The sequence below is a fragment of the Heteronotia binoei genome, chromosome 3, assembly GCF_032191835.1.
Source record: "Heteronotia binoei isolate CCM8104 ecotype False Entrance Well chromosome 3, APGP_CSIRO_Hbin_v1, whole genome shotgun sequence".
Taxonomy (NCBI): Eukaryota; Metazoa; Chordata; class Lepidosauria; order Squamata; family Gekkonidae; genus Heteronotia; species Heteronotia binoei.
In genome coordinates this window covers 116,874,314-117,162,671 of record NC_083225.1, presented here as the reverse complement: position 1 = coordinate 117,162,671, position 288,358 = coordinate 116,874,314, and the positions used below count along the sequence as shown (strand labels likewise).

General features: G+C 42.2%; 1 protein-coding gene and 1 pseudogene across 2 annotated transcripts; both read right to left on the bottom strand.

The window, feature by feature from the left end:
• Positions 1-49,645: 49,645 nt before the first annotated feature.
• LOC132569092 (heterogeneous nuclear ribonucleoprotein A3-like) lies at positions 49,646-50,390 on the bottom strand (annotated as a pseudogene).
• Positions 50,391-72,533: 22,143 nt separating this feature from the next.
• NRIP1 (nuclear receptor interacting protein 1) lies at positions 72,534-207,979 on the bottom strand. 2 transcript variants are annotated; one of them, XM_060234403.1, is made up of 3 exons: positions 207,510-207,979; positions 198,971-199,054; positions 72,534-77,850 (listed from the first exon to the last, which is right to left on the bottom strand). In XM_060234403.1, exon 3 carries the CDS (start codon positions 77,504-77,506, stop codon positions 74,015-74,017), a length of 3,492 nt encoding a protein of 1,163 aa, XP_060090386.1. In that variant the 5' UTR covers positions 77,507-77,850; positions 198,971-199,054; positions 207,510-207,979; the 3' UTR covers positions 72,534-74,014. The 2 variants fall into 2 exon arrangements, with proteins under 2 accessions (XP_060090386.1, XP_060090387.1); XM_060234404.1 differs by lacking the exon at positions 207,510-207,979 and adding an exon at positions 200,711-200,894.
• Between the last annotated feature and the right edge of the window lie 80,379 nt (positions 207,980-288,358).

The following is a 288,358-nucleotide window of genomic DNA, read 5'->3' as shown; positions in this document are numbered from 1 at the left end:
GTTAAAGTTGTGCTGGTGTTTGTAAATCTCAATAGCTTCTCTGTTAAGGCGGGTATGATAATGTGAGACTGTAGAAAGGACTTCAGTTCTTTCAAAGTGGATGACGTGGTCTCCTTCTTGAAGTGCATGTTCAGCTACAGCTGATTTTTCTGGCTGAAACAAGCGACAGTGTCTCTTGTGTTCGGTGAGGTGGGTGTTGATACTGCGTTGGGTAGTGCCAATGTAGACTGCACCACAGGAGCAGGGTATTTTGTAGACTCCAGGGGTTGAAAGTGGATCTCTCATATCTTTGGCCGAGCGCAGCATGTGGCGGATCTGTTGTGTGGGTTTGAAGACTGTGTCAACATTGTGGCGTTTGAGAATTTTGCCAATGCAGTCGGTGACAGATTTTATGTAGGGCAGGAAGGCTGTACCTACATTTGTGTGTGGCTTGGGATTTGGTGTGGATGGTCTCTTGGGATGGAGGGCTCTTCTAATTTCTTGTAGGGAGTATCCATTGGCCTGCAGTGACTGCTTGAGGTGGTGTAGTTCCTGCTGGAGTTGGCTTGGTTCACAGATGTGTGATGCTCGGTGGATGAGGGTTTTTACAACTGTACGTTTTTGGCAAGGATGATGATTGGAATTCTTATTTAGATAGCGGCCGGTGTGTGTGGGTTTCCTGAATACAGTGTGGTCGAGTTTTTCGTCATCTTTCCTGGTAATGAGGACGTCAAGAAAGGCAAGTTGACCATTGTTTTCTTTCTCCACGGTAAACTGGATACGAGGATGAACTAAATTCAGAAGAAGGAGAAAGTTAGTCAAAGCAGCCTCTCCATGACTCCAGATGGCAAAAACATCATCTACATATCGGAGCCAGCAACATGGTTTTAGGAGGGCAGATCTTAGTGCTGTATCTTCGAAGGTTTCCATGTAAAAGTTAGCGATGACAGGTCTAAGGGGGCTTCCCATGGCAACTCCATCAATCTGTTCTCTGCTCCATATATTTATCTAAACCTCTTTTGAAGGTGGCTATGCTTGTGGCCACCACCATCTCCTGTGGCAGTGAATTCTACATGTTAATCACCCTTTGGGTGAAGAAGTACTTCCTTTTATCCATTTTAACCTGTCTGCTCAGCAATTTCATCGAATGCCCACGAGTTCTTGTATTGTGAGAAAGGGAAAAAAGTACTTCTCTACTTTCTCCATCCCCTGCATTATCTTGTAAACCTCTATCATGTCACCTCGCAGTCGATGTTTCTCAAAGCTAAAGAGTCCCAAGCGTTTCAACCTTTCTTCATAGGGAAAGTGTTCCAGCCCTTTAATCATTCTAGTTGCCCTTTTCTGGACTTTCTCCAATGCTATAATATCCTTTCTGAGGTGCAGCGACCAGAACTGCACACAGTACTCCAAATGAGACCGCACCATCGATTTATACAGGGGCATTATGATACTGGCTGATTTGTTTTCAATTCCCTTCCTAATAATTCCCAGCATGGCATTGGCCTTTTTTATTGCAAACGCACACTGTCTTGACATTTTCAGGGAATTATCTACCACGACCCCAAGATCTCTCTCTTGGTCAGTCTCTGCCAGTTCACACCCTATCAACTTGTATTTGTAGCTGGGATTCTTGGCCCCAATGTGCATTACTTTGCACTTGGCCACATTGAACCGCATCTGCCACGTTGATGCCCACTCACCCAGCCTCAACAGATCCCTTTGGAGTTCCTCACAATCCTCTCTGGTTCTCACCACCCTGAACAATTTAGTGTCATCCATAAACTTGGCCACTTCACTGCTCATTCCCAACTCTAAATCATTTATGAACAAGTTAAAGAGTATGGGACCCAGTACCGAGCCCTGCAGCACCCCACTGCTTACCGTCCTCCACTGCGAAGACTGCCCATTTATACTCACTCTCTGCTTCCTATTACTCAGCTGGTTTTTGATCCACAAGAGGACCTGTCCTTTTACTCCATGACTCTCAAGCTTTCTAAGGAGCCTTTGATGAGGAACTTTATCAAAAGCTTTCTGGAAGTCAAGGTAAACAACATCTATCGGGTCTCCTTTGTCCACATGATTCATGATCTTTCCCACCATTTCTTTTGTCATATATCTTATAACCACATCTCTTGGTAGATTTTTTTTTTTTGCATGAAGTGTGTTCACTCTATACATATAGTCATACATACTTCTAGTCCCTTCAGGATCTTCCTCCAGAAATTCTGCAATTATTTTTATTATATATTCTTTCAAGTCAGTTTCTTCATCTTCAGGTACTCCTCTCAGACATATCTGGGTCTCCATCAATTTACAGTCATGAATTGCCACTTTTTCTTGTATTTTTAACAAGGTGGAATCATGTACTTTCACTCTCCCTTCCACCTCCTGCACTTTCTTTGATGTTACCACAGTCTTATTCCTGAGATCCTCTATATCTTTTTTTAGCTCTTCAATATCTTTTCTAATTTCTTTTTTGGAAGCAGTTATCATCTCTTTCATCCCTTTCATTATTCTGGCTTCCATTGCCTCTAATTGGTCCTGCATTTTTTCCAATGAAGCAGTCCTTGCACGGGTTTGCTTGTGGTCTGACATGTAAAAACACCGAAAATTTTGATCTCATCAAATTAAATTTCAACTATCAGGTTTAAAAGAATGAAGCTTGCTTTCTCCAATGAGCCTAATTTCGCCATCCTCAAAGCCTCCCAGGCTCAGATATTAATTTTTAAAGTTTTTATTTTTCCCAAAATGGCGGTCGCGACTTTCTGCCTCACTTTAAAAAAAAATTTCTTTTTAACTCTAAGGACTTCTGAAATAGTTATTAACAATAATGTCCAATAGCATTTACCTTATAATCTTCACCTCTGTCGGCTCCACCAATTTTTAATGTCCCGAACACTTTAAAAGTTTTATTTAAACTTTAGGCTCCCAGCAATGGCCGCCGATGTTTTTTTATGATATTATAGTCCTAGAGTAGGATGGCTGCTTCAATGATTTCCCTTTTTCAACAAATACTTCCTGCTTTACTTGCCACCAAATCCCATTTTCGCTAGTAGAGAGATCTCACGATACTTCACGTATTTCCTGTGTTAACTGTGAGAGCTGCAATTCTATGACGATGGGGCTTTTTCTCAAAAACTGCAAGTAGACCAAACAATAAATTCCTTTCCACTTTTTAACATTGTCCTTTAAATTTACAAAGTCCAAATTTCGTCCCTTCTCCCCTTCTTCTTCCAAGCTTTCAATATTTCAGTTTCCCACCTTCTGATTTTATTTTGTTTAACTTTAATTAGTCCTGCAATGAAAGATAGCAATCAGTACCTTTTCTGTAGATATCCAGATCAATACCGGTCTTGTGTAGCTTTAGATGTTTAGTAGTATCAAAAAAAGTTAGGATCCTGTCGAGCTTATGTCAAATAAATGACTCTGGAAACTTTTGCAGATGATGAAAACGCAACTCGTCTCTGGAGATCCCTCAAAGCCTCAAAGGAGGCCCCCCCAGGACTTCCTTTTAGCCAAGGTAAATCACCTCAAAGTTTCCTGAGCATATCTTGGACTAATCTCTGTCTGAGAAAAGTAGGTAGTAGGCATTAAATTGCCTTCCACTACCCCGAACAGAAGTTCCAGCCTGCTCCCCTTCTGAGAAGCAGTTCAGCTTGGCATTTTCTAACCCTGGAAGTGATAGGGGCACCTTCTTTTGGGGCTCATAGAATTGGACCCCCTGGTGGGAGAGGCACTAGATGCCATACTGAAATTTTGGTGCATCTACCTCAAAGAACAGCCCCCCAGAGCCCTCGATACCCGTGGATCAATTCTCCATTATTGCCTATGGGAATTGTTCTCCATAGGGAATAATTGCCCAGTAGGCATTTCTCTCTCCCCCCTCCCGCCACTTTCTGATGACCCTAAAGAGAAGGAGGGCCTCCAAACCTGGGGATTGGCAACCCTCTCTCTCTCACAAACACACACTTACTGGGTCTGGTTCCTCCACAACGATATCTGAAAAGAACAGGGGCTACACTGTTCTCTCTCTCTCTGCTCTGAAACGAAAGCAAAACAAACTGAGGGACTATGTTGCTGACCCTTCCCATGAAGTACTTCCTGCACAACTTTAAAGGCACACAGACACGCACACATTTTGAAACAGATCTGTTTGCAGGTTTTTAAACCTGCCCAAGATCTGGAGCTGCATGGTGGCTATGGGGGCGAGGCTTCCCCGCTGGCCAGCTGGCTGTGGGCGAGGAGAAGCATGTAAAAATGGGGGATCCCCCACTGGGACCTGGGGATTGGGAAGCCTACTTAGGAGGGTGTAAATCTCCTTTGGATTGCACTGCACAAGCACCATATAGATACTACATATTTTTAAGTGTATACGGGGGCGGGGGGCATGGTGACTGAGCTTCTGGCCAGTTGCATCCTTCCTGTGCTCCTGCTATTCTTGTGGAAGATTAATGACTACTCTCAGAAAACATAACCAATTTTGGGAAGAACATCAAAGTCAAGTATGGGAACGACTAGAGCAAAGAAAGGTACTAAAAACCCTCCCTATAGACCTCCTAGAAAGGTCTATAGAAGAAGCTGAAGATTCTGACTTGGAGACTTCTCTGTTAGAGGAAATGGTGGCGAGAGGGAGTAACCCTCCCCAAAGCAAACAGACTGAGATATTGCATGCCCTAACAGAGACAAAGAATAAAATTAAAAATGATATAAGTTCTCTTAGCGGAGAGGTTGGACAATTAAAAAGGGAACTTGGTCTTCTTAAACAGTCAGTCGAACCAATTAACAAGAAATTGGATGAATTCACTGCAGCATTGAAAACAACTGATAAAAAAGCTGAAGCTGCATATCAGATGGCAAAAAAAGACAGCAGAGGATTTGAAAGACTTTAAGGATTTTGAGTCCTGGGCCAAAAATAAGATCATACTCCAGGAGTTAAAATTGAGAGAAAGAAAGGCCAGGCTTCATGGAATATCTGTACATTTTGGAGAGACAGAAAACCTTACTATGGCTTTAAATAGATGGCTGAATCAGATTCTTCTCACAGAAGGAGAAGCGGAGTCTTCCCAAGAGATTGTCACCTCTGCCTTCCATCTAAACATTTTCAAAAAGGCTCCTGACGATGTTTTCCCAGACATTGTTGTTGAATTTAAACAACTACAGATGAAGAATAAACTTTTTTAAATCACCAGGGAAAAACAGGGAGTGTGTCTTGAAGACATGATAGGGGGTTTTTTATTTCCTGATATTCCAGCTGAAGTAATTAATACAAGGAGGAGACTGAAAGAAACAACAAAGATTCTACGTGAAAAAGGAATTCAGTATAGATGGTTACCACTAGGTCATCTAGTGGTCAATATGGAAAATCAAACTTACTGCATATAAGGAGGCATCAGGCAAGGAATTAATAGATAATATAATTAAACAAAAGACTGAAAGAGTTTGAATCAGGAAATTGTGTTTTTTAGGAGAAGTTGAGAGCAATTAATAGGAGAATATGTATATAGTTAGAAGATAGGATAAAGATTTGATAAATGGGAATGGAAAATAGAAATTGAACTGTGGAAGCTAATGGAGTAGCAAGGAGGTGGTGGATGTGCCCTCCGAAGACCTCCGACTGTAGAGATTTTTCTGCAGCACCCAGTTCTGGAGGTAACCCTGTCCAGCATTTTTTTGCAGGCATGAGAGAAGATAGTTAAAGTTTTTTAAAAATTAAGTGTGTAAAGATGGAAGTCTGTGAGAGAAGTAAAGAAGATTTGGAAACAAAAAGAAAGAATGTAATTATGATTAGAGTAAGAATTAGGATAAGTGGTATGGGGATCGGGCGAGATCAGGTAAAGAAAGGAAATAAGATAAAGAGAAAAGAGCTTATTTATCTGTTAGTATTTAATTTGATTGGTAAAAGACAACAAGTGAAAAATGAAGTGTATTTATATAAGATGTATAAATGTTGATTTATGCAGACCTAATAAATATTATTTTTTTAAAAGAAGTGTATACAGGAAACCATATTGCCGTACATCTACATATTGTGTAGAAAAAATATTCTTGCCACATGGTAGGATGATGCTTTATGGTAGGTCTTAGTGTTGCTAAACTAGGGGATTGGTCTTCATATCACAACTAGTCAAAAATTCATACTATTAATAGCTCCAAATACATGACCCAATGCTTTAATTAGGATCTGCTAAACAGATCACACAAGCAGTTTGGCGCAACATAGCCACTCCTCCCCTCTAGATTAAATTGGTATGATCACAAATGCATATCTGGTGCCTAAGCCCCACTTGTCCTTACCTCACATTAAAATGACCCCCACGCAGAACAAATAGCCACTGGGAAATTCTGGTGGGTTCCTTGGTGAAGTGCTTCCTTGGTGGGTTTCTAGCTGTCTGATTGCCCCAGTGTGCCATAGAAATGCATGAGCAGTGTGATCATTCCACTCTGTTTCTGGCATGTCCTCCCCCTCCCAAACCCCACTCCAATGTGTGCTTCAGCTCCCCCATAGAACCAGCCAGGAGTGCATGCATGGTTGTCTGCTTCTACGTGTGCACATCAGAATGTTGAAAAAAACCCAGCCAATCCAGCTATGGGGCCATGGGTGCAGTTAGTTAGTGATGAGGATGACCAACCATGGGCCCATGGTGTTATGATGCCAGTTCAGGGGGTGCTCGCTGGATGACATAAACCACCCCAAACTCACACAGTTTTTTAAAAGTCAGGACATTGCTGTGGCAACTTGCCCTTCTGACCACACCCTTAGTGAAGCTTTTCCCATAAAAATCTGCAAAAGGGTTTGCATGTCTACCACCATTCCAAAAGCATTTTGAAGACTATCAGGGCATTACATAGAAAAAGGCAAGGATTTGTTCTCTGCTCCTCTTGAAATGAAGTTGAGATCTAATGAGCTTAAGTTACAGGGGGAAAGAAAATTAGGAAAAACATTCTAACTAGAAATGATAAGCACAAATGATGATGGAGCCATGTATACGGGGAATGGGAGCTCTCTATTGCTGAAGGTTTTCAAGAAAAATCAGAACAATGATTGATCAAAAATGTTTTACCATTAAATCTCTTGTATTTAAAAAGAGTTGGACTGCGTGGCCTACCTCCAAAGACCACTTCCAGCTCTCTGATCCATATGTGATGTTAAAAATATATTCAGTGGCTAATGGATAATATTCAGCAGTGAATGAACAGTTATAATCAGACCGAAGGAATTCCTCTTACATAATATTTACAATTTTTATATTTGGTTTGAGTATTCAAGTTACTTTTGTTCTTATGAATCCTGTAAAAAAGGTGAATATTAACATCTATTGAAAGCTGAGAGAATAGTTTGCTTAAAATCACTTACAGTGCAATCAAAAGCAGTTAACATGTTTCTAAACCCACTGAAGTCAATAGGTTTAAAGATATACAATCTGCACAGGAATGCACTATCAATGAGCATGAGTGCATAGAGAAGGCAAGATTTCAAGATTCATTGAGTTCAGAAGCCACTATGCTATACCAGCTCCTCAAAAGACATAACCATCTATCAAATTCCCTTTCAAAAATAGTATCTTGTTATTTGCCTCTAAATAATCTGTTTCTATGGCCTCAAAGCATCTTGGATATTGTTCGTTTCTCCATTTGGGCCTTTACTGCTACCTAACCAATTTCACTGTCAGCTGGTTTACAAAAGCTGGCATCCATGAAGAGAGAATAACAGCCACAGATGAGCCAAAGAAAAGGAAGTACTTCCAGGACCACAGCTTCCACTTGCAAGTCAATGGGAGGTCTGGTCAGTGGAATTTCATACAAAGGAATTTGTCTTGCTTGCTATGAGTTGATGTGTGCAGGGTGTGACTTGCAATCACAGATTTCTTCCAAAGTGCATCAGTTGTGATGGAGTGGGAACTAGGGGTGTGCAAAAGGGAAAAAAAAATGGAAAAAAATTGGATTTGGGGATATTTGGGGCTAAAAAATACAGCAGGCCATATATCTTCTAATAGTAGATTTGGCAGCTGAATCTGATTCAGGAGATAAATGGCTATTCCCAAATATACAGCCCCATTATACTCTATGGGCCATTGAAATCAATGGCAAAATAGGGTATAATTAATTGCGGCTGGGGGGCACAGGGAGTTTGAGGTGGAGCCTCCAAATTTTCTGGGAGGTTCAGGGGACTTTCTCCTACAGAACCCCCAAGTTTCAAAAAGATTGGACCAAGGGGTTCAATTCTGTGGGCACCCAAAGAGGGTGCGCCTATCTCTCAATTATTCCCTATGGGCCATTGAAGTCAATGGCAAAATAGGGTATAATAAGGTGTGGCTGGGGGGGCAGGGGTTTGAGGTAGAGGCCCCAATTTTGCATGGCAGCTGCAAGGCCTCTCCCCTACATAGCCCCCAAGTTTCAAAAGATTGGACCAAGGGTTCCCATTCTAGGGGCACCCAAAAAGGCCCATTTCCCCCAATGGTGGGGGAAAAGCAATCAGTCAGTTTTCCCACTAATAACTGTGAGAAAACTGATTCTGATTGGCCATACAGGTAACCATGGGCCAAGGGGGAGGCTCCAAAATGACAGTTGGGGAGAAGAATGGGAGAAATTACTGGGTGGAGGGGTGCTTAAGACTATTAAACATATCTTAAAAGGTGACAATAGATGGCCAAATTGCTACTAGGTAACACCCGGTTTATACAAAGGAACTTGGCTCTGGCTGAAGATGGTCTTCCTCTTCTTCTGTGTTCTTCTTGCTACCAGTCTTTGTCCTGGGTTCCGTTGGACAAAGGCTTGGGCGGTCTGGCAGGATCTACGCCCGGATAAGCTTGATGGTTCCATGGTTGGGTAACATCTGTTGCGTATGTGTGCTTCCCGCTGTGCTGAAATGGAGTCTTTGCACTGCTGGAAGATAGCTGGTATTAGCCTCCCAAAGTGGATTCTATGGTCAAGGCTAAAAACCGCATGGCCTGGATAGCTCCTAACGGCACGCTTTCTTCCACTCCAAAATAGAGATGGCATTCACCCAGACACAACTGGAAACCATCCGTTCTCCTTGCTGGCACTCTCCTAGGGACACGGAGCACTGCTTTAGCATTGTGGCTGTTAGTATTCATAAGTCCTTTCCATTCTGGTAGACAAACCCACGTCCTTCTGGCAGATGTGTGAGAGTTCTGTCTCCAGGCACTCTGGCAACCAGATGGGTGACTACAATGTTCTGGAAATTAGGGGCATTATGTTATTTTCCTTACATTATGTTATTTCCATACTCACTTCCAGTTTTAGTTCAGATAGCGCAGAGATGGGCAAACTTGCATAATGTAAGAGCCACATAGAATGAACGTCAGATGTTTGAGAGCCACAAGACATGAATGTTAGATGTTTGAGAGCTGCAAGTCAGGAAGGAAGGAAGGAAGGAAGCTTTAGCTTTAAATGCATTCTCTGAGCTCCTGGCTGGCTTGGCTTGGAGAAGTGATTTAAAGAGATGTCTTCTCCAAGCTGGTCAGCAGGGCAGTGGGGACTTGAAGAGTCACACAATATGTGTGAAAGTGCCACATGTGGCTCCTGAGCCGCAGTTTGGCCACCCCTGAAATAGAGCAATGCACGCATAACCCATGAAGAAGAAGATATTGGATTTATATCCCGCCCTATACTCTGACTCTCAGAGTCTCAGAGTAGTCACAATCTACTTTACCTTCACCCCCCACAACAGACACCCTGTGAGGTTGGTGGGGCTGAAAGAGCTCTCACAGAAGCTGCCCTTTCAAGGACAAACTCTGCCAGAGCTATGGCTGACCCAAAGCCATTCCAGCAGGTACAAGTGGAGGAGTGGGGAATCAAACCTGGTTTTCCTCGATAAGAGACCGTACACTTAACCACTACACCAAACTGAGCCTATGCATGTTCTTCTCAATATAGAAACAAAACAAAATATACATTTTTCTATGGGGCATGTATTTTTGCACATCTTTAATAAAGTGTGGCCTTTCTACTCCAGCATCTTATGTCTACCTCTTTATTCTAATTCCCACCACAATTGTTTCAGGATAAATAAAATAAGATAGACTTTATTGCAATTGTAAAATAATTCTTGAGGTAAAAATGAGACACTGGCTATTGAAAGTACACTGGGAAACTGACAGCATGTGAATACAGGAAGTTTATTTTTTTTAAATTGCTGGAAACAATGAAATAATGGGAAACTGCATAATCAAAAGCATAGCAAGGTGACTGACAATGTTTTGAAATGCAGGGGGGGGGGGGAGTCTGAATGGTTTACAACCAGTAAAAACAAGACTGAAAATACATCTTAATCATGTAATCTCATACCATGTGATGATATGGCAAGGCTGAGGCGATGGGGATCATTGTGTAAGGGCAAGGTGGTGCATTTGCAAGCAGATTACTGGGCATGTTAACACAGAAGAAAAAGGATTGCTCTGCACATGACGTAGGAGAGAAAAGAGGTTATGCAGCACAAGCCATGGAAGGGGAAAGATTAGGCCAGATATACAATGGGAAGGAACACATGAAAAGCCTTGTGACTAATTAGGATATTTCTGCTTGACAGTAATGAACTCACCGTCATTTGTCCAGAAAAGGGGTTAAAATAGCAGTGAGAAAACAGTTTCTGAACAGGTTGAAAAAATAAAGTAGGAAGTGTGGCTTTGGTTAAAAATGTTATTGTAGATTAAGAATGCATGGGATTATTTTAGATTTGGGGATTTTTTTATATCTCTGTTGAAAGCTGTTACCTCTTCTAAGCCTTTTGGACAGAGCACTCTCAAAATAAAAATGTAAACAGCAATGTACATATATTAATCAGTATCAGGTAAAACTGGCAAGTTTAGGCTTTTGATGTATTTGTCTAAGTAGCAAGGGTCAAAACAGGGCATATAAAAAGGAAAGTGTGTGGTTTTTGAGAAACACAGCAGGATATCTGAGGCAACCTTTCAAACAATGTGTATCTATAGCATTTCCCAAATCCAGAATCATGTGATTTTGCCTCCAAAATTAATTTCCAGAAGTACTGCATTTGTAATATTAGTTTGGCACTGCTTCAAACAAGGAAGGACTTCCATGCAAACTCTGTGTGCATTTATACACTCCAACTGCCTCTGTTTATCAGAGAAGCTATGTTTTTTATTATCCATCACTGCTATTTGAGTCTCTTGAGAAAGCCTTGTTAATATTCTATTTGATTGATTATCTAGCATTCAGAGGTGACAGTAACTTTAATTTCTTACTTGTACTGTATCTCTTTTTGGGGGGTGGACTCAAGGCAGAAGATAGGAGATACCTCTATGGGCTCTTTCTTACCAATACTTCATATCAGCTTACTTCTACTACTGCTAGTATTGTCATTCATTGATTAATCTTTTTTTCTAGGTCTGATTCTGTGTGTGAATGCATTGCAACTTGGACTACAGTTCAGTTTCAGAATAACACTGGAGCACAGCCTGGTCCCAGTTTGTGAAGGCTGATGAAGTGGACAAGTTGCTTTTAACTTTGTGCCCTCCCCTCCCCCCCATCTAGACTTAACCTTGCCTCTCTTGTGATAGGTGAGAGCCAGGTTGCATCCAGGTGGTTACAAAGGGGATAATGCTAGCTGACATGAAGGAGTCAGTCCTTTGAAAAAGGAATCCTTCAGATCCCCTTACAGTTACTATCCAGTGGTCAATATTCCATCCCTAATTAAAGGTGCTTGAACACGATTGTTGTAGAACTTTAGTTGGTCTTAGATGAAATAGATTATCTTTTAACCTCCTTTTTAATTTGGATTCATTATCTGGGTTTGGAATGGAAATGGCCTTTGTCACCTTGACTGACTACCATAAGCAATAAGCGTTCTACATCCATTATCCTAGATCTTGCTGTTGAAAATGACTATTAGTCATCCATTTATTAAAAATTCCTTTCTCTTACTTGTGGACTCCCCTGTTATTTCACCACCTACCATGCAGAGAAATGGTTGTGTTACAGCAGTCTTCTGAATTTAGGTTTCTCGCTCATTTCAGCAGTATTTGGGATTTAAAAAAATTAATGGTGCAAAAACTTGTTTAGTAATGCTACCAGTTACACTCCTTATGGCAGCAGTTATGTCTTCCATGCATTAAAGAAATATGGAAAATATTTTTTATTTCCCATCACTGGATCATATAAAGCTTTGAATGAATCTAATCTGCAAATTGGCATGTTGTACTGTGCTGCTTACCTGAAATTGTCTTTTTATATTGATTTGATTTTGTTTTATACTGTTTTTAGAATGTTGTGATCTGCCTGAGCCCTTTTTGGGAAAGGGTGGAATAGAAATTGCCTAAATAAAATAAATAAATAAAAGCATGAGAAAGAAATTATTTCTTTGAAGGTGTCTCACTGCTATCATCCTTAAATGCAGAAGGCTAACATGTAAAAGTGGTTTTAGTTCATGAGCTTTTCAGCAATGATATTTTCAGACGGAGATGTCTCAGAATTAGATACAAACAAACAAGGACCTATACTTAGCACATTTTTCTGGCAGCAACATAAGGCCTTGTTTACTCAGAAGTATTTAGTAGTTGGGATGGACAAGGATTCATTATAGTTGCAATAAGTTTATTAAATAGCAAGTTAGTCACTAAATAAATAGCAGAAGTCAAGAATTCAGTGTTCTAAGACTAACCTCCAACCCAAACAAGAGATGGTAAAGAGAAATATGATGGTTGATCTTACTAAACTTTACTGGAGGCCTTATGGACAGTATTCATTTGAAATAAATTCCTTTCACTCATCAATAAATGCATTTCTTAAGCAGGGCTTTTTTGCAGCAGCAGCTACATCCCCCTGATATAGCCAATCCTCCAAGAGCTTACAGTAAGCCCTGTAATAAAACCCCCATAAGCTCTTGGAGGATTCGCTACATCAGGGAGGTGTAGCCTAATATGCAAAGGAGCTCCTACTACAAAAAAGCCATTCTTAAGCAGGTAGCATTCTTTATAAACAGAGCTATTGTACTGGCCATTGCAAGTTTGCCACTTGCTTTCTTCAGCCTGAGGTTTAAAGATAGGAAGATACTGTGCTAGATGTATATCCTCTGAGTCCAGTTTTTTCAATAATATTCTTTTGCCCTGACCTGGATGGCTGATGCTAGTCCTATTTTGTCAAATCTCATAAATTAAGCTGGGTCATCTTTAATTAGTGATTGCATGGGAGACCATCAAGGATGTCTAGGGTTGCTGCACAGAGAAAGCCAATGGCAAACCTCCCATAAATGCGTCTTGCCTTGAAAACCCCATGAGAGGTTGCTATAAATCAGCTATGACTCACTGCAGTTTCCACTACCAAAAAAAGTTCCTTCAAATTGCCCAATGATGGTATCAAGGAAGAGCTGATTTTGGTGATCATGTACCTTCAGATGCAGGTCCTTTGAGCTCCTCCTTCCAGGAGATCTGCTAAAACTAGATGCTTTTGTGTTCCAGCAGAGAAGTGGTGGCAGCTGCCTCAAGGCTGGATCTATGATGCATGTTCCTTACTGGATGGTAATCTCACTGGATGACCCTAAATCATTCAGCCTAACCTGTATATTGGATAGGATGGAGAGTGTTTGTGGAACCATGCATGTTGTCTTGAGCTCCTTGGAGAAAGGGTAGAGTACCAACATCAACAATGGCAACCAAGCGTGTACTCAAGGAAAACTTCACACAGTCCCCTAGAACTAAGATCAGAAACTCTTCTCTTTTATTTCTGTGTAAATTCATCTGGACTGTTTTCACACTAACCTTGCTCCGACATTGCTCTACACCAGGCTTCTGTTTCTCTCTGGAGCAAGCTAGCGATTTTGCACCAGCTGCTCCGTGCCACTATTTTGCGCCGGGGCAACCTGCAATTTGCTGCATGGCAACGTAAAACTATTTTTTCAGGTTTATGCTGCTGTGTGGCAAATCACAGGTTGCCACGGTGCAAATTGGTGGCATGGAACAGCTGGTGCAAAATCGCTAGCTTGCTCTGGAGAGAAACAGAAGCCTGGTGCGGAGCAACGTTGGAGCAAGGTTATGCAAAAACAGTCATTGTTTTCTCCCAGAAACCCAGAGCATGTTAATTTATTTGAAAGGCATTTAAAAGTATTTCAACAGCTATCAAGTGCTGACCATACAAAAGATCAGTTTTGTGCTATTTACCCTGACCCCCTCCGAAATGATTCTTGGGAAAATATGTAAAGCCCATCAAAAGAAAATACAATATGTAGACCATACAGATTTTTCAGCAGATGGAAATGTTAGCACTTTTAGCTGATGTGTCGCCATTTATACCATTTGAAGATTTGGCCTGTAGACACCAAGAAATAGGATTCATCCTCACTGATGGCAATAATGGATCTAAAGGTGGCTTCCCAGAGCACTTATTCTGGTCTGTTATCCACTTTAATAATATTTTCCATCTATTATTCAATTATGCTGTTCAACAATATAGCTATTATGAAGTTACAGTCTCCCTTTTCCCCTTTGATAGCAAAAAAAAGAAGATCTTCAAGATATTGCAATTTAGAATTTGGGCTCTGACACTACAGCTAAAGTAGATGATAACAAAATGCAACTTGATTTACATTTTAGAGCTTGCACTGAATATAAAGCCGCTCTATTGGCCTTTAAGCGCTATATCATCTGTGTCAGGCATATTTAAGCAAATTGTTGGCTCCCTTAATGCTGTATTGAACACTGCAAACTGCTGATGCAGTCTTTATGACTTTTCCAAAACCATAAGCTGAAATTGTGTTAGTCTACATAACATTTTATTAAGCTTTTGGAAGAAATGGAGCTTCCTTTTCTACAAAAGGTTTTTAACTTTTTTATCTTCATCTGACACTTCTTTTCTGATTTCTTATTAATGTTTTTGAGATCAGAATCTGTCAAAGTGGACACCAAGGGATGCCTAAAAATACTGATGCTAATAAAATAAAAGGCAGAACTCTGTGCAGAGATCCTTGCTATGAATGCTGCATGAAGACATCCAAAGCAAATGGCGGTCAATTTTGAACACTTTGCTCACCAGTTTGGCAAGAAAGAGATACCATAAATGAGGGCCCTTTCTGTCTAAATAACTAACTAGTCTTGCTGAAACTGCTAGTGTTTACAATTTGTCCCTAAATTGTGGAAGGCACATGATACACAACACTGCTGAAACTAAGCACTTCTGGAGTGGCTGGACAGAAGATCTCCTGGGAATCTTATTCAGGACACCAGTTCTATGGTAGAAGAGAGGGGAGTTATGTATAATAAATGTATGTGCATAAACACTGCACAGGATGCTTTCTCCTCTATAGTATCATTCAGAATAAACATCCAGTAAGGTGACTTGTGAGAATAAATTGCCTTTTCTATATCAGAATGATATATATTTCAGCCTTGCTGTACAGATCTATGGACATCTCCAAGCATTGTATTGATACAGGTTTACATAAAGAGACAGGTGAAATCCAGACATGTAATAATTGAAATATGTGAACATATAAAATAGAGGGTGGAGATTGCTACTATAGTGTCCATGTAGGTAGTTCTCAAAGTTTAGAAGTGCATTTCCATACAGTTACTCTAATTTCAGCCCACTGAAATCAATGTGATTTGTGACAGACTAGTGTTCATTTCCTACCACCACTCTGAACAGGAGCTGAGAATTTTTTAAATGGCCATTGGGCCAATAGTGTGATGTCACTTCTGAAGGAAACTTAGAAGTTACAACCTGTGCCCTCTAGGAATCACTGGAAACTCTTTGGCTTTAGCACACGGTTTCTAGCAATTCCTAGAGAGGCATAACATCATTTCCAGGTTTTCTCAGAAGTGATGCAACACTGTTGATGATGCTCCCATTCCTGGCAGTCCTATGATGGACAAACTCCACTGGTGGAACCAACTCCCAGAAGAGGTAAGGGCCTTGCGGGACCTGCAAAACAACTCTATTTTGACTGGCCTTCAGCCCAACTATGTAGATGCCCAACATCACTGAACGTACTGGACCAACTTTAGCACCAAAAATTGTTTTAATTTTTAAACTGTTTTAATTGTTTAATTGATAACGGATTACTAATTTAATTGTTTGCTTGTTTTTACTGTCTGATGTTAAATTGTTGTTAGCCGCCCTGAGCCTGCTTCGGCGGGGATGGCGGGATACAAGTATAAATAATAAATAAATAATAAATAAATAAATTCTTCTGACAAACACAATTTACATTAAGATTTCCCAGCTCTGCTTTTTACTTAAGAGTCCTGATCCACACAGAAAAACACATTTTAAAAAAAGGAAACAAGAAGGAGATGCATCTGGTATAAGGGGAATTAAAAGGATTTTTTTTGTCTTATCCTGAAAAAAAAAATTAATTGCTGGGGTTTTATTTATTTATTTATTTTTAAAAAGACCCTGTTTAGGGATTTCAATACTGGAAAGAGATGGCTAAATATTTTAAAATACATTTATGGTTCCATATAATTCAGTTCAATGTGTGGTCTCCCTCTCTCCCCTCCCACCTCACTGGCTGCCTTTCTTCAGATTAAGCCCCCTTTCCCCCCACACACACACTTTTAACTGTTTCATTATCATCACTAGCACTGAGTGGATTTGGGCCAGTCTGAAATCAACACATTACTTCACTTAGAGAGATCCCCCTTTCCAGTTCTAACAGATTGGGGGGGGGGGTGTGGAGAAAGGAACCTAACGGTACAGCTTGCAGTGTTTATTAGGGGAAGAGAATAAGGGTCCAGTAGCACCTTAACGACTAACACAATTTGTGGCAGGGCACAAGCTTTCATGACTCACTGCTCACTTCTTCAAATACAGCTAGAATGTGAGTCCATCTGTTCTTACATCTTGGAGAGTGAAGTGATTTCAGATGCCAAATGACAATAGCAGGCATTGGTAAGGAGAGAAGGAACCTAGGTCTCAGAAGGATGTATTGTCTTGAGCTTCATTATCAGTTCCAGTTCAACAGTTTCTCTTTCTAATCCCCTGTGAAATTCCTTTGTAAAAGAACTGCTAATCTTAGGTCAGTGTTTAGAGATAAAAATGATTTAAAGTCCTGGAAAATTAAAGAGCTGAATTAGTCTGCTTGCCACTAGCAATGTATATATGTAGTATATATGTAGTACCTATTGTTTTTATTTTATTTAATGTTTATGTCTGCCAGTTGGCCTGTACGCTGCCCTGATGCTGCTTCTGTGGGGAGGGTGGGATATGAACTAACTAAAATAAATAAATAAATAAAATGTTCCCTCGCTGGTTTCTAAACATTGTGGTTTCAAATAGCAATAAAGACTAAGAGTCCAGCAGCACCTTAAAGTCTAACAAAATTTGTGGCAGGTATGAGCTCACATGAATCACTACTCACATATTCAGACTTTTGTCAGTTTATTCTTTGCATCATCCTGGACTGAATCCTCCTGGATCTAGGTCTCCTGTCTCATTACTAATGCTGATACCTCTGCACCCATTACCCCTCTGCATATCACTCCTAATACAATCAAGCCTCCTATTGACATTCAGCATCTGAAATTATTTTAATAAAGTTTGTATCTTTGGTACCTCTTGTTACATTTTTTGGAACGCATGGCCCAGCCCAACATAGTGACATTTATGTCAGATCTGGCTCTTGTAACAAATAAGTTTGACACCTGTATAGAATCATGCTGTATGAAAGGGATTGTAAAACTTCTGGATAAGGACCCTAACAGTCTTCTCACAAAGTCCACTACACTGTAGAGAAGTTAATTGAGGATACGTCCTATTTTAGTTTCAGTAACAATTTCACTGAAACTTTCCCTGCTTTTTCTGTGTAGAATCCAAGTGATCAAATAAAGTATCTGGGTTTTCACCAGTAACTAGCAGATCATAGGTGATGGCTGTGAACCTTTCAGAAGTGTGACAGCATTAATTTATATAGGTCTTAGCAATGTGACAAAAGTGGATGCTCTGAAAGCTAACTTAGAGGAGGGACGGTGGCTCAGTGGTAGAGCATCTGCTTGGGAAGCAGAAGGTCCCAGGTTCAATCCCTGGCATCTCCAAAAAAGGGTCCAGGCAAGTAATAATAATAATAATAATAATAATAATAATAATAATAAAATTTATTTATATCCCGCCCTCCCCGCCTAGGCAAGCTCAGAGCGGCTAACAACAGTTCAATAAAATTATACAATATAGAATATACAATATAAGGTGATTTAAAACAACATTGAAATTATACATTAATTTAAAACAACAATCTAAAACCAGTTCGAATGTCTGGGTCATTCCATAATTTAAACGGCGGTGATCTTCCTGATGTTATTCTGTACACTTATATTATGGCAGGGGTCACTAGATAAATCATTGGTGGATTAAACAGCCATCCTATCAACGTCTACAAAAGCCTGCTTGAAAAGGATGGTCTTACAGGCCCTGCGGAATTGGTCCAAATTCCGCAGGGCCCGTACCTCCTCCGGAAGTTGATTCCAAAGGCACGGGGCTATAACAGAGAAGGCCCGTGCCCGTGTACTCTGTAATTTTGCCTCCTTTGGCCCAGGGATAGTCAGCGTGTTCTTCCCTGCTGACCTCAGTGCTCTTTGGGGCTCATATGGGGAGAGACGGTCCCTCAGGTAGGCAGGTCCTCGGCCATATAGGGCTTTAAAGGTGATAACCAGCACTTTGTATCAGACCCGGTATGTAACTGGCAGCCAGTGCAGTTCACGCAGCCCCGGCTGTATATGCTCCCAATTCGGGAGTCCTAATAACAGCCTGGCCGCTGCGTTCTGCACTAGCTGCAGCTTCCGGGTCCGACACAAAGGCAGCCCCATGTAGAGGGCATTGCAGTAGTCTAGTCTTGAGGTAACCGTCACGTGGATCACTGTTGCCAGGTCCCGGCGCTCCAGGAAAGGAGCCAGCTGCCTTGCCCGCTTCAGGTGGAAAAATGCCAACTTGGCAGTGGCCGCTACCTGGGCCTCCATTGATAGTGAAGGCTCCAGTAGGACTCCCAGGCTCTTGACCCGGCCCGCCGCTTTCAGCGGCGCACCGTCAAAACCCGGGAGAGGTATTTCCCTTCCCAGAGCGCCGTGCCCCACGCAAAGGACCTCTGTCTTCGTCGGGTTCAGCTTCAACCCACTCAGCCTAAGCCAAGTTGCCACGGCCTGCAGTGCCCGGTCTAAATTCACTGGGACGCAGTCAGGCTGGCCATCCATTAGCAGATAGAGCTGGGTGTCATCCGCATATTGATGACAACCCAGTCCAAAACTCCGGGCAATCTGGGCAAGGGGGCGCATGTAGATGTTAAATAACATCGGGGAGAGAACTGCTCCCTGAGGCACTTCACAATCTAGTGTGTGCCTTTGGGAGAGCTCACCCCCGATTGCCACCCTTTGTCCCCGACCTTTGAGGAAGGAGGAAAGCCATTGTAAGGCCAGCCCCCTGACCCCTATGTCGGCGAGGCGGCGGGTCAGTAGCTGATGGTCGACCGTGTCGAACGCTGCCGACAGGTCCAACAACATCAGCACCACCACGCCACCTCGATCCAGTTGCCGCTGGAGGTCATCTGCCAAGGCGACCAGCACTGTCTCCGTCCCGTGGCCCGGGCGAAAGCCGGACTGGCAAGGGTCTAGGATGGAAGCGTCATCCAGAAAACCCTGTAGTTGCAGCGCCACTGCCCTCTCAATAATTTTACCTAAAAACGGTAAATTAGAAACCGGTCGGTAATTTGCCAATTCGGCCAGATCTGCTGTACATTTTTTCAGGAGGGGGCGGACCAAGGCCTCTTTCAGAGGTGATGGAAAACGCCCCTCCGAGAGGGATCTATTTATTATGTCCCGTAAAGGACATCTAAGCTCCCTCTGGCAAGCTTTAATCAACCAGGAGGGGCAAGGGTCCAAATCGCAAGTTGTTGGGTGCGCAACAGAGAGAATTCCGTCGACTTCCTCCAGGCTGAGCGGGTCAAACCGACCCAACTCCAAACCCGAAGACAGGCGTGGAGCCTCAAGTTCCCGTACTGCATCCAATGTGATAGGCAGGTCTTGGCGGAGCGACGTGATTTTATCTGCAAAATATTTCGCAAAAGCCTCACAGCCAATCTCTAATTCCCTAACATTTGGTTTGCCTTGAGGCAATGTAGTAAGGTCTCCAATTATTCTAAATAATTGTGCCGGGCGCGAATTTGCAGATGCAATCTTGGCTGCAAAGTAATCTCTCTTTGCAGCCTTGACTGCCATCTCATAAGACTTCATAAACGTTCTATAAGATGTTCTCGTCGCTTCGTCCTGAGTATGCCGCCACTGCCTCTCTAGTCGTCTGAGCCCCTGTTTCAGCCGGCGTAGCTTCAGGGTATACCATGGAGCCAGCCTCCTGTGAGGGCGCAGAGGACGTCGAGGTGCGATCTCGTCGATGGCCCTGGTTAGCCGGCCTTGCCAGGCCTCCACCAGGTCATCGAGGGAATCGCCAGGGGGCCAGGGGTCCCCCAGTGCCATTTGGAACCGTTCCGGGTCCATCAGGCTCCGGGGGTGAGCCAAAATAGGCTCTCCGCCCATACAGGGTTGGGGTGGCATCCCCACACGGGCCTTGAGGGCTAGGTGATCCAACCATGGTACCGCTTCTACCGCGATATCGTTCACCAAAATCCCGGATGCAAAGATCAGGTCTAACATGTGCCCGGCCTGGTGCGTAGGTGTCGTAACAAATTGAGAGAGTCCCAGTGTCACCATGGAAGACACTAGGTCCATCGCCTGAGTGGAGGCCGAGTCGTCGGCATGGACGTTGAAATCACCCAGGACCATAAGCCCTGGGTACTCCAACGCCCAGCCCGCCACAGCCTCCATCAGGGATGGTAAGGCGCTGGCCGGTGCATTAGGCGGACGGTACACCAGCCAGATCGCCAACCCCTCTCCGACATCCCACGCCAGACCGGCACATTCAATGCCCTCAATCTTTGGGCGCGGGAGAGCCCGGAAGGAGTAACCCTCCCGTATGAATAATGCCACTCCTCCCCCCCGCCCGCTATTCCGTGATTGGTGAAAGACCGAGTAACCTGGGGGGGTCATCTGGGAAAGAGCCACTGTCTCCCCATCTCGCACCCAGGTCTTGGTCACGCAAGCCAGGTCCACGTCCTGCCGGAGCAAAAACCTCAGCTTGAGACCCTGGAGAGCCGCTGCCAGTCTGAGAAGACAAGACTGACTTTGATGGACCAAGGGTCTGATTCCATATAAGGCAGCTTCATATGTTCATATGAAGTGGCAATCTATTTCAGTGAAACTGGCAAAGCCTCCATGTTCCTATGATAAAAACATGTTTATATCTGTGATTCTGAATGTAAAGTCATTGCTGTCTGTTAATTATAAATTACAACGATTATCACAATTTGGCATTTTTGCAAAATAGAAACCTGAGCCAATTCAAGTCATCATTAGATAGCATTTGACCAGGGAATTCATATGACATATGCCATAATGCCCTGCATATAATTTGAACTGATATGCTCTAGGGGTACAATTACATTGTGATCCCAGAATATATAACCTTGCACAGTAGAGAAGTGTTTCTCCAAAGGAAATACAAAGACACAATTCATCAGCAAATACTTTGGAGTGATGCTTTGTATTTTAATGGTCAACTCCCTCCAATGCTATCCATTTGACAGTGCAAGCTGAAACATTCTGATTCAAAAAACAAATCCCATTAAGATAAATAGTGTTTACTCCCCCATAAGTCTACTTGGGACTGCAGTCTCAGAAACTCAAAAAGAAATTTTCTGAAGCTGATTTAAAATTTATAGTAAATCAATAAATAGCATTATCTCTGGGGAAAATTGCCAAATCAGAAACTATTCCTAAATCTGAGTCCTAAATTGAGGCTGAAGAATGTTTCATGGAGAAGTTTGAATAATATATTTCATGATAAAGAATAAGAGACTTTTGCCAGAAATCTGAAATAAAAAATGTTTGCTCTCAGCTAGGAATTCCTACAGAAATTTAAACCAATGCTTTATAGTGGGGGAAGGATTAATCATAAATAGCACTTGAAAAGCAATTACATTTGACACATGGTCATGACAGTCATGTTTGGATCCATTTGAATCTGATTTCAATTGAAGGGTTCTCTTTCAAACTAGCCCTGAGCCATTGGAACAAGGCAACTAGAAACGGAAATACATAGATAAATATTCCAGTTTAGGATGTCTAGCAGCAAGGCCACCAAGGTATCCCCTAACTTTTCTCAGCAACAGCCTTCGAGCCTTGTCCTGCAGATGGTGTTCCATAGTCCAGAAAAGGGATAACAAGTGCTGTGCCAGCACAATATAGCAGTCAGTTTTCTTGTGCCAATGTTGTGTGTAGAAATGCCTTGCTGCACCAGCAAAATATGCAGTACAGTGACAATGACACATACACCAAATGGGCTGCTATGGCAGAATTTTATCTGTTATTTTATCTAGAACTGGCAAAAAAAACCCCCAAACAACAACCCAAACCCTTCACTATACATTCAAAAGCTCTAGACATTCAAACCATGCTTTGATGGGGTTGGAGAGTTTCACCTGACTCAGGTTTTAATGAAGCTATGCACAGGCAGAAACATAACTGGACTTGTGCAACATCTACTGTTTCCTCTGAGTATATATAGAGCCCAAAAACTGGATGCACAAGATTTTGTGCAAGTGGAAACAAGTGGGAAAACAATAAGTTTGATTCAGAGCAAGAGCTCTAGGCAAGCAGAAATTTTGCACTGGCTCAAACTCTCATTCTGGTCCAATGATGTGGCTAGTAAGCGCCATTGAATAGGCTTGAGTAGGATTCTGTGTAATATCATAGACAATTATAATTCTCAAGGAAAATAACTTACTGGGTATACCTACATTATTACAATTATACAATTATATTATATCTTCAAAGCAAAGTGATACCCCATTTCTTCAGAACTGTACTTCTGTGAAAATGCTGTTTAAAGGTATATTTACAGGTATACACTATTATTGGTAGTGCTTATATGTAAGCCAAAATGCCCTCAAAACTGAGGTTAGGGAATTGTCAGGTGGGCACCTGGCTTAATCAGGGTCTTTTTACCTATGCATACAGGATCCACATCCAGAAATTAATGCTTAAATTTATCAAGGACTCTAATTAAGTAAAACAATTAAAATTTATTCCAGAAAACTATAGGCTTACATACAAGAGAAATAATTCACAAAACACACATACAGTCCTAAGAAAAATAGAGAGAGAGATAGAAACAACACATGGGTAAACAAACAGGGTGATAATTACCTATCATAGTCTTCAAGGAAGGCTCCAATGGTGATGAAAAAGGACAGGGGAAATGGGACCCTCAACTGTGGCCAGAATTGGGGATGGATCAAGACAGCGGAACTGGGGTACTGCTAGATGCACACATGTGGGGAGCTGTGTTACAGGTTATATAGACTACCTTGAGCCCTTAGGGGATGGGAGGCACTGGGGTGGATGACAGGTGGTCAGCTGGTACATGACCTCAGAAAAGGGGAGGCTCTGCAGTGACCATAAGGGCTGGACTAGTGCAGTAGCCAATAGCCGGTTAGTTGGCAACCCCTGATTGGACACGCATAGCTAGCCAATGAGTGGACTTGGCCTTAGTTACCTGATTGGCTGTCCAGGTAACAATGGGCCAAGGTCTTCAATGTATATATCGACGGGAGCCATTGGGGGTTGCTGGCTTAGAGCGGCAGGGTGCTCAGCCCAGTCGGGTGGGATTTGTGGGATCCTTGGTTTGGGCTGTGGGTGCTTACACTCCCTTCCCCCGCCCCTCTCCTGCTCTGCCTTGGGATTGGTGGCCATTTTTGGCATTGCCTAATCGGCAGCCATTGCTTCTTCTCCATTTGGAGGGATTTTGGCGGCAATTTTGCAGGCTGGTGTAGTCTTGACAATGGCGGTGGCCATCTTAGGGGTTTGAGTTTTGGCAGCCATTTTAGGGGCTGTGTATTGGTTCCCTTTTGTTAGGCAATTTATTATTTAGAGGATGTCGGGTCGAAAAGGTGCAGGAATGTCTAAGGGCAAACAGCCTGCACGTAAGGCTCCTAAGCCTACACAAAAGTGCCCTCCGCCTCCTTCATCTTCGGATGAGGAAGGAGAGGACGAGGTGAGCACTGCCATCCTTCAGAGGTTGCGGGTCCTGGGCTTCCTCCAGTGCAAGTTTTAAAGAAGGGGCAGGTGTCAAAAAGGGCTCTTTAGGCTGGCATTCTAACAAGATTGTCTATTTTAGAAGGCAGGTCTGCAGCTAGTGCCATCGGAAGTGCCGGGGGTCCTGGGGTTCTGGTTGCGGGAGCAGGCCCTTCTTTTGGAGTCGTGGGGGCAGGCATGACCTTGGTGCCTTCTGGACTTCCAGGTAAGTCAGGAGACACTTCTGTAGCGTACACTGGTCTGTCATGGCCATGGGGGGCAGTGGGACCTACTGCCACTAATGGTTTGGGCATTGCTTCAGTGGGTGCAGGTACTTCTTCTACTCTGGGGTCAGAGACTGGCTGGACGTGGCTGCACGGGCATTTTGGCTCATATGGTAGTTGGACAGGGATAGGACAACAGGGGGTAGCACCTTCATTGCCTGGTAGTTGGGGATTCCCCTCTTCTTATGGGGCAGTTACTTTTACCGCCATACCCTTTGGGGAGGTCGCTTTACCTTTAGGCGAGCATTTGTTGCCGGCCACGAGAGAGAAGATCGTTAAGGGGGAATATGTAGATATTTTCTCCCTTTTGTTCAGGGAACAAGAAAAGAAAGACAAGGAGGATCTTGATGATAAGGAAAAGGAGAAGTTGAAGAAGAGGAAGGTGGATTGGACCTGGGCTAATTGGCTGCCAGGGGGTTTTGTGTATGCTGGAGTGATAGCGCGTGCTCAGCGCTGGCAGGCGGCAGCGCTGATCCAGTATATGGACATAATATGCAAAGGGTATACGATGTTTAGCGGCCCGGCCTGGATTCAGTATGATGAGGAATTCAGGATGAGGGCCGCTTTGTACCCTTCCCTCCCCTGGGATCGCATCCACCAGCAACTGTGGCTGCAAGTTATGTCACTGGCTCGGCCCAATTTGGGCGACCGTTCTGACAGCAGTCATTTAGTTGCTAAGGCTTCCTCTTCCCAGACTACTTCGTCATCATCTTCCCGTGGTTCAGCGGGGCAGGCAGTTCAACCCCGCTTGCTTTGTTGGGAGTTTGGCTCACAGGGGGTGTGCAATCGGAAGGCTTGCCAGTTCAAGCATGAGTGCCCCCTGTGCGCCGGCCCACACTCATTTAACAACTGTCCAAGAGTTGGCCTCGGAAGGGCCAGAAGAGACAGGGTGGGAGTGGGGGTTCTTCCCAGACTGGAAAAGGGCCCCAGCCCGATAAAGCTGGGACCTCTTGAGCGGTGGCTATGCAGGTACCTGCATAGGGCCGATAGTTTATATTTGTTAGAGGGTTTTACTTTGGGCTTTTTAAAGGTTCTCGGGTGCCAACTTGGTCTTGAAACCTTAATTCGGTTAACGGTTTAGAACATGTAGTGAAGGCTAAGATTGCCAAAGAGCTGGCTGAGGGCAGGATTTTGGGCCCATTTGCTAGTCCTCCAGTGGTTAACCTTAGGGTTTCCCCTTTGGGGGTGGTACCAAAGAAGGTGCCTGGTGAATTTCATTTGATTCACCACCTTTCTTACCCCAAGGGTTCTTCTGTTAATGACGGGATTCCCGAGGAACTTTGCTCAGGTAGGTATTCTACCTTTGATCAGGCTGTGGGCGTCGTTTGACGCTGTGGTCAGAAAGCTGAGTTGCCTAAATGTGATATTAAATCTGCATTTCACCTTCTCCCTGTCCATCCGGATGATTTTGAGCTTTTGGGTTTCTCTTTGCAGGGCAATTTTACATGGACAGGGCTTTGCCTATGTGCTGCTCTGTATCATGTGCTGCTTTCGAGTGTTTCAGCACATTCCTTGAATGGGCCGTGCGCGAGAAAGTGGGTCTACAGGATGTCGTTCATTATTTGGATGATTAGCTGTTTGTGGGCCCTGTGGGTACCGGGAGTTGCGCTCAGTTGTTGTCAGGCTTTATTGAGTTGGGTGTGCCATTGGATGAGGGAAAAACTGAGGGCCCGGCCAGTTTTTTGGGGGGAATTGAATTGGACACCCTAGTGCAATCGTCCAGGATTCGTTGTCAGAAGCTGGAGGATTTAAGGAATAGGATTAGTACTTTCCTCCTCAAGAAGAAGGCTACGCTTCTTGAGATTCAGCAGTTAATTGGGCACCTCAACTTTGCATGCAAAGTGGTTGTCCCTGTAAGGGCTTTTCTTCGTAGGTTCTGTGATGCTATGGCGGGCCTTCGCTTGCCCCAGCACAGGACTAGGGTTACCAGCAGCATGAGGGAGGACCTGCGGGTTTGGCAGGAGTTTTTGGAATCCTTTAATGGGATTTCTTTTTGGAGAGAGGACATGAGACTTGAGGCGGAGCTTCAGGTCATGTCCGATGCTGCTGGGTCTTTAGGTTTTGGGGTCTACTTCCGTGGACACTGGTGCATGGAAGTGTGGCCAGATTCTTGAGTGCAGGCTGGTTTGAGCTGGGATCTCACTTTTTTAGAATTTTTTCCCATTTTGGTTGCAGTTTGGTTGTGGGGGAGTGATATGGTTAATTGCACCGTACATTTTTGGTGTGATAACATGGCTGTTGCTCATGTTATTAATTCTCTTTCATCCAAATCGCAACAGGTTATGAGGTTGGTGAGGGCCTTCACTCTGCGTTGCCTGCGGCTTAACATTTTGTTTTTGGCCAAGCATGTTCCTGGGGTGAATAACGGGGTGGCTGAAGCTCTCTCTTGTAAACAGATGCAGAGGTTTCGTCACCTGGCCCCAGACGCCAATCAAGAGGCGGCACCAATGCTCCAGGAGCTATGGCTGATTGGAGAGCCGAGGCCTGCAGAGCGATAGGCCTAGCCATTGTGCCTAGCACCAGGAAGTCTTACGAACGTGCTGTGCAGCAGTTTGAAGACTTTAGGGCTGAGGTAGGGTATCGCATTGTTTGGCCCCTCCCGGTGGAGCAGTTGCTCCATTATTTTGTTTCCTTAAAAGGTAAGGGATTGGCCATGCGATCGATTAGAGGATGCCTGTCTGCGCTGGCTTTTGCTAGCAAGGCGTTGGGGTATAAGGAGGAAACAGCAGATTTTCGTATTCAAAAGATGCTGGAAAGGTGGTCCAGAGAGGTCGGGCCTAATCTGACACCAGGAACCCTATGTCTCCGGAGATTCTTAGGGGTTTGAAGGGGGTTTGGAGTGCAGCTTGTGCATCTCACTTTGAGGCTGTTTTGTTTCATGTAGCCTCTTTGGTGGACTTTTTTGGGGCACTTAGGATCAGTGAGTTAGTGGCAAGCTCCAGGAATGATGTTTCGGGCAGGGCCTTGTCACTGAGGAATGTTAGGTTAACGGGGGATAAGGTGGCTCTTACCATCCGTCATTCCAAGACGGACCAACAGGGCATTGGGACTGTAGTCGAGCTGGGTCCTTGTTAGGAGGCGGAGCTTTGCCCGGTTTCCACATTGATTGATTATTTGGCGGTGTGGGGAGGCTGTGAAGGGTTGTTGTTTTGTCATTCTGGAGGCAGACCTCTGACAAAACATCAGTTTTGGGCAGTGACGTCTAGGGCTCTAGCTCTGTTGGGGTTCTCTGGAGTGAGGTTTGGTACCCACTCCTTTAGAATTGGGGCGGCCTCTATGGCTGCGGCCTTGGGATATTCTTCTTCATCCATCCAGCGCCTTGGCCGTTGGTGGTCTCAGGCTTATAAGTGTTATATTTGCCCTTTGCTCCACTCTTAGCTTTGTTATAGGGAGTTGGGGTAGTTTAAGGTTTGGGTTTTATAACTTGTCTGTTTCTCTTTTTAGATGTTGTTCTTCCTGGCCGGAGGAGCCGAGTTCTCATCTGCGGGCACAGTTATGTGTTTTGGGTGGCACATCAAGCTCGGAGAACTTCTGTTGGCTCTCAGCTGAGGCTCAGCCAATTTGTTACTGTGGAATGGCGGGGGCGCCGAGGTCTTCAGTGGTCTGGTCTGCTTCCACTTTTATTTCATGGGAGTGTGGTCCCAGGTTTTAGTTAGCCTCCTCAGGTTTTAGTTATTCACCTGGGGGGGAATGATCTTGGCTTGATTAAGGGCAAGGCTTTGATCTTGCAGGCTCGAGACGATTTCAAGTACATTAGGAAGAGATGGCCTGATATCATTGTAGTTTGGTCGGCCATGATTCCGTGCTTGGTGTGGTGCAGTGCTTGGAATGCAGCTGGGATAGAGAGGGCTCATTACAGAGCGAATAAGGAGATTTATAAGGCATTGGAGGGTGGTTTGGGCCACTATCTGCCCCATCCAGATATTTCTATGGAACATCCTGACCTCTGCAGAGGGGATGGGGTTCATCTCTCGGAAAAGGGTAATATGCTTTTCCTGAGGGATCTTCGGCAAGGGCTTGTTTTGGCTTTGGGCCTTTCGGTAGGTGCTAAGCCCTAAGTAGAGACTTGGCCTTAGTTGTGGCAGGTTTTACTGGGTTTATGGTGCCAGGCGGCCTGGGGAGGACCAGTTAGCCTCCCCCTTTTGGGGAGTTAGGGGTCTGGCAGCATCAACCTTTGGGTATTGGTGACCCAAGGTGTGTGAATGCAGACTGTCCTGGAGACTCAATCGGATGGGTGCTTTTTGCTGAGACACGCGTCTGGTGACTGGGCCCTCCGGTGCATGTCTCCCTGCTGAGCCTGCCTGATGGGAGCTGTGACACACAGCTCCGGCTGGGGGGCCAGGTCTCTTGCCCGTGAAAAAAGGCAGGGGAGTGGTCTGGGGAGACCCCTGGCCCTGACCTGGCTGCAGTTCTGGTTGCTCTTGCCATTGCTATGATTATTTAATAAAGTGGCCCATATTTTTACCAACTCACTTGTGTCCGCCTCTTTATTCTGACTTGGGGGGCAATTGAATCTCCGGCAGCCTGCCGCCTCGCGGCTTGGCTGCCGGGGATCGTTTGCCCTACAGGAAGGGAGAGCGGACTTTGGTGCGCGCTTTAGGCGCGTCTTTAGGGGGCGGGGTTCGAACGTGCCTCTTGAGGCCCTCCGCCCCCTCTCTGTCAGTCCCTCGACATTTCTCGGCTCTCCCGCCCGCCCTGTTTGTTATGTAGGCAACTGCTGGTCGCCTCCTTTATGGAAGGGCCGGGTAGGAATTTTTTACTTCCCAGCTGTTTGGCTTTTGGCTGGGGTGTGTTTTTTGCCTACCCTGCATAGCATATCAGTGGATTGTGGAATTGGCTTCGGGATGGTGTCTTTGTATAAGTTGGTCACTTTTTTAGGGCAGGTTTTACTGGTTTTATGGTGCCAGGTGGCCTGGGGAGGACTGGTTAGCCTCCCCTTTTTGGGGAGTTAGGGGTCTGGCGCATCAACCTTTGGGTATTGGTGACCCAAGGTGTGTGAATGCAGGCTGTCTTGGAGACTCGATCATTTGGGTGCCTTTTGCTGAGATGCGCGTCTGGTGACTGGGCTCTCTGGTGCGTGCCTCCCTGCTGGGCCTGCCTGAAAGGAGCTGTGACACACAGCTCCGGCTGGGGGGCCGGGTCTGTCGCCCGTGAAGAAAGGCAGGGGAGCAGTCTGGGGAGACCCCTGGCCCTGACCTGGCCGCAGTTCTGGTTGCCATTGTCATTGCTTTGATTATTTAATAAAGTGGCCCATATTTTTACCAACTCACTTGTGTCCGCCTCTTTATTCCGACTTGGGGGGCAATTGTCTACTGAGAGGTTCTCCTGGAGCCTTACTGATTACAACCGTCTTTCCTCAGTCCATCTCCCCACCCCAAAACAATGCTGCCACCATTTTGCTGCCTCCATCTAAGACTGCCCGCCAAAGCTCACTCGCCCAGTATGCTCCCCCTGCCCCTACAGTTTGGGAGGAGAGGTATTTATATATTTATAAATATGCCAGAAATCCTCCCTCCTTCCTTCCTTCCTTCCTTCCTTCCTTCCTTCCTTCCTTCCTTCCTTCCTTCCTTCCTTCCTTCCTTCCTTCCTTCCTTCCTTCCTTCCTTCCTTCCTTCCTTCCTTCCTTAATTTTGATTTATATCACACCCTCCCCGCCAAAGCAGGCTCAGGGCGGCTCACAGAATAAAATCACAGCAACAATAAAAACAATGCGTATATAAAATTACAGATTCAACCATTTAAAAACTATCAAAAATTTGTTTGGTACTAATCACATTAGATGTTGTATATGTTCAGTGGCGACGACATTTCTCCAGTTTCCTACAACAAAGGCTCCACATCAATTAAAAGCCAATTGGAAGTGAGCAGTCTTGCAGGCCTTGCGGAACTGAACAAGGTTTCACAAGGCCCTCACTTCCTCTGACAGTTGGTTCCACCAGTAGGGGGCTGCAATCAAGAAGGCCCTCTCTTTGGTGGTCTTTCGTTTGTCCTCCTTCGACCCGGGGATTATCAATAAATTTTGAGATCCCGACCGAAGTACCTTCTGGGGAACGTGTGGGGAGAGATGGTCCCTAAGGTAGGCAGGTCCTAGGCCATATAGGGCTTTAAAGGTAATAACCAGCACCTTGTAACGAATCTGGTATACTATTGCCAGCCAGTGAAGTTCCCGTAGCCCTGGCTGTATGTGCTCCCACCTGGGAAGCCCCAATAGCAGCCTGGCCGCCACATTCTGCACTAGCTATAGTTTCCAGGTTCGGCACGGGGCAGCCCTAAGTAGAGGGCATTATAGTAGTCCAACCTCGAGGAGACCATTGAATGGATCGATGCTGCCAGGTTGTTGCACTCTAGGAAGGGGACCAACTGCCTCATCTACCTAAGATGGAAAAAAGCGAATTTGGCAGTGGCTGCTATCTGGGCCTCCATTATCAGGGCAGGCTCCAGCAGCACCCCCAAGCTCTTGACCTTGTGTGCCATTGTCAGTGGTGCACCGTCAAACGCTGGTAAGGGATTTTCCTACCCAGACTGCCACAACACAGGCAAAGGACCTCTGTCTTTGCTGGATTCAACTTCAATCGACTCAGCCTGAGCCATCCTGCCACAGCTTGCAATGCCAGATCCAGATTTTCTGGGACACAGTCAGGCCGGCTGTCCATCAGAGCTGGGTGTCATCAGCATACTGGTGGCAACCCAACCCATACATCTGGGCAATCTGGGCAAGGGGGCACATATAGATGTTGAACAACATCAGGGAGAGCACCGCCCCCGAGGCACCCCACAATTAAGTGCATGCCTCCAGGACAGTTTTCCCCCAATCACCACCCTTTGTCCCCGATCATCAAGGAAAGAGGAAAGCCATTGCAAGGCCAACCACTGAATCCCTGCATCGGTGAGGCGGTGGGTCAGTAACCGATGGTCAACCATATCGAACGCAGCCGATAGGTCTAACAGCATCAGTACCGCCGAGCCGCCTCGATCCAGATGCTGCTGGAGGTCATCCACCAGGGCGACCCGCTGTATTATGGGGCAGTATTCCATGTCTTTGTTTACAGCACAGTCTGTGGTTGGATCCAGTCTGAACTAATATCATGTGGCACACATACTTGCTTAAGTAACATTGAACATCATTTAATAACTATATACATGTTAGCAAACTCTGACAGAAAACAGTTACATCTCTTCAACAGAAAAGGAATGTTCCATCACAACGGGGGGAGAGGCAGTTCAGCAGAGCAGATAAACAGGCTCTCTATACTCTATATTCTCCATACTCAAGCCCCCTTTCCACCTGTAAATAGTTCTCACTCTTTCTATTCAAATTAGGCTACAGTGGGCTGCTTGCTTTAAGAGGCAGGAAGCCATTTAAAGGCTCCCTTTCACTTTCCCCCACCTGCAAGTGGGAGAGGGTGAAAGGCAAGCTTCTAATGGCTGCCTGCCTGTCTTCCTGTCACTTCTCTGTCTTCCTTCCTTCCCCTTTATTTTATTCCTTTCTTCCAAACTTTAACATAACTCTCACTTTATTCATTCCTCTCATCTTTTCTTTGTCTTTTTCTTTCATTCTATTTTCCTTCTCCTTTTTACTTCTCTCAAAGGCCTCATTTTGGGCAGGAGCTCACAGAAGTGGAGTTCCAGAACCTCTACATTTTATTGCACTATTTTTCTTAACCCCACCCCCACAAATACTTGCTTCTGGGCTCCATTGTTCAAACCCCCTGTGAGAATGTTGCTGAACGCTAAGATTTGACAAAGTTTCTAATATTTTCCCTCACAAAAAATGAGGAAATAACTAAAATGTATAAAGCAGACAGATGGAAATCTTCATCAAGCCACTGTGGCCACATAGGAGAAGGTAATTTTAAAAGTATGATGGGAGTAAGATGACAACTATAGTTCAAGAAGCATGTTAAAGTAGATGCTGAGCTGATATAATTTAGTACACCTTCCGGAGATGTCAAGGGTGTGTGGCATATGGAAAGAGTTATGCAAATGAGTTGTTCTAATGAGCTCTGGCACCTCTTCTTCTACAAAATAACCCCTGCTCTCTCTCCTTCCCCCTCCCCTCATTTTTCTACCTCCCTTCTGTTCTTTCTCTCATTCTTTCTCTGTATCTTTGTATTTATGTCTTTTTATTTCATTCTGGCTGTGATCATACACACTAAATAATACACTTTCAATTAGGGTTGCCAGGTCCAATTCAAGAAATATCTGGGGACTTTGGGCATGGGGTCAGGAGACTTTGGAGGTGCAGCCAAGAGGCATCAGGGTGGAGCCAGGATGCATTGGGGTAGAGCCAGGAGCAAAAGTGTGACAACAAGCATAATTGAATTGCAAAGGGAGTTCTGGCCATCACATTTAAAGGGACCATACACCTTTTAAATGCCTCCCCCTCCATTGGAAATAATGAAAGCTAGGGGCACCTTTTGGGGAGAATTGGACCCCGTGGTCGAATCTTTCTGGAACTTGGACATTTTTTTTAGGAGAGGCACCAGATGCTATGCTACAAATTTGGTACCTCTACCTCAAAAACAACTCCCCTGAAGCCCCTGATACCCACAGATCAATCCTCCATTATACCCTATGAGAACTGGTCTCCATGGGGAATGATGGAGTATCCAGAAGACATTTCTCTCCCCCCTCACACTTTCTGATGACTGTGAAGTGGGGGAAGCACCTCCAAACTGGGGGATCCCTTGCCCCCACCTGGGAATTGGCAACCCTACTTTCAATCCACTTCCAATGACTTTATAACTGGATTTTACTGTGTGAACTGGCAAAATCCAGATGGAAAGTGCTTTGAAACTGGATTGAAACTTTTTGGCTGTTTCTATACTTGGGAGAAAATCCTGTCTGTGCGTATTTAAAAGTAATTGTTTACACTGCGTATCGCTGTCACTTCTGTCTTGCTTTGCAATTTCTTAAGTCTTCTACATTTTTTTTAATGGACAATGAAAATGCTTTCAGTTTTCAAAAGTTTTTATTAGTTCCAGAAAAGTTTAGAAAATAGGGAACAAAAAAAAGGAAGGGGTAAAAACACAATATATTCTGTTTTTATGAAATACTTTCCAAAATCAAAAGGATAGTTCTACCATATTTTCTTAACATATGTTCTCTCTTGTTATTTTAATCTAAACGGTGTATATACACACACCGTTTAGATTAAAATATATTCCCCAAAATTAGATTAAATATATATTCCCCAAAAGGAATATATATATTCCATTTTAAAGTTGTATAATATAGATCTTTAGTTATATTCTAGTAGTTTGCCAGTTTTTCCAAAGCAAATTTGAAAGTTCGCTTAAAGGTTAAAGGTAAATATTATAATATAAACCTCGATATCGAGGCACTGCTGCTGAAGACGCATCTGCGCTGGGCAGGGCATATTTCTAGGATGGAAAACCACCGCCTTCCCAAGATTGCCCTGTATGGCGAACTCTCCACCGGCCATCGAAATAGAGGGGCACCAAAGAAGAGGTACAAGAACTCCTTGAAGAAATCCCTTGGCACCTGTCGCATCAACCATCACCAGTGGTCTGACCTAGTCTGACCTAGCCTCAGATCGCAAAGCATGGAGACACACCATCCACCAGGCTGTCTCTTCCTTTGAGAACGCACGCATAGCTGGTCTTGAGGACAAAAGGAGATTGAGGAAGAATCGCACTGCTACAGCACCAATCCTAAATCAGACTTTTCCCTGCAGCCATTGTGGCCGGACCTGCCTGTCCCGCATTGGTCTTGTCAGCCACCAGTGAGCCTGCAGCAGACGTGGACTATTGCACCCTTCTTAAATCTTCGTTCGCGAAGCCAAGCCGAGATAATATAAACACAGGAAAAAAGAAAAAGAAATCAGATCACACCAGAGAATCTTAAGAGTCTTGAGTGTCCAAGCAAACATAAAATTTCATCCAGTTTTTTCTCGCTTCTTCTTTAGATTTTCCAACCACCAGTTGGGATAGAAAGTCAAGCTCTGCAGTCTCCAAAACTTTCCCCACCAAGTCCATTTTCGAAGGAATTTCCTGACATTTCCATCTCTGCGCCAAAAGGATTCTAGCTGCAGTGTTAAAGTGTGCCAGCATGTGTCTCATTTCTTTAGAATAATCCTCTGGAAATATGTTCAATAAAAAAAGTTCTGGTTTAAAATGTATATGGGTTTTCATAATCTTCTGTAACATTTCATGTACCATTTTCCAGTAGCCTTTCATCATCTCACATGTCCACCACATATGGTAAAAAGTACCAATTTGTTTGGGGCACTTCCAACATTTATTAGACATGTTAGTATAGATCTTGCACAATTTCTGTGGGGTCAAGTACCATCTATAAAACATTTTATAGAGGTTTTCTTTGAAGGTCACTGACCTAGTTGTTTAACATTAAGTTTCCATAATCTTTCCCACTGTTCTAGAGTAATGTTGTGACCAAATTTTTTCACCCATTGGACCATGCAATCCTTTACAACTTCATTTTGTGTCTTCATTTGAAGTAGATATGCATATAGTTTGGAAATTAACTTTTCCTGTGGTCCCAATAGAATTTTATCAAATAGGTATTGTTCACTAGTGAAGCCTATCGCCTTGTCTTTAACATATCTGGATTCAACTTGCATTCTCATCTACCAATTCGTTTTAATATCCATGTTTTCTAGTTATTTTTGGTTTTTAGTTGATTTTCTTTTCCCAACAAACTCTCATACCTGTAATTCTGGTTTGCTTTTAAAAGATTTGGGTGAGTAAATGCTTCTACTGGTGAAACCCATCTTGGAACTTTTGAATAGATTTTAGGCTTTGACCAGGTATGATATAAAGATTTCCGAAACGAATGGTTCTTAAAATAAGAGTGGCCTTCAAGTCTTTGATACCACAAATAAGCATGCCATCCCATAGTCAAATTGTGTCCTTCTAACAACAATTGTCTTTTATCTTTCAACAACATCCAATCTCTTATCCACAACAGTACAGATGCTTTATAATACAATTGCCAGTCTGGGAGACCCATACCTGCTCTTAATTTGGAATCCTGCAAGATCTGTAATTTAATTCTGGATTTTTTGCCTTGCCACACATATTTGACAACCATCTTATTTAGCTCTTGAAAAAATCCACTGTTGAGGAATATTGGAATAGTTTGAAAGAGAAATAATAGTCTTGGTAAAACATTCATTTTTATCAGAGCTATTCTTCCCATTAAAGATAGGTTCAGATCATGCCATTTTTCCAAGTCTTTCTGAATTTCTTTAAGTAATTTATCATAGGTGTCCACTTTTAGATTGCTACATCTATTTAAAATCACACCTAAATATTTAAATTTTTTTCATGAAGAAATCCTGATTTTTGCTGAAAAGCCTGAATTTGTTCTGCTGTCATGTTCTTGGTCAGAAATTTTGTTTTATAGTAATTAATCTTTAATCCTGCCCAACAACCAAATTGTTTAATCTTGTTTATGAGACAGTCTATAGAATCCATTGGTTGTTCTAATATAAGAACTAGGTCCTCAGCAAATGCTCTAAGTTTGTATTGTTCGTTTTTTATCACAGCACCCTTTCTACTTATATCTTCTCTTATTTGATTGTTCAATACCTCTAATGATAAAATGATGTGACAGTGGGCAGCCTTGTCTTGTACCTTTTTGTATATTAATTGTTTCTGTTAGTTCGCCATTCACTGTCACTCTAGCCTTTTGCAGAAAGTATATTGCTTCCACTGTTCTCAAAACGTTTTCCCCACATTCCATACTTTTCAATTGCTGTAACATAAACTGCCAACGAAGATTGTCAAATGCCTTCTCAGCATCTAGGCAAATTAAAGCCAATTGTTTATCTGGATGGCCTTCATAATATTCTAAAATGTCACAAACTGTTCTGACATTATCTTTCAAATATCTTTTAGGCAAAAATCCTGCTTGGTCATAATGTATTGTAGATTGCAAAACTTTCTTCAAATGTTGCGCCAAGATTGCAGCAAAAATTTTATAATCCACATTCAAAAGGGAAACTGGACGATGATTTTTAATATCTTTCAAATCATTATCTTCTTTTGGAATCAAAGATATCGTGGTTTCTTGCCATGAGTTTGGAGTTTGGCCTTCTTCCTGTATCTTTTCAATGAGGTGTTTAAATGGTAGAAGTAAAGATTCTTCATAGGCTTTGTAGAACTCTGCCGGTAGTCCATCTGTTCCTGGTGATTTGCCATTCTTTTGGGCAGTTCATGCCTCTCCAAGCTCCCTTATCGTTATCGGTTCATTCAAAAATTTTTGTTGTTCTGTAAATTTGTTAAAATTATTTTGTTTAACATATTCTTCTAGGTTTGTTTTATCAACTTCTTTGACTTCATATAATTTTTTATAAAATTGTTCTACAATTTGTCGTATTTCTTATTTTTGAGATTTCTCTTTATTGTTCTCATCTCTCAATGTTGTAATTATTCTTTTAGCCTTCTATTTTCTCGTCCTATAGGCCAACCACCTTCCAGGTTTATTGGCATGCTCAAAAATTTTTTGTTTAGCATACCTTAATTTAATCTCCACCACTTCCATAAGAATTAAATTCATTTTGTGCTGCATTTCGTTCACTTTTTTTGAAATTCATACCTTGTTGGATGCTTTTTAAGATTCTTCTCAGCTCCTCCCATTTGTAACATTAAATTTTGGTAACTTTCTGTTCTTTCTTTATTTTTTTTAATGCAGTATCTAATTGCAAGGCCCCTGTAAAAAACTTTTGCAGTATCCCAAACTGTTTGCCTCTTTAGTTCTTGTGTTATATTTTGTTTAAAGAGGGATTCCATTTCTAGTTTAGTTTCTTTAAGAAAGTCTTTGTCTTTCAAAATTGCTGTATTTAACTTCCATGGTCTTCTTATCCGTGCACCTTTTAGTTTTACCATTACAGGGCTGTGGTTTGATATAACTCTTGTTTGAATCTCTGTGTCCACTAAGTCTTTAATCAAGCTTGTAGAAAGTCAACACATATCAATTCTTGACCAGGTTTGACGACTAGGAGAATAGTAAGTAAAATCTCTAGAATTGGGGTATCTTGTTCTCCAAACATCCATCAACTCCATTTCTTCTGCTAATTTCCAGAAGCTTATCAGAAGCTGAGGACTTTTAGTTTTGATTTGTTTGTGTGTTTTCTTATCCAACTGTCTGTCAGACACTGCATTGAAGTCTCCTATAAGACAATATTCCACATACTCCAGATTTGATAATTTAAGATGCAAATCTTGAAAAAATTTCTCTTGATGGTCATTTGGAGCATAGATGTTTGCAAGCAGGATTTTCTTATTGTCCACCGTAATTTCCACTAATAAAATTCTACCATCTTCCAAAGCAAATTGCAGTTGTGGGTTAAATTTGTCTTTAATATAAATTGCCACTTCCCTTTTCTTTTTGTATAAGTCTGTAGCTGTAAATAAATTGCCAAGTTTTTTGTTCTTCAAAAAATTTTGATCTTTGGTTAAGATATGAGTTTCCTTTAAGCAAATTATATCCATTTACATTTTTGCCTTTCTCCTTTTAGCAAGAGAATTAAGTCCATTTACATTAATTGAAACAATTGAGGCCATTATGGGTTTTGTTTATCACTATTTTCCTTATCTTTTTTGGATTGTTGTCTTGTACGATATCTCCGTGTTTGGATCTTCGTCACCAGAACCTTCTTCTTCTTGCTCCTCCTCCTCATCCTGTTTTTTGCTTTCTTTCTTCTTTATACTTTCCAAAAAATTCTGAGCTTTAAAAGTGGAGTTGATCCTATATCCATTCTCCTGGTACGTAAAAAGAAGGCCTTCTGGCATTAGCCACATATAGGATATCTCTCTTTGTCTCAGAAACTCTGTTAGTGCTTGGTATTCTCTCCTTTTTTGTCTCAGTGGCTAAGGGACCTCTCTTAAAATTTTCACCGTATTTCCAGCTATCACCATGGGTCTGTCTCTTGCTTGTTTCAAGATGTCATCTTTAATCTTTTTTCTTGCCAGCCTCAAACGGACTTCACTAGGTAGTTTGTTTCATCTTGTGTAGCTCGATGGCACCCTTCTGACTTGGTCAAACTCATCCTCCATCCTCTGAGGAGCCACCTGTAAAATTTCAGCCAAGGCTTCACTTAATATTTTCTGTAAATCTTCATTTTTCTCTTCTGGTATGTTTTGAAACCTCAACATGTAAGCCACTTTGTCTACTTCCAACTGTAGGAGTCTAGAATCTTGTAAGGTCTGTTCTTTTCCCAGATGTTCCACTTTTTGAATATTCTCTGTCATCTGACCCTCTAATGCTTTTAAGGTTTTGTTGGTCTCTGCTGTCTGTCTACTATTCTCCCTAAATTCTTGTTTGATCTCTGTCATCTGTTCATTTATATTGTCTATTTTACTTGCCATCCGTGTTATAGTAGTCATTAGAGTCGTTTGCCATTCTTTCATGTCACCTTGCATAGCTGTGAATTTTTCTGGGCCCGGTTGGAGTTTCCCTTCTTTGATGTCTTTTTTGGGGGGGCGGTTCCTTGAGAACGGCCCCTGCTTTACTATCCATTGTTATTAATGTAAGCACACTCAGAGTCAGCAGTTCAAAAAGATCTCTTCATTTGTTTTAAAGTTCTATGTTGTGTTTTTAGCCAAAGAATAATCTTCTCCAAAGAGTTCTCTTATTGCCAAATGGTTCTAAAAAGAAAACAGGCTTCTAGCTTCTCTCAACAATTTGTGTTAGTCAAAACAGCACTGAAACTGTTGACAAACACAATGTTCAGCACAGTAGATATTCAATAGACAAAACAACAGACCACAGTTCACTGTCCAATAATTTCCATCAACATTAGTTCAAAGGAAAGCCAACTCTCCACCTAAGCTTTCAAATATCTTCTAAGGACCACAGTAGGCAAGTATAGTTTTGTAATCCAGGGCTGAATACCCTATTTATAATCCCAAAAATCAGTTGCAAAACAATAATCCAAACTGAAAAACAATAATCCCAACAAGAAAACAAGAAAAAAAAATCCAGCGGAACCAAAAAGAACCAAAAAATCCAGCAGAACCAAAAAGAAAAAAACACTCAAAAGTAATCCAACCAGTGTAATAGGAGAAAAAAACAAATAACAGATAAAAGGGTAATCCACAGGTAAAAATAATCCAATCACAAATGAACCAAGGGCAGAAGAAAAAGAAAAAAAAATAGAAAACAACTCTAAGATCTATATCCAAAAGAAAATAATTACATCCTTAACATCCACAGATAAAAATAAGAATAAAAATTTTTCTTACAACCAAAAAACCTAAAGTATATTATCAGGTAAGCACCAACTTGTAGGCACAGTTTAAACATTTCAAAGCTTCAGCTTCTGTTACAAAAAAATCTTCCAGCCAAGCCTCTTAACATCCATACACACTTATCAATAGGAATCTTTCTCCAAAGTCAAAGCTTCTTCTTCTTCCTTCCAACAAATACAATAAATCAATTAAGTTCAGGCACCAAGTCTGTATATAATACAGATTAGTGTAGTCTCCTGCAGGTAATTTCAGTATTCAAAGTAGGCAGAAACTTTTGCAAGCCTTGAAGGAGAAATGCTTTCATCCTGGAGTTGCCCTGCTGTTCTCAAGAGTACTTTTGAACAGGAGTTTTCCTGAGTATGCGGATCTAAGTTTGTAATTGTAGAACTTTCCCTCCAAGTTTTAAAACTCCTCCCCAAAGCCCCATCCATCGTTCAGTTGCAAGAGCACTGATTTAGGAAATCACTAGGTGCGCTGCTCAGAAGTATGTTGACATGTGCTCTCCTCCAAGCAGGGCTTCCTTCACAAGGAAAGCCCAGATCAGAGGAGAATGCACCCTGCCTGGCTGCTGTTGCCTTCAAGGTGAAGGCAGCTGGGTGGGGCGTCGGTGCAACTTCTCTGAGCCGAGTTTCCCTTGCAAGGAAGGCCCAACTCAGAGGAGAAAGTGCCCCGCCTGGCTGCTCTTGCCTTCAATGTGAACGCAGTCAGGTGAGGCAGCAGCGTGGCTTCTCTGAGTATGACTTGGAGAAGAACACTTCCACAGTGCACTTTCAGAGGTGCTCTGCGCCTCCGAGAGTGCACTGCACAGGCCCAACTTGACTGGAACTGTGCCCAACCCTCCTTCCACACCGCTGTGCCTGCTATCCCTGTGGGCAGAGGTGCAGTGGCAGGGCAGGCGCAGTTGGGGGGCATAGGAAAGGTGCTGGCCTGGGGTGCCCAAAGCCCTAGCACTGGGCCTGCCAGGGGCCTGGGCAGGCAAAAGAGGTGGTGGCAAAGGAAGGAAGCCTCCAAGTGGCTCAGTAGATCTGGAGCACAGCTGAATGGAGAAAGGGACATTCACTCTTTTTTCTCCATCTTCTCCCTACCATTCTTTCTCTGTCTCTCTCTCTTTCATTCTGTTTGTCTATCTTCCTTCCTTCCTGCCACCTACATATTCATCACCCCCCTCCCAAATATTTTTTCTAGGGCCTGTTTCTTTCTACAATGGGCTTTACTGCTAGTATAGTATAATCCTTCATTATTCATTAATTCAAAAGTGCTGCCCTGTGAAATTTGAAGTGATTATTGCTTCAGGGAGAGAAAATGTTAATTAATAAACAGCCCTGCTAACTTTTGCTCCACTGTCAATATGACACATTTGCAAAGAGACCACCTAGGCTTGTCTTTTGCACTTGCCTGGGAGTTCCTGCCTTCCTTCTATATTCCAACTGCTTTTACAACATATGAACATATGAAGCTGCCTTATACTGAATCAGACCTTTGTTCCATCAAAGTCAGTATTGTCTTCTCAGACTGGCAGCGGCTCTCCAGGGTCTGAAGCTGAGGTTTTTCACACCTATTTGCCTGGACCCTTTTTTGGAGATGCCAGGGATTGAACCTGGGACCTTCTGCTTCCCAAGCAGATGCTCTACCACTGAGCCACCGTCCCTTTGACTCCTTTGCTGCTAGAGCTGGTGATCTGCGAGTGTGACCACGATGCCCAATAGTGTGCAAACTGAATCAAATTAACAAGAAACTAAAGTAAGTCTGATGTTTTAGGAAATGAAACCCTGGCCTAGTTCTCCTTCCTGACCCCAGGCAAATGATTGACATTGGAATAGATTGTGACCTGCTTAGAGTAGTTTAGTGTGTCAACTGCCACCTGGTTTTATGTCACTGGGTGTGTAATGAAGCTGACTGAATAAGGCAGAGCTAACCTAGAAAAAGACATCAGACTTAGGTTATATTTTTAGGTTGATTTCTTTTCACATAAGTTCAAATACAAACCTGAGTCGTTCCCTATGAAAGACTATGTAGGGTTTTTTTATGTTACCCGGGCAGATTAAGGTTTCAAGTTGGTTACATCTTGTTCTGGTTTTGCATGCTATAATATAGTGGGTTCTATGCATGGCAGAGTCTCAGAATAAGTGATAACAAGCTCTTTTAATAGACATCATACAGGATAGGGCTACATTACAAGACTAGGGATGGGGCCTGCTGGCCCAACTTATATACATCTTTTGATTCCAGCGCTAGCACATCATTGAGTTATTCAAACCAGTGGGAGCTTGTGATTGGTCTAGGGCTGCAGGGATTTGAATCCTGCAGCCCTTTGTTCCCAAGTCTCCAAGCTCAGTCTGCTTGGCTCCAATGAGCCAGGTAGGAACATCCAAAGTTTTCCCTTGAGTCCACATATATAACATCCCTTCCCCCTTACTTCGCAAGCCCTAGTGAACATAGTCTTTAAGGTACCTGGGCTTGCGGTGCTTTCACATCGACTGCCTGAGCACTGGAGTTGGTGGCAACGTGGTTTCTGCGTCCAGCGTATCTGGCAGAGGTCCTGGTTCCAAGGGGAATTCCGCCAGCTGGATTAGGTCCTCCAAGGTCTCTGGCGCTGAGGGTGGTCCTGTCTGTTCCGCTGGAGCTGGCACAGGTGTAGCTGCGGGCTCTTCTGCTTCCTCCGGCTCAGGGGTTGTTTCACCTGGAGCAGGCGCTGGGGTGGTTGAGTTCTCATCCTTGTCTCCCCCCCCCCCGGGCACCTCTCGCGCATGTAATTGGTCAATGTGCCGCCTTATTGTGACTCTTCCCTCTGAGATGGCTTTGTACATTACGGCCCCTAGCACATGGGATACTTGTGCTGGTATCCATGCTGGCCCTCCCCCAAAGTTTTTGGCAAACACCAAGTCCCCTGTATTGAACCCTTGGGGGGCCCGAACCGCCTCTGGCACCTTTTGCAGGTCGGGCTCACGGTCTGGGTGCATGCGATCCAGGAGGGTTGTCAGCTGCCGGCCCATGAAGAGCTCTGCTGGGCTGTGACTGGTGACCGTACTGGGGGTGGTATGTGTCAAGTCTGATGTTTCAATAACGAGACCTTTTTGATAAAAAGTTTCTAGTTTATTGTAACATGTTGTTAGACTATAGAACGAGGTTGAGAGACTGGCGAGTATACAAACAAAGCAATCATATAAGGTATACATCAAAGGAATTCTTCAGGGAGGGGCACACTATGCAGGGCACATTCACACATTGATGTTACTTTTTCGTTCTCAGGCCTAGGTCGTCCTTGAGCGTCTGCTTGGCACCACTTTCCCCTCACGCTCCTCTGAGAAGGCTCCACAATCTTGTTCCCATATTCCCATTTCAAAGCATTGCTACATAACAAAGGGAGGGAGGGGGGAGAGGAGAGTTCGAGCTAGCAGCATTGGCATACAGTGTGGTTTTTACCCAGGATCCATTTCCTGAACCAAAGAAATGATCTAACTACACAGAGAATTACAGCAGACTTGACATAATGCTGTGCCAGGAGGCACTCAGCGAGGCACGCTTCCCACTCCCCATATATGATGCACCGGAGTGTTTCCTTCGTAGCCCGTACCATTCTTTCCGCTTGGCTGTTTGTGGCTGGGTGGAAAGGAGCTGACCTTATGTGTTTTATTACATTTTGGCCACAGAAATCCTGAAACTCAGCCGAGGTGAAAGCAGTCCCATTATCAGATACCAATGTGTCTGGGAGGCCATGTGTGGCAAAAACCCTGCGGAGTGCCCTTAACACAGTCCGAGAAGAGGTGGAGGCTACTGGCACTACCTCTAACCATTTGGAGTAGGGGTCCACAATGAGGAAGAATACACATGCTTTGTGCTTAAAACCCTTGATAAACCACGTTTCCCCCTTCTATGCTGCATAATGCAAATAAGGGCCCTTTTGCTAAAATACAATTACATTTTACTCCTATAAAACACAGAAGAAAAGTTGCCTTTACAGGCAGTGTCAGCACTGATAACAAGGCAGACAGACCTTTTTGACTGGTAACAGCAAATATGAAATCTCTTTTTATTAATGTAATTAGATTGGTTTCAAGATCTGACAGACTTTAATGCCTACTATTGAAAATATTGTAAAAAGACTGCATCTCAAGGAGGATATCCACATTAAAGTTTTGATTTTACATGTCTTAAATCAAGGCAAGACTTTTCCAACAGTGCTCAGCACTTATTTATAGGTCAAAACTGAAGTTCAGCATATAGGTTGAAATATATTGTACTGGTGGAGCTTTGAGGATATATTGACCTTTTGAATTCCTAGCACACAAAGGGCTGTGACCAGTGTCTTACCTTCTCCCAAAGGCTCTGTGTACACCATATTTCATTCCTTTTATCTCTAGGTGCTTGCAACAAAGTAGAGTGAAACCAACATGATGGGAATGAATTCAGTTGTTAAGTCATCAGTCCCTGCAAAGAATACAAAGTTACTTTCATCTGTAGGATGGTATAGCCAGGTCTCATTTTGGACAGGCGCTCACAGGAGCAGAGCTCCGAAACCTCTAAATGTTATTGTGCTCTTTCTTTCTTATTCCCCCACCCCACAAAGTACTTGCTTCTGGGCACCATTGTTCAAACCCCCTGTGAGAATTTTGCTGAACTTTAAGATTTGATAAAATTTCTAATATTTTCCCTCACAAAAAATGGGAAAATAGCCAAAAACATATAACGCAGACAGAAATTTTCATCATGCCACTGTGGCCACATAGGAGAAAGTTATTTAAAAATTATGATGGGAGTAAGGTTTTATTATGACAATTATAATTCAAGAAGCCTTTTAAGGTAGATGTTGAGCTGATATAATTTCATACACCTCCCAGTGATATCAGGGGTGTGTGGCATATGCAAATGAGTTATGTAATGAGTTGCAACAATGAGCTCCAGCACCTCTTTTTCTACAAAATGACCCCTGGGTATAGCAACTTATAGAACTACTGAAGATAGATTCTATGTGGTATTGTGGACCTCAAGAATTTGAGCAAATCTGTTTTGATTCTAGATGCTGTCAGATCTGAATTTACAAACTGGAAACTGACAAATCTTTATCTTTACAGATCAAGATGAGTAGCTTTTATCTTTACTTTATCTTTACAATAAATGAGTTGTAGTTAGATATCCATATTGTTTCTTGAATTTAATATTAACCCAAATGGCTTGGCACATTTCATTTTCAGTGAGCAAAAAAACCATCTAAATTTTAAATTATACAATCAGTTTGCTGATAATCAGTGCCTTTTTTGTAGAAAAAGCCCAGCAGGAGCTCATTTGTATATTAGGCCAAATCACCTGGCCTGGGAGCACATGGCTGCCGCATGGTGTGTCACACCCGCTGGAGCCCTGGCCAGCCCAGGCAAAGCTTTGCTCCTGTGGGCTCCAGCAGAAAAAATGTCCTGCTAACAATTCCGTTTATCTCGCAATGCCAAACTTACTTTCTTTTATGGTTTTTCCTAAGAGGAGCATTTTTTTTCAATTCTTAAAATCATTACTCTGAAAGTCCCTTTGTTGGCAGCTTGTCCTTTGAGCAGGTGATTAAGCTGATTAAGTTGTTGGAAATGGCTACTTGTTTGGCCTTGTGCCATTTAATAAGATTTCCTCCAGTAATTTTTAGTTCTCTGTGCCATTGTTGGTTCCACACTATTTTGTCTTCAAGTGAACATTTCCATTTCCCCCAATAATTAGTTAGAGAAAAGGCTTTGCCACATCTGCTTTTGTTTCTAGCCTCGACTGAGATACTGAAAACTCTATTTGTATATTCACATTCATAGTATGAATGCAATCTTGTAGTGGTTCTTGGATTTGTTGTTTGCTAATATGCATACTGTTATTACTTTCTTTGTTTTCAGTTCATGATGATGAAAAAGTCACTGCACAACAACAGTGGCTTCTTCCTCTATAATATGCATGGTTGCAAGCAAATCACAAGATTATAAGGGCCTGCACTGTCCTTAAAGCCTGTGTCACTTTCGGTGCATCACAGTCATTTCAACAGCTCTCGAGTTGCTTAACTAAAAGGATGTTCCCAAAAGATAAAAGATGAACATGGCTGGAACAATGCCAGGAAGTTATTAAAATAATGGAACTCCAGCAGCAGCTCATTTCTATTATTGGCTGCTGTTTCTTCTGAAGTGAGCAGCCAAAAGTATAGAGACGTCAGGTGTTTTGTCAGGTTTTTTCTAGGCTACTAATCTTTATCATTTGTATGTTCTCTACAAAATGCCAGTGTATTTTTATCCCAGACAACATTATTTGTTGTCTAATTCAACAGAGCCTGGACTTCAGTGAAGATAATTTAAGTCAGACAGCCATGTTAGTCTATATAGTTGAACAAAATTTGAGTCCAGTAGCACCTTAAAGACCAAAATAATTTTCCAGGATATAAGCTTTTGTGAGTCAAGGCTCACTAAGTCAGATACAGATAGCGAAGATTCAACAACCATTACATTCAGGTTCAAAGGTAGGAGGGTGTTATGAAGAAGGGCCATTTGCAGTCAGGAGAAAACAATGCAAAACATAACCAGCTTGATTAGAAATGGGAGATATGTATAGAGGTGAGAAACACAGAAAATGTGTACCTATAATAAATCCCTTAGGGGTCCATTGTCCTGAACTTATTGATGAATTCTACTTCAGCAATCTCATGCTAAAATCTCTCTTTGAAGCTTCTTTGTAGGAGAACAGCCACTCTTAGGTCAGCAGTGGAATGTCATGGGAGTTTAAAACATTCTTTTACTAGTTGCTGATTTTTTTTCTGATTCTGATTTTTAATATAATATTTATGTTCATTTATTACTTTGTGTGGGGACTTTTGTTTGTTATAAAGAGTAGAATGGCATTGTTGACACATAATGTTGTATATAGTACTGGAAGATGAGCAGGTGAATGAACCTGAGTTAGTATGACTGGTATTGTTAGGTCTAGTGATTGTGCTGTTAGAGTATATGGGGACCAAGTTTGTATCTTGGATTATTATGGGCCCTGGTCCCAGAGCCTGTGTCCATGTTAGGGAACGCATTATTGTAAGTGAGAAGTTTTTTAAGCTTAGGGAGCTGTCCAAGGGCAAGAAAAGTTCTGTCTCCCAGTGCCTACAAGAGAAGAATGTAGAAACAATGAACAGGTGCCTGGACATAGTTTGGGGATAGGTAAGGGCTAACAAACTGAAAATCGCAACAAAACAGAGGTACTACTACCAAAGAGAAGATCTGACCCAGAAATTAGGATATTTCATGTTGTGAATGAGGTTGCACTCCCCCTAAAGGTCATGTTTGTAGCTGTTGGATAAACAGGTGGCAGCAGAGGCTGGGAGTGTCTTTCACTAGCTTCAGTTGGTGAACCAGCTGCCGCCCCAGGGTAGGAAAGATCTTGCCACTAGAGTGGCTCCCAATTTGCTTCCAGGCCCAATTCAAGGCAAAGCTCTGGATGCCTCCACCATCTGAAACTAGATGGATGGCAATTGAAGAAAGGGCCGCCTCAGGTTTTGCTAGCGCTTTCAAACTCTCTCCCTCTATTGTGGTCTCCCTCTGTTGTGGCCTTTCTCTAGTAAGTGAAGACTTTTTTTGTTTATTTGGCATACACCATTAACTGTTACTCACTTGCTTTCCTGGTTGTGTTATTTGTGTTTATATGTTTATATGCTTTAATTTAATTGCTTATTTTAAATATATTTTTAAAATGTTTTAATGTTGAAACATTTTAATATTCTCCATTTATTCCCATGGATAAGTGGAATAGAAATGTTTTAAATAAATAAATGTTCACCACAGACTATAGGTCATTAATGATGCATTGAACTGGTTTGAGTTGTGAGTGTTTTGTGTCTATCATTGGTGTCCTGTTGTTGTTTCATTTGGGCCTGTCTTGTAGCAGTTTATCCGGACTCTATCTGTTTTCTTATATCAGGTGAGTATGGTAATTCCAAAAGCTTCTGTTGTAGATCCCTCAGGTGACCATATCTGTCATAAGATAACCTTTTACAAGATAGGCCCAAGTGAAACAACAGAGCACCATTGATTTCAAAGAATTCATCAACAAATTCAGGACAATGAAACCTCCAAGACTGAATAGGGGCACAGAATTCTTAGCTAATTACTAGTGTTGCCAATCTCCAGTTTCAGTATAGCCTGCCTTTGCCAGCACAAGATACCTTGATACAGCAGGAGTTGGTACCAATCATTTTCAGCATCCATCCAAGATTTGATTTTCACTTTAAATACTGACGTGATGGACATTGAATTTGAATCAAGTAATATAAATCTTGTATTTTGTGAATGTTTAGAATTACAATGAGCAATGCATAAGAAAATTTGTGTAGTATGATTATTTGAGGTGCTTAGTACACAGTGGATTTTGTCAATTTCAGCAACCAGTACACTGTGGTTTCCCGTTGTTTAATCCCCAATTGGGGGCAGGGGGTCCCCTGGCTTGGAGGCTCTCCTCCAGCTTCAGAGTTATCAGGGGGTTGAATGGGCACTCCATTATACACTATAGAGACTGGTCCCCATAGGGTATAATGAAGAATTGACCTGTGGGTCTCTAGGAAAGTTGTTTTTTAAGGTAGTTTTTTGTGGAGTTTTCTGCATAACATCTGGTGCCTCTCCTCAAGAAACCCCCCCACATTTCAAAAAGATTGGACAAGGGGTCCAATTCTATGAGTCCCAAAAGAAGGTGCTCTCATCCATCATTATTTCCAATGAATTTAAAAAGGAGTTTTAAAAGCATTTTAAATGGAGTGCAGTCCCTTTAAATGTGATGGCCAGAACTCCTTTCAGAGTTCAATCATGCTTGTTACAACCTTGCTCTTGGCTCCACCCCCAAAGTCTCCAGATATTTCCTGGATCAGACCTGACAACCCTACTCATTACAGATAGTGAATGAAACCTTAAAAACCAACAAAATCAGTTTTAATATAAGACTGCCTGAGTCAGAGCTCACATCATCAGATGATTGTATGAGATTTGATCTGGGTTGGGACAACTGGGCATGCTATAGATTTTGGATCAAACATGTTTGATAGTTCATGGAAACTATCAGAATTTAGACAAACTATACATTCTAGGATTTTTTTTAAAAAAAAACCCCAATACTGTCACACAGCAGAGGACTTGGGAGGGCCTTCTACTGGCTGCCACCACTCTGGTAAGGGTATGTCTGGGAGGGCCCAGAGCATCCACCCACCCGCATCTTCCTCCTTAACAAAGCACCTTCTATCGTGACTGAAGAGATGCAAGGACCCAGGCAGTATAACAATAAAAAGTTTATTGTAAGTGCTCAAAACAACAAGTGTTTTTTTTAATTATTAGTGCAACATTAAAAGGTAGAAATAGTAAAGGTGAAATAGAATAGGTAGAAATAGTAAAGGTGATGAAAACAAATAGCAGCCCTGACACAACTTGCTATACATTCCCTTTCTCTAATGTCAACAGACTCACCACCTCTTGAGTGGGGGAACCCTCTTCCAGCTGCAGCCTATCTCCAGCTCAACCTTTCCAGAGAGAACACACTTCCCTCTCTAGCTGGCCTTTTATTGTTTCCTCCCAGGTCCCACCCCTCTGGGCAAGTTTTCCTTCCAAAACTGCTGCCCACCCAATCAGAGGGGCAGAAGGGAAATGTAGGCCTGGATACTATTCTAACACAGGGTTCCCTGGAACCTGTAGGCTGCAATAGAAGAGTGGGGGGGACCATGACACCTCCCCCCACAAGACCAAATCATGGGGTCTGGCAATCTGGATGCCATCAATGAGGTCTACATACCATGGGCATTGCAATCACACCTAGAACACAATGTACAAAACTCTTAAATTATTAGGGTTGTCAGATCTGTGCTGGAAAATACCTGGAGACTTTGGAGGTGGATCCAGGAGAGGGTGGGGTTTGAGGAGGGGAGGGGCCTCAGCATGGTATGATGCCATAGAGTCCACCCTTGAAAGCAGCCATTTTCTCCATGAGAGGGAATCTTTGCTAGCTGGAGATCAGTTCTAAAAGCAGGAGCTTTCCAGGCTCTACCTGGAGGCTGGCAACTCTATACATTATTAAGTGGTGAACAGAAACACTACCACAATAAAACATGATATAGAGAATATACACAGTAAGGTGGCTGATTGACACACTGATTTCTCTGACCAGCAGTAGTTTGCATTTCTTGCTTGGAAAGAGCTTTTTCACTTCACGGATGTCCATTTATGGTGTGGTACTTCTGAGCAACAATTTTGTCAACCGGTTTAGGATCATCAAATGTCACAAAAGCAAACCCTCTTTTCTTTCTGTTCTATTTCTTTCTGTTCCATTACTTTTATGATTTTGATTTTGCCATGTTTTCCAAAATAGTCTTTTAAATTACATTCTTCTGTGTCTTTAGTTCCCCCTATAAGTGGGCACTGGGATTCACAGAATCTACCCTAGAATCTGCTCTCTTTAGTCCCACCACAAGTCCATCCACCTTACCTCCTCCAGGCAAGAATAGGTCACAAAATCAAACCCACAGCAACATTTTGTCTGTGGATCTCTCACCACTACCAAGTCAGTGAGTGTGCCCATTTTTTGAAGTGCTCCCTTAAACTATCACCAGTAGTTTCAAAATTTAGGCCACCAATAAACAGTTTCCTCAACTGTTCTGGTTCCTTACGATCCTGGTCCTGTGAAGATATGCTCTTCCTCTTATAATCTTCAATTTTTCTCTCCTCTTTACAGACAACTTTGGGAGAGTGTTCTGACTCAGTTGCTCCTTTTAACAGCGTGCCTGCCTCTCCTTCCTGCCATTGAAGTAAATGTTCAGCCAAATCCTCCCCTACAAACATAGTCACAGGGGAGTGTTCATACACAGCACCCTTCCTCTTTCTGCTCCAACCCTCATATTGGTATCCTGGCCACCGGGAGGGTAACTCCTTCACCTTTGTGAGGCATCACACCTGCCTTCTTTCGCCCAGGATGAAATACTTTGGGTCAACAAGAGAATGAAGGATGGAGGTCAAAAGGGAAGCAGAGTCTTGCCAGGCTGTAACTCCATGCCCATCCATGGTTACTTCCTTACGATGATGCTGAGGAATGTACTCAGGGTCCAAATCAGAAGAAGTGGGTTGGGGGACCACTGGAATCATATAGTATGCCATGCTAGCACTAGACCTAGAGCACTTTCAAATATGCCCCCAACTTGTTACAGGCATAACACTGGGGTACCTTCCAATGTTGGCAGTGGCATGCTAGTACCTCTATAACTAGGATGCTTTTGCCAGGGCAGTCCTCCCTTAGCTTCTGGCTGCTCCCTAGTACCATGGAGCTTTGGGTTTTTCTTTGGGCACCAATCACAATTGGTGCTGGTTCTCTGCCCTCCATATGCCTCAGCCAGGCAGTCTGCCCAGTGTCCAGCTTCTTAGAGGGTGGGAGGGCTCTTGTCAATAGCGGGTAACTAATGTGTTCAGGAATTAGAGTCAAGAACCAATCAATACACATTAGAGCCTTTACATCAGCTATGGTCTTAACATCAGCTACTTCAATCCATAGATCATAGGCCTTCCTCAGTCTATACATTAACTGTGGATAGGACTCCCTGAGTTCAGGTTTCACTTCCTTGAACCTCTTTCAGGTTCCTTCTTTGAAAAACCCCACCCTCTCATGTACTCTCTGTTTAAACAGCTTGTAGTCTGACCTCTTTTCACCTTCCGTCTGTCTGGATACTGAAGCCAGAACTCCACTCAGCTGGGGTCTCAACTTCATATATGACTCTGGATGTACCTTATAGTCAAGGCAAACTTGCTCTAAGTTTTGCAGAAATGTTTCAGTGCCCTCCCTTTTCTTGCATGAAGGGTATTTTCATCTATCCCCTTGCACAGCAGCATTTGGAAGAAGCGGCCTTTTCTAAGTTTTTGCAAGTTCCATCTCATGTGACAGCTTCATTTTTTCCAGCTTTCTTCTCTTGCCTTGCCAGCTCTATCTTGGCTGCATTCTCTCTCTCCTCTCTCAGCATCCTTTCTCTCTCTAACTCTATCTTGGCTGAATTTTCTTTCTATTTTAACTCTACCTGGAGCCTGGCTTTCTTGAGGTCTGCCTGATTAAGTTGCAGTTGAAGACTTCACTCAGGAATGGCATTTGTAGGGATGTGGTTGCTTCAACCACAGATGGTCCGTAGACAACATTAGCTCAGCAGTCCACTTCTGGGTTCTGCTTTTAGAAATGGGAATATCTTCAGACTTTTCTTTTCCAGATTGGAAAAGCATAGCCCCACTATCTCATTGATCCGAGAGTTACTACTCTACCACAGGCTTTCCTGGAGCCTGTAGGCTTCATTAGGCCTAGGATCATGACAAATACACTTATTTATAATTGATTTATAAGATTTCGTGATTCATTGAATTGTCTGCTTAAACAACTGAATGCCTCACAGAGCAGCAATGCAGTGATGGGGGGGGGGGCAGTAGAAAATCAGACTGTGTGAGAATATGCATACCTGAAAAGCCAATTGCAATATAGTCCATGGTTAGTAAGAAATAGGGTAAAGCAACTTGCTGAACAGCCACAAGTGGGTCCAAGAACAGATTAATAGTGCACTGAAATATTAGGTCACTGTTTGAGACTGAACAGATTGTGAACCAACCTGGCAGGTATTTGAGCATACCTACCTAGGTGCAATTTCATACTTGGCCATGAACATCATTTGGGATGGGTCACTATTGTTTTACCTAGCCTACCTTATGAATTAATGATAATAATTCAATGCACTTCTTGTGAGCAGAACTCATTTGTAGCTCAGCTTTTTAATGCATCCACTTATATATCAAAATTAATCAATTTTCATAATTTAATTGGTGACTTCTTCTCTTGTGTAGGCAAAACCTTGCGTGAAACACACTATCAGCACAGTAAGAAATGACTTGCCTAGGGTAGGAATGATATATTCCAATTAAAATACAGCTAGAGCCAAATTCAAAAGAAGAGCTGATGCATCAAATCCTTTATTAGATTGAATGCTGAACCCTGGATTTATTATGCTGCATATATACCTAGGGTAGAAAAAGAAATTGAAATAAAACATAAATGGCTTTTGTTGCTATTAATAATTTAATATACTTAATGTTTCTAAGGATATAGTCCTATTGTATACAACTTTTATTTTTAAAAAAGCTTTAAAATATTTATCCTCCAACATAAAAGTCCACTTTTTAAAGGTAGTTTTATGGAGCTCTTCTAAATATTATACTGTAAGAGTGGAGCTATATGTAAGAAACTTGGGGCTGATACTGCGGCATTGTATGAACTTTCTTGAGTCACTGCTCACTTCTTCAGACTTTATCTCCATTTATTTTTTGCATTGTCCTGGAAAGAATTCTCCTGGACCAAATTGAGACCTAGGTTTCCTGTCTGATTACCAATTATGATATCTCCATGCCCACAACCCCTCTACATTTCACATGTAATCCAATCAAGCCAATTGCCATTTGGCACCTAAAATCATCTTTATGAAGTTTATACCTCTAATATTTCATGTTACATCTTATGGCACACATGGTCTGGCCCGACAAAGTGACGTTTTTGGCAAATCTGCCCTTGTAACAAATTAATTTGACACTTCTGCTCTACCTGATGGACTCCAATGTTATGTTCAACCCAGAAATAAAAACAACTTGTTCATTTAAACCTGTGGGCTGGTTGTCTCAGAGAAAAACACACAGAGACAAGCTAAGAGCTTAGTTGATTGACAGACAGATAGATGATAGATAGATAGATAGATAGATAGATAGATAGATAGATAGATAGATAGATAGATAGATAGATAGATATGAACAAATGGTGACAGTGTGTGAATGAAGCAGTGTTTGAGTCTCAACCCCAGCAGCTCTGTGAAGTGTCTGAGTGAGGGGTGATTATTAAAGGAGATTGGACGGATCTGTCTATGGGTGTCTCTGTGAGTAAGAGGGAGAACATGGTATATGAAATGGCTCTTGCTATATTTTAAAAGAGGCAAGATGGGTAGTGACTACATGGCCTACTGAACCTGTGGGAGGGAGGTTGTTGAGGGTGGTAGGCACTCTGTGTGAATAAGAAGGGTAGTCACAACAGTTTTGTGTTTTGTTTTTAATCCTTGCAATTGCTTTGGAATACCTACCCTGTCTGAATCTTACAGTCAGCCTTCTTGATCTGAGTCAGGAGTTCAACATCATCTCCCCTAAGTAATTAGAATTTCAGGGCTTTAGTTTGTGTCTTAAAAGCATGTAGTGGGGACTAGATAAACAAAAATGACAAGGTTGGTGGATATTTTAAGAATATACATCTCATTATATGAAAAACAATATTAATGAAGACGGAAAGCAACATTTAGAAACACACTTCCCTGTAGAATTGAGTATGGAAAAAAGTAATCTGGAAAAATAATAAGACAAATTGCTTCATTTGGTAAACTGATTTGCTCACATATTGGATGAATGATCCAAAGCCCTTTCATGTTCATAAAAAATTAGCAATCCTTGGAATCACAGAGTAATTTATTATGTATTTATGTATATTTGCTGGCATATCTGTGGGGTTAAATGAAAATATAGTACTTCTAGAGAAGAGAATCCCTGTCCCAAAAGGCTCATAAAGAAGCAATCCAGTTTAGATTTAACTACAGAAGCACAACTGAATGCACTGGAAACATGATTCACTCTGGGAAATGAAAACATTTCTGATCTGTAAATCAGTTTTCTGATTATTCCTTTATTATTTTGTTTGCCAACTTTTAAGGAGCCGGTGGGCCAAGACAGCCCATAGAATGCCATATAGTGGGGTGGCCAACACTAGCTCTCCAGATGTTTTTTGCCTACAACTCCCATCAGTCCCAGCCATTGGCCATGCTGGCTGGGGCTGATGGGAGTTGTAGGCAAAAAACATCTGGAGAGCTACCGTTGGCCACCCCTGCCATAGAGGGGATTCTGTCTGTATCACAACTTCATTCGAATGATATGACAGTCCTTCTTTTGCTGCACAGGAGATTGGTGGTGATGGGTGACATTACTGAGCAAATGAAGCTGTCTTCTACAGTAGAAGTGTCGAACTCATTTGTTTCAAGGGCTGGATCTAACGTAAGTGTCACTTGATTGGCCTGGGCCATGTGTGCCATAAAATATAGGCACTGAAGGTATGAACTTTATATAGGTGATTTCAGCTGTTGAATGGTAATAGCAGGTGAATGACAGTAGCAGGCTGGATTGGATTAAGTGTGATATGCAGAGGGGTAGTAGGTGTGGAGACACCAGCCTTGGTAATAAGACAGGAAACCTAGGTCTCAATTCCATCCAGGAAGACTCAGTCCAGGAGTTTGCAAAGAAAAAATGGCCATAAGTCTGATATTAGAAACCACAACATTCATTTGCTGACCTAAGAGTAGCTGTGCTCTTGCAAAGGAATTTCAAAGGGAGATTAGAAAGAGAGACTGCTGAATAGCATTGATAATGAAGCTTAAGACAATGCATCCTCCATGGCTGAACTGAGAGCTAGTTTTCCTGTCTCATTACCAATGTGTGCTATTATCATCAGGGCTTGCCATGCCAGTAGGCAAACTAGGCAATTTCCTAGGACACCAGCCTTTTTTGGGGTGCCAAATTGGGTGTCCCCACCATGTGACTAGGTGATGTTATCAGTGCGGGGTGGTGGTGGCAGAAGTTAGCCTTGCCTAGGGTGCCAGACAGTCTAGGGCCTGCCCTGATTATAATCTGGCATCTGAAATCACTCCACTTTCCAAGATATAAGGACCAGTCCAAGTGTTCTAATTCCCAATCAGGGTCTTTTTGAAAGAAAATAAATCCAATCTTTTTTTAAAATCAGCTTTTCAGAATAAGCCAAAATAATTTCCTCAATGTATACTGTGCTTGTCAGAAGAATCCATCCACTTTCCTGTAGGTGAAATTAGATAAGTGGTGAGCCATACAGCCCTTCTCCATGCGAATGGCAGTCCCAGGACAGCAAGGTGTTAAATCCTACATAGCATTGTAAATGAAGAACACCTGGGATGGGAGAGCTGTGTAGATAAGAAGCAGGCAACTGTGGAGAGAGGACGGTGGCGGCTTCAGTGATGGATTCAGCAGCAGCTTTGGAAGACGATAGCAAAGGGAGAACAGCTTCAAGCACAGAAGATAGCTCAGGAGTGAAGAGGCCTCACAAGGGAAAGGACAAACTTCTAAGCTGTGTGCAAGCTGTAGAAAAACCCTGCACTCCAGCCTGGTTTCCTGGACAGACTGCTAGCCTTGTGAAGTAGAGTTTTCTTTCTCCTTATAAAGCTCACTGGGTGGGTGAGGGATATTTTCATTTGTTAAAGTTGAATAAAGCTGCATTTCTTTGGCCACAATTTATTGCTTGTAGGAATCTAACACCATGGGTAATACACCTCCCTCCTTCTGAAGAAGTGTGCTTGCACACAAAAGTTTATACCTGGAATAAAACATTGTTGGTCTTAAACCTGCATGGGACTCGAACTTTGCTTTCTCTCTCTCGCTTACCTCCCCAAAAGAGGAGGAGCAGCCCCAGAGAAGGAAGCAGAAGCTGTGTGTGTGTGTGTGTGAGAGAGAGAGAGGCATGGGAGGGGAAGGAGAGGCAAGAGGCAGGAAACAGGACACAAAGAACCAATGAGGGAGCTGGGGGGGAAAGCAAGCTACCGTCTGGCTGCAGCAGCCTTGGAAAAGGAAGGAGAGTTAGACCATTGGTTTATCTACTTCACTGGTTAATCCTAGAACACAGATTAATTTAATTCAGATTTCCAGAGTCTCAGGTAGAGAATGTCTCTTTCAGCTCTTCTGTCTGGGATCCTTTAACTAGGGGTGTCAGGGACTGTATTTGGGACTTTCTTTATGCAAAATGGATGTTCTACCAGTGAGCCACTGTTCCTCTCTAAGACTGCTGGAAACCTAATGTCAGTGACCCCAGTAGGAGTTTGAGGAGAAAATAAATCTTAAGGCTATTCTCTGATTGTCTTATGCATGATTCCCATGTGTTCCACAAACACAGTTTCATATAAATAGGCTATAAATTATACACAGGCCCCACCAAATCTTTTTACTGTAATGCGATGTTTTCTAACTTGCTGTACTCTTCCAATATTTTCTGCAAATCTGTCCCTTCATAAGAACATAAGAAAAGCCCTGCTGGATCAGACCAGTGGTCCATCTAGCCCAACATCCTGTCTCACACAGTGGCCAACCAATTCCTCTGGCATAGAGGCAGAGACCTCCCCTGATTTGGGATTCAGAGATTTTGCTTCTGATTGTGGAGGGTCTGAACTTGGTGAGGCTGAGAGGGGGAAAGATCCTGAGGTCATACCTCAATGAAAGTGTCAGCTCAGTGTGCTGCAGCAGTAAAAACAGGCAAGCTCTATGTCAGGGATTATTAGAAAAAGAGTTGAATATAAAATGGCCGATATTATGATGATGAATAGCTCCAAGGTGCAGCCTCATTTGGAATACTATGTACAGTTCTGGTTATCATAACTCAAAAAAGAACATTGCAGAGCCAGAAAAAAAGTACTGAATGAGGCAACCAATATTATTAGGGGGTTGGAGCATCTTCCCTATGAGGAAAGGCTAAAGAGTCTGGGACTTTTCTGTTTAGAAAAGTGATCACCAAGAGGGGATATGACAGAGGTTTATAAAATTATGCATGGGGTGGAGAGAGTTGACAAAGAGAAATCCCCCCCCCCCAAAAAAAAATACCAGAACTCAAGGGCATCCAATGAAGCTGATGGGCAGTAAGATTCAGGACAGACAAAAGGAAATATTTTTATATGAAGATTAAAATGTAGAATTTGCTGCCAAAGGATGTAGTGATGGCCACAGGAATAAACAGTTTTAAAAGGGAATTAGATTCATGTAGCATAGCCATGGTGACTGAGGGGAACCTCCATGTTCAGAGGCAGTTCACCTCTGGATCCCAATGCCGGAAGGCAACATCAGGTGTAGGTCTTGGCATTTATGCCCTGTTGTTAGCCCTCCAGAGGAACTGGTTGGCCACTGTGTGAAACAGGATGCTGGGTTAGGTGGACTTATGTTCTTATCCAGCAGGGCTCTTCTTATGTTCTTAATAGGCTCAGATGGGAGGAACTCTACAAAGTATTGCACTATACATGTACCAGAATTTTAGTTACTGTTTAGTTACTATAATGGAGATGATCCTGATTTTTGCTTCATAATTGAGCTGACAAGGCAATGGGCTTCTAGTGGTGACTATTCCTTTGGAAGTATTGACTTATTATAATCAAGATGTTTATTTGGTTTAAAAGCTCATAAGCCATATACCAACGTATATTGACATATATGTCATAGTCAAACAGTATGGTTACCTCTTGACTTATTGTGTCTCATATTTCAAGGCCGTACTGACCTGTGTGATCTCATTACTGGGCTGTGGCAGATCATCTTCTCTCTGGTGCCCCCCCCCCCCAAAAAAATCAGGATTAATCTGTATACTTTCCGTTATTTTATTGAGGTATTCAAGGAAATGGAAATGAAAAACTAAGAATTTTTTAAAATCGAACTTTCTGCCATAATTAATCAAAAAGAAACCTTCCCTGTGGCTATTGGATTAAGATTTCTTTCTAAAATGTTACTCTAACGTGTGAACTAAAGTTTACTCCATTTATTATTATGCTCAAAGTAACACTGTGCAGCCAAGTGCAAATGGCCTTCCACCTTCTCAATTAACAGAGTATTAAGGCTTCCCTGAGGAGCAATAAACTCCTTTAATATGACAGAGGTACAAGTTCATTTGTACGCTTCTTCCAAGGTGTGTTTCCAAATCTATGCAAAGCTGGGTTTTTTATTGTTAAGGTGCCGCAAGGCAGTTATGTTTTTGCCATTGGTGATTAAAGAGTTTCCTATAGGAGACAATCTAGGAAGCTTGTAGATATATTTCTACCAATCATTTCACTTTTATTTTTTAAATGACTTTTTAAGTGAGTACAATGTGCTTAAAGAATTATATAGGGTTGGGTCCAGTGACTTGCAGATACCTTTTCCATTTTTGCCTCCTTCCAACAGCCCTTTCTGAACCTGCAAGTGTTTTTTTCTAGGATCGTGCAGGCTGGTAGATTGCACTAGAGAAGTAGAAGTTGAGCCTGTTTAGTCCCCATCTGTGTAGCTATATGCTATGTGGGTCCTGTGATCACAGGAATAAGCATTCCTGTGGTCAGAAAGATTTCCTGGGCCTGGAGGAGGAAAACATGAGAAAGATCCATGACTATAAGCATCTTTTGCTGACAGATTGCTAAATCCAACTCAATGTCTCTGTCGTCACCTGTTTCTTCTACTAATTTTACTTAAATCTTCTACTCAATAACTTATGTAATGGATCTTTCTTGTACAGTTTCATTCTGTTTTCTTCTAGGAGACTGGTTTCATTTTCTCCATGATATCTTTAGCAAACTTGTGAGGCAGGTTAGGTTGAGGAAGAGAGATATTTACCAGTGAGCTACTAAGATATATTTACCTGTTGAGCTTCTGTGAACATAGATCTTTCCAGTGCCAACACTCTGACCATAGTACAACACTATGTAAATCAAGCAATATCATTCCTCTCCAGTGCTCACAAATAACCTGCATAGAAAATAGGTTTGAAAAATGAGATGGGTGCATTGGCCTTGAAGGTAATGTTTGATGCTCTGTTGTGTAAGTAGCTCTATGTGCTCTCACCAGAGGGACAGTCATACTTATGGCTGATGTATGATTAACAGATATTTAATATTGTCCTCTTCTCTCCCTCACACTAAGGATTTCCCCTCAGTTTTTCCTTCCTTTCTGGCTGAGGAGCCCTTTTAATCTATTTTGTTCTAGCCCTTAACATAAAACCAAGGTTATGGTCTTTAGAAAACAGCCCAGAAAATTTTCCTGTAATGTTCATGGAATTTCTGTTGAACAGTGCAGTTCTTTTAAATACTTGGGAGTGACCTTCAGCGAGACTTTAAATTGGAATCCACATCTGGATATTGTCAAATCCTCCACCATAAAAATAATAGGGGTAATCCTGAGATTTTTTATCATACAAGGGTGAATTTCTTATAGATCCAGTGGTAAAAATATTTACACAAAAGGCAATCCCCCATCTTCTTTATGCTGTTGAGGGATGAGGCTGGAAGGAACATATAGTCTCCAGCCTGGAATCAATCAAAAATTTATTCAAAAGATAACTTCTCGCTCTTCCCAAGGGGACCCCTAGAACCCTTATGAGGACAGAGCTCAGTCTGTCATTAGTTAAGGCCCATGTCCATCTCGCCTTACTTAAATTTGGGAGCAAAGGTAACATCACTACCATCAACTCATCCAGTAATCAGTGTTTTCAGTAAATGTCATGTAATGATACTGGAGGAAACACTTCTAACAATACAATCTGGTCATGTAAAGATACAATCCTACAATAACATACTTGCACATTATTCTATCCCAGATGATTCGTTGGGGGCATTGAATAATGGCTCCATCTTACAAAACTGGGTGTATAGATGTGATGCCTTATTGGATAGCCTTACCATCTCTAAGTCTAAATTTTCCTCTTGGTTCAAGCTAATCAAAAGAGCTTATGTTAGATCTTCTTACTTGGTAAATATTTCATTGCAAAACCTCAGAAAGGTATTCACTTCTCCATGTTTTCAGACAATGCTGACAGGTTTGCTCATGGGAAGATACTCTCAAATACTAATGGCGTTACGTATTTAAACATGTGGTGCTTCAGTTCCAGAGGATATATTTTACTATATTTTATTTTGCCCTGCATATACAGAAGTTAGAGCTAAATTCATTGAAAACCTGTTAAAGGAACAAAACTTTTCCTGTTTTTTTTTTTTTAAATTATATGATACTGACCTGTTTGTTACTTATAGAGTGTCACTTTTCACCCTGGCTACAAAACAACAACAAACAAACAAAAAAACTTAGGCCCAAGACTGCTGTCTCAGTAACTAAATCTTATGACTAACTGGTTTCATTTTAGGTGTTTTAAACTTATTGTATACCAATGTTTGTAACTAATTAGGTCTATTATGGTTGAATCTAATTGTAATTGTACTTCTGTAATTTAATATTACTTGCTTCTGTATTTTACCTTAAATTGATTTTTTTATGAACATATGAAGCTGCCTTATACTGAATCAGACCTTTGGTCCATCAAAGTCAGTATTGTCTTCTCAGACTGGCAGCGGCTCTCCAGGGTCTCAAGCTGAGGTTTTTCACACCTATTTGCCTGGACCCTTTTTTGGAGATGCCAAGGATTGAACCTGGGACCTTCTGCTTACCAAGCAGATGCTCTACCACTGAGCCACCGTCCCTTCCCTATGATGCTTTTAGTTTTGTTTGACCATTTTATTATTATGTTCTTAATTGTCCATTGTGATGGCCTTTGGCTACATACAATAAATATTTCTGCTCTGTAGATATGAAATAAATAAAGAATAGATACATAACAAGGCACAACAAATGAAAAGTTTTACCTTCTGCTCTGCTCTATTTTGTTCTAATTCACAGCTGTCCCACCCTGTCACGTTATTATGTTTGATGGCGGCTCAACCCAGTAACTTGAGGGAAGAAACAAGATCCCCTTTTAAACTTAGAATTCTGAAAACGGAACTCAAGAGGCTTTTGAAAGTTCAAAAATAAAATATTTTATTTAACATAGTGGGGAAAAGGGCAAGGTGAAATCAAGGGTAAAATGTCTAAGGTGACTAAATAATAACTCTGAGGTAATATACGAAATTCACAAGCTCAATTAATATGTTTCCAGCAAGTAAGAGTTTCCTCCAAGAAAACCTGGAGCTGTGTCACCACTGCCCTCTCCACTACTTGCCCAGGAATGGTAAGTTCAACACTGAGTGGGAGTTTGTAAAGACTGTGGGGTCCAAAGATGATTTTTTGCAATTTTTTTCGCAGATAAGGTCCTGTCGCTCCGCCGCAATCTCCCCACCAATTTTGATACAGTAAGTGAACTTGAGGTTCCAAGCACGTCCTTTGGTTCAACCCTGAATCATTTCATTCCACTCAGCTTGGGGGAAGTCGACAAGGTCCTCTGTACTGTACGTCCCACTACCTGCAATTTGGACCTGTGTCTGTCCTGGTTGATACGTGCTTGCCGGACAGAATTACGAGCCCCATTGCAGGAGATTATCAACAGGTCCCTGATCAAAGGAACCTTTCCCACACCCCTTAAGGAGGTGGTGGTATGCCCTCTCCTAAAAAACCATCCCTGGACCTGGCCATAGTGGCAAACTACTGTCCGGTGTTGAACTTGCCCTTTTTGGGTAAAGTCATTGAGAGCAGTAACGGTACAGTTACAGAGATTTCTGGATGATGCTTCTTAGACCCATTTCAGTCCAGCTTCTGTCGAGGCCATGGGATGGAGATGGTACTGGTTGCCTTCATAGATGATCTCTTGAGACATCTGTATTGAGGCAGCTCGGCAGTGCTGTTGTTGTTAGATCTGTTGGCTGCGTTTGATACAGTCAACCGCCAGCTGCCTCGCCGACGCAGGGATTCAGGGGTCTGCCCTTCTATGGCTTACTTCTTTTCTCCAAGGCCGGGGACAAAAGGTGGCTATAGGGGAGCAATCATCCCAGGGGCACCCACTCGTATGTGGTGTGCCTTAGGGGGTGGTTCTCTGATGCTGTTTAACATCTACATGCGCCCCCTTACCCAGATTGTCCGGAGATATGGGCTGGGTTGTCACCAGTATGCGGATGACACCCACCTTTATCTATTGATGAGAGGCCAGTCTAGCTGTGCCCTGGAAGATCTGGACCTGGCACTTCAAGCTGTAGTGAAATGGCTCAGAGAGAGTCAACTGAAATTGAATCCAGTGAAGACAGCGGTCCTGTGCCTAGGTTGTGGCGGTCTGGGTAGAGTGATCCCTCTGCCAGCCTTTGATGGGACACCTATGGTGCCAGTTCCAAAGGTCAAAAGCTTAGGGGTGCTCCTGGAGCCTACAGATAATGGAAGCCCAGGTAGCAGCCACTGCCAAATCCTCATTTTACCACCTTAGGCTGATAAGGCAGCTGGCTCTGTGGGCCCGTAGTCAGAAAATTTTAGGTGGGAGGGGGCAGGAAATAAAATTTCAGATGGAGGAGCCCGCCACTCTCATGGCTCCCTCTCTCTCCATGGCCTCTGCTCTGGTGGCCCCAATTTCCCCGTCCCCTCTGGGGCTCCTCCCCCTTCCTCCCACCCACCCACCCACCCAGTGATGCACCGGCTCCCAGGATTCTTTCAAGGCTGCCTCCCCCCCACAATCAGCTGATCAGTGGGAAAAGTGGCGCCGAGGCCGTGCCACTAAAAAAGCACTCCCCACTGTTGCTGCCTCCTCCCTGATCACTGCTTTTCTGCCAATCAGCTGATCATTGGGGGGGGGGGCAGCCTTGAAAGAGTTCTGGGATCTGGCACTTCAGTCAGTGGGTGGGTGGGAGGTAGGGGCAGGTTCTGCGGAGGGGCAGGTTCCACTAGAGTGGCAGGGAGATGGAGGGCTGCCAGAGCAGTGGCCACAGAGAGAGCGGAGGCCATGAGAGCAGCAAGGAGAGCAGGGCTGCCAGGAGGGGCCATAAAAGTGGAAGGGTCTTTTTGGTGGAGTGGCTGGGCCCCCCTGGGCTACAGGCCTGTGGCTTCATACCTGGAGCGCAATGACTTGGCAACAATGATCCATGTGACACTCACCTCGATATTAGACTACTGTAACACCCTCTACATGAGGCTGCCCTTGACTCAAATTCAGAGGCTGCAACTGGTGCAAAATGCAACAGCCAGGTTGTTAATGGAGCTACCTGTACGAGAGCACATTCAACCTGTGCTAGAAATGTTACACTGGTTGCCTGTGGCATTCTGGATTCGCTTCAAGGTGCTGGTCTTAACCTTTAAAGCTCTATATGGCCTGGGATCTACCTTCGGAACCACCTCTCCCCATATGTACCCCAGAGAGCACTACATTCAAGGCCCCAAAATCTTCTTAAGATCCCCGGACGAAAAGAGGCTCGATTGTCCACCATCAGAGCCAGAGCGTTCTCAGTAATAGCCTCCGCTCTGTGGAATGCTCTCTTCAAAAACATCAGGGCCCTGTGGGACCTGCCACAGTTCCGCAGGGCCTGTAAGACTGAACTGTTCAAACATGCTTTTAATGGTCAAGGAGAGGTGGCTATTATTCCACAGCACTGACAATCTCACTGAACTAACATAACTGAAACCAGAAACATCAGAATAACTAGAATATCAATGTGCATCTTGGACTTTTAATGACTATAAAATGGAAATGATTTTATTGTATATTTTGTTTTTAATATTTTATGTTGTTTTTATTTGTTGTTAACTGCCCTGAGCCCATCAGGGGAGGGCATGATATAAATCTGATTAAATAAAAAAATGATTTCTTTAGGAGAGGATGAACCACTGCCTCCTTCAAAGTCCAGGGAAGGTCCATAATAATAGGGACGAGTTGATAATCTCCTGCAAGGGGAACTTGACCTCGTTGCCACTGACTTTAACCAGCCACAACAGGCAAGGATCAAGGGGGCATGTGGTTGGTTTCATAGCTGCCAGGGTCTTGTCAACATCCTCCTGAGAGAGCAGACTGAAATGCTCCAAAAACCAGACCCAAAGACAGGCCCTTGCTCACATATTGCATCAAGAGTGGCTGAGAGGTCATGGTGGAGCTATGAGACTTTATCTGCAAAATGATTCACAAATGCCTCACAGCCAATAGCCAATTCCCTAGCATTTGTCATGCCTTGAGGCAAAGTCGTCAAAGATTGGATTAGTCTAAATTGGAGGTAGCATTAGCCCACCTTTCTTCCAAAAAAGGAACCAAGAGGGGCATGATTGCTGTCACAGGTGATGTCACTTATAGCATGACCAGAAATGACACCATCACATTGGTGACTTTCTAGCATTTGGCTAGATCTCTATGGTTTGGCTCAACACTAGAGTCAAGGGCAGGTGATGGAGGACAATGGCCCCAGAAAATGACCCCACCCTCAGCTTGCCCCAGCCTTCTCCCCAAAGGAGACGGAGTGCCTGTCTGGCCAGCACCTTCTCCCAATTTGACTAGGCATGGTGAGGCTGGACAGTCCATCACTCTCCAGAATAGGCTGTAGGGGCAGCCACTTTCCCATAGCTTGAAGCAGTGAGGCTGGGTAGGATGGCCCTGCCCCTCACCACAGTGATGCCAGACAGTCCTGCTCTGTCCTATCCCTTATTTATTTGATTTATATCCCACCATCCCTGCTGAATCAGGCATCCTGTCTTGGGGTCCTTGACAGGAGAGGCAAGGCTAGTGGGGTGGCCTTGTCCCTCACAAGGAGAGGTGAGGCCAGTTGACTAAGTCCCATCTCTCCCTGTGAAAATGGGTGGGGAAGTCAGATCCCTTGCCACAGTGAGGCTGCGCTAAGTGGCCCCATCCTGTCACCCAGCAGGAGATGTGAGGCAGAGCAGCTCTGCCCCATCCCTCACTGGGAGAAAACTAGGCTGGGTGGCTCTGTCCTGTCTCTTGCCAAGAAAGGCGAGGCCCTGTTTCATCCCTCACAGCAGTGCCCACTCCTCTTTTTGGATGTAGCCTGAGCTGGCATTGCCTGGGATTGCCACCCAGTGAGGGGGCAGCCAGTACAATCCCCAGACCATCAGCTCAATGGGCATTTCAGTGGTATTAATGGCCTATGTGCCTTAAGATCTACCGCAGATGGTCACACATAAAGCTGCCTTATACTGATTCAGACCCTTGGTCCATCACGGTTGGCATTGTCTACTCAGACTGGCATTGGCTGTCCAAGGTCTCGGGCTGAGTTCTTTCACATCAATTACTGCCTGCTCATTTTCAACTAGAAATGCTGGGTATTGAACCTGGGACCTTCTGCATGAAAAGCAGAGGTTCTTCCACTGAACAACACCCCTTATGACACAATGCTGTCACTTTTGGAACTGCCAGAAGGTACATCACTGGTGAGGAGGACCTTCTCCCCAGGTTGATAGCACAGTTGTGGCAACCCTAAATGGTTCTTGAAATGAGAATGACATCCTCATATAGATATCCGACAGACCCTTTCTTTTCAGCTTCTCTAGATGTACCATATATATATATAATATATATATATATATATATATATATATATATATATATATATATATATATATATATATATATATATATAAAAAAATCAATACAATGGACTGTGAGGTCACACATGATTTACACAGCAGTTGCATGTGGATAGAGCAATAATCATGTGAAATCTTGTACTTTATGATGAACACCATGAGACAGAATATCATACCAAGGTGCCTTTTCATATGTTATAAAGCTGTCGTATTTTCCTCCCAGGAGTTATTCCATACTTTATTATGCACCCACAACAGAGCTGTAAGGTGGGTTAGGCTGACACTAATTGGCTTAAGTCAACGTAAATGAAGCCATGTTAGATCAGGCCTATCCAGTTGAACAAGTCTGACGGCTGAATGAACTTTTGAACCTGGCTTTCTCAGATTCTGCTGTCACTTTAACATCCAACCAGTATATCACATTGGCTCTCAAGCTAACAGGTTAAGCACCGCAGTTTCACCAGAGGATCAAAAATATTAATTTAGAGGTTGATGTAATTATTGCTGTTTGTGCTATACAAGGTGCTATGTACATATGCTATATAAAAAAGGTAAAGGTAGTCCCTGTGCAAGCACCAGTTGTTTTTGACTCTGGGGTGACATCGCATTACTGTTTTCAAGACAACTTTTTAGGGGGTGGTTTGCCATTGCCTTCCCCAGTCATCTAGAATTTTCACCCAGCAAGCTGGGTACTCATTCTACCAACCTTGGAAGGATGGAAGGCTGAGCCAACCTTGAGCCAGCTTCTGCCGGGATCAAACTCAGTTCGTGAGCAGTTTGGACTGCAATACTGCAACTTTACCACTCTGCGCCACGGGGCTCAGTGCTATAGGTCAGATCTATGTAAAAATCTGCTGCTTTCAGCAATTTTTTCACCAGATCTCACCATCTGAGGTTAGCTCTTGGAGGATATGCAAAGGAGTTCTGGCTACAAAAAAAGCCATGGCAACCAGTATTGTCCACATAGACTGTGCACAGTCCAAATGTAGGGACTCAGCTCTCAAACCTTCTGAAAGATGGGCTGGAACTCTTAAGACATTAAATTTCATGGAAAACTAATGTGTGTTTCAGGCCCAAGTAAGTTTAGACTTTGTATTTATCAACTTTGCTCAGAGTTTAACCCAGCTGTTTTTATTCCTATGCAAGATTCTGTTCTTAAATGAGCTCTCTGCCGGAAAACACCCCCCCCCCCCCACCAATTCCCATTCTACATTCTTGTTTAAATAATCAGCCTTTTCCAGATTCTTTAGCCCTACTCAGTTCCTGTTCCACATATGCCTTTATAGTATAGACTGCCTTCTAGGAGCTGAACTAGGTTTGCCCTACAGTTACATGCCCTGGCTCCAGAAACCTCCAGGGATGACAAATACGTATGGTACAAACCTGTCAATTTCAGACACTCATCAGAGATCCTTTTCTGGGTTCCGTCACCCTTGGTGAGGTGAGTAGTTATATGTGTGACATCACAGAACTCCCTTCTGTGAGAGGCCCACTTTGCATTTTCACTAACTAGAAGGAACCTCATGCCATCAAAGATCCTTTATTTCCCCATTCTTTTGGTTGATTTCTCAGCTTATTCTTTTGAATTTACTTGAAGGCATTTGTGTATACAGTAATTTCAATGCTAGTTTTGTTATATTAATTGTGTCATGATCCAAGTAAAAATAATTTGCGTTAGCTAATTTGAACATACCTTGATCTGGATAGTCAAGGCTAGCCTGATTGATCAGATCTCAGAAGCTAAGCAGGGATAGTCCTGGCTAATATTTGGATAGGAGACCTCCAAGGAATAATAGGGGTGTGACATGGTGGCAACTGGCAAACCACCTCTGAATGTCTCTTGCCTAGAAAACCCTACAGGGTTTGCCATGAAGTCAGCTGTGACTTGATGGCACTTTTTACCACCCAATTTGAACACCTTTAAAAAAAAAAACAAAAACAAATATTTCAATAAAACATAAAATGACAAAGCAATAAAAATAATTATTGCAAACGTATTCTTCCAACATAAATAGAAAAAAAAGGATAGTGGATCAGCTATAAAGAGACCCCTTATCAACTACTGAAATTTGTACAACTTTTCCGAATGATCTCTGTTAAAAAGATGTGCTGAAATGCATAATAATGGTGAACAGGAAAAGCACATGAGATCTCAGAGGTATAGTTCTAGGAATATGAAGATGTGGAATATGAAAGGGTGAACCTGTTAAGTTATTCAAAAGTAAATGGTACCTGAATTGATTGGATCTGATCCCAGTTCACAACAGTTTGCAAGCCACACGGTCTCTTTCAGAAGCATATCATAGAAAGACCAGCTAATCAGTTGGAGAATTATAGTGCTAAGAGATCATAAGTTCAGTTCAGGTATTTGTTGGGTCCCATATGATTAGCTGTGGAAGTTCACAGAGATGCTGGGGCCTATACCAGGAGTCCCCAACCTTATTGAGCCTGCAGGCACCTTTGGAATGATGACAGAGAATGGTGGTCATGGCCACAAAATGGCTGCTGTAGCTTACCTTCAATCATACGGTGAAGATCCTTGTGCTGTGGTCTTTGTGCAATGCTTTTTTAAAAAAAAAAAATTCTGCACTATTAACTCCAATGGCAAAAGCCTCACTTGGCTCCAACCACTTTATAAAAACACTTGGCAGGTGGAAAGAAACGTGTTGGTGGGCAAAATGGTGCTCACAGGAACTATGTTGGGGACCCCTGGTCTATACAATATGCTGCTGCAATCTTGTGAACCTTATGTAGAAAATTCTGTTCTACAAGGGAAAAAACAACAGGAAACTCCCTTGCAATATTGTTAACGCTGCACTAGAAAATAGTACAATAAATGGATTAAAACTGACAACTGAATGCATTTTTATCATTTATTCAAATTTTCTGCAGGAAGTAAACACTGAAAGAATTAAAAAAAACCTTCACACTGCAGTATATACAGTTTTGTGACATCACATGAGTAAATCATTTTCTAGTAAAAATGAGAACAGATAAATTACTGAAAACTCCACAACAAAAAGATTGCATAAACCCCAGAATTCTTATTATGGCAATGGAAACCAATATTCTATTTTACGAAAATACTGGAATATAACTTCGGTGGTTTGAAATGGAATCAAAAAGTTAATGATACAGCTGGGGCAGAAGAGGTGCTTTTAATATTTAAAAAGGAACAAAAAAGGGGGAGTTGGAGTTTTTCCAGACCCTTTTCATTAGAAGCACATTCTTTCACAAAGCTAAAATACCACAGCAGAAGTCATTTCCAGAAACAGAATACAGTTGCATTTTGATAAACATCTGGTATGACTTAAGACATTTTTGCCATTGCAGAGATGCACAGGGTTCCCCATGCATTTTTCATGCAGCAGGTTATCAGAATTTTAAATAAAACATTTTCTATACATTCTTTCAAACTTGCAACTGTATACATACATGCAAAAAGTTTTTAAACCTATGTGATCCTATTTACACTTAATACATGAAATATACATAACAAAAGATTAAAATGTTTTATTCTTTTGCATTAGAATACAAAATATGTATTTTTGTTAAAGAAACCACTATTTACATCACTTTTTAAAAAACCAATTCCAACATGTATGTGCAACAAGTCTATATATTTACATATATATATATATATATATCTAAATATATATATATATGCATGCGTGTGTGTATGTATATATAAAATATATAATTTACCAATTTATTCAACTAAGATGCAGCAGAGAATAAACTGGTAATATTTTGCTGTCATTTACACGTTTTATCACATTTTAACTGATGTTTTGTTGGGAGAAATTAAATCATTTATTTTGGAAAAAAATGTTAAACACTTTATAATCTATTTTTAAAAATATATAGCTTAAGAAGTAAACACATGGCTGATTTCCCTTTCAAGCTTTTGTGTTCTATCTTCTAAAGATGAATTGCTCCCACTTTGCTTGCAAAGTACAGTGTTAGTTTTCTTAAACTAGTTACTTGTCTTTGCTTTTACAGAATGGAAAACAAACAAAATAGAAATATTATGTTCCATTTCTGTATTACTCCATTCTAAAATTTACAATGGAAAACCAATGCTTATTTTTGTCGCCCTGTCAATCTTCAATTCCTTTAATTCTTTCAACTGTATTTTCCATCAGATCTCTTTCTGTGAGAAGGCAGCAGGTTAATCTGATTAAATCTGGATCTGCCCAGTCATGCACAAAATGGGAATCTGAAGTCCAATTTGAACACACACTTCTGGCAGCTTACCTCACTGAAGTCCATTGCATTATCCCCTTTTCCTTCTTCTCCTGGCTCAGATACTGGAAGTGAACTAGTTGAGAAAAAAGCATATAGGGAAAGGGACTTCAGGGAGTTAATGGCTTCTGCATTCTTCAGCTGTATACTTTTTTGTTCAAATTGGATCCATCCCCTATACAATTGGAGAAGATCCAGATTTAAGCACACAGATGTACAACTACAATGACATTTAAGCCTGGGTTATGCTTTATCTTGATGATTTTCCTTGGTGATGTAGATGTGTAATTACTACTCTGAAACACCTAACATGGTTACAAGTACAGCCGAGCTTTGCTCACCTAAGTTTGTTGAATTGCTTTTTCAAGTCAAGTGGCTTGACTGCAGATGTTTGTTATAGGAAATAAGACCATGGATAAGATCCATAGATAAATGATGAAAAAAAAATCAGTGTTTCAGCCAAGTTTCTAGGCCAATTTAGATTCTTTTTTTTTTTGGGGGGGGGGGATTTAGATTTTATATAATTAAAAAAAAACAACTAGCCCCTCCTGAGTGTCGTATTGCCTTTGGTTATTAGTTATGGTTCACAACTATGCAAATATATTAATTAAATGGAAAAAAAATTCTTTGAAGGTAAGTGTCAAGGATGGAACAAGTATCCAATTTATGCAAAGCTTCTCTGAGGCAAATGAGAATTCAAATTATTACACAATGATATCAAATGTAACTAGTATGTTGGATCCAAATACTCCTAGTGGGAGGAATCCTTGAATCCACCATATTGGGTTGGATCCAACAGAAAAGCTGATGAAATATGTTTTCAGATCTTTCTTAATGGTGTCCTTATAGCTTCCTCTTTATTCAGAAAACTCTTTAAGATGACTGGGAGAGAAAGATCATGGTACAGTCCACTACAATAATCAGGGAAAATAGGTAAAACAGTTTCCTCTTCCTTCTTCTGCTGCCTTCTTGTGTCAGTGGAGAAGAAGGCTATTTTATCTGACTGCCCCTCATCACTAAACCACCCTGTACTTTTCTTTCAGGTTCTCCTGACCCTCAGTGAGGATTTTAAAGGGCAAACAGCAATATGTTTGAGGAAGATAAGGGAATATCTATTCATTCTGCAAACCTGTCCACTGGATCCAACTCATTATCACTAATAATTTACATGAGTGCTTAGAATTCCTACTGTTCTATAGGCTAACATACCTAATGGCATCTGGTTTAAAATGTTTATCCTCTTAATATATTAAGCTTTATTCAGTCAGCCATCACATGAGTGCTTTCATCATAGTTAAAAAAGTCTTTGCACTCAATGAGAGATGGATTCTTGAATTCTATCTTCCCAAACACTGATTTCACCCATCCTCCAGCAAAAAACAATGGAACTCCAGTGAAGTTACAGTGCCATTGGTGAGTATGGTGGATATTTTTAAAAGAAAAATAATTAACAGTTGCTTGAAATTTCATTTTTACCATTAAATGAAGTTTGTAATAAACAAAAACCCAATTTTACTAATTGACACTGAAACAGACAGCCACAGTTCAAAGTATGCTACCTGCACAAATTATGTCTAGGAAAACTGAAGGAGAGAAAAAGAATTTTGATAATAATAGCAGTGGTGTGGCAAGTCCATAATTTCTAGGCTCAAAATAACAACTATGGGACGAAATGTGTTTTTCCTGGTTTAAATCTAAATACAAACTTCAGAAGAGTTCATTCCTTCTGTCATTTCCTTGCTTTTTGCAACAAGAGCTGTTGCTCCTAAGTAGAAATAAAGAAGGTCTGCCTTCTCATTACCCATATTTCAGCCACTGGAACGAAGAGGAAGAATGCAAGAAGAGGCCATTAGGGCAATGCTGACCAATCTCAGTGGCACCACTTACCATTACTATGTTAAGGCAGAGGAATGGGGGATGGAGAGGTTCAATGTTCATGTTATCTCAGTCACTACAGGCTCGGAAAAAAAGAAGATGCAAGATATAAGAGAGCTTGAAGGAAGGTATTTTACAAATTATTGGAGAACTCTTGGGAAAGGGCAACTTTTTTGTTTCTGGCTATTTTCCAATTTAAGCTTGGATACTTTTACCCATCAGTCAATGTTACTGAAATTTTTAGAAGGCTGTTCATATACCAGTTGTAAACAAGTAATCAATGCTGTAAAAGCTAACTCTCATATTGGGAAATATTTGCTGTTTGACTTCCTAGTAACTGTAATCCTAAACCCAGAGTGTGCTATTAAGTGTGTGAGTGTTATGCTGTGTACTGTTTAGTGTGTGCATGTTATCTAAGCGTATGGACTGTGTACGCATGCATGTGAAAATGGGAGGGATCATATCCAGTCTATTATCTACACATGTAGATTTTCATTTTTATCCATGCATTACAATCCAACAAAGCTGTCATTCAACTCTTCCAATTTACAAAAAAAATGTTAATACAAGGATGCTAATTTTAAAGGCTAGTAAATTTTTCATAAGTTCACAGACAAATTGATATTAATCCATGTACTGTCTTTGTACAAAAACAAACAAACACACACCTGCCAGCAACATAAAATGTTCCATATTTTAGTGGTGCTCATATTATACAAAAAGCATGAATGAAGGGAAGAGACCATCAACATGTATTATACATTATATTTTCTTTCAATAAACAAAAATCAACATCAACTTGGTAACATGCCAACTGCCTTCACCATTTTCCAGGTGCTTACTATCAGTGTTCCATCTAAGATGAGTTAGTGTGAGCTTGCTCACCATTTTTAGCCTCTGGCTCATATGTTTTTGTATTAGCTCAGGAAAAATAGCCCCGGAGCAAACTAATTTATGCAGTAGCTCACAACTTTAATGCCAGTAGCTCATGAAGTAGAAGTTTTGCTCACAAGACTCCACAGCTTAGCATTAAGTGAAGGAAAAAATGTGAAAATAAATAAAAGACTGTTAACTTCCAGCATAGTGAAAATGCTGTTTTATAAAAAATGTAAAAGCCATAATCCAAATTGTATACAATTACCAGCTGAGTGTCTAGGAAGGCATTTTTCTGAAAATATGTACTGTATTTTTTGTGGTTCTCCCAGATATATATTTAAAAAGTTAAAACAGTTTGGAAGCACTAAAAGATTCATTTTGTGCATTTCTCTAGCTAACACTGATTAGGATTACAAACATCTGAACATGTGAATGCCTTGGTCTAAGTGTTCCATTTATTTTTTTAAAAATCTTAACATTTCATAAATATATTAAAACACACAAAATGATACTATTCCAGTGCTGAAAATGTCAAAAGGGGAAATATAGAGCAGGATGAAATGGTGCAAAATACTCTGACACCAGTGTAGGCTGCACATTACAGGGCATTGCATGTATAATACCAATGGCCTCCTTACATACATTTTCCAGTGTAGTTGCTGCTGCATCTGTGGTTGCTTATACACTGGTTTAGCTATGTATAAAGATTTCCATGTACATTTCAGCTTCCTGCCATGTTTACAAACCATGCAAATGATGCTTCAATTGCTTGAGAGGCACATGGTCTCTCATTTACTTACTTCATTTATACCCTGCTTTTCTCCCACATGGGGACCAAAAGTGACTTACAATATTCTCTCCTCAGTTTTATCCTCACAACAACCCTGAGAGGTAGATTAGGCTGAGTGTATGTGACTGGTCCAAAGTCACCCAGCAACATTCCATAAGAAAGTGAGAATATGAATCTGGATATCCCAGGTTCCAGCCTGATTCTCTAACCATTACACCACTTCCATGGTGTGGAAACAAGAAGCTAAACCACATGGTTCAAAACGTTTTCACATAGTCATACCAGCGTAAAAGGGCTATGGAAGTAGGCAAGTATATGCAAAAGGAAACCAAGTCTCTAGTTGCTTTTCATGGAGGTTTATACAACCAACAAATCAAGTAAATCTTTTGCAAACATTTCCTGTAAAGCAAGAGCAAATTAACTACATGTATTTTAAATATCAGAAACATTTATCAAACAAAACCATGTTTCAGTTATACCATGCGTTTCTCGAATCATGCTAGATTTTTACAACACTTAATTTTTTTAAAGCAAAGATTTAAACCTGACTGTAAACACTTTATATAATTTACTCTGGTTCTTTCTTAATTGTTAACACTTTTTCTAAGAGTCCATATACTTCTCCATTCACATTATGCTGAAGGGACACCTTATTACCTAGATGGCTATTATACGGGTTTCTCACATTATGAAAAGGTATTTTACATTCTGTTATGGGTGATAATTCTTTCTTGAATGTGACAGCTGTTGAATTTTCTGTAAAAGATGGCTCACACCAAATATTTTTGCTGTGTGCTTCCTGGATATTAGAACTGCCTCCTTTTTGTAACATGTAATACAGTATTGGATTAGTTTTTGTCAATCTTGGGGAGTCTCTTTCATGTTCATTTTTGTCCGTATCTGTGATGACCCATTTGATAGGCCCCTTTTCACTAGGTACGTGACATACACTAAACTGGTCACAATCATGTTTTGATGACACTGTACCTCCCAAACGTTCAATGAAGGGAGAACTGGCAGGACTCTGCATTGTGACTGAATACTGAAATGTTCGGTGATCCAAGCAATTGGTTTGTAGGCCAGGATTTCCCATCAGGGAATGCAGTGAAGAGGTATTATTTGTTAAATTATTTTTGCCTCCTTTCTTTTTTCCATCAGTGACTGATGAACTATTCCTATGCTGAGACAACTCTTTTTCACAATTTTCTGAAAGAAGCAGTTGTTTCAACACATTAAATCCTTTATTTTCTCTAGGCCAACTCCTATTTTCAGTTTCATTGTTTGAGCCATGACCTGAAGAATACTTTGACTCAACATCAGTTCTGCTGAATTTCAGTTCTTTCTGGTTAAGCCCAGACCCATACGTGGATTCTGGAGAAGACTTGTGATTGTTTGCAGAATCAGATGACATGTTACCTTTGTTACCTTTTAGTATTTTTAAAGGATCTTCTGAAGGTTCAGAATGAAGTTTCCTCTTCTTAGGTACTGTGCTGTGAGTCTTTGATTCCACAAATGTCTGTTCACTGTTTCTAGGGCTTCTGTTTAGATCATCTGCAGAACACCCATCTTGATTCTGTCTCAGTAATCGACTTAGTAGACCATTCTTTGCAAAAGAAAAATCTTGAGGTGAGAGAGAGTCTGGCTTAAATTCCTCGGTTCCTGGAGAAGTAGCTGTGTTTCTCTCTAATGAATTAATGATTCCTTTAAATTTCTTACTATCACTTTCCCTTATTTGCTGGGCATTTGGATTCTGAAGGACATTGGCTTCCTCAGAAGGCTCAGTTTTTATTTTCACAGTCAATATTTGTTCATTTGAAGCCCTTCCTGCCTGGTCTGGTAAACTGTCTTCTTTTGAAATCATCCTCTCTTTTATTTCATTCATACCTTTGTTGGAGGTTCCTAGAAGCAGCTGGAGGACAGTGCGTCTTTCAAGCAAATTCTGGATTTCTGTACTAGGAAATCGTTGCTCAGTAGGCAGAGGCTGTTTATTAAGTATTTTGTTTTCTTCAAGTGTACCTGATTTGTTAGTAAGCAGGGAGCTATTCAACCCATCTATCAATCCTAGTGGTTTATCTGCGTTTAAAGTAATAATCTGCTTTCCTGTTTGCCTTTTTTCCTCCATTGACATGGAAGACTGCATCCCACACTGAGCTAAATTCTGCAGTAGTTTGCTTGCACTAAAAGAGGAAGATGTTTGCTCAGTTTCATTTCTGTTTTGTTTAGTTCCTCGAAGTTCTTTATGTACTGTAAGATCCATCAAGTGTTTAGAAGCTGGATTAATTAGTTTCTCTGGTTGTATGGTGCAAATGTAGGATGGTGAGCTATGTTTGACCAATAAAGGAGAATGATGTGAAAGATTGATGGGAGAATCTGCTTTTGAAGAAGTTAGCAAAGGGGGAGTGTTTACTGGAGTAATTCGATTTACACTATAGCAATCAGTCCCAGAAGTTTTGTTACCCAATGGTAAATTAAATTTTGATACATCAGGTGTAACTACTATGCCCTCATTTTCTGCACTTTTCTCTGCATTGTCTTCACTTTTATGGCCCAGCAATAACTGAAGCAAAGTTACTTTTTGATGTGGATTCAATGTAGTACTTTTAGTGGAGTCTTTCTCATCTGTATTCTCTATACAAGGAACTTTTGAATCCCAGTTATGAAGCAAAGATTGGGTTAAATTTTCCAGAGAAGCTGACTGTCCAGAATCTGGTTTATTTGTTTTCTGTTTAAAAGATAAATCTATAGGAAGACAATTGGAATGAGAACTTTCATCATCACTACTGTCATCTTCTGTGAAACTAGGATTGTTATCTGAGTACTCGTCAACAGTGGTTGGTGTACTACTCTCCTCAAAAATACCTGATCTCTCATTTTGCTCATACTTCTTACTCTGTTTAGTAGCACTGTGATTCTTAAGAAGGTGCAAAAGTAAGCTACTATTTGATGGTGGTTTCAAATGATTTTTTTCCAGTGTGGCTTTGTAACCTATGCTTTTAGGAGATGAATGAATTATGCCTATGGAACCCTGAAAAGGAGTTCTATTGCTTTTGCAGGATATTGATTTGGTTGAAGATTTTGTCTGACCATTCAGATGGCTTTCCATCCCTTTTGTAGGTTTAAAATGGCCAGAATCTTTTGGAGCACTTTCTTTTAGTCTTGCCATTGCAGCAAGCCTCTCACTAGCAATTTGATTTGCATTTTGTGCTTTTAGAGCATGTTCCCTGGAATACTGCTGCAAATGAGCTTCACTAGAAAGGAGCAAAGCTAGCTGACTACAAGCTACACTAGGTTTGGGAGATGTAGCAGGACTAGATCTTTTTTCCACCATGCTTGCAACAGCTTGTAATCTTGCAGCACAAGACAATGGCTCATTTATCACCTTGGTACCACTCTGTCCTGTATGTGAAGATTCTATAAACCGATCCTTTGCCGAATTTGTTGTTAATTCTGGTAGACTAGTCTCCAGTTTTTCATCTTTTCCTTTGCTCTTCTTCAATAGAGTTTTCAAATGAGTGGATGCAGCACCATAGCACCTTAAATCTTTCTCTACTTGTAGAGAATCATGGCTGAGGGAATATCCTTGTTCCTTGAGGCTCTGCCTAATCTGTTGTGACAAAGCAACACTCTGCAGCCTAGAGCTAAATGACTGAAGCAAAGAGGCCAGTAATGTGCTATCCTGTTTCCCTTTAGGCTCATTTTCAACCATGCCAGCTAACAAGGCTTCTTTTTTTCCATTTAAATCCACAATTGAATCAGACAACCGTCTTCTTTTTGCTGCATTCCAGTCTTCAGAAGACTGCAACAGCCTTGCCTTTTTGTGATGCAGCATTCCAGAACCTCGATATGTATGTGTGTTAGGAACTGGACCATCTCTCTGACAACTGGGAGATGTGTTTCCAGAAACCTTGACGTTTTGATCCTCTGAACCTGGCCCAACAGGCTTTATATCAACCACAGAATTCGAACCTCCTGCTGCCTGATGCATTAGTAATCCCTCTAGGTAAGTTAGAACAATGGAATCCTGGTGCATCTCAGAGACAAGCTCTTCTCCATGAGTCATGTTCAATGCATGTATCCACAAAGGCTCACTTTTTATTCACTTTAATGACTAGTTTGTTATAAATGAACAAAATTTAAAGTTAATATTTAAGTCTACAGCCTTCTATAAAAATTGATGTGAAAAACAAGTGTGTTATTCCAAGCAGGATTCTTCCAAACATCTGTCGATGAATCAAAGTTCCAATTGTATCCATCTCTATTGGTATACATATGCTCATTTATGAAAATGATCCACATGGATTATTCAAAACTTGACTCTAGAGGGAAAATATCCATGTTCTTCCACATTTCTAGGCGACACGGGCTTTTTCAATCATTTATTATCATATCAAGCATGCTTGACTCCTATGAAGTAAAAAGAAAAAAAAAGTTAGCCAGGGTACATCTAAAATAAAATGTATTCATGTAAAAATATGGGTGTTTTCCAGAGCTCTATACAAAATCACTCACCTAGCTAAACCTGTCTGAATATTCTTTATTATTATGTACCTCATTTTCCAATACAACATTCCTCTAAAATCTTCATCTCCCAGCCAACCCTGGATGACAGAGAATAACCTATTGTTTCAGCGATAAAATCCCAAATGGTTGAACTAAAGGACATTTTTTTGAATGTAGTAGAAAACAACTCACTTAAGATAGAGGAACGGGAATGTTAGCAGTTTTAAGGCAAATTTAAGGTATTTAATGTGTCTTAAATGCACAGAACATTTTAAAATATTCCAGTTTAAGTATAACACAGTAGATTCCATTCCCAGTTTTGCTTGAACACATACAATTCTGATGAATGAACACGGTTCTTCTTTCAACCTCTACAGCGTTTAAAGACACTGAACTGGTATATGTAATTATGCTTACACACTGTTTAACTAGATCTACAAGATTTTTAAAGTCATGTCGGAATAGGCTTCCCAACCCTCCCGCCCTGGCTGGGGACTCCCGAATTTTCAGCCTCCTCCCCCGCTCTTAAAAAGTCTGGGGGTGGGGGAGAGAGAACATACCTGCAGGAATCATGTTTTACAGCTTGGGATCCGTTTTTAAGGCTGCACAGGAAACAGGAACAGCCCTTTAAGGCTGCACAGGAAACAGGAACGGCCCCTCCCTTTCTTTTCCTGTGCAGTCTTACTTTCTTTTCACAGCTAGCAAATTCTGCTGGAAGAAGACCAAGTAAGGTAAGTGTTTGTGTGTGTGTGAGAGAGAGAGGGAGGGGGCAGGGAGGGGGGAATTCCCTGGTATGGAGGCCCCCCCCTTAGAAAGCGTGGGGGGGGAGGAAATGTCTACTAGGCACTCTATTATTCCCTATGGAGAACGATTCCCATAGAGAATAATAGGGAATTGATCCATGGGTATTGGGGGCTCTGGGGGGGCTATTTTTTGAGGTAGAGGCACCAGATTTTTAGTATAGCAGCTAGTGCCTCTCCCCAAAATACCCCCCAAGTTTCAAAAATATTGGACCAGAGGGTCCAATTCTATGAGCCCCAAAAGATGGTGCCCCTATCCTTAATTATTTCCTATGGAAGAAAGGCATTTAAAAAGGCATGCTGTCCTTTAAATGTGATGGCCAGAACTCCCTTGGAGTTCAATTATGCTTGTCACATCCTTGTTCCTGGCTCCACCCCCAAAGTCTCCTGGCTCCACCCCCAAATTCCCCAGATTTTTTTTTTAATTGGACTTGGCAACCCTATGTCGGAATTGTTCATTACTTTAATAAAGGCTGTGACAGAAGCCTTTGAGAGTGGCATACAAGCATCCTGGAGATGTCAAAGGATTCTAGTTGAGGCCCAAAGCTGCTGAATACCTAGCAAGTTGGCAGACGTTAGCTGGAGGGTAACTAGTCTTTTTGCAAAGCATTTCTTCTTCCAGAGTCCTAACATTTATTGCAAATGTTAGGCCGTAGAGATAACACATACCCACAACAAGCAAGAAAACAAAGACTACCACAAAACTACTTGTTTTCAATTAGATTTAAGGAGCTTGTACTGTGCTTCAAATGAGGCCCAAATATAGTAGAAATTGAACAGCTCCTTAAATTTATAAACATATCTATGCTGTGTTGTGTTACTATTACTTGTTGGTAATGAACATACAATATGTTCTTTATGCAATGTAAACATTTTTTTAATTCGGATTTTTAAAAATGTACTGTTAACTTAAATGTACCAGTTTTCAGTTTTTATAGCAGTTTATTTAGAAGAATGATCAAACAAATAATAGAAATATCATTAAGAACTACTTATTTGTTTCTAGGAATAATAACTTAAAAGATAATAACAAATACAGAAACTAATCTTTTCTAAGAAGACAGAGTAGATTTACCCAACACAAGGTGCAGGGATAAAAATAAGGTAACTCTCAATGAATATGACAACATGAAATATGTTTAGGTAACCCTCTCATGGATTGCTGCCTTGAAGTGGTGAGAGGGCTTGCGCGGTTCAGTAGGCTATGCCATGCAGGGCCACCCAAGATGGATAGGCCACAGCTGAGAACCCAGACAAAATGTGATCCACTGAAGGAGGAAATGGCAACAGTATCCTTGCGAAGAAAACCCCATGGACAGTAACAAAAGGCTAAAAGATATGGTGCTGGAAGATGAGCCCCTCAGGTCAGAAGGTGCCCAATATGCTACTGGGGAAGAGTGGAGGGAAAGTACAAGTACAAGTAACCACAGAAAGAGTGAAGTGGCTGGGCCAAAGCCAAAAGGACACTCAGCTGTTGATGTGTCTGATGGTGAAAAGAAAGTCCAATGCTGCAAAGAATAATACTGCATTGGAACATGGAATGTAAGATCTATGAATCAAGGTAAGCTGGATGTGGTCAAACATGAGATGGCAAGACTGAACATCAACATCTTGGGAATCAGTGAACTAAAATGGACAGGAATGAGCAAATTTAACTCAGAGGATCCCTACATCTATTACAGTGGGCAAGAGTTCCGTAGAATAAATGGTGTGGCCTTTATAGTTAACAAGCGAATAAGGAAGGAAGTAATGAGATACAATCTCAAAAATGACACAATGATCTTGGTCCTTATCCAAGGCAAACCATTCGATATCACAGTAATCCAAGTCTATGCCCCAACCACTGACGCAGAAGAAACTGAAGTAGACCAGTTCTATGAAGATCTACAAGACTTCTAGAATTAACACCAAAAAAAAGATGTCATCATAGGGACCTGAATGCTGAAGTAGGAAGTCAAAAGGTAACCGGAACACCTGACAAGTTTGGCCTTGGAGAAAAAAATGAAGCTGGGCAAAGGCTAATAGAGTTTCATTAAGAGAACAAGCTGGTCATAGCAAACACCCTCTTCCAACAACCTAAAACGCAACTTTACACATGGACATCACCTGATGGGCAACACAGAAATCAGACTGATTATATACTCTGCAGTAAAAGATGGAGAAGCTCCTTACAGTCAGCAAAAACAAGACCAGGAGCTGACTGTGGCTCAAATAATGAGCTACTCATTGCAAAATTCAGGCTTAAACTGAAGAAAACTGGGGAAGTCATTAGGCCATTCAGATTTGACCTTGTTTGCATCCCTTATGAATATACAGTGGAGGGGAAGAATAGGTTTAAGGAACTAGAGTTGATAGACAGAGTACCTGAAGAACTATGGATGGAGGTTTTTGACACTGTACAGAAAGCAGCAATCAGCACCATCCCAAAGAAAAAGAAATGCAAGAAAGCAAAGTGGCTGTCTGATGAGGCTTTACAAATAGCTGAGGAAAGAAGGAAAGCCAAAGGCAAAGGAAAGATTCACCCAACTGAATGCAGATTTCCAGAGAACAGCAAGGAGAGATAAGGAGGCCTTCCTGAAGGAACAATGCAAAGCAATAGAGGAAAATCACAGAATGGGAAGGACAAGAGATCTCTTCAAAAAAATTGGAGAAATCAAGGGAATGTTTTGTGCAAAGATGGCCATGATAAAGGACAAAAATGGTAGGGAGCTAACAGAAGCAGAAGAGATTAGGAAGAGGTAGCAAGAATACACAGAAGAATTATACAAGAAGGATCTCAATGTCCTTGACAACCATGACAATGAAATTGCTGACCTTGAGCCAGACATACTGGGGTGTGAAGTCAAATGGGCCTTAGAAAGTATTACTAACAACAAAGTGAGTGGAGATGACGGTATCCCAGTTGAGCTACTCAAAGTTCTAAAAGATGATGCTGTGAAAGTGATGCACTCATTATGTCAGTAAATTTGGAAAATGCAACAGTGGCCACAGAATTGGAAAAGGTCAGTTTATATTCCAATCCCAAAGAAGGGTAGTGCCAAAAAAAGTCCAAACTATCGCACCATTGCACTCATTTCACATGCCAGCAAGGTTATGTTAAAGATCCTACAAGCTAGGCTTCAGTAGTATGTAGATCAGGAACTACAGAAGTTCAAGCTGGGTTTCGGAGAGGTAGAGGAACTAGAGATTAAATTGCCAACATTTGCTGGACCATGGAGAAAGCATGGGAGTATCAGAAAAATGTCTATTTCTGCTTCATTGACTACGCTAAAGCCTTTGATTGTGTGGATCACAACAAACTGTGGCAAGTCCTTAGAGAGATGGGAGTACCAGACCACCACACCTGTCTCCTGAGAAACCTATATAAGGGTCAAGAAGCAACTGTCAGAATGGGATATGGAACAACTGATTGGTTTAGAATAGGAAAAGGAATTCAAAAAGGATGTACATTGGCCCCCTGCTTAATTAATTTATATGCAGAGTACAACATGCGGAATGCCGGCCTGGATGAAGCACAAACTGGAATTAAGATTGCCGGGAAAAACATCAACAACCTCAGATATGCAGATGACACCACTCTAATGGCAGAAAGTGAAGAGGACCTAAAGAACCTCTTGTTGAGGGTAAAAGAGGAGAGCACAAAAGTAGGCTTGAAACTCAACATCAAAAAAACTAGATCATGGCATCCGGCCCCATCACACCATGGCAAATAGAAGGGGAAGACATGGAAGTAGTGACAGACTTCACATTCCTGGGATCCAAGATCACTGCAGGTGGTGACTGTAGGCATGAAATTAAAAGACGTTTGCTCCTTGGGAGGACAGCTATGGCGAACCTAGGCAGTATAATAAGAACTAGAGACATCACCCTGCCAACAAAAGTTCGTATAGTCAAAGCGATGGTATTCCCAGTAGTAATGTATGGCTGTGAGAGTTGGACCATAAGGAAGGCCAAATACAGAAGAATAGATGCTTTTGAGTTGTGGTGCTGGAGAAGACTCTTGAGAGTCCCTTGGACTGCAAGAAGATCCAGTCAGTTAGTCCTAATGGAAATCAACTCTGTTCCCTGGAAGGTCAGATGCTGAAGCTAAAGCTCAAATACTTTGGCCACCAAATGAGAAGGGAGCACTCACTGGAGAAGACTCTGATGCTGGGAAAAACAGAAGGCAAAAAAAGAAAGGGACAGCAAAAGATGAGATGGCTGGATGTAACTAACATGAATTTCATGTAACTAACATGAATTTGAGCAGACTGGGGAGGATGGTGGGAGACAGGAGGGCCTGGCATGACTTGGTCCATGGGGTCGCAGAGTCGGACTCAACTGTGAGTGAACAACAACAACAAAAGAGGCAGACTTGTCACAATTACTCTTAACATCTCTGAGAAGATAAGAAATAAAAAAGTCTGGGGAATTCCTACACAGTCTGTCTATGCAGCTAATGAAAATGACCAAATATGTAGAGGAAGAATGTTAATGGCTAACTTTTAGATTCTTATGTCAGAGAAGTTAACTTTGGATCCTAGGAATTCCTCACATATCTTCTAAAACTATACCATTTGTAATCTATTAGGCTATGAACACTGTTCTATGGAGAAAACAGAATCCCTTAAATAATCCTACATTGTGTTTAAAAGAATTTGTCGAAGTTAGTAAACACAAGATAGGGCAAACTACTCTCTTCACCAGCTACTTTAAGATTTCTGTTGATTCCATGTCCCTGATTATTATTTTTTTTTGGGGGGGGGGGAGAGAATCTAAGAGCAACGTTCACAAATCTCCAAGTATCTCATCTAGTTGAGCCTTCAAAGACAAAGTGGTCAGACAGATGTGTAAGTTCATGGCAAATCCAATATAGTCAGAGCTACATGGGTTCCCTGAGCCACTTGACTAGAGGCTGAATTGGTTAGTGGAGTTTGTAAAGATGTGCAGCTTGCAGTTCCTGTGCAAAGCATGCTGCCTTTGTCATACAGGAAAAAAAGTGCTGAAACCCGGCCACGGGAAAACCCAATTTTGGACACCTGGTGCCTTACAAATTGGAAGAACTGCCTCTGCCTCTCTTTCTCTGTGTAGGTGTACAAACAGAAAAGTATTATCATATTGGATAAAAGAGCAGAATAAATTTTACCTTTCTACTCTCAGGAGTAAAAAATACCCTTTAAAAATGGTGTACCTGTGAAAAAATGGCACATGGGTGAGTCTTCATTTTAAAGCTTACTTCATGGCAGTGATGGTGGTAAAGAACTAATACTTTTCCATCATCTTAGCATCTGTACAGTGTTGATCTGCAAAACTCTTCCAGGTGTCCAGGGCATATTGGTTTTCAGTCTACATGAGGAGGTGGCCTGCTCTGCAGCCCTCTGTAATCACTACACAATTTGAGGATAAAATCTCTTGTATCCATTCCAAATTGGACTATACGTTAGCAATGACAGGATGGTTCCAGGATACTAATTCTACAATTGTGTGGGACACACCTTTCAGCTTGTTCAGTCTGAAGATGTGAACAGGATTCTTAGGAGTTTATGATCTACCATGTGCTTGTACAACCCCTCATTTTCTTGGCTGCTTAAATGTGTTTGGCAGGCAGACTAGGCCTAGGAGACAGGAATTGCCTCCCTGAGAGAGGAGGTGGTTGCACCTGCCTTGAAGAAACCTACTCTTAAACCCCAAATAAACCTATTCCTAAAGAAACTTACTTTGGAACCAGGAGAGGTGAATAACTACTGTCCAGTCTCAAATGTTCTTGAGCAAGGTGAATGAAAGAGTGGTGGCTGGCCAACTTCAGAGATTCCTGAATGAAGTAGATCGTTTATCCACCTGGTTTCAGGAAGCATGCCCTGTTAAATTTCTCTTGGTGGCTTTTAATAACATTGATCATGGACCATTGATTCTGAATGACCTTTTTGGGTTTGGAACTGTAAAGAACTGTTCTGCAGTGATCTCTGTCCCACCTCAAAGGTAGTTTCAAATTGTGATGATGGGGAACTGATGCTCCACTCCTTGGCCTCTGGGGTCCCACAACATTCTGTCTTGCCACTCTACTTTTAAGCATCTTTGTAAAGCCACTGTGATAGGTCATCCAGAAATCTTAGCTTACATTCAGCTTAGCTCTATCTTCTGCTTAGGGCAGATCCCAGGGAGATTGTGGAAACTGCCTGAAGGTAGTTTTGGGATGGAAGAGAGCTAACAAACTGAAATTTAATCCCAACTAAATGGTACTACTAATGGGGGAAAGGTCTGACACAAGAAATGGGATAGTTCCTGTTCTGGGATGGACCCAGGAAATAGGATACCTCCAGGAAAAGCAGCAGGTTTGTAGCTTGAGGATACTGCTGAATCTGGTCTCCTGTTGGATAAACAGTTGGCAGTGATAGCAAGGGTGCCTTTCACCAATCCTGGCTGGTAAGCCAGCTGCAGTCTTTCCCAGGCAGGAAAGATTTCACTACTATTGTGCTTTGGAACTCCCTCCCCAGGGAGAGCCATTTATCTTCCTCTACTGTTGTCTTCCACCAGCACTTGAAGTTTTGTTTGTTGGCATATCCAAATGTCACTGGCCTCCTTTGTAATTTTTGGTGCAATGTGTGTTTATATGATTTTACTGAATTGTACATACACTTTATTTTCCTTTTATTTAGTGCTGATTTTTAAAATCTTATAAGTTGGATGAGTGGGACACAATTTGAAAAATGAAGACTATAAGTGAGTGAACCCTAATGAAATGTATTCTAAATTTAAGTAAATCTTGATGGAATCTCTATTGCCAGTGGCTGAGTGGTTGCAGTGGACAGTTTGAGGAAAATGTCAATTTAGTGTGCATCACCAATGTAAAAGAAAAACTATGCTAGAAATTATAAGGAAAGTGACTGGAAATAAAATGACCTATGTTGTAATGTTATTATATAGTGCTATGGCCATGTTTGGAATACTGTGTTTATCATGACTAAAAAAAAGATATTACAAAGCTGGGGGAAAGTAGGAGGGGGGAGAAGGGCAACTGAGATTATTAAGAGGTTACAGCACCCTTCCAATAAGGGGAGGCTAAAGAGTCTGTGGCTTTTCAGTTTAGAGAAAAGACAACTGAGGGTGGACAATGGGGTCAGGGTGTCAAGTCTCAGCTGACTTAAGACAGCCCTGAAGAGTTTTCAAACCTAGAGACATTTAGAGGTAGTTTGCCATTTCTTGCCTCTGCACAGCAGCCCTGGTATTCCACCAAAATTGGTGGTATCCCATCCAAATACTGACCAGGACCTACCCTACTTAGCTTCCAAGATCCGACAAGATTGGTTTAGCCTGGGTTATCCATTTCAGAGGGAGGGGGACAATATAAAATTATGCATCAGTTGGAGAAAGTAGATTTTAAAAACTTCTTTTGAACTTCTTTCATAAATTTGGAATAATTTTGAGATATAAGGTTAAATTAGATAAGGTTGGAATATAAGGTTAAAGCCTTTGTGGTATAATAGTTAAGAGCAGTAAACTCTAATCTGGAGAAAGCTGGGTGACCTTGGGTCAGTCACAATTCTCTCAGAGCTTTCAGCCTCATCTATCGCACAGGGTGTCTTTTTGTAGGGATAGGAAGGGAAGCTGAATGTAAGCAATTCCAAGGCTCCTTCAGGTAGCGAAAAGCAAGGTATAAAACCAACAGTTCTTATTTTTGAGATTATGATAATGCATTGCATTCTAAAGCAGGGGTCACCAAACTGCATCTTGAAAGCCACATGTGGCTCTTTCACACTGCCCTCTTTCCAAGACAAAAGGGCTTTTATATTTATAGGATGTTTTATTTTATGTGGCAGAGACGGACCATTTATTCTTCCATAACCTGTCTTGATGATTAAAGAATGTTCCTATACAAATAATTATTTGTATGCTTCAGCTGCATATTATTAGTTTATGCTGTGATCTGGATATTTACGAGATAAGAAATTAAAAATGAATACAGTAGGTTATGTACTGAATGCACTAATGCAGGCAGCCCAATTCTGCAATAGTCATAAAGAACTGTAAAGTACACCCAGAATGCCCTAGTGGGTATGAATATTTCTGCCTCTGTCTTCCCTAAGCAACCCAGTGACATGCTGAAAAATCTGATGCTTGAGATTGGTGGAACAAAAAGTCATGCAGCAGCACTGCAATGAAGGGGGGAACATGTTGAAATTGCCCCATATAGAATTTGTATGAAAAGTTACCTCTTGCAGAAATGTAAGTAATTTAATTCCATTTATCTTTTTGGCCAGATTGCTTCCATTGGTGCAACAGCTCTGTGTTTGTTGATTTTACACTTGAAAAGAGATGTGGGCACATTTCATAAATGGAACCAACTTTTTAAAAAGACATTTAATGATAATCTATAGAACAGGGGTGTCAAACATGTGGCCCAGGGGCCAAATCAGGCCATCCTATTCCTTCAGGCCTCCTATTCCATCAGGGCTCCTATTCCTTCTCCCTCTCTCTTACTTCCTTCTGCATCACAGCTTCTGTTGCCAGGCTTGCTCAATCACACAGGAGCTACAAAGTAAAACCTCTCCATTGGCTGAGGCTCCTTCCTTGGGGAGGAAGGGGGGAAGGCAGAGCTTGTTTTTCCAGGCTCTCTCAATCACACAGCAGAGCTACTGAGCCAAGCCTCTCTTCCTTCTATTGGCTGAAGCTCCTCCTGCCCCATCCCCTGGGGAAGAAAGGAAAGAGCCACAGCTTTCTTTACCCAGTTCCCTGGATCGCATGAGAGAAATACAAAGAAAGCAACTTTAAGACCAATGAGTGCTAATGTTTTAAGCTTTTAAAAATACATATATTTAATTGTGTTTCTGTGTCCTTTATAAAGTTCTATTTTTAATACCTAATCTTAAATAGGTACACACATGGCCTGGCTCGACATGGCCCGGCCCAACCTGACATAGCGCAGCCCAGCAAGGTCTCACTTATGTCATATCCAAACCTCATAACAAATGAGTTTGGCACCCCTGCTATAGAAGAAGAAGACTGCAGATTTATACCCCGCCCTTCTCTCTGAATCAGAGACTCAGAGCGGCTTACAATCTTCTATATCTTCTCCCCCCACAAGACACCCTGTGAGGTGGGTGGGGCTGAGAGGGCTCTCACAGAAGCTGCCCTTTCAAGGACAACTCCTGCAATAACTATGGCTAACCCAAGGCCATTCCAGCAGCTGTAAGTGGAGGAGTGGGGCAACAAATCCGGTTCTCTCAGATAAGAGTCCGCACGCTTAACCACTACACCAAACTGGCTCTCTTTATACCTTTGTCATCTTTATAAGCTCTTTATGCAGAGGTCTTATACTTTTCAAAGACCAGGCAGATTCCCTGGAGAAGTGGCATAACATTTTTTTGTAAATAAATAAGAATGAAGTAAATAATTCAATTATAAGAACTGTCACACACTGTCATGACTCAGCCAGGGCTCAGCAACAGTGAGGTTTCCTCAGAGGAGGAGGGGCCCTGTGTAGCCAGACTGAAGTTGCAGAAGCTGACCAGCAGAAAAATGAGCTGCAGCCATCCCAGTGCTTACAGCCAACAGCTGGTGCAGAATCACCTCCACCTATGGTCTAGACCAGGGGTGGCTAACGGTAGCTCTCCAGATTTTTTTTTTGCCTACAACTCCCATCAGCCCCAGACAGCATGGCCAATGGCTGGGGCTGGATGGGAGTTGTAGGCAAAAAACATCTGGAGAGCTACCATTGGCCACCCCTGGTCTAGACTCATGAAAGTCAGTTGCCTGCTCCCAGCCCTCCAGGATTGCCTGCACCTTTGGAATGCAGTAGACAAAGGCTGAGAGCTGAGTAACAGGTCAGACAATGAAGTGATTGGCTTTTGGCTTGACACCAGCTGCCTGCTGATAATTAAGATGAATCTTTGCAGGACTGTTCCTGAGCAGCTGGCTAGAGGCATGACACTTGGGTGTATGGTTATAAAACCTCCCGAGAGAAGCTGTTTGGATGTGAATGCAACACCTATGTTAGAAGTGAATTCTGAATCCCTGACCCTGGACTGCATGACACTGAACTTTGAAAACTTCCTCTGGCGTTATTTTGTAAAGAAAACAAGATGCTGTAACCCAACACCCAGAGCCTGCAAGTCAGTATAACAGATTGATAAAATTCTTGGCACATTACAGATTTCTGGGGGGAAAGAGACTTGGGATTGCCTCTTCAAGCTGTTAGGTCAGCTGCATGGCTAGTGGAGCCCAAATGCAGTTCTAGTATTCCACTTTCTATTATCTCACCATTATGTGTAAAAGGTGGGACAACAGCCAAATTCAGTGCATCTCTAGTCCTAAGGGTTTGAGGCAGTCCACTTCATGACAACTCCAGTTTGGGAGGGCAGAATCAGATTTAAGGGCAGAATCAGATTTAAACAGCAATTGTTAACAATTGTCACATGTGGACATCACTGCACAGACAATACCATGAAATATAAAGTCCATACTATTGTAGCTAAACATTCTAGCTCACCATTCTAAGACAAGGGGAAAGGGGGGGAAAGTGTCTTTCTTACAATAATAAGTTTTTAAAACCGTAAGTAGGATTGCCGGGTCAGTGTTGGAAAATACCTGGAGACTTTGGGGTCTAAATCTGGGGTCTAGGAGAGTGTGGGGTTTGGGAAGGGAGAGGGTCTCAGCATGGTACAGTGTCATAGAGCCCACCCTTCAAAGCAGCCATGTTCTCCAGGGGAGCTGATCTCTGCTAGCTGGAGATCAGTTGTTAAAGCAGGAGATCTCCAGGCCCCACCTGGAGGCTGGCAGCTCTAATCATAAGAAAATTTTTAAAACTGTAAGAAATAAAAAGGAAGCAACATATCTGAGCAGAACAATTCAGAAGTTACCAACCAAGGACAGTTGAAAAATAAATAAATGCCCCCATCAAACACACAAGAAATCATTAAGATGAACTGATTTCCTTGTTTCCATTCCTACTTGGATTCTTTGTCTTTTTGCAACTGGGATTGACTTACCCACCCATCCCAGACCCACATGTCCTGCAATCATAAGATTCAGGGATCTGGGAAAAGTGCAACCCTTGTGTTGCAACACAGAAATTAACTAGAAATCTAAACTATTGCCAATATACTTAAATGCTAGACAATAGCTTTTTCACACACTATATGCTAGTTTGGGAGGGGTTTCAGATTTTTTTTTTTCTTTCAGAAGAAAATAGAAACAATAGCATTCTTTCAGCTATATTCTGTGCTGAAAAGGATGTCGTCTTTTTTCATTTCAACACAAAAAGTTTTGAACTGAGTTTCCTTTTAAACATCAGGTTTGTCCTATTCTGGCTGTAAAATCTAAAGCTTTATATTTAATTTTTAAACCTCTAGCAAAAACCAGTCCTATGATTGTTTATTGAAAATGAAGGATTTGCTTACTTCCTCTTTTCGCTTTTTGACTTCAAATTGGCCCAAGGTATTTTGGTATTAGCAAGTATTTCACTGAGGATCTTTATCTAATACAGCATTTGAAACATCTCTTATGAATTCACTACCCAGTATCATTGTCCTCTCATTGTGTCATCTCATCATCGTATATTCTAATGGAGAAGTGTGGGCACGTCTGCTGAAATTAAACCCATGAGTTGGGCTTATTTACACAGAAGGAAGATTTGGTCTACAAACCTGGGAAAATAACATTAGGTTTTAATACTCCACTTTTCTTTACCCTAAGGAGTCTTAAAGCCGCTTACAATCATATCCCCTTTCTCTCTCCACAGCAGATACCTTGTGAGGTAGGTAGGGCTGAGAGCAAAGTTTCCTCTAAGCACTGGTGCACACAATTTTAGCTGGCGGCCCAGAAATTTTTAGCTCAGTCCACTAGAAGGCATTTTCCCCTCCATTGTAAACAATGGATGAGGGGGCACCTCCTTCTGGGGTCTATAGAATTGGGCCCCTGGCCCAATCCAGTATATAATGGAAACTATTGTAACGTATCAATAGATCCTTGCAATTTCCAGAAATATCGATTTTGCTGGGGAATGGTATTTTTTGTTAGAATACTGAGCAAATCAAAACTTCATTTCTCATGGATGGTCCAAAATACAGAAAAAGAATATTTTTTAAGGTTATGATGGATATGTGTTATTAAGTGAGATGGACATAAAAGAATTTTTAATTTTATAGCCAAAAGATATACCGTATTTTTCGCTCCATAAGACGCACCTGAGCATAAGACGCACCTAGTTTTTAGAGCTGTTTGTGTGAATTTAGAGGCATTTGTGTGAATTTTTTGCAGTATTCGCTCCTTAAGACGCACACACTTTTCCCTCCACTTTTTTTGGGGGGGGGGGAAAGTGAGTCTTATGGTGCAAAAAATACGGTAATTATTTTACTGTAAATATCACTAAAACACCAGAAATTCATTTGTTTTATATTTCACTGCTGTTTCAGGTTAGTCAGCATTTTTATGTAATACTGTGTATACAGTATGTGCCAGTTTACTTTGTAGCCTTTCTTTACTATATCTATGTAAAATAAGTCATATTAATGAATATGAATTATTATTGTAATTTTTAACTTTTACTTCAACAAAGAAAAGTATTGTGGATGACACCCAGCTCTACCTCCTGATGGGTGGCCAGGCCGACCGCATCCCAGAAAACCTGCAGCGGGCATTACAAGCCGCTGTGAAATGGCTCAAAGTCGACTGAAATTGAATCCAGCAAAGACGGAGGTTCTGTACCTAAGCCAAGGCGGCCTGGGAAGAGATATCCCTTTACTGACCTTCGATGGGGCGCCTTTAGCGCCGACTTCGAGGGTCAAGAGTTTAGGGGTTCTCTTGGAGCCTTCATTAACTATGGAGGCCCACGTGGCAGCCACTGTCAGATCTGCATTTTATCATTTTAGGCAGATAAGACAGTTGGCTCCATACCTGGAATGCAGCAACTTGGCTACAGTAATCCATGCAACGGTCACCTCAAGAATAGACTACTCTAATGCCCTCTACATGGGGCTGCCCTTGACTCGGACCTAGAAGCTGCAACTGGTACAGAATGCTGCAGCCAGGTTGGTTTTGGAGTTGCCTTTACGGGTGCACATCCAATCTGAACTGGAGACGCTGCACTGGTTGCCTGTAGTGTTCCGAGCCTGGTTCAAAGTGCTGGTTATGACCTTTAAAGCCCTATATGGCTTGGGACCTGCCTACCTTTGGGACCGCCTTTCCCCACATGAGGCCCAGAGAGCACTACGATCAAGTTCGTTAAATCTGCTAAAGATCCCCTGGCTAAACGATGCCCATCTGACCACTACAAGGGCAAGAGCCTTCTCCGTGGCTAGGTTTGCAGAAAAGTCTGATATCTAAAAAAATCATGGAGGGGGCGGGAATAAAAAACAACAGCAATAAAAATATACAAAGAACACTTCCAGCTTTAAGAAATGAATTCCTGCAGTGGCCTCTGCTAAGCAACTACAGCAGGCTTGGTTTCTGTCAGTAAAAGGCAATGGGAAGAGACAGGGATATTTCCAGGACTCTTTTGGCCTTTCAGAAAGGTCTCTTCTGGGCCAAGTCCATCAGCTTCCTGCACCAAACTGGCTCAACGTTAGGAAGAACTTCCTGACAGAGCAGTTCCTCAGTAGAACAGGCTTCCTCAGGAAGTGGAGGGCTCTTATTTAGTTATTTATTTCTCAAATTTATATCCCGCCCTCCCCACCGAAGCTGGCTCAGGGTGGCTAACAGCATTCAACTAAAACAGTAAGCAACAATTTAAATTTTTTAACAATAATTAGTACCGATTAAATAATTTTAAAACAATTTAAAATGATTTAAAACAATTTTGGTGCTAGCGTTGATTCCATTAAATTCAGCAGTGTTGGGCATCATACTGTAATTCAACTAAAGGCAAGTCGAAATAGAGCTGTTTTACAGGCCTTGCAAAACTGAGCAAGGTCCTGCAAGGCCCTTACTTCTTCTGGAAGTTGGTTCCACCAGTGGGGGGCCGCAATTGAGAAGGCTTTTTCTCTGGTAGCCTTCAGTCTTGCCTCCCTCGGCCCGGAGATTGACAATAACTTCTGTGATCCAGATCTAAGTACCCTCTGGGGAAAGACGGTCTCTAAGGAAGACAGGTCCTCGGCCATATAGGGCTTTAAAGGTGATAACCAGCACCTTGTAGCGAATCCGGAATACTATTGGCAGCCAGTGTAGTTCCCGCAGCCCTGGCTGTATGTGCTCCCATATAGAGAGACCTTCTTCCTTGGAGGCTTTTAAATAGAGGCTAGATGGCCATCTGGCAGCAATGCTGATCCTGTGGTTTTAGGGGGAGATAGTTGTGAATTTCCTGCATTATGCAGGGGGCTGGACTAGATGACCCTGAGGATCCCTTCTAACTCTATGATTCTATGATAGTTACGCTTTTCAGACTAGGACCCTGAATCCCCATTCTGTCATGGAAACTCACTGGATCATCTTCAGTCATTTATACATTCTCAGCCTAATTTACCTCACATACAGAGGAAATTAACTATTAAGAGCATCAGGCAGACAGAATCCCCCCACAACATTGGGCAGACAGAATCCCCCTCACACACATACCTGGGCCTGGACAGGTACTGCCTTCCCCGCCTTATGTAGGTTTTGGGCAAGACAAGCTCATCACTTTCATCACAGGGCTGAGCCTGTCCAACCCAAATTCTGTGTGATGTAGGGAAAAGGTGGTCCCTGGTCTGGCTAAGACAGCACAGGGGAGGTGGCACACGGTCTGGCCTGTCCAAGGTGAGCCTGAGTCAAGATAGGGGAGGCAAGGGGACAGAACGTGCCCAGCTCACCAGACATGGAAGAGGCAATGCCCAAACCCACCTAGTAACATCTATGCTCTGTAGGACCTTGCTCAGTTTTTCAGGGCATGTAAAATGGAGATGTTCCACCAGGCCTACAGTTGAGGATAGCAACGGTTCCTTACTACGGCTTCCATTTGACTTTACCAATCCCAGTATGTGATCCACTCTTTGGAGGGAGTGAAGTTATACGTACGCCATCCATTAATCTGAAGGAATTATATTGTTTTTGTCTGTTTTAACTATTTACTTTCTATTTATTGATTTTAATTGTTGATGTTTAATTATGTTGTACATTGCCCTATGTCCTCTGGGGGTGGGTGATTTATAAATTTAACAACAACAACTACTCCTACTATTAGAAGAAGAATTTAATGTAAACCATGGGAGAACGTCTTATAGGACCCAGAAATTATAAACTCTGCTGCCAAGGCACACCTTTCTGGTCAAAGCATCCTCAAAGATAGGGGAGAGTCACCATGAGATAAAAGTTTCAGGAGGATTGCTTTGTTGGGCTGCATAGAAGAGCTAGATTTGAGGCCAGTAGTACATTGGAATTTCTGGGGTAGCAGTAGAATTTTTTTTTGGGGGGGGGGGAGGAGACTGAGATCTATAAAAGCTTACTTTCCTATCAAACCTAAACTGCTTCATTGAACAACAAAGAATGCATCATTTATAACTAGTTAGCATATAAAATTGTACTATTTGGCATATTTATAGATTTTTTAAAAAGTCATTTTGTATGAGAAAAATTGCACATATGTATAATACTTGAGAGAGTGTTGAAAACCTCTTTGGAAAAACTGAAAAATCCTCAAGAGTTTTTCATGTGCAATTGAGCGTAAAAAACTTTGCCTTAAGCATTCTACTTATTTTAGGGAAGGAAATATGTCAGGAGCTGATTCCCAGCCATAACTCAATCCCACCCTGGCTACCCAAGTTGAGGACAACCTGACTCACCAATGCAAAAGTCCCAGGCAGATCATTCCAATACAGCTGAGAAAAAGGCTGGAAGCCAGACAGTAGCAGGGAGGGGAATGATCAGAAGGCAAAATCAGGCCTGGACTTGGAAAAGGCAGCACTGAACAACAAGGGGAAGGAGCAGGACAGGGAGAAAGGCTTCCCTTTCCTTTTATAGTGTCTCAGGTGGAGCAGATGAAAGGGGAACGGACACAGGCCAGGTGGGGGGTGGGGCCAGAGAATCCCATAAAAAGGAAGGTATCATACCCAATGATGGAGAAAGCAGCAGGCTGAGTTCAGACCAGAAAGAAGGGGAGAAGGAAGGATGGTGAGCCAGTCTGGGGAAGGAAGAGGTCCTGGGTGCTGGAATCCCTGTCCTTCACAATTCTGAATCCAGTGGTCAGATGCCCTGTTTGGTAGCAGCACAGTGGAAGGCTGGGAGCTCATCTGGCGGTTGGGGGAGCCTCACAAAACATTTCAGAGGAAATTTTGAGAGGGGAGGAAAGATGTTTTACTGAATTTTTCTTGAGGGGAGGTTTCAGTCATCAGCTCTCTAGTTCCAAGTACAACATCAAAGCTTTATAAATTAGCTAGCATAGATATGTGATCATTGTACTAGTGCTATGTAAAAATTATACCACTGTATTCTGTAAAAGTTAAGAACATAAGAGAAGCCATGTTGGATCAGGCCAATGGCCCATCCAGTCCAACACTCTGTGTCACACAGTGGTCAATATATGTATGTGTGTGTACACACACACACACGCACACACACATATATATATATACTGTGGCTAATAGCCACTGACGGACCTCAGCTCCATATTTTTATTGAATACCCTCTTAAAGCTGTCTATGCTTGTAGCCGCCACCACCTCCTGTGGCAGTGAATTCCACACTGTTTCTACAATTAATGTTTTTTCCTCCAAAGGATTTTCAGTATTAAAAATTGGCTTTAATTTATTATATGATGGTGCAGTGCCTAACGAAAATAAATTGTAAGCTCCAAGCAATAAATGAGGTGCTCAAAAGCACCTCATCTCAGTCTTTATTCAGTGTTCTATAGTAGTATTCAGATGTCATCACAGATGTAGTCAGGGTTTTTGTTGTTAATGATGATGTTGTTAAGCCAGCTGACGAATTAAAATGTCTTTGAAATGCTTACAGAATTTATCCAATTTAAATTGAGTTGAAAAATAAATAATACATTTTATAATGTATTTAGCATGTAGAAACCTTTTATTGGTTCATATGGGTTTGTTATGATAATTAGTGATTGATTACCCAGTCACTCGTTATTGTAAGTATTGATGCTTTACAAATGACTTTTAATGGTGAGTTTAATGGATAAAGGGCAGTGACAATCAGGGAAATCTATGAAATGTTGATTTGGAGGGGAGCCATGAGAATATTGAGAATACCAGAAAGACAAGTGCCCACAATAATTAATTTTAATGAGGATATGGGGTGTGGAAATATATTTTGGACAGCATCATTTAAAGCTGTGAAAACAGATTGATGTTTGAGGACAAGAAAGAAGGAAAGTGAGGATGCAAAGATAATTTGCTAATGAATTTGAGTTACATACTGTATAGTCATTATGACATTGATGAAAGCACAATAAAATAGAGAACATTTATCTTTGCTGGACTTCTCAGCTGATTACTGAGTATTCTGACCTTGATACCTTTAGGAGATGGATCATTTCAAGCTTAAATATAGGGGGAAATGGTCTCTTAGATAAAGTTGCAGACATTTGGTTTAGTGCTGGCTAAAATTCCCTTTCTTGTTAAATCTAAAGGGATGTTTTTCTTTGTCGGAGAACAAAAAAAAATCTTCATCAACTTTGCTACTTTCATAGCAGCTACATCTTCCTCAGAATTTATGTAGACAAAAGGTGTAGGTTAGCCTTTTTAAACAAGATATGCTGTTCTGTTTGAAATTCTAGTGGGAAAATAAAATGTTTCTCATTATTTATTTTTTTAAAAAAATTCTCCTTCTAGATAATGGCCTGGCAACTTTAACCTTTTCACGTTTTTTTTGTTTCAGTGACTTGTTTTTGTTACTTTTGTAAAACTTGGCTCACATGATAGTTTCTTCCCATGCCTCTTTAATCTTTGACCTGTCTTTCCTGGGGAAGCAAACCAAGTTGTCAATTAGTGCTAATTAGTATCTGGCATTTTGGGAATAGGGACACCTGCCAGCCATTCGCAGTGCTTTCTTAAAAATCCATAAATGGAGGGGGGGAGTTATATAATAGGATAGAGTTCCTTATAATTTGCTTTAAAAATAGGAAAATAGTTGGCAGTGTGGCAATAGCTTTTTGATATTTTTCTGTGTCTGACTGCTGCTATATCTGCAGTTGTCATTTATTTTGTACTAGTTTTTGTGTAAATAGTGCATGTACAGTCACATGTACAGACAACATGATGTTGTGAGCCGCCCTGAGTCCGCTTGCGGAGAGGGCGGGATATAAGATTAACGTAATAAATAAATAAATAAGTCACCTCATTTTTTTTTGTTGTAGTTTATGAAACATTATCATATCAAGGTATCTGAAACCAAACAATACAAACCTTGTATGGCACATAAGTTCCTCCATTACTCCAATATGACATGGAAGTACTGCAGAAATGTCCCTATTAATAGTATGTGTAATTGTTTTAAAACAAGGGGATATCAGTATATATGCAGTTAATATAAATGTGCTATTTACTGCATTGTATTCTATATCAACCAGAATTTAAAAGGAATTTTAACTTGTTCTGTTTTTAATTTGCCCATGGTTTAAGAATACACAAAAGTAAGTCAGTCCAGCAAGAATAAAAAAGCAGGAACAAAAATATTAAACTAATATAATCATATAACATTAATATTGTGTTGAATTAACATATCAGTGAAATGTTGCTTTGTCGAGGCAGTCCAGACATTTCAATGTCAACATCTTCAAAAATAACCAGACATTTGTACAAGGAGAGGGGGGGGGGGGACTACAAGAGCCTGTGATCCTACACTCCTTGCTCATTAGGAAGTTTCCTTGCCTATGTTTATAGGAACATTTCATTCCTTTCCACAAATTTTATTTATTTATTTATATTTAGACTTATATCCCGCCCTTCCCACCGAAGTGGCTCAGGGCGGCTTACAATGGGAAGTAGCCCTTTGTTATAGTCATTCCCAAAGCAGAAGAAGAGCATATGATTCCAGAACAGAGCTTCTCCAGAATGATTTGTCCAAGATACAGTCCTTCAAAATTATTTTATACTGATGTATCTAGGCTGCACTCAGATGTCACAACAAATAGAAGTCTGTCAGCATTATGCATGAGCATGGTTTGTTCACTGTGTTCACACTTCCCTGTATCTCCTCTCCTTGGTTGTGGAGCTTGGCTGAACATTCCCCAGTTTGAGCAAGCTCTCATTTGATCTCCAAAGGCAGACATTTCAACTAACTGGCGTTTGCTTCACCTACAACCTGTGATTCTAGAACTGGGGTTTAACTGAGCTGAAGAATCCTGGCTTGTGGAAAGGAACAAACTCCACTGAGTTTGCTGAGGCAACTCTCTTTGGATATTATAGCACATTGGAGCTTGATGAAACTACAAAGAGAGAGAGAAGTAGTGACAGTAAGCATGGGGGAAGCACACATATAGAAAGAAAGATAGAGAAAGTAAGAAAAGGGGTGCGGCAGGAGGGACAAAGAGAGACTGAGAGGGGAGGAAACCAAGCGATGGGAATAGGATGGGAACTACCACCAGTTTGGTGTAGTGGTTAAGTGTGCGGACTCTTATCTGGGAGAACCGGGTTTGATTCCCCACTCCTCCACTTGCACCTGCTAGCATGGCCTTGGGTCAGCCATAGCTCTGGCAGAGGTTGTCCTTGAAAGGGCAGCTGCTGTGAGAGCCCTCTCCAGCTCCACCCACCTCACAGGGTGTCTGTTGTGGGGGAGGAAGGTAAAGGCGATTGTGAGCCGCTCTGAGACTCTTCGGAGTGGAGGGCGGGATATAAATCCAATATCATCATCATCATCTTCTTGATCTTCCCTACCAAAATCACAAAGAAATATCTATAGGTGGAGAGTGGGGTTATTTTAAAATGTAACTAACAGAACAGCTTCTGCAAGCTCATGTATTTAGCTATAACTTAAAGCAATGTTTTTTCCCTAAAACTGCAGATCAAAACAAGTGCTTCCTACTGCACAAATAAAGATAACATGTACAGACAACATGTTTTATGAGTAAGTATCAAGGTAATATTAATTTGAGATGTAGAAAAAAATGTTTTCTGGTAATGGAACTCCAAGCCTCCTATTTTCTTTTATAAGCTTTCTCAATATAGATCGTCCCTTTCCAATGTGTCCAACAAGATATACATGTCGCATGGAAGACTCTTTCCTCAAGAGAATACAGTAAGAGCCATATCAGTGACATTTCAAAAGGAAGTCTAATGGATATGCTTTTACTGTCTGTACATGGAGTACAATGTCTCAGCCAATTCTATAGGCTAGGAGAGCCAGGTCACCTGTCCTCAGCTCCCACTCCTCACAACTGCTAGAAAGGCTAATGGGGCAAAATGCAACAATCTCCTTAGTGCCACCCCACCACACAACAAAACTTTCAGTACATGACTAGAATTGATGTCATTCTCTCAAAGTAACATTTTAGGATTTGCCCAAAACTCTATGTTTTGATTTTGTGCCAGAAATGACGTCAGGTTGGTGTGACATCAGGAATGGATTTATTTATAATGGTCATAGTCCAGCAAACAATCCATAAAAGTCCAGTTCATAACCAACAAAAGACAATATAATTATACAATTTTAGTATATCATCCCATCTAAATAAAATGTGAATAGTGTTAAAACCAAGGATAAACTAAAAATCCTATCAAGAGATTGTCCCTGCCTTCTGTAGAGTACCTGGCAACCTACTATAGGGTCACAACTCAAAATGGCACAATCTATATCGAATAAATCTCACCCATTGACTAACAGAAACTTCATAGTAGGAAACTTTCTTGCTGGTAAATAACTTTTAGATAGAAGCCTGCTGCAGAGAGGTGGGAAGGGGCATGAAAACTACTAAATCTGCTCAGTGATTTTTTAAAAAATCTGTATGCTGAATTTTTTTTGCATTAGAAAGTAAACGGGGGGAGAGTTTAATTTTATACTGTGCTGCCTATATTAGTACTGTTACCTCCTTGGTACTACTTAACCAATTTCTTTAGGGAGTTCTTAGGGTTGAGTCAGCTCCCACAAAAGGATAGAAGCCTTCTGAATTGTGGCAAGCTCCATGCTTAGCATGTGTACAATTTGTATGTTTTAAATTATTTAAGAAACCTGCCCAACCTGTTTGGCCAGAGCTGAATATCAGACAAGTATGCAATCCAGGAGCAGCATCTCTCATTCAATACTTTCCCAACTCTTTAAATAAATATTTTCTATTTTTAAGCTGCTTCTGAGAAAATGTACCTAATATTTAGCTGCCCTTTGTTTTCACTCTGACAGGCAACAATAAAGTTGAGCAGAAAGTAACCAACCTTCACAATTGATACAATATTATAAAATACTGATTTAGTACTACTGAAGTCTTTGTCATTTCTTATATGCAATTCCTTAATTTTATTTATTTATTTATTCGATTTTATTATTTATTTGATTTAATGTTACACAATTTGATGAACCACACTAACACTAATAACTAGTTACTTAAAAGTTGCAAGAATGTGCTTATTTGTTTACACAACCCTTCCCCCCCTCCTTAAATCTGCCAGGAGGTGCTCATGGATAAGTTACAGAAAATAATAAATGCTTCCCTGAGATGCAGGGTGGTCACTCTTGCCTTGAAACAGGCAATGATGCACCTACCCCCTAAAGAAACCTACTCCGCATCTAGTAAAACTGAATAACTACCATCAGTCCCAAATACACTATTCTTGAACAAGCTGACTGAACAAGTGGTAGATAGCCAGTTTCAGAGGTTTCTGGATAAAGTGGATTGTTTAGATTCATTCCAATCTGATTTCAGGCCTGGTTATGGGATTGAAATGGCCTTGGATAACATGTGCCAGGAGATGAACAGGGACAGTTTGATCCTGTTAATTTTCCCAGACCTCTTGATACTGTTTGACAATCATGGTATCCTTCTGGATCACATTTCAGGATTAGGATTGCAAGTCCAGTCCTACCTCAAGGGAAGGTTTTGTGACGGACTGCAAGGCTTTTAGCTAAGCAGCAAGGTATCAATAGAGCTGCTAGGTCACATGACTAAGAGCTGTGATGTCAGACTGCTTAGAATTCTGAGGAACAGAAAAAAAACCCAGCAGTGAGACAGTGAGTTGAGAGGGTCAGTCAGAGTATTTAGACCTAGAGAGCAGATCTGTGAAGAAGCAGCCAGTTTGAGGGGAAACTGTTGCTAGAAACCGAATTCTGCTGATTACCTCTAGAGACAAGTAGTTAAATAAAAGGAGACTCAAACAGGAAAGCTCTTTGGTTTTAATAAAAGTCACACACACTTCTCAGAGAAAGTTTTTACCCAGTTGAGAAAAGATTAGGAGTCTGGAAAGGCTTGCCAAAGGGCCTGGGTAGAGACAAGGACAGTCTCATAGATCAGGTGAAACTGAGGTTATTCTCATAGTGTATAGAGATTACCTGGAAGTCCAGATTAGGACTGGGTCCAGGTGGGCAGTTTAAATTGACACAGGGATGGCTTGCAGGCAGCTTAAAAATCAAGTTCAAACATGCACATCTGCCTCCTGTTTGGCTCCCATACCCTGTACTTCAGCGGCTCAAAAAGCTACCACTTAGGAAATGGGAGCAAATTCTCTTGCCACACACCATGCGCCTTTCCAGGCATCTGAATGTCGGAAAGCACAAACAAGGTGGATTGGTGGTGTGAACCTGCCAATCCGCTCTAGGTGCTCACCAGAATTCTTTTTTTTAGAAAACTGCCCCACGCACTTGAGTGCATAGCCACTAAAAAAAGTAAGGAACAAAAGAAACTCAAACCATACTAAGGGGATGGTGCGCAACAACTATCTGTGCTAAAACACTCCTTGTACAAGATACAGGTGCCTTGCACAGGAGCGTCTGATCGGTTTGTCTACTCCAGTTTGGGGAGGCACAATTTGGGGAGTCTTAGGAACAACAGGAGAAGTGGAATAACTATTATTATTAATAGTTATTAGCAGAAGTGGAATAACTTTGTGTGTTCTCAGAGACACAATAATATTAGCAGAAGTGGAATAACTTTGTGTGTTCACAGAGACACCAAAAAGAAACTGCATAAGCTATACAAGTATAACATCTGCCTAGAGTAAATTAAAGTGAAGCATCTTGAACTAAAACAAAAGACTGTCCTATGTAAATATCTCAACCCTGCCTGCGTTTATGCGAATAAAGATCTATTCTGCTTGCTGTTCAAAAACTGTGGTGCCTGGATTTCTGAGGATAATTTATGAACTAAAGAAATCAAACCCCCTGAAACAGTGTCAGCCCAAAAATGGTATAAGCCAGCCTGAAGGAGCGTACATTACCAATAGAGTTTAAGATAAAGTTTTGTTTTTATTTGGCAGTGAGTTACCACAAAGATATTTAGTTTTATTACAGCAGTAGTACAGCTGAAGGAAAGGGGGGGAAGAAAGTGGATGTCACTGTAAAAAGGTAGTCAGTCAAAAAATCAGACAAAGACTCACCAAGTCTTTAGTAAGGAAACAATTAGTGTCATAGGTTTCAAAGTATAGTGCTGTGGAACTGCTGCTTCTGATACTCGGCCTTCGGCCTACAGGTTCCCCAAGGTTCCATCTTATCCCTCATGCATCTTAACACCTATATCAAGCTTCTGGGAGAGGCTGGATGGGTGGCAACCTAAGAAAGGGCCTTCTCTGTTGTGGCATCAAAACTTTTTAATTCCCTTCCCAAGCAGATTTGTCTGTCCCCTATCAGTGTCTTGCCACTAGAGCTCCTGGGGCCTTCTGTAAGCTGAGTAGGAAAGTGCTGTGTGGCTCAGTGAAAGATAATCTGCTTTGCCTGCAGAGGGTCCCAGCCAGGTTCAGTCCCTGGCATCTCTGGTTAAAAGATCTGACAGCAGGTGATGTAAAAGACCTCCAAATGAGACCCTGGAGAGCTGCTGCCAGTCTGAGTAGACAGTACTGACCCTGATGTACCAAGGTCTGATTCAGTCTAAGGCAGCTTCAGGTGCTCATTTATTTGTATTTGTCTCACTTGAGACCCAGAGGGCCCAGAAATGGGGTATAATTTCTTTGGTATTTTGTCTAATTCAAGTGATTTGTCAGGTCCAAAAATAAACATAACACAATGGCACAAACTGTTTATTTGGGCACACTACAAGACTGCACAAAACTGCCACCTGTCCAACATCTTCATGGGTCAGGACTTTCTGTATTACCTGGTCTGAAAAATGCTTTAGCATAGCCAAAAGCAAACATCCAAATAATTATAAACACAGCTTCAGCGATGTCAAGATTAGACACAGTCTATTCTATGAAGCAGCCAGACTCTTTATTAATAGAGTGCTGTATACTTCCTGTCTCACAGACAACTGACATCACCACAGTCCTCCCTCCTCCAAACACATCCTGTATGAGTGACTAGTGAAATCTATCTTATGTGAACAAAAAAACCCCCCACCACAGCACGCACAAATGCATAAACTGGTTATTCCAATTTGTTACATTTTAAATTCTGGTCATCTACATTAATGAGGAAGGGGTAGCTGCTTTTCTTAAGCAAACCCCCCTTTAGCATCTTTAAGTAAACACATAACATCTTCCTTTATTATTGTCCTTTTTACAAAATAGTAAACAGTAGCAATCGAAAGTAGAAATATTAAGTTGATCAACAAAACAATGTTCATATGCAAAGTATTTTCCTACGTATCTGATTGTTCAAAACTCAAAATTACCTATAATTTCATCTAAGCATGTCACAAAATGCTGATAAAATAATATTTCACAGATATTGTTAGCAATTATATTATGTCACTAGTGAACTGTACAGGAAAGAAATGTACCTCATTAGAACTGGCTACATAGTTTACTGTAGTGAACAAAGAAACATCTCTAATAGTCTCTCTCATACTTTTCATTCCTTTATTTCGTTACTGAGACGTGTGGCATGTGCCAAAGAAAAGACCTTAATGCTAAATATTCCTGGAGTGTGACAATAGGTAATACAATAAAACAGATTACAACCATACCTTTCTTTCACAGCAGTGGTGCCAAGCACAGGTACACTGTAGCAATCAATTTGTTCTGCAGACAGTAAGGCTTTCATAGAATACTAATGCAAAATCTCTTTTCTTTCTCCTTCGACTTTACTCCCCAATGCTGGGTCCCAACCAATACCAGGAAGAGGGCGGATTGTCTTCTGCTGAGATAACCACTACTACTAATCAAGTGTACGTGTACAAGGGCACAGGATTAAGCTTTCACCAAGCTTGACTCAGGGCAGGCACTGAGAGCAGCTAAACACATGCACAGCAAGGTCAGAACACACACACACACACGTCTACTTGAGTGTACTAATTCATCATACTTTACTATTGATGGCTTTTTACCTCAGGGAACTAAAATTACTTCCTGGTGAGATGCTAGAATTTAGACACAAGAACATCCAACATTAATTCCTTTTTTCCACCAAAAAGACAGATAGTGTATTCTGTACTTATTGCTGGAAAATGTATATTATATAAACAGTAATTCTGCAACAGCAACAATTAAATGAAATAGCATCCTTAATTTTCTTAAAAGAGAATTGACTGCTTCAGAAGAGATTTTTAAATATATTTTAGATGAAGCAAAAAAAAATAAATGTATTAAAATCCTACTACTTACAAAATATTACAAACCTTTTAACATTTTCTAAAAAATGTCAAGCTATAATTCATCAAGAAGTTTTATCACAGGAATATTCAGAACTCTTAAAATTATGTCAATTGTATAAAAGAGTATTTAATATTTAAAAGCTATGAGCTGGGGGGGGGGGGTGGCCCACAGTTGCATTTTGTTCTTTAGATTTAATTTCAGTATTGAACTATTACAGAGATTCACTGAATCAATTACATATAGTTTATTTTCCATTATCAAGAAAATTATAATAAATTACCACATTTACAAAGCTTTGATTGTACTTTGGTAAATTAGAATGTAACATGTTAAATAAAGATACAACAGCAATTAGCTATTCCCAATTTGTCAGATGCCCTTAATTTATTAGAAGCTGTAGTATTTTCTATGAAATGAGACCGAGAATCTGAATCATCACCAACAGTGCTTTATTGCATGTGTGACCTGCATTTGGAAGAAGGGGGAGGGAACCCTCGGCACATTTGGCATTTCATCTCCTGTAAACTGGCATAATACTTCTTAAATATCAGTGCTCTCAGTGAGAAAATATAAAGAGGGAAACATAATCAATACTGATCAGTCTGCCCTTGACATAGTAACCATGTCATCAGGCTACTGTCATGTGATATCATGTCATTTCCCCACCTGGCTTGTGACCTTGTCCTTTAAATGACCCAAAGCTTCCCTGAAGTAGCAGGAGGCCCCTCCCCGCTGTCTCAGCAAGGTCGAATGGGTCAGCATGTCCTCATCTATAATCTACCACCATTTGTCAGCAGGGAGGCTAGAGGAGGCAGGCTTGCTACAAGGGGAGAATGCCCAATTAGGCAGCTGTCACACAAAGCATAGGCTGCAAAATTATCCCCTGTCAAAAGAAAGAGCAGCTGTGGGTGCCAATTACAGCAACCTTTCAACCCTTTAGGTACTGGAAACTACACAGAAGTAAATGAAGCACAATTAGTGGTAACAAATCGATGAATTAGGACGGTAAATTATAAATTATTAGCAGGTGAGCTTAGGTCTAACATGCTATTAAGGGCATGCTACACCTCAGGCAAGAAGGTACAGACTTTACACTGCCTATTGGTTTTCATCTATGTATTTTCTTGTTTTGAATCTCCATCTTTTCTTCATACACATCTGCTGTTAGAAAGCAACAGGATACTAGGGAAAACATAAGGTCAAATTTAATTTTTCTTTGCGTATACTACCAAGCACTTAGCTGCTTATCATATTGACAGGATCCATTCACTAAAAGCATATCTTCAGTCTCACCATATCTAACCAATCTACCAAGAAGTTTTGTGCACAGAGATAAACCTAGTAATTCAGATTTTTAAAAAGCTTTTTCTGTTAAGTTGTTTCAGCATTATGGAACAGCTGTCAAAGGAGCTCAAGCCTGGTTGTTGCAGAACATACGTTAGACCAGGGGTCCCCAAAGTAGTGCCCAAGAGTTCTAGGGCACCCATCAATACCTTTCCTGGAGCCCACCAAGTATTTTATAATGTGGATGGGGCTAGATGGACTCCTGCCCAGTAGGGTTTCTAATTGCCCACTGGAGATCTGATTGGCTGCGCAGACAGCTGCCACTACTATGTTGGTTTTATTCTGTTTCTGACACTTTTTTCTCAATGTATTTTTAAATATTTATTCCTCTTGCTTCCTCTGCGGTTGTAGTTGGCTCTGCCTTCCAGAGTGGCAATTTTGTGGTTGTGCCCACCATCCTGTATCAGAATTCCAAAGGTACCCACAGGCTCAAAAAAGTTAAGAAAGACAGGTTGCTTACCTGTAACTGTAGATCTTCGAGTGGTCATCTGTGCATTCACACTCATGGGATAGTGCGCCTGTGCCGATCCCCGAATCGGTACCTGAAAAAGCCCGGGATTTTTTCGCGCTCGGCGCCAATGGGCATGCGCAGGCGTCCCAATGCGCATGCCCACCAGCGCCAGCGCGGGGATCCCGCCAGTTCCTTCCTGACCGCCGAAAGCCTCTTACTGGAGGGAGACCGTCAGCAGTGGGGAAGGAGGGCGGGTAGTGTGAATGCACAGATGACCACTCGAAGATCTACAGTTACAGGTAAGCAACCTGTCTATCTTCTTCGTGGTCTCTGTGCTTCACACTCATGGGAGACTAGCAAGCAAAGCATACCTGGAGGTGGGAAGACGGTCAACCTGAAGAAACAGCTTGCAGCACCGCAGCTCCCAACCGAGTCCTCTGCTGAGCATGCACGTCCAGCGCGTAGTGCTTCATGAAGGCATGCGGAGAAGACCAGGTAGCCGCCTTGTAGACGTCGGAAAGGGACACACCTTTCAGGAATGCCACCGACGTGGCCATCGCCCTTGTGGAGTGTCCACGAACAGGTCCAGGTAAAGGCTTTTTCGCCAACAAATAACAAAGTTTAACCGTCTCAGTGAGCCACTTGGAAAACCTTTGAGACGAAATCTTGGACCCTAACTTGGGGGCAGAGTAGGAGACAAAAAGTTGGTTGTCCTTACGAAAGCCCCGTGAACGATCCAAATAAAACAAGAGGGCACGTTTAACGTCTAAGGCATGCAGCCTGCGCTCCTCATCCGAGGAAGGGCTAGGGTAAAACGTGGGTAACCAAACTTCTAAGTCAAGATGAAATTGGGAAGCCACCTTGGGAAGAAAAGTAATGTCTGGAGCTAGGGAGACCCCCGCTTCCCTGAAGGCAAGGTAGGGGTAATCACAGCGCATCGCCGTGAGCTCCCCCGCACAACGTGCTGAGGTGATGGCAACCAAAAATGCAGTCTTCCAGGACAAAAGTTGTAAGGAACATGTTGCCATGGGCTCAAAAGGACGACGAGTCAACCTGTCCAGAACCAGAGTCAAGTCCCACAACTGTGGAGGGGATCTAGAAGGGGGATGAAGGCGGAACAGTCCCTTCATGAACCTCTTGGAGTGAGGGTGAGCGAAAACAGAATAGCCCTCTACTGAAACATGGAAAGCAGAGATAGCCGCCAAATAAACCTTGATGGAGGAGAATACCAGCCCCTCATCCACCAAGGCTAAAAGAAACTCAAAAATTGCCGAAAGCCCAACGGAGTCAGGCGACGTAGGGGAGTCAGCCACAAAGTTACTGAACTTCTTCCACTTCCTCTCGTAAGAGGCACGAGTGGAAGGCTTCCTGCTGCTTTGGAGGACTTGCTGGACCCTGGTGGAAAACCCTACTGATCGACGAACCACGCCGTCAGCTTCAGGTGAGGCACGTTGTGGTGGAGTACGTGCCCGCCCTGGGCCGACAAAAGGTCCGGATCTGTCGGGAACTGATAAAATACCCCCCTCGACTGCTGGAGCAGGATCGAGAGCCAACTCTGACGGGGCCACCAAGGAGTCACCAGGATGCAACGTGGCTTCTCCTGAACTAACTTGTGGACTACCCTTGTCAGTAGAGGCAAGGGTGGGAACATGTAAAGGAACCAGCCCCCCCACTGAAGAAGGAGTCCGTCTCCCAGCGAGGCTGGATCCGCACCTCCCCTGGCACAAAACAAGGGGCACTTTTTGTTCTCCGCTGTGGCGAAGACATCTAGCTGTGGGTACCCCCAATGCTGGAACACCGGCTCCAGGAACCGCCATTGCAGTTCCCATTCGTGTGGGAGAGCTCCACCCCTGCTGAGAGAGTCCGCCTAAATGTTGAGGACCCCCGGCAGGTGTGTTGCCTTCAGAAAAATGTCCCACTGGAGGCACTCCGTCCAGAGGTCCATCGCCAGCGAGCACAGTCTGCGGGACACTGTCCCCCCCTGTCTGTTTATATAACACAGGGCAGTGGTGTTGTCCGTAAGCAGTGCCACAGTCTTCCCTGCTAGCAGAGGGCGAAAGGAGCGAAGGGCGAAGTGAACCGCCAGCAGTTCCAAGTAATTTATGTGGCACCGACTCAGTTTCGGAGGCCACTGGCCCCCCACACATAGATCTTCCAGGTGAGCCCCCCACCCCCACATGGAAGCGTCGGTGGCAATAGTCACAGTAGGGGTTGGTAGATGAAAGGGAGCCCCTTGACAGATGTTGCTCTCCAATCCCCACCATTGCAGAGATTGGATAGTCCCGGGTGGGATGGAAAACCTCTTTCGGGGCGAATCTCTGAGCGGACGAAAATGGTGTAAGAACCACAGTTGCAGTCCCCTCATTCGCAGTCTTGCGAAACGTAGCACGCTTGTCGTCGCAGCCATCAGCCCCAGCATCCGCTGGAGCTGCTGAGCCGTGCCCCACTGCCGCCTTTGGAGAAGCTGTACCAGATTGATGATGTCCTTTGCTCTCTGCGAAGGAAGGAATGCTCGGTGTTGATCTGTGTCCAGCAGAGCCCCTATGAATTGAACTGTCCTTGATGGAGTCAGATGGGACTTCTCCAGGTTGACCTGCAATCCCAGGGTGCCGAGAAGACGCAGAGTGATGGCGATGTGCGTTGTCAAACTCTCCTTCGACTTCGCCACAAGAAGCCAGTCGTCGATGTATGGGAAGACAACAACTCCCTGAAGACGAAGGCGGGCAGCCACCACACTCATCAGCTTCGTGAACACCCGAGGAGCGGTAGACAGTCCAAACGGCAGGGCCCTGAACTGGAAGTGCCGAGCACCCACAGCAAACCTTAGGAAACGCCTGAACGCAGGGTGGATGCTGACATGAAAGTAGGCATCCTTGAGGTCCAGGGTCGCCATCCAGTCTCCCTGATTGATGAGGGGCAGGATAGTTTGCAGGGTAGCCATTCTGAACTTCTGGTACAGAATGAATTTGTTCAGACTCCGAAGGTCCATGATAGGCCTCAAACCCCCGTCCCGTTTGGGGACCAGGAAGTAACGGGAGTAGAAGCCTCCTGTCCTGGCCTCCGGCGGCACCACCTCTATGGCTTGCTTCTGTAGGAGGTTGTTCACCTCCGCCAGCAGAGGTGGGGAAGGGGGAGTGGTAACTACCACGGACTGGTTTGGGGTCTGAACAAACTCTATTTTGTAGCCCTCTTTTACGATGGACAGTGCCCACCTGTCTGTGGAGATCAACTCCCAGGCAGGCAGGAAAGGGCGTAGGCGGATGGAAGAGCCAACAGTGGGAACGATGACGCGTGCTTGCAGGAAGTCAAACCCCCTGCTTCTGAGGACGAGCCCCCTTAGACTTGTTGGAGGGCTGGGCCCCGTAACTGTTAGTGCCGTTACCAGAGAAGGAGGGTCGTTCAGGCTGTGCAGGCCGGGGACGCCATTGATCAGGGGAGAACCTTTGATAGGGCTTCTTGGTCCAGGGCTTAGGCCACTGCTTGGACCTAGAAGTTTTGGGGGTGGATTGGACGCCCAAGTTCTTGGAGGTCTTGACGCTCTTATCGAACTCTTGCAGCGCCGTGTCAGTTGTGGTGCTGAAGAGCCCGTCACCCTCAAAAGGCAGGTCCTCGATAAAGGTTTTTGTATCTTGGTGGAGTGCCGTAGACCGAAGCCAGGAGTGACGCCTAATGCAGACTGCAGAGGTGATCTGTTTGGCTGAGGCTTCCACCATGTGTTTCGCTGCAGCCAGTTGTTGTCTGGCCACAGCGAGACCTTCTTTCTGCAGCTTGGTTGCAGCGGCCTTTTTGTCCTCACTTAGAGAAGAGAGGAACGGGGCAAGTTGTTCCAGCACGGCATACTGATACCTAGCCATGCAGGCTGCATAGTTAGATATTTTTATGCCGAGTGCCCCAGCTGAGTAGACCTTGCGGCCCATTCCGTCGATCTTCCTCCCTTCTTTGTCCGGTGGAGCGGAGTGAACCTTCCTGGCCTTCGAGGAGGAGGAGACTACCACCGAGTTAGGGCGTGGATGGGTGAATAAGAATTCAGCCCCCGTCTCCTGGACCCTGTACATGTGGTCCAGCCGTTTGTATGACACCGGCGTCGAAGATGGTTTGTTCCAAGGTTCCTTGACCACTTGAAGGATCACCTTGGTAACCGGTAGAGCGACCGCAGTGGACGTGTTCTTCTGCATTATGTCGAACACGTTGTCGTCCACTACGGGTTCCGGCTGGGTCACGGGTAATCGAAGGGTGGCAGCGATGTGTTTCACAAGGTCCCCATAAGACTTTAGATCCTCCGATGGCGAAATCAGAAGATCCTCAGCCGTCTGGGAGACCGGTGAAGGGTCCAAGTCCTGGACTTCACCGTCCGACTCCGATGAAGAGTCTTGATGGGTGGAATGCTCTGACAGGATCGGGGTCGACTCTCGCGGCGGCAGCTGGACCGGCAGTGGTCTACGCGGAGTTTCAACCGGAACCAACTGTCGATCCGGGGGGACTGACACCGAAGCCGACGCCTTCCTGGATCGGTGCGAGACCCTCGACACGGAAGAATATTCTGACGCTCGCTCCCAGTCCTGGTAGTCCTCCGGGTACCAATGACAGGAGTCGTATCGGGAGTAGGGCGGTTGCCACCTGCGTTGCTCCCATGGTGGTATCGGGAAGCATTGAGGCGCATGAAACGGCTCCGGTGCACGTCTGTCCCGAGGTCTGAACGGAGCCAACGGGACTATCGGTGCCGACTGTTCCACCTCCGAGGCCGATTCGCTAGCCGACCGCTGACCGGACCCAGAAGATGACGAGCGTTGGGTCAGGTCGATCTCCTGCTCCTGCTCCGATGCTGACAGACGCTGCTGACTCACAGGGCTTCGGCGTGGAGAGGCCAAGATCTTCTTCGGCGGCTTAGAGATCGCCGACGCCGATGTACTGGCCGATGGGGAAGGAGTGCGGGGTCGCTTCCGCTTCTCCTTTGATTTCGCCTTCTTAGGAGCTCGGGTCCCCGAGTCCTCTCGGCACTTCATAGCGGGCGTATCCACCGAGCCCTCGCGGGAACGTTTTGTGGAGCCACGCTCTTCCGGCGGATCGGTCAGAGTAAGTATCGGAGCAGCATCGGCCGATGCAAGCTCCTGTGCCGGGGCGTCGGTCGATTTCGGTACCGACGACTCCATCGGTCTATGAGGCCGAAGCGCCAATTCGATGAGCGCCGCCGATAAACGAGCCGCCCGATTTTTTCTGGTCTGCTTCGAGAAGCGGAGACAGTGCGGACAGGATTCAACTCGGTGCGCTTCTCCCAGGCACAACAGGCACAGGGAATGGCCGTCCGGAGGGGCGATCTTCTTTCCACAAGCACGGCAGCGCTTGAAAAACCCCCAGCGACTTTCCATAGAAAGAAGCCGCAGAAAAAACTACTCAGAATGATCTGAGAGAAAACGGGGGAAAGCGGGAGCGAAGCACCCCAAGGGGCAGTTCGCCAAACAAACAAAGAACGCTCTTTTTTTTTTACACTAACACTAACTATACTAAACTATAAATTTAACTAACTAACTAACAACGATAAACGGGCTAAGACGAGAAAAAAGGCAAAGCCAAGGATTCTCACCGACCGGGGAAACGGAAAGGAAAACCTCTCAGCGCAGCGGTCAGAAAGGAACTGGCGGGATCCCCGCGCTGGTGCTGGTGGGCATGCGCATTGGGACGCCTGCGCATGCCCATTGGCGCCGAGCGTGAAAAAATCCTGGGCTTTTTCAGGTACCGATTCAGGGATCGGCGCAGGCGCACTATCCCATGAGTGTGAAGCACAGAGACCACGAAGAAGATCCCCTGCCTTAGACAAGGGGGATACTGACAACAGAATTTACTAGGAACTATGAAACTGCCAACTGGCAACATGCAGGGAGAGGCGGTCCTTCAAGCCACCACAAGCCATACTTTTGAAACCAAGGGAACTTTCAAAACAAAACAAATGATACAGCATGGGCTTTTTTTGAGCAGGAATGCAGTTCTGGGCTGGCTTGGCATCAGGGGGTGTGGCCTATTATGGAAATGAGTTCCTGTTGGGCTTTTTCTACAAAAAAAGCCCTGTGTGAAACAATGGTGACATCAGGGGGTATTGCCTAATATGGAAATGATTTCCTGTTGGGCTTGTGCTACAAAAAAGCCCTGTGTGAAACAATGGTGATATCAGGGAGTATTGCCTAATATGCAAATGAGTTCCTGTTGGGCTTGTGCTACAAAAAAGCCCTGTGTGAAACAATGGTGACATCAGGGGGTATTGCCTAATATGGAAATGATTTCCTGTTGGGCTTGTGCTACAAAAAAGCCCTGTGTGAAACAATGGTGATATCAGGGAGTATTGCCTAATATGCAAATGAGTTCCTGTTGGGCTTGTGCTACAAAAAAAAGCCCTGGGCTCAGCTTTTTAAAAGGGGGGAAACAGCAATTTTATTGAGCATGCTCTTAGTATGCACTTTAAATAGTTACTGTACTCTGAGCTAAAGTAATCAATGGGGAGGAGCCATGGCTCACAGTCTAATCCTAAACAGAGTTACACACTTCTAAGTGCACTGAAATCACCAAGCTTAGAAGAGTGTGACTGCCTAGGATTGCACTGTCAGTACTAAAGCATTTTCCTGACATGCAGAAAGTCCTACATTCAGTGTCTAGCATCTCAAAAGTTATGGCAGTAGGTGATATGAAAGACCTCTGCCTGAGACCATAAAGAGCAGCTGCCAGTCTGCATAGACAATACTGACTTTGATAGAGTGTAATTCTGCTGAGGTTGCACTATAAGTTTTAAATGGGGGGGGGCCATAGTCAATATGTTTGATACCTGAGAATATATATTCTCTCAGGCAAGACCAGCCAGCTGGCTAACAAAGTTCTTCTTCAGGATTAGGAGCACATACAAACCTTTCAAAACCTAAGAAAGGCTTTATAAAAGCATACTGTTATATAAAATTAAGCACCCAAACATCATAAAATGCCACAGTTGATAGCTGGATACAGACAGGTGGCTTGGGGCAGCATCCTCCTGTCCTGAAAGTAAGGCAGCATGAAGTGTAGTGCCCCGGGGCAGTAAGATGATGCACAGCCCGCTGCCGGAATGGGGACTGGCCACGCGCACATTGGAGGAGAGGTCACATCGCTCACACACTTGACTGATGCTTCCCTGGTGCTCCCCGGCCATTCAGACAGCCGGGGAAGGTGCCTGGAAGAGCTCCAGTGATTTGCTACCACTGTGGAAGTGGTTGCTGTTTACAGCTGAGTAATGGCAATGGCCAAGAGCAAGGCCAGATCTAGATGTGTGCATTTGAACGTGTCTTTTTGATCTGGAACTGGGCTGTTCCCGTGTTGGCCCAAATTGACAGTCTGAAAGTGGCCATTAACACAGTATTATGTAGCCAGCTTCCACTATTTCCAACCTGCAGTTCTCTACTTGTTTTATTCCAGTCTTCTTAAAGAATAAGATTCCTTTCAAGTGACAGGCACTTCCAGAATCAATCAACAATAAATATCCCATGCTACAATTTGTGTATTTTCCTTTATTAATTTAAAATATATTGCACCTATTAATTTCTTCAGCAAATTTACTTTCATAGAATTTGATTTTAAGGAAAATTGCAATGTATTTTCCTTGATGAACTTTTAAAAAAGTAAACAAAAAGTAATACAGAAGAAAAATCAGAAGGGAAAGGACATGTCTCATAATGCAGTACAGTACCACATGTTTCAAATCCTCTATGAGCAGGTGTACATTCTGCACATTGCTGAGTACTAAAAGGTACATATGCACAGTGGCAGTGCTAGCAGTGATATGTACACACATAGCTCTTCCACAAATTAGTTTTCTGAGTAGCAACAAAAGTTTCTTCAAGTAACAATTTCATATTCAATACGAATATAACTTAATATTGCAAGATTAATACAGTTTTATAGTTATTTTCCCTAGTAGATAGTACTTAGGCTTTTAAAATATAAAATGACAAGATAACTGGAAGTTCTGTCATAAGTAGTTTGGAATGTTATTAATAAAGTTTGGCATTTCTTCTATGGTAAGCTTAAGTAAACTGCAACAAAAAGAGTTAATGTCTTTAGAATTCTTTCTCCACCATACTGGGGAACTATCTCTTTAAATAATTTAAATTCTCTCTATCAGCTACAAAGCTGTTTTGAAGTCATTTAGCTTTGTTCTTTACATGTGTTCTAATTAGGAAATGACCATGACATCACACACACCAGAAATCCTGGATTATTTCTTACAGCAAAAAATTACGAAGGGAAAAAAGATAAAGAGAAATAGAAAGAGAAGGGAAGGGAAAAGCACACCCTGCGTTTTTTTTTAAAGAGAGGAACTGAAGAAGTTGGTGGTTGGCTGAATGCTGAAGCAGTTAAACCGCATCATTTTTTCCTCCCTGTTGTTGTAGAATGTCACAGGGCGGGTTAATGTGACCTTGAGCTGCATCAGCAGCACAGCAAGGGTCGAGATGCCTGCAGGCGCCCTTGTACTGGATTTGCAAGACAAAAACCTTCAAACCCGCTGAAGGACATCTTAAATCTCTTCAAAGGTTTTCTGAACTAATCTGGGCTGTTCTTAGCCAGATCTGTGCTAGTGTAAGAGACAAAATTAAAAACAAGGTCTTCGAGAGGATGTTGTCTCCTTTTAACCCTTCTGATACACATGACAGTAGATTCTGGTCATTCAATTTTATCAAGCAATGGAGAAGCATACATATCACACAGAGAAACAACACGGTTTCTTCATTATATAAACAACCCTTTACTTGTGGATGATACTGCTATGAATATTGAATGTCCAGTTCAGAACCTTTACTACAGAAACGGTATTTGCTTTCTTTTTAAAAAACAAAAACAGGGATTGTCTCATTATTCTACCAGATTTTTTTCCAGGTACAGTATTATAGTAATAATTTCAAAGTTACTGGTAAAAACAATGTGAGGTCTTTGGTTTAGACTGACAGGTCAGTATTTGATATCTAAGCTTATTTCTATTTTAATTTCACTGAGACATGATATTTCCATTGACCAATGAAAAACCAGAATGATTTTTTTTATAGAAGTTCAGAATACAATTCTGTATTTCACATACATACCCAGTCTAATTCCATACTGTTCTCAAGGAGGAAGGAAAACTATAAAATACAAATAAAAGCTATGCTCAGAAAACCTCAAATTTTGGCTAAGCTTGGTAAGTCAACTTTTTCTAAAAAACATTGAAGTTCTTGATTTCTATTCTACATAGGCAAAGTACATGCATCCTTTTGGTACTCTGCTACTTGAGGAACTTTACTGTGTGCAAGTAGTTTAGCACATTCTCCCTTCTAATTATTTTGAAGAAAACACAGCTGATTTACACTGCTAGTACTTTTCTGAAAACTTATTCCTATGATGAAGTATATATAGTATGCTTGAAACTTTCCCCATTATACCCAAGTATGATGAAACTTTCCCCATTATACCCAGAATAAAATTTATGATTAAAAGTGATGTCATCATGATCATGTTTACAAACCATTTGTGATATCTCCCTTGAAGACGAAAATCAATGACAAAAGCAAAGTTGGTGTGAATTTCTAATACAATCTTTTATGTTTGAAGAAGAAACTCCATTTTAACCATACATACAGTTCAGTGTGTTACCTTCATAGAATACTGCACAACCCCTTTTTAGGAGGCTTAGGAATGACAGGCCTCTCGTGTACTTTAGTTGTAAAGGCCTGATTCTAAACATGTTATGGGGGTGCATGTTCCTTCTTGCCTAAAGGAATTAAGTCCTACTTGGGTAAGTAGAGCAATCAGCATTTCAACATGAACATAAGAGAAGCCATGTTGGATAAGGCCAATGGCCCATCCAGTCCAAAAACCCAGGTACCATTAAGAGGTCCATCAGCGGGGCCAGAACACTAGAAACCCTCCCTCCCACTGTGCCCCCCCAAGTACCAAGAATACAGAGTATCACTGCTCCAGACAGAGAGTTCCAACAATACACTATGGCTATTAGCACATTCAACTGGTGCTGAAAGAGCTGCACTGACTACCTATTGCGTTCCGAGTCCGTTTCAAGGTGCTGATATTGACCTTTAAAGCCCAATATGGTTGAGGGCCTGCCTATCTATAGGACTACCTTTCTCCATATGTTCCTCAGCACTGCATTCAGGAGTACAAAATCTGTTATCTATCCCTGGACCAAGGGAGGTCAGACTGTGTTCTACACAGGCTAGGGCCTTCTCAGTGGCAGCACCAATGATGCAGAACACCCTCCCAGAGGCCATAAAAGCCCTTCAGGATCTCTCCCTGTTCCACAGGGCCTGTAAAACTGAATTATTTCGACAGGTCTTTAATACCTAAATGGGAGAGGACTGCCACTCTACACTGCTGAGCAACATCACTTACGAGGAACTATGACCACTATAGGATCCCTGTCAGAAAAAGAATGGACTGTCTAACAAAGTCATGATCCTGCCTATAATATTCCCCCTTAAAGCCCTAAAAAATCATTGGGGCAAAACATCCTGGGACTCGTAGAAAATGAGAAGCCAGCTTCACAAAGTATGGATTGGTCCCACAGAACCCCTTCCCAACTGGGAGGTAGAGTTAAAGCAGTCTGTTTGGTTGGGAAAACTTCTGAAAAACTGGGGGAACAGGGAAGATCAAAGGTTTATGCTGTATTAAGGCTGGAGAGCACCCTTTTGAAACAGAGGTGTCAAACTAATTTGTTATAAGGGCTGGATCTGACATAAATGCGACCATGTCTGGCCAGGCCATGTGTGTCATAAAATGTAATGCGAGATTGCGGAGATACAAACTTTATAAAGAACACAGACAAACACACACTCAGCCTAATCCACTTTACTGGTTTGTTGAGCCTCAGCCAACAGAAAGAAAATAGGCTTGGCTCAGTAGTTCTGCTGTGCATTGAGAGAGGCTGGCAAAGCTAGCTCTCTTTCCCCTTCTTCCTTCCTAAGGGAGGAGCTTTGCTCTGTTGCTCCCATGCGATTGAACAAGCCTGACAAAGCATGTTGTGATGCAGAAGGAAGCAAGAGAGGGAGGAGGAAGCAGATGACAGCTTGCGGGCCTGATAGGAGCCCTCCAAGGGCCTAATTTGGCCCCCAGGCTGTATGTATGACACCCCTGTTTCAAAGGTTTCCTGCAGTTTCACACCCATTCTTTGAGGATTAGCATGCCAAGGTAACATACTGCTCAGTACATACTATTCCCCTTTACATTTATTTCTTATTACTCTGCAATATCTCTCATGGTATGTTGATGTATCTTCATTTCATCTGTATTGGTCTTTGCTGCTGGATTTATGCTAGTTAATAAAAACCTTTTCTTAAAAGGTGGTTCAAGTGCACTGAAACTCTTTCCCAGACACCTAGTTGCTCATATATGCTTATAGTTACCTACATACTCACATCCCACCTTTCTGGTGACTCCTAAAGGGTTTTGTAGACCAGAGCACTTGGGACTGCTTTGGAGTATGGACTCTATGGCATTGTACCTTGCCAAGGTCCCTTCCCTTCCTAAATCCTGTCCTTTCAAGGCTTCACCCCAAATCTCAAGGAATTTCCCAAACTAGAGCAGGCAACCCTAACAAGGCAGCATATTTGGCAGGTTTTGGAATGTCCTAGTGTTCTGCAGCAATTTGTCCAAGGTTAACCATACATAATGGTTTAAGAACATGTAATCCTACAGGCCATCAAGACTTTGATGCAAAGGGTTCAGCTAGATGTGACAACATCCTCATATCTGCCGTGGGGATGCAGGGTGAGAGGAGTCCTGACAACCGCAGATGTAGGGTGGTGTTTGCTGAGTGATGGGGATGAGCCCTCTTCATCCCTGGCTGATCCCTCATCATCCAGCAAGTGCTGTTCCTCACTTCTGCTGTAACCACGGCTTGTGTCTCGCTCCATCTTATTTTTAAGTCTCCTCAGTCAGAGAACAATCACCTGGATCTCTGCCCAGCCACGCTGCCATCTAGTTACTTTCTGGATAGCTCCCCACCATTTTTAAAATAAGTAAATCCCAGTCTTAAAATGGTGATCTATACTTGTGGTGGACATGGGGATTCTGTCAGGTTTGCATACAGAGAAGACTAGATGTAGAACTGAAGTTTATTTATTTAATTCCATTTATATCCCACCCTCCCCGCCGAGGTGGGCTCACGGCGGCTTACATGCTCAAGCGTATGCATGAGTATAAACCATATAAAAAACATAAAAACCATACAGCCGTTTAAAACATAAAAGTTAACCTTTTGATGCTGTGGTCTTAAATTCAAAGTTATGTTCTCTGTTAACAGATGTTCCTTTCCGCTGCTGCTTCAGGGCAGCTTGCAAGAGGTGGTCCAGACATTACCTGAGGACTGTAGTGGCCAGCAATCTAGTTTGCAAATGCCTGGTGGAAGAGTGCCGTCTTACAGGCCCTGCGGAACTGTATGAGCTCTCGCAGGGCCCTAACTTCTTCAGGCGACTCTAGGGTGGCCAGACCGTCCCGGTCTCCCGGGACTTTCCCGGTTCTGGCCACCAATTCCCGCCTCCCGGGCTGCCTATACCGGGACCATTAAAGGTCCCGGTTTAGCCAGCCCCGGAGGCGGTGGGCCGCGGGCGCCGGCGGGGAAGGCGGCGAGTGAGGGAAGGAGCGTCCCGGCGCAGCGGCACGCTGAAGCAGCCTTTCGGTCACTTCCGGGTTCCTGTCCTGCATCTCGACCTGTGTTATTAGTGACAGGCTGCTTCGGCGTGCCGCTGCGCCGGCCCCCTGGGTCCCACAACGATGGGACCGATGCCACAGGGATGGGCTCGAAACACTCTATAACCCCTCAAAAGAACAGCAGTCTAGCTCGCTTCCCCCGAGCCCTGCCGCCATAAGCCTCAAGGGGGCTCATTTTGCGGCATCTCCTGGCGGGAGGGTGGCACCCGCACGGGACACATATCAAATGAAAGAGGGGGCGCAGGGCTATCAAAAATAGCCGGCGGAGGGAGTCGGGAGACCACCCCACTGGGGGATCCACACCCCGAAAGTGATGAAGGTGGCGCAGATAGAGCCAACAGAGCAAACAGGACAAAATAAATAGGCTGCATTATGCAGCACAGTTGAGAAAGTGCCTTATCCCATATACTGATGAAGTATATACAGGATTTGAGAACAAAATTGTTTCCGGCGGTGATATTTGGGGGATTTTTGGGGACGTCACAGGAAGTGCTGTGAAGTCGCTTCCTGTTTCCGGCAGTGGCACTTGGGGGAAATGATGTCATTTGGGGGAAGTGATGTCACTTCCCGTTTCTGGCAGGTGACGTGGGGGAAATGATGTCACAGGAAGTGGCGTCACTTCCTGTTTCCGGCGGTGGCATGACGTCACCGGAAGTGACGCCACTTCCTGTTTCCGGCGGCCGCGCGCACACCCCTACCTTCCCCCCCCCAGGTGTCCCTGGCTGGCCTTCAGACATTATGGTCACCCTAGGCGACTCATTCCACCAGCGGGGGGCCACTACGGAGAAGGCCCTGGCTCTAGTTGTTATGAGCCTGGCCTCCTTAGGGCCGGGGATTGAAATCAGATTTTGTGATCCAGACCAAAGTGCTCTCTGGGGAACATATGAGGAAAGGTGGTCTCTAAGGTATACAGGTCCCTGGCCATATAGAGCCTTAAAGGTAAGGACCAGTACCTTGAAACAAACCTGGTATGCAACAGGCAACCAGTCCAGTGCTTTCAGTCCAGTCTGAATGTGCTCCCATAAGGGAAGACCCAATAGCAACCTGGCTACCGCATTTTGCATTAGTTGAAGCTTCCGGGTTTGAGACAAGGGCAGCCCCATGTAGAGGGCATTGCAGTAATCCAATCTTGAGGTGACTAGGTGAAGTTGCTAGGATGATCAGAGGCAAGCAGCCAAAATTAACCTAATGAATCCAGAGGAAAGGTTATTAGATGGGAAGATGCTAAGCAATATGAAAGGAGTGTCAGGCAAGGCAACCAATCATCATACACAGTGATTGCTTCTGATAGTGTAACATCTCAGACATGCTTAGACTCCTCAAAGATCTCCCTGATAGGCATCTACATACAGGGCTTGAAAACAAGCCCTCAAGTATTCTAAGCCTGTGCTGTAATCCTCCGTGATCAGCATATATGAGTGGTTTCAACATCAGCTCCAATTTTGGATTCCAAGCACTACATGATGTGTCTTTTCCCTGTGTGGCCAATGGAACATGTGACAGAAAGTATAGTACAATATGTGGGTTCTAGTTTTGCCTTTTCCTTATGTTTAGCTGCAACATGTCAAAAGATGAGCTTTAACATATATTGCAACTCTACTGTGACTTGGACCAGCAACTCCCTTTTCCCACAATAGCATAACTCCCAATGAAATACTAAGTTAGCTATCATAAATCCCTTCTGCGCATGGCAGCTGAATTCTCTTATTGCTGTCCTACTCTCAGTTCTCTTTGAAGCATTATTCCAGATGAGATCTGTAGTCACAGAAAGACTTCTCCTGAAAGCCAGTTTGGTATAGTAGTTAAGAGCAAGAGGAAACCTAAAAGGTTAATATGCAATTAAAGAGTCAAACATTAAAAACCTTTTAGGTTTTTTACTCCAGTTTTTGGGTTAAGTTTCTTTCCTTTCTTTGTTTTTCTGTAGTAGTTAAGAGTACCAACTCTAATCTGGAAGAATGATGTTTGATTCCCCACTCCTCCATATGCAGCTGCTGGGTGACCTTGAGCCAGCCATAGTTCTCTCAGAGCTGCTTTCTCAAGACAGTTCTCTCAGTCCCACCTATCTCACAGGGTGTCTGTTGTGGGGAGAGGAAGGGAAAGTAATTGTAAGCCACTCCAAAGATCCAAGTGAAGGGTAGGGTAGAAACCCAATCTTTTCTTCTATCCCCAGTGATTATTGCAAGAGGCCAGGTGATGTGCTTGGATTGTGTGTGCTTTCTTCCTAATGTTTCTGTCTGGAAAATAAAGGGCATGTGTTTGCAGAAAGAAATTCAAAGTCCCCATCTCAGGAATGTTGTAGGGACAACATTGGCACTGGGGATGCCACAGTTCTGCATATAGTGGAGGGTGCTTATTGTATTTGTTCTTCCCTTATAAGTTCTGTGGTTGGATGTGGGGCATGTTGACATCACAGAGATGTGAATTCCTTGTCTTCTTACACATATGGCCATCAGAGGGGCATTGTTGGCATGCTGGTCAATGACTAGTGGGTTTTGGCAGTGTCAGTATAGCTGCCATGATCTCAGTTTCCTGTGGTTGGATATACATTTCCTGTTATCTTGATTAAAGGTCTAAAGTTTCTATTCTCCATTGTCCATTTTTATTCTAGTATCTGATACTGGAAATGTTAACATAAATAATCCGACTCAACTACTTATTTTGATGGGAAATTTACTAGTCAAACCTTTGTTGCCATTACATTTCTTATATACCCTTAGCAGCACAACTATCCCAGTAAGCTAGCCAGCACAATACAAGGGCTTGCTATAATACAGAATAGGTTGTAGATATTGTACAGAGTGTATATTGGGACACCGCCAGTAAAAGAGGTCACAGCTGAAATGTCACTGCACTACAGCAACCCCTGGTTGTCAGATCAACCCTCTGAGCATACATTAAAGCACCTCCTAGACTGCTTGAGCTGAATGAAGCCGTGGTCACGTCTATGGGTTATGCAGGAGCCAGAAATAGCAAGAAGCCATCCTAATATATTCTCTTGATTTCAGGCTTTGAAATAATTGTATTAGCCTGATAAAGCATGAAGACTAGCTGTTTGGTATTTTACCTGTTTTAAGAAATAGGGCAGATGGGAACAATAAAGAACCTAGCAGTGTGTTTGTGCAATGCAATCTATCAACAACCAGAGGAAAAGCTCTAACTAGTATAAGCATACAAGAATAATCTCACATGATCAGTCCATGGCCCATGTAGCATTTTAAACTATTTCTAATAGTAGTTAGCCAGATGCCTTTAATAAGTAAGACGTGGTAACAACAGCCTTCTCCTGCTATTCATCCCCAGCATCTGATATGCAAATTCTTTGTTCCCAAAGTGTCACAGCAGTATAGACCAATAGACTATTAATGAACTTGCTTAATTTTTACAAGCTATTAAGCTAGCCATCCTGATAGAGTGAATTCTGCAAGTCAGTTATGCATTGTGTAAAGACTTACCTTCTTCCTACCCTGTATAATTTATTTTTACATATTTAAAATATTTACATGCCCATCTTTCTCCTGAACATCTCATGCCCCCTTACTTTTTGTTTTAAACTAGAGAGCCCTGACTTCTAAGCTTTCTTGCTACAAAAAGAAAGTTTCTCCAACACCTTGATTATTTTTGTTGTTATACTGTATACATTTTGAATGCTTCTAACTCATGAAGCATCCAGCTCACTGATTTAATATACATAATATTTTACATTCCAATCATACCAAAATGTACATGATTCCATTTTTTGTTTAATCACTTTCTTAGCCATTTGTAACACCGAATATATCTTGCCAATACAACATAATGTTGGTATCGTTTTTTTGTCATCTCACTATTTGACTCAGATTTATTTATGAATAAATTAAACTGACTAATTGTAATACAGATAATCGGGGGGAGGGGAAACTTAGGGCTAAATTCCCTTCACTGGGAAAACCATATATTTATTCTAATCTTCTGCTTCCTGTTTCTCAACAAGCTGCTGATCTACAAGAGGTCCTATCTGTCCTCTTGTTCCATGAAATTTTCTAAGGATTTGATAATAGACTTTGCAAAAAGTTAATTATAAATCCAAGTAAACAAACCACAACACAGTTAACTGTACTTAAGCCTATTGATTTCAGTTGTTTTAAACGCTCTAGTAAGATTTCCCTTGTCCCACTGTGGGGTTCCCTCTTTCCACCGCCTTCTCACTCAGGAAGGCCAGCTCCCAATGGTCTTAGAATTGGCAAAGGGAAAGGGTTATACCACCCAGTACCTGCTCCTTCCCCTGGATTGTCTCTCTGACATGTTCTTTCTCACCTTCAATCTGATCTCAGCCCATTCATCCTCCTTGGTCACATGCAGGAGTAGTTTTTAATAGGCTTTGCCAATCTCCCCCCCCCCCCCCAATTCCGTGCCACTGTATTCCAGATAGGAATATATAAAGGCCAGGAGAGAGACTACCTGAGCTTTCCCCTGGTGCTGGCCCTCATCTTCTGGGCCATCTTCCTGCAGCTCCCTACCATGCTCAGTATCCTTCAGTCTCCTCCCTCTCCAGGGCCTGCCTGATCTCTGTACTTCAGCATCCATCAGGCCCTGTACCTCCCTCCTTTTTGCCTCCAGGTCCCTGGAACCTGCTCTGTTCTGACTTGACTGCCACCAGACTTTCCCAGTTGGCGGGGCCCTCATCCAGGTTCTGCAGTTCCATGGCAAGCGGGGCTTGCTTGATGGCATTGGTTTTCATAGTGCCATCCCCAGGCGTTGTTTGACACCCTTGACTCTGCTTTAGCTTGTCTCTTTCTCTGGAGGGAGGAAGTGGTGTCTCCCTTCCTATTCAGGGAGCTCATCCCAGGAATTCTCCAAGAATTCTAAAAAGATATGAAACAAGAATTTCCGTTGAAGAGACTATGGTATTGTTCCATTAGTAAGGCTTGTTTTCTGTGTATTCAACAACGCTAGTTTAATATAATATTCCAACAGTTTTCCTATCAGCCTCCAGAACTTAGGTTAACTGTTCTGTAGCCTACTAGATTTGTTTTGCTCCAAACCCGTTTTTAAAAATTAATGTTACACTACATATGAAGCAGTCCTCAAGGACCTGAGTGATAATTTACATATGTTAATACAAAAAAACTTGCTTAATTTTGTCGATTTATTAACAAAATTATCTTTAGCCTCTATATGACATTGTTTGTTTAGATGCAATCTTAAAAACAATGATTCAAGTCCAAACCCAATGTATTTTGTACTTGGAAGCAGTACAGAGATTTTATTTTGCATCTGTACATTTGCCTTGTCTTCAAACAATACTTATTCTACTTCTTAGCCCCAAGACAACTGTACTTTTCTGCATCTAATCAGCTAGATCCCATATCTATCAATACAAAAAACTGATAGTTGTGGATCTTCCACACATTCTCCTCTGTCTAGTAATCCCAACCAACCCCAGAAGAATTCATCAGTATGTATAACAGGGGTGGCCAAACTTGCTTAATGTAAGAGTCACATAGAACAAACATCAGATGTTTGAGAGCCGCAAGAAGGGAGGGAGAGAGGGAGGAAAGCAAATAGGTGGAAGGGGAGGGGTGGGTGGAAAGAAATCAACTTTAACTTTAAATGCATTCTTCAAGCTGCCAGCTGGCTTGGCTTGTAGAAGTGATTTAAAGAGAGAAATGTCTTCTCCAAGTTGACTGATGAGGTGGTGAGGGCTTCAAGAACCACACGATATGTGTGAAAGAGCCACATATAGCTCTTGAGCCTTGGCCACACCTGACCTACAAGCATCAAAGGGCAGTAGTAAGAAGAGCTAAAACTGTTCTCACTTCCTTCTAATTGTACCCCCTTGTCCCTACTGACTGTAACCCTTTGACTCACATGGCTACTAGTATACATGGGTCATGCAACCCTGGAATCAAGCTTCCTGGGATTAGATCTGCTGAGCAGAGGGGAATGATCCACAACCCTAGCATTCCTATGACTGTGAAATCTAATTTAATGTGCATAGATACATTTTAATTATTGAAGTAGATCAAACCATAATGCAAGCAGCCTTCCTCCCATTTAAAGAGCCCTCCTTCAACATGTAGAAGAAAAAGATGATATTGGATTTATATCCCACCTTCCAACTCTGAATCTCAGAGTGGCTCACAATCTCCTTTATCTTCCTCCCCCACAACAGGCACCCTGTGAGGTGGGTGGGGCTGAGGGAGCTCTCCCAGAAGCTGCCCTTTCAAGGACACCTCTGTGAGAGCTATGGCTGACCCAAGACCATCCCAGCAGCTTCAAGTGGAGGAATGCGGAATCAAACCTGGTTCTCCCAGATAAGAGTCCACACACTTAACCACTACACCAAATTGGCTCTCATGTGGCTCTTCCTCCAACAGAACAGCCACCTGAGTTAAAGGAAAGCCCTTAGGCTGGTGGAATGCTTCAAATTTTGCTAAGTGGAATAGTAGGACAGGGGTAAGAGACACCCTATTATATCTTTAGAAGTTTGCTGTTCACATTTTCTTTTCCTTGTGAATAGTCTAAATTTTATTTTATTTATTCAGCAAATAGATAGCCTTAGATCCAAACTACACTGAAATTTAAATCAGTACATACACTTTGTATTGGGCTGAGAAATAAACTGAAAGCCAATGTGGTTCCCATAGCACAACATGCTTTCTCTGTGGTGGCCATCTGCAAACATCCTAGTAATTACATCCTGAACCATCTGCAGAGACAGCCCAAAGTGACATACATTACAGTAGTCTTGTCTGGACATTACCCCGGCATGAGTGATTATGTTCAGGTCTGTTTCTCCCCCTCCCTTAAAAATGTTAAAGTTTGAGAAACAGCTGAAGCTGAAAAAACAGCTACCTCATTACCCCCATCCAGGGTCAATGAGAGGCCTGAAGGATAACCAAATCGTATGTTTGTTAAGTGGAAGCACTATCCTTCTGCAATACAAACTGAACACCTGTTCCATGTCCAGTACTTCTCCGAATACTTTCATTTTATCTGGAACTGGAAGCCCGTTGCCCATCTTCTGGCCCTATTTTGGACCACTTCAGCCGACTTTCCCTGGAAGATTTCGACAGGATGTTGGTTGCAGTAAAACCTACCACTTGTCCTCTGGATCCATGTCCACCATGGCTTGTAAAAGCATGTGAAGATGGTATTTGGGGCCCTTTGGTGGATATTGTCAACTTATCTCTGGCCTCAGGGATATTTCCAGCCAAGCTCAAAGAAGCAGCGGTCTGCCCACTTTTAAAGCCATCCTTGGATTCAATGATCCTAGCCAATTACAGCCTAGTTTCGAATCTTCTGTTTCTGGGCAAGGAAATTGAGAAAGCAGTGGCGGAGCAGCTCCTAGTTTTCTTGGAGGAAACATTTATCTTGGATCCCTTCCAGTCCGTATTCCGGCCCTGGCCATTGGACGGAAACAGTTCTGGTCGCCCTCACAGATTACCTCAGAAGGCAAGTCAAGGCAAGTCAGCAATGCTGTTGCTTTTAGATCTATTGGCAGTGTTCGACGTGGTCGATTATGACCTAATGGCCCACCGCCTTGCTGACATTGGAATTCAGGGAGTTGCCTTACAGTGGTTCTCCTCAGGGAGTGCTCCAGGGAGCCATTCTTTTGCCAATGATGTTTAATATCTATATGCGCCCCCTTGCTCAGATTGCCCGAGGTTTTGCACTGGGTTGTTACCAATATGCAGATGACACCCAGCTCTATCTGTTGATGGACGGCCATCCAGACTTGGCCCCGGGTCATATGACCTTGGCCTTAGCATATGTGGCTGAATGGCTTCAGCAAAGCTGCCTGAAGCTTAATCCAGCTAAGATGGAGATCCTGTACGTGGCCCAGAGGAGAAGTAGAGTCGGGCATCCAGCTCCCAACCCTGGACGGTGCATGCCTTGTACCGGCTTAGAAGGTGAAGAACTTGGGAGTGAACCTGGATGTCTCACTCAATGGAGGCACAAGTCGCAGTGGTTACACAGTCTGCCTTTTAGCATCTTTAGTAGGCCAGGGAACTAGCCCCCTACCTATCCCCCAGCCACAGTGATGCAAATGGATTACTGTGACTCACTCTACACAGGCTTACCCTTACCCTTGAGACTGATCTGGACGCTCCAGCAGGTGCAGAATGCAGCTACTCAGCTGATAATAGTACCTATCCAGGCATACATCTGGCCAACACTGCACCAACTGCAGTTGAGTACCATATCTATTTCAAGGTCTTAGTTCTGACATTTAAAGCTCTACATGGCCTGGGACCAACTTCTCTACGGGACTGCTTCGCATAAGAACATAAGAGGAGCCGTGTTGGATCAGGCCAATACCCCATCCAGTCCAACACTCTGTGTCACAGAGTGGTGAAAAAAAAAAAAAACCTTAGTGCCATCAGGAGGTTCACAAATGGGGCTAGAAGCCCTTTCACTTTGCCCCCCCTCCAAGCACCAACTACGGAGCATCACTGCCCCAGACAGAGAGTTCCAACAATACGCTGTGGCTAACAGCCACTGATGGACCTCTGCTCCATATGTTTACCCAATTCCTTCTTGAAGCTGGCTATGCTTGTAGCCGCCACCACCTCCTGTGGCAGTGAATTCCACAAGTTAATCACCCTTTGGGTGAAGAAGTACTTCCTTTTATCCATTCTAACCTGACTGCTCACCAATTTCATTGAATGCCCATGAGTTCTTGTATTGTGAGAAAAGGAGAAAAGTACTTCTTTCTCTATTTTCTCCATCACATTCATAATCTTGTAAACCTCTATCATGTCACCCAGGAATCAACATTTCTCCAAGCTAAAGAGCCCCAAGCGTTTTAACCTTTCTTCATAGGGAAAGAGTCTCAAACCATTAATCATTCTAATTGCCCTTTCTGGACTTTTTCCAATGCTATAATATCCTTTTTGAGGTGTGGTGACCAGAATTGTACACAGTATTCCAAATGGGACCACACCATCGATTTATACAGGGGCATTATGATACTGCCTGCTTTGTTTTCAATTCCCTTCCTAATAATTCCCAGCATGGCATTGGCCTTTTTTATTGAAATCGCACATTGTCCTGACATTTTCAGTGAGTTATCTACCATGACCCCAAGATCTCTCTCTTGGTCAGTCTCTGCCAGTTCACAACTGATCAACTTGTATTTATAGCCGGGATTTCTGGACCTAATGTGCATTACTTTGCACTTGGCCACACTGAACCTCATCTGACACATAGACGTCCACTAACCCAGCCTCAACAGATCCCTTTGGAGTGCCCCACAATCCTCTCTGGTTCTCACCACCCTAAACAATTTAGTGTCATCTGCAAACTTAGCCACTTCACTGCTTACTCCCAACTCCTAATCATTAATCAACAAGTTAAGGAGCATGGGACCCAGTACTGAGCCCTGCAGCACCCCACTGCTTACCGTCTTCCACTGCGAAAATTGCCCATTTATACTAACTTTCTGTTTCCTAATAATTAGCCAGTTTTTGATCCACAAGAGGACTTGTCCTTTTACTCCATGATTCTGGAGCTTACTAAGGAACCTTTGATGAGGAACTTTATCAAAAGCTTTCTGGAAGTCAAGGTAAACAACATCTATTCGGTCCCCTTTGTCCACATGTTTGTTCACCCCCTAAAAGAACTCTTAACAGGTTAGTGAGGCAAGATCTTCCCTTAGAGAACCCATGCTGAGTCTTCCTCAATAACTTGTGTTCATCAATGTGTATACTCATTCTGTCTTGGACAATAGCTTCTTCCAGCTTTCCTGGTATTGAAGTCAGACTGACTGGTCTGTAATTTCCTGGATCTGCTCTGGAACCCTTTTTAAAGATGGGGGTGACACTTGCTACCTTCCAGTCCTCAGGAACGGAGGCAGATTTCAATGAAAGATTACATATTTTTGTCAGGAGATCCACAAGTTGAACTTTGAGTTCTTTCAGAACTCTTGGATGTATGCCATCCAGACCTGGTGACTTATTCGTTTTTAATTTGTTTATCAGTTGTAAGACCTCCTCTCTTGTCACCTCAATCTGACTCAGGTCTTTCAACACCCCTTCCAAAATTAGTGGTTCTGGAGTGGGCAAACACTTCTCATCTTCCACAGTGAAGATGGAGGCAAAAAATGCATTTGGCTTCTCAGCCATTTCCCTATCCTCCTTCAATAATCTTTTGACTCCTTGGTCATCCAAGGGCCCCACTGCCTCCCTAGCTGGTTTCCTGCTTCTAATATATTTGAAGAAATTTTTATTGTTGGTCTTTATGTTTTTTGCAATATGCTCCTCATGGTCCCTGCCTGATCACAGTCCTGCATTTGATTTGCCATAGCCTGTGTTCCCTTTTATTGGACTAGCTTTCCACAGCTTAAAGTAGTTCTTCTTACCTTTTACAGCTTTCACTACTTCGTTAACTATGCAGGCTTTTTCTTATATCTGTTTGTGCCTTTCCTAACTTGTGGTATATATTTTATCTGAGCTTCTAGGATTGTAGTTTTAAATAGCCTCCAAGCTTCTCCAACAGTTTTGACTGTATTTACCTTTCCTTTCAGTTTCCTCTTCACATGCCTCCACATCTCAGAGAATTTACCCCTTTTAAAGTTAAACGTGGTTGTGCTGGTCTTTTGGGGCAACTCCCTATTTATAAAGATGGTGAAATCACTAACGTTATGGTCACTACTCCCAAGTGGTGCTATCACTTTTACATCTCTCACCAGGTCTTGGCCATTACTTAGGACCAAATCCAGGATCACTCCACCCTGGTAGGTTCTGTGACCATCTGCTCCATAGCACAGTCATTGAGAGCATCTAGAAACTCAATCGCTTTCTCCCAACCAGAGCACATATTGACCCAATCAATCTGCGGGTAGTTAAAATCACCTATTATGACACACTTTTTACGTTTAGCCACTATCTCTAATCCTTCCATCATATTATAATCGTCCTCTATCTTTTGATTTGGTGGGCGATAACAAACTCCCATAGTTAAATTTCCTTTTGGGCCCACTATTTCAACCCAAAGCATTTCTAGAAGGGAATCTAATTCTCTGACTTCAATATTACTGGACTGTATACCTTCTCTGACATACAGAGCCTCCAACCGTTCCCTGCCTATCCTTCCGATATAATTTATATCCAGGAATCACCGGGTCCCACTGATTCTCCTCATTCCACCAAGTTTCTGAAATTCCCACAATGTCTATGTTTTCCCCAAACACTAAACATTCCAACTCACCAATTTTTCTTCGAACACTTCTAGCATTTGTATCTCTCTCTCTCTCGGCTTCACTTCACGAACGAAGATTTAAGAAAGGTGCAGTAGTCCACGTCTGCTGCAGGCTCGCTGGTGGCTTACAAGACCAATGCGGGACAGGCAGGTCTGGCCACAGTGGCTGAAGGGAAAAGTCTGATTTGGGGTTGGTGCTGTAGCAGTACAATTCTTCCTCAATCTCCTTTTGTCCTCAAGACCAGCTATGCCTGCGTTCTCAAAGGAAGAGACAGCCTGGTGGATGGTGTGCCTCCATGCTTTGCGATCTGAGGCTAGGTCAGACCACTGGTGATGGTTAATGCAACAGGTACCAAGGAGTCCTTGAACCTCTTCTTTGGTGCCCCTCTATTTCGATGGCCGGTGGAAAGTTCGCCATACAGGGCAATCTTGGGAAGGCGGTAGTTTTCCATCCTGGAGATATGCCCTGCCCAGCGCAGCTGCGTCTTCAACAGCAATGCCTCAATGCTTGTAACCTCCGCCCGCTTGAGGACTTCAGTGTTGGTCACAAAGTCACTCCAGTGGATGTTGAGGATGGTGCGACGGCAGCGCTGATGAAAGCGCTCAAGGAGTCGCAGATGATGACGGTATAATACCCACGATTCGGAGCCGTAGATGAGGGTTGTCATCACAACCGCTTTGTAAACATTGATCTTTGTGCCTTTTTTCAGATGCTTGTTGCTCCACACTCTTTTATGCAGTCGGCCAAATGAACGGTTTGCCTTTGCCAGTCTATCGTCAATCTCCTTGTCAATCTTGGTGTCTGAGATGATGCACCCCAGGTAGCTGAACTGCTGGACTGTCTTCAAAACTGATTCACCCACAGTGATGCAGGGAGGGTGATAATCTTCCTGGGGTGCAGGCTGGTGGAGAACTTCTGTCTTCTTCAGACTAACTTCTAGGCCGAATAGCTTGGCAGCCTCTGCAAAGCAGGACGTCATATGCTGCAGAGCTGATACCGAGTGGGAGACAAGTGCAGCATCATCAGCAAACAGTAGCTCTCGGATAAGTTTTTCCATTGTCTTGGAGTGGGCCTTTAGTTGCCTCAGGTTGAACAGGCTGCCATCAGTGTGATAGCGGATGTAGACACCATCGTCATCATCTAAATCTACTGCAGCTCTTTGAAGCATCATGCTAAAGAAGATCGTAAAGAGAGTTGGCGCGAGAACTCAGCCTTGCTTTACACCTGTGCCTATTGGGAAGGGCTCCGAGAGATCGTTGCAGTGTCTGACTTGGCCTCGCTGGTCTTCATGTTGCTGGATGACCATACTGAGGAACCTTGGGGGACATCCTAGACGTTCCAAGATTTGCCACAGGCCGTTCCTGCTAACGGTATCAAAAGCTTTGGTAAGGTCGACAAAAGTCACATATAGACCCTTGTTCTGTTCCCTGCATTTCTCTTGGAGCTGCCTGAGAACAAATACCATGTAAGTGGTGCTCCTGTTAGCCCTGAAGCCACACTGGCTCTCTGGGAGGAGTTCTTCTGCAATGGTGGGTACCAGTCTGTTCAGGAGTATTCTAGCAAGGATTCTGCCTGCGATGGAGAGCAGGGTTATCCCCCGGTAGTTGGAGCTATCTGACTTTTCCCCTTTGTTCTTATGTAGAGTAATGATGATTGCATCGCGAAAGTCCTGTGGTAGTTTGCCTTGTTCCCAGCAGGTGACAAGTACTTTGTGAAGTGTGCTATGTAGTACTATGCCCCCATGCTTCCAGATCTCTGGTGGGATTCCATCAACTCCCGCTGCCTTGCCACTTTTCAGTTGCTTGATGGCTTTAACAGTCTCTTCTAGGGTGGGATCTCATCCAACTCTGTTTTCACTGGTTGAAGTGGGGTGAGGTGGATTGCTGAATCTTGAACTACGCGATTGGCACTGAAGAGAACCTGAAAATACTCTGACCACCGGTTCAGTATGGATGCCTTGTCTGTGAGGAGCACTTGGCCGTCTGCACTAAGCAGGGGACTCTGAGCCTGATATGATGGACCATATACTGCCTTCAGGGCTTCGTAGAACCCTCTTAAATCACCAGTGTCTGCACATAGCTGGGTTCTCTCTGCAAGCTTGATCCGCCACTCGTTCTGAATGTCTCGAAGCTTGCGCTGAAGGTTGCTACATACAGCGCGAAAGGTTGCTTTTTTCCCGGGACAGGAGGGCTGAGCAAGATGTGCTTGGTAGGCAGATCTCTTTTTCGCCAGTAATTCTTGGATTTCTTGATTGTTCTTGTCAAACCAGTCCTTGTTCTTCCTTGTGGAGAACCTGAGGATTTCTTTAGAGGTCAACAGGATGGTAGTTTTTAGGTGTTCCCAGAGTGCTTCTGGAGAAGGATCTGTGAGGCAACTGGGGTCCTCAATTCTTGTCTGGAGTTTTGCCTGGAAGGCAGCTCTAACTTCGGCTGACTGAAGGCTCACCAATTTTACTTCGAACACTTCTAGCATTTGTATACAAACATCTATAATTTCCCAGGCAAGTTAGGCCCGCAACCTTCCTCCTGCTGCCTCGAGACTTTGGCAGACAATCCATACTGTTTGTCACCATCTCAGTGGACAACTCTGATCCATTACCCAGTAGAAAAGTAACAGCTAAGCCCTCATCTCTTTGAGATGAGTCCTCCCGAACCAGAGACATTTCATCTCCTGTCGGCTTTCCCCCAAGTTTTAGTTTAAAAACTGCTATGCCACCTTTTTGATTTTAAGCACCAGCAGCCTGGTTCCTCCTGGGGAGAAGTGGACACCGTCTCTTTTGTACAGCTCCCGCTTGTTCCAGAAAGCATCCCTGTGCCTAACAAACTTAAACCCTTCCTCTTTACACCATCATCTCATCCACACATTGAGACTTCTAATTTTTGCCTGTCTCTCCAGCCCTGCACGTGGAACAGGCAGCACTTCTGAGAAGGCTACCTTGGAGGTCCTGGCCTTACTTGCCTAAGGATCGAATCATTAAGACTCCCCCTCCCTCCCTGCCTAGGGATGGTTCCTTGGCGCAAAAGGTTACCCGCTCATCAACTGAAGAAGAGGTCCCTTCTGAGGGTGCATTCCCCTTATCCTCAGCATGGTGCCCTGTTCCCTCTCAACCCTCATGCTCCCTGGCAGCAACAGGGCTGCCATGTTCAGAGTGGGACTCATCTAACATGTCCCCGAGAGTCTTCTCCGAGTGCCTAACTGATTGCCTCTGCTTCTCCAGGTCAGCCACCTCAGCCTCAAGGGTATGAACTCGTTCCCTGAGTACCAGGAGCTCCTTGCATCGAGCACACACCCAAGACTTCTGTCCTGCAGGCAGATAGTCATATATGTGACACTCAGTGGAAAACACTGGAAACCCCCCACCCCTCCTGCTGGCATTCTATCTTCATGATAGCTTTTTAAAATATACAGTCCCCCTTTAAATCCTCTACACATGTGCCCCAAAGAGTACCAAGATCTAGCTCACAACACCTACTGACCATACCTGGCCCGATGGATTCCAACTTCCCTCGACCAGGGCCAGGGCCTTTTCGACCTTGGCCCCAGCGTGGTGGAATCAGCTTCCTGTATAAATTCAGGTCCTCACTGAATTACTACTTTTTTGCAGGGCCTGCAAAATAGAGCTATTCCATCAGGCCTTCGGTTGAGGTAGTACGCATCCTATCGCACTGACTGGCCTCTATGCTATGACACCATCTCTGGTGTGTTACCATCAACTATAGTCACCTGTTAATTAACACCTTTCTTTCTTTTATTTTCCTTTTTTTTGAGGGGGGAAGGGAAGGGCTGAATTGTGCATACAATATGTCACAGAAGTGAGTACACCCCCTCACATTTTGTAAATATTTAAGTATATCTTTTCATGTGACAACACTGAAGAAATGACACTTGGCTACAATGTAAAGTAGTGAGTCTACAGCTTGTATAACAGTGTAAATGTGCTGTCCCCTCAAAATTACGCAACACACAGGCATTTATGTCTAAACTGCTGGCAACAATAGTGAGTACACCCCTAAGTGATAATGTCCAAATGGGGCCCAAAGTGTCAATATTTTGTGTGGCCACCATTATTTTCCAGCACTGCCTTAACCCTCTTGGGGCACAGAGTTCACCAGAGCTTCACAGGACTGTAGGCAAGACACACTTGTCTTTGTACTCCTAACCTGGTTGCCGCCACACATGTTTGACACCATCTGAACCAAACTGATCTGTCGTCCCAGAGCTGTCGTCCCAGAAGCAAGTCTCTTCTAAAGATGATGCACAAGAAATCCCACAAACGGAGACATCCAGAAAAGGAAGTAGCATTATTCTTTGCGGATGCAGAGAAAGCATTTGACAGTTTAAACTGGGACTTTATGTTTGCAGTAATGGAGAAAATGGAGTTGGGAGAACAATTTATAAGGATGATAAAAGCAATATATACAGAACAACGTGCAAGGCTATGTATAAATGCAGACCTTACAGAAAATATGATAATTAGTAAAGGTACAAGACAAGGATGTCCACTCTCTCCACTGTTGTTCATAATGACACTTGAAATTTTGCTGATGCAAATTCAAGAAGACAAAGAAATGGAAGAATTAAAAATAAAAGTATTTACTTATATAGAGCATTTGTATATGATATAATGTTTATAAATGAAAATCCAACTCAAGTAACACCCTTGCTGTTAGCTAAAATACAAGAATATGGAGAATTGGCGGGATTTTATATAAATAAAGAAAAATCCAAAATTTTATGTAAGACTATGCAAGTAAGTAAGCAAAAGGAGTTACAAAAGCTAACGGGTTGTGAAGTTACCTCGAAGGTAAAATATTTGGGTGTGGAGATAACAATGAAGAATATTGATTTGTTTAAAAATAATTATGAGAAGCTATGGCGTAAAATGGCTGAAGACATGATAAAATGGAATAAACTTAATTTGTCATTGCTGGGAAGAATAGCTGCAATTAAAATGAACATTTTACCAAGAATAATGTATTTATTTCAAACTATTCCGATTGTGAAGGACAGCAAACAGTTTAACAGATGGCAGAGGAAGATCTCAGAATTTGTGTGGGCGGGGAAGAAACCCAGGATCAAAATGAAAATTTTAACAGATGCAAAAGAGAGGAGGATTCCAATTACCAGATTTAAAACTATATCATGAAGCAGTCTGCTTAGTGTCGATAAAAAAATGGGTGATGCTACTAAACAGAAAACTTCTGGTGTTGGAAGGTCATGGAAATAAATTCAGCTGGCACGCTTATATGTACTAGGGAAAAAAGAAGATGGATGGTTTTTTCTCTCACCATTATATAAGAAAGAATCTGTTGAATACGTGGATGAAATATAAGAAATATGGTGATGAAAGGAAACAGTTATGGATAGTGCCAGCAGAAGTGATAAAAATAATGGCTGAAGTGGGTGAAGAAAAGTGGTTGTCATATAATCAGATATTAAAAATACAAGGCGGTAAAATAGAGATGAAAACTGCGAAAGAGTTGAACAATAAATATGATTGGTTTCAAATGCAACAAATAAAGAGTTTGGTGGAAAAAGACATTTAAACTGAAGGAATAAGAAAAGAACAAACAGAAATGGAAATAGTTCTGCTTGGAGATAATGAAAAATTAATTTCAAAATTATATAAACTGCTTTTGAAATGGTCTACAGAAGATGAAGTAGTGAAATCTCAAATGATTAAGTGGGCAATTAATATAAATAAAGAAATACAGATGGAAACTTGGGAATATCTTTGGAAGAATTCTATAAAGCTTTCAACATGTCAAAGTATTAAAAAGAACTGTTTAAAATGATGTACAGATGGTATATAACTCCAAAAAAGTTGACAAAGATGAACAATAAAATGCCAGATAGATGTTGGAAGTGTAAAAAACATGAAGGTTCTTTTTACCATATGTGGTGGACTTGTGAAAGAGCAAAAAAGTATTGGCAGATGATTCAACAAGATATATCTAGGATTTTGGGATACGAAATTAAGAAAGTTGCAGAGACTTTTCTGTTGGAATTATATATGGAAAAATTTCCAAAAGAAGACAGAACTATAATTTGGTACTTGCTCTCAGCTGCTAGGACATTATATGTGCAGTTGTGGAAGCAAGAAAAAATACCAGAAAAATGGGATTGGATTATAAAAGTTATAACATGGAGTGAAATGGACAAATTGAGAAGAATTTTAAGAGACTATGATCTAGAAACTTTTAAGATGGAGTGGAAGAAGTTTAGAAGTTATACAGAAAAAGAGTAGAAAATAAATGATAATGATTAAGTTTTAAAAGAAAGAAAAATAGAAATTTTTGTTTTGTTAGTTAAGGGTACCTTTAAATATTAGAATTTTAAGTATATAACACTGGTGGGGGTCAAGTAACGGGGGGAGGAGGGGTTGGAAAAGTAATATATGGGATAGTTAAAAAGAAATAATTAATAATGCAAGAATTGATTGTTACTATATGTTACTGGAATAAAATTGTCTTAAAATAAAAATAAGAAATCCCACAAACGTTTTGCTGCAGACAAGCAGACTAAGGACATGGATTTCTGGAACCATGTCCTGTGGTCCGATGAAACAAAGATAAACTTATTTGGTTCAGATGGTGTCAAGTGTGTGGCAGCAACCAGGTGAGGAGTACAAAGACAAGTGTGTCTTGCCTACAGTCAAGCATGGTGGTGGGAATGTCATGGTCTGGGGCTGCATGAGTGCTGCCGGCACTGAGGAGCTACAGTTCATTGAGGGAACCATGAATGCCAATATGTACTGTGACATACTGAAGCAGAACATGATCCCCTCCCTTTGGAGACTGGGCCGCAGGGCACTATTCCAACATGATAACGACCCCAAACAAACTTCCAAAACGACCACTGCCTTGCTAAAGAAGCTGAGGGTAATGGTGATGGACTGGCCAAGCATGTCTCCAGACCTAAACCCTATTGAGTATCTGTGGGGCATCCTGAAACGGAAGGTGGAGGTGCTCAAAGTCTCTAATATCCACCAGCTACGTGACATCGTCATGGTGGAGTGGAAGAGGACTCCAGTAGCAACATGTGAAGCTCTGGTGAACTCTATGCCCAAGAGGGTTAAGGCAGTGCTGGAAAATAATGGTGGCCACACAAAATATTGACACTTTGGGTCGCATTTGGACATTATCACTTAGGGGTGTACTCACTTTTGTTGCCAGCAGTTTAGACATTAATGCCTGTGTGTTGCGTAATTTTGAGGGGACTGTTATACAAGCTGTAGACTCACTACTTTACATTGTAGCCAAGTGTCATTTCTTCAGTGTTGTCACATGAAAAGATATACTTAAATATTTACAAAATGTGAGGGGGTGTATTCACTTCTGTGACATACTGTATGCAATGTATACCTTAAATCTCAAGTTTGTCTGTGTATTGATTTTATACTGCTCTAAATAGCGGTATTTCTTGCAATTTTTTTCCTCAATAAACTTGACCTTAGCATGCTGTGAATTTATTTATTTATTTATTTATTATTTATCTGAGATTTATATCCCGCCCTTCCCACTAGGTGGCTCAGGGCGGCTTACAACATGTAAAATTAACATAAAATATAAAATTAAGCATTAAAATTAACAATTATAGTTAAAAATCTAATCATTTGTTATATACATAAAACATTAAAATCATTCAGCGGTCTTAAGTTACGCTCAATTCAAATTCGATGTTCGATGAATTTATTAACTATGCCACAATCTATAATTTAGTTTATAACTGATATAGAGCTATTTTATTTGTTTTTAACTGTATAATTTAAATTCTTATTTTAAAATGTTATGCACCCTGAGCCCATTCTTGGGAAAGAGCGGAATACAAATTGACTAAATATTTAACGCAATAAAATAAATAAATCTGACTTATGCCTCCTAACACTGGAGATCTATTAAGCAGATCTATTGCCTCCTTGGGTCTTGATAATTCATTCCAAATCTCTGAATGATTTCCAGATTATGTATTTATTTAAAATATTTATTTTGCTACCTATTATAACATGCAAATTTTAAACAGCATGACAAAAATGACAGAACTCTGTGGGATCCAGGCCAATGGTTAAGGGGTAGAACATGTCCTCCAGGACCACCTTGTGTAACCAGCAATCCAGGAAATACTAAACCAGTCAGGTCATCCTCAACAGGCAGCTCAGAAAGATATCACTGTTGCTCCTGTGGCAGAACAGCCCTTCTCTGACCAACAGGCCATTGTAGGAAATGCATAATGAAAGAACCAAGGCTCCCTGCTTCTTCTCCCTGCATTGCTGTTCTGAAGCCTCACCCCTGTGGCTCCTGCTACTCAGCATCTGATTACCAGAGTCCCTTGTGTGCCACTAGGAGAGTAACATGCCAACTGGCTGCCTTCCTGGTGCTCCTTTTGAAACAGCATACCCAGAACAATAGAGGTCTAATGTGATACAGAGAACTAATACCAGCAATGCATTATAAGTTATAGAGTATTTATTAAAAATAAAATGCCCTTATATACTTTTAGACTGAGCAAAGGATCCAAAAGACATGGGGTAAAATGCTATTTCTCTGTCCCTCCCTCTGTGCATGTCCTAGTGGATATTAACATAAGACAGGCTCTTTAGATGGAAATGACAATCTCCAGTGGCCATGTGTGCCAGAGTCAGTTTGATATAGTGGTTAAGAGCGTCAGTCTCTAATCTGGAGAACCATGTTTGATTCCCCATCACAGGAAACCTGCTGAGTGACCTCAGGAAAGTGAGTTCTCTCAGAACTCTCTCAGCCTTGCCTACCTTACAAGGTGGCTGTTGTGGGGAGAGGAAGGGAAGGCTATTCTAAGCCACTTTGAGACTCTTTAGGACAGAGAAAAATGGTGTATAAAAACCAACTCTTCTTCCAGCAGACAGCTTTGTCTGGCTTGATGGAATCAATCTCAAAGAGTTCCCCTATCTGTGCTCTGGAGCTATATCATCACACTCCTCCCACTGACCAAGTCAATCCAGATCAAAAAGGTTTTTCCTGAAGTCTCCAGGAAAAGACTTCTCTGGGTTGTTAAACTCCAAAACTCTCTCTTCTGCTGGATATCACCTGTCTAGCTGGACAGGTACCTTGACCATCTCGATGTGTACCACCAGGCCTATCATTTGCATTTCTAAAGATTTGGTAGGTGAGGCTGGTGAGCAATTGACCCCTGCCACCAGTACACTGCAAGAGAGAGAAAACATTTTAAAACTCAAGGTAAAGGTTTTTCTCAGCTCAAACCTCCAAAGAAAAACTCATGTCCCCACAGCTTCTATCAAAAACTGTTGAGTAGTCCATGGGAACCAGCAGTGATATACTGGGGAGATGCAATAGCTTAGTTATAGAGTATCTGCTTAACATGCAGAAGGGCCCAGGTTCACTCCCTGGTTATCTCTACTTAAAGGAATCAGGTAGTAAGTTCTATAACAGACCCTTGAGATCCTGAAGAGCCAGTGCAAGTAGGGGTAGGCAATATTGAAAATTTAATGCAACAGTCTATGCATAGGGTAGTTTGGTGTATTTATACTTTGGCTGGCACAGATAATCCATATCTAAGATCCATATCTAAGATTCTCATCCAGGAATACCTGGGGAGCCACTGCTTTCTTCAAGATCTTTTTCAGAAATGGCATATGACATACCAACTTAAAATTATTTTGTCCTGTATGATTTAAAGTTCATCTCTTCAGCAGAGTTTGTATCACTGCATTTTTTTATTCACTGGGGTAACCCTCCTACAGAGATTTTAGTGCCAGGAGAACTAGGGATCCACAGAGTAAGTGGTAGTTTTCAAAGCTTGACGTGTACCTCTCCACATCTAGGATTACACAAACTGAAAAGTATCAATAAAAACATGAGAGCTTAGAAACATTCATGTCTCCTGTAGATAAAGTGGTCCTGGTCATATCAGCTACAAGTGATTTTATCCATGAAGAGCTAAAGCAAAGAGAATGAAGTAAGGCTCTAAGATATCTGATATTTGTGCCCATAGGCAACAGGTCTCTTACAACTTATAATAACATTACTGGATGACAACACAGAGTTGCAATGGTGGCAGAGAAGAAAGTTTTTTTCACTGTTATTACTGCCGCTATTACTATGAGTAAGCTCTCCAATATGCTCTCAGTTACGTGACTTCCTGATTCGGAATACCTATTAAGTCTACAGATCAACTGGCAGTCATATGAGGCAGAAAACCTCTCTGAGTTGTCAGAAAAACATTTTTATATATTTTTCTCTAGAGATGGATCATTCCCATTGATTCATCAAGCCCAAGTTCTATGCTTCTATGAAGAAAAGTAGTGTTACCTTTAGGCTTGCCAGTCCCAGGACCTGGTAGGGGGATCTTCTGGCTCTGCAGGTTCCTCCACACTGCCAGCCAGGTTGGCCAGTGGGAAAAGCCCCTCCCCAACAGCCACAATCTCAGGCAGGTTCAGAAGCTTGCAATTGCTTCTCTTTTGGAAGGGGTGTGTGTGTCTTTAAATCTCAGCAAGACTGAAACTGGCGGGGGGGGGAGCAAGAAGGAAGAGCGTGTGTGTGTGTGTGAGTGAGAGAGAGAGAGCCCAATCCTTCTGTTGGTTTTGCATTCCTTTCAGAAGCGGTTAAGTTAGTAAAAGGGATAGTAAACTAGAACCTGAATAGGGGATAGAGGAAAAGTCCATCCCCAGCCCTCTCTCTCCATAAGTTGACTGAAATACAGCATACTGTTACATTCCGCAACTCTGGTGAGTAAAGTTATCTATACCATTGCCCCAGGGAGATCACAAAAGTGTAGACATGCAAACTGGGTTTTTTTTCCGCCTGCTTTGTGACTGTGTGTGTGTTTATGAGTTCAGTTTCATTTGAGTGGAAGTGCAGCTGCTGTGGAACCATTTGAATTCAAAAAAGAGGAGGAAATGAAGACTATTCAGGGGAACTGCACTGCTGTATTTTTATTTATTTTTAGGGAATGGGAAAGTCTTCTGGTTCCACCCCCAAAGTTCCCAGATATTTCCTGAGTTGAACCTTTATAAATTTTCTAATTTAACTGTTTAATCTTTTGTGTATGTGTATGCAAATTGCTATCACCAATATTTTCTCCAGACTATTATAATGGTTTTAAATTATTTACAAACTTCCTGAAGGCCTCAATTCTCCTTTGGTTCTCAGCTTTACTTCAAGAAACATTTTAAGAAATTTACTCTTCTGAAATTAAATCAAACTTATTGGTTTTTCTGCAGAATTTTCCCACTTATATATCTTTTGGATTTGATTGTTTTGTGGCCATTACTTCTAAGCAGTTTGAAAGCTTTCACATGTCACACCAAATCCTGAGCAGTAATTAGGATTCAATAATCTCCATTTCTATGGTTTTTTATTTGTCCCAAGGATTTATTTTTTTGTATTTACAGGTTTTTCTCTTTATTATGAACCTACTTTGCAACTAGGTCAGATAATCTGAGGCTAGCTGTACTTAGTATTATTAGATTTTGTTCTTTGAGGGTCTACCTGATTAGATTTTTTTAACTGCATAAAAAGTAAAGGTCTGTTAACTAAACTATTTACATCTTCCCCAAGGTACGGTATTACACCAGAACCATGGAAACTAGGTAGTTCTTTGTGATGTAAAGCCCAGCAACCATGCCCCAAAATATAAATTGGGTCAAAGTTTTGGTTAGAGGCAGTGGTCATTTTGTAGAAAAATAGGTGGTGGAGCTCATCCAGGGATTGTTATGCAGCTGCACATTCTATTCAATGGACAAGGAGGTGGAACTCTCAGAAGGAGGTGGAACTCTCAGAAAGGTTCAGGAGCTGTGCTCCTTTGAGCTCCCACTGAATCTGAGGCCTGGTTAGGGGTTATATTGTGTCCTCTAAGGCTAAGTAATACCATGGCTAAATTTGTTTGCGTGGATCTGGAAAGGACTGAGTTCAGGAATTACATTTGAATGTTTCCAGTCCATTCATTATTCCCATCACCTTATGCTATCTCACTCTAGGTAGAAAAGCCAGAACCGATAACACACAAAGCAACACCACCTCAAGCATGACCTATCCTGTTTTCTTTACAGATGTTTTATCTAGGGACAATGACATCTTGTTGATCTTTACTGTTAGGCTGTGGTAATTGGCCATCACATCTGTGCACTCATGGGTTGCTTTTGCATCCTTGTAAAATTTTACACTGTGCCTGTTTTGAACACACAGAACATTTAGAACATTATTTCTAAGGGCTGAGACAGCCTAAGCCAGATGCAGCTCAGCTCCTGTCAGCTCTATCTCAGAGGTCTGTTTAAAAGGTTCTCTATAACCTTTTTGATTTTAAGTATCAGCAATCTGTTTCATTATAGTTCAAGTGGAGGCTGTCTCTGAGGACCAAACCAAACACTGTGTTGTGCAAAAGCTCATAAATCACCCATGGCAATCTTTTTTTTGAAGCAAAACAAAAAGAGGCTTGGAGGAAAGGCTATCTTCTTTGCATTGCCCCCTTCTAAAGTTTCTTTAAAGAAACAAGTCGATGCAAATGATACATGTTTGTCCAGTCTGATTTTCAAAATCCTTTTTTATAATAAATAAACTACTTCCTTGAAATCACCATCTTATCAGCACATCAACTTAAAATTCCACCTGTGTGTAGTTGAAACAAAATTTCAAAAATGCTACTTTAAGAGACACACCAACTGTTTACCTAGCTTAGTAAAACCAGTTTCTAAATCCTAGGAACACTGCAGTTATTTTTCAATTATGTTAGTAACATAATCACTTTTATGAGAGGGGACTGAACATTAGAGGGAAGGACAGCAGCCATCTTAGTTCAGGTTTACCCCTGAAAGAGGTAGAGTATCTCATTGTGAGGCCCATCTCTAGAGATAAGCAGACACTGTACCATTTAGTCTGATTCACTGGAAAGTGCTGGCTAGTGTATGTGAAATCTTGCATGTGTGAAATAATCCAAATTAGTGGCCAGTCAGTGAAAGCCTGTTTGTACCCACAAACATAAAAGAGAATTCACACCACACTCTGAAGCCGAAGCTTAAATATACATTCATGAAGACAAAGGGATTGGGAATCCGGCTCACAACACTTAGTGGGACATCACTGAGGAGGGTAAGGAGCCTTGGGGTGATCCTGGAGCCTCACTTTCAATGGAGGCTCAGGTCACCACTGTTGCTAGGTTGGCCTTTTTATCACCTTCGGTTGATCAGGCAATGGTTACTTCCAGGCTAGATTACTGCAACTCACTCTTGAATCTGACCTGGAAACTGCAGCTAGTGCAGAATGCAGTAGCATGCTTGCTGATGGTGATGTCTGTGTTGGCATACATTCAGCTGATGCTGCACCAACTGCACTGACAGTTTTGAAAGATTAAGGAATCAGAAAGGAGAATTGACTGTTACTTTAAGAGACACTATGCTTATTTGGATGTATTTACCTTTATGATTGTTACTGTGATAGGTTATATACCACTAAGAAATTTTTGATATTTTCTGAGTAATTTATGAGTTGTATTTTTTCTTTAGGTGCAGTTGTTTTGCTCAACCTGCACCAACTGCACTGGCTGCCAACTGAGTACTGGATCCAGTTCAAGGCCATGGTACTGAGCTTTATGTAGCCTGGGACCTTACAGGACTGTCTCTTCCTATATGTGCACCAAAGTGCCTTGCACTGTGCTGGTCAACACCTAATGGTAGTACCTGGCCTGAAAGACGTCTGTTTAGCCTCAACCAGGATCAGGGTTTCTCTGCCCTGGCGGAACACGCTCCCATGTGAGATCAGGGCCCTGTGGAACTTGTTACAGTTCTGCAGGGCCTGTAAAATGGAGCTTTTCCACCAGGCCTTTGGCTGACGCAGCAGACATTCAATACATCTTGGCCTCCCCAGCCCACAGAAATACATCACCAGGCTAATTATCCTCCAGGAAGCATTATGGACTGCTCTGGAGTTTTTGTCTTTGCCTTCAATTGATCGTTTTAACTTGGTTTTTATTACATGTTACTGTTATTTTATTTATATTCTAATTGATTTGAGCCGCCTTGGGCCCATCTTTGGGTTAGGGTAGTATATATGCCAAATAAAGAAAGAAAGAAAACATTTGTGTGACTCAGTCAGCCTTGGATTCATTGCCATTTTATAAACTTTGTGATAAGCTAGAAGAATATGGAGCTTACTGAGACAGGAGTTGTATGTAAATAACAAATATTTATTTATTTATATGTTGTTTTTAAGGAACAGATTAACAGCAACAGGTCTCCAAGCAGTAAAAAAATTAAAACATTTCTACATTTGTGGTAAACTAATATTATAGGTCAGTACACACAACCACAATCATACTTTAATCCTGATATAGCAAACTATGGTTTCTGACAAAAAATATTCCATTAGTAATAAGTATGAAATGAGAGGAAGAAGTGGAACACAAAGCAGGGAATACACCATCCCTGCCATGGGTTTTGTTGTTATATTGACTATTTTTACAGAAGTTTGCCAGTTTCAGAAATACCCAAAGATTTGATGATAGAGCCTGGGAAAGAGGGGTTTAGTGAGAGAGAAGGCACCCTCAAGTAGGGTATAATGCCATACAGTCCACCTTCCAAAGCAGCCATTATCTCCAAGAGAAATTAAATGTTTTAAGATAAATAATAAATAAGTGATTTATGTAGGCTGAAGATCAGTTGTAATTCTGGGAGATCTCCAGACTGTACCTGGAGACTGGCAATTCTATCTGTACACTGGATATGGGTATAATGACTTGACTGAGATTGAAATCTACCATCTATAATAATGTTCATATATCTTCTTTGAAGCACATTTCTTTCTTTGAGACATGAGTGACTTGAATTAGAATGTTCTGTAACTGATTATTTTCAACAACATAAAAAAAGTTTTGCATTTCACCTGCAATTAAAAATGTATGAGATACAGTGATTACAAAGTGTGAGGTATGTAGTACAAGAAAAGGCAGGCTTTATGAACACAGTATATACATCTCTTTAATTCCATTTTACTGCTATACTGCATATTTTCAGTTTAGCTTTCCCTATAAGCTTTATCCACTCTGTAAAAAGTCTGCCAAGAAAACATCATGATGTGACATCACCCCATGGGTCGGTAACGACTCAGTGCTTGCACAGGGGACTTCCTTTACCTTTTACCTTTATACTATGTTTCTAAGAAAATCTTATAATATTCAGCAGCACTGTCTTTCAACCACAAACACACCATCATTAGATGATATTTCAACTGCAATACTTAGCACAAGAATAATAGATTTGGGGTTTTTTTTAAATAACACAAATGGCTGTATGTCTTGTTATTAAACATTCTTAAATTTAGGATAAATATCATGAAATGCAGGACTTCTTTTGAGCAGGAACGCACAGGAATGCAGTTCTGGGCTGGTTTGGTGTCAGGGGTGTGTGGCTTAATATGGAAATGAGTTCCTGCTGGTCTTTTACTACAAAAAAAGCCCTGATGAAATGTATTAAAAACAGATGTTTACTGCATTCATCTGTTCTCAGATATAAAAGCACTAATAAAATAACAGTACAAATGATAATAAAATGAAGAAATAATTTAATATAGGCAAAGCACGTGCACTACTAAATCTTAACGTCATCTTAGTGGCGTATGTTGATTGTGGCTAAAAAACTAAATATTCTGTACTTCCTGAACAGGCCTTTAAAAATGGGTCATATAATGTGCTGAAAATTCTATTTCAGTCCCTTCTAGTATCCAAGTAATTGCTGCTGCCTTTTATTACATAAATCATGGAGAAACATAAGAAAAGGACCTACACGACTAAAGCCACATGTGCGCTTCTACAGTGATGACCGGTTCTGTCAGATTTGACTATGTTATTCACATTATTAGGTGCTAGGTAGACCTTCCATTTCCTCAGCACTGGTGATCAGCATTGTTAAAACTGACAGCCAGTAAGATTTACACAAGGTAATGCAACCTACTGCTATGTGTAATTTCTGGATCAGAGCCACAGTATCTTGGTAATGCAGGAGACAGCATAGTTTCAAAATGAAGTCCCAATTAATCTATCATACAAAGTACAGATGTGGTGATGCAGTTTTGGCATCTTCAATTCCAGATCTTAAATAATATAAACTGAATGCTAGTTTATCAGATCTTGTCTAAAATAAAATAAACGCTTTTGTATCACAATAAAATAAACACTTTTGTATCACAATATTTACTTCGACCCATTTTAATTGCGATTCCAAACGTGGTGCCTTGGGCACCTGCCAACACTTTGCCAAGTGTTTTTGGAAAGTGGGTAGGGTCAGGTGGGATTTTTGTCCATCAGGGCTTCTGAGTGGTTATGCATTTTTTTAAAAACTTGCTTGGCAGCAGCTGTTGTAACAGCTCAATGATCATTACTACATGACTGAAGGTAAGCTCAGTGTATTCAAGAAAATATTTTTAAACAGTATGTTCATTTTAAAATGCAATCTGTTCAACAGGCATCTTCCTGAAACTTTGCAGAGTGATCCATAACCACCCCGACATTTTTGTGGTTGGCTCTACTTTTTTTAGTAGCTATTTTGTGGTTGCACCAATTTACCCTGGGTCAGAGCTCCAGAGGTGCTAACAGGCTCAAAAAGGTTGAGGACTTTATAACAGGGGTGTCGAAAATGCAGTTTGGGGGCTGAATCAGCCCCCCCCCCCAGAAGGCTTCTATCAGGCCCGTGAGCAACTGGCTGTCATCTGCTTCCTTCTCCGTCTCTCTTGCTTCCTTCTGCACAACAGCTTGCTTTGTAAGGCTTGCTCAATTGCACAGGAGCTACAGAGCAAAACCTCTATTTTCTCCATTGGCTAAAACTCCTCCCTTGGGGAGGAAGGGAGGAGGAATAGCTTGCTTTGCCAGGCTCTCTCAATTGCACAGCACAGCTACTGGGCCAAGCCTCTCTTCCTTCTATTGGCTAAGTTCCCCCCCCCCCAAGTCACCTGGGGAAGGAAGGAAAGAGCCAGAGCTTCCTTTGCTCAGTTCCCTGGATCCCATGGGAGAAGCACAAAGGAAGCATCTTTAAGACCAATGAGTGCTAACATTTTAAGTTTTTAAAAAATATATTTCGGTTTGTCTGTTTGCTTTACAAAATTTATATCTCTGCTACCAAATCTAAAATAGGTACACAAATGGCCCAGCCCGACATGGCTTGGCCCAACCCAAAATGGCCTGGCCCAACAAAGTCTAATTTATGTCAGATCTGCCCCTCATAACAAATTAGTTTGACACCCCTGCATCATAATGTATCAACCTGTGGCATGACATTGCAGTGTAACAGAGAGGCCCTCAAGATGTAGAGTCAGAGCTAGTGTATATATGAATGCTGTGCCTGAAACCAACATCATTGTCAGATACATGTCTCACATCCCAGATTTAGCTGTGGTATGACAGGACTTTCAATGACTTGCTTAAATGACATGCTAAGGTTTTTCAGACATCACAGAGCAAGCTACATTGACACATGATACCTCAAAATATTTTTAATAATATTACTACTATTAATAGCATAACAGAACTGACGTGGCTATTATGACAAATGTGGAATGAGCCAATCAGAAGCCATTCTGTGTTCATTTATTATCCATTGCTACAATCATAGGGTATTGGTCAAGTAAACTACTGTAATGAAAGTCTACAAATGTGATTTTTTTAAAAAAAATCCATGTAAAATATATGCAAATTGTGCTATTTATATATCACCTAATAATTAAATTGTTTCCAATATAGCTTTTAGTGCTAAGCAAGTTGTCAGTGTTTGTGTTTGAAGAACTGGAAAGATGAATGAAGCTTACATCAGCTTCCACTTTTGCTCTCAGAAATGCACCTGTAGTTGACTGTGACATGAGGCATAGATGACTGGGGAAAGCAATGGCAAACCACTCCGTAAAAAGTCTGCTGTGAAAACACTGTGATGCGACGTCACCCCGGAGTTGGAAACGACTGGTGCTTGCACAGGGGGCTACCTTTACCTTTATTTTTTAGAGATGTAAAGAACTGTGTAATAATTCCACAAGGAACAGCCAGAATCATTATTAGTGGTCTAGCTTTTGAGTTTCACAGAATCCATAAACAAAAAAGGAGATGGGGAAAAAGATGGTGCTAGGTTGTGCCAACAAAAATGGTTAAGAATCCCAACAGAGCAGTAATGGCCACTCAGAAAGTGTAAAAGCAAATAGTTATTTGTTATGACAGAGTAAAAATAAAGAAAACCCTAGTAGCGCAAAAATGAGATTAATTTGAAATGATTCATTGTATTTTTAGTCCTGTGGCAAAAGTGCATCCCGTTTGTGAGCTAGTTAACCTGGTTTTTCTTTCTCAGATAATTTAATTGGAAATTAGCTGACATGCGCTGTGTTTTATTCAGCAGGTTAATGGCCTCTGCCAGAGTGGGCACAGACCTGAACCCATCACAGAATCATAAAGTTGGAAGGGACAACAAGGGTCATCTAGTCCAACCCCCTGTGCAATGCAGGAACTTCACAAATACCTCCCCCACATGCATACATCCCCAGGGATCTCTGCTGCATGCCCAGAGGAGGACAAAACCCTACAGGACCACTTACCAAACTGACCTGGAGAAAATTGCTGACTGACCCCAAAGTGTCAATCAGAATTTCCCTGGACATGTAAGAAAGGGCAACAAGAACTAAGCTGTAAGATAGGGCCTTAGTTCCTAAGATAGGAACTAAGTTTTATACAGTAAAAATATAACAATGCTTACACATACCATCAATATTAAAAATCACCTTACATTTTCATTTACAAAGAAACAGAAGCCAGAAGTGCTAACTTGATAGCTCCTTTACAGAGATATTTAATTTAGTGGCTTTATATAACATTAAATATGTGAAGTATTATAAGAAGCCAACATTATGTTCCTGTCATTCCATGATTTTGGGGCCTCTTTATAGAGAAATGCCACTCTTTCACAGACACATCTATTTTCCATAAACAAAAACTTGTTTTTGAAGTAACTGCAATCTTATAAAAACTTTCCTTCCAAGTTTACAATATATTTTAAAATCAAGTGTAAACACTAAAAAGAGAAAATTGTATCTTACAAATGTCACTTTCAAATAGCTTTCCTTCTTATGTATGAATTTGTGCTGATGTAAAATCATCTTGCTTTCTACCTCTGTGTCTTCCAATATAAATGCCATGTAATCATATTCACACTTAACCTTTTATACTTTTTTGCATTCCATTATCCAATTTTAATTTACATCACTTCACTCTTAAAAGTTACCACTTATGGTGGTTTCAAAAATATATGGACGAAAAATATTGGCATCTTAGTAGACAGAAAAAATTTAGAATGTGGACTGATTTTAGACATCTCACTTGTCAACTACAACAAGATAATGCTCCCATAATGTTTACTAAAAGCAACACATAAGCAAGTTACACATTGTACTCTTGGCTTGAAAAATTACACAGAACATCTATTATTGATGCACTTCCGAACAGATGAAGACTATTGGAAAAACTGAATCTTTCAAAACAACATTAGTACACACAGGCTAGCAGCACAATGCTATGAACACTTTCCCGGAAGTCTCACTGTAGGCTTGAAAAGGATTCTTGAATCTTCACTTCAAAGATCTCAAGAATGGCATAATTTTCTCACGACTGCATTGCACATCATCTTTTAAAAATACAGAGATTGGATTAATTATTAAACAGCAAAAAGTTAAATATAATAACATTCAGGGAAACAGAGCAACTTACCAAAAGTCAATCAATACTTTCCCCCTTGTTCAAAGACCAGAAATCAGTTTCATTATTATGAAAGGTCTGTATGATAGCATATTGTAGTTTCATACAACGTACCAACAAATGGTCAACTATAAAATTCTTGAGATGATTTAGCATAATTAATAGAGCACTCATTCACTGCATGGTCAAGCACCTAAATTTTTAAACAAAACATTATTTAAAGCTGCAGTATTGCAGTCCTAAACTCTGCTCATGACCTGAGTTCAATCTCAGTGAAAGCTGGGTTCAGGTAGCCGGCTCGAGGTTGACTCAGCCTTCCATCCTTCCGAGGTCAGTAAAATGAGTACCCAGCCTGCTGGGGGGAAAGTGAAGATGAAGGTAATGGCAAACCACCCCGCAAAAAGTCTGCTGTGAAAATGTTGTGAAAGTAACATCACAGAGTCGGAAATGACTGGTGCTTGCACAGGGGACTACCTTACCTTTACTTTATACCAATTTTAAGAATGTAAAAAAAAAAAAAAAGGCATATTAAACCACTGTGAACAAATACACTGATGACTTAACATCAGTTGGTAACTATCTCTCTCACACACATACAAACTGAATCTTTAGACCATTTTCTTCCCTAGGACCTTTCTTGGTTAATCCATACATCTAATTCTGAACCTGGAAGCACCACTTGAAAGGAACCACTGGGGAACCAGGGGTGCCCTTGGCAAGCAGTATTTAAAAGATCTTTCAGAAAGCATTTTGTGGACCAACCAAGCCCAGCAGAGCAAAGGGACACAGAAGACTCCACTGAGGAAAAGGCAGACAGCTGACCTGACCCCCAACTCACAGCCAGTGGCAGAGGCACTGCAGGAGGAGGAAGTCTCTGCGGGCCAGGCACAGATCCTCAGCCAGGAACCAGTGCACTGCCCCCGCTTCCGCCCTAAGCTGGCAACAGAGAGTCAGTCAATTCACACACACCGATCCCCAGAGCCTCGCGAACATCTTAAGAGATGACGAGAGATCTTCAAGACAGAAGCCTTAGTGCTCACTTGGCAGCACAGCACAGTGATGATGAGTACTTGCAGGAGCAGGACTAAGGCTGCTGGCATGTGCACGATACAATACAGGCTGCTGAGCAGTGTGATGTTTAAAAGCAATAGAGAAGGGAGTTCCTGTGTGAAAGCAACCTGTCCAATAGCTACTGACCTTGCTGCCTCTGCTCTGGATTGTCCTCTTTGTTTCTGACCGTGGCCTGTACCTTTGCTTTCTTGTTTTCTTGGATTGCCCTTTGGATTTGTAGCTGTCATTGTTCTCTAACTTGTGCCTGAACCTTGGAACTGTGTTTTGACACCTAGCCCTGGAATTTCTCAATAAACTCTGATGCCTAGAAACCACATTGTGTACCTACCCTGAGAACACTGGCCATCAGGACAAAGCATTTAAGTTTGTGGGGGAAAACTGTACAACTGTCACTTTCAGGGTAGTAGAAGGAAACAGCAGCAAAGCATACCTTAATAGAAGTGTGTGACAGACCTTCCATTTTTAAATCAAGAAGACAATCAAATACATGAGGGAGAAGGACCTTTTCAGGGATAACCCCCTTCTCCTGACAAGAACAGGAAAATGCTGCTGATTCAAGTTGTAAGACCACATGGATTTACAAAGACCATGGATGGTCTTTAGAAGTACTGAAGAATCTTGTTAACTTCAGTCAAAAAAGTTAGGCCCTCTCCTGCTGCCTCCATGTTGTTATGCAGAGTTAATTTACTTTGTGATGGAGCCCACACTGACAAACTCTGGACTGTTGGAGAACCTGATGTACTGGACATTGGCTAACTCCATTAGAGTGAAGAACTAAATTTTGAATGGCCAGAAAGGGGCTATGAGAATACAGTCTGTACCTTCCCTCCAAATCTTCCCCAGCAACCCAATAAACAAGGAAAAGGAGAGAAGATGTGAACAGCCCATTCTGCCATGTAATCTGGAATGCATCTTCAAGAGAACCTGAATTATGCCTGGCCAGTGAACAAAAACATGAGCCCTTGTGTTGCAAATAGGTCCATATCCAAGCAAATATAGAGTCCAAATATTTGTTTTGGAGAAACCACTCAGGATTAGGGGACATGTTCCTGCAGAGTAGGTCTGCTTCAGTGCTGTGAACCCCTGACATATGGATCTCCTGTATAGTGGCGTGATGTTCTGTTTCTAATCTCCATACAGCCACTGCTTCCTAGCAACTGGAGCTTGTTCCCCCTTGCATGTTCAGATAAAACACAGTTGTAGAATTGTTTGCAGTAGAACAGAATGCCACAGAAGGACATCTGAAAAACAACAGCTAAGGGCATTAGGCACTGTCAGTAATTCCAACATGTTAAAATGCAAACACCTTTCCCGTGATGTCCACAACCCCTGAGCTGACTCACCCTCACAGTGGGCACCCCAACCCATAAGCAAAGCATTTGTGGTGAGGATGACATTGGGCTGCAGCAACCCAAAGGTGATCCCCTGACTGATGTTATCAGGAAGTGATCACCACTGGAGGGGGATCTTATAATTGATCTGGGGGTGGAAGATTTCTTCAATTATTTATGGATCTCTGGTTTAATGTGAGACAAAAAACACAACTGAAGGGGGTGCATGGAAAGTTTCTCTAATGGCAGTGTAAGTAAACTGCAATGAAAGCTTGGATGTACTTTACTAAACAGTTTGGGTAATTCAAGTTGTACAGTCACTTTATTGATTACTCGTTTAATACGGAACAGTCCCAAAAACTTGTATGCCAGTTTTTTTGAAGTTCTTGGTAGAGAGGAACACTGTATCTCCTACTTTAAAATCCCAAGCAGGAGAATGGTGCTTATCGTAACGTTTTTTATAGTTCTCTTTAGCCAATTCCAGATTTTCCTGGATGTTGTTCCAAGCCTTCCCCAACTTTCCCCACCATTGCTGAAAAGTTGAAGGTATTGCAGGCATCATTCCCCCCAGGAGTAACGGAAATGATTTCCCTTCATACTCATTCACTGCCAAAAAGGGGGAGGACTTGGTGGAGCTGTGTATGCTGTTATTATATCCATATTCGGCAAATGGGAGCAATTCTGCCCAGTTCGATTGCTGATAGTTCACAAAGCATCTTAAGCATTGGTCCAGCAGCGCATTTACCCATTCCGTCTGGCCGTCCATTTGGGGATGGTACGCGGAACTCAAGCCCTGCTCAATCCCGGTTAGTTTACAAAACTCCCACCAGAAGTTGGCAACGAACTGGACGCCTCTGTCACTAATTAGCTTATTCGGGAATCAGTGTCGTTTCACCATGGAAGAATAGTTGCGCTAGTCTTTTAGCTGTGGGTATTTGAGAGCAAGTGCGCTTGTTTAGAAAAAATGTCCACTACTACCAGAATTACGGTCTTTCCCTGGGAAAGGGGAAGTTCCACAATGAAATCCAACGATACTATTGACCATGGTCTGGTAGCCATTTCCAGTGACTGTAATAATCCTGGGGGCTTTCCCCCCTTCTTTTAGCCATCAAGCATATTGGACAAGCCACATAATTGGAAATGTCTTTTTTCATAAAAGGCCATCAAAATTGTCTATTCACTAGATGCAGGGTTTTTACATAACCGAAATGCCCCGATAGCTTGCTGTCATGACACATTTGGAGCACCTCTTTCCGGAGGCTCTCTGACACATAGAGTTTACTGTCCTTGTACCAGATACCCCCCCTCTCCTTTCTTTACCCCTTCGGGTATAGCATCTACCTTTTCCACTTCAGCAATTAGTCTAGCCAAGAGCGCCATGTTTTCAGGGCGAACGTTACAGCAAATGCTTCTTTGTCCCATACTGATCAATTCCTCCGATCTTGAAATTCTCCGAATTTCTTAGAGATGTAAGCACATGGTTTTAAGGACCCCCCCCCCCCTCATCTGGTTGAATGAGAATGGCCCCCACAGCGACATCGCTAGCGTCACATTGAACCACAAAAGGTTTTAATTCACTGGGGTGAATTAAAATGGGTTCGCTGGTGAACAGTCTCTTCAGTTTATTAAAAGCTTCTTGAAAATCCTCTGTCCAATTTTGCTCCTGACCTTTTGGCTTCTGGACCCTTTGTTTTAAGAAGGCCTGACAAGGGAAGCATGGTGTGTGCAAATCCCTGTATAAAATTACGATAAAAATTTGTGAATCTGAGGAAGGATTGGAGCTGTCTACGTGTCCTCGGGGGTTCCCAATCCAGTACCGCTTGTATTTTGGTGGGGTCCATTGCCAAGCCCTTCCCTGATACTCGGTAACCCAACTATTCCAATTCAGTCTTATGGAACTCACACTTGGATAATTTTGCATACAGTTGGTTCTCATAGAGGGTTGTCAGGACTTTCCTCACTAACTACACATGCGAGGGAAGGTCTTTGGAATAAATAATTATATCATCCAGGTACACAACTACCCCTCGGTACAAATATTTCCACAGGACTTCATTTATAAACTTCATGAAAACTCCGGGGGCCCCTTGTAATCCGAATGGCATTACTAGGTATTCAAATTGTCCCATCGGCGTGTTAAACACCATCTTCCATTCATCCCCCTCCTTTATGCGCACCCAGAAGTGTCTCTTAAATCCAGCTTGGTGAAAATCTTTCCCTCTGACACAGTGCTTAACAAATCTTTTATTAGGGGGATAGGGTATGCATTCGAGGTTGAAATCTCATTGATCCCACGAAAATCTGTACACAGCCTGAGCCCCCCCGTCTTTCTTCTTCCTAAATAGGATGGGCGCAGCATGGGGGGACGTAGCCAGTCTGATAAACCCCCATTTTAAATTCTTATCTAGGAACTTGCGGAGTTCCGCTTTTTCAGCCCATCCCATGGAGTATAGTTTAGCTATACTATAGTTTAGCTATAGTATAGTTTAGCTCGAGGGAGGCTCTGCCCTGGAATCAATTCTATCGCACAGTCTTCTTCACTAAACACTTGTTTTAAATTCCTGTACTCATGTGGGGTTGATTTCACCTCTTCTATAGTGAGGCGTAGCATTTCATTTAGTGGGGGTGGTTCCAGACCCCACTCCTCATTCCATTGGTGAGATTCACACCTCCCATCTCTAAAGGCTATGATTTGGTTCCCCCATTTTATGTTGGGTTCATGTTTGGCCAACCATCCAACTCCCAGGACAATGTCAAATGACGAAGACGGGGCTACAACAAAAATTTCTGTATCCCAGTGGTCCTCTATCCCCATTGGCACCCCTTGTGTTTGCTCTGTACACGGTTCCCTCTTCATCACTGTCCCATCCATTTGCACAAATTGTATAGGGTGGGGAGAGGACTCGTAGAGAGTCCAAGTGCTTCCACTAATTTGGGTGTGATTATGTCTCTGGTGCACCCAGAATCTAGTAGTGCCCAGGCATCTAGTAGCGCCCTGGTCACTGTCGTCTCCCATCCTTGAGCATAAGTGGGGCAATGCCAAGATCGTCCCTCTCCGAGCGGGTGCTTCGTCTATTAAGCTAGTGGATCTTCTGGGGCCCCAATCCATCGGGGTTATTAACAGTCACTGTGCAGCAGAGACCCTCTCCCTGTGCCACAGAGGTTGTCTTGGGGCTGTGTCCGGTGTTTGATCCTCGCCAATTGGTCATTCTGGGTTTTGGGGGGCTTCTCCATTCTCTGGAGCTCTCTCCACCATTTGGGTAAAAAGTTTCCAATTTGGTTACGTCCCCAAGTAAGATTACTCCCAAAATGTCAAGTGTCGATATTTCTCAATAAGCAGTCTTTTGTTTTAAATCAAAGCTGTTTTATTAAAGAAACTCAGAAGCTGTACCAAGGACACAAGCCTTGGGAGTAATGGCATATACAGAGTTACACAGTTGCTATATAGGATAATGCCAAAGGTTACATTACAGATGCATACTTGAGTCACGGGTTCAAAGGTTGCTAACACTATCTCTTTTCTCACTAAGGAATTTAGGCTACTAAAAACATCTCCCATTTTCACACTTCTCTAGCAGAAGATAAGAACTGTCTGTGTGAACCTGTGGGAGAGACGACTTGAAAGTGGTACCAGCCAGGCTGTATCATAAACATTCTTGGGCCAGATGGATTTATTACTTGCCCCATGGTCGTAACGAGAGGGGGGAGCAGTAAAGAGCAGGAGATCTGCTCTGTGTCTAAGAACCCTTATGTTACAGAAATAAGCACGCTTGACAGGCAGGACTGCTGTAGTGGCTGACATCAGACCCAGAAGTCTTTGGCTTACATACTTTGAAAACACTTGTGCATAAAGGCCATGATCATCACCGTAATGCTCTTAATGCTTTTTGGGAGAAGAAAACCCTTGGCCAAAACAGAATCCAGTTTAGCCCCAATACTGAGAGGGAGTAAGTCTGGAATTTAACCAATTAACAACTAGATCAAGTCTCTTGCAGGTCTGAAGTGTAAGGGTCAGATGTGATAGTAATTGATCTCAAGATGGGGTAGCAATGAGCCAATCATCTAGTAAAGGATCAACACCAGAGATGAGGATAGGCAGCCACCGGGGCTACTAAGTGAAGATTCTGGGGGTCACGAATAGTTGAATGAGAGTTGAACAAACTAAAAATGAAGAGAACAGTTTTGAAGGTCTGTCTGAAACTGACACAGACTTTGATGAGTCAGAGGCAACAAGGGCCTTCTCCTAAAGGGTAGCTTTGAGCTTTGATGACTGATCCGCTCAGGCCTTAGGGGTGAATTGATGGCAATTTTTGCATGCTCCCACATTATAGCCCTTGCCTAAACACAGCACACAGTGCTCATGTACATCCACGTAGATCGTTCTAGCACCACAACGCGTGCATTTTTTTGAAGACAGCTTTCTGACTCATAGCGAGGCTTAGTCAATTAACCAACCACTGCACAAACAGGGGGTGAATGAAGAAAGAAATAAGGACGTTGCTGGCCAGCTGAAGGGCAGAGACTCATCCTGCAATAGAACCCTTGAGTTCTCTCATTGAGAAGAGGTTGATATGATCAACTCCTTCAGTGGCGGAGAAAAAACTGAAGGAAGGGGGTGCAATTGCACCAGAGAATATAACTATTTGGTGGGAACAAACTCAAATGGATCCATTGCACTGCACCTCCTGGTTCTTTCTAAGCTGTACTATCACTCCAAGGCAGGTCAGCTCATGCACAGTCCCAATGTGTGCCTGTATAGGACAGCAATGATGAACTATGCTTCTCTGCAGTGCCTCTGAGGGAAATCAGAGCCACAGTCCTCAATAGACTGTTTTCTCCAAGAAAATGTTCATAGATACAGCAAAAGAAAACACAGGATGAAGTGAGATCCATGGTTCAGTCACTCTGGATTTTCCCATTCTCCCAAGCACTCACTTCAGTCCAAATAAATACTGCTACAACAACAACAACAACAACAACAAGAGGAGGAGGAGGAGGAGGTTGGTTTTATACCCCATCCTTCACTATCTGAGAACATAGCGCATAGTGTCATCCACATAACCAGTTTCTCTTTGTTGCGCAAAAACGGCGATGCAGGCTGAAGCCCCAGGGCAGATGGTGGGATATCAGGAGGACGCCTTGCTGAAAAGAGGAACATCAGAGCAGTGTAGGGTGAATGCAAAATCAGTCCCAGAGTGGCTTACAATCTCCTTTCCCTTTCCCACAACAGTCACCCTGTGAGGTAGGTGGAGCTGAGAGAGTTGACAGAAACTGCTCTTGAGAGGAACAGCTCTGCGAGAACTTGACTGACTCAAGGTCATATCAGCAAGTGCACGTGGAGGAGTGGGGAATCAAATCCCAGATAAGAGTCTGCACATTAAACCACTAGACCAAACTGGCATCCAGGCATGTGGGGTTATAGTTCAGCTACAGTTTAACACCCTCATTTAAACAAGTCATGTAAACATCTAAACTTCTTTTAAAAAATAATTTGTATTGGTAATGTTAGGAAGTGAGATCATGGCACTAAAAGGCAGATAATTTTTTTAAATGGAAAACAACTAGCATAAATACTTTTAACTCTGCATTTGAACCCAGTATTCACTGTCTGGATCCTATCCAGATATACAAAAGGAGCACAAATCTATTGACTCTCCTAGATCTCTCAGAGACTTTCGATACCATGATCATCATGACCTTCTGGACTGCCTTTCCGGCTTGTGACTGGGAGGCACCACTTTTGCAGTGATTTCTGTCATACACATAACATAAGATGGGGGACTGCTTCTCAGACTCATGAACTCTAGGTCTACACAAGTCCCATCTTATCTTTCATTCTTTTTAATATCTACATGAAAGAGTTGTATAAGGTCATCTGATTATTTGCGTTGGGTTGTCACCAATATGTGGATGACACTCAGCTCTATGTTGCACTATTAGCAAATTCCAAGGAGGCTGCAGAGGATCTGAACCAGCACCTGCAAACAGTTCTGAAAAGGATGAAGGCTAGTAATCTGAAGTTTAATCCTGACAAGGAAGAAGTACTACTAGTGAGTGGAATAACTGACTCAGGATTTAAGTTATGTCTAGCTCTAGTTGTACTCTCCTCCTGAAGGAACAGATCCACAGCTTCTGAGTACTCCTGGACCAAGGCCTACTGATGGAGAAGCACGCGGGCCCATGACCAAGAATGCCTTTTGTCAAAAGAACAGACTAGTAATATCTCCTGCTCAGTCCTCCAAGAGCAGGGGTGGCAAACATGCAACCCAGGGGCCAACCCGGGGGCTGAATCAGGCCTCCAGAGGGCTCCTCTATAAGGCTCCCAAGCAACTGGCTGTTATCTGCTTCCTTCTCTCTCTCTCTCTCTTGCTTCCTGCTGCATAACAGCTTGCTTTGCCAGGCTCTCTCAATCACACAACAGAGATATTGAGCAAAGTCTCTCTTCCTTCTATTTGCTGAGGTTCCTCCCCCTTCTGGTCCCCTGGGGAAGGAAGGAAAGAGCCAGAACTTCCTTTGCCCGATTCCCTGGATCCCATAAAAAAAACCAAATAAAGCACCTTTAAGACTGAGTGTTAATGCTTCAAGGATTTTTAATGTTTTTTTTTAATCTTTGTGTTTGTGTCCTGTATAAAGTTTGTATCTCTGCTACCAAATTATAAATAGATACACACATGACCCGGCCCAACCTGACATGGCTTGGCCCAACAAGGTCTCATTTATGTCAGATTCAAGCCCTCATAACAAATGAGTTCGACACCCCTGCCATAGAGCAAGCTAACTAGCTAGGACAATATCTTTCTTCTTTCTGTCTGCCCTGTTTTCACTCACCCTCTCAAACCAGTAGAATGTAATCTCAAAGAACTTCCTTCCTCCTTGTTCTCCTCCTCTTCCTTCTTCTTCCCTGCATGCATCAGGAGGAACAGCATGGTGTCTCTTCTGAACTAAGCAGATGATCTACTATCCATCCAAAGTTATCCATCACTCTTTCTCTCCACTACACGTATGTTTCATTAAATATATCCACCAACATTGGTTTCCTAACTTAAAGCAAAAGCTCTCTGTGCAATATGTGAGACAGAGTGGTAACTAATTAGCCTAGGGTATGCTGCTGCGCTGAAGCTCAGAAGGAGCACTCTGCTAAGTGAAGGTAAGGACAGCTGCCTGACCAGTCCAACCATCCTAAACCAGACCCAACACCTATCATCAGCTTTGATTTGTTAGCCAGCAGTAGCCTTTCCTGGTCAGAAAAGATCTGGTCACTATGGTACATCTATCTTAGATTACTGCAATGTGCTCTACATGCAGCTTCCCTTGAAAAGTGTCTCGAATCTTGTTGTAAAGGCCATATCACTCCAGTCCTGTCACATCTAAACAGGCTCCCAATCTTTTTCCAGGACAAGTTCAAGGCACTGGTATTGACCATTCGGTTTGGGACCTGAATGCCTAAAGTACCACTAACTCACATATGAACCACTCAGCTACTACAGTCACCATTTCAGGCAGGTGCTCCTACTTTTTAGGTTAGACAGGTAGCAACCCAAGATAAGGCCTTCTTGGTTATGGCATTAAAATTATGGAACTCCATCCCTAGAGATATTCATCCACCCCTTCTATTACTGCCTTCCAACTACAGGTTACACTTCTTTGTTTCATTCAACATTCCCTCAGTGGCATCTCTTTCATGTCCTACATTCTAATTGCTGTTCCATTGTTTTTACAAATATATCAGTTACTGCTTAAATGGTTTTAAGATCCTTTTTATAATATTCTCTAATTTTTAAAATTCTCTCTAATGGATTGCTGCCTTGAGGTGGTGAGAGGGCTTGTGCAGTTCAGTGAGGCTGTGGGCTATGTCATGCAGGGCCATCCAAGATGGACAGGCCACAGCTGAGAACCCAGACAAAGTGTTATCCACTGGGGAAGGAAATTGCAACCCACTCCAGTATCCTTGCCATGAAAACTCCATGGACAGCTACAAAAGGCTAAAAGATATGGCACTGGAAGATGAGCCCCTCCGGTTGGAAGGTGCCCAATATGCTACTGAGGAAGAGCGGAGGCCAAATGCAAGTAACCACAGTAAGAGTGTAGCAGCTGGGCCAAAGTCGAAAGGATGCTCAGCTGTGGATGTGTCTGATGGTGAAAGAACAGTCCGATGCTGCAAAGAATAATACTGCATTGGAATGTAAGATCTATGAATCAAGGTAAACTGGATGTGGTCAAACAAGAGACGGCAAGACTGAACATCGACATCTTGGGAATCAGTGAACTAAAGTGGATGAGAACGGACAAATTTAACTCAGAGGATCCCTACATCTATTACTGAGGGCAAGAGTCCCGTAGAATAAATGGTGTGGCCTTTATAGTTAACAAGAGAGTGAGGAAGGCAGTAATGGGATACAATCTCAAAAATGACAGAATGATCTTGGTCCATATCCAAGGCAAATCATTCAGTTTCACAGTAATCCAAGTCTATGTCCCAACCACTGACGCAGAAGAGGCCGAAGTGGACCAGTTCTATGAAGATCTACAACATCTTCTAGAACTAACACCAAAAAAAAAAAAATGTCCTCGTCATCATAGGGGACTGTAATGCCAAAGTAGGATGTCAAAAGGTAACTGGAACAACTGACAAGTTTGGCCTTGGAGAACAAAGCGAAGCCGGGCAAAGGCTAATCGAGTTTTATCAAAAGAACAAGCTGGTCATAGCAAACACCCTCTTCCAACAACCTAAAAGGTGACTCTAGACATGGACATCACCTGATAGGCAACACAGAAATCAGATTGATTACATACTCTGCAGTCAAAGATGGAGAAGCTCCTTACAGTCAGCAAAAACAAGACCTGGAGCTGACTGTGGCTCAGATCATGAGCTACTCATTGCAAAATTCAGGCTTAAACTGAAGAAAATTGGGGAAGCCATTAGGCCATTCAGGTTTGACCTTGATCACATCCCTTATGAATATACAGTGGAGGTGAAGAATAGGTTTAAGGAACTAGAGTTGATAGAGTGCCTGAAGAACAATGAATGGAGGTTCGTAACATTGTAGAAGATTATGATGATATTGGATTTATATCCCACCCTCCACTTCAAATCTCAGAGTGGCTCACAATCTCCTTTATCTTCCTCCCCCACAATAGACACCCTGTAAGATGGGTAAGGCTGAGAGGACTCTCACAGCAGCTGCCCTTTCAAGGAATATCTCTGTCAGAGTTATGGCTGACCCAAGGCCATTCCAGCAGGTGCACGTGGAGGAGTGGAGAATCAAACCCGGTTCTCCCAGATAAGAGTCCACACACTTACAGTATGTCAAAGAAGTGAGTACACCCCCTCACATTTTGTAAATATTTAAGTATATCTTTTCATGTGACAACACTGAAGAAATGACACTTGGCTACAATGTAAAGTAGTGAGTCTACAGCTTGTATAACAGTGTAAATGCGCTGTCCCCTCAAAATTATGCAACGCACAGCCATTAATGTCTAAACTGCTGGCAACAAAAGTGAGTACACCCCCAAATGATAATGTCCAAATGGGGCCCAAAGTGTCAATATTTTGTGTAGCCACCATTATTTTCCAGCACTGCCTTAACCGTCTTGGGCATAGAGTTCACTAGAGCTTCACAGGTTGCCACTGGAGTCCTCTTCCACTCCTCCATGACAACGTCACATAGCTGGTGGATGTTAGAGACCTTGCGCACCTCCACCTTCCGTTTCAGGATGCCCCACAGATGCTCAATAGGGTTTAGGTCTGGAGACATGCTTGGCCAGTCCATCACCTTTACCCTCAGCTTCTTTAGCAAGGCGGTGGTCATTTTGGAGGTGTGTTTAGGGTCGTTATCATGTTGGAATACTGCCCTGCAGCCCAGTCTCCCAAGGAACGGGATCATGCTCTGCTTCAGTATGTCACAGTCCATGTTGGCATTCATGGTTCCCTCAATGAATTGTAGCTCCCCAGTGCCGGCAGCACTCATGCAGCCCCAGACTATGACATTGCTACAGAGGTTGAAGGGTGGGGGTGTCAGCCTGTCAATGCTCAGACCATACGCCGCATGCTGCATCAAATTGGTCTGCAGGGCTGTCATCCCAGAAGGAAGGACAGAAAAAGATGAGATGGCTGGACAGCATTACTGATGTAACTAACATGAAATTGGAGGATGTTGTAAGACAGGAGGGCCTGGCGTGACTTGGTTCATTGGGTCACAAAGAATCGGACTCGACTGTGTGACTGAACAACAATTTTTAAATTATTGGCTGACTTGGTAGCTCTGATTAGGTAGAAATGTGGGATATACACTTCCTAAACAAGTAACAAATAACAAAAAAGCAATAGGCTGAATAAAAGTAAAAAAACCGCAGTAATTTTAACATCATAAAAAACAAATAATTTTGCAAAACCACTAGGTCAATAACAAGATATGGTGGTGGAAACTGCATTCAAGTCACAGCTGACTTATGTAGGGTTTTCAATGTAAGAGACATTCAGAGGTGGTTGAACATTACCTGCCTCTGCATCAAGCTCCTGAACATCCAGATACTAACCAGGGCCAACCCAGCTTAGCTTCCGAGATCTGATGAGGTTGGGCTAAACTGGGCTATCCATGTCAAAGCCAATAACAAAATACATATAAAATTTTACGGGCACCATCCTTGAACAGATAGTTCTAACCAGGGGTCATTTTGTAAAAAAATAGGTGGTGGAGCTCATTAACATTAGTCATTAGCATATGCTGCCCCCCCCCAGCCAAAAGCAACCCAATGCAAGAAAGGAGAGCCCCAGGCAATCGAGGCCTGCTTGGGCTGGCTAGAGATCCAGCCAGCCCAAGCAGGCCTTGCTCACCTGGGGCTCTCCTTGGCTGCTCCCCCCCAAGTCAAAAAAGCCACCAAGCAACTCCACATAAGAAATGCAGAAAGGATTGTGTGGGTTTCGCCAGGGGTTAATGAGGGCTGCTAGGAGCATGGCAAAGCTCCTGGGGGCTGGTTGGCTGCCCGCTCTCCTAATCCAGGGATTGTTATGCAGCTGCATCTACTATTCAATGGACAAGGTAGATGGGGAGGAAGAGGGGGAACCACCAGAAAGGTTTAGGAGCTGTGCTGGTTGTAACTGATCTGCTTCCCATCCGACAAACAAAAGGTTCTTTCGCAATAATTTTTGGCCAATTTTTGGGAAATCCAGCTTCTGCCAAGGATTGAACTCAGGTCCTGAGCAGAGCTTAGGGCTGCAGTACTGCCGCTTTAACACTCTACGCAGAGTGGTAAAGCTGCAGTACTGCAGTCGGAGCCCTCTGCTCATGATCTGAGTTTGATCCCAGCAGAAGCTGGTTCAGGTAGCCGGCTCCAGGTTGACTCAGCCTTCCATCCTTCTGAGATTGGTAAAATGAGTACCCAGCTTGCTGGGGGAAAGTGTAGATGACTGAGGAAGGCAATGGCAAACCACCCTGTAAAAAGGCTGCCGTGAAAACGTGAAAGCAACGTCACCCCAGAGTCAAAAGCAACTGGTGCTTGCACGGAGGACTACCTTTACCTTTACCTTTAATTATTTGAAGGATCATAGAACTGGTTTCTTAATGGCTATATCTTGGAAAAATCAGCCCCTCCCATCTAATATTTTTAAATAAATTTTCAATTATGTTTATCTAATCATCTGTGGACATTATGGAGCAAGAGCTTCTTTTTCTGCCATCTGCTGTATCCCCTCCCCCCCCCCCAAATGGTAAGTATACCCTCAGAAACACTGTAGAGCCAAAACGGGAATCTACAGTAAGAGTGGGGAATTTGCAGAAATTGCTGCAATTAAATCTTTGGAACTGCAAGTCTGGATACATTCCCCAGGGCCATAGCCAGGATTTTTTCATTTAGTGGGGCATTTTTTTTTTGTGGGGCACTAATTATGCAAAAGGTCCTTCACATTTAGAAAAATGCAGGGTGTGTGTGTATGGCAATTGCAATGCGTATTGTGCTGCCCAGCACACCATCCAGAAACTGGTAGAGATTGCTGGGCTCAGGCTCCTGCACCCCATTGGCCAGTGTTTCCAGCACACTTTCTTCCTTGATCAGAATCTTACCAGCCACCATGGGGGAAGCCAAAGACATTTTCCCCCTTCCCTTGGAGGAGGTTCTCCTCCCCTCCCCTCTTTTTTTGCCCTCCCCCTAACTCTTCCATCCCTCCACCACTCCGGTCTGGAGGGTGCACACCTCTCGCTGTTGCTGCTGCTTCTCCTCCTTCACCAGCTGGCTCCCCGTCTAGTCAATCAGGTTTCCTCTCCACCACACAGGAAGCATTCAGATGATGCAGTGTGCTTGCAAAAAAACCACACTCATGCACATCCAGCATGGCCCCTCTTTTGCACCCACGCCCCTGTCAATTCTTCTCCCCCCTCCCTTCAGAGGACAAGAGAATGGTTTTCATGATCAAGACCACATATTTTAAAATGTGTTCAGAACTTTTCTGCATGGAGAGCATGAGCTGTTGAGCTAGTTACATGGATCTGCCCCCCAGGCAGCTGGTGGTGCCAGAGATGGGGTCCGTGGGGGAGAGCATGAGAGGCTGGTGACCTTGTGGGCCAGTGTCCCACTTTCTGCAGAAGCCAGCCAGGGATGTGACCTTTCCTTTGGGATGCCCCTCCTCTGCCAGGTAGACTGCCTCTGTCCAGGATGGACCGTTCAGAAAAGTAGCATTTTTTCTCATTCTGCCTGGGCCCCCCCCCTTTTTTTTCATTGCTACAGCCATTCCCAGAGATCTTTTATCCCATCTTCTGGGTGGTCCAGAAGCCCAGTTTCCACTACCCCTTTCAGCCTGTGCCCCTCCTGGCCCTGCTATGACTGACTTGGAGACTTGCCTGCAGGAGGCAGAAAGGCACAGAAAACATTCAACATTGTTTTTATAAAATTAAAAGAGAGAAATTTAAGATGTTGCATGAACTGCTGAGTCAACTGAAGCCAAATTCTGTAGGCCACCTCATGTTGCATTCTCAGACTATTTACCTTCATCTTCCAAATGTCATGTTTCTCTCTTTATTGAGTGAATATAGGTATCAAACATAGAAGCAAACTGTTAGCAGCTGTGCAGTTCCAAAAAGTTAAAAAAAAAAAAAAAACCTCCACCAAATTTCTTTTACAAGGACCAACCAATTTTTTTTAATGTTTTAAAAGGGAGAGGAGAATTCCTTGGGACATGTTGGCTGGATACATGTATTTACATTTAATTATTAAAATATGTAACCCACTTTTTCAGTTTACTAAAATGCTAAATCTCCTAGGAACATATAGGTAAAACAACAGAAATCAAACCAAATAAACAACAATTAATACATTAAAACCAGTGAAAACCAAAGGACTTAAATCCCTTTACAATTGCCCGGAGGAAGGTGGTAGAAGAGCAAAAATCAGACTACAACAAGAAATGTTCAATAAGGTTCAAAAGCCTTAGTAACAAGGGTGAGCAGATTCTCCAATAAGGACATTCCATATATGTGACTATTTTTAAAAAAGCTCTTACAACACATCTCAACATGCTGAAGGCATATACTTTAATGCTCCAGATGTCAGTTTCAGGCAAGTACACATGGCAGGAGATGATTGTTTAACATTATCTAGTGTGTTCAAGGCTTTAGAAATTAGCTTTGAATTTGGCTCAGGAATGAACAGGCAGCCCACGCAGATGAAATAATATCAGAGTTGCGTGTTCTTTCCAACAAACTGTACTAAATATTCTAGCTGCCACATTTTAAATCAACTGCAGTTTCTGAGCAGTCTTCAAAGACAGCCCATATAGAGCACATTACAACAATCAAGTTGGAGCATGAAGCACTGATAGATAACAAGGTCAGTATTCCCTAAGAAAGGGAGAAATTGGTACAAGGTGCTCTCAGCATTGCTGATAATCTGAGCATCCAAATGCAACAATGGATTCAGAAGAACTGCAAGCTGTATACCCAATTCCCAAAAAAGAGTGCAACTCCATCTAAAACCACTCTGCAGTTACCACCCTCAGAAACTGATTTACAATTTCTATTCTCTTTAAAATATGGTACACAAGAAAGACACATGATGCCTGCCATCTGCATATGTTCTGATACCTCATCAGAGTCTTCAAATGATCTCCCCTAGCAGTTTCAATTAGATATTAAAAGAGGGATCCCTTTGGCACCCAGTATGTCACAAACCACAGAATGGATAAATTCAGGTGGGTTAGCTGTGTTGGTCTGAAGCAGCAGAACAAAGTTTGAATCCAGTAGCATCTTTTAAGACCAACAAAGTTTTCATGTGCAACCACATAAAGTGGACTGCCTCTCAGACTATTAGGTACTTATTAATTTAATAATCAGATGTATATGCTACCTTTCTTTCTTCATGAAACTCATGGCAGCATACAAAAGGGCTTACAGGAAGTCTTCCACAGGGAACAGATCAAGAAACAATTGCAAAGTTGCTACATCGTATGCCTTAAAAACCACACCCTGGACCCTAAAGGAATAAACTGAGTCACTTTGCAGTAAATAATTTATAGTCCCACATTCCAAGACACTCTAAAATGATCCCATTGCTGATAGTATCAAAAGCCTCTGAGAAGTCCAGGAATTAAGCAGTACATAAAGACCAACAAGATTGTCAGCGACTCCCTATGTTGCTCCAAAATATAAACTTTGATCAATAGCTGTATGAGAAATGAAAATATACTTATAATTCTTCTCTGCTTTGCAAAAATGCATAAACATCTAAATTTTAATCTAGTAGCACTTTAGAAATCTGAAAATCATGTTGGTCTCTAAAGTGCTACTGGAGTTGAATGCTGCGGTTTCTGTTGCATACCAACATGGCTACCCTCTAAAATTCTCTCACATAAACATGAATGTGCTGTATGAAAATGGAATTTGGAAGCAGATACAAAAGGACAGATGGGCTGCTAACACACTGGCACTAGATAATGTTAAACTCTGGGCCGAGCCAGGGACACCTCAGGAGGCGACCCAAAGAAACGCTCCACATGCAAACATCTGGCGGGCGTCCCGATCTGGTACTCACCCCATCCTCTGGGCCACTCCACCCACCTAAAAAAGGCACCACATCAAAAGTGGTACCTTTTCGCTGGGGCGCCTCCAAGGTGGCTTCCGGACGTCTGGAAGGCTCGGAAGCGCCTGAAGAGTGCCCAGAGAGCTGCGAACAGGACGCATGAGCGTTCCAGACACTCCCCTGGTGCCCATGGCCTGCCCCTTTCTGCAAGCGCCATCCGGAAGCTCCGGGGCACTATTTCCAGCCAGCTGTATATGGGGCAGCTTCAAGTCACCCCAAAGCAGCCATCTGCCATCAGCCATTGGAAACCTGTATCTATACCTGTACCAACTAAAAAGTGTGAGCATGAAGGCTTATAGACGATGCTTAAGTAATCTGTGATCAAAGAATGGCAACACTGATTATACAAAAGGTCAGATAATCATACTAGTCACACAGAGCATCTAATATATTTTAAATTTGCATATCTACTTGCATAATCAAAACAATGAATACTATTACTGTTGACACAACTGAAAAATGTAAGAAAGAGAAGGAAATAGTCAACCAGGCATGCAGAATCTTGTATATTGCTGTAGTTGCAAATGAGCATTTCAGTAGAAAAATATGCAATTTCTTTTAAGATACACACTGAAAATTAGACAACCTGTCAAAAAGTCTTCAACTGCTGTTTCAAGGTTGAAATAAATTCTAGTAAAAAAAAACCACTTTAGCCAATACAAAAAGCATTTCAATAAATTGCTTTATGAATTGTTGATTATTCTGTTTTTGTCACCCTTGACTTATATACCAATATATAAACAAGTCAAATTATTCCTCTGGAGGGAATGAATTACAACTTTTTTAATGCATTCAGACAATTCAAAAAATGTTGTAATCTTTTGAAATTGTAATACTAATAGAGTGTGCATATATATATATATTTAAAAATCTGAAAATTAAACCAACCCTGTATTACTGGCCTGAACTGGATAACCCAAACTAGACCAATTTCATCGGATCTCAGAAGCTAAGCAGTGTCAGCTGTAGTCAGTATTTGGATGAAAGACCACCAAGGAATATGAGAGTCACTGCAAAAATGCAAGCAATGACAAACTACCTTGAAATGTCTCTTCCTTTGAAAACTCTAAGGGTTTGCCATAAGTTGACAGAAAAAAAACAAAACAAAACCCTACTGTATTTTGATGGATACAACTGAGGACGTGATAATATGGATCCTTACACTTGGATCCCACCTAGAATTTCAACAGGTACAAGAGGGGTATTTTCACTGATATTCCCCTCCCTGCAGGAAGCCTCTGATCCCCCAAGCTATTTCTGGGGGTCCCCAATGTCCCAGAGTAGCATTTGGGGAAAATGCTCTGGAAGCTGTCCTGAGACCAGGGACTCAAATATCACTCTTTCCTCACAGGCCCCACAGACATTCTAAGAAGGAGCCAATATTTTATTTATTGCAAACACATTATCTGTTTTTGAACTATACACTAAAAATCAAAATTTTCACTTTAATAAAACTGATGTCAAATAGTCTGGGAGGTTTTCTTTTTCTTCCTGAATATAGTGGACACTTGTAATGAAAGTAAATGGTGATGGAAGGCAAATGATTGCTATTTCCCAGCAATCATCTAAAAAACAAGGTTAGCATCTTTGACTTTTCTTTCTGTTTGCTTGTTTTCATTTTATATCTGCAAGCATCCTGTATCTATTGACTCACTCCCAGGGTACAGGCAAAATGTATGACATATTAAAGATACCTGGGTTTGCAGGTTTTATGTTGCCATTGTCATTATTTTTGCTACTGAGGCATCCAAAACACTCTGGCATAAAGAGTCCTTCTGTATACTGTGTTAGCTCCTCAGTCAGTCTCATTTTGTTTCAGAATCTGTTTCAGAACTCAGGGTTTATTTTTTGGCATGCGTTGTCTCCTTGTACTATGTTTTAATATATGGCAAGCAAAGGAGTAGGATGCTATATTGCTGCAATCTCTTCTATAGTTTTACTGCTTAAAAATTTTATACTACCCTCTCCCATCACCTCTCATTGTATCTCTTTTTCTAGATGATTAATTCAATATCTCTGGACATACACAATAGCTAATTCTCACAGGACAAATTTAAACATAATACCAAATGTGGTTAGACACTACTGGAATGAGCTCTGGGTTCACACACTTCATTCTTCCTTTTCCACTTCCCTTTGCAGTTGCTGTTCAAGTATTTTCTTTCAGTGCAAACCAAAGTTTGTTGTTACATGGTGTGATGATTTAAAGTATTGAGTGTGTTTCTTTAAATTTTGGTAAGTTGTGGAAGAACAAGGGGGGGGGGGTTCTTGCATTCTGATTGTATGCAAATATACGGACTGTTAACTGGTAATATATATATATATATATATATATAGAGAGAGAGAGAGAGAGAGAGAGAGAGAGAGAGAGAGTGTTCAAACATGCAAGCCAGCATTGGACCTCTGATTTTAACATTGTACCAGAGGAAAATCGTGGGTAGAGATGAGGATGTTAGCACCAGCACTTGCGACAAAGTGGCGGAAAATTTGGGACCCAGCCTAGAGGCTCACAAAGTTCTCTCAGCAGGAGTCAAGGATAAGATGTGATAGAGAAAGTAGTGGAAATGCCAAGAGGCTGTTTGTAAATGATGAACATGATGAAGCAAAAGACTGCATAAACTTAAAGGCTCTGAGAGAACTACCTGGTTATAATTCAGATCCTGATTATTGTGAGCAATGAATGGGAAATGATAAAAGTCTTAAAATGCCAATAAAATATGTAGCTTCACTGATTTTAGGTTAGAAATCCTTTTATATCCTGAGCTTGTCAAAGATGCTCCCCAAAGTCCTTATATAACTATGACTATTAAAGAGGAAGAATATGACTACTTTACTGATATTGGTGCAACGATGTCAGCCTTGTCTAACACCAACCTGGTTAATCCTGCCCATTCAGAAACAGTGGTAGATGTGAGTGGAAAACATTTTGCCTGTCCTGTTAAAGCCTGGATGTTAAAATTGGACTTCTGTCTTTGTAACATGCTTTTTGCTTCTCAAAGACCTGTAAATACAGAGACTTGTTATGTAAGACGAGAGCAACTCTAATCTGTGAACCAGAAGGAATCTCCTTGCATCTACCAGAAACTTCCATTCTAAAACTGGTGTGTGTGAGGGGGTGGTGCTCAAGGGGAAAAGCAGAGCGTACCCAAATTCCCACTGATCTGGCTGACCTCCCTAGTTCAATGTAGGGACCACCATTCAAATCACTATTTGGCCAGGTCTTGAAGCAACAGAGGCAACAGGGACTGCAGCCCTTGATTAACTCTGACTTGGAACAGGGAATTTTGGTTCCTTGCCAGTCTGCTTGCAATATTCTTGTGTTGTCAGTCAAGAAACCACAGAGGGGTCCTAATAGACAAATTGAATAAAGATTTGTTCAGGACCTGTGCTTTATAAATGCATATATGCAACCAAGGCATAACATTGTTCTGAATCCTCATACCATTGTCCCTCACATTCTAGCAAATACTTGTTGCTCTAAAGTTCCGAAAGTTGTGTTAAAACACATCTCATGCCAAAGGCTGACCAAATATCAAACTGTTTTGCTGACTTCTGAATGTGGTACTGGAGAGGTGTACCACTCAGAATACAGCTATCTTTCTAATAACTCAGCCTATGAAAGTTCTTGTGATAGTACGTTCATGGTTCAAGAGGTTCCAACCAGCCACTTCCACCTTAAAAGACATTCCACTGGAAAATCGAGATTATATCTTTGTTTTGTGTTCACAGGTCTAGCCAGATGGTGAAAAGAAAAGAAAATCTGTATAGATACTGTGCCCAAGTGGCTCCAAACTTTGCCCTTTATTTTGTACAAAATCCAAACAAGTCCTAGAGGACAGCTCAGACTTTCTCCCTGTGAATTATTCTTTAAATTCCCCCCCACACCAGTCTATAAGCTGGTGGGATTGATACACATCTTCTCTTTGCATGGAAATTACAAAATAATCTTTTATATGTTCTCATTACAGCCCCAGTTACACGACGGTATTTCAGCCCCTGGTAGCATATGCTGCTGTCCATTCCATTCATCCAGAAGAGGAGCTTTATGCAAACTCTTACAAGAAAAGGAGAAAAAATGCTAACCCCTCAGTGAGAAGGTTCCTATTTAGTTCTCCCAACTATACCTACAGCTATAAAAACGCGTGGAAAAGATGTCTGGATCCATTGTTCAAGAGTAAAGAGGAACATTGCAGGGAAGAAGTTCCCTTCCCAAAATAATGGCAAACTTTGAGGAAACCAGGAAAAAGGGGATCCTGAAGTAGATGACACCTGGATAAGTCAGTTCTTAACTGACACCAAATTGAGACTTTCTCAAGTCCTGTAATGTACAACATATCACACTGAATTTGTGGATTGCTCTTTTCCTTTTATTACTAATCATTCTGGGATTTTAGTGTGAGCCTAGTTTATTTGTTACCTGACAGGTGGCCTTAATCACCAGTTCCTGGAGAGCCAGTTTGGAGTAGTGGTTAAGAGTGTGGACTCTAACCTGGGAGAACCTCACTCCTTCACATGTAGCTGCTGGTGTGACCTTGGGTCAGTCACAACTTCTGTCAGAGCTATTCTCAAAAGAGCAGTTTTATCAGCCCCACCTACCTCACAGAGAGGGAAAGGGGATTGTAAACCGCTCTGAGACTTCAAGTGCAAGATGGGGTATAAATCCAATCTCATTTTTTCTTCTTCCCTTTACTGAAAGACTTAATTTTATTTTATTTATTTTATCAGATTTATATCCCACCCTCCCCTAACGGGCTCAAGGTGGCTAACAGTTAAAAACCACATAGAATACTAAAAAACAATATCCCCCCCCCTCCCTTCCAGAGCTAAACCAGCGCCTCTAGGGGGAAAGCCTCCTAGAGGGGCAGGAAGTTCTTTAGCCTTCCCCTCATTCCCTCCTCCCTTCTGGAGTTAAACCAGCAACTCTAGGGGGAAAGCCTCCTAGAGGGGCAGGAAGTTCTTTTGGTTTTTTTTATTTGAATTAGGCAGGAAAAGGCCAGTCCGCAGCTGGCCCTCCAAGACAGAGGTTGTGAGTCTGTGGGCTCTTGACTGTGGGAGAGGCCTACTCGAGAGGAGGAGGACCCTAGGCAGTCAGACCGAGTAAGTAATTCACAAGGTAGACCAAGTTTACACCAGGGATGAGAGGATGCGTTTGAATCCACCTTTTATTTACCCTTCTTGTTGCTGATCAGGTGCTGTGCTAAACTTTTACATGTAACTGTTTTTGTTTTTATTTTTCTTTCTCTTCTTACTAAACATTTTTACTGTTTTGAATGCTGGCAGTCAAACTCTGTACCACATAGATCCCCAACCGCTTAGACCACGCTGCTTTATGAAGGGAGCCCCGGGGAAGGCATGCAGTTGGATAAGGTGCCAATCCTCCAGGGGTTCCCCGAAGAAGTGCTGTGGTCTCTGTGATACCCAAGTACAGGGTGGCAGAGGACCTTGAGGCCTGGCCTCATAGCTGGAGAGGGGGATTGGGCGTCCTCTTCCTCTCAATCTGAACCCCTAGACTGAGCAGGTGGTGGCAGTGAGCCCAAGTGGCCGGAGGAGAAATAGCTCCCTCCAAGAGTTGGCGACTCAATAGGGAGTTGACGGGACCAGGTCTGAAGGCAGAATCGGGCCGGGTCCGTCACATAGGGCTTTAAAGGTTATAACCAGCACCTTGAAATGAATCCGGAATGCCACAGGCAACCAGTGTAACGTTTCCAGCGCAGGTTGGATGTGCTCCCGTACAGGTCCTCCAACAACAATCTGGCTGTTGCGTTTTGCACCAGTTGCAGCCTCCAGAGTTGAGTCAAGGGCAGCCCTATGTAGAGGGCGTTACAGTAGTCTATTCTTGAGGTGACCATCACATGGTCACCCTGAGCCTGCTTTGGCGCCCTGCTCAGCCACCTAGAGCCTGCTTCGGCGGGGAGGGCGGGATATAAATCAAACAAAATTTAAAAAAAAATTTAAAAAATGGATCACTGTTGCCAAGTCGTTATGCTCCAGGTATGGAATCACAACTGCCTTATCTGCCTAAGATGAAAAAATGCAGATTTGACAGTGGCTGCTACCTGAGCCTCCATTGTTAATGAAGGCTCCAGGAGCACCCCTATGCTCTTAACCCTTGATGCTGGCACCAGTGGCTTCCCATCAAAGGCTGGCAAAGGGATCTCTCTACCCAGGCCACCACGACTAAGGCACAGGACCTCTGTCTTCGCTGGATTCAATTTCAGTCGACTCTGCCTAAGCCATTTCACTATGGCTTGCAATGCCAGGTACAGATTTTCTGGGGCACAGTTGGACCGGCCCCCCCATCAATAGATGGAGCTGGGTGCCATCTGCATACTGGTGACAACCCAGCCCTTATCTCCAGACAATCTGGGCAAGGGGGCGCATATAGATGTTAAACAACATCGGGGAGATAACCGCTCCGAGGTGCCCCACACACATGGGTGTCTCTGGGACGATTGCTCCCCTATTGCCACCCTTTCTCCCCAACCTTGGAGAAAAGAGGTAAGCCATTGAAGGGCAGACCCCTGAATCCCCATGTCGGCGAGGCGGCGGGACACTAGTTGATGGTCGACTGTGTCAAATGCAGTCTAATTGATTTTTGTCCCTAGTTTTTCTGGTTCCTCCAATATAACTATGATTAACTTTGTGCTTTTCAAAATGATTCTGCCCAGCTTGCTTGTTTTGTGGTTGACAACAGTTTATGAGTAACCTTCTTATATTCAAATGAATCACTGGGCTAAGCAAAACCTAAGCCTGGTTGTTGAGTTTACATTCTAATGCCTCCGACTGTACACTAAAGTTTGTCCCTTGTTCCTGTGCCTATCAATCTCTCTCATCTACTCATTAAGTTGGACACAGGAGAGTGAAAATGTTTTTCTGATGACACCTAAGCCAAGCACAATCTTTCCTCAGGTAAGTACCTGGTAGTCATAGAAAGGCTAGCTGAAGACTCCTTTGAATGTGATGGCCCTGGTATCAACCTAGAATACAGCTGTCATACTACCATATCAAGCCCAGGTGGGTGAAGATAGGTGGTCAAGCAACCAGGTTCAACTCCTTAGCCTATGCACCTAAGATGAGGAAAATGGAGTACTGGACCATGGCCATCACCAATTGCTACATATCAAGGGGGGTTTCCATGAGTATCTATTCTGAAAAAAAAATCAGAATGAGGCTGATGCAGTGTCACACAAAAGGCTCAATTTGGTTCCAGATCATGAAGTTCCAAGGCATAGCATCCTCTGTTTCCAATGTCTGCTTGAAATTATGGCCAATGAAACTGGGGATTGTCTCATAAAACTGGCAAATGAGCAGCAATGTTCCCTCTAAACTCTGAAGCTCTGTGTGCAAAATTTTTTCTTCCATGACCCAGACCATAAAAGTTGTGAACCAGCCCAGATGTTTGTTTTTTTATTTCAGTTTACAAACATACAAAACACACAAACATGAATAAAAAATGCTGGTACAACATCTTATTTATTCCCTGAAAATTTTCTTGGAAGTGAAATATTTTGCCAAGCAATATTCTCTAGCTCTCACCACAAACACCATCATAAAGTCAAATCACAAATTAGCTGCTTGCCTTAAAATCTGGGTAGCTGAGGATGAATGGTTTTTCTGACCATTGAATTCTTAGACCTCAATAATTCTTTGGGCCTCCGAGGTGCTACTGGACTTGAATCTAGCTCTTCCACTGTAGACCAACACACACACACACTCTGAAAACATCAGTGAAATCACTTTTATTAATACTGATACTGTAAATTAAAACTTAGCTTTTATGCAACTCATTTAAGTCCTTCAGCTAAATTTTCACAGTGAACCCCACAGCAACCCAGTGAGAAAGGCCAATATTTTGTTCTGCAGTATGGATTGCCTGAATAATCCCACCCCCACCTCCCGAGAGTAGCCATGCTGGTCTGCAGTAGAATCTGAGTCCAGTAACACCTGGAAAAGATTTTTAGGGTGTAATCTTACAAAAGCTTATACCCTAAAAAACCTGTTGGTCTTAAACCAGGGGGGTAACAATGGGAGGGATCCAGGGGTGCTGGTCACGCTAGTGGAACGCTGATGGCACCTGGTTTTGGCCACTGTGTGTGACACAGATTGTTGGACTGGATGGGTCATTGGCTCATCTTATGTCCTATTAAAATGCCACTAAAAGACACACACACACACCAACCTCCATCTTCCTGGTTTACTCCTTACATCCTCTATCTGCTCCCCCCACTCTTTCCAACCAATCTCAAGGTGCCTGCTGCCCCACCAGCTAACCAAGACAACTCTAAAAGCCACATTGGAAAATATACTGAAGTGCATTCTTTCAAACAACTTACATAGCATTATGAACCAAGCAGATAGCTTACAAAAGGAGAGATGTTTTCTTACAATATCAGATTTTAAAACTGCAAATCTCAGTATAGAATACTCAAGTCACCTTGTGGCTGAATCCTGCCCCTCTGCTACCACTCCAGTGATCAAGGTTTGAAGCTTTTCTCCAGTCTAAAGATGCTTACTCTTCCTCTTATTATTAAAGGGACACTTAAGCTGGCTCCAACACCAAAAGATCTTAATACAGAAGGACTTTTTGCTGCCCTAGCTGCTTAATACAGAAGGACTTTTTGCTACCCCTCAGCAAGCCAGCTGCCCAGCCACTGCCAGGGCTGCAAGAGGCAACAGCAAGTTACCCTGGCTGCACCTGGTGCCTGGCTCCTGTCCCCCACCACAAAGCAAACTTGAGAGGCTTTTTGCTACCCTGACTGCCAATGCTCAGCAAGCCAGCAGCCCAGCCACTTCCGGGGCTGCAGGAGACAGCAACCAGCTCCTCTGGCTGCATGTGGCGCCTGGCTCCTTCCCCACCTCACCCACCCCAAAGCAAATTTGAGGGGCTTTTAGCTGCCCCAACTGCAACCACTCAGCAAGCTACCTGCTCAGCCACATCCATGCCTGGGGAAGGCAACAACCAGCCACCTGGCTGCATGTGGCACCTGGCTCCTCCCCCTGCCCTCTGAAGAGCCTCCCAGCAAGCCTCCCTTGCTACCCCTCAGCAAGCCAGCTGCCCTCTGAAGAGGAGTCACGGCCTGGCTGGGGCCCTTCGAGTCCCTCTTTCCCTACCTCTCTCCTGGGCATAGGGGATCCCCTGCAGCTCCACTCCCATTGCTGGCGGCAGGAGACCCATGAAGAGTCTCATGCTGAATTTAGCTTTACAGTCCATTGGGAGGAAGAAAAATGCACAGCCTGGCTAGGGCCCTCCAAACCTTTCTCCTGGGCAGAGAGAGATGAGGGGGAGACTTACTTGATGCAGTGGGACAGCGCAGCAGATCTTCTTGGGTGGCAGCTTCCCAACAGCTCCAACTTCCAGCTGGCCAGCACAGCAGGAAACCTCTTCCTGGAGTTCTAGTTGGAACAGGAAGAAGGGCTGGGCCCTCACAAGCAACTCCCTTTATATGGCCCGCCCCACAGCCAGGCACTGGACTTAAAGCAACTGCCTAGCACAGGAGCTGGTGAGTCAATTATCAGGCAAGTCAGGGGGTGGAACCACCCACTTTTGGGACCTGTGCATTGGGATGAAAATCCCTGCACTCAGTTCCAGAAATTGCTGCACTAGCACACACTATAGTGCGGTGGTGGTGAACCTATGGCACGGGTGCCAGAGGCAGAACTTGGAGCCCTCTCTGTGGGCATGCGTGCTCCTTCATCCTCTCCCCCCCCCCCCCCCCGCTGGTGCACAAGGCTCTGGAGTCATATCTCATTGAAGCTCTTCCTCTCCCCAAACTCAGGCTCCTTCCTCCAAATCTCCAGGTATTTCCCAGCCCAAACATGTCAACCCTAACTTGGCCTCCTTCAGAGAGACAACAAGACACTCCAACCTTTTTGAGCACCTTCAGAATTTTGACGTGGGTGGGTGCAACCACAATGCAGCCCCCAAGCACAACACACAGAGGAAAATTCCTTGCAGGTATTCCTGCAGTTTTAAGGAGTGGGTTAGATGGGACCCACTAGGGCAGGGGTGGCCAAACTTGCTTAACGTAAGAGCCACATAGAATAAATGTCAGATGTGTGAGAGCCACCAGACATGAACATCATGAGAGAAGGAAGGAAGGAAGGAAGGAAGGAAGGAAGGAAGGAAGGAAGGAAGGAAGGAAGGAAGGAAGGAAGGAAGGAAGGAAGGAAGGAAGGAAGGAAGGAAGGAAGGAAGGAAGGAAGGAAGGAAGATAGGTGGGGAGGGAGAGAGAGAGGTGGAAAGAAAGCAACTTGAATTTTAAATGCATTCTCCAAGCCACTGGCTGGCTTGGCTTGAAGAAGTGGTTTAAAGAGACGAATACCTTCTCTAGCGGGGCTTCAAAAGCCACATGATGTGTGTGAAAGAGCCACATGTGGCTCCCGAGCCACAGTTTTGCTACCCCTGCACTAGAAAGATGGGTACAAGGCAGCTTCACACTTTCATGTGGCCAAGACTTGGTTACGTTTTATATTTCAAAACTGTTGTGGTACCGGTGGTACTCTCTACACATGCACAGGATTGCAGTTTAGTTTAAAGAAAGAAGATGATATTGGATTTATATCTCGCCCTTCACTCTGAAACTCAGGATCTCAGAGCAGCTCACAATCTCCTTTATCTTCCTCCCCCACAACTGACACCCTGTGAGGTAGGTGGGACTGAGAGAAGCTCTCCCAGAAGCTGCCCTTTCAAGGACAGCTCTGTGATAGCTATGGCTAACCCAAGGCCATTCCAGCAGTTGAGTGGGGAATCAAACCCAGTTCTCCCAGATAAGAGTCCTGACACTTAACCTCTACACCAAACTTGCCCTCCTTTCCTGCATCAGACTTTCTAGTTAATACAATTCAGACTATCCCTGAAGTTTCCAAGGGTAGCCGTGCTGGTCCATAGTAGAACAACTAGATTAGAGCCCAGTAGCATCTTAGAGACCAACAAGATTTGGGGGAGGGGGCACAAGTTTTCCAGCATTAGAGCTCCCTCGATTAGATAAAAGGAGCTTTGACTCTCAAAAATCTTGTTCTCTAAGGTGCTGCTGGACTCAGATTTAGCCATGTAGATCAGTGGACTCCTTTCATCAACTTAATTTATTAACTAACATCATGTATCCCCTGCCTTCCTCCCCCAAAAGGACACTGAAGTGGTTTGACACACTCTCCCCTTCTCTTAAGAAGCGGGTTAACTCAGGGTATAATACTGGTCCAAGGTTTCAAAGCAAGCTGCCAGGGTAGAGTGGGCATATGATTCAGGACCTCCCAGATCTGATTTGGACACCCTAACCACCAGCTCCTACTAAACACACTATATTTTAATGCATTCTTTTTTCCTAACGGCAAACTAGAATGATGTTTATAATGTATGTTACATGTTCAAAAGTAAATTGGATGGACAGGAACACCTCTGGGAAAGGCATGTTCTCAGAGCAATGAACAGCCTCCAAGCAACAGAGCAATGAACAGCCTCCATTTATTGCCTTCATTCTCCCATCACCATCATTCTCCCATTCTGAGATGTTACTGTTTTGTTGGTTTCCTGAGCAAATGCTATCCAGACCAAATGTTCTTTCAGTTTGTTAATTTCATTAGTTTTAAAACTAAAACCTCAGTATTCAGGTTAAATTGCAGTGTTGGCACTTTGCAATAAATACGTGGGTTTTGGGTTGCCGTTTGGGCACTCGGTCTCTAAAAGGTTCACCATCACTGCTCTAGTGCAACTTACAGGGAACCCTGCTGAAAAATGAAACATCCACCAGCTTCCCCTCCAAAACCCTTTGGCCCTAGACATCGTGAAGTTAGCCCACTGTGAATCTGGGAAACCTTCAAGTGGTTTCTTCAGCAGCTTCAAGCTATGATCTTGGCTAACTGGCTGGTTGCCAGACTCCAAATGGGTCAAGCAACTGTTTATTGTCATTGTGGGCAATGTAGGAGTAAGCATAGTCTTTTGTCACTTGGCAGTCTGCTGCATGCAATTATGCCCTGCTTGTATCTCTTTGTGAAATAAAAGGAGTTCAGCCAGCTCTGAATCAACCAAAAACACTTTATTGAAGGAAAAAACAGTCACAAACGGCAAAGGCTTCATTCATTTTATGCGCTGTGGCTGAGTTAAACATGCCCCCTTTAGTCAATGGCAATCCCTCCTATTGGTCTTTCCAGGATTTTTTATTTGCATTTCCTGGAAGAACTGCCTCATGTCCTGATTGGCCGGTTCGAAGAGAACAGCCAATCGGAATGCAGGCATCAGGATCCTGGAAAGTAATGGAAGCATGCTTCAAGCTCAGGCCTACTAACACAGCAAATACATAACACTTTGTTTAGCTGTTTTGTCCCTTATCCAGCTAAAACTTAGACTCTATGTTTAAATATAGAGTATCACATTATTGAAAGAAAAGGCCACATGCTCAAATCTTCATTCGTGAAAAGTATAACACTTTAGTAACTGAAAATTAATTCCATCTACAATGATTAGAAGGAAAAAGTAATCAGTCTTTTGACATATTAGCCTCATCAACTGTAACATTAATTTTTTCTCAATTCCTATTTATTGTCTATTCCACTCTACATATTCACACAAGAGCAGTACTGCTTTCAAAAACAGTGGTATTGTTATTATGGTAACTATTCTGTGTGAGTGGTTAAGATTTCAACGAGTCTTATCTTGCATATAATAGTTACATTCTGCAAACTTAGGTATCCTTTAATATATATTTTTTCTTTATTTTTCTTCAAAATATTTTTAGTTTAATATAATTTTAATACTCACTACATGTAATAGAGGTTCCTAGACACTTCAGGATGAATAAAAATGTATTTTCTTTAATGAAAATAAGATTATTAAAAACACTGGAATAACTGTTTAATTTTTTAAAAGTTTTTTGCTATGATATGAGGTTGCAGTTTAGCTTGTAGTAGTTAGAGCAGTGGTGTCAAACTCATTTGTTAGGCGGGCCAGATCTGACATAATGGGACTTGGTGGGGCTGAGTCATGCATATCCTAAAACGTAATGCCAGAGAGAGGAGATGTACAGTTTATAAAGGACACAGGCAAACACAATTAAATATATTATTTGTTAACTTAATATAGAAACATGCTTAAAACTCTTGCAAAACTTTGTTTAAAATGGAAAGATAGGGGAATAGTGGGATTTTGCAATGTAATTTTAAAAATAAAACATCAAGGAAAAGCACAAGGATCACACAGCAGAAAACTAAAAAAATAAAATTCTCTCAGCCTGGGAAAACGTGAAATGGCAAGGCAAGGCATTGCAAGCTTCCCCCCCACCCTGGTCTACTCAGATTAGCAATGGCTTTCCAGTGTAATATCCCCCTTTGGCTGTGGGTTCTCAAGTTAGAATACTCACTAGGCATTAGTTCTCACTCCATTTGAGAAGAGACAAAACTGACTCAAAGCATCCACACTTGATCTGCAAGGACACAAAACTCCAGGAAGCTTCAGCTTGCCACAGGAATGCTGGGAAGTTAAACCTCTCCATGGAAACAAAGTTACAAGGAAAACGTGGAGTGGATTTCCCATTCCAGTCTGCTCTGCCTATAGATCTGAGTGGGAAATCCATTCCACATTTTCTTTGCAGCTTCGCTTCAGCTTTAGCCTGTGCAAAGAGAAGGCAGAAGGAACTGGGATCATAATTAACCTCTGAGCTTTGCAGGGAGAGGATGGGGGGAGAGAAGAGAGCCCCGCGGGCCTGATTGAAGCCCTCTGGGAGCTGGTTTGGCCCGCGGGCTGCACATTTGACACCCATGAGTTAGAGTGTCCAACTAGGATGTCAGAGACTCTGACTCAGAAACCGCTTACTTTTACACTTAGTCTGCCATGGAAGCTTAATGGGTAACTCTGGTCCAGTCATTCTCTTCCTCAGTCTAATCTACCTTACATGATTGTAGTTGCAAAGATAATATGAAGGATCGGTAACAGATTCATAAGCCACTTGGGTCCCCACTGTGGAGAAAAGTGGGGCTGTGGCAGAACAGTCTGCTGTTTTCCCAACACCTGGAGAGGCTTTTCTCTTTCTCCAGTAACCCGCCATCAACTGACCTTTGTAGGAATTGCCTGCTGGAAGGGTCAGTACTCCCAGCTTCCCTTCCAAATTCTGAGGCCTTGCCTGTGGGTCTCCCGCTGCCCAGTGTCTGGTCACCACAAGGACCATTTACTGTCTTGTGCGCCCCCAGAGGAATAGCCACTTGCCAATTGATTGCCTTCTCCTGGCTGTCCTTTTAAATTAGCATGTCCAATATGGTGGAGGTCTATGTGGTACAGAGAACCACTACCAGAATCAAAAGTAGAAACTAATTATTAAAAGAATATTTTCACAAGAATACTTTTAGCACCACACAAGATTAAGCAAGGGATTTAAAAGAAATGGGTAAAATGCAATTCCTCTGTCCTTCTCTCTATGCATGCCCTATCAGATGTTAAAATATAGGACAGGCTTCTTCGCTTAGGGTTACAGATCTCTACAGAGTTAGCACTACCTTGAAGTTTCCTTCAGCTCCTCAGGTCAGCACATGGTTAATGGCTACCTCCTCCAGACCTAAGTTAAGAGTTCTGCCTGTTCTGATGGAGGAAGGCACCAAAGCTCTGATGGATGGAAAGCACCAAAGAGACCTCCTCCTTGTTGCAAGGAATTCTTTATCTACTCTTTTCCCTCCAACTGCTGACCAGACCAGGGCCAGGTCAGAGAAACTTTTCCAGATTTTTTTCCTTCCTGAAGTCTCTCTACTATTTAATTCCTCCAAATCTCTGTTCGCTGCTTGGAAGGGGGGGAGCTTAACCACCCCACTGTCTAGAGTCTAGACCAGGGGTGGCCAAACTTGCTGAATGCAAGAGCCGCATAGAATAAATGTCATCTGTTGGAGAGCTGCAAGACATGAACATCAGATGTTTGAGAGCAGGGAGGGAGGGAGGAAGGAAGGAAAGAAGACTGTGAAAAGGAGAGGTGGAAAGAAAGCAACTTTAATTTTAAATGTGTTCTCCAAGCTGCTGGCTGGCTTGGCTTGGATGAGTGATTTAAAGAGACAAATGCCTTCTCCAAGCCAGCCAGTGGGGCGGTAAGAGCTTTGAGAGCCACACAATATGTGTGAAAGAGTCACAAGTGGCTCCCGAGCCACAGTTTGGCAACCCCTGGTCTAGACCTGTTAGCCATTTGTATGAAAGTTTAGAAAACAACTGGAATGACTTTTCTCCTTCCAGACATCCTCTGCTCACAGAGAGAAAAAAAACTTTTAAAACTCAGAATGAAGGTTTTGTTCATTTCAGACTTCCAAAGAAAAATGCATTATATCAAAAAGGAAAAGGAATAGTGTAAAGAAGAAAAAAACTTGAAAGAAAAAACACCTTCTACAAAAACCTGTCATGTCTACAGGTTGTAAAAGATAGTAGATCCAAGGTGGGCAGCTGTATTGGTGTGAAGCAGTAGAATAAATTTTGAGTCCAGTGGCACCTTTAAGACCAACAAAAGTGTAATCATGGTATGAGATTTCATGTGCAAGCACACTTCATTTAAGTTACCTAAAAACAACCAATGTATTGCACTGATTTTCAAAATAGTAAAATACATGTTAAATATTTAAGAAACTTACAATACCATCCTAAGCAGAGATACACCCTTCTAAACTCACTGAAGTCAATAGGCTTAAAATGGCACAATTCTGTTTGAAATTCCACAGTTAGTGTATTTATGTATTTGGGGGAAAATATGCTGCTTCTCCAGGATCCTGCCAGAGGTAACTTACAAAATAATAAAAACGAAACATTAAAAGATATTAAAATCCAGCATTAAAAATCTAGCCCAACATAAAAACATAGACCACTGACAGTTTAAAATAAAAGTTGGTAGAGAACAAAAGAGAAATTCCCTTAATAGCCTTAATTAAAAGCCTGGATGAACAGAAATGTTTTGGCCTAGCACTGAAAGGACAGCGACATAGGCACCAGGTGGTCCTCGAGATGAAGGGCATTCCATAAGCAAGGTAATGCTACTGAAAAAGTACTTTGTGATTGCTACTAGCCTCATCTCTGAGGCAGAGGGAGAGGAAAGAGGCAGAAATGGCAGGGGTGACACTGCACCATCATTTCCAGTGAATACCTGTAAATATCATGGTTCTGCATGCTGTCAGCACAGTGCTCTAGAATCTGGACAAAATACTATGATAAAACCACAGTGGTGTGAAAATCCCGGAGTGTTGCACAGACTGCACACTGACAATGTGACATCACCTCTGGGCAATTTCCCCCCACAAGCCCATCAGGAGGTCTCTCACTGAAGCGGGAGACTGGTCTCCCTACTTTTGAGTCAATCTTAATTGGAGATCTAGACTGGGATGCCAAACATATGGCCTAGGGGCCAAATCAGGCCCCCAAGCAACTGGCTGTCATCTGCTTCCTTCTCCCTCTCTCTTGCTTTCTTCTGCATTACAGTTTGCGTTGCCAGGCTTGCTCAATTGCACAGGAGCTACAGAGCAATGCCTCTATTTTCTCCACTGGCTGAGGCTCCTCCCTTGGGGAGGAGAGACAGTTTGCTTTGCCAGTCTCTCTCAATTGCACAGCAGAGCTACTATGCCAAGCTTCTCTTCGTTCTGTTGGCTGAGGCTCCTCCCCCTCCTGGTCCCCTGGTGAAGGAAGGAAAGAGCCAAGAAAGCTCTTGAGAACTGTTATTCATTTTAAGATGCTTAATTACTCATGTTTTTTATAAACTGGCTGGATTTTTAATGCTTGGTTTTAATTAACAGCTTACAACAATTTATGTTTATATTATGCTTTATTTTGTAAGCCGCCTCAGTATAGTCCTGCAGAGGCAGAATAAAAATGTCCAAATGAACAGATGTGCCGAGTCTGCTATTTATCATATCCCTGATGCTGCATGTCTACCCCATAAACATATCTACATATCAATTAATAATTTATTTTGTCTGCATAACGATGCCAAGCTATCAGTGCAGGCTGATTTCGGAATGGTGTGACATCCTAACACAAAAAAAACACCTAATGGCATAAACATGTGTGAGATGAGGTCATTATGATTACTAAATTTTTCACCCTTTTTGCACATATAGGTGTCACAAATTTATATAAAGAAAATTAGTTTCTTTGCATGACTGCCTGGGAATTATGGCAGAGCTGCAAATTTTAGAAGCCCACAGGAACCATGGCAAAGCTTAGAATTTTAAAAGCCTATAGGCTTGATTACTGAGCCACACAAAAATGTTAAAAATGATCTTGTTGCTAAGCATAGGAAATTTTCTTACTATATACCATAATAATGTGGCAGAATAGAAATAAATTTCTTTAATAAAGAAAGCTATAGTACCCTGAGGTGAAATAAATGTATTATTTGCATTTCCAAACATTCCTGTTTTAGGAACTAAATACACGCATTACCAAACCATTTAGGCAATAAAATTTAACAGTAGCTGACCTTCCAGATTAAGTAAACAAACCTTTCTAGCCAATGTACTTCCCTCTGAACTCTGCAAGATGATAAGCAATACCTTAATTACATTCATTTACATGACTTTGAAATTGTTCCAGACTGAGGTCAATGGCTACAAGGTCACCAAGTGTACAGAATTAAGAGAGACACAGACAGATAATTAGGGGCAGTTTATTCAAACTGGATATAGAAGGTTTCTCTCTAGAATTACTATGAACAAATTAAGAACAAGGGCCCACATTTTTCATCATTTTAATATAATAAATAAACATTCTAATATATAGATGATAATGAGATTTTCCTTTCTTTACATGGAACATTTTGAAAAATGATTAATGGTCAATACTGCAGAATCACAGAATCATAGAATTATAGAGTTGGAAGTGGCCTCCAGAGTCATTGAGTCCAACCCCCCGCACAATGCAGGAAACTCACAAACACCTCCCCCTAAATTCACAGGATCTTCATTGCTGTCAGATGGCCATCTAGCCTCTGTTTAAAAACCTCCAAGGAAGGAGAGCCCACCACCTCTCGAAGCCTGTTCCACTAAGGAATCGCTCTAACGGTCAGGAAGTTCTTCCTAATGTTGAGCTGGAAACTCTTTTCATTTAATTTCAAACCACTGGCTCTGGCCCTACCTTCCGGGGCCACAGAAAACAATTCCACACTATCCTCTATATGACAGCCCTTCAAGTACTTGAAGATGGTGATCATATCACCTCTCAGTCGCCTCCTCTCCAGGCAAAACATCCCCAGCTCCTTCAAACTTTCCTCATAGGACTTGGTCTCCAAACCCCTCACCATCTTCGTTGCCCTCCTCTGGACCCGTTCCAGCTTGTCTACATCCTTCTTAAAATGTGGTGCCCAAAACTGAACACAATACTGCAGGTGAGGTCTTACCAGAGCAGGGTAAAGCGATACCATCACATCACATGATCTGGACACTATACTTCTGTTGATACAGCCCAAAATTGCATTTGCCTTTTTAGCCACCTCATCACACTGTTGACTCATGTTCAGTGTATGATCCACTAAGATCCCCTAGATCACAAGAACACAAGAGAAGCCATGCTGAACCAGGCCAACGGCCCATCCAGTCCAACACTCTGTGTCACAGTGGCCAATATATGTGTGCATGTGTATACACACACACACACACACATATATATATATACACACACACACACACACCGTGGCTAATAGCCACTGATGGACCCCTGCTCCATATTTTTATCCAATCCCTTCTTAAAGCTGGCTATGCTTGTAGCCGCCACCACCTCCTGTGGCAGTGAATTCCACATGTTAATTACCCTTTGGGTGAAGAAGTACTTCCTTTTATCCATTTTAACCTGACTGCGCAGCAATTTCATTGAATGCCCATGAGTTCTGGTATTGTGAGAAAGGGAGATAACGACTTCTTTCTCTACTTTCTCCATCCCATGCATAATTTTGTAAACCTCTATCATGTCACCCCACAGTCGACGTTTCTCCAAGCTAAAAAGCCCCAAGCGTTTTAACCTTTCTTCATAGGGAAAGTGTTTCAAACTTTTAATCATTCTAGTTGACCTTTTCTGCACTTTTCCCAATGCTATAATATCCTTTTTGAGGTGCGGTGACCAGAATTATACACAGTATTCCAAATGAGATCGCACCATTGATTTATACAGGGGCATTATGATACTGGCTGATTTGTTTTCAATTCCCTTCCTAAAAATTCCCAGCATGGCATTGGCCAATTTTATTGCAATTTCACACTGTCTCGACATTTTCAGTGAGTTATCTACCACGACCCCAAGATCTCTCTCTTGGTCAGTCTCTGCCAGTTCACAATCCATCAACTTGTATTTGTAGCTGGGATTCTTTGCCCCAATGTGCATTACTTTGCACTTGGCCACATTGAACCTCATCTGCCACTCACCCAGGCTCGACAGATCCCTTTGGAGTGCCTCACAATCCTCTCTGGTTTTCACCACCCTGAACAATTTAGTGTCATGTGCAAACTTGGCCACTTCACTGCTTACTCCCAACTCCAGATCATTAATGAACAAGTTAAATAGCATGGGACCAAGTACTGAGCCCTGCGGTACCCCACTGCTTACCGTCTTCCACTGCAAACACAGCCCATTTATACTCACTCTCTGCTTCCTATTAATTAGCCAGTTTTTGATCCACAAGAGGACCTGTCCTTTTACTCCATGTCTCTCGAGCTTACTAAGGAGCCTTTGATGAGGAACTTTATCAAAAGCTTTCTGGAAGTCAAGGTAAACAACATCTATTGGGTCCCCTTTATCCACATGTTTGTTCACCCCCTCAAAGAACTCTAACAAGTTAGTGAGACAAGATCTTCCCTTACAGAACCCATGCTGAGTATTCCTCAATAACTTGTGTTTATCAATGTGCTTACTCCTTCTATCTTTGATAAAGGTTTCTACCAACTTTCCCAGTATTGAAGTTAGACTGACTGGCCTGTAATTTCCCGGATCTCCTCTGGAACCCTTTTTAAAGATGGGGGTGACATTTGCTACCTTCCAGTTCTCAGGAATGGAGGCAGATTTCAATGAAAGATTACATATTTTTGTCAGGAGATCCACAAGTTCAACTTTGAGTTCTTTCAGAACTCTTGCATATATGTCATCCGGACCTGGTGACTTATTAATTTTTAATTCATCTATCAGTTGTAGGACCTCCTCTCTTGACACCTCAATTTGACTCAGGTCTTTCAACACCCCTTCCAAAATTTGTGGTTCTGGAGCAGGGAAACACTTTTCATCTTCCACAGTGAAGACGGAGGCAAAAAAATGCATTCAGCTTCTCAACCATTTTCATATCCTTCTTCAGTAATTCTTTTATCCCTTGGTCATCCAAGGGCCCCACTGCCTCCCTGGCTGGTTTCCTGCTTCTAATATATTAATATATATATATATATATTTCCTGCTTCTAATTGTTATTGTTGGTCTTTATGTTTTTGCAATATGCTCCTCATAGTCCCTTTTTGCCTGCCTGACCACAGTCTTGCATTTGATTTGCCACAGCCTGTGTTTCCTTTTATTAATCTCACTTGGACTAGCTTAAAGGAGTCCTTCTTATCTTTTACAGCTTCCATTACTTTGTTTGTTAGCCATGCAGGCCTTTTCTTATACCTGTTTGTGCCTTTCCTAACTTGTGGAATATATTTTATCTGAGCTTCTAGGATTGTAGTTTTAAATAGCCTCCAAGATTCCCCAAGGGTTTTGACTGTATTTACCTTTCTTTTCAGTTTCCTCTTCACATGCCTCCTCATCTCAGAGAATTTACCCCTTTTAAAGTTAAACATGGTTGTGCTGGTCTTTTGGGGGCAACTCCCTATTTATACAAATGGTGAAATCAATAATGTTATGGTCACTGCTCCCAAGCAGTGCAATCACTTTTACATCTCTCACCAAGTGTTGGGTATTACTTAGAACCAAATCCAGGATCGCCCCACCCCTGGTAGGTTCCATGACCATCTGCTCCACAGCATAGTCATTGAGAGCATCTAGAAACGCAATCTCTTTCTCTCAACCTGAACACATATTGACCCAATCAATCTGCGGGTAGTTAAAATCACCTATTATGACAGTTTTGACGTTTAGCCGCTATCTTTAATCCTTCCATCATATTATAATCATCCTCTATCTTTTGATTTGGTGGATGATAACAAACTTCCATAGTTAAATTTCCTTTTGGGCTCTCTATTTCGACCCAAAGCATTTCTAGAAGGGGATCTAATTCTTTGACCTCAGTCTTACTGGACGGTATACCCTCTCTGACATACAGAGCCACCCCACCTCCAACACTTCTCTCCCTATCCTTCCAATATAACCTATATCCAGGAATCACCGTGTCCCACTGATTCTCCTCATTCCACCAAGTTTCTGAAATTCCCACAATGTCTATGTTTTCCCCCAGCACTAAACATTCCAACTCACCAATTTTACTTCAAACACTTCTAGCATTTGTATACAAACACCTATAACTTCCCAGGCAAGTTAGGCCCACAATCTTCCTCCTGCTGCCTCGAGACTTTGGCAGACACTCCATACTGTTAGTCACCATCATTGTGTTCTAAGGAGTTTTACAACTAGACTGAACCCATACTAGACTTAGTGCCTGCTGAAGTTCCATCTTGTATCAGAAGAATAGGAATAATAAATGGTTCACCATCTCAGTGGACAACTCTGATCCATTACCCGGTAGAAAAGTAACAGCTAACCTTTCATCTCTGCCACCTTTTTTATTTTAAGCGCCAGCAGCTTGGTTCCATTTGAGGACAAGCGGAGACCGTCTCTTTTGTACAGCTCCCGCTTGTTCCAGAAAGCATCCCAGTGCCTAACAAACTTCCTCCCTACACCATCGTCTCATCCACACCTTGAGACTTCTAATTTGTGCCTGTCTCTCCTGCCCTGCACGTGGAACAGGTAGCACTTCTGAGAAGGCTACCTTGGAGGTCCTGGCCTTAAGTCTCCTGCCTAGCAGCCTAAATTTTTTCTCCAGGACCTCACGACTGCATTTCCCCACAATGTTGGTGCCAACATGCACCACAACCACTGGCTCCTCCCCAGCACTGTCTATCAGCCTATCTACAACACGCGTAATGTCCGCTACCTTCGCACCAGGCAGGCAAGTCACCATACGGTCACTACACGGTTTTGCCACCCAGCTGTCTACTTGCCTAAGGATCGAATCACCAACTACCAAGACCCACCCCCCTCTCCCTGCCCAGGGATGGTTTCTGCCCCCCTCCCTGCCCAAGGATACCCGCTCACCAACTGAAGAAGAGGTCCCTTCTGAGGGCGCATTCCCCTTATCCTCAGCAGGGTGCCCTGTTCCCTCTCGACCCTCATGCTCCCTGGCAACAATGGGGCTGCCACATTCAGAGTGGGGCTCATCTAATATGTCCCCGAGAGTCTTCTCCGAGCGCCTAACTGACTGTCTCCACTTCTCCAGGTCAGTCACCTCGGCCTCAAAAGTACGAACTCGTTCCTTGAGTACCAGGAGCTCCTTGCATCGAGCACACACCCAAGACTTCTGTCCTGTGGGCAGATAGTCATACATGTGACACTCAGTGCAAAACACTGGAAAGCCCCCACCCCACCCCCTGCTGGCATTCTACCTTCATGATAGCTTTTTTTAAAATCTACAGTCCCCTTTTAAATCCTGTTTGTTTATCTGGCTCTCATTCTGGAGGGTCTACTTATCTTATTGGGAACACAAGGACAATAGGGATCTGGGTTCCTGGTCCTTACACAGCCCCCAGGCTAAGAGCCACAGGCCAAGAGCTCTTTAGCTCTCACCCTTCGGCTCACACCAAAGGCTCGCGCCTCTGGCAAGGCGCAGGTTAATAATGCACATACTACTGCTAAGACCAGTCTCCCCCATCCTATAACCATGCATTGGATTTTTCCTACCTAAATGCAGAACTTTACATTTATACCTGTTAAAATTCATTTTCTTGATTTTAACCCAGTTTTCCAGCCTGTCAAGGTCATCCTGTATCCTGTTTCTGTCTTCTTCTGTGTTTGCAACCTCTCCTTATTTTGTATCATCTGGAAATTTAATAAGCATTCCCTCTATTCCTTCATCCAAATCATTTATAAAGATGTTGAACAAAACAGGTCCCAGGAAAGATCCTGTTTTTTTAAAGAGAAAAAACATTTTATTGCTGTGAATTCAACTATTACATTCCATCTTTTCATTACACTCCATTTTATATCCTATTTCAAAGTCAACTTATGTAATAAAAAGTTATTTTAACAAATTTAAGCGACTATGAAAACCTCAAAAAATTATTAAAACAAAGCAAAGGTGGATTACATCATATATTTATACATTAATTGATATTCTTACATTCTTACCAATCTCTTTTCATTTGTCTTGCCTCTATAGTTCTTTTCTTTCTCATTTTGATCCACTACCTTCCTCATCTTTGACACTATTTTGTATCCACACATAAAGTTTTTCCCATTTTTTATTAGCCAATATTTTTTATTTCCCTTTAAGTATCGCAGTAAGTATATCAGCTTCTGCAGCTTGTAAAACCTTATCTATTAATTCTCCCAAACTTGGGATTTTCTCGTCTCCGATATTTTGCATATAGTATTTTTGCGGCTGTTACAGTGTGAATTAGCAAGTGTGCATCTTCTTTAACCACCTCTTTCCTCACCATAGATAGTAATATAACTTCAGGCTTAAACTGAATTCCGCTTTTCAACATTCCTTGCAGGAATTCATAAACGCTTACCCAATATTTTTTTTGCCTTACTAGATGTCCACCACCAGGACAGATCCTTGAGGCACTCCACTTGTCACTCCTCTCCAAGAGGATGAGGAACCATTCACAAGCACTCTTTGGGTGCAATCTGTCAACCAGTTACAGATCCACCTAAAGGTAACAGGATCCAAACCCCATTTTACCAACTTGTCAACAAGGATAGTATGTGGAACCAGACATTATACTTCACACAAATGTTGGAACACACCACACATTACAGACTGAAAGGAACATTTAAAAGCAAGGCTTAGAGCAGGGGTGGCCAAACTGCGGCTCGGGAGCCGCATGTGGTTCTTTCACCATAGTGTGAAGCTCTTGAAGCCCCCATCACACTGTGGGCCAGCTTGGAGAAGACATTTGTCTCTTTAAATCACTTCTCCAAACCAAACCCACCAGCAGTTTGGCAAATACATTTAAAGTTAAAGTTGCTTTCTTTCCACCTCTCTCTCCCATCTATTTGCCTTCCTTCCCTTCCCTCAAACATCTCTCAAACATCTGACATTCATGTCTTGCAGCCCTCAAACATCTGACATTTATTCTATGTGGCTCTCATGGCCACCCCTGGTTTAGAGCTATCTGGATGTAATGAGCACATACCTACACTTAGGACTGCCAGCCCCCAGCAACATTTAAAAGCAAGGTTTAGCATTATCTGGATGTAATAAGCACATACCTAGAATTAGGTTTGCCAGCCTCCAGGTTTGAGCAGGGAGTTCCCTGCCTTTGGGGGCTTCTCCTGGCACCCAAACAGTGACATCACGCATGATGACTTCATGTAGATGTGATGTCTTCATGCTGGGGACATTGTGCAGGACACTCTGGTTTGAGGGAAAAGCTCTATGGTTTGAGGGTTATTTTTTTTTTGTTTGAGGGTGTAGCATTGATGTTTGAGGGCACAACAGAGCTTACCTTATTACCAGAATACACACTGGACCAGGGAGATACCAAAACCAAATATTCCACGGGCAATATGTCCATGGCTGACATGTTCCCTCCTCCCTTTTTCCAAAGGTATACCAATTTCCTATTCCTTTGCATGATTCATAGTAACTTAATATCTACAGCTGTAAACTTTACTATCTCTATATAGAGCAGGGGTGGCCAAACTGTGGCTCAGGAGCCACATATGGCTCTTTCACACATATTGTGCAGCTCTCAAAGTCCCCACTGCCCCATCAGCCAACTTCGTATTTTTTAAGTTGAAGTTGATTTGTTTCCACCACCCCCTCCTTCCTCTCCAACCTATTTGCCTGCCTGCCTGGTTTCTTGAGGCTCTCAAACATCTGACATTTATTCTAGGCGGCACTTACATTAAGCAAGTTTGGCCTCCCCTGATACAGAGTAACGAAAATTCTTTATTCATAAAAATATAAATTTGTTTCAAATTATTTATATGGATCATTTTCCCCACACAAAACAATACAGGATTATGTTACTCAGTGAATACAAATACCACTGGTTCAGTCAAAACTTTAATGTTTGCACAAAGGTTTCTCCATTTACTCTAACATTAGGAAATTATCACATGTACAAAGGAACATAAGTGTGAATCTGTTACCAACACTTCACTAGACAGAAACGTATTTCTTTTATTTATGCCTGTCCCTATGGTTTTTTGCCACATTGTAATAGATAAGAGAAGTGGATATATAAATTAATAATGTTATCTTTTCACTAAAGAGTAAAAAACAGAGTTTATTATTAAAACAAAAAACAGTAATGTTAGGTTGTTAAGTGATAAGATGGATGTTGAGCTGCTTATAAACTAAAAAAGATTAAAATATAAGGTTCTCAGTTAAAAGTTTGAACTAATGGAAAATTAATAATTTGGCTTGTAAATGACTAATGAATGAAACTTATGTAAATTTGAATGTTGCCAAAACCTTTAAAACTCCACTCCACCTGAATTTAACCAGTGCTACAAATCCTGGAAGAAAAAGAAATTTCCTGATGGAATTCTCACTTATTGTGGGACAGCTGCCCTAAACCTGCAAAAGCTGCTTTATTGAACTTTTCCTAATCCAGGCTTCTAATACTCACTATCCTCTTCCACCAAGCAAACATTATCTCACTGTGATGGTGCAAGTCCCTACAGATGCAGTATATGTATCACAATGCTGAACTGATTATACAGGGCTGATCTATGATGTCTGCATACTTGGAAGATTTTTCTTTCAGGTTAGAAAGAAGAAAAAATAGATACCTATGCAGCCGGAACCCCTGACATCACCATTGTTTCACACAAGGCTCTGTTGTAGGAAAAGCCCAGCATGACCTCATTTGCATATTAGGCCACACACCCTGATGCCAAGCCGCCAGAACTGCGTTCCTGCTCAAAGAAAACCCTGTTATGTATTGCTCCTAATAGAGTCCAAGACACATTAATGAACGACTTTTGTTCAAGTTGGTAGCTGTGCTGAGGCTGAATGAAGGATTGCCTTCACATATCCTCTTAACTTTAATTTCTGAAAGGAACCTTGCCATTGCTGTGTACACTCTTCTATTCAAGCTCCTTTGAGGTGTGACTTGGCTCCAGTAGATACATGTCTTGAATGCTAATCTTAATGGGTCCCTGTGGTTTTTGCCACTCCCCTTGCCATCCTTGGCTTTTTATATCTTGGGTTGGGTGATCCATTATACTACCTTTCTGGTCACTTCTACTTAATTACTGTCCCTAGCAACAGTCCTGAAACTGAGAATGCACGGGTGCCTTGAACATAATTTGGGAACATTTTAGAAACTTACTCTATACAGCACTCAGAGCTCCAAAAACTGCCATAAAATGATGTCAGGTAAATTAAATGCTGGCTAACTTTAGTCACGAAGAAAAGCTCATATCAACTGCACTGATTACTCAATTAAGAACAGCAGTGCCAGTGTAAATGTAAATATGTTGAATCCAAAGACTGAATCTATTCAAACAAGTCCTTTCTGCCAGTTGAAGTGGGTTATAATGTCTCCTTTCTGCTGCAGAAGAGAGAATAGCTTCATGAGCAGCATAAGGAAAAAGTAAGAAGAAAATTAATTAAAATTGTGCTGCCTCCACTAGCTAAAAACAACTTTTGGATTCTACCCAGCAGTTTGGATTTGAAGGGCTCTCAGCTGCCTTTCCCTTCTTTCTCTAGCCTCATACAGTTCCATTTCTTTTTTTAAAAAGTACTCTTGAAAGTCAGAAGCCCCATAGACCAGTTTAGGGTACGAGAAGGAAAAACTGGCAGAAGAGCTCATGCAAGGGACAAAAGCATGACTTTTGATGGCTTCCTGTTTTCATGGAAGTCTGTGTAAATTTCATTTTTTTTTTAATTTTTAATTTTTTTCTATTTATATCCCACCCTCCCCACCGAGGCGGCTCAGGGTGCCTTATTATCAGGAACTTTGAGAACAGAATGGAGAGAAAAATTGCTGAATTACAAATTATTATGAAACTTGGAACAAACACCTCCCCAGGACTGAACAGGGATATTGGTTTTTTTATCTCATTACATATGCTAAACCCACTCTCAGGGAGTATAGCTATACATCCACAGTATTCCAATGTATTTCTCTTTTATAATAGTGTGTCAGAATAATGTTTTATAGTGACATATTCAAATAAGGGATATTGGCTATTCATCTCATTACATATACCTAACCCATTTTCATTTTATGTATTCTTGTTTTCTAATGGCAGACTAGAATGATGTTTATAATGTATAGATTGATGCTGATAAGTAAATTAGGCAGCCTACAACTAGGAAATACATGTCCTTCTGTGATTTGCAAAAATACCAATTGGCAGGGAACTTTATTACCTTTTATGGCTATCTAGACCAAATGGCCAAGCCACACTATTTTATCATGTGACCACAGCCAGTTTGCACTCTTAAGCAACAAACTGCATGTATTTCAGCCCATAATACCCGATCCCCTCGTCTGATGAAGCATACTTAGAGCACACGAAAGATTACATTCTGAATAAAACTTTGTTCGTCTTAAAGGTGAAACTTGATTCCTGCTTTATTCAGCTGTAAATCTTGTACTATTTCCAAGTGTCTTTCAGCCTTTGGGATCAGTTTTATCATGGGGCAGAAAAAGAAGCAGCAGGCAGCTAATAAGTATGGATTACACTCATTTTTTCCTATTTTAAAGAACTAGTGTGTAAATATAAAAACAACTTAAAGAAATATTATAGTCCCTAGGGATAATCGCAGCTAACATCCTTACAAACAATGCCTACTTATTTATAAAGCAAAGCTGATGCAATACACAGCTGAGACCAAAGTCTATACAACAACACAATCTGACCTCTGTTTGACTTTAACTAGGATAAAAATGGAGCTGTTTCACCAGGCCTTTGGTTGAGGTGGCAGCCGCTCAACAATCTCAGCCTCCCCTGCTCTCAGCACCTGCTTTAGTGCCCCGTATGTTATTCTGTTTCCAAGACTGTAAAAGAAGGCATAATAGAAATAAGGTGCTATTAACTCTCATCTAGCCAACCTCTTGCAGGAAGCACTATGGACTACTTGAAGGTGCTTGTTTAGTTGCCATCTTGTTTTAACTGTTTTACACCTGGGTTTTTAAATTATACATTTTAATGTTTATTATATTTTACTATATGTTGTAACCACCTTGAACCAACTTGTGGGGAAGGGTGGGATATAAACCTAATGACTGATACACACATACGCAGAGCTACCTTTAACTAGCAGGAACCTTGAACTTTATCAAAACTATTTTATTACCTTAGCAGTGTATTAATAATCTTGCAACAGAAGAGATGTTATTTCCCTGAGTTTACAAAGTCATAAATGTGACAAGGCACACAGTCAGACTTGTTGCACCACTTATTTTATGTTAAGCTCATAAGATGCCTTCTGAAACAGTAAACTGCTGATACAGTGAGATCACAGAATCTTCAGCAGCTTCCGCTGTACCCTCTCTTCTATCAGTATCTACCATCTCTACCCTCGTAATTATTGAGGCAAATAGGCTTTCAAATATGCATATGCATAATGTGATTGAAGCGTCTCAGTTGTAGTATAATAAAAATAGCACTGAATTATACTTTAGCTCAGGTTACATACAAAAATCCACACACCTTGGGCGTAGAGGAATAATAAAGATAGTAGGATGAGTCACTTACCAAACTTAAATTACCCAGGAATTGTATATGTAGAGACGGAAGGGGTTAGGAGGTTTCAATACAGATAAACTCCACCCATCAAACATATAAAGGTGCTGAAACATGTCCTTGAGCAATCACTTGAAAAAAATCATCACATGATTCATGATTGCTGGAGAGGCAAAAGGAGAACGGGTCTTCTGAGTGTATATACACATGCGTATACTTCTCATATAGCTGCATGAATGCACACATTCCCAAGCAGCTTACATAAATAGGGTGTGTACAGGCTGTCTTCTTTGATGTATAAACTGGAGATACAGCGAATTTTACAGGAAATTCACCCACAGCTGAATTTGTCTGGTTCAACAGCAGTGCTCAGAGCCAATAACCAGATGTTTGGTTTAGTGGGAAACACCTCAACTTCTCAAATGACTTGACAGGTTTGCAGCTGTCATTACCCGTGCTTGCTATAGGGTTGCCAAGTCCATTTCAAGAAATATCTGGGGACTTTGGGGGTGGAGCCAGGAGACTTTGGGGTCGAGCCATAAGCAAAGTTGTGACAAGCACAACTGAACTCCAAAGGGAGTTCTGGCCATCACATTTAAAGGAACCACACACCTTTTAAATGCCTTCCCTACATTAGAAATAATGAAGAATAGATCTCCATAGGGAATAATGAAGTGCCTGGCAGACATTTCCCTCCCCGCCCCCATTTCTGACGACTCTGAAGCAGGGGATCGGCATCTCTACTCACGAGTTGCTGAACTTCCAACTTCTTCAAAGTAACACAGAGCAACAAAGGTTCAAGTTTACCTTTCCTAAGCAAACGACCTCTGAAAAGATTGTGCAACCAACGAAGGGTCTGGGCTGCTTTCACAACCACTGGGAGCAGTCATGTTGTTCAACCTCCTCCCTGCCCCCCACCCCCATTCAGCCTTTAAGACACAGACACACCATCCCAAGAAGCCTTTAGAGGTGGAAAGGAACATGGTGGCTGTGGGGGTGGGGCTTCCCGCCGTCGGCCAGCTGACTGGGAGCGGGAAGAAGCCTGGGAAAGCAGAACCCCCGCTGGGACCTGGGGATTGGCAAGCCTAGCTTGCTATTGTTTGGTGGTGGCCTGAGCACATGAAGCCAGCCAATCAAACCATGACTCAACTGGTTCCTTCATACAAAAATTGCAAGGAAAGTCTTTTCCACTATAGTCTGCACTACAATAATCACACCACAGATTTTTTGCTCAGCACAATCAGGGAGCACTTGCTCTCAACAAAAAATTTTTTTGTTTGTTTCCATTTTTCAGCTGCACAAATCAGGACATTTTTTAGTATCATGAGAATAAACTCAATTGTTACCATCTCAGTTTCTTGATCCTCGTTTCTCAATCTGTCTTGCTTTCTTCCAATTCCTCTGCCTACCTTCATGGCCTTCTTCCCAATTTCCAGATCATTCTGTCCTTCCCCTCATCTATCTCTCCCTCACTTTGCTGTTGGTGTCCCTGTCTCTTCAAATATCTTTTCCTAGCAGTTAGCAGTGCACCTATAATGGTGTGTTATTTCCACATTAAGCTAAAATTGGTTACTGAATAAATGACAAATCAAAATTAATACTTAAGCAAATGTATTCAAGACTTGTCTGAATTCAAATCTCCTGCAATGTTGACCAAGAACTGTTACATTTATTATACAGAAGTTTTATAGTGACAGTTATTCCCAGAACAAAACAGTTGACAGTTAAAACAAAATACTAGGAAAGTGCAACATTCTTTAACTGACATTTACTGCACTGGCCTTGGACTCCTAATCTTCACTAGACAGGTCACACAAATCAATCCATCAGCTCATAAAGGTGTGCTTTCTTAACCTCTAAAACAGATGGGATTGGATAGAAATGTCTAGCATGTCAAACTGTTAATCACTATTGCCCTTTGAACAAAATAACTCACTTAAGTTGAAGCATGGTTGTACAGTAACCAACATCAGTCCGTGGGAAACTCATTTAGCTGTCACACACTCCTGCCACTCCTGCTCTCCCTTAATTAAGCCTAATGCCTTATGATTTGACCTTTTGTGCTAACCTATTAACCCTATCTAGTACAAGTTCAAATATGTTAAACTAAAAACTTGTCGTAAAATATTAAATGCCAACTAAGCTGCTGGAAGTGCAAGTGCTGCTTTTCTATTTTCCCCTCTGTGACTACCAAAACAAGTTGCCCAGCAAACTGAATAATGGTACTGATGAAAAAGTAATTGACACAACTAAAGATGCAACTCTCTTGAATATGTTCTGCATTGTAAATGGTGGAAAATTTCAAACAAAATATTTTGTAAAAATACTCTCCACCCATCTGTCTCGATGCTTGAATCACCAGATTTTTAAAAAATGTATAATCAGAAATAACTATAGAGACTCAATTTTCCAGCGGCAGACAACCATCAGTGATGACAGAAGGATACATATTAATTGTATTATTTATAAATGTAGTGTGGCATCAACTATGCTCAATATGCACCTTCATGAGAGGACATTAGTTGTCCATGGACCAATCTAGTTGTTGACTGGGGGATGATGTCTTATTGTACACATAGAACAACTTCTCAAATATTTCTGCATCAGAGTCATTTTAATTAATTTACTAAGCAATAATGTAAGTTACAGCAATAAATATTAGCTAATCAGAAATGTAAACAGCTATTGTAGCATCTAAATATGATATATACAATCAACCCAATTCATTTTTTCTGTGAAGGTTCCTTAGTAAGCTAAAGAGCTCATAAAACCCTCAGTGATTTTCTCTTTCAGTTCTCTAAGGTAAGTTCTTCGTCTCATTACCTGTCCTACAATAACTTTTGATGGGATTACACCAACAGTTAATTCTGAATTTTAAAAAGTTTTGTAATTGGATTAAACAGATTTTACTCAAAACCACACTGCTGGTGAAGTAAACTCACAGGTTCAATTTTTACCTTGGCACTAGTTCCAACTTGAAGGTCTTCCTTTCATGAGTCCAAAATGCATCGTAAGTGATCCGAAACAATTCCATACTTTATCTGTAAATATGACAGTGACACTATAAATGTCTATATAATGTTCATTTTTTGAATGTACAGCATGCTACAGTAAAAATTATGCTATTTTTAATCTCAGTTAAAGATACTTAAGTTTGCACAACTCTTCCATTAAAATCATTTATACTTCAAAGTGTTCATTTTAACTATTACAACAACAAAAATTACATTTTTACTAAAGTAATAAGTAATTGCTAAGTGTGGCATGAACCAGTTAAAATTAAACATTTCAAAGTTTACTGACTTCAGAATTAAGTGCATTATTCCCATCCCCTATTTCATGGGTACTTAGAAGTGCTTAATTTTAACTAGTCTTATTGGGCTTGTAAGAAATGCTAACCTTACCTGTATGACCTAAAATTAAACGCAGTTAAGAAGTTCAGCATCTCAATTACAGAACACAAAAAGTTCATGTCATTTATAGTACTATATCTGACTTCAAGCCTCAATGTGTAGCACTGCAGCAATGTGGCATCCATTTCATGAAAAATATCTGAAATTTTAAAACATTCGATTTTGGTTCCATGCAGGCATCATTTAGCAGAAAAAGAGGTGCCAGGGTTCATTAGCACAACTTATTTGCATATGCCACACACCCGACATCACCAGAAGCGGTACTCACTTATATCAGCTCAGCCTCTACCTTAAAATGCTTCTTGAATTATAATGGTCATAATAAAAACTTACTCCTATCATACTTTTTAAATTACTATCTCCTATGTGGCCACAGTGGCATGATGAAGATTTCCATCTGTCTACTTCAGGGGTGTCAAACATGCAGTTCGGGGGCCGAATCAGGCCCCCAAGCAACTGGCTGTCATCTGCTTCCTTCTCCCTATATCTTGCTTCCTTCTGCATAACAGCTTGCTTTGCATGGCTTGCTCAATAACACAGGAGCTACAGAGCAAAACCTGTTTCCTCCTTGGGGAGGAAAGGGGGGCTAGGAGGAATAGCTTGCTTTGCCAGGCTCTCTCAATTGCAAAGTGGAGCTACTGAGCCAAGCCTCTCTTCCTTCTACTGGCTGAGGCTCATCCTCAAGGAATGGAAAAAAAGAGCCAGAGCTTCCTTTGGCCAGTTCCCTTGATCCCATGGGAGAAATACAAAGAAAGCATCTTTAAGATCAATGAGCGCTAATGTTTTAAGCATGTTTTAAGTTTTTAAATATATATATATATATATATATATATATATATATATATATATATATATATATATATATATATATATATATATGGATGAACATTGCAAGGTTCTTCCCCAACCCTCATCTACTCAAATTGGCAATGGCTCCCCAGGGTAATATCCCCACCCCTTTGGCTGTGGGTTCCCAGGTTAGAGTACTTATAAGGCCATCAGTTCTTAGGCCCATACACAGAGTCAGGCTGGCTCAAAGCATCAACCCTTTACCAGTGGTCTGTGGATGATTAAGTAATCCAAAAGAAATCCATGCAACAGTCACTTCCAGATTAGACTGCTGTAACTCTATGCCTGATCTGGAAGCTCCAACTGATCCAGAATGTGGTGGCACAAGTCCAGACGGTAACATTACAGATGGCATATATACAACCTGTGCTGTGCTAGCTGCACTGGCTCCCAATAGTATACTGAATCAAGTTCAAGATTTTGGTAATAACCTACAAGGCCTGGAGCAGTCCGGGACCGACATATATTCCTGAAAGGGCAGTATGCACACAGGATAACAGCTAGCAGTCTGCCTGTCTTCAACGAGGGTCAGAGCCTTTTCAGTCCTCGCCCCAACCTGGTGAAGCTCTCCAGCAAACTCCATCAGGGTCCTGTGGGATCTTATGCAATTCCGCAGGTCCTGTAAGGCAGAGATGTTCCACCCAGCTTTTGATTGAAGACAGTAACAGTAAGTTTCCATCTCAAGCTGGCACTCTCTCCTGTTCTTCTGCTTTGTGCTCGCTTGCCCTCTCCCCAGCCAGCCCGCAAAGTAGCTGGCAATCTGTAATTGGAATAAGTAACAATATTCGCCCTCTGCGCCTAAAATGTATCTTAACTGGTTTTTAACCATCCACTACCCCTGATCACCTGTCCAAGGAGTTAGGAGCTGTGGTTGGATGGTTACAGCAGAGACAACTGAAGTTAAATCCAGCTAAGGCGGAGGTCCTCTGCCTGAGTTGAGGGGGGGGGGGGGGGGATCGTGCATCCAGCTCCCAGCCTTTGACAGTGCTGTTTTGGTGCCGGCCCAACAGGTGAAGAGCTTGGGAGTTATTCTGGATGCCTCCTTTTCGATGGATGCCCAGGTCATGACGGTTGTGAGGTCTGCCTTTTTCTATCTACGCAACTAGCACCATATCTATTCCCCCCCAAGACTTAGCTACAGCAATCCATGCAATGGTCACTTCCAGGCTGGACTACTGTAACTCGCTCTATGCTGGCTTGCCCTTGAGGCTGATCTGAAAACTGCAGTGGATGCAGAGTGTGGCAGCTCACCTGCTGACTGCATCACCAGTACAGGTGAGCATACAGCCGGAACTCTGCAGTCTGCACTGGCTGTCTATAGAGTACCGGGTCTATAGAGTACTCAGTTTTGACTTTTAAAGCCTTGTACAGCCTGGGACTAACTTACCTGCGGGACCGTCTCTCCCCATATATGCCCTGGAGTTCACTTCGTTCGGCCTCCCAAGATCTTTTGACCCGGCCCAAAAGATGCCCATCTTGCCTCTACCAGGGTCAGGGCTTTTTCGGTCCTGGTCCCGACCTGGTGGAATCAGTTTCCTATGGAGATCCGGCCCTGCCTGGCTTGTTAGCCTTTCGTAGGGCCTGTAAAACGGAGCTGTTCCATCAGGCTTTTGGATGAGACAGCGGGCATCCATTTGTTAGATCGGTTGACCTCCCCTGCTGTACCATCATGTCATATCTTCATCAATGCCGAAAAAATTATGCTACTAATATAGCATTGCTATTTCATCATTATTCTGCCTGCTGTTACTGACGGGGGGCCAGTGGGTTATGTAACATGGTGTGTAGAGTGCTGATTAGTTTCTGAGCTTAATGCTGTAACTGATTTTATTATGATTTTAGCTGTTTTAATTGTTTGTTTTATTATCATATATTTGATGTACTCCGTTTTGAGCCCCCATGGGGGAAGGGGCAGAATATAATAATAATACTGTAACTGGTTTGTTTTAATGAGCCCTGAAGCTGGGATTAGGCATTTCACAATTTTAATATAATAAATAAATAATAAATAAATAAAATGGTATAATTTTGCAATGCAAGGTGAACTGTAGGAAAGATGGAGTGGGCACTGAAGAAGGAGGATGTTCTCTCAAGTCAAAACTGTCAAGTCATAGCAACCCCTTCTACGAGGCATTCCAGGCATGTGATGAATGGAGGTAATGTGTCAATGTAGCTGCTTCAGGGTAGCAACCCTAGTCTTCCTTGGTGGTCTCCTACCAACACTGACCATGGCCAGCCTTGCTTAGTCCTGTCAAGCTCAGGTCAAACTGTGCTAACCAGGCTGCTGTGAGCATGCAGGGAGGACAAAAATGAGGGTAGGTGGGGGAGAGGAGGGAGAAATGAAAGAAAAATGTAGCAAAAGGGGGAAGATGGGTGTTAGACTGGAGGAAAGGAAGGAAAAGGGGAGAAGTTGCTCGGGCCTGCAATAGGAGGAGTATAAAAGGAAGGAATAAAACAAGGCCAGAAGAAAAAATAGTGGATGAGGGTGGCAATAAGAGAACAGTAGGTGGGAGGGAAGGAAGGAAACAAGGAAAGAGGAGCTGTATTGCTACACAAAGGAGGAGCAGCAGAGAATGAGGAGGAGGAAGAGAGGAAGTTTGAATTTATACCCCACCCTCAGAGTCTCAGAGGGGCTTACTTACAATCTCCCTCCCCTTCCCCCTCCACACAGCAGACACTCTGTGAGAAAAGTAGGACTGAGAGAACTCTTTCAAAAACTGCTCCTGAGAGAAACTGTGACTGACCAAAGATCACACCAGCAGTTGCATGTGGAGGAGTGCAGAATCAAATCAGGTTCTCTCAGATTAAGAGTCTGCACACCTAACCACTTTACCAAACTGGCTCTCAGAGGAGAAACAAGAGATGGATGAGATCTTACTCATTAGTCCTCACTGGTCCCTTGCTTGTATACTCTCTACTTTACGGTGTACAACATAAAATGAATTATGTTACAAATTATTATTGTACCACTGTTACATATATTTCAACTCTAAGTATTTTAAAAATAGCTGTTTCCAAAAACGCAGTTTTTAGCTTTCTAATTATTTCGATTATAGATTTGTCTTTTCTGCATCAATTCAAGATATTCTAAGAGGCTAGCAGTGCAATTCTAAGTAAATGTACATCTTTCTAAATCAGTTGAAGTCAGTGGCCTTAAAAAGATAACTATTTAGGACTGCACAGTGGAAGAAATAAAATATAAACAATGAGGGAGTATCCTGTCCTTCTCAAAGTCTTAGTGCTAAAATTGCTTTGCCTTTACAGCAAATAAATTCCATCAAGACGTACATTCCTATAATCAGGTACAGTCACACAAAGGCAAACAGAACAACATTTCAGTAGCACTTTCAAGATAACAAAATTTAATTCAAGGTGTAAGCTTTAGTGTGCACACAAACTTCTTCAGATACAAAGAAATGGAAGTTACTAGTCCACACATATATGTAGAGGGTAAGCAGTAAATTAGCATATAACATAATGAAGATCTTTAACAGATTCAAGAACCAAACAGGAATGAAAAGCTTAATTTATATGGTTACCACTTGTCTGGGTTTAATTCGGGGGGGGGGGGGGGGCATAAGAAGGAAAGTAATATGTCAAAATTGAAAACTGATGGGCACATGTAGCCTTAATTATGGAATGCTGAAAGTAATTAAATGAGACCCTGTCATTATGCAAAGGCAAATCGTTTTCACTGTTCTTGTGGTTTTCAATCCAGAACATTGCTATAAATAAAACTAATATTCTTGCTTTCGTAGCTCTTTTACCTCCATTTATATAGCAGTGTGTTCAAAGAGTTGTACATATTTACTGTGGCAAATTTACAGCAACCTTGTTGATAGATCAAGATGGGTAGCTGTGTTTGTCTGAAGCAGTAAAAGAGTATGAGTCCAGTAGTGCCTTAAAGATTAACAAAATTTGTGGTAGGGTATAAATGGAAAGTTGAGTGATTATTGATAACGACGTTCAAGAAAATGAATCCACCAGAACTGAACCAAGACCTAGGTTTCCTGTTTCATTATCAATGCTTATTTCTCCACATCTACTACCTCTCTGCATACTACACCTTCTATTGTTATTTGCCTGCTAATGTAATTCAGCATCTGAAATCACTCCACTTTCCAATATATAGGACAGATGGACTCACATTCTAGCTGTATCTGAAGAAGGGAGCAGTGATTCATAAAAGCTCATACCCTACCACAAATTTTGTTAGTCTTTAAGGCACTATTGGACTCTTACTCTTTTCTATAGCAAACCTGCCAGGTAGGTCAACATTATTCTCATGTTACAGAGCTTACTGGGCTAAAAGACAGCAACCTGCTAAATAGTGAATTAATATTGGAGGTAAACTAGCAATTTCCTCCTGTTATAGGAGCTTTAATATCCCCACACTTTAGAGTAAATCCCCATGTGATCAAAGCTAATAGGGTTCAATTTGTAAGAAATAAAATTGTGAAAAGAGGCTTATTTCTCCTTTCTTAAGCACACAATTATACTGAAAGAGAGGGGTTTTCAAACAATAATGATTGGCAAAGAATCACTAATTTATTTTTGCTGAGGAACCCCTTCATGTTACAAAGGATTATAAAAAGTGTATTGGCTTGGCCTACTAGGTTTCACCATTGCACCATATAAACTGAAATTGGGTCCTAGGACATAAACAATCTCCAGTGGATGAATACTGCAATGGAAGATCAATAAAGGAGATCCTATCTTCCAGGAATATTTGTTTGCCATTATAGATTATTTCATAGAAAACCCCTTGATAAGCATGTCAGGTTTCCCAAGAACACCACTCAGAAACCATCATCAATATAGAACCAGTGTTATAAGGCGAGCCATATGGCTAGAAATTCGTAAGAAACATCTGCATATAGGATTACTCTTTTATACCAAGTCAATCCTTCTTCTATTTCTCACAACCATAAAGGTCTGTATCCCACCCTGAATCTTTATTACGTCGGTCTGTTAAGTACACCAACTCAAAAAAGAAACAAAGAATAATTTTTGGTATGTATTATTGAAAAAACACACACATTACTTTGTTGTCCAGTGATTTGGAAGCTGTTTTTGGAAGCAGAAAAGCAACAGAGAAATTATAAATAAATGAATTTTAAAAACACCCCTTACAGACCCTAGCTATCCCAAATGACATACTCTAGGTACTCTCAGCTCTCCCATTGAAAAACTGAACATTTCTAAATGATATAATGGGGTTCATACTCTGAATTTTAATTTTTTGGAACTAAAATAGTTATAGTAAACTTAGGGTTAGTTCACTTGTTACATTTTCCATTCAAAGGTTCTAATATTTCCCATCCTTTGTGTATTATGCGATAGCAGATAAGACAGCAACCTGCATGTATAAGACATTTATTTTATTTTTAATTTATAACCCACCTTTTAACTGAATGGGGCCTTCAAACAGAGAGAAAACTCACAGGAGTAAACAAGTGCCTACAAAAGGCCATACATGAAACAGATCGTCAACTTAATGGTTAAATTCAGAATCTGCTCAGAATTTTATTGCAAGATATTTTTCTTTCAGTTTCTTACAGTTAGCCTTTGTATATTACCCATGCATATGTGCTTCTTTCTCAAAACTATAGGCTCAGGAATTTGACAAAGCGAAGCAATTTTTTAAATATTACACAGCTCTTCAATTTAAGCATTTGTACCATGCAAACAAACCCAGTAAACGCACATTGTTTTGCCACCTTTAAAAAAATAATGTTCAGTACTCTTACACTAGAAACCTTTTTTTCTTAACCGTTATGAAGTGTGATAGAAACTCATGGTCCAACAAACTTCAAATGGAGATTCATTTTCTACTTTGTTACTGTAAGAAGTTTATCCCATTTACTTATGTTGAATTGGTGTTCCTTTGATAATGAACTCTGTAAATTTGTGTGGATGACAATATATTCTACCATGACTCAGTCAAATTCTAATTGAATAAAACATCCCAGAATTACTGCGTTTGATGCACGAAGTGCATTTTTAAAAAAGTTATCTTGTCAAATGCAAAACACTTCCTCATCAATTGCATGGCTTTATAACACGAAACCTGTATGAAAATATTGCATGGCTTTATAACACGAAACCTGTATGTCAACCTCACAGTATGTTTAATTAAAAAAAATTAATCCCAGCAAACTCATGGTCATTTAAATTTTAAAAATTAAGAGGTGTTTCTGTGCGTGTTGACCTAGCCAAAGTCCAACAGCTCTTTCTGTAGGGTTATTATTATTCCAGAGTTTACATGGAGGACACATATATTGTACACTACTTAATATGAGAAAGTTATTTCACAATCTAGAGTGCAACACGGCTACCCACTCGGATCTAGAGTACAACAGAATATGGTGGGGGCCTGAAATGCAGTGCCTTCGCTAAAAAGGAAAGGTAAAATGCTTCGTGGCAGTATAACATGGAACAAAAATTATGAAAAAGCACCTTTTATGGACGATGGGGTGTTTGTATCTGACACACTATAAGAGGTGGAGAAAAAAATCCGAAGTCTCTGCTGCCTGCGTGTGCGTGTGTTCGAGGATGTAGAGGAAGTGAATAAATAACAGGAGGTGAGCAGACAGCAACGAGGCATGGCCTTGTCTAGTGCGGTTGTGCAGGCAATTAAGAGGAGCTGCTAGCTTAAAAAGGAGACTTTGGAGCAAAGAGGCGGGGGGGGGGCGAGAGATCTGATTCTTTAAACGCAGGTCAGGATTCTTCATATCATACCCTTCCAGATCCTGTAAAGACGCCGCTGATATAACTGCAGTTGCTGCATACTGACTTTGAAGCTTCACTAAAAATCAGGCGGGGGGGGGGGGGCTGGGCATTTCTTTCAGAAACGGGGCTTGCAAGGAATACCAAAATGAGGGCCGGAGAGAAAGGGCAAAGGAGAACCTACAAACTTCCCACGTCCTTCCTAGTCCAGAATAACCAGTCAAACTTTATTTATTTCAAAAGCTTGGGGAGGAGAGACCGGCTGCCACCGGAAATAATCCCTTGCCGCTGAGTCCCACGTAACCCGCCGTATTGTTCCCTTGTTGCTCCATCCCTCTCTCTCTCCAGTCGCTCCCTGGTTCTGTCAGGCTGCCAGAGCAGCGCTTCTTTCTGTACGGTGCCCAAGCAGCAGCAGCCGCGGCCATTTCCCATTCCGCTCCACCTCCTCCGGGCTCTCCCACCCGAACCCGGGCGAAAAACCCCAGCCATGGCCCCTCGCACTCACCTCAGCAGCCCCAGAGGTCCCCGGCGGCGGTTTCAGCGCTAGCCGCCGCTCGTTCCCTAGAAGCGGCAGTTCCGTCGGCGGCTCTCTCGATGAGTCCCTCCGTCTGTCCGTTGGTCCCTAGAGGGAGGCTCCAAGCGCACGCGCCTCCCCAGGCCACCCCTGATAAGCGGGCGAGAAGTCCGGCAATTAGTTCTCGTGCGGAGAGCTTCCAGCGAGCAGGACGGCTTGACGGGAATGGGCGGGGGGGGGAGGGGAACGAGGAAAAGGCGAAGCTCCGATCTGTCTGTCTGTGAAGCAACTCGTAAAGCCACCGCCTCGAACATCAACATGCACACATTCACGCATATACACACACACAGCGCGCTGTCCTCGTCCTCTCCGGAGTGCCTCTGCGTCTGTGCCACTGCTTTCTTTCTCCCTGGTTCGGGGCTCTGCTGCAATGCCTGTGAGGCTGACTTTCAAAGCCTCACCCGCAGCCGGTGATCCTCCCTCCCTCCCTCCCTCTTTTCCACCCTGTCAGGCCCTCCCTCCTTCTCCTTGCCATTCATCGGCTTAGCCAAGTTCTTCTGGGTTAACCTCTTTCTCTCCCTTCCCTTCACTCCGTGGCTGGCACAGGGAGGGAGATGTGCTATGGAAACGGGGGAAATATGTTCCATGCAGCGCCAGGGAGTATTCCTGGAATAATCTATTCATCTAGGAAGGGACAGAGAGAGGCTTAAATAAAGTTGATATATTAATTGAAAAGCAGTATATAGGAACCAGCAGGAGGCTGGTTACTGGGCTCCCCCCTCCCCTCAAATACATTGTATACAATATTTAGAATTTAATATTCCAAGCAACTGTAAATTTATGGAGGGGGGGGGGTTAAAGATTTTCAATTCCTGTTCAGGAGACTGCAAAACCCAAAATAAAAGCTTGAACATCTTGCATTGTATTAGTCGAATTGGAATAACTATGACTAAAGTCCATCTCTTCTGACCTGTTTTACTACAGCAGTCATAATCAGTAGCACAGAATAGAATTTCTGCTTCATTCACAGGTGGAGGGTGATGAAGGAGATCAGACTCAAGTCCACAAGCGGGAATGCATTTTCACCATCCTAATTGTCAAACACATTGGTATCAGTAGTACATGGCCTGTGTGTGGCTTAAAAGACAGACTTTAAGTGTTCCCTGACTAACAGTGAAGGGAAGGAGATAAAGTCACCAGATTAGGGTTGCCAAGTCCAATTCAAGAAATATCTGGGGACTTTGGGGGTGGGGCCAGGAGACATTGGGGGCGGAGCCAGGAGCACGGGTGTGACAAGCAGAATTGAACTCCAAGGGAGTTCTGGCCATCACATTTAAAGGGACAGCACACCTTTTAAAATGCCTTCCTTCCATAGAAAATAATGAAGGATAGGGGCACCTTCTTTTGGGGCTCGTAGAATTGGATCCCCTGGTCCAATCCTTTTGAAACTTGGGGGGTATTTTGGGAAGAGGTACTAGATGCTATACTGAAAATTTGGCACCTCTACCTCAAAAAACAGCCCCCCCAGAGCCCCCGATACCCGCGGATCAATTCCCCATCATTCCTTATGGGAATTGTTCATGGAGGTGCATAATGGCTGTGGGGGTGGGGCTTCCCCCGCCGGCCAGCTGGCTGGGGGAAGGGGGAAGCCTGTAAAACTGGGGGATCCCCCGCTGGGACCCGGGGATTGGGAAGCCTACACCAGATACTGTCTTCTGCCCTCTTCCTTGCCTGTGGAAGCTATTGCTATGCAGAGCCAGGAAGAGACGTTTGAAGGAATGCAGAAGTGAGTAACTCAATAGAGTAATCCAGTAAGTAACTCAGTAGAGTAACTCAGAAGATCAAGGGAAAAACCTTCACACCATTTCAAGTCAGGCAGTCATGTTTGGAGAGGGATGGGAAGTAGATGTGAATTTGGAAGTTTCTCTATTTGACACCTAGACAGATTGGGAAGCGGTGATCTTCAGTTCCATAACCACTTCCTATTCCTCCAAGAAGTAGGAGAGACAAAGTCTAGTAAAATTATATTTCTTTTGAGAACTTTCAAAAGAGGACATAAACATATTTCTGTCTAAATTTATACCATGAAATTATGAGGTTGCAATCCAGAGGTGCACGCAGCAATGTATGTCACAGGTTTCCTGTTAATTTCGCTTCCAGCACTTCCTGCTCCTGCTAAAGTTCAGTCAAACTCCCTCAAGATTTCCACAAAAAGGAAACTGGCAAAATAGCTTACAGTGTGAGGAGCATCAGTCACTCAAATCACTGAGATCCAGTTCTAGCATAGAGCACCAGTTGGTTCTTGTTATCTGTTTATGCAACTGTAGTCTGGATTATGGGTTAATTGGAGATAAAGCATGATATATGGAGAATCTTGCCTTGGGGTAGAAGATTGATCTTGATGGCGATCTGCTCCCAGTCCTTTGATTTCACAAAAACAAGGCAGACAGCATCATTATTTGAAATTACAGAGTCCATGTTTAGGTTAACATAGCCAATCATGATGTCTTGGCTATGCCAAACGTATCACTAAAATTGTAATATCAATCTCCCTTGCAGTAGACAAGTTGCACCTTTAAGACCAACTAAGTTTTATTCAGAATGTAGCTTTTGTATGCTCTAAGCAGACTTCGTGTGCTCTATCTCAGATGTGTCGAATTCATTTGTTTTGAGGGCCAGATCTGACATAAACGAGACCTTGAGGGTTCAAGCCATGTTGGGCCAGGCTATGTGTGTATCTATTTAAGATTAGGTAGCAGACAAATATAAAGATATATATATATTTAAAAAACTTAAAACATGCTTTAAACATTAGCACTGATTGGTCGTAAGGGTGCTTTCTTTGTATTTCTCCCATGGGATCCAGGGAACTGGGCAAAGGAAGTTCTGGCTCTTTCCTTCCTTCCCCAGGGACTGTGGGGGGGGGAGCCTCAGTCAATAGAAGGAAGAGAGGTTTGGCTCAGTAGCTCTGCTGTGTGATTGAGAGAGTCTGGCAAAGCAAGCTATTCCTCCCCCCCTTTCCCCCCAAGGAAGGAGCCTCAGCCAATGGAGAAAATAGAGGTTTTGCTCTGTAGCTCCTGTGCAGCTGAGCAAGCCTGGCAAAGCAAGCTGTTATGCAGAAGGAAGCAAGAGAGAGGAAGAAGGAAGCAGATGACAGCAAGTTGCTCGGGGGCCTGATTCAGCCCCTGAACTGCATGTTTGACACCCCTGCTCTAAGCTTACATTCTGAATAAAACTTAGTTGGTCTTAAAGGTGCACTTGTCTACTGCTTTGTTCTATTGCTTCAGACCAACACGGCTGCCCACTTGGATCAATCTCCCTTGCAGTTTAGCAGTTGCTAGTACACAGGCCTCGGATTCAGTGGGAGCTTACAAGAGCGCAGCTTCTGAACCTTTCTGAGAGTTCCACCTCCTTGTCCATTTAGGGTTGCCAAGTCCAATTAAAGAAAAATCTGGGGACTTTGGGGGCAGAGCCAGGAGACTTTGGGGGTGGAGCCAGGAACAAGGATGTGACAAGCATAATTGAACTCCAAGGGAGTTCTGGCCATCACATTTAAAGGGACAGCTCACCTTTTTAAATGCCTTTCTTCCATAGGAAATAATTAAGGATAGGGGCACCATCTTTTGGGGCTCATAGAATTGGACCCTCTGGTCCAATCGTTTTGAAACTTGGGGGGTATTTTGGGGAGAGGCACTAGATGCTATACCAAAAATTTGGTGCCTCTACCTCAAAAAATAGCCCCCCCAGAGCCCCCAATACCCACGGATCAATTCCCTATTATTCCCTATGGGAATTGTTCTCCATAGGGAATAATAGAGTGCCTAGTAGACATTTCCCTCCCCCCCACACACGCTTTCTAAAGGGGGGAGGGCCTCCATACCAGGGAATCCCCCCTCCCTGCCCCCTCCCTCTCTCACACACACAAATACTTACTGGGTCTTCTTCCCTCTGCCTGCTTTGAAAACGAAAGCAAAGAAAGGGAGGGGCCGTTCTCCGAAGCCCTTCCTGTTTCCTCCTTCCTGCCCAGCCTTAAAGGGGCAGACATTTACAAACTGCTCAGGATCTCTTCACCAACATGAACCCTACAGGTATGTTCTCCCCCCCTCCACCCCCCCTCTTCCTGATTTCTGGAGACCGGGGGATGAAGTTGCGAACCCAGAAGTCTCCCGCCAAAGCGGGGGGGGGGGGGGAGCCTATGTCCATTAAATAGTATGTGCAGCTGCATAACAATCCCTGGATGAGCTCCACCACCTATTTTTCTACAAAATGACCCCTGCTAGTACATATTTTCAAACATCGCATTCACTGAACCATTGAATGCAGCTTTTGAATAATCTGACTTCTTATTAGTAATAATGGCTATAAAAATGCAAAATCATTTAGGGTTAAGAGCTAACCCATGAAGTCCCCTCCCCTTTGTCAATCATATGAAATGCTGAAACCAGAAGTATGTTGGGGTGGGAGGGGAACCTGTGATACCATATTTAAACACTATTGCCTGTTTGCACCAGGCCTCAGATTCAGCAAGAGCTCATAGGAGTGTAGCTCCTCAACCTTTCTGACGGCCCCCTCCTCCTCCTCCTCCTCCTCACCTACCTTGTCCATTGAATAGTAGGTAAAGCTGCATAACAATCCACGAATTAGGAGAGCAGGCAGCCAATCAGTCACCAGGAGCTTTGCCATGCCCCCAACAGCCCTCATTAACCCCTGGAAAAGCCCACACCACCCTTTCTCCACTTCTTATGTGATTTTGGGAGGCGGGTGGCTTACTGGCCTTTTGACCAGGGGAGGGCAGCCCAAGAGAGCCCCAGGTGAGCGAGGTATGCTTGGGCTGGCTGGATCTCTAGCCAGCCCAAGCAGGGCTCACTTGCCCAGGGCTCTCTCTTTTTGCATCGGGTTGCTTTTTGCTGTTGGGGGTGGTGGCATAAGCTAATGAGTTATGCTAATGAGCTCCACCACTTATTTTTGCTATAAAATGATCCCTGTTTTGCATTGTGCAAAGCTAGAAGGCAGAAGAATACTTTATAAGAATCTCAATCACCCCCCAAGCAATGTTCCCTCTAAACTGAGTTAGTGTGAGCTAGCTCACAGATTTTTAGCCTCCAGCTCAAACAGTTTTGTCTTAGTTCAGGAGGGATGCCCCCAGAGCACAATAATTTATGCAGTAGCTCACAACTTTAATGCCAGTAGCTCACAAAGTAGAATTTTTGCTCACAACACTCTGCAGCTTAGAGGGAACCAGGACTTTTTTTGAGCAGGAACACACAGGAAAGCAGTTCCGGCTGGCTTGGCATCAGGGGTATGACCTAACATGCAAATGAGTTCCTGCTGGGCTTTTTCTACCAAAAAACCCCTGGAGGGAACATTGCCCCCAAGTAAATTTGTGATGGCTTTGTTCAGATTTTCTCAGACCATAAAGCCATAAATAGCTTTCTAAAAATGCAGTAGCTGGATTGAAACCATATAAAACCACACGTGCGCTTTAAGAAAGTAGAGGAAAGGGAACGAGAATATAAGGCAGACATGAACAATATTCATGACAGAATCAGCTTAGGATTTCCATACTATTGTTATATTTAATAGGTTGGGAAAAGCAACTGGTTCAGGAATTTCTATGTTAATTGTCAAACAGAAACAAAGGTTTTGTATAATATAGTCTAATTTGATGTATTGTGTTAAAACATCATATAAACGCATAATATAAAATGAAACAAGTAGCAGATATACTACTTCAGGGTCATCAGAAAGCGGGGTGGGGGGAAATGTCTGCTGGGCACTCCATTATTCCCTATGGAGACTGATTCCCATGGGGTATAATGGAAAATTGATCCGTGTGTATCTGGGGTTCTGGGGGGGCTGTTTTTTTGAAGCAGGGGCACCAAATTTTCAGAATAGCATCTGGTGCCTCTCCTCAAAAAATCTCCCAAGTTTCAAAAAGTTTGGACTGGGGGGGGGGGTTCAATTTTATGAGCCCCCAAAGAAGGTGCCCCTATCCTTTATTATTCCAAATGGAGGGAAGGTATTTAAAAGGAGCATGGTCCCGTTAAATGTGGTGGCCAGAACTTCCTTTGGAGTTCAATTGTGCTTGTCACAACATTGCTCCCAGCCCTACCCCCAAAGTCTCCTGGCTCCACCCCCAAAGTCTCCAGATATTTCTTGAGTTGGACCTGGCAACCCTACAAAGACTGGTATTTTAAATCAACATATTGGCATGAAAATTACAGAATGTGCAAATTAGGAAGAGATACAAATTATGTTCATTACATGTAAAAACTGGCAAACCATTTAGATTGCATTTACATCTGCAGTACTGATGCAATCTGTAGATTCTTATATCTCTGTTCACACTGGAGCAGTTTTTCAAGTTCATGCTGTTACAGCAGTCATGAAATTTGAGAAGCAACTCCAAAATGAGTAGTGAAAGAATCCATAGTGCAGCTGTACTACTGAATCTTAGTCCTTTTGCCAAGTTTATGTCTAATAATCAATGGAATCTATATATTTTACCAACTCACGTATTCTGTAGCTTCTAGTTTCAAACCTACATGTGAGGTCATAGGCTGTTGCTATTGAGAGAGTCATTCCACAATTATTATACATAGTTTATTCTTATATTCCCCTTTTTCCTCATATGCCCTGGTATGTCACTGAAAGTCACTGTCCTCTTTTAGCTGGATAGCTGTGCTAAAAATATACTTCTCACTATTCGGAATCAGAGAGTTCTGTATTATTAACACATAGATCAGAGAGCCATGCTCTGAAGTCTAAGAGGAATAGGCAAAAAAAAAAAAGGACTTGAATGTTGTAGGCTTTTGAGCATGTGATCATGTAAAATTTTCTGTCCAAACCCTATAAACAAGGCTTCATATACTTAAAGAAGAATGACTGTTTAAGAGCATTAATAATGTGGGAAACAAGGTGCCATGGCTGGTGCTACCATTTCCTGTCCTGGTCTTATTGCCACGTGTCTCTCACCTGCATTGGTGAGAGGAATTCCACAATAGTTCTGTTGGAAACAAGGAAGTAACCTGGAAAAAGGACCAGACAAGGAAAGGAGGAACTGCTGCTATTTGTTTGGTAGGAAAAAAAATGCTGGTTCTCTAAGTTTCAATCTAGTAATTCTAATGAAAGGCTCACAAAAATTATCTCTTGCAGTTTAGACACTGATGAGAAATGGTTCTCACATCATTCCGGTTCACTTTAAAGGTGCCAGGGAAACTCTAGTTTTGATAGGGAGGAGATATTTATTCTACAGTAGCAATTCTTAAATATTGTTTTATTCAACTTTTTTTTTTGCTTTGCTTGTTTTTCTTTTGTGAATGAACATCTTTTTGAAGAGTGCACAATTTTCATAGGAAGCTGCAATTAAATTTTAGCTCCTTCTGCACTCTGATACATCTGTATCAGATAAATGGGAAAGGGCATTATGGAAGAGAAAGGAGAAAAGATTGTTTATATATGCCAAATACATGGACCAAGTCAGTAAGATGATTTAAGTATATGAAGCCTTGTTTATAGGGTTCGGACAGAACATGATCACATGCTGAAAAGACTACAACATTCAAGTGTAGAAGAGAGTCAACCCTAGTCACTGTTCTTCTTAGCCATCTAACTTCCTCTACTAGGGCTGGTAGAAAAATGTGAGGATATACTACTTTTATGCAGAAAAACATTTACAGATATACAAACAGAAGTCTTGTAGCACCTTAAAAGCTAAAAGCTTTTATTTAGAAAACAAGTCATCTCTCTTCACCATTCATTTCGATTTGATTTTCTTTGTCATTCTGCATGCCCTTTGATTTTTTTTTTTCATTTTAAAGAAGTTTATTGCACCCAAGTGAAAATAGACAAACAATACATAAAAACATACAAAAAGGAAAAAACTAACAACAACACCTACTCATATCATACAAGTCATACAAGTCAAACATCTTGCTTCCCTCCACCTCCCATACATACTCTCAGTCACCCCTGGGGTGATCAGAGACATACTGTTTCCTTTTCAGTTATTCCCATGTCAATCCTTTACTTTTAACCCAACAATAAATTGGTTCCCAACTCTCTTTACATTTCAATAAATTTCCATTCCTTATTCTAGTAGTCATAAGATCTAATTCTGCAGCTTCCATAAGTTTAGCCATAAATTCTTCCATGGAGGGGGTTTGGGGTGTTTTCCAATATTTAGCAAACAATATTCTCGCGGTGGTAACAATGTACATTAGTATCTTGATTATTTTAAGGGGAAAGTCTTCTCTGCACACATTTAAAAGATATAATTCCGGTGAATGAGGTATCTTGACTTTTAGGATTTTTTGGGCCCAAATATTAATTAATGCCCAGTATTTTTTTGCATACTCGCATCTCCACCAAATATGTATTAATGAGCCCTTAGTCTTTTTACATTTCCAGCATTTGTTGGAGTAGCTGGGATATATTTTGGCTAGGCGGTCAGGGGTTAAGTACCAGCGATGGATCATTTTGTACAAGTTTTCTTTGTACAGGGCCGGCAAGGTTAGCTTAACGTTCCGTTTCCAGATTTTCTCCCAGTCGTCTAAGGTCATATTAAGGTCCATATCTCTTAGCCATTTTATCCATGATTCTTTGACCACCTCCTCCTGCATTTTTTCTCCCAATAACCATTCATATATTTTAGAGATTAGTTTTTGGTCAGTCTGAATAATTTGATCCAAGTCGTTCAGTTTCTTGGGAAATCCTCTTTCTTTATCTTTTTGATAACAGGATTGTATTTGACACTTCAGCCACCAATCCATTGAAGTCATTTCTTCCATTCTTAGGTTATTTTGTTTGTCTAATAGACTTTGGTAGTCAGTTAATTTATTCCAGTCGTAGATATTTGGATGGGTATGAGCCTCAACTGGTGAGACCCATAGTGGGGTATAAAGGTAGAATTTCCTAATTTCCATCCAGACTCTATAAAGGGATTTTCTTATCTCATGCCTCCAAAATGGGCTGTTCGGGGGAGGGTTTTGATACCAAAGATATCCATGCCATCCTTTTCCCAACCCTGCCCCCTCAATAATCAACATTCTCTTGTCCTCCAATACAAACCAATCTTTCAACCAGACAATACGACAAGCCTTATGATATAAAGTCCATTCTGGTAAGGCGAAACCACCTCTGAGTTTACTGTCTTGGAGAACTTTTAGTCGAATTCTAGGCTTTTTTTTCTGCCAGATAAAAAATGAAATAATTTTGTTGATCCGTTGAAAGAAGGACTTCGAAAGCATTATAGGAATCATCTGAAACAGAAACAAGATTCTTGGTAATATGTTCATTTTTATGGTTGCTATCCTGCCCAGAAGTGAGATATGCAGATCTTGCCATCTGTTTAAGTCCTCTTGAATTTCTTTTATCAGTTTCTCATAATTATCTCGGTATAGGTTTTTGAGCTCGTTCGTCATTTGGATTCCCAGGTATCTTACTTTCTTTCCATGCACAAATTCTGATTGGGTTTCAAATTGATTCATTTGTTCTTTATTCATATTTTTCGTAAAAAATTTCGTTTTCTGCTCGTTGATCTTAAAGCCTGATACTTGTCCATACTGTTTAAGTGTTTCTTTAAATTGACCAATAGATGAATTAGGATCTTCTAAAATACATAGCATATCATCCGCAAAGGCTCTGATCTTCAACTCCTCTCCCCTGATTCGAATACCCTTTATTCTATCCTCCTCTCTTATTCTTTGCAGTAAGAGCTCTAATGTTAGAATAAATAGTAGTGGCGATAAGGGGCAACCTTGTCTTGTACCTTGAGCTATATCAATCATTTCTGTTTTGGTGCTGTTAAAACTGACCTTTGCATTTTGTGTCGTGTATATAGATTCCACCAATTTACAAAAATTTCTTCCGCAACCTACCGCTTCCAATGATTTCAAAATAAACTTCCAATTCACATTATCGAAGGCTTTTTCAGCGTCCACGAATATTAATGCTACTTGCTTCTCAGGGTGTTCTTTGTAATATTCAATGACATTCATTAAAAATCTTACATTTTGCCTCATTTGTCTCCCTGGGACAAATCCCGTTTGGTCTTCATGTATAACAGCACTGACAACTTTTTTAAAATCTGTTCGCCAATACCGTGGCAAAAATTTTATAATCGCTATTTAGTAAGGAAATAGGCCTGTAATTTCTAATCTCCGTTGAATCGGTACCTTCTTTATGTATCAATGTGATAAGGGCCTCTTTCCAGGATGTTGGAATTTCATGTTTGAGAGTGCGAACAAAGCTAGCAGATGGCTAGCATATAAGCTAAAAAAAGAAAGAAGTAAAAAAATCATAAAGTCCCTCAGAGATGGAGAAGGAAAGGAGACAACACAAATGGATCAGATGAAGATAATAATTCAAAATTTTTATCAAAATTTATATAAAGGTCAAGAGATCTCCAACCAGTTACAGCAAGAATATACTTTGAAATCCAAATTAAAACAGTTAACAGAAGAACAAAGAGAGAAATTGGAAGTTCCAATTACTATGCATGAAATTGTAGAGGCGATGAACCAACAAAAACCAAATAAAGCACCAGGACCAGATGGCCTTCCTATTGAATTTTATAAGACCTTTGAAGAAGAAATCCTTATTCCATATAAGAAAGTTATTGAAGACATGCATGCCCTTTGATTTTACGTGCATGTGCATCCAGGTTTTCTTTTCCCTTTGCCTTGTTTTTCCTCCCTTCAGTCTGCTTTTCATTCACTGTTGGCCTGGGTTTTGTGAGACTGGTTTTGCTGCGAGCTTTCCCCTTCCCTCACTTCCAAGCCACAGCTAATTCAAAAGCAGACATGTTACCTTGATTCCCCACCCCCTTTCTGGCTCCTTGGAAGCCACTGCTCTTTCCAACATCTTGGATCGCTGGAGGGAAAAAGGGGAGAGGGTAACCAAGCAGCTGGGTGTGCATCCAGGCCCAGAAATCCCACTCTGTACCTCGTGCCATCCTCTCCCTTTTATCATTGCTTACTTCCCCAACATGTTTGAAACAACAACAACAAATGGAAAGATTCTAACCATGACAAACTGGAACCGCTCATCAATAAAATTATTGACAGGGAAGGCACTGTTGTGAGGAGCCTGTTCCAAAGCTCAGAAAGGAAGGAGGGCTTCAGTTTCATCTTGCTTGCCTTTAGTCCGGAAGAATCTCAGAGGTCTCAGGCAGCCGACTCTTGCAGCACCCCCTTAAAGCAAGATCAGACTCAGTCTGGTCAGGAGTGCACTCAGCCAGCGCTGGGTGCCTGCTGATGCTGCAGCAGCCAGCAGACCCTGGGCTAGTCAAATAGTCCCATGGGGCAGTCCTAGGTGATCCTGGCCGCCAGACTGACCAGACTCAGGCCCAAAGCACAGACAACCCGGTTGATCTGGCAGCTATGTATAAAAAGACATACACAGAGAGAGACATTTTCAGAGCTGAGGGAAGGGAGAAGACAGTGGGGTGGGGAGGGGAGACACAGTCATGCTCAGCAGCCTGACTCAGAAAGGCAGTTTGTGCAGGCATGCACCCGATGGAGGAAAATCCCAGTTGAGTAAAAATTGTGAATTTTGGTTGTGGATGCAGAATGCATAGGCAGAATACACAATAAATAAACTGGAGGGGGAAAGCTAGTGCAGAGGGCAGCATGCAAATCTGAAGTCTAAAAGCTTGACTTCAAATTTGCATGCCCATCCTCTGCACTAGCTTTAAAGCTTGACTGCTTGGAGTGCACTAGCTTTAAAAGCTTGACTGTTCGGATTCTCCAGAGTAAGCGGTCTGTGCAGAATGGTCCATAGCCTAGAGCTAGTTGTTTATAGTGAGCCAGTGAGGTACAGTGGTTAGAGTTCTTAACTAGGGTGAAGGAGACTGGGTTCAAATATCTTCTTAACATGAAGTCATTCTGTGTTAAAAACAGATGGCATTTCTATAAAGGGAATAAGGCTGTGATGGAACAGAAGGTGCTTTTATTAAGGAAACTTGATTTGAGGGTCACTGTTTATTGTATGTATCATCTTGCTCTACCAGCATTGTTTTCTACTTTTGTAATTCCATTTTTGCACTCATTGTGACATTATATTCTCTTTCTTTCTCCGTACATTGTTTGTTATTTTGTGACCCTAGTCATATTGCATTTTTTGTTGGATGTCTATGCTGTTTGACTGCAGTATACAGTTTAATCCACCTTGAGTCTCAGCAGGAAAAGTGGATTATAAATTAAGTAAATAAATAAATTCTCCTTCTGTTTAGGCTATTTCACAGTATTATAGTGAGGATTAAATGGTGGCAGGGAGGAGTTTGTATGCTGTCATGAGCCCCTAACAGAAAGGCCAAGTTAAAAAAATTGTACTAATAATTTGTAAACAGCAGGGTCAAACGGCCATGAAATGCAGGAAGTTACAAAGTTAAGTGTGATAATGTAAAATTCAAAAAAACAAACAGCACTAACTGGTGATTACTAGGCTTCCCACCCCCCACCCTGGTGGGGGATCCCCAAATTTGCAGCCTCCTCCCCCGCTCTCCAAAAATCCGGAAGCGGGGAGGGGGGAGAACATGCGTGTAGGCATCATGTAGTTGTAGAGCTCCTGATCCATTTGTAAAATGTGTGCCTTTAAGGCTGCGCAGGAAACAGGAAGAGCTTCATTGGAAAGGGTCAGTAATAGTTTCCATGGAGAATGGCCCCTCCCTTTCTTTTGCTTTCATTTTCACAGCAAGTAGAGTTCTGCAGGAAGAAGATCTAGTAAGTATTTGTGTGTGTGAGAGAGGGAGGGGGCAGAGGATTCCCTGGTTTGGAGGCCCTCCCCCCCTTTAGAAAGCATGGGGGGAGGGAAATGTCTATGGGCACTCTATTATTCCCTATGGAGAACGATTCCCATAGGGAATAATAGGGAATTGATCCGTGGGTATTGGGGGCTCTGGGGGAGCTATTTTTTGAGGTAGAAGCACCAAATCTTTAGTACAGCATCTAGTGCCTCTCCCCAAAATACCCCCCAAGTTTCAAAATGATTGGACCGGAGGGTCCAATTCTATGAGCCCCAAAAGATGGTGCCCCTATCCTTAATTATTTCCTATGGAAGAAAGGCATTTAAAAAGGTGTGCTGTCCCTTTAAATGTGATGGCCAGAACTCCCTTGGTGTTCAATTATGCTTGTCACACCCTTGTTCCTGGCTCCACCCCCAAAGTCTCCTGGCTCCACCCCCAAAGTCTCCTGACTCTGCCCCCAAAGTCCCCAGATTTTTCTTTAATTGGACTTGGCAACCCTAGTGATTACACAGTTCCCCCAGTTTTGCTAAACTATTTAACACCAGTCGTGATTGAAGAGTTTCAAATCCTTATTAAGCCCTCTGGAGATTGTATGAAACTTCTTGATAAATTCTACAGATATATGTAAGTCATGTCAAGTAGGAATGGTATTTCTAGGTTGATCTATGATTACATAACCTGGAAATGGTCTAGGTCATTTGGATTTCCATGCTGAAATGCTATAATGAAACTGTTCCCATTACCCTGCATGTTAGATGGTGAGAAGGCTCAGTTTGACCAGAGATTTGTATTAAAGCAAGGCATTATTGTATGGCAAATAAAGCTTTGTCACATTGATTATAAATTTGAATAAAGGCTGGAGTTCCAAAATAGCAGTCTGACTCATGTGACATTAAGTCACAACTGTCATCACAGAATGTTTCTTCCTCCTAGGTGTGGAAATTTCTTTTACTGCTTTGCATGTTATCAAACAGCTATCTTTGTTCAAGCAATATTTCACTTAAAATTTTTTTATGAGACTGACATACATGCACAACTGTTGCAGGATGGGTCTACAGTATCCACATTTAATTATGTATAAATCGGAACTTTCAGTCTGAGTTGTAAAAAAGTTAGACACATTGGCCTGGAGGAAAACATTCAGCAATAATCACAAGCATTAAGGCTTCATGTATTATTGTAATAGCATAGTATCATCATAATAACAAACTTCAGTCTTAAAAAGGGAGTGCTTTCTGGAGTATCATTTGAAGTGAGTTAGGCATCAACAAGATTATATGAAACTTTTCTTCTGGCTTGAATTATCATCTGGTTTGACACAGTACATGAATGCTTAATTTCTCATTTGCTGTTAACAAAGTCCCACCAAGGTTGCACTTACGTTGCACAAATATTATATTCAGGGCTTTTTTTGTAGAGAAAGCCCAGCAGGAACTTATTTGCATATTAGGCCACACACCCCTGATGTCAAGCCAGCTGTAACTGCATTCCTGCACAAAAAAAGCCCTGATTATATTTTCCCAGTAAAAAAAATCACCATATTTCGTACCTCAGAAAATCTGATATTTCTCCTAGAGAGTGCATTCATTGCTACTGTGACCGACCTGAGTCAGTGATACAGCTTAAATATCACAAAGCATGTGAACAAGTGGATTATGATGGAGATTATGATTATACAAGTGTTATAGGCTCTTGTAGCCTTTAATCCAGATAGAAAGCATCTGGAGACAAGGTGAGAACAGGTTCAGCTTGGAGGGCAGATGTGCTTAGCTGCATTAGAGGAAGGTGCTTGGAGCTGGGACAGAACTGCTGGTAAGGCGAGTGTTGAGTTGCTTTTCTTAAACTGCTGGGGAGCATTTCCTAGGGTTGCTGTGGGAGTGCTTGGTGCCTGCTGGAGAGGGGTTTCTGATTGCTTTTGTGTAGCTGTTGCTAAGAGAGGAGGGCCTGTTTGCATGGGGGTGGTTGCTGGTCCCACCCTCTACTGTTGCTCTGACTGTTGAGTCAGAGATGTGTGGGGCTTGAGCCTTTAAATTGCAAGACTCATCCTTCCAGATAAGGGAGCCTTTGGAGCAAGCTGAAGGGCAATTGTCAAAGGGCTCTTGGCCTGGGGGTCTAGCCTGGGGTTCTGAAGGAAGACCTGAAAATGGCGGCGGCAAGGTAGAGCTCGGGTGCTAGAGCTCCCTGAAACAACCTGGAAACAACTGGGTTTTGTACTTTGCTAGCCTCCAAAACATCAAGTGCAACTGATAAGACACCTTCACCTTGAGGAGGGGTGCGTGGTGCTGGGGGGTCCCGCGGAGCTCCGCTGGAGTCGCTGCTGACTTGTGGGGTGAGGCGGGGCCTGGCGGTGGATGTGGAGGTGACTGAGACACCGGTCTGGACTGTGCTGCGTGGCCAGGTGAGGTCAGGCGGTGAGAGGAGCGATCGGCGAGCTGAGTGAACGGCAAGTGGAGCGGAGTGATCAGGATGTCCACGCCCATGTGAGCGAGTGGCGTGCGACAAGCGGGCGAGCGGACAAGAGGAGCCAGCCGAACGAATCAGCTAAGTGAATGATTGGAGACACTTGCAACCATATGACGTGTGCGGCGAGTGAGGGCGCGGCCGGGGGTGATTGACGGAGGTGATTGGGGTGCTGCTGGCAGAAAGGAGAGCTGTGGTGGCAGCCCCGAGGCTACTGGACACCTGGGCGGAGCGAGGGTACCTGATTGGACTGGCCAGCTCCACTGGCTGAACTGTGGAGCCCTGTGGCGTGACTGGGAGGCACGAAGGGGTTTTGCCTCCCTGGGCCTGCCGGGTTGCGCCAGGGGCGTTGGCCGAGGACTCATGGTCTCTTGACATGCATTATCTTACACCCAGATGTGCGACCGCTGCCCCAGCATTGCACACAACGTGATACAATTTCGACGCCTGCACCTGACTCTGCACTTTGTCTATCCAGCACTTTACTCCGCACTTTATCCAACTTTAGAAGACCTTGCGCAGACTAGCACGATAGCACTTTCCTTTACAACATTCTACCTCCATCCACTTACATTTTACCATTTTATACTTCAAGTTTTAGTCAATTAACTCATTTGATTAGTGATTATTATATTGATTGGGTCTGATTTATAAAAATTTCTTGGCAAATTAATCGAGGGGGTTATCAGGGTGGGATTACATTTATTTATTGCCGTTACATTTATTTATTGACAGACCTAGTGTCATCCATGGCGACACTGGGACTCTCTCAATTTGTTACAACCCCCACTCACCAGGCTGGGCACATATTAGACTTGATCTTCGCGGCCGGAGTTATGGTGGATGATGTAACCACAGAAGTGGTGCCATGGTCGGACCACCTCGCTCTTAGGGCTCGTATGGGTGTTCTACTCCAAACCTGCTTAGGCGACGAGCGTATTATGGCTCGGCCGCGGAGCCAAATGGACCCGGAATGGTTCCAGATGGCTCTACAGGATCCCTGGCCCTCTGGCAATTCTCTTGATGGCCTGACTGAGACCTGGAATAGCCGGCTCTCTAGGGCCATCAATGAGATCGCACCTCGACGCCTTCTGTGACCTCGGATTAGGCTGGCTCCGTGGTACAACCCGGAATTACGCCAGCTGAAATGGGGCCTTAGACGGCTAGAGAGGCAATGGTGTCGTACTCGTGATGAAGTGACTAGAGCATCTTATAGGGAATTTATGAGGTCCTATGAGATGGCAGTCAAGGCTGCAAAGAAAACGTACTTTGCGGCTAAGATTGCGTCTGCAAATTCGTGCCTGGCACAATTGTTTAGGATAATTTGGAATCTCACTACATTGCCACAAGGCAAACGAAACGTTAAGGAATTAGAGATAGGCTGTGAGGCTTTTGCGAATTTTTTTGCAGACAAAGTCCAATCGCTCCGCCACGACTGCCCTGCCATGTTGGATACAGTATGTAAACTCGAGGCTCCGTGCCTGTCTTCTGGTTTGATCCTGGATCGTTTTGACCCCTCAGCTTGGAAGAAGTTGACAGAATCCTCTCTGCTGCACGACCAACAACTTGTGATCTGGACCCATGCCCCTCCTGGCTAATTAAAGCTTGCCAGGAGGAGCTAAGATGTCCTATACGGGTCACCATAAATAGATCTCTTTTGGAGGGTCTTTTTCCAACCCCTCTGAAAGAGGCAGTGGTCCGCCTCCTCCTGAAAAAGGCTACATCAGATCCGGCCGAATTGGCGCATTACCGGTCGGTCTCAAACTTGCCCTTTTTGGGCAAAGTTATTGAGAGGGCTGTGGCATTGCAGTTGCAGAGGTTTCTGGATGACGCTTCCACCTGGGCCACAGGACGGAGACAGTGTTGGTCGCCCTCATGGATGATCTCCAGCGACATCTGGATTGAGGCGGTGTGGTGGTATTGCTGCTGTTAGATCTATCGGCAGCGTTCGATATGGTCGATCACTGGCTGCTGACCTGCCGCCTCGCCGACGCAGGGATTCAGGGGTTAGCCTTACAGTGGCTTTCCTCTTTCCTTGAAGGTCAGGGACAAAGGGTGGCAATTGGGGGTGAGCTGTCCCAGAGGCATTGTGGGGTGCCCTAGGGGGCAGTTCTCTCCCTGATGTTATTTAACATCTATATGCGCCCCCTTGCCCAGATTGCTCGGAGGTATGGACTGGGTTGTCACCAGTATGCTGATGACACCCAGCTCTATCTACTGATGGGCGGCCGAACTGGTGACGTCCCTGTAAATCTGGACCAGGCGTTGCAAGCCGTGGCTGATTGGATTAAGCTGAGCGGGCTGAAATTGAATCCAGCGAAGACAGAGGTTTTTTGTCTAGGTCGCGGCGGTCCATAAGGAGGGATCTTCCTTCCAGCTTTTGATGGGGTGCCATTGGTACCAGTGCACAAGGTCAGGAGCTTGGGAGTGCTGCTGGAGTCTTCCTTGACAATGGAGACCCAGATAGCAGCCACTGCCAAATCCGCCTCCTTCCATCTTAGGCGGGCGAGGCAGTTGGTCCCCTTCCTGGAACGCCGCGACCTGGCAACAGTGATCCATGTGACGGTCACCTCGAGGCTAGACTACTGTAATGCCCTCTACATGGGGCTGCCCCTGTACCAAACTCGGAAACTGCAGCTAGTGCAGAATGCAGCAGCCAGACTGCTAGTGGGACCACCTCGGTGGGAACATGTGTGGCCTAGGCTGCGGGAACTGCACTGGCTGCCAATTGTCTACCGAGTTAATTACAAGGTGCTTGTTATCACCTTTAAAGCCCTATATGGCCGAAGACCTGCCTACCTTAGGGACTGCCTCTCTCCATATGTTCCCCAGAGAGCACTGCGTTGCAGCTCACAAAATCTCTTGGAAATCCCTGGGGCCAAGGAGGCCAAATTAAAAACAACCAGGGAACAGGCCTTCTCTATAAAGGCACCCCAATGGTGGAATCAGCTACCAGAAGAGGTGCAGGCCCTACGGGATCTTAACCAGTTCCGTAGGGCTTGCAAAACTGCCCTCTTCCAACTAGCCTTTTAAGATAAACCTGGAATTATCATCAAGCCATCTTGTATATACTGCGACGGTAGCACCTTTATACTGTTTTTAGATTAATGATTTTAATGTTAACTTATATATTGTATAATTTATATTGTTCTGTTTATTAATTGTATTATTTTGTTTTATTGTTATACCATGATATTTTATATCATGCCTTGTAAGCCTCCCTGAGCCTGCTTCGGCAGGGAGGGCGGGGTATAAATAAAAACTTATTATTATTATTAAGGTGGGTAGTTCCTCATGAGTAGTCTCAAGTGGCAGTTGGTAGTGGAATTTACAGGGAAGTCAAGATAAAGAGAATTTTGAAATGGATTGCAGGAGCATGATTGGTGAGGGAGCTGAGGGAGTGACGTGTAAAGACTGTGGGATGTTTTGTATTTCTACCTGAGTGTAGCAGCAATTACACTTGCAGCAAGTGTAAGTTAGTAGCCCTGCTGGAGGAGAAGATATGGGGACTGGAGGCACTATTGTCCACACTGCACTGTATAAAGGAAGGTGAGGATTTTCTTGACAGAACTCATGAAACGCTCTTGAAAGAACAAGAGGAGGAAGAGGAAGTGGTATCTCAGCAATTGGAAGAGAACCCAACACAGGATGAAGGTTCCTGGAAAAATGTAACCCAAAGGAAGAAAATCAGGAGATGTTCTAAGCTGCTCAGCAGTAGGTTCCAGGATCTTCCCCCCAATATCTAATTCTGAACCACTGGGCTACTTCCGCAGCCTCTGCAAAGCTTGAAGAAAGTTTCTCAGGATCCTGTGGATAAGAAGCCTAGAGCTTCCGCTCCCCAATATAGGAAGAGGAGGGTGGTGGTAATTGGAGACTCCTTGCTCAGAGGGGTGGACCCCAATTGTGCTGACCGGACTTGTTAACTCGAGAGATCTGCAGTCTGCCAGGTGCACGCATTCAGGATGTGACATAAAGGATTGGAAGACTTATCAAGCCCATGGATTATTATCCATTTTTTCTGATCCACATGGTAATGAATGATACTGCCCATTGTGAGGAAAAGCCCCCTTTCTGAACATCGTAGTCACCAGTATGGTTGCCAGGGCACCTCGAGAAGTGAACTCGCACACGTCTGGCCAGAGAGTGTGGGCAAACCTATCCAGGGACATAAAGGACTTATGTGTACAAGCAGCCACAAGTTATATAGGCACTCTAAACCGGTACAGAGTGCCTACTAGCACAACGGACATCTTCCCGTCGTTGCATATGCCAGCCATGGAGCAGAAGAGACTGCACTACCAAGGAGCTATCCAGGCAAACAGTTATGAAGCGCTGACTATGGAATCCACCATGGAAGGCTAACCCTACACATAGCCATCTTCCCGCCAGGCTTGACTCCATTTCATCGTAACAGAAGGCTCACGTACATTCCAGATGTCACCTTTGGCCTGCAAGCAACCCATCTGCCCAATGAATGGACCATCAACCCAACTGTCGCTTCCTTTGTCCAATGGAACCCTGGACAAAGACTCGTACCCAGAAGAAGATAGAAAAAGATGAAGTCCATCTCCTGCCAGAGCCAAGTCTTTTCTCTAAATCCGGGTGTTACCTAGGCCAACATTTGATTCTCTATTGTCACCTTTTTAGATAAGCCCAACTAATCTTAAGTGTCCCCCACCCAGTAGTCACCTCTATTCTTCTTCCCAACTGTCACTTTGGAGCCGCCCCAGGGCCTGTTTCAACCTGAAAGTTCTCTCAGGTACACAGGATCCAGGCAAGTTCATTGGTCAAGAGCAGGTACCCAATTAGGTGCCACCAAGGAACTTTCTATTGGCTACTGCAGTAGTCCAGCCCTTATGGTCACGGCAGAGCCTCCCCTTTCTCCTCCCTCATACCTCCCATCCCCTGAGGGCTCAAGAGAGTCCTTATAACCTGTGGACTAGCTACCCACTGGCGTGCTTCTATCAGTATCCCACCTTCCGCTGCATAGATCCATCCCTGATTCCTGATCAGTTTCGGGTCTCTTACCCGCTTCCTCACTCGTCGCCCATTGGAGCCTTCCTTGAAGACTACGATAGGTAAATATTACCCTGTGTGTCTACCCTTTATGTTCCCCTATCCATCTATCTATATTTCCTAGGACTGTATGTGTGATTGTATGTGTATTTTTATCTTGTATGGAAGACTATATTTTTCTCAATAAATTATAATTGGTTTTACTAAATTAGAGTCCCTAATATTTTAAGCACTACTCTCTGGTTGGTTAATCTTGTATACATTGGGAAAAGATCCCTAGTGAGCCAGGTGCCCACCTGACTAATTCCCTAACCTCGTTTTGAGGGCATTTCAGCTTACACCATCACAGCCCTGAATGTATTAGAAAAGACTATGTGGCTCTGGGTCAGAAGGTGAAGGAGCTAGGAATACAGGTTGTGTTCTTGTCAGTTCGTCCTGTTGAAGACTGTGGTTTAGGATGAGAAAGAAGAATACTTCAAATAAACTACTGGTTACATCAATGGTGTCGTCAGGAAAGATTTGGATTTCTGAACCATGGCTTATGCTTTCGAGATGGTGATCTTCCATCAGGAGATGGTTTGCACCTTACAATAGTAGGAAAAAAGGTGTTTGGTAACAGCCTTGCTAACCTAATAAGGAGGGCTTTAAACTAAATTGTATGGGGGAGTGAGACAATAATTCAAAGCCTCATATGCTGCCAGAAACTGGGGATGAGAACACTAAAGGTTTTCAGAGTGCTGCATACACTAGGTAATGTTAACTTGCAGGTATGTACAGAAACTAAACCCTCAGGATGCATAAAACATGGATTCCGATGTCTCTATACAGGGTATGGGAAACAAACAGGAGGAACTGGAAGTCATAATACAGGAAGGAGACTATAGGCCTTACTGAAACTTGGTGGGATGACACTCACAACTGGAATATTAGGATTCAGGGGTACAACTTATTTAAAAGGGACAGACAAATGAGAAAGCGTGGAGGCGTAGCAGTATATGTGAAAGAGGTATATACTTGTGAGGAAATAGGTGAATCTGAGCATGGCAGCTCAGTTGAGAGTCTCTGGGTAAAAATAAAAGGAGTAAGAAAGAACAGTGATATTATGGTGGGGGCCTGCTATAGACCACCGAGCTAGGCAGAGGACTTGGATGAGATACTCCTACAAGAGATTGCGAAGTTCTCCATGAGAAGGGACTCCTTTAGGAATTGGAAGGAGAGCCTTATAACCAAGGATGAATATAAACAAATCACCAGGGCTTGCAGAGAAAAAGTTAGGAAAGCTAAAGCTCAGTATGAGCTTAGACTGGCCAAAGATGCTAAAAACAACAAAAAGGGGTTCTTTTCTTATATTCAGAGTATGAAAGAGCAAGGACATGGTAGGCCCAATGCGAGGGCAGAAAAGTGAAATTGCAACAGGTAATGAAGAGAGGGCAGAATTGCTCAATCCCTACCTTTCCCTACCAATCCCTACCTTCTCTTCTGAGGGAAACGGTACTCAACATGGCAAAAACAGAACATATAATGAGGGTATGGAGTTTCAACCTAGGATTAGCATAGGGATAGTACATAAACACCTAGTTTCTTTTAATGAAACCAAGTCCTCGGGGCCAGATGAACTGCATCACTGAGTTCTAAAAGAACTTGCGGATGTAATTTCTGAGCCTCTGGCTGTTATTTTTGAGAATTCTTGGAGAGCAGGAAAGGTGCCGGAAGATTGGAGGCGAGCGAATGTTGTCCTCATCTTCAAGAAGGGGAAAAAGGAGGATCCAGGCAACTACTGACCCATCAGCTTGATGTCTGTCCCTGGAAAAGTTTTAGAACAAATAATGAAACAATCAGTCCTGGAACATTTAGAAAGAATAGCTGTGATTACTAAAAGCCAGCATGAGTTTCCCAAGAACTAGTCATGTCAGACTAACCTGATCTCTTTTTTGAGAAAGTGACTACCTTGCTGAATCAGGGGAATGCTGTAGACATAGTTTATCTTGATTTCAGTAAGGCTTTTGATAAGGTTCCATATACTGTCCTTGTTGACAAGTTGCTAAAATGTGGTTTGGCTCCTGTTACCGTTAGGTGGAAATGTAACTGGTTGACAGATTGCACCCAAAGAGAGCTTGTGAATGATTCCTCATCTCTTGGAGAAGAGTGACAAGTGGAGTGCCTCAAGGATCTGTCTTGGGATCTGTTTTGTTCAGCATCTTTATAAACGAATTGGATGAAGAAATAGAGGGAATGCTTATTAAATTTGCAGATGATACTAAATTGGGAGGGGTTGCAAATACAGTAGAAGACAGAAACAGGATACAGGATGATCTTGACAGGCTGGAAAACGGAGCTGAAACCAATAAAATGAATTTTAACAGGGATAAATGTAAAGTTCTGCATTTAGGTAGGAAAAATTCAATGCATGGTTACAGGATGGGGGAGAGTTGTTTTAGCAGTAATATGTGCGAAAAGGATCTAGGGCTCTTAGTGGACTATACACTGAACATGAGACAACAGTGTAATGTGGTGGCTAAAAAGGCAAATGCAATTTTGGGCTTTATTTTATTTATTTATTTATTTATTTTCATACTTATATACCACCCTCCCCGTCGATGCAGGCTCAGGGCGGCTAACAACATTTTAACGTCAAACAATAAAACAGTAAACAAGCAATTACAATAATCAATTATCAATTAAGCTGTTAAAACAATTTAAGATAGTTTAAAAGTATTAATACAATTTTAAAACAATTTTTGGTGCTAAAATAATACAATACATTCAGTGGTGTTGGGCATCTATGTAGTTTGGCTGAAGGCCAGTCAAAATAATGTTGTTTTGCAGGCCTTGCAGAACTAGGCAAGGTCCCACAAGGCCCTGACATCTTCTGGAATTGGTTCCACCAGTGGGGGGCCGCAATTGAGAAGGTTGGTAACCTTCAATCTCGCCTCCCTTGCCCTGGGGATTGACAGTAGGTTTTGTGATCCAGATCTAAGTACCTTCTGGGGAACATGTGGGGAGAGATGGTCCCTAAGGGTTCTCAGCCATATAGGGCTTTAAAGGTAATAACCAGCACCTTGTAGCGAATCCGGAATACTATTGGCAGCCAGTGCAGTCCCCGCAGCCCTGGCTGTATGTGATCCCTCATAGAGAGGCCCAATAACAGCCTGGCTGCCGCATTCTGCACTAGCTGCAGTTTCCAGATTTGGGACATGGGCAGTCCCATGTAAAGGACATTGCAGTAGTCTAGTCTCGAGGTGACCATTGCACGGATCACCATTGCTAAGTCGCTGTACTCTAGGAAAGGGACCAACTGTCGTGCCCGCCTAAGGTGGAAAAAGGCGGATCTTGCAATGGCTGCTATCTGGGCCTCCATAGCCAATGTGGGCTCCAGTAGCACCCCCAAGCTTCTGATTTTGGGTGCCGATATCAGTGGCGCACCATCAAAAGCTGTTAAAGGGATTTCCCTTCCCAGGCCACCACGGCTCAGACAAAGGACCTCTGTCTTCATTGGATTCAGCTTCAGACCACTCAACCTGAGCCACCGTGCCATGGCTTGCAGTGCCAGGGCTAGATTTTCTGGGGCAGAGGCAGGCTGGCCATCCATCAGCAGATAGAGCTGGGTATCATCAGTGTACTGATGGCAACCCAGTCCAAATTTCCAGACAATCTGGGCAAGGGGGCACATATAGATATTAAACAACATCGGGGAGAGCACCACCCCCTGAGGCACCCCACAATTAAGTGGATGTCTCTGGGACGATTGTCCCCTGATCGTCACCCTTTGTCCCCGACCACCGAGGAAAGAGGAGAGCCATTGCAAGGCCAAACCCTGAATCCCCGCATTGGCGAGATGGTAAACCAGCAACTGATGGTCAACCATGTCGAACACTGCCAACATGTCCAACAACAACAGTACTGCTGACCTGCCTTGATCCAGTTGTCGCTGAAGATCATCCACTAAGGCGACCAGCACTGTCTCCGTCCCATGCCCTGGGCAAAAGCTAGACTGGTGTTGGTCTAGGATGGAAGCATCCTCCAGAAAACTCTGTAACTGCAGCGCTACTGCCCTCGCAATGATTTTACCCAAAAAGGGTAAATTCGAGAATGGCCGATAGTGTGCCAATTCGGCTGGGTCTAATGTTGGTTTCTTCAAGAGGGGATGGACTATCGCCTCTTTGAGGGGCCTTGGGAAAAGCCCCTCCGAGAGGGACCTATTTACAATATCCCATACAGGATATTGAAGCTCCATCCGGCACGCTTTGTGTTTTAACAATTTATTGATAACATATGGTTACAAAACTTAATTATAAATTTTCTATACTACCCCATATGATATTTCACTCCCCCCTCCCTCCAATGTTGACTTCCCCGAAGTTATATATTTCAGTTCAATACTAAAGGTACTACTAACCGATCAAAGTTCAATATTTTTTTTTCTCATCAATACTAAAAGATTGTCCAATGTCTTTTTACATTCCACTCTTTCTCCATATATCCTTTAAATTTCTTCCACTCCTTTTTGAATATATCTAAATCATAGTCTCTTAGAGTTCTAGTTAGTTTGTCCATCTCACTCCACGATGACACTTTCATAATCCAGTCCCATTTCTCTGGTATTTTTTCTTGTTTCCACAGCTGCGCATACAATGTCCTAGCAGCTGAGAGCAAGTACCAGATTAAAGTCCTGTCTTCCTTTGGAAATTTTTCTAATTGTAATCCAAGCAAAACAGTCTCTGCAGTTTTCTTGAAGTCATAACACAAAATTTTGGAGATTTCTTGTTGTATCATCATCCAGTAATCTTTCGCTTTTTCACAAGTCCACCACATATGAAAGAAAGAACCTTCATGTTTTTTGCATATCCAACATCTATCTGACATCTTTTTACTCATTTTAGCCAGCTTTTTCGGAGTCATATACCACCTATACATCATCTTAAAACAATTCTCTTTGATACTTTGACAAGTTGAGATCTTCATCGAGTTCTTCCAAAGGTGCTCCCACGTATCCATTTGAATTTCTCTATTCACATTGATTGCCCATTTAACCATTTGAGACTTTACTACTTCTTCTTCTGTAGACCATTTCAATAATAATTTGTATACTTTCGATATCATTTTTTCATTATCTCCAAGCAGGACCCTTTCCAGTTCTGTTTGCTCTCATCTAATTCCTTCCAGTTTAATATCATTTTCCATCAAGCTTTTGATTTGTTGCATTTGAAACCAATCATACTTATTATTTAGCTCTTCTGAGGATTTTAATTCAATTTTGTCTCCCTGAATCTTGAGCAGTTGATTATATGACATCTCTCTTTCTTCATCGGATTCAGCTGTTATTTTTATTACTTCTGCTGGCACTATCCACAGTGGTTTTCTCTCGTCTCCATATTTCTTGTATTTTATCCAGGTATTTAATAAACTGTTTCTGATATAATGGTGAGAGAAAAAAACGTCCATTTTATTCTTCCCATAACACATATACGCATGCCAGCCGAATTTATTCCCATGCGCTTCTAACCATAAAGGTTTTTTATCTAACAGCATTATGCAATCTTTGATCCATGTCAAACAAACCGCATCATGATACAACCTTAAATCAGGGAGTTGAAAACCACCTCTTTCTTTTGCATCTATTAAAATCTTCATCTTAATCCTTGGTCTCTTTCCGGCCCATACAAAATCAGAAATCTTCCTTTGCCATTTGTTAAATTGTTTAACATTATTCTTGGCAAAATATTCATCTTAATTGCAGCTATCCTGCCCAGTAAGGACAAGTTAAGTCTGTTCCATTTCATCAAATCCTTGTCCATCTTACACCACAGTTTTTCATAATTATTTTTGAATAAATCAATATTCTTCATTGTTATCTCAATTCCAGGATATTTGACTTTAGTAGTAACCTCGCAGCCCGTCAACTTTTGCAATTCTTTTATTTTATTTGGTTGCATGTTTTTACATAAAAATTTCGATTTCTCTTTATTTATATATAGTCCTGCTAGCTCTCCATATTCTTTTATCTTGTCTAACAGCAATGGTGACACTTGAATCGGATTCTCTAATATGAACACAATGTCATCTGCAAAAGCTTTATATTTATAAGAGAATCTTCTGATTTTTAATCCTTCTATTTCTTTATCCTTTTGTATTTGTTGTAGCAAAATTTCAAGGGTCATTATAAACAACAATGGTGATAACAGACATCCTTGTCTTGTTCCTTTACTTACTTTTAATTCTTTAGTAAGATCTGCATTTATGCACAATTTTGCTTGTTGATCCATATATATTGCTCTCGTCATTTTTATAAATTGTTCCCCTAAGTTTATTTTTTCCATTACTGCAAACATAAAGTCCCAATTCAAATTATCAAAGGCTTTTTCTGCCTCTACAAAGAATAAGGCCGCTTCCTTTTCTGGATATTTCTCATAGTATTCCACAACATTAATAACAGCTCTTACATTGTCTCTTATTTGTCTTTTAGGAAGGAATCCGGCTTGGTCTTTATTTATAAAGTTGATCAGATATTGCTTCAATCGTTCTGCTAAGATTATTTTATAAATCTTATAATCATTATTCAACAATGAAATTGGTCTGTAATTCTTTACATTTGTGGTATCTTTATCTTCTTTAGGAATCAAAGAAATTACAGCTTCCCTCCAAGTATTTGGAATTTTTCCTTCTTCTCTTATCGTATTTAACAATTTCATCAGTTTGGGTGTTATCTCATCCTTAAGAGTTTTGTAAAATTTTGATGTAAATCCATCTGGCTCCGGGGCTTTACCTTCTTTCATTGCTTTTATTGCTGCTTCTATTTCGATCTTCTCTATTGGGTCATTTAAAGTCTTTTTCATATACTCAGTCAAAGGTGCCACTTGGATATTCCGTAGATACTCTTCCACTTTTTCTTTCCTAATGTTCACACCTTTAAATAAATTTGCATAATATTTAAAAAATTCTCTTTTGATTCCTTCTTGATCTACTATTGCTTTCCCATTTACCATAATTTTATTTATGGTTTTATTTTCTTTCTTTTTCTTCAATTGCCAGGCCAAATATTTTCAAGGTTTATTTGCACTTTCAAACGATTTCTGTTTCAAACTTTTTAAATTCCATTCTAATTCTTTGTTCAGCAAATGTTTGACTTGGGATTGTAATATCGTAATTTCTTTTATTAATTTCTTTTTTCCTGGCCTTTTTTTCAAATCCCTTTCTTTTTTATTTATTTCATTTTGTAATGCTGACAACCTTTCTTCTTTGGCTCTCTTATCTTTATTGTTCAGTGTGATTAATAGTCCTCTCATTACTGCTTTGTAAGTGTCCCATACTGTTTGAAATTCCATATCGTCAGTTTCATTTACTTGGAAAAATGCTGCAGTCTCCTTTTCTAAAAATGTCACAATGTCTTTGTCCTGTAGCAAGTCCTCATTAATTCTCCATCTTCTTGTTTTCTTTTGCAATTTTGTAGACCAACATATTGGATTATGGTCCGCCCAAACCTTTGGTAGAATCTCAATCTTTTTTGTTATGAGGCCCAAACTTTTGGAACCCCATAACATGTCTATTCTAGAGAAAGAGTTATGTCTCGCTGAAAAGAATGTATAGTCTCTTACTTCAGGGTTGAATTTTCTCCAAATATCTTCTAAATTCTCCTGTTTAATCAATTCAAAAAAAGAATTTGGTAGTTTTCCTTCTTTGTCATTCTTCTTTTGGCTTGATCTGTCAATATTATTTTGTATTGTCCCATTAAAATCGCCCATCATCAAAATCTGATCATATGTCTTTTCATCCAATTGCTGATTTATATCTTTAAAAAATTTATCTTTCGCTCCATTGGGCGCATATAATCCTAATAATAACGTTTTTTTCACCTCAATTGCCACTTCTACAGCAATAATAATAATAAGAAGATATTGGATTTATATCCCGCCCTCCACTCCGAAGAGTCCCAGAGCGGCTCACAATTTCCTTTACCTTCCTCCCCCACAACAGACACCCTGTGAGGTGGGTGGGGCTGGTGAGGGCTCTCACAGCAGCTGCCCTTTCAAGGACAACCTCTGCCAGGGCTAAGGCTGACCCAAGGCCATGCTAGCAGGTGCAAGTGGAGGAGTGGGGAATCAAACCCGGTTCTCCCAGATAAGAGTCCGCACACTTAACCACTACACCAAACTGGCTCTCCTTCTTTATCTTTCAATATATCAAACTGGCTCCCCTTCAATATATCTTCCTTCTTTATCTTTAAATATTAGTTTTGGCTCAAGTTGTTCTTTGATATAAAAAACTACCCCTCTTTTCTTTTGTTCTGCTAATGAAAAAAATTCCAATCCCAAATTTCTATTCCACACAAATTTACTGTCTTTACGTTGTATATGAACTTCCTGTAAACAAATTATGTCGCATTTTTGTTTTTTAATCAAATGAAATATTGTTCTTCTTTTCTGTGGTGAATTTAGTCTGTTTATATTCCAAGATAGTAGTTTGTACTCCATTATAATGTTGATTTTTTGTTCTCTTCAAAAAAGCTATGCATCTCTTGTTTACTCCTTATTGTGATCCTTTTTCCATGTTGTTCAAATCCAAGACCTTCAGGTATTATCCATCTATATCTTGTGCCCTCTGCACGCAGCTGGTCGGTTAACTTCTTGTATTTCTTCCTATCGCTGATCACTTGTCTTGGTAGCTCCTTCATTATTTTAATTTTGCTCCCTTCTTTGGTCCAAGTTTTTTGGAAACCTTTGCTCAAAATTTTTCCTGCCAGATCTTTTGATCTTAGTCTTATAACAATCTCTCTTGGCAGGTCTTTATCCTTTGCATATGCTGAGTTGACTCTGTAGGCCCCATCCAGCATACTCCTAAATTTGTCAGGGTCTTCCTCTAAATATTCAGTTATAATGTTCACCATATATCCCATTAAATCTGCCTCTTCCTTTTCAGGTATGCCTCTCAGATGAACTTGTGTTTCCATCAACTTGCAGTCATGTATTGTAACCTTCTCTTGAAGTTTTAACAAGATAGAGGCATGTGTCTCCACTTTTCCTTCTACCTCTTTAACTCTATTTTTAACCTCATCTTTGAAACCCTCTATATCTTTTCTAAGATCTCCAACTTCTTTTTTAAATTCTTTTTTCATTGCCATTTGCATTTTGTCCATAGCTTTTAACATTTTCGATTCCAGAGAGTCAAATTGGGATTGCATCTTGTCAAATGAGTGAGCCCTTGCCCGGGTTACTCTCCCCTCTGACATATAAAAATTCACCAAACCTTAAAAAGTTTTCCAATTAATATTCAACACCTAGTCCAATGGCTTAAAACAAGCTTTTTCAAATAAGACTAATTTCGTTTTCCTCCTATCTTCCTAGGCAAAGATATTGATTTTTAACAAATTTGGCAGTTTTTCTCCCTTTTAAAATGGCAATCGTTATTTCTCTATGGTTAAATTCAGTTCATAGAGAGGTCTTTCTTGATCTTGGTTTTAATTCCTTCCTAGTACAAATGGCAAATGTCATAGCTTTTGTAATCCTTACAGACTTTGTATTATTGGCCAGTCCCTTTTACTTCCTGGTGCAGATTGCCCTGATCTCGTGTCTAGTATCGCAGCCTTTAAGATTTGTGGAAAAGTATGGAATTAGTCTTCGTCATCAGCCAAGTCCACAGCCAAATCCACAGCCTCAGGTATTCAAAACAATTTTTCCTTTTCTTTAGTTTCTTTGAGGCTATTGAGTTAATAACATCCAATTTTCACAGGCTGAATTTACTTTCAGTTATGCCTTAGTTCAGTTCAGTCTGTTTAAATTCCAACAGTTTGTAGGAGTGTATACACAACAAGAAGCGTTCTTCATCACACGTCCCCAACCGCAGACCACAGTCCGTCAAAACAACTCCCTCTTTTATTTTCAGATTCTGCTAAAGCCTTTTTACTTTCAAAGTTTCAAAGTTCAAACTTGACAAGGTAATTATCTTTATTCAATTACGCTTCAGCTCCGTCTGTTTATAGTCCACACAATGTTTAAATAAAGTTCAAGGACTTTTGGAGTAGAAATGAAAATAGATCCAAATACCTTCAATAGATGTTCTTTCGGCACTCCGGCTTTGATTCAGCTTTGTTATCTTGCAATTAAAGTCAGTCAGTCTTTAAGTGTTTGGATTCCGACAGGCTTAAGTCAAATTAATGACTTTAATTCCACTGTAGACGAATGGCAGACGGTCCCTCTGTCGCTGAATCTCAAGAAGGCAGCTCCTTGCCTCCCCCTAGATCGAAATCAACAGCTAAAGGGATTTGACGTCGTCTTGGATTAATCTTTGACTAAGATTAATGGGCATAGACCCCCCCCCCCAGAGAGGTCTTTCATACCCTGAACAGTGAAAATAAAATCTCCCTTACTAGGGAGCTGCAGCCTGTCTTCCCAGCCAAACAGGAAGTCCGCTCCATCCGGCATGCTTTAATCAGCCAGGATGGGCAAGGGTCCAAATCACATGTTGTTGGGCGTACAGTTGCGAGGATTCTGTCAACTTCCTCCAAGCTGAGTGTTGCAAAACTGTCTAGAGCCAATCCTGAAAACAGGCACGGAGCCTCGAGCTCACATACTGTTTCAATTGTGGCAGGGAGGTCACGGTGGAATGACAAGACTTTATCTACAAAAAAAGTTGCAAAAACCTCACAGCCAATATCCAATTCCCTATGATTTGGTCTGCCGTGTGGCAGAGTTGTAAGAGTCTGAATAATACTAAATAATTGGGCCGGGCATGAGTTCGCAGATGCAATCTTGGCCACAAAGTAAGCTTTCTTTGTGGCTTTGACTGCCATCTCATATGATCTCATATACTCTCTATAAGATGTTCTGGTTGCTTCATCATGAGTCCGCCGCCACTGCCTCTCTAGCTGTCTGAGCCTCCGTTTCATCAGCCACAAATCCATGTTATACCACGGTGCCATCTTTGAGCAGGGGCGGAGAAGGCACCATGGAGCGATCTTATCAATGGCCATGGTGAGCCGATTTTGCCATGACTCGACCATGTCATCGAGTGAGTCTCCAGGGGGCCAGGGATCCTGCAGTTCCTTCTGGAACTGTATTGGGTCCATTAGGTTCCACGGGCAAGCTAAAATACGCTCATTGCCAAAACAGGTTTGGGGTGGCACATCCACACAGGCTTTCAGGACATAGTGGTCCAACAATGGCACTGCATCAGCATTAATTCAGGTCACTGTAACCCCCGACGCAAAGATCAAATCCAGCATGTGCCCGGCCTGATCTGTGGGTATAGTTACAAATTGAGAGAGTCCTAGCGTAGCTGTGGATGATACTAGGTCTGTCACCTGATTAGAGTTCGCGTCATTGGCATGGACGTTGAAATCACCCAGGATTAAAAGCCTTGGGTGTTCCAACACCCAGCCTGTTGTGGCCTCCATCAGGGACGATAAGGTGCTGGCTGGTGTGTTAGGCGATCGGTACACCAGCCAGATCGCCAAACCCTCTCCAACATCCCACTTCAGACCTGCACATTCAATGCCGTCGATCTCTGGAGTTGGGAGAGCCCGGAAGGAGTAAGCCTCCCGAATGAATAGTGCCACTTCTCCTCCCTGCCCACTAGTCTGTGGCTGGTGGAAGTCTGAGTACTCTGGGGGGGCCACTTGGGAGAGGGCTATCGTCTCCCCATCACGTACCCAGGTCTCAGTCACGCATGCCAGGTCCATATCCTGTTCACTCAGGAAATCCCGAAGGATTGAGGTCTTATTATTTATGGACCTGGCATTGCATAGCACCAGTGACGGAGGCGGGTAACTCAGCCGGGCCCCACCCCCTGTCACCATTGGGATGGGACACAGACTAAAGGGGGCCGAGCACCCACATGTCTCAGCCGCCTTTTGTTACATTTATGTCTTTTCCCACCGTCATATCTTCCCCTCCCCAGGAATACTGGAATCTCCAGGCTGGTCATCCCTCCCCACTGGTCTCCGCAGTCATCTCAAACCGGTATAAGATGCCCTGGTATGATCCTGTATTCCTATGATTCTATGATCATGCACATTTAATCTGAATGGCTAGGTCAGGCCAAATCTCTTGTGAGTTAGCACCCTAAGTGTAACATCTCTTTCAGGATCTCCTAGGAACGGACAAAATTATGGTCTTGAGCATAGTCGCAAGGTCTGCATTTTGAGATTCTGACACAAAATCAGTTAAGAGGCTGCATTATTATGACCACTTGCTGCACTATACATTGGATGGACTATACATTGGAAACCCCAGATATAACGTATAATAAGCATGACATATCTAGGCCTTCAGGGAGTCTTGTATTCCTTTTATCCCTCTGTCTGAACACATATAGGGACAGGCACAAACCACAAAAATGTGGTTCAGTTCAGTTCATGGTTTGTGGGACAAGCAAACCTCATTTAAAGGGACTACAGATCCTTTAGATGAAGTTTTCAGAAAATAGCAAAAACAGCTGAGTGGCAGGAGTGTCCCAGTTTGGGTCAGTGTTCCAGGACAGCCAGTTTGATGTAGTGAGAGCTAGTTTGGTGTAGTGGTTAAGTGTGCAGACTCTTATCTGGGATTCCCCACTCCTCCACTTGCACCTGCCTTGGGTCAGCCATGGCTTTCACAAGAGTTGTCCTTGAAAGGGCAGCTGCTGTGAGTACCCTCCCAGCCCCACCCATCTCACAGGGTGTCTGTTGTGGGATGAGAAGATGTAGGAGATTGTAAGCTGCTCTTAGTCTCTGATTCAGGGAGAAGGGCGGAGTATAAATCTGCAGTTCTTCTTCTTCCCCAGTCATTCAGCTGCTTTGGGCTTTCTTGTGCAGGCCTTTTAAAGTTTAAAGGGTTAAAATTTAAAGGAACTGCACAAGAAAGCCAGGAAACAGGGAGCAACCTGTCTGGGGTTGGGTGCCACTTCAACTGGGGAGGCCCCCAACCATTGTCTGGCAATCCAGGGGAGCCCAGGCAGTCACCCACCCTCCCTTCATTGCTTGGTGATCCCTCAGATCTCCCATTGGGAAATCACCCAGGAGGCTGGTGGAGGTTGGCAATGAAGAAGAGGTAGCCAACTGAGGTGGTCGGTGGAGGAGACAGCTGTGGCAAGCTGCCCAGCAGCAGCAGGGCTATGGTGGCAGTACAGCAGCTGGGCCCATCCATCCCAGGAGCCCAGGATGGAGGAGGTGGTGCCAGCAAGGAAGGAGACTGCTCCAGCCCTGGGACCATGTGGGTTAGATGTCCCCCTTGGCTAGCCCTCTTCCTGCATGGTCTGGCTTTGCTACTGCCACTGGATGACACCCAACCCACATGGTCCCCAGGCCTCCTACCCTGCTGGTGCCAGCTGCCTCTCCCTGGGCTCCAGGGGTAGGCATGGCCACTATACTGCCACTGTGGCTGCAGCCCTGCTGTCACTGTGTGACTCACCACGGCTGTCTGCTCCACCAACTGCGTCAGCTGGCTGCCCCTTCTCTACCACTGGCCTCCTCGTCCACTGGTCTCCTGAGTAATTCCTGATGGGAGGTCTGGGGAACTTCCTCAGGTGATGGGGTAAGGTGGGTGAACACCCAGGCTCTCCCAGATCTCTAGGCAACAGACAGGGACTTCCCCTCTTGAAGCAGTGCCTAACTCTGACCAAGCTAAAAGGACTGCACAAGAAAGGCTGAAACAACTGAATAGCGGGGAGCACTCCCTGCCAATCAGTTGTTTTTGTGGTTTTCTGTTGAAGCAGAAAGCAGGGCTTTAAAGGAACTCAGAGTCCCTTTAAATCCCTGCTTTCTACTCTGGCCAGGAACCTAACAGCAAATAAGTGAGACTGATTTATCTTTTAGGATCCACATTCCAGGGACAGAGGACTTTTGAACATGAGATTATTGTTTTATAGTATTATTGGAACAGTGGAAAGGAGAGACTGAATAATTAGCTATTGAATGTTTTTGGTGTATGGACAGGAACTCATTTGCATATTAGGCCATACTCCCTGGTATCATCATGGTTTCACACAGGCTTTTTTGGTAGAAGAAGCCCAACGGGAACTCATTTGCATATTAGGCCACACACCCCAACACCAAGCCAGCCGGAACTGACACCAAGCCAGCTGGAACTGCATTCCTGTGTGTTCCTGCTATAAAAAAAGCCCTGTGTATGAATAAGATAAGCACTGAGATACTTTTGAAATTGAACTTTTAATAATTGATTAAATACTTAAGATTTTCTTATATTTGATGGTGTAATTCTATGGTTTGTTGTTATATCTGGAGCTTTTTTCCATGGTTCTCTCTTTCCTTTCCGGCCAGGAACCAGCATGAACCCCACAAACTGCCTTAAATGTTTATGGAAGTCCATGGACCTGTCAAAGAACATGGCAAAATTCATCAAGAATTTTGCTTTGTGGTTGGGTTCATGCCCATCCCTAAGCACATGCACTTAAGCATAACAGTTGAGAGCCACTGGAAAGAAATCTACCCAACATGCACACAAAAAAGTAATTGTCACCGCTTATTTGTTAATACATTATTTTATATGTACCCTGCTGGATTCTGTTCTTCATTGCTGGCAATCTGATTGAGGACCAAGGCATTATCTCAAATTAGATGGAATCTTCCTGGTTTACTTTAAAAAGTTAGCATTATTAACAACCACACAAACATGGTGAATAGAACTGCAAGCAAAGAAATAAAAGGTTAAAAGTGGCTCTGGGCTATCATATTTCCCTATATTAATATAAGCAGATGACCTATATCTTACATGGGTGCTCATGATCCATGACAAAAGACAGCAGTTGGAGGTAAGAAAGTTTCTCTGTCCCTCTTTCTATCCTCTTGCCAGAAGATTCTTTGTAATCCAGGGAACACACCTTTTGCCAAACAAACTAATGAGCATACTAAAGGAATACAGCCAAACTTTTAAAAACTGTGTTTTTATAGAAAGGCAGACTGTAAATAATAAATAAATAGTAATAGAGTTAAATTGATGTATGGAAAAACTTGTTTTAGGCATGGTTCTATGCAGGGCTTTTTTGGTAAAAAAGGCCAAGCAGGAATTCATTTGCATATTAGGCCACGCCCTCTGACACTATGTTAGCCGGAACTGTGTTCCTGCGCATTCCTGCTCAAAAAAAGCCCTGGTTATATGGCATAATGGAAAAATAAATCTAGCTTTGTCAAGGCAAATCTGAGCTTGTTGCAAGCAGTGTAGTTTAAAGTATATCTATAACCTTTCTCCTTAGAATTCAATGCACATTCGTACTTTCAGTAAAGACTGAGAACCAAACCTAACTTGTGGCTGCAAAAGGGACTTGCAGTCACTCAACAACTGCAGATTTCCTTGGGAACTCTAACCTAATGCACCACAAGGACTGTGACTTGCAGTGCAAGGTAGTGGGGGAGTGGGTTCAGCCTCCCCCCCCCCTCCCCGGGACCATTTTCCCAGCCAAAACAGCCCTGGGGACATTATTTGCATTATTTGGGAGCTGTATGGCTAGTTGTAAATGCAAATATGCAAATAAAACACAGCAGGAAAAAGTGAAGCTCCTCTAATTTGTGTGCCATAGTGCAGTGGGTCAGGACTGAATTCCCATGAGGAACTTGAGGCTGCAAGTCACCACAGCAGCCCCACATTATAAGCTATTTTGGATCTTTGTAATTTGTATGGTCTTGTAACTTTCCTGATCTTCCATTACAGTGCTGTACTCATGGGCCTGATCTGCACTATCTAAAGTAGCAAGAACATTGGCAATTATTTCATAGAATGCCTTATACTCCATCCTAAGCATAGTTTGCATATGATAGCTAATGAAATATAAATGAGAAATAGCTTTAACATAACTGCACTACCATATTCTTCTTCCATTGTAATTTCACTAGATCTCAGTGGTCTTATTGAATTCATATGGAGTTTTGTCTTTTTGTTTGACCCACTTCCATATTAGCATAAATATTGCTTCAACAACTACCTGCATTACATTTACAATCAGAGATTCTTACACTGGTGTATTTCTCTCTGTATCTCTATGGGGTTCAGCTTTGGCTGGGCCTCCATTCAGCATTCTAAACTACCTTTATGCATTTCTTTTAGGCTTGCCAATCCTCAGGTCTCAGGAAATAACAAGAAAAATACTCTCCGTGTAAAGAAACAATATCAAAATATAATTACAATGCTTTCTATTTTACAGTACAAGAATATATTACAGTAACAGCAGTATAAATTTCCAGTGACAAAAATACCATCCAAAGCACACAACTTCACTACTGTTCATGAGATGATGCACCATTCAATAAATGGTCACTGGTCTGTACTCGTTTTGGATCCGTGTGATACTTCTTCTGGAACCGTCTTATTTATTTTTAGGTGCAGTAGTCTGATGGTGCCTTATTTTCAGCCATTTCCATCTATCAGCTGCGTTCTGAATAAGGAAATTAATTAGAGAAAGCCTGGAAAACAGTGAATTGTAATGAAATAAGGCAACGTCAGACTACTGCACCTAAAAATAAATAAGACAGTTCCAGAAGAAGGATCACAAGGATCCAAAACAAGAATGGACCTGTTTTGCACCATCGTTGGACTGTATTTATGGAATGGTGCATCATCTCATGAACAGTAGTGAAGTTGTGTGCTTTGGATGGTATTTTTGTCACTGGAAATTTATACTGCTGTTACTGTAATATATTGTTGTATTGTAGAATAGGAATAATTGTAATTATATTTTGATATTGTTTCCTTACACGGAGAGTATTTTTCTTGTCATTTCCTGGTTGCAAAACCTCTGTGGTCCCGGCATTGTTTGAAATCCCCAGGTCCCAGCAGGGGGATCCCCCTGTTTAGCAGGCTCCTTCCCACCCCCAGTCAGCTGGCTGGTGGGAAGAAGCCCTGCCCCTACAGTCACCATGTACCCTTCCACCTCTGACAGCTTAGAAGACATGTGGGAAAGGCTTGTTTCTTGAAAGGTGTGTGTGCCTTTAAATCTCCAGAGCCAGGCTGAATGCGGCTAGGTGAGCCTGCAGAACGTGGCTGTTGTGAGAATGGGAAGGGAAGCAACCCCCTCCCTCCATTTGTTTTACAGCCCCTTTAGAAGTTGTTTGCAAAGTAAAATAGAGAGAACCTTTGGTTTCCCTGTGTTAGTCTGAAGAACTTAGTTGAGTATACAGATTCAACAACTCACATGGTGAATAAATTGCCCCAGTGGGACCACAGTGTGTGTGCTTCCAAACTGTGTTTATTTTGGCTGCTTTGCATGTGAGTGTGAGTGTGTGTGTGTGTGTGTGTGTGTGAGAGAGAGAGAGAGAGTGGAAGTGCAGCCAGCTGCTGTGGATGAGGAAATGAAGACTATATTCAAGGGAACTGCACTGCTGTATTTTTATTTATTTATTTTAGGGAATGGGAAAGTCTCCTGGTTCCACCCCCGAAGTCCCCATGTATTTTCTGAGTTAGACTTGGCAACCCTAATTTCTTTGCAACTCTTCAATTTATCTGTCATTCAACAAGGTATTTCCAACAATGCTATTATATAAAAACCTACATGATCATCAGTTTCCTTCAGTCAAAAATACATGAAATAAAGGTGTTTATTATGGGCTTTTCCCATCATTTCATTTTCTCTTATGCAAACTCATCTTAAAAATTCAGTGCAAGTTCATATGATAAAACACTGTCATGGAGCAGCTGTCTTCTTTTTCTGCTTTTATGGTTATTTTAGGTCAATTTGAGCCTTTTTTAATTGGCTTAAAATAAATGTGCATTTTTTGCCTTCCTTCTTGCTCCCTGATTCTTCTGTCTTCTCAGCCTAAATAACTCCTAAGGTAGGGACAGATTGGTCATTGTGGTGACTGTGAAGAGTCTTGGTGGGGCAATGGCCTGGGAGATCCCCTCTCTGCCAGGGCCACCCCAGCCCCATGCAGAGAGGATGAGAAAAGCTAGCCAGCAGCCCTTGCTCTGCAGGACAGGCAAGCAGCTGCTGCCACAGTGAACCAGTAGCAAGATGGCCAGTGTCCCTCACAATGCAGGTAAGCAGCAGCAGCCACTGTGGCGAGTGAGCCAGTGTCCCAAGCCATCCATGAGAAGCTGCAGCTGTGAGTCTGCTCTTCATCCTTTCCCCCCCTGCGGCAGTGGGCAGGCCACTTTCCAGGCCAGGGCCATTTTTTACCTCCCAGTCAATCCCTGTGCAAAATATAGTCTGTTGAGCTGCCAGTCTGTTGTGTTGTTAGTAATGTCTTTTTTGTAATCTAAAATGTACTACTGTGAAATAGACAATGACTTTAAACATGAAGGTGCACACAAAACTCTAGCACCTCATGCTTTCTTTTCCTAGAATTATGCATGCTTTATGAAATAGAAATTTCATAAACTATCCCAACTATGGCACTTTGTATATGTCCTGCTGGAGGTTGAGGCCCAGAAGTCAAGGGAGGAGTCAGGTTAATGGGGCTAAATACTAGTTCTTAAAGGGATTGTGCCTGATCACAACAGCAAGTCCTATGACAGGGTTGGGGTTCTTGGCTTTGTGAGGCTCAGGGGGGGTCAGTTGGGTAGAAACCTCTGGTGCTACTGGACAGGGATGCCGGGCATCTCCTCCATTGCCTACTGTTACCTCAAAGGCCAGTGTCATCCTTAGCTCTGGGGTGGGTGGGTTCAGGCTTTGAGAAAGAAGGCAGGGATGTGTCCCAGGTTGAGAGAGCTGCCTCAGAATCCTCATACTTCAAGGGGGATTTTGGGCCAGCATTTGTAAAACAATGATAACAACTGTTTTCATTCCACTCATGGTTCTTTCTGTCTAACCCTTCACGGCTGGATATGATATTCTGATATCCAGGCTTGTTGCTGGAGATGACAGATGATAGCACAATGCCTTTTTTTCATACCCCACAGATTATACCATATTATGTCTATTTCACACTTCTGGAATAGATGAAGTCTTGAATTTTAGTCTGAATGTGGTGTGTTGTTAATAAACAACCATTAAGGTATGATTGCCAGCTGCATTTTTTTATACTAGTGATCTCACATTTTTTACAGTATATTAAAAAAAATTTCATGAGTTCTATGAAGTAATAAAGATGCACAAATCTGTTAAACATGCTTAATTATTTAAAACTGTAGCTCAGATGTCAATGCTTGTAAACAAAACTGTCCATAATCGAATCACATATAGAACATTAAATGCCAATATATGCAACAGTAATTCAGATATGTATTGTGAAAACTGCACATCTGCTTTTACAAATAAGTGTACAGAACATACAGTTCCAGGGGAGGGAAAGCAAATGTATCCACAGTCCGTATTGTCAAGATGTGCATGTTGTGCAGCTCAAAGCATAGTTAAAAATAACTTCATACTGGCACTTTCTCAAAACAGTTAATTTATAACAAATTTTAAATATGATAATCTGGTGACAGAAAGTCTGGTGAAATTAAGAAATTTTCTGATGCAGGATGGAAATGGACATGAGAATTCAACAAATATATGTGCAGTCCACTTGTCTTCAAGAAGTTGTCCCATGCTTTGAGTGTTTCTGATGATCAAAGACTTTGGCTGATATATGAGAGCAGACAGAATGGCAAGCTGCTTTACTTTTGAAGTGTTGAGTTAAAATTACTGTTAACATTTGTTTGAGAAAGGAAATGTATGAATGATAAGATCATGAATTAAAATATTAAAAGTTGATAACTTTCTTGTGTGAATTTTGCTGCTGGAATGATGAAGGATCAACCTCTTTGAAAATGTTGGGATAACTAATTTTTAATCAGTTACAGGGGAAAATGAATGCATGGTGATTTTTTTTTTAAAGGTATATTCCTTTTTAACTTTATGTTATAGAGCTCAAAATGTGAACAGTCATACTTTGGGTTCTTTAGATACAGTCTTCTATCCCCTTTCTCTCCTTTTGCCTCAACTTTTTACAAACATTATTTTATTAAAGGTACCTTGAGAATCATCAAACAAAATTAAAGCACTTTCAAGTCCCATTGATATCAAAAAGAATTAAGTACATGTTTAACTTTCTCAGGAGAATTCAGGCCTTTTGTGTGCCTTTCTCAGGACCCAAAGCATGTCTGCATTACAGTAAGCACAGGGTTGCTGTCAAAAGCTCCACTGTCCTCTCATAAAATGTAGTAGTATGCAACTCAGCAAGTTGTGCCTGCTGCTAGAAAAGCTCGTGATATGGTGACACGACACCACATCAAACATTTTGTATTATTAGACGTGATTGAGCATGGGGAGAAACACTACTGTAAATAACGTGTTCACCAATGGTTGTAAGAGTATTCACATGTGAGGATTTCAGAAGGATGATCAAAGTTTGTATAAGGAAACTGGTAGTTTTCTCTGGGAAATTTGAATTAATAGCTCTTGATTCCAAAGTCTTACCAGCATTTGTAATGGGAAACTACAACTGGGTGGCAGGGGAATGACCTCGCTTCCTTTTTTTCATAACACACATGGAAAAGGAAGGGATTTCCTGTGGTTCCCCTTCTAGCTATGCTCCCCTGTACTGCATACTAAATAATTCCCGAGAATATTTCAATTACCAGGAATATTGTGGTGGTGGGGGGGAAATGTGTGCATGAGTAAGAAAAAAAATGCCAAGGAGCCTTCTGAAAACTTTGACCCATTCAAGAATGTAAAATTGTATTTTTACAGACTTTCAAAAAGCTTTTGATAAAGTCCTATATCAAAGGTTTCTATGAAAAATTAGTAGCCTTGTAATAAGAGAAGGCTTGAAAAAAGTAGATAGAGAGATTTCCCTTTCTCAAACTTCAGAACTTTGGGGGAAATTATTAAAGTTGATTTAGGGTAGACAAAAGAAAGAAACTCATGCAGTATTTAATTTATGGAATTCTGTGCCACAAATCATAGTAACGATCAGTGGTTCAGATGAGAAATTGGACACATTCATGGAAGAGAGATCTATCTGTGACTATATGCATAAATAGATCAAAGTTAGTCCAGTAGACTAACTGGACTCAAACTTCGATCAACATTTTGGACTCATACCCAATACTGGGTATAAGCTTTCATGTGCACCTGATTTTGTTTGTGTGGAGAAACGCCATCTTAGTTGGGAGGGAACATGAAACTGCTAGGCAGGCTTTGGGGCCTAGCCTTCCCTTCATCCCCCCCTCCCTTCCAGAGCTAAACCAGCAACTCTAGGGAGAAAACCTCCTAGAGGGGCAGGAAGCTCTTTTGGGTTTTTTTATTTGAATTAGGCGGGAAAAGGCCAGTCAGCAGCTGGCCCTCCAAGAGGGAGGTTGTGAGTCTGTGGGCTCCTGACTGTGGGAGAGGCCTACTCAAGAGGAGGAGGACCCCAGGCAGTCAGAACGAGTAAGTCACCCACAAGGCAGGGCAAGTTTAGATCAGGGACAGTAGGATGTGTTTAAATCCACCTTTTATTTGTCATGCTGGTTGCTGTGCGGGTGCTGTGCTGTGCTAAACTGTTACATGCAACTGTTTTTGTTTTGTTTTTCTTTTCTTTTCTTTTCTTTTTCTTTTAATTAAATATTTTTACTGTTTTGAATGCTGGCAATCAAACTCTGTACCACATAGATCCCCAACCGCTTTAGACCACGCTTTATGAAGGGGGCCCCGGGAAAAGGGGCAAGGCATGCAGTTGGATAAGGTGCCAGTCCTCCAGGGGTTCCCTGAAGAAGTGCTGTGGTCTCTGTGATACCCAAGTACAGGGTGGCAGAGGACCTTGAGGCCTGGCCTCAGAGCTGGAGAGGGGGATTGGGAGTCCTGTTCCTCTCAATCTGAACCCCTAGACTGAGCAGGTGGTGGCAGCGAGCCCAAGTGGCCGGAGGAGAAATAGCTCCCTCCAGGAGTTGGCGACTCAATAGGGAGTTGACGGGACTGGGTCTGAAGGCAGAATTGGGCCAGTTCCGTCACAGTTTGTATAAATAAACACGTGAGAGGCTACCATCACTGAGTATTAGGTGCTAAAGTGACATTAGGGAAGGGTTACTGAAGTCTTGCTAGTGGGCTTCCTGCAAGCATCTGCCTAGTCACTGTGGAAAAATATGGTACCAGGTTATGTGGTCACTTGGTTTCTCTTTTATTTACCCATGCTATAGTCTTTTTCTGAGGCTGTGTAAATTCTCTCAAGTAAGCAAGGATTTTATTTTCCATTCCATGGGTAGATGAATAAAGTCTCCATTATATAAAACCTATGGCATCAGCTCCAAAAGTCAAGCGCTTAGGGGTGCTCCTGGAGCCTTCACTGACTATGAAGGCCCAGGTAGCAGCCACTGCCAAATCCACATTTTACCACCTTAGGCAGATAAGGCAGCTGGCTCCGTACCTGGAACGCAATGACCTGGCAACAGTGATTCATGCGACGGTCACCTTGAGATTAGACTACTGTAATGCCCTCTACATGGGCTGCCCTTGACTCAACTCTGAAGGCTGCAACTAGTGCAAAACGCAACAGCCAGGTTGCTAATGGAGCTACCTGTACGGAAGCACATTCAACCTGCACTGGAAACATTGAACTGGTTACCTGTGGCATTCCAGATTCGCTTCAAGGTGCTGGTCATAACCTTTAAAGCCCTATATGGCCTAGGACCTTTGGAACTGCTTCTCCCCATATGTACCCCAGAGAGCACTACGTTCAGGATCCCAAAATCCTTAAGATCCCCGGACCGAAAGAAGCTCAATTGTCAACCGTCAGAGTATTCTTGGTAATAGTCCCCACTCTGTGGAATGCCCTCTCCAGAAACATCAGGGCCCTGCGATACCTGCCACAGTTTCGCAGGGCCTGTAAGACCAAACTGTTCACATTTGCTTTTAAGGGGAGGTTAAGGGGAGGTGGCTGTTATTCCATAGCACTGACAATCTCACTGAACAAATATAACTGAAACAAGAAACATCAGAATAACTAGAACATCAACATGCATCTTGGACTTTTAATGATTACATAATGGAAATGATTTTATTGTATATTTGTTTTTAATATCTGATGTTGTTTTTATTTATTGTTAACCGCCCTGAGCCTGTCAGGAGAGGTCGGGATATAAATTTGATTAAATAAATATATAATTTATTATCTAGATTTTTAGCGTACCTTATATGTTCCAAGAAGGTGGTGCCTGATTTGATCCCTGTGGGATTTCCAAGGCAACAGATGTTCAAAGGTGATTTGCCATTGCCTGACTCTGTATAGCAACCCTGGGTCTCCTTGGTGGTTATAAGGTAAGCAGGCTGACCCTGCTTACCTTATAAGATCTCCAGGTTTCCAAGACTGGGCTAGTCTGGGCCATCAAGGTCAGACATTCAGGAAAGTGATTTAAAATACAAGGCATTAAGAATCAAATATAGCATGAAAACAATTGACAGGAATTAACTATGCATCAATGCATATCTGTTATACAAAGTTTTATATCACTTAAGAGAGATAAGGCATTTATAAATCAAAATTAAGATGGAAAGGGAGCCTCCTTACTTTGCACATTTTTTTCCTGAGCAAACTAGCAAGTCCCAACACATTTCATGCATAATTAGTTATTATTCAGGGAAATAAAGTTTAACAATAAAAAATATTAACTTGTTATGTGGGACTTTTCAATATATGTTTAGTTGTCACTTCTGAAAACTCCTCAGATAGATTTTGATAAAGTATAATTATGCCTAGACAGAAACATCAATAATCTAAGAAAATACCCAGAGGTTCACTTATCCCTAGAATATTACTATGCTTGGCAACATTGAATGCAATTGCACTTATAATGATGGAACTGAATAGTCATCCCTCTTAATGGATCAGATCTATATAGTCAATCAGCAACACTATTAAATCTAACTAGAAATGAGGCTTTATAATTCATGTCTCTGTATTATCTTTTTAAAAGTGTATTTAATAAATTTAGAACAGCAGCACATTTTAAAGGCTTGTGGTGTTGTACATATAATAGTCTTTTAAGGCACAGTTTCAGCAAACATCCAAGTGACTATAAATAATCTGATCACAATAAGTAATTTTCATCATCTTTTACATTAAGCTGCTTTAAATAAAATAGTTAGTATATAAAATGGCTATGGGGAGACTAGGTGAGGTGTTGACTCTGTGCTCTGCTTATAAGTTTTCCAGAAGTATATAATTGACTACTGTTGGAAACAGGATGCTAAACAAGAGTTTTGGTCTGACACAGCAGGCCTATTATTTTCCTAAGATTTTTAATAACAAATTTCTCTGATTGTGAAAATGTATTGTAAAAATCTTCAGATTCTATATGTTACCCAGATAAACCACATAAAGAAAAGAAATTATACTTCATGAAATTAAATCAAAAGAGTTAAAATTAAAATAAAAGGGTTGAAATTAAATCAAAAGGGTTGAATTTAAATCAAAAGAGTTTTCGGATTAACATTAGAAAGAATTTCCTGACAGAGTGGTTCCTCAGTGAAACAGGCTTCCTCTGGAGGTGGTGGGGTCTTCTTTGGAGATTTTTTAACAGAGGCTAGATGGCCATCTGATAGCAATGCCAATTTTGTGAACTTAGGCAGATCATGAGAGGGAGGGCAGGAAGGGTTGCATAAGTGCTTAGTTCTTATGGCCCTTTCTTACACACCCAGGGAAATGCTAATCGTTACTTTGGGGTCAGGGAGCAATTTTTGTCCAGGCCAATTTGGCCAGGGATCCTGGAGGTTTTTTGCCTTCTTCTGGGTATGGAACAGGGGTCACTGGGGTGTGGCAGGGAGGTATTTGTGAATTTCCTGCATTGTGCAGGGGGTTGGACTAGATGACCCTGGAAGTCTCTTCTAACTCTTATAACATAGCCTTTTATCACTTCACAACACTTAGAACAATTGTTCATACTGATGCTGAAAGGAACATGACAAGAACTGGCTAATGGTATATTTTTGTAGAACTGCTTGGGAACATAACAGCCATATGCAGATCACTCTATTTGCCTTTGGCTATTTCTTCTTCTGTAAGGGTGCCAGATCCCCTTGCCTGTATGGTAGGGGGATTTGAGGGGCACTCCAGGGGTAGGCGGGGATGTTGTAAGATATCTCAGTGTGATGATGTCTCCCAGAAGTGATGATGTCACATGGCGATGTCCTTGTTTAGAGGAGGGATTTCCTCCACCAGTCAGCTGGCCTGTGGTAGAGAGGAGCCCCCAAAACAAGAGGATTCCCCACATGCAGGGGTCATTTTGTAGAAAAATAGGTAGCAGAGCTCATTAGCATAGCTCATCAGCATATGCCACCACCGCCGCCAAAAGCAACCTGATGCAAGAAAGGAGAGCCCTGGGCAAGCGAGGCCTGCTTGGGCTGGCTAGAGATCCAGCCAGCCCAAGCAGGCCTCGCTTGCCTGGGACTCTCCTGGGCTCCCCCCCAACCAGTTAAAAGACCAGCAACCTACCCACTGCCCAAAATCACATAAGTGGAGAAAGGTGACACGGACTTCTCCAGGGGTTAATGAGAGCTACAGGGGGCATGGCAAGGCCCCTGGTGGCTGCCTGCCTGCTCTCCTAATCCAGGAATTGTTATGCAGCTGCACCTACTATTCAATGGACAAGATAAGTAGGGAGGAAAAGGGGGAACCTTCAAAAAGGTTCAGGAGCTGCACTCCTCTGAATTCCTGCTGAATCTGAGGCCTGCCCACAGGAACCTGGGGGATGGCAGCCCCATATTTTACATTATTTTATGTCAGCTCACAGCTGACCTATGGCAACCCCTAAGGTTTCCAAGTCAAGAGACATTCAGAGGCAGTTTGCCATTGCCTGCCTCCATGTGATAACCTAGTATTCCATGAAGGTTTCCGGTTATGTATGTGGACTCCAGGGAGAACTGAGTGAGGGTGTTCCTTCCTTGCTTATTGGAGCATGATGACCAGAGCTTGGGGACTTAGGAACAATGGGCAGCAGGATCCTAAACCCTGTTGCCCTGCTCCAATCACGGTCACCCTACTGGTTTGAATGGACCAATCAAACGCTTGCGTGGGAACACGGGTGTGTATATAGTTGGCCCCGTTGGCCCAGTGCACCAGACTTATGCTAAGCCTTACTATGTAATCAATAAAGAGCTGATGTTTTACTACCACCTCACCTCATTGATCCTTAGAACCCAGTATATTATATTTCCCATCCAAATACTTGCTAGGGCCATCTTTGCTTACCTTGGAAGATCTAACAAGATTAGACTAGCCTGGGCTATCCAGGTCAGGGTTTTCCTACACAATTAGTACTTTTTCATGGATTAAATGTTTGAAGCTCCCTATCAATTATTCATACTCACTGTTGTAGATATCCTGAGTAACTATGGGCAAATAATTTATTTTTTCTTCACCCTATCTTCCCATCTATAACACACTGTTTTTAATCTCCTTTATATACACTATTGTTTGAAAGTTTATTGCCACCTTTCACCCTTGTGGAATTCAAGATAGCTTACAACACAAATAAAACATTATAAAAAACAATAGTTATAAAACCATAAAACAAAGTTTGAGTCCAGTGGCAGCTTTAAGACTAACAAAGTTTAATTCTGGGAATAAGCTTTCATGTGCACGCACACTTCTTCAGAATTAAACTTTGTTGGTCTTAAAGCTCAAACTTTGTTCCGTTGTTTCAGACCAACACGGCTACCTACCTGAGCCAAACCCCATAAAAATCAGTTTACAAACTCTGGTTAGGAGGACTGCCAATCATAAAAGCTAAAACAATCCAAATGTAGTCCTAAATAAATTATCTTCAACAGCCTCCTGAAGATCGACAATGAGGGGGCCAGGCACATCTGCCTGGGCATGTTATTCCATAATTATGGGGCTTCTAGTGCCATGGAAAACAGCTTCTCTCATGTACTCACCAAATAAACATCTTTAATTGGTTGGACAGTCAGGAAAGCATCTCTCCACAATCTTCATTCCTGGGCAGAAATGCTTTACTGCCTTATATAGATGGAAATTCCTTCTGAAACACACTCAAATTTGCCAGTGCTCAACAACTCAAGAGCAAAATTCTCCCTGATTTGTTATTAATATTGGCTCAATTCCTGAATATTCTACAGTTGTTTTCATTACCAAGCAAACCGTAAAGAAAACAGGGAGTTTCATCTCAAGAACAGAAGAAAAATACAATAGGGAACAAATAGTTGTAAACTTAAGAAACTATATTTAAAACATAAACATACATTAATAACTATTTAAGGGCAGTAAACATGATCTATTCCACAAATGTATAGAAGTATAATATTAAGGAGGTAACTATTTGTTAATTAAAGTGTTTTTTAAAAGGCATTTTCTCTGTTGACTGATCACTTTCTCTTTCCTTTGTTGGTGCCATTGCAGAGTGATTGATGCTGTCATACTGCACGTTCTCTTCCAGAACATCATAGCTGAGTCAATTTCAAAGGCAATCATGCTACTTTTGTACTTTGCTAATTAATTAAAACCACATAATGAATTTGTAATGATGAATTAAGGTTAAAAAACAATCAAGCTCATTAGCATGTGATTGCCAGCGTAGGAATCTATGAAACAAAATTTAGAGGGGTGGGGGAGCTAAACAACTATAGCTTAATTTTTATTGACGAGTGGTCAGTATATAATAGCTATTGTTCCATCTATCTTAGTCCCCCCCAAAGTGGGAAATCTATGATTCTGCGCACACAGCCTTCTACCAAAACCCCCCTGGCTTAGTTTGGTTTATATGGTAAAAAGGTAAAGGTGCAAGCATTAGGTCATTACCAACCCATGGGGTGATGTCACATCAGGATGTTTTCTTGGCAGGCTTTTATGGGGTGGTTTGCCATTTCCTTCCCCAATCATCTATACCTTACCCCCAGCAAACTGGGTACTCATTTTACCAACCTCGGAAGGATGGAAGGCTACCTGAACCCAGCTTCCACCAGGATTGAACTCAGGTATTGAGCAGAGTTTGGACTGCAGTACTGCAGCTTAACACTTTGTGCCATGGGGCTCCTGTTTGGATTATATGGACAAACATTCAATTCCTGCAGCACAGGCTACTAAGTAATGTACCTTACATGGTGGTATAGCAGGGAGCACCACAGAATTACTCTTTCTGTTGTGCTCATACATGTATAGAGCCTCAGCATCCTACAGTTCATTTACAACTAGTATGAACTGGATTCCACACCCAACAAGTCATTTCCATAAATGAGGTCACAATATATTGCAATTTATTAATGCTACAGCATATATAAATTTGCAACATGCTACAGGAGAGTATGGATGTGCTGACAGTAGAGTTGTTCATTAGTGGACAGTGAAAATGGATCCACACGTTGCTGAATATTATGGTATTGTATTGCTGTCCACCTAAAAAAGCACAGTAAATTAATGATTAAATAGCAATGACTCCTGGATCCTACCTGTGACTACCAATACCATTCTCAGTTAAATTAAATCCTTTAAGTCCACTTTGCTTAGGATGGATTGTGTATGTACTGAAGTATTCCAAGCAAATGTTATACCCACCATAAGTTGCATATATGAATAAATTCCTTTTACAAAACCATGGAACAGGTTTGTGTATTTCCTGAGGTTTGTCAGTATATCCCATACTTATTCCAAAGGAACACAACCAAAAGGGTGTATGTATCTTTAAAAAATTTCCATCCATATCTTTAACTTGTACGTGAATGACGCCCCCCCACCCCCGCCCCCAATTTTTTCTTGGTGGCAGAAAGTTGTCTTACTTTCAGATCAATGGGATACATAAAATGTGTTCCCTTGCAATTGTCATATTTCTTTTTGCTCTTTTCTTCTCAAAGTTTTACTGTTCTGATTAAAAACAAAACTTTCCTTGCAACTCCCATAGCTAATGCTGTACCAGTCTTTCACTATGTGAATAATTATCACTTATTCATTTTAAAACTTGGCCTCACACCTTTTAACCTGTTAATTATCTCTGCCAAGGCAACCTAATCTTTACCACTCACATTCATTTCACCCTTAATTCAAATGTCTTCTTTCCCTTTCTTCTATTCTTGTATTGATTTTTCTTATATTCATATAATTATTATTTATTATATTTTACCAGATACCGCAATGAGTTTTCTCTTCCTTTTGTACTGGTGAAATAGGACTGTAAACTGCAAAGGTGGGGGTAAATGATTAGAAAAAGAAAAATCCAGTTTGCAGTTCAATTTTATTGCCTCTCATGAGCATATTTCCTAAAATTAGCAATAAAATCAGGATTTTATTTCCTAAAATCCTAATGAGTAGCAAAACAAATCTCTGGCCATCATAGATTTTGTTCAACAGATCAATAATTTATTGCCGAGTGCTTAATTTTCTGAAGCTAAATATTAAGTTGTAGTAGATAGAGTGGCAATTATCTGTCTCTGTGACAGTGGTATATATAGCCTGCCTATTCCAGTGATTCATAGCATTTTGATATGGTAACCCACCTTTTAAAATCAAAACTGCAAAAGCCTTGGATCCAGTTTCACACGCTTTGAAACCCACTGTTGGGTTGGGGCTCACAGGCTGGGAAATGCTGACATTTTATTTTGTTCAAAAACGTATGAATAAAAATATAATATAACATTCATCCTTAGTACTGTATATTTGCTCAAGTCTTTGAAAAGGTGGGACACTGAGTCCACACCACTGTGATTGTATCTCAGTTGGACTGGCTTAATGTGTCTTTTGCGGAATTGCACACAGGACCTAAAAAATGTGTAACTCTTCTTGCACATGGAGGGCTGCCAATCCCCAAATGGGGAGCAGGAAAAAGGTAAGAACCTCCGCAAGTAACCAGCCTCAAAACAGCAGAAACTTAGAAAAAGAATAAATATTTATAGCCAAAAAATGACAGAAAGTGAACCTAATCACGACTTATGAAAACCACACCCACGTCACAATTTCAAAAAGGTGAAAAAACGTCCATAAATACGGTGTAGAAGTCCGGATTCTAGCAGAGGAATAATTTTCAGCAGAGTCCAAAGCTCCAAATCATCTTCACAATAACTTAGTAGAAAAGTCCTGTGCAGCAAGGCACAAATACAATGCAACAGAGTTGTACTAAATTCCCTGTTTCACAATAAGAGCTTTAATGAGCTTCATAGTCCCATTATACATTTTTCTAAAGAGCAAAGCTTCAAATTCTTGGCCAATTGATCCACGGGTATCTGGGGCTATGAGGGGGCTGGTTTTTTTAGATAGAGGCACCAAATTTTCAGCATCGCATCTGGGGACTTCTTCAAAACACCATCCCAAGTTTCAAAAATATTGGACTGGGGGGTCTAATTTTATGAGCCCCCAAAGAAGGTGCCCCTATTCTCCATCATTTCCTATGGAAGGATGGCATTTAAAAAGAGCATGGTCCCTTTAAAAGTGATGGTTAGAACTCCCATCTTATGCTTGCCACACCTTCTCCTTGGCTCCACCCCAAAGTCTCCTGGCTCCACCCCCAAAGTCCCCAGATATTTCTTGAGTTGGACTTGGCAACCCTATGCACATGTGATGACATAATCTAGGCTATTTATTTATAATGTATAAACAGAATGAGTAGGCACATTGATGAACACGGGTTATTGAGGAAGACTCAGCATGGGTTCTGCAAGGGAAGATCTTGCCTCACTAACCTGTTACATTTCTTTGAGGGGGTGAACAAACATGTGGACAAAGGAGACCCGATAGATGTTGTTTACCTTGACTTCCAGAAAGCTTTTGATAAAGTTCCTCATCAAAGGCTCCTTAGAAAGCTTGAGAGTCATGGAGTAAAAGGACAGGTCCTCTTGTGGATCAAAAACTGGCTGAGTAATAGGAAGCAGAGAGTGAGTATAAATGGGCAGTCTTCGCAGTGGAGGACGGTAAGCAGTGGGGTGCCGCAGGGCTCGGTACTGGGTCCCATCCTCTTTAACTTGTTCATAAATGATTTAGAGTTGGGAGTGAGCAGTGAAGTGGCCAAATTTGCGGATGACACTAAATTGTTCAGGGTGGTGAGAACCAGAGAGGATTGTGAGGAACTCCAAAGGGATCTGTTGAGGCTGGGTGAGTGGGCGTCAACGTGGCAGATGCGGTTCAATGTGGCCAAGTGCAAAGTAATGCACATTGGGGCCAAGAATCCCAGCTACAAATACAAGTTGATGGGGTGTGAACTGGCAGAGACAGACCAAGAGAGAGATCTTGGGGTCATGGTAGATAATTCACTGAGAATGTCAAGACAGTGTGCGTTTGCAATAAAAAAAGCCAACGCCATGCTGGGAATTATTAGGAAGGGAATTGAAAACAAATCAGCCAGTATCATAATGCCTCTGTATAAATCGATGGTGCGGTCTCATTTGGAGTACTGTGTGCAGTTCTGGTCGCCGCACCTCAAAAAGGATATTATAGCATTGGAGAAAGTTCAGAAAAGGGCAACTAAAATGATTAAAGGGCTGGAACACCTTCCCTATGAAGAAAGGTTGAAACGCTTAGGGCTCTTTAGCTTGGAGAAACGTCGACTGAGGGGTGACATGATAGAAGTTTACAAGATAATGCATGGGATGGAGAAAGTAGAGAAAGAAGTACTTTTCTCCCTTTCTCACAATACAAGAACTCGTGGGCATTCGATGAAATTGCTGAGCAGACAGGTTAAAACGGATAAAAGGAAGTACTTTTCACCCAAAGGGTGATTAACATGTGGAATTCACTGCCACAGGAGGTGGTGGCGTCCACAAGCATAGCCACCTTCAAGAAGGGGTTAGATAAAAATATGGAGCAGAGGTCCATCAGTGGCTATTAGCCACAGTGTGTGTGTGTGTGTATATATATATATATATATATATATATATATATATATATATATATATTTGGCCGCTGTGTGACACAGAATGTTGGACTGGATGGGCCATTGGCCTGATCTAACATGGCTTCTCTTATGTTCTTATGTTCTTATATGTATTATGTATTCCTTTACTACAGTAACAGTGCAACTGTAAACAGACTAACAGTCTTCTAACTCCGCTGAAGCACTGGGTTTAAGGGTGTAATTTTGCCTGGGGAGGTAATGAAACAGCACACTCTGTTCAGAATTAAGCCCCACTATGCCAAATGGTGTTTACTGCCTGGTAAGTGTACACAGGATTGCACTCTTAGTCCTAGATATGCCTTCATAATAGTACACTAACTGAATCCTACATAATATAAATGTTTGTTACATCATGAGAGACCTAAAGGGTATCGTTTCAAAGGAATTATCCCCTTTCATTTTATCAAGCTGTTGCCATATATTTGATAACTCTTGAAAAGGGTTTGTCAAATACAAGTTAATTTCCCCTACCAGAATCCGTCAATTCTCCTCTCCAAAAGGTGAACTCTGAATGTCCAGAGTATATAATTTTATATGTAATAGTAATATATTGGCATTTAAAATTAAATTGTAGCTTCTATGAAAGCATTGGCATTATCCCAGTGTTCATCATTGTAGAACCCACATGTATATCTTATTTTTATTTATTTATACCCCACTTTTCTCTATAATAGGGAGCCAAAGCATACATTAATTCCTCCTCCTCCTTGTGAGGAGGCTGAGAGTGTTTCACTGGCAGTGTCTCCCAACAAACTTTCATGGCAGAGTAGAAATTCAAACCTGGGTATCCCTGTATCCTTGTCCAACCCCCTAATCATTATACCATTAGAGCAGATTGAAAAAGGCGGACTGAACTAGCAGGTTGCAAGCTGAACCTTTTCTTTTCTAAAATTCTTTTGAGAAGTTTTTTTTCCATGAATAAAACTGACATACAGAGACTTGTGTGTTCCAAGAATGCTGGAGAAGATTCTCAGGTTATATTTTCAAAGCAAGAGGCTTTCGTTTTCACTTTCTCATCCCAGAAATCTCTGATGCATTTTGAAATCTGTCTTGTATCTCTCACTGCAATTTAATTGTTACAACACCTCCTGCTCTCTATTTTAAGAAAAAGCAAGTGAATATACAGTAGAACCAAATAAGAAACAAACGGTGCTGTGGTACAATAAGGGACAATAAAGTTATATTAATACTCAATGAATGAATATCAAGCTACAGTAGCACATGAACAATATAAATAGTCTCTGTATCAAAATATAAAGGATTGCACTATTAAACTTCACACACGCTGTAACTGACATGAAAGAAAAGGATGACATTCTGCTGAAATGTCTCTTAGCTTTTACGAAGTCATAAAATAATTACTCCTGGTAATCCAAAGTGAGTTTTTTCATCCAAGTGTGTCAAAACTCCTGCTAGTTCCTGTTGCACTCCAATTTCTGTAGAGCTGTTTCACTCCAACAACAAAGGGAACTAATCAGCTCAGTGGACAAGTGGCTGGGGTCATCTAGAGTACTCCTCCCCCTGAGATATGTAAAGTTGAAAAGATCACTCTGAGGCTTGCAAAATTTGAAGGACAAAGGGAAGCCATTAGCTCAGAAAACTGGTGACCAGGGGCCATCTAGAATTCCAGGCTTCATGGCTCCTTCAAGTCTGGAAAATGTGACGTTCAAGGATGCCTTCAAACATGTCCAGGCTTATCCTGCTGGAAACAGAATGACCCCATTTCCGAAAGTGCAGCATGGTTCAATTGTAGCTTTTCCATGAGTCTGTGGGCCTGTGGGGAACTTTGACAGAGCACAAACACAGGGTTTTTACCTGCTCCTACTATATATTCAACAATTCAGGTTGCAAAGACTGCTTTTCCTTGGAGTCCCCAAGTACAAAAGTGTTCTAAAGTCTCAAAGCAAAAAAACCCCTATAGGTATAAATTATAAGAATTTTTTTTTTATTTCCACTGCTTGTTCTACCTCTCAATAAAATGGAGATAATAGGTATTGGTCCATCTATATAAACATGGGAACAGTGCTAAAATCATTTCCCCCCAGGAGGGATGGTGGTTCAGTGGCTCAGTGGTAGAGCATCTGCTTGGTAAGCAGAAGGTCCCAGGTTCATCTCTAAAAAAGGGTCCATGCAAATAGGCGTGAAAAACCTCAGCTTGAGATCTTGGAGAGCCGCTGCCAGTCTGAGAAGACAATACTGACTTTGATGGACCAAGGGTCTGATTCAGTATAAGGCAGCTTCATATGTTCATATTTGTTGGGGGTAAATAGAACCCCCAATGATTATTATGCATAACATTTTCATTTTCATGCCAAGTCTATTGGGGGCCAGATTGACCCCACTTCCCTTTTGATGAAACTTAAAATTTTTAAAAAGAAAGGCAGTGGGGAGGGAGACAGGGACTTCAGTTCACTGAGAAGAAGGCTTAACATCTGCTGGTGATCCCTGGCCCAAAAGAGGTCCAGCTGTCCTCAACAAGGGCCAGGGCTTTTTCAGTCCTGGCCCCGACTTGGTGGAATGCTCTGCTAGAAGACATCAGGGCCCTGCAGGATCTTTTACAGTTTCGCAGGGCCTGTAAGGCAGAGATGTTCCACCAGGCCTTTGTATAAGGAAAGCGACAGTTGCTGTGCTGGCACCTTTTCCTCTCCACCCCCTCTTGGGGGGGATCTCCCCCACCCCTAATGTGATGTAATGACTGAATAAGAGGACTTTAAAGATGCCATAAGGGTTTGTAATTTTTAATGAAATTGATTTCACCATATTTTTTTCGCACCATAAGACGCACTTCCCCCCCCCCCAAAAAAAGTGGGGGGAAAAGTGTGTGTGTCTTATGGAGCAAAGGTACCGGTACCTATCTTCCTGGGGGGGGGGGAATGTGTGATCCGCTGCCTCCGCCTCTGATCCCGGCGCTTCCCTGCGCCTGCCTGCCTGGCTCCAGCTGACGCTTACAGCAAGCGGCAGGATCGCTCCCTCTGCCCTCCAATCCCGGCGCTTGCTGTAAGCATCAGAGCTGAAGCCAGGCAGGCAGGCATGGAGGAAGCACCCGTCCCCTCCACAAACCCAGCGCTTTGCGAGCGCCGGCTGTGGAGAGGGCAGCGTACTTCCTCCCTGCCAGCCTGCCTGGCTTCAGCTCTGACGCTTACAGCAAGCGCCAGGATTGCTCCCTCTGCCCTCCGATCCCGGCACTTGCTGTAAGCATCAGAGCTGAAGCCAGGCAGAAAGGCACGGAGGAAGCATGCTGCCCCCTCCACAGCTGGCGCTCACAAAGCGCTGGGTTTGCGGAGGGGGCGGGTGCTTCCTCCATGCCTACCTGCCTGGCTTCAGCTCTGATGCTTACAGCAAGTGCCGGGATCGGAGGGCAGAGGGAGTGAGCGATCCTGGTGCTTGCTGTAAGCGTCAGAGCTGGAGCCAGGCAGGCAGGCACGGAGGAAGTGCCGGGATCGGAGGCAGCGGATGGATCGCCCCCCAGGAGGAAGGTGCGTTCTATCATTCGGAGTGCCTTATAGTGCGAAAAATGGTGTGTGTGTATGTATGTATGTATATATATATATATATATATATATATATATATATATATATATGTATGTATGACTCCAGGGTCCAAACCACCACCACCACCACCCCCCCCCCAAAAAAACAACCCCTGATTGCTTGGGAGGATTAACAGTTCCCTGGATCCAAGCCTGGTAACATCCCCAGACTTCGCTCTCCCACTGGCGGCAGCCATCCCAGCACTCATTTACCAGTTCCTCATCAGCAATACGTAGCTTAGGACATTGTTTAGTCTGGTGGCAAAAGGTATGGGCCCTACAGTGCCACAGAACAGCTGGTCTGATGAGGATGCAGCAGGGCCCTTTAACCTTCCAAGCAATCAGGGATATTTTTTACCCCAAAAGTCATGGGGGAAAATTGGTTTACCCATTTAAAGCTTTCTCCAGCACAAAACTCCTGCTATTTCTTCTCTCCAATGAACTGCAGTGCTCTGAAGTCCCTCTCTCCACTCTCCACTGCCTTTTAAAAAAAAACTTTAAGTTGTTTCAAAATGGTAAATGGGGTCATTCAGACCCAATGACTTGGCTTGAAAGTGAAAGTACTACACATGATCATAGTTGGGATTTCTAGTGACCCCAACATATTTTGAAAAATGATTTTAGTATTGTTCCTATGTATAAATAGATGGACCAACACCTATCATAAATTATTCCATAATTTACATCTATGCATTTACATCTATACATATGGGAAAAGTATCACATTTTTGGCTTTGGAGGATAATGCCACTTTTGGAATTGGGGGTTGAAATGACCTTAAGAGAAACCAGTATTTACAACCTGAATTGTTGTGTGTATAGTTGGAGCAGGTAAGAGCCCCGAGTTTGTGCTCAGTCAAAGCTTCCAGTATGTTTATAGCCACATGGAAAAGCTTAAATTTGCAATTCTAGACATGGGGCCATTCTGCATCCCTGCAATCGCACATTTTCCAGACTTGAAGGAACTATTCAGCCTGGAACTTTCGATGACCCCCTAGCCATCTATCCACTGAATAGTGCTTTGTAGTGCTAAATCAAAGCTCAAATTGAACTGTATTACAATTTTGGAAATGGGGTCTTTCTGTTCCCCTGCAAGTTACCTGTTGTTCCACGTCACTATTGTTATGTTACATTTCAGTACTGTACCCGTTTAAATGATTGCTTTCTTAAAAGTAAACAGTTTTACAGATTCCCAAGTCTATCTCATGCTTTAAATAAGTTTCTGTGGGGTTTGATGTTTCCAGTTTTTTAACCCAAATTCCAAATTTTACTTATCTTTGTCTGACATCACTGATGACAGTTATTCTTGAGACCTGATTCCGCCCCCCTTAGTAGCTAATACCACGATTGAGAGAGCTATGAGGTTTCTGTTACTTCTTGCTGCAATATTGGATTACTTTGACCCTGATACTGAGGTAATATAGTTTTTTCCCCCCCTTTGGGGGGGTTAAAGGCACAGTGCAGCAGGGAGAGAGAGTGACAATACTGAAGGAAAGGAGTGACAATACCGAAGGGAAAAGGACCTGTCTATGTCATAGGCAGCCATATGTGATCCTGACTTCCCATGAGAATGGAAGATCCTCACGGGAGGCCAGGCCCAATGACAGGGCCCATAAAGTCTGTTACAATAAGATAAAAGGAGGCAGAAAGCTGGGGGAAACCCACTTCTTATACTGCCAGAATTGGGTCTCAGATGACATCTCACAACAGTCTTTAGAATGATTATATTTTTATCTTGTACTCACTTCAGACACACACACACATATATATATATATATACTAAAAAAGAGTTTTTATCTTGCAGTGCCACAGAAGTATTAGCATAAAGACAGAGCTATTCCCAAAACAGTTTCTGACAATTAACAGTTCTGAAACTATTTTTGTAAATATGATTCCAATTGCATTGATAACTAAAATTCTGTAACTCTATAAGTGGATGTTCAATAAAGTTGTTCTTTTATTGTGAAGCCTAATTATAAATGACAATGATCAGCCTACTAGAATGGCTATGTATGCTGTTATGACAACCATAAGTGAACGAAACCAGATTAAGGACTCCTTCCATTCCCTTGAAAGTTTTCTTTACTATTTTTCTTTTAAAATGTCAGTACATTTCTATGAATATAAATGCTTTACACTTGCACATCCATTTAATGCTGACGATGTAAAATCTGCTAAACACATTCATTGAAGTGTACTGCACAAATTATACTCCTTGGATTTGGTCCTATATTTTTGCACATTCCAAATGCCTATTGAATTCAACAAGGTTTAGGAGGAAAAGTATATTTTTATGCAAGAGTCGTGCAGGATCAGCACCTTTTCCCTTTGCTCGTGAAATGATTAAAAGCAGACAGATTTTGAATAATAAAATAAAAGGACTGCATTAAAATGGGGGTGGGATTATACCTTGGTAGATGACAGGATGTTTTTGTTATAAGTGAGATGGTTGGCTATTTTGTTAAATTTCTGTTTGCACAGTTTCTGGTTGCCACGCTTTTGCTGAGGGAAGAAAGAACAAGCCAGAAAGCACAGAACATAACTATATGCATCACTGGAACGTATTGCTTATCTTTATTGCATTGGAGTAAATGACCTTTTTTTAACTGCTGCCAAGTCAGTCATCATATTTTAGTTCTGCACTGAATCCCTTGTCAGGAGCCGAGATCTGAATCAACAGAAAGTAAAAAGAACAACCTAAGGGGTGGGGGTACTGCCTTGCTAGTAGTTAGCATAAACAGAACAGCATGCAGTTCTCCCAGTCTTGCAAATTTACTTTTTTAAAAATGTGCAACCTTGCAAGTACTTAAACAGGTTAACTAAGACTATTCAGAATGCACCCCACTTATTTGGCTTATTTGGACAAAATACTTATGTACATAGCTGATTATTGGATCAGCCTATTGATAAAATGGCACTCTGCCCCCAGTCCTGATCCTTAGTAGGAACAGAAGTGGACAAATATCCTTTAAAAATCATATATATTAATGGTGATCATTTTCATTTTCCCAATATTCTCTCACAGTTTACATATTTTGTTGATTTCTTTTAAATAATTATTGCACCATTTTATGCTGAACCAGTTCTGTTCTTATGCCACATAGCATTTTTATGCTGTTTATGAACATACGAAGAACATACGAAGCTGCCTTATACTGAATCAGACCCTTGGTCCATCAAAGTCAGTATTGTCTTCTCAGACTGGCAGTGGCTCTCCAGGGTCTCAAGCTGAGGTTTTTCACACCTATTTGCCTGGACCCTTTTTTTTGGAGATGCCAGGGATTGAACCTGGGACCTTCTGCTTCCCAAGCAGATGCTCTACCACTGAGCCACTGTCCCTCCCCCTTATATGCAAAAAGAGGCATCCTTTTAACATCCATTTTATTATCAAGCTTTGGAAGTCTGGGCAAAAAAGAGAGTACCACTTTTCTATCCTGAGCACCAAGAAAACATTAAAAATTCCAGCACTGAATAGGACCAGCATTTCAACAATGTCTCTTATTCAAAAGTTACTTTGAAAAGTAGAATTTAATAGCCATTGAAATGAGATACTAATATTCTAGACCGATCCACATGTATAAAATAATGTTTTAAACTTCTCTGCTATAGCAGAATTCGATCATGTTTTATTCTGCTGTCATGCTCCCCTTGTCCGGGGGTCCCATCACTCTCTGGCACTGGCAACCAACCCGGGATGCAGCCAGGGTTCTCAGACTGGGTAACGTCACCCTGCCACCTTCTCAGTAGGCTTAATTTGATTGTTCTCCCTTTCTTTCTCTGGCTCAGTTCAGCATCAGTCTCCAGCTCCATAACTTACTCCTAATTGACCTCTGTGTTGGCTGTTGTTTATTTATACCTTTCTGACTCCCCCACAGTTCTCCCTCCTTCCCTTCCTTCTCTGGCCCTGCCCCTCCTTATGAGCCTAGATGATTGGGTGGGGCACAGCTGTGCCCATCAATCTGCTGGCCTCCATTGGAGCATCTGTTTTCTCCTTCTTTGCGGCAGGCCCATAGGGCCTGCCATGGTCTGGAGTGTGCTGAGGTACTCCAAGCTCCCGCAGCCACTTGCCTCCAGGAGTTGGCTGGGCTCTCTGAGCACCATGCTGCTGCTTGCTCTGCTACCAGCAATTTTTGCATAGGGACATTGCTCTGCCAGGGCCAGAACCTTGCTTTGAAGCTCCATGTGGTGCTTTCTTGGCAGGGCTGCGGCTCTTCTTCAGCAAGCAGGCCACCTTGGCTGGTAAGTGGGGCTGTCCATTACTGCTGGGGGAGAAGGCATCATGCAAGCCCTAGACAGGGACAGCCAGGATACCTGCTGTTCTTCCAAGGAATTCATTGCAGCATAGATAACCCACATCTCTTCCATTCTGTTCCAACAACCTTATGACATGAGGGTAAGAAGACATTGCAATGAACCAACATCACTCAGGAAGGTTTACAGCACAGTGGAAATTTGTAGCCAAGTCTCCAGTCACCCTGCTTACTCACATTGACATTGTCTTGCCAGCAACAGCTGCATCCAAGGATAATGCAATACAAATGTGTTTGTACAGCATATAACTCATCTCGTGCAGGTAAATTATCATTTCCAGATCTCCTTGGATAACCCATGTGCTTGGACAATTTCAGTCTGATTTCAAGCCATGGAACAGAGACAGTTGTAGCAGATTTAGCTGATAACCTCTGACTGCATGTAGACAAAGGCCATGCTTCTTTGTTGTTCCCACTAAATCTACCTACAGTCTTTAGCAGCAGTTTGGAAGCAGAAGGGGATGTACCTTGTACTGTTTTTAATAGCTGGTCATGTATCAGACTCAAAGGGTTCCCATTGCAGACCAGCTATCTTCAGTGTGATAGTTGTCTTGTGGAGTTCCACAGGGCACAGTTTTATGCCCCATGTTATTCAACTTCTGTAAAGTATTTAGGAGAAGTTTGCAGTTTTGGAAGTGGATGTCATCAATATGCAGATGACTCCTGGCTCTCTATCAAAATCCTCTGGTGATGTGGTCAGGGTTGGCCCTAGGGTACATAGTGCTCCAGGCAGCCTAACCACTTCCCTCCGAGGTGTGCCACCCCCCTCCGCCCCCTCCATGGTGCCTTCTCCTCCTCCCTCCCTTACATTTTCAATGCCCAGGAAGGGGTGGTGGAGCGCCACGCTCCCCAGGCTCTTTAAAGGCTGCCCCCCTGCCAATCAGCTGACCAGCGTGCAAAACGTCCCGAAGGCTCATGGTTCTTATATCGGCCCTCTGGGTGCGATCAGGATCTGTGTGGGGTTGAGAAGGCAGCAGCAGGAAGGACGAGCGAGCCACTGAAAGAGTGGCCACGACTGCTGCCTCCCCGCTTTCTTCCTGGATCACAGGGAAAGGAAGAGGGGAGGAGGCAGTGGCTGCTCTTTCCCATTGCTGCTGCCTCCTCAACCCCACACTGATCCTGATTGCACTGGAGGGCCAGAATAGGAGCTGTAAGCCTCCAGTGCATTTTACCCATTGATCAGCTGACCAGTGGGGGGTGGAGTGGCCTTTAAAGAGCCTGGGGAGTGTGGCGCTCCACCACCCCTTCCTGGGCATTAAAATTGTAAGGGAGGGAGGGGGAGGCAAATAGGGATTTGCCTAGGAGGCAGGTGGGGGGAGGGCCAAATTTGGCAAACTCCTCCTGCTGATGCCCTACGCAAATGCTTTATTTGCCTAGTGGGCGAGCCGGCCCTGGATGTAGTAGGGGTTTTGAGCCACTACCAGACTTTCTCTTCCCTCCATCAGAGGTGAGATTTCCCCTCCATTTTTCTTCCCCTTTGTAATTAAATAGCTCTAATTATCTGTTTTCTTTTTCTAAAGATGAAAGGCTGTCCCACCCTGTCATAGTATGATATTTTACTGCTACCAGCCCAGGGACCTGAGGGAAGGGTCAAGAATTCCCATTAACTTAAACAACTGAAATGGCACTCAAGGCTTTTGAAGGTTCAAAAATAACAAAATATTTTATTCAACACAGAGGGGAAAGGACAGATGAAATCAGGGGGGAAATTTCTGAAGTAAATCGATACAGAACTCTGATGTAAATCAGTATATGCACAGTCTTTACTTCATATGTTTCAGGCTACTGAGTTTCATGAGCTTTTCAAAGTGACTTAGGATCTTTAAGATGAGAGGCTTTTGTTCCAGTGTTTCCCAAACACTCTGGTACATTTTCCTTGAGCATTCACTGACTCCTTTGGTTTCCAGAAGACTGGTACATTCTGTTCAGTACTGAAACCCTTTTTCTAAACACACCAGTACTCTTCTTGAGTTTTATCTGACTCTTAAGGTTCCACAATAGAGTTTCTAACTCAACCAGACCAGGAAACTCTCCAGTCTTCAGATCTATCTCCATGTTTTAACTGGAAATTCTTTTCTCTCTAGAAGATCTAGCACTTTTTCTGGCCTGAATGGAAGTTTTTGCCTAACTACCCACTCATCCTTGCTAACCTTCCCCAGTATCCTGTCTGTGTTAAACTGCTCTCAATTAGGGCTGAATTCAGTTGGAATTATCCTCAGCATTCAGTTCAGAAGTCTTTCTCTACTGTTGGAGCAGCCTATCACTCAAAGCTCTTTCTGGCTTTGTGAAGAATTAACTCTTCATAGAGTTAATTCAGAGATGGTGCAGAATGCTGCAGCTGTGTTCTTATCAGGAGTCAGTTAGAGCATGCATACTACTTCCAGTTCTATAGTCACTCCATTGGTTGTCCATTGGTAATTGGACTCAATTCAAGGTATTGGCTATCACAAACAAAATCCTTCCTGGCCTTGGTCTGCCTTATCTATAGGACCACCTCTCCTCATCCTCTGCCATGATAGCTGTGGCCATCTGATCAAGGCAAAATGAACAACTGCCAGTGCATACACATTCTCTGTTGTGGTCCCCGTTTTATAGAATAGCCTGCTTGATGAGATTAGGAAGGTTCCCACTTTCCTGACTTTCTACTAACTATGCAAAACTAAATGTGTTTTTTTTTTTTACACAAGTAATGGGGCTGAACTGTAATAGAATGGTCCAGAAAGATGATTTGGTAAAGGAACAGGTACTGTGGACCATACTGTGTACTGTCTATTGCTGTAAGTATGCTTTGACTATATAATTTCTGCATTGTTTAACATGTCCTATTAAAATGTTTATGCTTTGTTTCAGATTTGCTTCAGCTGTCTCAGATACCTCCTTGTTTTCAGATTTTGGACATCCAAACCATATTGCACAGCTTATTGAAAGTCTCATCCTGTTGATTGTATTTGATTTATACTATGCAACCTGCCCTGGATATTACCGAGAAAAGGGGACAATAAATAATGTAAACAGAATAAATAAAATAAAATTCCAGACAATGTTTTTTGGTCAGTCATTGATCAGAAAAAGAGAAATTATACAGAATCAGGGATAAAATGAAAGAATAAGAACAGAGCATGTCACAAATATTATAATACTATGCTTATGTTTAAAAGCAATATTTGAATTGTCGTAAGAGCTTTTCAAATCACAGCTCAAGAATTTATTATCTTTACTCTCCCTGCATGACATAAGTTCTGTTGTGCTTAATTTATCATACATACTTGAGAAAGAATTAGTTAAGAAAATGAGATCACTACTCACCATGAATCTGGTACAGAAACAGAATGTGTAGCCAGATCTTTAGAATCTTATTCTGCATGCCTTATTTCAAGGGCCAGGTAAGTAGTAAGTAAGTAAGTAAATTTATTTTTCTATCCCGCCCTCCCCCGCCAAAGGCGGGCTCAGGGCGGCTCACAGACATGGAATACCATGATTTGGATAAAATACAATGTAAACAGGAGTTTTAAAAATACAATTCAACTACATAAGTTAATTAAAATAGATAAAACAGGTACTATAAGGTGCTATAGATCACAATCATGCATAAGATGGCTAGATGGCTACAGGTCGGTTTAGCCAGGTTCTAACTTAAAAGCAAGCTGAAAGAGAAAGGTTTTGCAAGCCCTGCAGAATTGATTCAGGTCCCGCAGGGCTCGCACCATCTCTGGAAGTTGGTTCCACCATCGAGGGGCCATTGCTGAAAAGGCTTGCTCCCTGGTTGTCTTCAGTCTAGCCTCTCTTGGCCCAGGGATTTTTAAAAGATTTTGAGAGCTAGATCTCAGTGCTCTCTGGGGAACATATGGGGAGAGGCGGTCCCTAAGGTAGGCCAGTGTGTTGGTCTGTTAAGCCTCTATAGCTGTGAATAGCACTGCAGATTTACTACATTCAAAAAGCTCTGGCATCTTTGCCATATCTGTCCCACTCAAGCTTGTTATGTCAGTGGGAATGAACCTCAAAATCATACATGCAAAGAAGAATAAGCAACTAGACTGGAATTCACTCTTCCTGTTTTGCAGTAATCCTCTGTGTAGTTTTGAATACACTTGCCAAAATAAGCTTTTTTATATTTCAAAGACAGAAGCCTTCTGGAAAGGCAACCTCCTCTGACCTTCCTCTTCAGAGGCAAGTGTGTGTGACTGCAGGTAAGAGAAGATAACTTCATAAGAACAGAGGGCCTCAGGGGAACTGCAAAGATCATGTTATTTTACTTTGATGCATAACTCTAAGAGCAGAAATTCTGTCCCCTGCTGAATCTGTCCCAGAGAAAGTGATAGGCAGGGGAATAATCCTGCTGAGCTATTTCAAGGATTCAATTGGAAAGAAAAGCTTCCATCTCTGATCTGACTCCCTGCTTGGGATTAAAACACACCACAGTTTTCAAAACACCTTCAGCCCTTGACAGAGGCTGGTCCTCACAGCAAACCAAGAAGCCTGTGGAACCATTGTGAAGCATGCAACCTTTACCAAAGGTTTTAGAATGTATGCCTTGTTTTCCACTTAAACGCAGGATTATCATCTTAGCAAAGTATTTTGATGCTGCTTACTATAATTCCAGAGTACACCAACACCAGAAACATCCTGACTGAAAGAAATTCTCAGGAGAAATGATTATTATTAGTTTAATGTAATTGTTACATGAGGTGCTGCCAGGTGGTTCTTCCTCAGACTACAAGTGCAGGAGGGAGCCTGTGCTCTTTTATGTTATGGGGAGAAATTTTATCAAGCCTTTCTTGCAAGGAAGACATCTGAGAGTGACAGTCTTGAGTGTATGCAGGGTGGAGAGGGGCCTCTGTTTTAATAGTGGAACCAGGAGAACAAGAAAAAAAAACAAAGCAACTTAAACTGGGAAAGTAAGTGAGAAAGGTGTAACTTTGCTTAAGACTGCTTACTAAATTTTAAAAAGGTAAAGATAGTCCCCTGTGCAAGCATCAGTTGATTTTGACTCTAGGGTGATGTTGCTTTCACTTCACGGCAGACTTTTTATGGGGTGGTTTGCGATTGCCTTCCCCAGTCATCTACACTTCCCGCCCCCCAGCAAGCTGGGTACTCATTTTACCGACCTCGGAAGGATGGAAGGCTGTGTCAACCTCGAGCCAGCTACCTGAAAAAGCTTTCGCTGGAATGGAACTCAGGTCGTGAGCAGAGGGCTCCGACTGCAGTACTGCAGTTTTACCACTATACGCCACGGGGCTCTTCTATACTAAATTACACAGCATCATGTATACAGTGTCTCTAAGACAGTCATAGGAAATCCCTTATACAAGATATCTGAATCAGACTTCTAAGAGATACATGGAATGGCAAGTTTGAAAAGTTTTAGTGTAGTAAAATATAGATTCTGGACACTGTGTTACAGGATGCATCTCCTAAAAACAGCAACATGACTAATGTTCTGAAAAATGAGCAAATGGATAATAACTAATAGTAATGTATTCCAAATCTCACCTTTAAAAAAAGATAGTTGAAATCTGATTTGACTGCAATAATTTCCCATAGTTGGTAGCATTATCTGTCATTTTGAATCTGACTGTTATTCTGAAATCCAGCTTGAGTCTTGTCCTGAGCAGTGGGAAAAGCAGTAATGGAATAGAATGATTCAGTGCTTCAACTAGAATAGTTAGCAGAAGTTCCAGCTGAACAGTATCATATTGATTGATGTTTCTGTGTGCCCTTCCGCTTTCTGACAATTAGTGTAATGTTTTAGGATATGGGTGTCAAAACAATCAAGGAACACCAGTCACAATTCCATGGTACCTCAAATGCTAAGTAAGTATAATTGCACAATTACATATCACAATTTCAAAGTCCATCTAAGTGGCATTCAGGTAGAAGCAAAGGGTTGCTTGCACCTGCTAGTATTCTGGGCAGGGCCGAATGTCAGGATAGAGGCAGAAAAATAAAACAGAAGTCCAGTGGCACTTTGAAGACTAGCAGCATGTATTCCATCATGAGCTTTAATGAGGACATACACTGCCCCCTTCAAATAGACAATTTAGCTGATTTGCAGACTAATCATAAATAGAAAGGGAGGTCCAGATAGTATGGCAGAGATAAAGGCAGAGGCTTGGCCCCATGTTATAGGCAGGGCAAGACTGAGGAAAATGCTTTGATTACACTAACTGGCAGATGAAGGATCAAGAAAAGAGGCATGTATACCTCCAAATAGAGATATGACAGATCTGAGATAAGATCAGATCTCTGTGAGAAAACCATTTATTCAGGATCTGAGATATCTATAATCTTCAGTCTATATATCAAATTCTGAACCTGGCCCCAGAGTTCAAATGTCTAATCCATTTCCTGCCCTTGCTTCTTTTTCTGTTGCCATCACCACAAACACTCCCTCTGCCTTATGATTGCAACTGCTTCAAGGAAGGCTGTAAAGTTATTTTACTTGATTTGGGAAAAAATTAAATACATACTTTGTAATAAAATGGACAACCTCAAAATACTTCTTCCTTTCCCCTGCCAAATGGAAATTTTAGTGGCTGATTTAATCAATGATGCCCACACAGTGCCAGATTAAACCCTATGAAGAAGAAGGAGGATGATGGTATTGGATTTATATCCTGCCATATACTCTGAATCTCAGAGCCTCAGAGCAGTCACAATCTCCTTTACCTCCCCCACCCCCACAACAGACACCGTGTGAGGTAGGTGAGGCTGAGAGAGCTCTTACAGCAAGGACAGCTTCTATGCCCTTTCAAGGACAGCTTCTATGAGAGCTATGGCTGACTCAAGGCCATTCCAGCAACGGCAAATGGAGGAGTGGGGAATCAAACATGGTTCTCCCAGATAAGAGTCCACACACTTAACCATTTCACCAAACTGGCTCTAGGCAGTCAAAATCTCACAGGGCATCTCACAAATTATCTCAGAGTTGGAGTGCCTTCCGTGTCACCCACAGCCCCCACAGCAGCCTGCAGGCACCTTCTCAAAAGCTCCTTTAACAAAGCTGTGGAGGAGAGGCAGAGAGAGGCAAACCTGGCAACAATGCCAGCAGCAGCCGCACCAGGCAAGTCGGGCAAAGAGCGGCTTAGTTGCTGGCTGCGTGTGCAGGCTGGGAGGGAAACCAGGGGGGAAAGCCAGCCTGGAACCCCTAAAGGTGTGGGGGCCCTGTAACGTACTCAGTCCGGAGACGCGAGTAGGGCAACATTCTTTATTGGGAGCACGTTGCAAGAGAGCGAACACGCGGGCCGGGTCCCACTTATGTACAGTCCCCGGTACAGCCTACTGGACAGGTCAGGCCAATCCTGACCTGTTAAACTTCCCGCCGCGGCTGGTGATTGGCGGGGGATTTCGCGCCCTGCGCTGGAGGCACCTGGGACAGCCCAGTCGCCTCTGCGCATGGCGCATATGGCTGCCGATACACTACACCCCTCCCCCCCCCGGTTAATGAACATAGTCCTTAAGGTACGCCGGAGGTCGGCGCTCCCTGGTGGACCTTCTGGGGAGGTCCGGTGGAGGCGGCGCGGCTTCTGCTGCTGGTGCGTCGGGGGGCCGTGATGTGGCCGGAGGCTGCGGGTCTGGTTCCGTCGGTCTCTCGGGCTCTGACGGTCCCGGCGCTTCGTGCGGCGGTGTAGCCGGTGTTGGGGCCATGTCCTCAGGTCGGCCCTCGGTTGGCTCCTCCCTGGGCCTCGCCTCTTCAGTGTCCGCAGGTTCCTCCAGTAGCGTGCGGCGGCGTAACTGGTCTATGTGCCGCCGTAATACCTGGCCCCCCTCGGTCGATATATCGTAGTGGCAGGACCCCGTTACTCGTAACACCTGGCCCGCCACCCATTCGGGCCCCCTGGCATAGTTCCGGGCGTATTCCGGGTCGCCCGCGAAGAAACCATGCTAGTCCTAGCAGGGTGGTAAGCTGGCGCTTTACCACCAGGATGTCCAGCGGCCCGTAGAAGGACCCCCGCTCGACTTGCACCCGCGCCCACCCCGCGATCTGCACCGGGTTCTTCTCAAAGTTCCGGAGTATGAAGTCCGCCGGTCTTAGTTGAAGCCGCTGGCGGGGGCACAGTTTCCTCAGGGTCTCCTCTGCTATAATGGAAATGGAGGAACCTGAGTCCACTTCCATTTGGCAGGGGTTCCCTTCGATGAGGACCGCCATTTTAATTTTGTCGGGGGTGGCGAGGGGCAAGTTCAGTACCTGAAGGGGCGTGGAGTCTGTGGAGTGGAACTCCGCCGACTCGTGATGCGTGGTCGGCCTCCGGCGGTTGGGCTTGGCTCGGCAAGCCCTGGCAATGTGGCCGGTCTTCCCGCAGCTCCGGCAGTCCCAGGTCCGGTACTGGCAGTCTCTCCGGTCGTGGGGGTTGCCGCAGCTGGCGCACTTGGTGGCAGGGACCCTCTCTGGCGCTGGTGGTCGATCGGGCGCTCGGGGGCGTTGGGCTGCTCTGTTGGGCGGCCCGGCGGGGCGACGCAGCTGGTAGGCTTCTCCCTCCTCTGGGCGGTCGTGGTCCAGCTCCTCGTGGTGGACGGCGTCTGTCCGGGCCTTGGGAAAGGTCCTGGAGGTCCTCTCAAATGCCACGGCTTCGTTGAAGGCGCTCTGGAAAGTGAGCTCTTCCTTGGCGAAGAGCTTTTGCTGGAGCCTCTCGTTGCGGAGGCCCCACGTGAAGCGATCGGCCAGGGTGTCTTCCAGCTGGGGGAAGTTGCAGTTCCCGGCGATCCTGCGGAGGGCCGCCAAGTAGTCGGTGGCCGATTTGCCTGCAGCCTGGTCCCTTTTGTGGAACAGGAACCGGCGGGCCACCCGCGACGGCTGAGGCAAGAAGTGGCCTGTGAGGAGTCTGCTGATCTCCGCGAAGGACTTCTCCGTGAGGCGGGCGGGGGCCGAGAGACCTTTGGCGATCTCGAATGTGGCCGCCCCGCAGACGCTCAGGAGAACGTCCCTCTTCATGCTGTCCTCCGTGACTTTGTTGGCCCTCAGGTAGCATTCGACCCGTTCCAGGTAGGACTCCCAGGCCTCTGGATTCGCGGGGTCGAAAGGCTCGACGTGACCGGTGGTTCCGCCCTGGTTGGCCATGGTGGCTGCGGCGGCGGTCATGGCCTGGTGGTGCCCTTGGTCTCCTACATAGCCAATGAGGCTAGAATCCCACCTTCGTCGCCAGTGTAACGTACTCAGTCCGGAGACGTGAGTAGGGCAACATTCTTTATTGGGAGCACGTTGCAAGAGAGCGAACACGCGGGCCGGGTCCCGCTTATGTACAGTCCCCGGTACAGCCTACTGGACAGGTCAGGCCAATCCTGACCTGTTAAACTTCCTGCCGCGGCTGGTGATTGGCGGGGGATTTCGCGCCCTTCGCTGGAGGCGCCTGGGACAGCCCAGTCGCCTCTGCGCATGGCGCGTATGGCTGCCGATACACTACAGGCCCATAGGCCAGTGCCTACTTGGCCTAATTGTTAATCCGGCCCTGTGCACACGAACCATAAAAACAGTGGGATCTTTGGCACTTTCCCTTATATACTGATGGTATCAGAAGAAAAACCCCACCTGGTGAAAATTCCTGTTTATCCAAATTTACTGTTTCCCTTGTCAAAATATTTTTTTTCATTTACCTAAAACTCTGATTGTAATAATGTCTGGGATTGTAAGAATGTCTGTCTTTCAGGCAGATATAAGAGTTTACTGTATGTCAGTTATCATTATATAACTTAGAAATCACTTCGTCTTATTGTATCTCTCTGTATACTGAAAATGAATTTATTGAGCTTTGTTCGTCTGCTAAGAATAATGCCAAGGTAAGCTGTGCTTTTTAAAAAGTTGTGCTTTTAAAAAGTTATTTATATCAGACCCCTCCACAATCATTTAAAAATATAATAGTGTGGAGATTGGTTTATTTGCCATATTGGGTGGATAGAAGTTGACATTGGATAAGATCTGCACCATGGAATTTATATGGAAGCTAAATAATAAAGGAGCAAGGATGTAACTTTGCTTCACACCTCTTCTGACTGGAATCATGTGGAACAGATGACCTTGTGTTTTACATCTCACTGACGAATAGTTGTTCTCATGTATTCTGTTATACCGAAGCAGGGCTTCTCTGCAAAGAGGAGTATTTAACAATTAATCTTTCAAAGACTAAAATTCTTGTATTCTTTAAAAGGTTTATCAGATACTGGTGGCAGATTGACAGCTATGAGATTGAACAAGTTAAAGTGTTTCAGATATTTAGGTGTAGTGTTCCAACTATCTGGTTCACGGACAGCTCAGCTTTCCCATGTAACTGAATCTACCCAAAGAGCAGCTACAACAACTTTAAGATTCTTTACAAAAGGGGTCTTTTGAATACCATATGCATTGAAAGTCAGGGCAAAGTGGTCCTCCATCTTATGTACGGTTTCAGATATGTCTATAAAATGATTACTGTAAACAAGAAGCAACAGTCCAAATTCCTCAGATCTTTATTTGGAGTACCCTGCTGTGTATCTATGCCCTGCTTAGTCTAGAAGCAGGGTTGGTTCCGCTAGAACTACGTGCCTGGTTCCAAGCTACATGCTTCTGGCTCAAGTTAAGCCTCTCCTCCCTGAATTAACTTTATTAACCCTTTCAAACAACTTTCATTTAAGGTGGGTGAGAGCAATAGAGGACAAATTGCAACTACTTGGTTTCTCCTGTACAGCTTTACTACATCTTGGGTACCAAGGAGCCAAAGCACTAATCAAACAGAGGCTATGGGACACCGCCCTTCAAATCAACAGGTCACAGGCCCACTCAGTTCAGGCAGTGGGGAAGTGTAACAAAAATGTCATTCCATCAAGTTACCTTGACACATTGTTGTTGTTCAGTTGCACAGTCGAGTTCTACTCTCTGCTCTTCTTGAAGGGAGATATGCACGCATCCCATATGTACAATGTCTCTGCCCATGTCAGTCTGGAATGGTAGAGACAATCAAACATGTCCTCTTACATTGCTAATTTTACCAGGCCATGATTATGGAATATGAACATTACCCCAATTTTATCCAAATATCCAGGCAGATCAAATTATTTTTATACGTTTTCTTGCTGATTGTTTCAATGAAACTACCCTTAAAGTAGAAAATTCTGTGCTCTGGCATATTTAACAAGGCAGACAAACACAATCTAGTGTTTTAATAATTTTATTATTACCATTGTATATTTTCTGTTCAGAATATCTTATTCAGATATTGTTTTATGCATCCAATGTGTACTATGTTTTGCTGATATTCTTGACTGCTGATCTATAATAATAATAATAAACTAAAGTAAACATTTAAAAAGCATTAATAACATGTACCCAGGCACATATATAAGTAGCAGCCCCATTCAACTACACTTCAACAGCAACCCCATTCAACAGCTGTAGAAGCCATTCAGCTACTTGTGCTAATAATCTTAAATAAGCAGGCTGTGGAAATTGTCAGATCTGCACAAAGGATGCAGCCAGCAAACCTTCAGACATTGAACTGTGAACCTTGACTGGACCTTGCTCTCGTCAGCACAGTAACAGGAAGGCCAGCAGACAGATTTTGAACAGAGGTTGCAAGGCTGCTGTAGGGTTACGAACAGAGTAACAGCTGCACTTTGCTATATGAACTTTGTACTTAGACACAGAGGCACTTAATCTCTATGACAGAGCTCTTTGTTTCATTACTTATTAACATTCTCTTCTTGAGTAAAGTTCTTTTGGTAATGAAGCTTTTTAAACCATGATTTACTCAGATGAACTGATACAGACTATTAAAAATCACCTCCGCAGCTACACCATGTTCAATATTATGCCTCTGCTCTGTGGATATTTAGTATTTGCAACTTCTTGAATATATCCTTTGTGATCATTACAATAACCCTGTATTTATGGTAAGACATTTGCACTGGAATTATGCTCAAAAATATTTCACAGAATATCTTCAAAATAATCCAACAGAAACTAGCAATTATTCTTTACCAGCAAGAATGACCTACTTTTTTTCCCAGAAAGGGAAACCAAGATTAATTCAACCGAGAGAATGCACAGGGGTCATTTAAATGTTATGTTTTCTTTGTCATAACATGCTTTATAACTAATGTGAATGACTGTCTGTGTGGAATTTTTATGATATAGCTGGAACGTTCCATGACAATTCTCTGATAATAGATCTCTGATAAAATCCAGGACAGGGACATTTGCCAATAATGCTGTACCCTTGCACTGCCATGTTTACAGTGTGCAGCAACCAATTCAAAACTGGCCCCACCCAACCATTTGTTTTACTGTTGGAAGAAGAACTAATCTTGCTAAGTAAGTAGATCAGGCAGTGACTGATGACTTTTCAAAATTAAACTGGAAACCAAAGGCACATGAACAGATGAAACTGTCTTATATTGACATATATTTCTGGTCTGCCAAGTTACATCTGGCTAATTTGACTGGCAGTGGCTCTCCAGGGTCACCAGAAAATATCTTTCACATCATCTATTACCCCATCCTTTTAAATTCTGGCACTGGGAAAGAGAGGTCAGTGCCACCTTAAATCCATGGTGGCGTGGGGGGGGGAATACTTCCCAAAAGCTTTCTGAACTTCACACAGATGCTTTTGTTCAGCTGTGATCCTGGTGAAGTAAAAATTGTTAATGGGTTAATCTGGCCCAGTTGGAACATCAGAGGATTCTGCCTGCATAGATTATTCTACCAGGATACTCTTTTTGCTTCCTTAGGTCTAATTCATAGTAATTGAAAATATTTTGCTGAAATGCCCCCTATACCTTGCTACTTTCCCAAGTCATTTGAGAGAGATGAGTTTAGAGCCAGCCTCCATAATCAATACAGTCTCAGACACAGCAGATCATATTAAGAATCTTTCTACCCAACAGAGAATACAAACAAACCTTTACTTGTTTCTTGGAAGGCACCACATATGTGACGGGTTTCTTAGGTGAGGCATTATAGCCACCCCTTCCCCCAACTCTATTCTCCCCTGAATAATTTTTGCTATACTATCACTGGCTGCATTCTGCAGTCCAACACCTAAAATAATGCCTTTTATATCCTATATTAGCCCCACTCCTAGAGACTTCTGATGATTTTAAGGTTTTTTTCTTGCTTAATAACCCTGATACTGAAATAACTGAAATGGTAGCAAAGTTTCTTTAGAGTGTTATAGTTACACACCCTGATCAGTAATACTATATATTAGGCTTTATTATGCTGTTATTTCTATCTTGAAGTTCTAATCTTACTTTGTATGGACTCTGTACTCTCCTAATTTGTAATCTGGCCAACCTTCTGTGTGTATGTCTATACATGCCAATAAAGGCTATCTGACTATAGTATCATGCCAATAGGTAGAACAGCTCTAGCAAATAAGAAGCCATCTCAAGCCAATGAGCAAGTGCTGTGTTTGAACAAAATGCTATACACAGAAATACCTGCCAGGCACAATGCAACCATGAGTTCTAGTTGACCAGTGTACATATCAGGTACATTTTTGCTTCGTTACTAAGTACCCTGTTGGATCAGACTGAAGGTTCATCTTCCCAGTGTGAGCAACCAGATGTCCCCAAAGACCTGAAGTTAGAATGCAGAGGTGAAAACCTCTGACCTCAGCAAGTGATACTGAGAGGTTGACTACAACTGAATCTAGCTACAATGTACATATCCACCATAACATTCCTTTTAAAGCCATCAAAGAGAATAGCTGTCACTACATCTTTGACAGTGAGTTCCGAAAGGAAAGTATTTCTGTGGGGAAACATGCTTTCTTTTTTTCAGGCTGCTCTTGCCTTTTGCTGCCCCTTCCCTCTGCTTCTACAAGAAGGAAAGAGAAACATAAAGACAATGTGTAGAAATGAATGCTGAAATCAGTGTGCAGCAACAGACACTACTAGAACTGGTCTAATGAGTTCAAGTCTGAATAACAGGAAATTTCATTTGGACTGGTTAACCTTCCAAGGTCAATAGATGTGGTGAACTCAGCTCAGCTCATTTATTTTTATTTATTACTGTACATTTATATCCCGCTCCTTCTGAACAGATTAGTTATTATCCAGAGCATATCTGTAGTACACACAGATAGTGTAAGTTCTTTCTGCAACTGGAGGTGGCCATCATACATTTGCAGGTGGACTAAATCCCTAAGGATAAGGATAATAAAATATTATTCAGCAACAAGAAGATGCATTGCATGGTTTGTTTTACTATGCGTAATTTTTATGGAAGTTAATTATCAGAAGAGTTCTACAAAAAGGTGAATGATATTCTTTTTCTATCAGAATTTCATCTCTCCCCACCTCCCTTTCAGTATGCTTTCTTTGGAGTAATCATTCTCCCTCGTAAGAAGCGGATTCTCAGCTTCCTGTTTTCTTTCTCTGTTGGAAGCCAGAATCAATTTATGTCTATTTTTTATCCAAACAGGTGGAGAAAATTAAGAGAAGCCACAGAAGAATGAATCAGTGTGCTGCAGAGACGAGGCATATTTGCTAAGAAAAAAACAAGTTAAGTGTATTTCTGGAGATTGTGTTTATTCTAACCAGGAAGCAGGTGATGTGGCTAAGTTCTGTAGGTAAACAAAACCAATAACTTGCCAGACAAATTTCTGAAGTACCATTCTTATTAAATGAATTTTAATTGTTACAAAAATGTAACATTTAATAGTTAATGTAGCAATCCAGTTTTAATGTTTTGTTTACTCATTATTTTACATTTGTTCTTTTTTGTAATGAACTTTGGTCCTATGCAATAAAACTGAACTGTACAAACAAACAAAAAGCATCCCAGCTTGGTTCATTTTCCTGGATTGATTTGCATACTTTCCAGATGTCAATAATTGATTTATGGTAGAAAAAGCTCATTATTTACACCTAATTCCCAAATATTTGCGGTGTTGGCATAATGCTAAACTATATTCCATTAATGTGATTACCTCTGTCAGTAGTGAAGCAAACCAGCATATTGGTAGTTTGTTTTGCTGAGTCAGAAGCCCTTTTCTTTTCCCTTTACTTCATGTGCCATGTGCTTGCTTCAGGTTTATGGCTACTTCTTACAGCATTTTCATATTTAAGGTTTTATACTCCAATAAAGGATGTACTAAAACAGAAGTAGCAGTCCATGTAGAGATAATAGAATTGCATTCATACACTGAATAAATGGCACTAATTTTGGGGAAACCTGCTTAAGATTGCTCCAATAGTCACTTACATGGGATTTTTTTCTTGTATTCAGTAGTCCTACTGTGTTAAAAAGGCAAGGAAAGAAGTTAGAGTTCTCAAGCTCCTGCTGTAATCCCCCAGTTGCTTTTGAAGGTGGGGAACAAAGAAAGGAAGTGCCAATTCATGCAGTGACATCACTTCCAGGTATTACCTGGAAAAGACATCAGAACCCTCTAGGAATTTCCCCAATAGCTATAGTAAAACCGTAGAGTTTCAGGGACTTCCTAGAATGTCATGACATCCCAGAAGTAATGCCATCACATTAATTGACATCACTTCCCCAATTTTTCTTTTACCACTCTCTTCAGTGAATGCAGAGGTCACAGGACAGTAAGTGGCAACTCTGAAAAAATGGCAATAAACATAGCAAGCTTCCTTTTACGGAGTCAGACCATTGCTCCAACGAGCTCAGTCTTATCTGGTTTGATCAACATAGACTTTCTGAAGACTAAGATTGAGGCTTTCCCGAAACTTACAATGTCAGGGCCTCAATTAGAAATTTAAGAGACCAACAAGTGATCTTCTACATGCAAAATGTATGGTCTGTGACTGAGCCAGTGGTCTGTTACCATGAACAATCTTTGCTTCCACTCAGGAGTGCATTCAAGCAACTTTTCACTTTCAGTGAGCCAACAAACTGTGTGTGAATCATGAGAAAAGAAGATATTTATACAAAGTTTAAAATGCATTAGAAAGTCTCCTTGATACATGATCTGGTTTACAGTGCTAAATCAGTGTTTTATGGAAATATGGCATGTGGAAAACATCTTTACCATTTTATTGGCAATTTGAGTGACTGAGATTTAATTCAAGCTAAATCCAAAGATGTTGACCTCAGACAATAATAAAAATATCATAAGATGTTGTATTTGGGTTTCTGGTCTGAGAATCCAGCTGAGCTGACGATTCCTGAATAAGGAGAAACTTAATTCTCTGTTCAGAGTAGAAAGAAGCCTTTTTTCGGCTTCCTGCCTACATTTCTCAGATAGAGATTTGCCCAGGATACGTACAGAAAACTTTTAGACGGTTAACCTTGGCTTATGAAAGATCTCGGAGGAGATCTTTCTGAGGCTTTGAGGACCGCCGAGGAAAAGTGGCATATTCAGCATCTACAGAGGATTATAGAGCCATTTAATTGGCATAAACCTGTCTGGATCTCATTCTCTTTTGGGACTGATAAACATCTGAATACTGAGGAGACCGAAGTTTAAGCTGCATAGCCGTTGAAAGGTACTTGATTACAATCTCTCGCTCCGAGACTTTTTTAAGCTAATCTAAATAACATTGGAAGGTGGGAAAAACCGAATTACAAAGATGGGGAGGTGAGGAGGAGAAAGCCTAAAACTTGGACTCTGTTAAATTAAGGACTTTGTTAGAATCTGTGAAAGAAAAGAGTTGTTTTGAATACCTGTGGTGGCTGACGTATGCATCGGTGTCATAGCTCTGCACTTACAATCAACATAACAAGCACTCCAAAGATCACGATAATTGAAGAACGTGAACTGGGGCCTAGTGAACCAGGAAGTAAAAGCTGAAGGCAAGAGGAGCAAGAAGAAGGCCTATGCTAGGAATTTTAACCATAGAGAAATTACGATAGCCATTTTGAAGAAAAGAAAATTGTTAAAATCAATAATTAAATTGTTAAAAATCAATATTTAAGCCCAGGAAGGTCGGAGAATGGCGAAATTAGTCTCATTTTAAAGGGCAAGTTCTAAGCTATCAGATTTGGTGTTGGGTTTAAGAATTGGAGATTTTAGAACTTTTAAAGGTTTTTTTTATGTCAGAGGAAAGACAAACTCATGCAAGAGCCCACTCTTTGGAGAAAATGCAAAGTCTGTTTGATACCATGGAGGCTAGGATTATGAAGGGTGTGGAGAAGATGTTAACAGCTTGTAAAAAAGAACTTAAGAAGGATATTGGAGATCTTAAAAAAGAAATTGAAGACTTCAAAAATGAGGTGATTGGAGTTACAAACAGAGTCAAGGATGTTGAAAAGAAAGTTAATGTACACGCTTCCACCTTATTAAAGCTACAAGAGAAGGTAACAGTTCATGACTGCAGATTAATGGAAACTCAAGTGCGTCTGAGAGGAGTACCTGAAGGAGAGGGAACTGATTTAATGGAATATATGGTGAAAATAATTGCTGACTTTTTAGAGGAAGCTCCTGAAAGGTCCAGAAACATGTTTGACAGTATGTATAGAGTTAATTTATCATATGCAAAAGATAAAGGCCTACCAAGAGACATAGTTATAAAACTAAGAACGAAAGATATGGCAGGGAAAATTCTGAATAAAAATTTACAAAAGGCTCTGACAGTGGAAGGGAGCAGAGTCAAAATAATGAAAGAGCTGCCAAGACAAGTGATAAATGACAGGAAGAAATACAAGAGACTGACAGAGAAGCTACGTGCTGATGGAACGAGATACAGATGGATAATACCTGAAGGTTTAGGCTTTGAGCTACGTGGAAGAAGGACTACAATAAGGAATGAGCAGGAGCTGTGTAGCTTTTTTGAAGAAAATAAAGACTTTGCACCATAATGGATTACAAATTACTATCTTGGAATTTCATTGGATTAAAAAACAAAAATGTAATATACTTTGTCTACAGGAAGTTCATATACAACAAAAGGATTACAAATTTTATTGAATAAACAATTGGGGTTGGAATTTTTTTCATTGGTGGAACAAAAGAAAAGGGGTGTGGTCTTCTATATTAAGGAACAATTAGAACCAAAATTGATATTTAAAGATAAAGATGGAAGATATGTAGCAGTGGAAGTAATGATTGATGCAAAGAAAACATTGTTACTAGGACTATACGCACCTAATGGAGCAAAAGATGCCTTTTTTAAAGAAATCAATCGACAGTTAGATGAAGTGTCCTATGACCAGATCTTGATGATGGGTGATTTTAATGGAACAATACAAAACAATATAGATAGGTCTGGCCAAAAGGGCAATAATAAAGAAGGGAAACTGCCAAAATCTTTTTTTGAGTTGGTTAAACAAGAAAGCTTGGAGGATATTTGGAGAAAATTTAACCCTGAAGTAAAAGACTATACTTTTTTTTCAGCAAGACATAATACTTTTTCTAGAATTGATATGTTATGGGGCTCTAAAAATTTGGGCCTCCTAACTAGAAAAGTAGAGATTCTACCAAAGACATGTGCAGATCATAATCCAATATTTTGGGCTACAAAACTGCAAAAGAAAACAAGAAGATGGAGAATAAATGAGGATTTGCTACAAGATAAAGATACTGTGACATTTCTAGAAAAAGAAACCATAGTTTTTTTCCAAATAAATGATACTGATGATATAGAATTCCAGACGGTTTGGGATACTTACAAAGCAGTAATGAGAGGAATATTGATTACATTGAATAATAAAGATAAGAGGGCAAAAGAAAAACAGATGTTGGACATTCAAAATAAAATAAATAAAAAAGAAGGGGAACTAAGAAAAAGACCAGGGAAAAAGAAAATAATAAGGGAAATTACTATATTACAAACTCAAGTGAAACATTTGTTGAATAAAGAACTGGAATGGAATTTGAAAAGTTTGCAACAGAAATCGTTTGAAGGTGCGAATAAACCTGGGAAGTATTTAGCTTGGCAATTGAAGAAAAAGAAAGAAAATAAAATTATTAACAAAATTGTGGCTAGTGGAAAAGAGATAGTAGACCAAGAAGGAATCAAAAGAGAATTTTTTAAATATTATGCAAATTTATTCAAAGGTGTGAAAATAAAAAAAGAAAAAATGGAAGAGTATCTACGAAACATTAAAATAGCACCTTTGACTGAATATATGAAAAAGATTTTGAATGATCCAATAGAAAAAAATTGAAATCGAAGCAGCAATAAATGTAATGAAAGTAGGTAAGGCTGCTGGACTGGATGGATATACAACTAAATTTTATAAAAATTTTAAAGATGAGTTGGTACCAAAATTGCAAAAATTGATGAACCCGATAAGAATAAAAGGGAAAATTCCAAATACTTGGAAAGAAGCTATAATCTCGTTGATTCCTAAGGAAGATAGGGATGTCACAAATGTAAAGAATTATAGACCAATTTCATTATTAAACAATGATTATAAGATATATACAAGAATCTTGGCAGAATGACTTAAGCAATATTTGATTAACTTTATAAAGGAAGATCAAGTGGGATTTCTTCCTAAAAGGCAAATAAGAGACAATATAAGAACTATTGTAAATATTGTGGAATATTATGAGAAACATCCAGAAAAAGAGGCGGCGTTATTTTTTGTAGATGCAGAGAAAACCTTTGACAATCTGAACTGGGACTTTATGTTTGCAGTAATGGAAAAAATAAATCTTGGAGAGCATTTTCTAAGAATGACAAAAGCAATATATATGGACCAACACGCAAAATTGTGTATAAATGCAGACCTTACAAATGAAATGAAGGTGAGCAAAGGTACAAGACAAGGATTTCCGCTTTCACCATTGTTGTTTATAATGACTCTTGAAATATTGCTAAGGCAAATACAAGATGATAAAGAAATAGAAGGTCTGAAAATCAGAGGATTCTTTTATAAATATAGAGCATTTGTGGACGATATTGTGTTCATAACTGAAAATCCGATACAAGTGATACCTTTGTTGCTAGCTAAGATAAAAGAATATGGAGAAATGGCAGGACTTTATATAAATAAAGAAAAATCGAAATTTTTATGTAAAAATATGCAACTAAATAAACAAAAAGAATTGCAGAGTTTGATGGGAAGTGAAGTTATCTCTAAAGTTAAATATTTAGGTTTAGAAATAACAATGAAGAATATTGATTTGTACAAAAATAACTATGAAAAGTTGGGTAGGATTGCTGCAATTAAGATGGGTAGGGTAGGATTGCTGCAATTAAGATGAATATTTTGCCAAGAATAATGTATTTGTTTCAAACTATTCCAATCGTGAAAGATAGTAAACAATTTAATAAATGGCAAAGGAAGATCTCAGAATTTGTATGGGCTGGGGAAAAACCAAGGATTAAAATGAAAATTTTAACAGATGCTAAGGAGAGGGGAGGATTTCAGCTTCCAGATTTAAGACTATATCATGATGCAGTTTGTTTGCCGTGGATAAAGGACTGGATGATGTTGTTAAACAAAAAACCTTTATTGCTTCATGGCAACAAATTCGGCTGGCATGCTTATATGTACTATGGGAATAAAAAGATGGATGATTTTTTTTTCTCACCATTATATTAGAAATAATTTGTTAAATACATGGACAAAGTACAAGAAATATGGTGATGAAAGAAAGCCGTTATGGATAGTACCAGCAGAAGTAATAAAAATAACAGTTGAATCTGATGAAGAGAGAGGGTTGTCATATAATCAATTACTAAAGATCCAAGGTGATAAAGTTGAATTAAAATCTGCTGAAGAGCTAAACAACAAGTATGACTTTGTTCAAATGCAACAAATAAAAAGTCTGATGGAAAATGATATTAGATCTGAAGGAATCAGACGTGAACAAACGGAATTGGAAAAGGTTCTGTTTGGAGATAATGAAAAATTAATATCGAAAATATATAAATTACTGTTGAAATAGTCTACAGAAGAAGTAGTAAAATCTCAAATGATTAAATGGGCAATTAATGTAAATAAGGAAATACAGATGGGAATATCTGTAAATAAGGAAATACATGGGAATATCTTTGGAAAAACTCTATGAGAATATCAACATGTCAGAGTATTAAAGAGAATTGCTTCAAGATGATGTATAGGTGGTATATGACTCCTAAAAAAACTGGCAAAGATGAGTAAAAAGATGTCGGATAGATGTTGGAAATGTAAGAAACATGAAGGTTCTTTGTATCATATGTGGTGGACTTGTGGAAGAGCGAAAAAGTTCTGGCAGATG

Bases quoted from the DNA above. Each gene is read 5' to 3' on its own strand.
- NRIP1 (XM_060234403.1), bottom strand. From the start codon at position 77,506: ATGACTCATGGAGAAGAGCTTGTCTCTGAGATGCACCAGGATTCCATT.